The 288358-nt window shown below is 39.4% G+C and overlaps 2 protein-coding genes across 11 annotated transcripts; one reads left to right on the top strand and one right to left on the bottom strand.

Annotated features, from left to right (window-relative positions):
- The first annotated feature begins 18404 nt into the window (after positions 1-18404).
- Positions 18405-48207, top strand: LOC126457936 (tetratricopeptide repeat protein 7B-like). 10 transcript variants are annotated; one of them, XM_050094647.1, is made up of 4 exons: positions 18409-18536; positions 23914-24024; positions 25654-25834; positions 45521-48207. In XM_050094647.1, the coding sequence occupies exon 4, from the start codon at positions 45579-45581 to the stop codon at positions 47583-47585; it is 2007 nt and encodes a 668-aa protein (XP_049950604.1). In that variant the 5' UTR covers positions 18409-18536; positions 23914-24024; positions 25654-25834; positions 45521-45578; the 3' UTR covers positions 47586-48207. The 10 variants fall into 10 exon arrangements, with proteins under 10 accessions (XP_049950612.1, XP_049950604.1, XP_049950606.1 ...); XM_050094646.1 differs by lacking the exon at positions 18409-18536 and adding an exon at positions 18569-18861; XM_050094649.1 differs by lacking the exon at positions 23914-24024.
- Positions 48208-109125: 60918 nt separating this feature from the next.
- Positions 109126-251562, bottom strand: LOC126457935 (lysophospholipid acyltransferase 7). Its single transcript, XM_050094645.1, has 8 exons — positions 251280-251562; positions 217841-217967; positions 201495-201648; positions 176989-177140; positions 150469-150674; positions 132312-132491; positions 127010-127148; positions 109126-115428 (listed from the first exon to the last, which is right to left on the bottom strand). The coding sequence occupies exons 1-8, from the start codon at positions 251489-251491 to the stop codon at positions 115222-115224; spliced, it is 1377 nt and encodes a 458-aa protein (XP_049950602.1). The 5' UTR covers positions 251492-251562; the 3' UTR covers positions 109126-115221.
- Positions 251563-288358: the final 36796 nt, after the last annotated feature.

Genomic DNA, 288358 nt, shown 5'->3' with positions numbered 1-288358 from the left:
AAAACAAACACATGATTGGTCTGAAGATGATAGTGGTAAATATGACTATAAATTACAATGAAATCCAGACCTTTAGTTACTTACAGGCGTTGATAAATATCAGAAGGGTGGTTGAAAATGTGTGTCCTGACTGGGACTCGAGCCCAGGATCTCCTGCTTATGTGGCAGACACTGTAACTGACTCACCCACTGAGGACATAGAAGATAGTGAGACAAGAGGGACTTGTCTCTGGCACACTCCCTCTGAGACCCACACTTTCAACTTACTTTGATGATACTTCATTAGTAGTTACATAGACTTGATGAAATTTTAACTGAGGCACAAAAAAGATAGAGAGAGAATAAACTTACTTATTGCACTAGGTATTTTTTCTGTTGTGAAAAAAATTATTAAATATCTAACAAAAAAGAAAACAGGTTCTTATTAGCTGCATTACTATATCTATCTACTACTGGCTCACATGCTGATGGTTCTGCAGCAATCGCAAACGCAGTGATAAAAGGAATAGCTGGCAAAGAATTAGAAGAAAAAAAAGAAATAATTTAGCAATGGAAAAGAAAGCCAGTGGAGTGAAATAAATGCAAAAAAATAGTCCATATGTATTCTAACCCATTAATTAATTTTGACCTAGGAAAACTTGCTAAATAATTAAAAATTTAACACTACATAGAGCATATATGATTGAAGAATTACCTAAATAACAAAAAATTTTAATCTGTAGTAGTAAATAAAGGTACTTTTAATCATTCTGGTATTCATTGTATTTGTTGTTATAAGAATAGACATATAATAAACTATTTGGGGAAAAATGATCGATGCTACAATATCGAGAGAACACAAAACTTCAGTGAAGTGATATGTGGTCATCTGGGTGTGTTTGTTTTAAAACTGTTATCAGTTAATTATAGATTTAATGATATTTTGAATCTAATAAATGGACTTATTTGGATATAATCTGCATCCTAAAAGTCCACATTAATGATCAAATAAACTGTGAAGATATAAAAAATGAATTAGAAGTAAAATCAATCCAAAAATTGAAAGTATAATTAAAGTTTCTTAAGAAATTAAATAACACTTTTAAAGCAACTAAAGGATATACTGATTTTAAAGCTAGAAGAATAGCAGATATAAATGATCCAGTAAATGGTTATGATGACATTACAAAACTGTACTTATAACATGAATTATACAATCATTTTACAAAACCTGTGTCCGCAGCTCGTGGTCGTGCGGTAGAGTTCTCACTTCCCACACCCGGGTTCCCGGGTTAGTTTCCTGGTAGGGTCAGGGATTTTCTCTGCCTCGTGATGACTGGGTGTTGTGTGATGTCCTTAGGTCAGTTAGGTTTCAGTAGTTCTAAGTTCTAGGGGACTTATGACCATAGATGTTAAGTCCCGTAGTGCTTAGAGCCATTTGAACCATTTTTGAACAAAACTTGTATAGACAAGTATTCTAACACAACTCAGTAATTGATTACTTTTTCAAAGGCAGAATTAACACTGTGCTCAAATAGTAAGTAATCTTCAGAAAAAAATGAGTGACAAACAAGAACTGAAATTTCATTTTGTTAGAGGTGAAGAAATATTGAAATATTCATTTGACTACAAAATTAATAAAAAGAAAACTACTATTTTGGTTGCCAAAATAGATGATCTTTTGGGAACTACTTATTTTAAAATAGAGGTAAAAAAGACATAATTACGATAAATTTTATATCCACTTCAATAATAAATTACCTGAAAGGAAAATGAAATATAAAAAAAATTATAACTCTACATTAATCAGTTGCAACTACCCCTGTTTCTGGAAGATAAAAAATTGAGGTTCTTTGTACAAGATGTAAAACTAAGAAGATTAAATTCGTTAAAAATGTTTGTGTGGAAGGTATAAGTATTTACGAACAAATTATTGATGAAATACGTCAACTGATAAGAAATAATTTTAAAAGGAGAAATGTGATGTCTCTCAGTAATGATGATTTATGGCAAGCTCATATAGTCGAAATCGATTCAGCTAATTTGAAAGCAATTTCAAAAATAAATAAGGGATATAAATATTTATTAACTATTATTTATGTTTTTTAAAAAATTGCTTGGGCTATTCCAGTAAAAGATAACACAGATAACATTGTTCTTGATGGTCATGAAAAAATATTGAGAGATAGAAATCCAGAAAAACTATAAACAGATAATGGTGAAGAATTTTACAATAAAGATCTCAAAGAATTGATAAAATAATTAATATTAATCATTAATTAGATTTTGCAGAATTAAGAGCATCTGTTGGTGAATGATGTGGGAAAAATTTTCTCTTCAGTGAAATTATAAATGGATTGAACACATTTAGAAATTAGTTGATGAATATAATAACACAAAACATTCAGCTACAACAATGAAACCAATAGAAGGTAATGAGAAGAATTATAAACCAACTATTGCTGTATCTCATGGAAAAGCGAGTATAAAAAAAGGAGATAACGTTAGAATCAGTTAACTTAAGAGAATTTTTTAAAAAGGATATTCAGGTAAACGGTGAACAGAAATTTTTGAAACTGTTTCTGTTATTAATTCTATTCCAATGACATATAAATAATGAGATTTAAAACATGAAGAAATAAAAGGAAATTTTTATGAGTGTGAATTACAGAAAACAAAATATCCCGTTGTACACCTTGTTGAAAAAGTTTTGAGAAAGGAAGAGGATAAAATGTATGTTAAACGGTTGGGATTTGATAATTCGCGTAATTGTTGTGCAAATAAAAATAATATAATTTTATAAGAGCTTCGTCTGTGAAGATTTGTTATATCATTAATCAATTATTCTTGTGAATACTCATCCATAATTATAAATAGACAGACAGTCCTCAGCTGAGGGGGCTGCTTTACGTTCACTTATATTGGATCCTTATACTGTTATTTTACCTGCGGACAAGGGTAACGCCACCGTTTTGTTGAACAAGCACGATTACATTCAAAAGATGCAGCATCTACTTTCTGATTCGGGGTATCGCAAAATCGATGCTGACCCTACTAAGAGTGTTGAGAGAAAGACAAATAGCCTCCTGAAGAAAAGTTCTTTATCACAGGAGACTATCAAGAGTCTTAATTCTTACTGATCTGTACCACCTAGATTATATGGCCTCCCTAAGGTCCATAAGGAGGCTGTCCTGTTGAGGCCTATTGTTTCTAATATTGGTGCTCCAGCATATCATATAGCTAAACATCTTGCTAGTTTGTTGAGCCCACTAGTAGGTAGGTGTGAACACCACATTAAGAGCTCTGCAGATTTCTTGCGCTGGTTGCAGGGATTGCGTTTGAATGACTCTGATATTTTAGTCAGTTTTGATGTGGTTTCTCGTTTCACTCGCGTTCCTCTCTCTGATTCGTTGCAGCTAATTGAGGTTAAGTTTGGTGTCAAATTAACAAATTTATTTCGACATGTGCTGACTTCCACTTACTTTTTATTCAATGGTCAGTACTACGTACAGACTGATGGAGTTGCAATGGGAAGCCCGTTGTCACCTATTGTGGCCAATTTGTTTATGGATGACTTTGAGGAACGTGCATTGGAGTCAGCGACCTTGAAACCTGCGTGTTTTTTCAGATATGCAGATGATACTTTTGTTGTGTGGCCTCATGGTAGTGAGAATTTAAATCAGTTTTTGGAACATCTGAATTCAATCCACCCGAATATTCAGTTCACTATGGAGGTGGAAAAGAATGGTTGCCTTCCCTTCCTTGACGTGTTGGTCAAAAGGAAGACTGATGGTACGTTGGGACATTCTGTTTATAGGAAGCCCACCCACAGCTGGTCTGATATTCCGTAGGCTCTTACTTTCCAGAATGAGATTTTCACTCTGCAGCAGAGTGTGCGCTGATATGAAACTTCCTGGCAGATTAAAACTGTGTGCCCGACTGAGACTCGAACTCGGTACCTTTGCCTTTCGCGGGCAAGTGCTCTACCATCTGAGCTACCGAAGCACGACTCACGCCCGGTACTCACAGCTTTACTTCTGCCAGTATCTCGTCTCCTACCTTCCAAACTTTACAGAAGCGAGCTGATAGTTGTCACCATGCAGCTCAGCGTGAAGGAGTGCTTCGCACCTTGGTTCACAGGGCCCACGTTATCTCAGACCCTGAAAGTTTGGCAGCTGAACTAGCACATCTCGAAGTCACCTTTCGTCAGAATGGTTATAGTGAGAGGCAGATCAAACGTGCGTTGCGCCATCAGCCTTCTGTGCAACGGGTGAGTGACGATAGCAACGAAGTGGCACCTAAGTCTACGGCCTTTTTGCTTACGCAGGAAGCACTTCCAACAGGATTGGCCGTATTTTACGGAAATATGATGTGAAATGTGTTTTTCGACAACCTTCCAAGATTAAGGCCCTGTTAGCGTCCGTAAAAGACGATCTTGGTTCGCTTAAGGCTGGGCTCTATCGGATTCCTTGCAGTTGTGGCGTGTCATATATTGGTCAGACAATCAGGACTGTGGAAGACCGGTGTATTGAACATAAGCGTCACACATGCTTACAACAGCTGAGCAAATCCGCTATTGCAGAACATTGCCTTGACACCGGTCATCCTATGGAATACAACAACGCGGAGATTCTGGCTTGCACATCAAACTATTGGGATAGTGTTACTAAGGAAGCTGTTGAAATCAGGCTATCAAACAACCTTATTAACAGAGATGGTGGATTTTGTTTAAATGCTGCTTGGAATCCGACTCTGTCTCTCCACAAAAAACAGAGGGACAAAATTATTGCTACCTCACCTGTTGATTAATAGTAAAGATCGATATTTCTGATGTTGGTTATCTTTGGTTGTGTTGTCACTTGTTCTGTGTGTGGTATCTTCCTTGTTTCTGCTCTATGAACCAAGGTATTAAATTTGCTTGCACAATTTTTCTTCCCTGCATTTGTGCCTTGAAAATGGCAGGGTATGCTCCTGTCGAAATATCGGCGGTGTCCGACGACGTCATCCAGCAGCAAACCCGTAAGTTATTTGAACATTCGATTCGCCGGGAAAAGTTAAGGCCTCACAGTCCTCAAATTGCATTCCATTTTTTTGCTATAAATTTATTGAGTTAGGATTGTACACAAGTCCTAACAAATATTGACAGTTGGTTGCCTCCCTACAACTCTATATAACTGTCTTTGTAAATTTCTTCTCTGTATTATAATGACATAATAATTGTAGCCACTATCAGCATATAATAATTTTAGAAGAACGAACATATGTGTTTTTAATTTTTCTCCTTAATTTGTTATTGTAATTGTTGATTTTGACGTTCAAATTCAATGGATAATTGTTTAGCTTGAATAGTGTAAAATTCTTTTGTGTAACACAAATAATCATAAAATGAGGGTTTCCCATAAAGTAATGCACCATTTTTTCCCTCAACATTTCTTTATTGAACATAATGAGCATTACACACATGAAAGAATGGTGTTTTATCTACACCCTTTATGTTTCCACATAATCTGCATCCCATTCTATCACCTTCTTCCAGCACAAAACATGGGCATGTATACCCTGTCAGTAGCAATCCTTCTACTCTGGCAGAGCCAGTGCTTCACTGTGTGAAACCCCTCCTTATTGTACTTAAAATAACTTCCACAATCGACATCCTTTAATGGCACAAACAAGTGGAAGTCCGTGATGGCTTAGTCAGGGCTGTAGGATGGAGGGAGTAACACTGTTCAAGCCTGTTTTGCAATGTTTTTAGCAGTCCTGAGACTTGTATGTGACCGAGCATTATCGTGTTGTAGCAAAACATCTCTTGGGTGGCTGTGGTGCTGATGTTTCTCGAAGAGTATCTTGAGTTTTGTTAATGTGTTGACAATGCTTGTGAAGTAATGGTACCACCTCTTAGCATCACATCAATGAGAATCACATCTTCTCAGTCCCAGAACATGGTGATCATGACCTTACAGGCGGAAGCAGTTGCTTTGAACTTATTCTTCTGTGGGGAGTGGGAATGGCAACATTCCATAGACTGTCGTTTTGTTTCGCTCTCAAAATGTTGAACCAAGATTTCGACATTGGTCACAATCCGGGACAAGAAGACCTCCCCCTCAGCTTCAAAACGTTGCAACATATCAAGCCAACTGTTTCTTCTCTGCCATTTGTGATCCACCATTAGACACTGTGTGACCCATCTTTCACACACTTTTGAATAGCCAAGAGTGTGGATAATTGTATTCACACTTCCTTCGCAGATTGAAAGTTGCACCACCAACAGCCGAGTCATAATGCGTCTGTCCTGGAAAATGACAACATCATCTCGCTGCAACAAGTCAGGTGCTGTGGATGGTTTCCCCAATTGCCACAAATCGTGGACTCCGCTGAACCGCCCTCTAATGACCTCACCCTCTTTGTCCAATACCTAACTGTACTTCTGTCGACAGTAGATGTTCCATACACTTTGCACAAGTGTTTGTGAATATTTCCCACAGATTCTTTCTCTATAGTAAGGAATTCAGTGACGACTCATTGCCTGTAATGTACATCACTTGGTGACGCCATTTTTAAACTGCCCTGCAGCTACGTTATTTGTCAGAAACGTGGCGCTCACTCAGAAGACTTCAAACAACACAAAAGTAACGATTTGCATTCGTAGCATTTTAATTACTTTCGGGGCAACCATCATATATCTTCAAATGTCATATAATAATCTTTAATTTCGTTATCAATTCTAGTTCTTAAACTCATTACGAGTTTCTTAAAGTTTTTAACAGGTACTAAAATGCATGTTTTTTATTTAAAATATTTATTTTTATATGTTTGATTTCATTCTCTTTGTATTTATATGTTAAAGTCAAGGCATCACCATATTTTATTTCTTAATACTCAAGAGTGTATAAGTTTAAAAATCGTATAAAATGAAATATGATTTTTTAATTTTTTAAAAGTCAGTGACTCCCATGTGTGGTACTTAAATATAATTAATATAGCACAAAATTTGAATTTTGATCAACACATTCTTTTTCTCATATAAAGACAAACAAATATCTCTAAACCATGAACCCAAATTCACTTGATAATTTGTTAATTAATATATTCAGATATATTCGGAATAGATGTTTCTGAACTAGCGATACTGCATTAGATGTATCAGATGTACTTGGAAAATGCTCCGTTTACTGTAAAGTAATTTTAATTAGATTTTTATTTATTATATTAAAATAAATACAATCGCAGTTGATAATTTTAGTGAATCGCTTCGGATGCACTGTTCTATGAATAAAAAAACAAAAAATATCATTTTACTTAAGAAATAGCCTCTACCTTTCCTCAAAATTATCCAAATTATTTGCATACTAGAGATCCATACAGAAAAGATAAAATATCATTCGTAATTAATACATTTTTCTCAATGAATAAAGGAAGCCAAATATCTTTAAACCAAGAACCCAATTAATTGATAGCTATGTTTTCAGTAGCCATAATATCTGACTGCTAACTTTCCTATGTAAATAATTTTTAGCCCCTGAACATGTTAGTAAATAAAGTATAAAATTTCGTTTGTTCAAAATTTACAGAGTACCATAGTGAATACAGTTTAAAATTTTCAAGAGATAATTGGATTTCTCTGTAAAAATTATAAAATGTAATTTTATTGTTCAAATTTTTTCAGCTCCTATAGTGACAGACTATGAAATTCATTAATGCTTAAATTTTAAAACGTCCATAGCAATAAAAACAATTTTCTGTAGAAAAGTTTTAAAATGTCGTTTATGTTTATGAAAACCAAAATTTTCATAAGGGACTAAACCTTTGGTTACTTAAAATGTATATTAATCCAGCATATACCCTTGTAAGCCCTGAAACGCTATACTTCACAAAGTATAAAATATCATTAGTAATCAATTTTATATTTTTCATTATTTTAAAACTTTCAGGGAGGAATTTTAAAAACAGTATGTCAAATTTTAAATTTGAGTTATGGCGAGAGATATTTTCATACTTGTAATATCATAAATCTTTATCAATGTAGATGACTAAAAATTTATTTATTTATTTAGAAGTCTTGTAAAATTCATTTGTTAATAAATGGCAAGTCTAATTTGTCTAAAATCAACAACTTAAGAGCTAAAGCAAAACAATTAGGAATTAACCAATTTTCAATATTGAGAAAACAACTTATTGATCTCATTAATAATCATAACGATAGTAAAGAGATGAGTATCAACAGTCAAGCGTAAAATTATACTGTAAAGCAAAGAATTATGAATTAAAGGGTAATCTGAATGGAAGAGGAGAAACTTCTCGCTATTGATTAATGATAATTTTGAAATTCCGTTAAAATATATATATCAGGACATTACAAATTATCTGATAATTTTCTTAGAGAATTTCATGTTAAATTGGATTGTAGAACTATTTTAATACTAGAAAAAAATTGTCTAAAGTTTTTATTAGAGAAATGCATGATATATTAGATTGGAATCTGCTGTTGATATATAAAACATTATCTAAAAGAATTATGTGAAATATACTATCATGTCGTAAGTTAAGACAAATTATTTTCGGGAGCTATAACAGAACATTAACTGAATATAAATTTAAACAGACATTTTAAAGGAAAATTATACCTGTACATTATAGGAAGTAAAGATAACTTACCTGATAAAATATCAAGCTGTCAAAAATTTCCTGAAAAATTTATCAGACAGATTCAAGAGAAATTAAATTGAGGTGATATATCAAAACAAAAAAACACATCTGAATATTTTATAAGAGAACTGAAGAACAAATTAAATTGGTGTGCAGTATCAAGTTAAAAAATCTACCTGAATATTTCATAAGAGAATTTCAAAATAAAAAAGATTTTATATATATATATATATTGTGTGTGTGTCACAACGACTCAAAAACGAATCTGAAGACATGCTGAGAGAATCTCACACCCACTTACATTGGATGTATATACCATTAATGCCAAATTTATGTGAGAATTTTGGGATAAATTAAATTGTGATTATATATCATGCAATCAGAAGTTGTCTGAAAATTTTTTAGAGAATTAAAAGATAAAGTAAATATGCATTATATATCAGGTAAACGAATATTATCTGAAGAATTTATAGTTACATTTCAAGATAAATTAGATTGGTAGTACATTTTTAATTATTGAAAATTTATCTGAATCATTTATACAAAAATTTTCTACATGAGTGAAATAATAAAATAACCTTAAGATAAAGAAAATCTATATGTTTAAATAATGAAAATCATCAATTTCTAAAAACAGACAATAAATATACTTCTGATGATGATTGTATTGGTGAATGGTTAATTTAAAAAGTTGGTGTCCATTTTGTTGAGACGTTACTCAAAAAACAATCTTAATTTTCCACACCTAGATTTATTATATCCCTAATCAATTGTTCTTGTGTGTAATTATTCGAAATATTAAAATAATGGTGTCAACAAATGATTCTTAAAGCTTCTTTCATTCTTTCCTAGAGATTTACTGAAGTAGGATTGTAATTAAGCCTTTACCTTTCTTCACAATTTGAATGTCTGTCTTCGATTCTGTACAATTGGTTTTGAAAATTTTTGGTTGTGTTCTAATTACATAATAAGTATATTCACAATTACTATCAAATAATTTTAAATGAACAAAAGCTGGTCTTATATTTTCATTAACTGTTTGTGGAACAACATGAGGTAGTAATGTATTTTACTTATTAGATTCTCTCATCTAAACTTTTTACAGCTCTACCAACTACTCCATTTAAATTTTGAATGTTGTCCTATCAAATTTTATTTAAATTTTCTAAGTGAGTTGTTAGATCTTTATGTATATGTTTTATTTCCTTTTTATTTATATATTTTCCATGTCCTCTAATTGCTGGTATAACATCTTCATAAACCCAATCTTAAAAATCTACTGCTAATCCCCATTTTTATTTCATGATTAATGAAATCGATCCAGGATCATTAATAAAATTTGTTTCAGGATTCAAGGAAAACAGCCAGTTCCACTTTGAATCTATATAAATATCATGATGCTTTTCTCTAACATGATCTCTAATTGGCTTCCTTGTCTCAGTAAATTATAAAACTTTTTTAGCTTTAAACCACAGATATTTCTTTTCATCAATAATCATAAACACTCGTTTTTTATTACATCTACATTTTGTATTGAATAGATCTATGATATCTGTAATTGATTCAATTTGTGAGAAAATTCTTTTGTTTGTCTTTTTATTTCATTTATTCATCTTCATTCATTTTGAAATATTTTTATGTATTCTACTGATGACATCATAAATATTAAAAATTTTCTCATCAGCATTAAATCTAATAAATTTACTATTCAATTGCTATTACATGATTTTTTTGTCCTGTACTATTTCAATCATTATGGTTATTTTCATCTTATTCAACAGCAATTCTGTATCCTCTAAAATATAAATCAATCCCGTACTTTCCAATAGAAATTTGTGTCTCAGATTTTTCATTGTTTAAACAATTAACGATAATTCCAATAAAAGCTAGTTCCTTTGATCATAATGCAACATTTAATGTTAAATCAACGTCATTGATGAGCTTATCTAGCTCATTTTTTGAAGTAATTTTTTCTAATAATGAAGTTATTCCTTTTTTATTGATGAACACTGTATGAGGTTGTATATATTTACCGATATTTGAGATATTTTTCATTTCATTACAGATTTTCTTATCTTCTTTGACTACATTGTCATAAATTGCTTTTCTAGAATGAGAATAATGAAATGTGTTTCAATCATCTTTAGCTTCAAGCCATGGATTATTCTTTCCATTAATTCATCATACACACTTGCTGATTGTTATATATAAGTTTGTGTTGATTAAGTCTAGTATCAACTCCATTTATTAGAAAACTTTTTATTAAATTTTTTATTTTCCTTATAAAAGTTTTTTCTATATAAATGCAGCAGTTCAACAATAGCCAGAGCAGTGTCACAGTGAAAAGTCATTTGATAATTTCATTTCTACATCTACATCTACATCTACATCTACATCTACATCTACATGACTACTCTGCAATTCACATTTACGTGCTTGGCAGAGGGTTCATCAAACCACAATCGTACTATCTCCCACCATTCCACTCCCGAACAGCGCGTAGGAAAAACGAACACCTAAACCTTTCTGTTCAAGCTCTGATTTCTTATTTTATTTTGATGATCATTCCTACCTATGTAGGTTGGGCTCAACAAAATATTTTCACATTCGGAAGAGAAAGTTGGTGATCGAAATTTCGTAAATAAAACGTCTTTGCTTTAATGACTTCCATCCCAACTCGCATATCATATCTGCCACACTCTCTCCCCTATTACGTAATAATACAAAACGAGCTGCCCTTTTTTGCACCCTTTCGATGTCCTCCATCAATCCCACCAGGTAAGGATCCCACACAGCGCAGCAATATTCTAAGAGAGGACGAAGGAGTGTAGTGTAAGCTGTATTTTTAGTATACTTGTTGCATCTTCTAAGTGTCCTGCGAATGAAACGCTACCTTTGGCTCGCCTTCCCCACAATATTATCTATGTGGTCTTTCCAACTGAAGTTGTTCGTAATTTTAACACCCAGGTGCTTAGTTGAATTGACAGCTTTGAGAATTGTACTATTTATCGAGTAATCGAATTCCAACGGATTTCTTTTGGAACTCATGTGGATCACCTCACACTTTTCGTTATTTAGCGTCAACTGCCACCTGCCACACCATACAGCAATCTTTTCTAAATCGCTTTGCAACTGATATTGGTCTTTGGATGTCCTTACTAGATGGTAAATTACAGCATCATCTGCGAACAACCTAAGAGAACTGCTCAGATTGTCACCCAGGTCATTTATATAGATCAGGAACAGCAGGGGTCCCAGGACGCTTCCCTGGGGAGCACCTGATATCACTTCAGTTTTACTCGATGATTTGCCGTCTATTACTACGAACTGCGACCTTCCTGACAGGAAATCACGAATCGAGTCACACAACTGAGACGATACCCCATAGGCCCGCAGCTTGATTAGAAGTCGCTTGTGAGGAACGGTGTCAAAAGCTTTCCGGAAATCTATAAATACGGAATCAACTTGAGATCCCCTGTCGATAGCGGCTATTACTTCGTGCGAATAAGAACTCTGTTTTCTGAAAACCATGCTGAATATGTATCAATAGATCGTTCCCTTCAAGGTGATTCATAATGTTTGAATACAGTATATGCTCCAGAACTCTACTGCAAACCGATGTCGATGATATAGGACTGTAGTTCGATGGATTACTCCTACTACCCTTTTTAAACACTGGTGCGACCTGCGCAATTTTCCAACCTGTAGGTACAGATCTATTGGTGAGCGAGCGGTTGTATATAATTGCTAAGTATGGATCTATTGTATCAGCATAATCTGAAAGGAACCTAATCGGTATACATTCTGGACCTGAAGACTTGCCCATATCGAGCAATTTGAGTTGCTTCGCAACCCCTAAGGTATCTACTTCTAAGAAACTCATGGTGGCAGCCGTTCGTGTTTCAAATTCTGGAATATTCCATTCGTCTTCCCCGGTGAAGGAATTTTGGAAAACTGCGCTCAATAACTCCGCTTTAGCGGCACAGTCGTCGGTAACAGTACCATCAGCACTGCGCAGCGAAGGTATTGACTGCGTCTTGCCGCTTGTATACTTTACATACGACCAAAATTTCTTCGGATTTTCTACCAAATTTCGAGACAATGTTTCGTTGTGGAACCTATTAAAGGCATCTCGCATTGAAGTCCGTGCCAAATTTCGCGCGTCTGTCAATTTTAGCCAATCTTCGGGATTTCGCGTTCTTCTGAACTTCGCATGCTTCTTCTGTTGCCTCTGCAACAGCGTTCGGACCTGTTTTGTGTACCACGGGGGATCAGTGCCATCTCTTACCAATTTATGAGGTATGAATCTCGCAATTGCTGTTGCTACTATGTCTTTGAATTTAAGCCACATCTCGTCTACATGTGCATAGTCATTTCGGAAGGAATGGAGATTGTCTCTTAGGAAGGCTTCTAGTGACACTTTATCCGCTTTTTTAAATTAAATTATTTTGCGTTTGTTTCTGGTGGATTTGGAAGAAACGGTATTGAGCTTAGCTACAAAGACCTTGTGATCACTAATCCCTGTATCAGTCATGATGCTGTCTATTAGCTCTGGATTGTTTGTGGCTAACAGGTCAAGTGTGTTTTCGCAACCATTTACAATTCGTGTGGGTTCGTGGACTAACTGCTCGAAATAATTTTCAGAGAAAGCATTTAGGACAATATCGGAAGAGGTTTTCTGCCTACCACCGGTTCTCAACAAGTATTTTTGCGAACATATCGAGGGAAGGTTGAAGTCCCCACCAACTATAACCGTATGAGTGGGGTATTTATTTGTTACGAGACTCAAATTTTCTCTGAACTGTTCCGCAACTATATTGTCAGAGTCTGGGGGTCGGTAGAAGGAGCCAATTATTAACTTAGTTCAGCTGTTAAGTATAACCTCCACCCATACCAATTCACACGGAGTATCTACTTCGACTTCACTACAAGATAAAGCACTACTGACAGACACAAACACTCCACCACCAGTTCTCCCTAATCTATCTTTCCTGAACACCTTCTGAGACTTCGTAAAAATTTCTGCAGAACTTATTTTGGGCTTTAGCCAGCTTTCTGTACCTATAACGATTTCAGCTTCTGTGCTTTCTAATAGCGCTTGAAGCTCAGGAATATATGAAAGATGGATATGAATGACGTGTGGACAGTCTGTAAATGAAAGAAATTGCAAAAGTAAATGAATCCCTTGAGTATACAGAAAAAATATTTCTAAATATCATTATATAAATCATTTACAGAGAATTGCGAAAACAATATTATTGATGAATAATGATGAAAAAAAGAAACTGATTCAAGTTCGAAAAAAAGTTGAATTTTGTCAAGAGATTGTTTCTATGTTAATCCATCACATAGGGACAAACGTAATAAAATTGTGTATAGATGTACTTTGGAATATGTGAAAGATAAGAAAAGAGAATTATCTCATACTTAATATTGGAATATCTATTAAATAAGTATGCTGACTAGTTGAAATTTTGAAAGTTTTTTTTTTTAAATCTAATGAATTTTATTTTCTGTACATGGAAAGGAAAAATGAAGAAAGTTACAGTTGTTCAATTTCGTGATTATTGTAAAAGAAATTATTTCTGGGGATATAGTGAATTAAGTAAAGCTGATCTAGTTACGTTTATTAGTAGATATCATGCAATGTGAGGCAGACATGTTTGGAAACAATTACCTTATTATAAATTTGGAGGCATTGATACAAATTTTTCAAAACAATTAAACTAAACCATTGAAAGAACTATTTCCATTTTCTTGTGATGTGTTTAAAAAACAAGAAACTTTCATCAAATTTTGAAAAACTGTCAAATGAAAAGTATTAAAAAGTTTTTCTCCGATGAGTTATTCAGTCTTGTAATCATAAATTGTCTATATAACCATATGATTAAATGGATTCTTAAAAAAAATTAGATGAGACACAATTACCATTAAAGGTAGAATTTTACAGTAAACTAAATGGCTGTAATAAGTGATGAAGATTACAAACATGCAAATTTAGTTTGGGAAACAGTTAATATCAAAAATCTTGGCGAATATCATGATCTGTATCTTAAAACTGATGTCTTACTATTGGATGATGTGTTTGAAAAATTTAGAAAATCTTGTATAAAATTATGTAATCTTGAACCATCTTGGTAGTTTACAGAATGTGGTTTATCTTGGCATTCAATGTTGAAAATGACTAAACAATTCTTTGATTTCTTACATGATTGTGATGTGATTGTAATGGTTGGATGGGAATAGGAGGAGGTAAATCACAGTGTTGTAAAATATACATTAAAGGAACAAATAAATATATGGAAGATTATGATGTTAAAATGGTATGAAATTATTTAGCATATATAGAAGTGAATAATTTGTATGGTTGTCATATATGTCAATAATCACCATATGGTGGATTTGAAAAATGAACCAAGTAATTTTGATTGTACTAATGTAAGTGAGATATCAGATATTGCTGAAATTCTATATATTTTTAAAGTAGGTTAAAAATATCCAAGAGATCTATATGATTTGAATAAAGACCATTACCTCCTAGAAATTACTACCAGAAACTAAAGTAAGGAAGTTCTCGTCTACTCTGAATGACAAAGGTGATAATGTAGTTCAATATAGAAATCTTAAACAGTATCTGTGTCTTGAAATAAAAATAACAAAAATATATAGAATCTCAAAATTAAATCATTCAGATTGATTGAAGAAATGTATAGATTTAAATACAGATGCCAGAACTAAAGCCAAAAATGATTTTGAAAGAGGTTTCTATAAATCAGTGAATAATTCACTGTTGAGAAAAAGGAAGGAAAACATAAGAAACAGAGGGGATGGAGAATTAGTGTCAGATGGTGATAAGTGAGATAAACTTACAGCTAGACCAAACCCTAGTGAGAACTATAGTTAATGAAAATCTTATTGCTATTCAAATGAATAAAACAAAAATTGTATTCAATACACCAATCTAGGTTGGTATGAGTATACTTGATTTATCTAAAGAACTAATGTATGATGGTCACTGTAGAAAAATGATATCGAAATACAGAAAAAATATTGAGTTATGTTATTTAGATACAGGCAGTTACACTTACAATATACAAATTAAATATTTTTGTGAAGACATGAAAACGATGACGCAAGTGATTATCTTAAAAATAATATTTATGGTGTTGCACAAATAAAGAAATTTCTAGGATGAAGAAAGATGAATGGAGTGAAAAATAATGAAAGAATTTTGTGGTTTGAGAGAAAACATGTATGCTTATAAATTTTTCTGATAAAACAGAGTAACTAAATGTATTATTTAGAATAGAAGAAGTTTGGAAGATTATAAAGATGTTTTGTTTGGTAATAGAGAACAGTATAGAAAAATTTATATGTTTCGCAATGAAAAACATGAAGTTTTTACAGTTGAAATAAACAAGAAAGCGTTGAGTCCTCATGATGACAAGAAAATTTGGAAAAGAAAATAGTCACATTATCATTTGGATATTAAAATTTTTTTTAAAAAAACTAAAATACTTTTCTATATGAATGGAGACTCAAATCAAAAAACTCCACAGCGGAAGTGTCTCGAAAGGGACTAAAAAATTAAGTAAGTTAGAGATAAATGTTTTATAAAATATTACTGAATATGAGTATTTATATACTAGATATGGTGAAAAAAATTATATGGAGCTTAATAATGATTTTGAGATAATTTTGCAAGATAGATATTCTAAATTAATTGCTGACTGGGATTTTCAGTTAGTTGAAAGGGAACTGATGAAACTGGAATATAAAAGAATGAAAAACTTAAAAACAGAAATAATGAATTGCATGATCTGGAATTTGTGACGTCCCCTTTTTACTGCTATATCTCGTTTGGTTTAATAGAGACGCGATGCGCAGTGATGGTGGTCCCCATCGGATAACGTGGAACAGCACCTGAAAATCCCTAAAGGAATTTGCTCCTTGCATAATGTATGAAAGTCCAATTGCGCGTCCGCACAGTCTTCTCAGCGATGTAAATTGCTGATTTTAATTGTCTTTTAAGGTTTTATGATGATTTGCTATGCCCAGTTAGTCAGTTATTGCAGTATTGAGTGAATCATTCATCACCGGCATCGTTTCACACCACTGAAGCGAGGAAAAATTCATTTGCGGTTCAGTATCAGTAGTTGTTGTTATGTTACTAGGCATAATTGTTCACTACGGAACGACGGAAATCCTGAGATAATCTATAATGCTGTCTTGCTTTCATATGTCGTAATATTATTTCAGCAAAACACTCCATTCAATGCTCAATGTTCATCAAGTCACTCATTCAATTAAAATGTTCACAGTTAATTAATTTTGATCGTCAACTATCACACAGTTCAGTTAATGATGGAACCAACACGTGAGACTTCCATTACTGACGAACAATTTTTATCGTTCCTTCTTAGCAGTTAGTTTATAATCATCTCACCATACGCACACCGTTGGATCAGATCAATTACGATTCTTTTCAGTTCGGTGATCGTGACAACTACGACAACTTTTACAATCGGCATATTTGTATTATCTTCATGTGGTCGTATTAATGTTTCCACCACAAGCCTAATCAAGCATTGCAGTCTTCGATACTATATCTACATCTACATACATACTCCGAAATCCACCATATGGTGCATGGCGGAGGGTACCTCGTACCACAACTAGCATCTTCTCTCCCTGTTCCACTCCCAAACAGAACGAGGGAAAAATGACTGCCTATACGCCTCTGTACGAGCCCTAATCTTTCTTAGCTTATCTTTGTGGTCTTTCCGCGAAATGTAAGTTAGCGGCAGTAAAATTGTACTGCAGTCAGCCTCAAATGCTCGTTCTCTAAATTTCCTCAGTAGCGATTCACGAAAAGAACGCCTCCTGTCCTCTAGAGACTCCCACCCGAGTTCCTGAAGCATTTCCGTAACACTCGCATGGTGATCAAACCTAACAGTAACAAACCTAGCAGCCCGTCTCTGAATTGCTTCTATGTCCTCCCTCAATCCGACATCCCAAACGCTCGAGCAGTACTCAAGAATAGGTCGTATTAGTGTTTTATAAGCGGTCTCCTTTACAGATGAACCACATCTTCCCAAAATTATACCAATGAACCGAAGACGACTATCCGCCTTCCCCACAACTGCCATTACATGCTTCTCCCACTTCATATCGCTCTGCAATATTACACCCAAATATTTAATCGACGTGACTGTGTCAAGCGCTACACTACTAATGGAGTATTCAGACATTACTGGATTATTTTTCCTATTCATCTGCATTAATTTACATTTACAATGTCCATTATTCGTTGTAACGGTTCACTTTCATGAAGGTTAAGTCCAACAATAATGTCTCCAATAATTAAAGTTCATTAACTCGTCAGAATATCACTTCAGTTCAAGTTCTCAAGTAAGAATAAGTAAGCCAAATTCAGGTCCTGGTATCATATTGTTGAGATGTCTTTAAAACACGAATACAAAGTTTCTCAGTACTTCTGAAGGTGGTCTACCTGTAGCAGCGAAGTAATAACATGCAAAATCGCTAAGCGCAATACGGGCTAAAATGCGCTGTGCCAAAATCACGTGATTCGAGTTGCAACAGACAAAACTCTCGTTCTACGTATCCGATTACTCACTCCATGGATGTTTATGGCGCAACCAAGTGTTTTATTGGCACGAGACACTGCCCTGTTGACAGTTGTTCTGTCAATGGTAATTTTCAGCTACCAGAGAGATACAAAAGCTGTCTATGTTAAATAAATTGAAATATCTGTACTCAGATAATCTTTGAGTAGCGGAAAGTGACAGTTGTATTATGCGTTTTGTTGTGTTTGGATTTGAAGAGTGTTGTTTGCAAATAATTAGTGAAAATGGCGTAGCAAAATATCATGACTGAAAATTATTGGTTTGCAGGTGATTACATTGCTTCATGGGAAACGGAAGTAAACTGTTTGTGAGATTAGCACTTTCCCGCCGGCATCGCCACAGATGTCATCATAATTATTTATAGTTGTTGATTGTAGATGGTGGCTGATTTTGCTCTAGAAATGAACAGCATGTTGTTTGGTTTATGATCTTCAGTTCGTAATTGTTTGAATGTTTTCAAGAATGCTATATTACGAAGAATCTTTTGTTTCGTTGATTAGAATGAGCAGGATGAATGAATATGTTCGGCGAGCATACAGTTTTAAAGTAATGTGATAATAAGCAGTTGTCTAATGAGCAGCGAACAGCGTTAGTAAGTTTTTACATTTATTACATAGTGATAAACCTATGGAAATCGGATACTCTGTTGTCTGACTTTAAAATATATGTCATTTCCCTTTACAGTAGAACAGGAATATATGAGAACGACTTGAAAATGAGCCTCATTAATTATTGTGTAGATGTCATGAAGGTTGGTGCTGTAGTAGGCGCGGCCTCCAACATTCGAAATGACGTAACCAACCAACTGCAAATACTTTTGGCGTAGAGAACCAGCCGGACACATAAGTCATTCTGCTGCCGACTTCTTATTTGAATCACAGACCTTTGAATTTGAATGCTGATACTTACCTATCAAACTACACTCGGCATAGATTAATGAACTCTTGAATATATCGTGACTAATCTAAATTGTGGCACACTTTGATCCGAACCTAGGTTCCCTGCTTTTGTTGCATAGAGGGCGTAGAGTTGACTGGGTTTCGTTGATATTTTTTGGTTGATATAGTGCACACCAGGAGCCAGCGGTGTTATACTTGGTGCTGTATAGATGACGTCTTCGTTTATTTCATTTGCACCTTTGAATTGTAGCTAGCGTTCGTTCATTTAGTTCACAAGAATTCGTTTAGTTTGTATGACTGGTTATTCGATTATGATGTTAACTAGGCCTGTAGAGGGCTAGTGGAGGTGGCAAGTGTACAGAAGATCGTGGTTTGTCATTCACCGTTGATCAATGACATTATCATTCGCACTTTTTTAAAAGTGAAAGTTGTGTTTACATCATAAGCTGTAGCATAACATTTGGTCTAGGGATGTGGAAATGTGATACTTATGATTTGATGAAGCTAACAAATGTGTTGTGACTAAAAACCTACTATTTTAACATATGTAGTGGTGACCGACAGATCTGTAGCCTGTAGATTGTATGGCGCAGTTTGGTTGTAACTTATCAAAGTCAATGAATTTGTTATGGATTTTTTTTTTTTTTTTTTACAAATTTTGCACATTCTGTAGTTAATTTACAACTCTTGCACTCAAATATTCTGTAGCATAACCTGAGATCTGGGTTAGATTATAAGGCAACAGTTTGGTTGTAATCTGTCAAAGTTAATGAATATTTCATGAATATCTTTTTTTTATGCATGTACATTTTTCTCATTTCATACTTACATTTACAACCCTGATGAAGACTGTTACCTACAAAGTGTGGCTTGATATTTTCAAGTTTTTAATTTGTTTGAAGGTCTTAACAACAAGAATCAGTATAAAACTATGAGCTAGAGTCCATGACGATTGGCCACATAGGTAGAGAAAAGGTCAGGTTGAGAAAAGGACTCCCAAAGTCTATGTGAAATTGGTGTCAGTGAGCAGCAAGGATGACAAAACATTTGGAAGTGATTCCAGCTGGGGGTTTTACCTGGAACATGGACACGCAAGCTCTTCAATGTCTTTGATGAATAGCTTACCAATAAGCGAGTGGCGAACCAAGGTGTTTGTCCAAATGAAGTCCTAATGACACATGAAGCAGGGCGAGAACCCTAATGGGGAGTAAGGGTGGGATCAACACTGTGGGTGACTCATTCTCATAAGCAAGTAGGTTTGAAAGAAACGTAGCATCAAATTGTTGGGCCCGATGATGCACGCAAGTTGTCCAGCCAACATGACTTCATCCACTTAAAAGCATGGTGCAACATGAGGTCATTTCACAGTTCTGTCACAGTGGTGGACGCCATGGTTGGAAAATTAATTAGAAGGAAAAGTGCTTATGCATCATTTTGGAAGCACATGATCTCATGTTTGTCAAATTCTGCATCAGGACTAGCCAGGAAAAAGCGTCCACATTCATATGCTGGCTTGTTGATTTGTATGTAATGGAGTATTGATACGCAGGGTTCACTGCTGTATGCATTATACTGTGTTGCCAAGAAACAATGAGCAATGATCAAATAAAGCGAACAAAGTCTTGTTATTAGTCTTTAGCTGGAATTTCATGCCATAGAAGTACATGTGAAATTTGTGCAGTGCATGGATGATTGCAAATGCCTCATTCTTGATCTGGTCGTAGTTTTGTTGAGCCTTATTAAACATTTTGGAACTGAAAGGTATTGGGTGGTCTGATTCTGCTTCCTAGTGTGAAAGGCTGTAGCCAATAACATGCTGGGAACCATCTGTGACAAGAATCAAGTGTTCGTTGGAACAGTTGGGCATCCAACAAGTTGCCTTTTGCAAGGCTTGTTTAAGAGTGTGGACTGGATTGCCACTTGTGGATGACCAAATGGTCCCCTTCTTTTGGAGTGTGTTAAGGTGTTGCGCAATCTGTGAAAGACTGTAGTTCTTTAAAGTTCCAATGTGGGGACTTGATGTCAGTGGCCTATATGTTATGTTTGGTAGCAAGTATCCCATTTTCTTCGTATTGAAACCCAGGTTCTTGCCTGAATATTGGGGAAAAAAATAAATAAATAAAAAGACACTTTTAGGGATAGCAATTCAGGGGCCAGCTTTCTGTAAGGCAGAAAAAGTGAGTGTAGGTTTTTGAGATGCTCATGGTTGCTAAAACCTGTGTTGATTACATTGTAAAGATAGTTACAGCATGACATACAGAATCTCTCAGATCAACTGTTTCAAGTACCTTTGAAATATGGCAGGTGCACTAGAAATGCTGAAAGGGAGCCGCCGCTATTGATAGAGGGGGTTTTGAAAATGATCACTCATTTGGAGCCTGGATTCAAATGTGGTTGCAAGTAAGCCTCTGAAAGATTTATTTACCAAATTTCAGTTTTGAGTAGAGGCCTTGGATGTGTGGAATTAAGCTGTTCACCACAACTTGGGAATTGTCTTAAAGTCTTCACACAGTTAGTGAGCTGTTCAGTTTGTGTACAACTAATGAAGGGAACTCCCATGAACTAGACAAGGTAGCTGTCATCACTTAAGGTTGTTGGAGGCTACTTAATTTGTTTTTAATGTCCTCATACAGAATAAGGGGTAAATGACCTTAAGATTTGCAAACCCAACTTGATTTATTTATTAGAGTCTATAAGCGAAGCTAAAGCCTCTGTACCATCTTGAAATGCTATCAGTTTCTGGAAAATTTTCAGTTCAATTAGCAACTTACTTTTGATGGTTGTCTTGGTTGTCTCGGGTTTTAAAATGGTTCTGATTTTATTTACTGCATCATGCTCCTTGTCACTTGCAGTTATTCTACAGAGGAAAGAAGAATCAAATGCTACTTGTATGGTGTATTTCCAACACTGAAACCACTGTTCATCACACATGGGACATTGGTTTTGAGAGTGGTGTTCATCACACATGGGACATTGATTTTGAGAGTGGTGTTCATCACACATGGGCATTGATAGTGAGGGTGACGCTCAAAAGAATCTGGGTTGAGCAGCAACTACCATTTGCAGTAGGGTAATGTAGGAAGAGAGCTAGAATTAAAAGAGTATGACACTGACTTGGAATCATATCACTGGAACATTGGTTGTGTATGCTGCCATGTGTCTTGTTGGGAACAGTATTATTGACTGGTAACAACACATACTTCTGGCTACACTCTTGTGAGTGAACTGCTTGTTTGTCAGTCTCTGCTGAGTTTAAAGAGGAAACTGCAGAATGTTTTTGCCAAAAATGTTCATTTCTCTGTGTAAATTCAAAAACTTGTAATGCTGAGGACTTCTAAAGAAGGCTCAGAACTTTTTAAAACCTGCATGCTAACCTATATTGAATAATGTTACTCAGTGCTGGATGAGAGTGTCTGTGTAAGATTTTTTTACATGTCTCATGTGTACTGACAAAGTTACACTTCCGACTTGGGCCGTTTAGTTCTGTGATCTATTCCTGGTACAATTTGGAAAGTGATCTCTGACACTGAAAAAATTGAAGCCTAGTAAACCCTGTATGGGCCTTGCAACTATAGTAAGCTGACAAAATCTCGCGCATTCTAGAAAATGACAATCTGTCCCTATTGTCTAATGGATGGAGCTGAAGAGCTAAATACAAAATGTTTTGAGAGGAATTGACCAAAAGAGAGACTTTTGAATTTCTGAATCATTAACTTTAGATGCTGTGAATTAGTGGTGTAGCCTTCAGATGTATACATCCAATTATCCTTACATCTTGGAAAAATGGGAATGAAAACACAGCCAACTCTACTGAGTTCGATGCTAGACATGCTGTTACCTGTTGCTGTATCAAAGCAGTGAGTTGCTGTTGTTGTTATTGTTGTTCTGCCTGCAGTTTCATCTGTTGTTGATCATTTCTCCTGAGGCCGCTGATAACCTCGCTGTAGAGCAGCCATAAGCTCAACCTTCTCCAGAGGTTTCTTGAATGCTAGGAACCCAGGATCCATCATACGACACCCTGTATGTGTAGAACCTTATTGCCACTGTTGGAATGGTGCTTCTTCTGTTCCCTTTATTTGAACACAACCACTAGTTGCAAGTTCTGTACAGGTTGAGGGTTTGGCACACAACAGAAACTTCTGGCTTGCTGTGTTTATGCAAAGAATGATCACAGAAAAACTGCAAGCCTGTGAATAAAGCCAAGGTTCATCAGACTGCTGTGAGAAATCCAGCCGGAGTCAAACATGAATATAGTCCAAGCTGACAGCATAGGTTGTCAACAGCAGGGTAGCCGGCATATATGGTAGAAGCATGTAGACTGAATACAAGTCCATGATGAGGAGGAGGAGGAGGGCATGTCTCAGACTCATCGTGATGTGCTCACTGCTGGCTGTGCATATGTGGCACTGTCAGCTGTGGGAACAAGTCAGTAGTCTAGCTGTGTGAGTTGCTGGCTACAGCAAGTTCCAGAGTTGCATCTTCGGCAAACCTTCCTGAGTTTCAAAAGCACCAGGGATCTCCTTATCACCTTCTGACAACCAGGTGTGCTTGTTATGCCATGCACACAAATTTGTAACTGCCCAATACATCACCAATGCTTCCTCCTTTTTGTTTGCTCTTATTCATATATCTTAATATTGAGTGATATGCATTATGTAATAACCAGATGCTGCCATGAATTATATGTCCACATGATTACTAATTCCATTTTGCACAACAATGTACATCACTTGTTAATCTTTCAGGTAATTCATGATCTGTTGACTTCTAAAGATGATGTCTGGCATATTTGGAGCATATATGGGGAACAAGCATCTGTAAGATTTAAAAAGATTGAATAACATGATAGTTGAGATGTAAGTGATCTAGCTGCTGCTAATATTAGTTACATATGCACAGTTCACAGCCACTTGTGGGAACAGTGACCTTTGGTTATTTAGTCACAACATACACTAATTAAAACAACATAGCAGTTTGGTAAATGGATTACATTACTTTTCTTTTGGTTATGTGTCTGCCTTTGCACTGCTTAACTTATTTTCTGTGCAGTGAATAGCTTCCCAATATCAATGCTTATGTACAGGAAAGTAACAAGTTTATAATTTTACAGTATTCATTTTGTGACATACTGGAAGACACACTTATTTATAATTCAGCAGGGAAGAAAGAAGAGAAGGAACACCGGTCTTAAACTTAGGTTGCGCATACATCACATTTCATGACCTGACTGGCAAATAGTGCACTAACTAACAACAGAGAGAAAATTGTGCAACTTTTCGAAGATGCACAGTTCACAGCCACTTGTGGGAACAGTGACCTTTGGTTATTTAGTCACAACATACACTAATTAAAACAACATAGCAGTTTGGTAAATGGATTACATTACTTTTCTTTTGGTTATGTGTCTGCCTTTGCACTGCTTAACTTATTTTCTGTGCAGTGAATAGCTTCCCAATATCAATGCTTATGTACAGGAAAGTAACAAGTTTATAATTTTACAGTATTCATTTTGTGACATACTGGAAGACACACTTATTTATAATTCAGCAGGGAAGAAAGAAGAGAAGGAACACCGGTCTTAAACTTAGGTTGCGCATACATCACATTTCATGACCTGACTGGCAAATAGTGCACTAACTAACAACAGAGAGAAAATTGTGCAACTTTTCGAAGATTCGTTTAAATGTCTGTCCAATTCAAGAGGCGAATCAGTAACACAGATAAATTAATAATGAAAATAATAACGTTCTGGAAGTAATGTCAGATAAGCTGTAAAAAGCTGTTCAAGGCATGAAGAAAAGGAAGACATCTGGAGAAGATGGTGTTTCAGCAGAAATAATTAAAGCTGAAAGCAAAGTAATTCAATAGTAAAGAACACAGTCATGTTTAGAATAAATATGGAATAATATAAATCCACAAAACTGGAACAGTGCTGTAATTATTCTGCTTCGTAAGAAATGAGGTAACAAACTGAAATGGAAGACATAAATACAACTGTAATGAAAATGATATGAAGGTGGATGGGACAAGAATCCAGGCAGCTGAACTGGACCAAGTTCATTGTTGGATTCCACTAGATAAGCCAAGGCAGATACACAAAAGTAATGGTGCAGTTTGAGGCTGAGGCTTTTACCCAGTGGTGGATGTCAGATGACTGATGATTATGATGAGGACGATGGATATTAGCAACTCTGCTTGTAGTCAATAGTGCCATTTGCACGGTTTAATGTATTGGAAATCTGAACATTACAGAGTTTTCTGTTCAGAAATGCTCTCTTTAAAAACTATTTTGTTGTGGAAGCTAGCTAGGAACAACGATGATGTAGCAACACACAGACATTAACAATTTTTATTATTTTATATGTGCAATATGAATATTATTAGATGATGTAATTTCTGCATTTTAGTGAAGTATACACTGTGATGTTTCAAGTTAATACTGTGTGCTAGAACAGAAATCAAACCTAGATACCCGTGTTTTGCAGATAATGTTCTACCAACTGAGCCACCTAGGCATGCCTCATAGTCTGACTCAGACTCTATTAGTTCTCCATACCTTGCAAACTCTAGAGGCCATCCCACAACGCTGTATGAGGCTAGCACCAGTACCCTCTACAGCAAGGATATAGAGGAGAAGTCAACCACAGCTTCGGGGAATTTACTGAGGTACCATATTTTTGCTCTTACCACATGCTGTGATGGACCATTCTGACAAGTTAAAGATCTGTGCCAGACTAGGATATAACACTGATCCCTGTTGTTTTGAGGTAACACCACATCAGTCCAAAAGTTCAAGACTGGATTAACGTAGTTTTTAAAGCTTCGGGCCTTCTACATAGTATCCCCACCCCCACCCTACTTGAGTATAATGCACAGAACATTCATACAATCATGTGAAACTGTCAGAGAAGACCTTGTCTGGAGCAATGTTCAACTAGTACATCACAAGGCTTTTATATTGGTTATGTCATCAAAGTGTTGTAAATTTCTGCAGTTTGTCATTTTGCAGTAGATTCTTACTGATAACACCAAGTTTTATTACCAGTAATGATTGTTTTTTCCCAGAAAACAATCACCTGTGTTTTTTATTTCAATCAAGTTGCGGCAGGAGTACACACATTGTTGTTGTTCAGGAGTCAAGATGTGCAGGACAAACTTTGCACACGTTTCTCTTCTTTAAAACAATCTGGAGAATGTCTGGATTTAGAAAAGTTGCTCTGTTATGATTTGTGACACATCATTGACATATGATGGCTGCACATCCACTATTAACACTATCTGCTCACAACTGACTGTTCGAATGCACATCTTTTGTTTCTGGTTGGTAGTTAAAGCTGCCACCCTAGTTACTGCATTGGCATTGCTTCTATTCCAGCGAAAAATCAGTGTCAGAACTTTTTGGATGGCCGATGTACACTACCAAGTACTACACATGAGTAGGCATTACAGAATTATAGATTACCTTATGGTGACGTGCATTTCATCATTCATGTATTTACACTATGATCCATGGAGAGCCTGTAATTTCCGAAGACATAATGGACAATGTCCCTCCAGAGCCTTCTGTGTAACTTGTAATTCCCTAGTTATTTCTACAACATACTAGTATCTATCACTAACTAGTCACTTTCTTTTTACTGAGCGAGGTACTGCAGTGGTCAGCACACTGGACTGTCATTCTGGAGGACAACGGTTCTGACCCACGTCTCGCCATCCTGATTTAGGTTTTCTGTGATTTCCCTAAATACCTGTGGCAACGTCAAGACTGAAATTAACTCTACATCCATGGAAAAAAATCGGTCCATTCAATATGACACTTGGTGCAGTTCCATTTGTGCCAAGTTTATTCTCCAGGCTTATTATGTGTTTGTAGACTGGCATGCGATGGTGACGTTGATGATAAACACGTCGACGAGGCACAGTGCTTCAATGCTGTTGCAGATATAGCTCACAGCGGAATGATTCCGCTGGCGTGCGTTGGCCGCTTTTATACTGAGCGCATGGCCTGGATGGTTTGTTTGAAAGGGTACATCCAACTTCCCACCCTTTCCTAATCCGATGAGACTGATGACCTTGCTGTTTGGCCCCCTCCCCCAATTCAACCAACCAACCAATCACCTTTTCTTTACAGGTCGTCTTTGCCTTTGCTCGTCCATTCTTTTCACTGCTTATTTGTTCATGTTTCTGACTTTCATTTGTCATGATGTTTAGAAAGTATTCTGTTTCTTCTGCAGTATGTTGATCTCTGTCTGTGGATTTATTTTGACTAAATCTATTTTAATTGTGTCTCTTTCAGTTCACAAGACTTTGAAACCCATTTGCAAACCAGCATTTAAAAGAATTGTCACAATTTATCACTTAACATAGGCAGTAGCTTAAAACTGCGTGCCAGGCTACGGTAAATGTTCATCTACATTTGTTTTTAAGCCCCCACACGATTCATGATATAGGGTATTTTGTACTAGTAATAGCTATTCTCTGGCCTGTTACATTTGCGTAAGGAGCTGTGGAAAAGTGACTGTCCGTAGCATATTCTCTATTAAAGAGAGGGGAAAAAAAGGTCATGCCATATTTTTCCATTGTCCACATCTCAAATCCAAATATGGTTACTAGTAATATAAGCATCTCTGTATTTACTGAAGTGCGATTTTCAGAATTTTTGATATGTTCCCAATTAACTGTATCACATTTGTATCTCATCCTGCTCATTGTTGTATTTGCACTTTATTACTCATGTTGAATCTGGTATTTGTTGCTGTTGCCAGATGCTCCATATAATGTTACATTATTGCTTTAATTTAAGAGGAGACGACGTATCCACACAGTCTGAACTACATGGATTTTGATTGTGTTTGTGTTGTCTTTCTGAGATGAGCAGGCAGAAGCATATCTGCATTTAGCTAAACAGGGACAAGAAACTCCCTAAAATTATGTAGTTGTGAGACCAGTGATTATTAAATTATCAGTTTCTCCATTTTTGGAGGGTGTTTAGTTCACAACTGTATGTTCAATTAAAGAAAAACCTCTCCAGTTTCTAGTAAGAACTCTATTAAGTCCACAACAAGTTTTGGCCTTTACATCTATCCTTTTCAAGTGGATCTGATACAGCCATTAATAATACATAATATGATGGATATATAAATATTGTACATAATAGGAGGTGAAAAACAAAGCTTAGATAGAAGAAATTAAAGATCTTTTTGATACTTTATTCTTCTTTTTTTTTTTGGAAAACAGTGTAATAATAAGTGAAAAGCACAATTTTCTACAGGATTAATTTATTTAGTTAACCAGTTTTTGGTTTACAAGACCTTCATCAGACTTTAACTCATCTCATCATCAAATAAGTTAAAGTATTTGTAAGTAATATTGGAAAGGATGTTACTCATCTAGACTGAGGCATGAACCCATAGTAAATGTCATTTTTGACAGTAAATGTCATTTTTGACAGTACAGTGATAATGTTATTGAAAAGTTGAACAGCAAATAAATATAAAGTAACCAAAATAGAATAAACATAAACAATTAACTAAAAAACAGCACCAGTATAACAATTTAAATTAAATTAACATTCCAAATAAAATGAAAGTGGTACCTGACAAGTGGTATTACATATGAAAATTGATTCATAAACAGAGTATAAGGTAGAATTGACAATTGTAGCAACTGAATCTGTAGAGTACATAAGCATTCACAATAAAATAAATAAATATGGGAAAATGGAGGAATAGAAAGGAACAGACAATGTGGGAAGCATTTGGAAAACTTTGAGGATTAAGTGAAGTTTAGGAGAGGAAGCGAGCTGTGCTTGGTCTAATATTAAATCTGGAGCATGGGCCAGATGTTTGCTGATTTCGAGGATTCCCAACAGGTTGCATTTTGGCCATTGTTTGCTAAGTGGCATGGGACTGGAGCTGGTAGCTGTGGCCCTCACTCATTACATGCTCAACAAATGTGGAGTCATTATTCTACAACCTCCAGCTGGGTTCATGTTCAGCCAACCTTGTAGCTGTGTGTGTGCCTGATTGACCAACATAAAACTGATCACAATCAGGGGAAGTAATTTTGTATACCTTACTGTTGCCTAGTAATTGGGTCTTATCTTTTCTGTTGAAAAAGTGCTGTGCTGTTATGTTCCTCGTGTAGTATAGTTGCAGGATTTCAGTGTTTTTGCTCTCTCTGTGGTATATGTCCTAGGTATGGTATCGTACATCACTTCCTACAGACAGTAGGAGGAGGAGCAGAGGAAGCATAGAGGATGGGTACAATTTTCAGTTTTTGTTTCCTATGAAAGATGTGGACAATTTTATTTTATTGGAATTGGTAATTTAATTTAATCTGATCTGTTATTTTGGCATTGTCTTTGTGTTTAGTGTTGATGTTTTCACTTGTTTGCTCTCTCTGTATTTATATACTGTTCAACTTTTTACTTCTGTAATTGCGTTACTGCTGTATTATCAAAGATTTGACATTTATGGTGTGTTTGTGCCTCAGTCTAGATGAGTAAAATCTTTTTCAGCTTTGTTTACAAATATTGTAACTTGTTTTATATCAATTATCAGTAAAAGCCTAATGATGGCCTTGTAAGGTAAAAACCAGCTAACTAAATAAATTAATCTTGTAGACCATACACAGTATTGTGCAAGTAAATTTTGTATGTGGCACTGTACAAACTCATAATCCTTCATACAATGAAGAACTGATATTTTATGGGCATACGAAAAAAAAAAAAAAAGAAGAAGAAGGAAGAAAGAAAGAAAGAAAGAAAGAAAGAAAAATTACACCCACCAGAAAAAATCCAAGGAGAAGATGCTCAATGAGCAGTGCACATGAAGCAAAAGCAGCTTTTTTGACATCTGCCACCCTGTTATTGACAACTTCCTGTAAAGCTACTCCATGAATTTGTAGCTGTATCTAGACTTGTAAAAATGCATTTGAGTCATTTCATGTCAAAACTACACAGAAAAGTACAATTTTCAAACTGGCCATCTTCAGTTTTCATCAAATTTGGTGTGTTCATTGCACATGATGAATGAAAAATGCCAATTTACAGAATTGTAACATAGGTACGACAAAAGTAATGGCCACCGGAAGATCTGAAAAGTGCAGAAAATTTGACAAACACTGCACACAAAAATGTCTGTAACTTCTGTTATAATGGTGATAGCACTGTGAAACAGGTAATTTGGAGATCGCTGGGAACGAGCCTTCAAGTTATTGTGCAGTTTGGCCATATTCAAACAAATTACACAATTAAGGTCAGTGATCTTGACCTATGACCTTCTATTTCAAAACGTGTAAACTTCAAAGGTTAAAAATTATATTTGCTTCTTCATTTTACACCAATCAGAATATTAAATTATCAAGTTGAAAATCAAACAATGGAAAATCCAGGTTGGAATGTAACAATATTGTGAAAAGGAAAGTTGCTACTCACCATGTAGTGGAGATGCTGAGTCGTAAAAAGACTCTTACAAGTAAAGCTTTCTGCTGTTAAGGCCTTCACCAACAATGGACACACACACATGACTCTTTCTCTCTCTCTCTCTCTCTCTCTCTCTCTCTCTCTCTCTCTCTGTGTGTGTGTGTGTGTGTGTGTGTGTGTGTGTGTGTGTGTGTGTGTGTGTGTGTGTGTGTGTGTGTTTGAAATGTGAACAAGCAATTTGCAAGCATTTTCATTTTGAACAATCACAGGTAAGTGTGCCAAGTGAACAGGTCAATAACAAGCATCATTATGTACACCAAGAACATGGCAATGGCACACAAATATTATTAAGTTCTGTTATCTGAGAGTAAGTGAGAAAATAGGAGATCATGTGAGTGAAATGTTTGCTTTCATAGCTTGAATGGAAATGTGGATGCCAACTGTACAGAGGAAGCTGTAGCAAAAGTTGTGTGTTGTGACCGGACAAATCCACCGGATGAAGATGGAGTTTGAGAGGATCACATGTTGCTTTAATCCCTTCAGGGTAGATGGACAAAACAGATACAAGAAATGTCTATGTAAAGTGCAAAAGTGGATGGTTGATACGATCAGTGGCATAATGACAGATCACAAAATATGTGATAGATGTAGGAAAAATTAACTACATGTGGCTAATAAATCAACTACATTGAAACAGATGTGAATCACAAAACTTCACAACTCCTCAGATGAGTCATACACATCTGCAACCCCAAATATTACTTTAGTTACATTAAATGACAGTTTGGTATCTCTTGGTGAGACACTGGTGTGAAATTTGCTTGTGGCTAGGGCCTCCTGTTGGGAAGTCTCATCGCCTGGGGCAAGTCTTTTTAGCTGACACTGCTTCAGTGATTTGCATGTCAGTGATGATGAAATGATGATGAAGATAACACAACAGCCAGTCCATGGAATCTGAAATTATAATCCAATTGAAAGAGAAATTCAGTTCTAGCACCACAAGCACTGAGAGGATCCTAGTATTGACATGTCTTCAAAAAGTTGGAGCATTTCAAAGGATTGAAACTGAATTTGAAGGTTAAAACTATTTTGTGAGAAAACCAAAACAGTGCTAAAATGCTAGAAGAAGCTAATTCACAAATTGTTAAAAATGAGCTATTGACATTTTCATATGCTACTAATATATATTCATTATACCATATATATGAATAAACATTACCCACCTTTACTCTTCCACAGTACAAAAGAAATATTTTGGAATCTCTCTGAATTGGTAAGAAACACAAAATATTTGAGTTCCATTTCTGTGTGGGTTAGCTCTGTCTTGCATTCTACTACTCAGTTTCTCAAAGAATGTGTTATCTTAGCAACTCATCACCTGAGACATGTCCTGACTGAGCACGTCGGGAACTGTCATGAGTTCTACAATCAATAAGGTATAAGCTGCTGTTTGCCTGGGAAGAAGGATTTTGTTTCTGTCAAGGAAAATGGTTTCAGAGTTCACAAACAAAAGTGACTGGTGTTAGAAAGTCTGAATGAGCTGTATAAATCATTCAAAGATACTCTTCCAGGACTAAAAATAGGATTATCCAAATTTTGCCAGTTATGACCCAAGAACTGTGTTCTAGCTGGTGCAGCCGATACCCATAGTGTGTGTGTTTGCAGTATCCAACAAAATGTGCAGTACATGTTGAATGGTTCTGGATTGAAAGAGTTGACATGTGATGCTGACTGTCAATGAAAGACCTTGTAATGGTATTGCTGGTACCATCAAGAGACTTGCTGCCTATGCCAGTCTGTAGTGCATCTACATCTCTCAGATAATGTCAAACAGACTGTTGTTTGAATGGTGTTCCAAGAACCTTGCAGTTTGTCACTTTCATTATACAACTAACAGTGAGTATAATGAAGAAGAAGCTCTCACTCAATAGTGGTTTGCACATAGTTACATTGTGTTATATCCATTGGCCATTAGAAAATCCAAGCAATACTTTTCTCCAATTAACCAGACATCAGAAAGAACATCTAACACATACCCAACAAGACTCTTACCTCAGTGATACCACAGGATTTGTTGCAGTTGTACAAAGATCTTTGGTGGCTTGGATGTGTTTTGAATGTTAGTAAAGAGGTTACGATTAACTTCCTACATCCTGTTATTCTTTCACCTTCATTTGCATACTCCTATTTGCATAGTCCAAGAGACTGTACATGTTCATTGTGGACAAGAAAGACATTATTACATAGGTTGATGTGACACCACCAACAAATCAAATGTATACCCTTTCACAAAAAGATGTGCACCTAACCAGACTCTGAGGTTTCCCTTCTCCTATCCTTCCTCCACTTTGGCATTTGTGGTTCCTCTTTTTCTTCTTCCTCCCTTTGTGCTCCTGAAGGCCAACCCTTGTGTCTGATGCCTAACAGGTGACTGGGTAACACATAATTCCCAGCCCTGGGTCGACAGGTGGGGTTAGTGCATACCCCCTAGTATAGGCCAGGCCAGGGAGGGGTGATTGCCTGAGCTGCTACCTTCCCCAATTGCCAATTGTTCCCTCTGTCAGGTGTTTGGGAGGTGTGAACAATCGCCTAAAGCTGGTGCGCCCCCTTGTGAAGGAGGCCCCCAGTTGGATGGAGCGTACCATCAGAGACGGTGGCAATTACGGGGAATTTTCTTGTGATGAGCCAATCATATTCACAATTAACTTCTATGAAACATAAACTGAATGAGGCTAATGATTCAAAGAGCCCTCCAGCTGCACCACTGTCCCTTGTGGTTTCACATATTGAAGATCATCAGTTCTTCACAATGGTAAATCCGTTTTTTATTCAGAAAGGTGTTGATGTAGCTACTGACCCTGTGAAATCCTGCTCTTCTTTATGGAATGGCACTTTGGTTTTGGAGACTACTTCCAAATATCAAGCACAACAATTGCTTGCTGCCTCACTTCTCCACAGCTATCCTGTTCATGTTGAGGCCCAAAGAACTTTGAATTCTTCCTGTGGTGTTATTTACACTAGGCTACTCGATGGTTTGACCGAGGCCGAAATCCAGTCGTACCTCTCTGATAAGGGTGTCATTGGCATCCACCGGGTGATGAAAAAGGCAGATTCCTCCTTAGTGCCCACACACACTCTTCCCCTCACCTTTGATAGAATGGTGCTTCCGTCCAAGATCAAAGGGGGCTATGAAATTATCACAGTCCGATTGTGCATTCCGAACCCGATGCACTGCTACCAATGTATTCGTTTCAACCACACTAGAACCTCTTGTCGACACCTAGCCAAATGTGTAACATGTGGTAGTGATGCGCTCGAGGGCAATTGCCCGCCTCCTTCTGCCCTCTTTATCAACTGCAATGGCGGCCATGCAGCCTCCTCTCAAGATTGTTCCATGTATCTTGATGAGTGGGCTGGCCAAGAGACCTGGGTAAAGGAAAAAGTACCTTACACAGTTGCTTGCAAATTATTGGCTTGTTGCAAACTCTGCGTTCTACTGTCTGGCACCTATAGTTGTGTTCTTGCTACATTTCGCTCCATGAAGGACACGGCCATGCAGACATGCGGCCTTAAATTCAGCTCTGAGGTTGTGACATCATCCATTGTCAAGGTAGCATCACCATCCCCTCGTCCAGCTGTGCAACAAGCCATCAGACTCTTGCTTCAAGGGGAGAAGCCACCAGCTACACAACCAGTGGGCCAGAAAGGACAGAAGGAGTATGCCTGAGAAGTCTTCGAACGTCCCTCCTGCCAACCAACACCTGAGTTCTTCGCCTTTTCCTTCCTCACCTGGTTTTTTTCCCTTTGTGCCATTTATATCCCTCCGTCGTTCAATGTCACCAGGCAGACTTCCTCCAGCTTATCGGGCAGCTGCCTCACCCATTTCTGCCACTCGGTGACTTTAATACGCATCATCCCCTTTGGGGTTCTCCCAGAACCTGTCGGAGAGGTGCCCTCTTGGCTAACCTTCTTGATCAACTTAACCTCTTCTGCCTTAACACTGGAGCACCCACATTCCTTTCAGACTCCTTGCACACCTATTCCCATTTGGACCTGTCCTTCTGCACTGCTCAGGTTGCACATTGTCTCGAGTGGTCCATTCTTTCTGACATCTCGAGCGACCATTTCCAATGTGCCATCCATTTGCTGACTCCTACCCCACTTTCCAGTGCACCCAAATGGCAGCTTACTAAGGCTGAAGCTCTACTCCTCGCTAGCGGCCTATGAAGAACAAGATTTCGCCAGTTGTGATGACCAGATGGAATGTCTTACAAATTTTATCCTTACTGCTGCAGAATGTTCCATTCCTTGCACTTCCTCTTTACCTCGCTATGTCCCAGGCCCTTGCTGAGGCATGCATTCTTTGGGATAGCAAAAAAGTTAGCTGGATTTCATTCACTAGTTCTTTTAACAGTTCCACCTCTTCCTCTGTCATGTGGGCCAACCTCCTATGGCTCTCTGGGACCAAGATTCATTTCCCAATTTCCGGTGTGACAGTAGCAGATGATGTCATCGTGGACCCTATTGCTATCTCCAACACGTTGGGCCACCATTTCACGGATATTTGGAGCTCTTCCCACTATCACCCTACCTTACTTGATCGGAAACGAGTGGAGGAGTCTCAGGCGATACCCTTCTCTTCCTAGAATTGTGAGTGCTACAGTGCCGCCTTTACTATGAGGAAGCTAGATCACGCTCTCAGTTCATCCCGATCCTCCGCACCAGGGCCAGATCCTGTCCACATTCAGATGTTGCAGCACCTTCTCTTGCGGGCAAGCACTTTCTTCTTAATACGTACAACCACATCTGGGCAGAGGTCACGTTTCCCGGACGCTGGCGTGAATGTCCATCATACCCAGACCTAAGCCCAGTAAGGACAAACACTTTGCTTCTAGGTACCGCCCCATCTCTCTCACCAGCTATGTTTGCAATGTGATGGAACGTATGATTCATGCTTGGTTGCTATAGTGGCTTGAGTCTCCCAATTTACTAACCACTGCACAGCTTGGATTTCGAGCATGCCATTCTGAAGTTGACCATCATCTCATCATTTTGTCCACCCATTTTAAGAATGGTTTTCTGCAGAAAAAGCTGACTGTGACCATGCTTTTCGATTTGGAGAAGATCTATGACACCTGCTGGAGAACTGGTATCCTCTGTACTCTTTACATGTGGGGCTTTTGTGGCCGCCTTCTCCATTTCCTTGAGGAATTTTTAAAAGACCGAGTTTTCAAGGTGCATATGGGCTCTGCATTGTCAGATACCTTTATCCAGGAAAAAAGTGTGCCTCAGGGTTCTGTCCTCAGTGTCATCCTCTTTGCTATTGCCATTAATCTTATAATGGCCTGTCTTCCACCGGGCATCTCCAGCTCCCTTTTCGTTGACAATTTTGCCATGTATTGCAGTTCTCCATGGGCCTGTCTCATTGAGCGGATTCTTCAGCGATGTCGCGATCATCTTCACTCATGGAGCGTTGAAAATGACTTTTGTATTTCCACTGACAAAACCGTTTGAACGAATTTCTGACGGCACAAATGGTCTCTCTCACCATCTTTACATTTTTGTCCTGTTACTCTTCCGTTCGTTGAAACTTCAAAATTCCTGGGGCTCGTGCTCGATAGGCAACTCTCTTGGTCCTCCCACGTGTCTTACCTGGCAGCCCGCTGTACATGGTCCCTCAATATCCTACGTGTCCTCAACAGTACTTTCTGGGATGCAAACTGAACCACCCTCCTCCGTTTGTACTGATCCCTTGTCAGTTCGAAAGTAGACTATGGGGGCTTTGTTTATGCATCTGCATGTCTGTACCTTCTACACCGTCTCTACACTATCCACCATCGTGGCATTCGTTTGGTCACTGGCGCCTTTTACACTAGCCCGGTTGAGAGCCTATATGTCGAAGCTGCTGAACTACCACTGTCCTACAGATGTGTTATTCTCTTCAGCAGGTATGCACGCCATTCACCTGCCATGCATGGCCACCGATGAAGTGGCCCATGTTAACCTTGGCCTACATTTGCTTCCTAAGGACACTACTCCAGCCTCGATATATCGCCTTCAGTTTCACGACCTGCACATGGAACTTCGTGATAGTACCTTTGCGTACGCTGATGGCTCCTGAACTGACCATGGAGTCGAGTGTGCCTTTGTCATTGGCACCCATGTCTTTCGATATTGGCTTACAGCACACTGCACAGTATTTACAGCCAACCTGTTCGCCCTGTATCAGGCCACGGAACACATCTAGCGACACCGACTTTTCAATTGTGTCCTCTGCTCAGGCTCACTCAGCGCCCTTCAAAGTCTGTGCACTGTACATCTCTCATCCCTTAGTGCAACGGGTCCAGGAAAACTGTCACTTGCTCACTCTTGATGGAACCACTGTGGTGTTTATGTGGGTTCCTGGTCATGTTGGTCTGCCAGGAAACAAGGCTGCTGTCACTGCTGCTAATGCTGCAGTCCTTGTACCTTGGCCCACTAGCATATTCCCTCTGACGATCTCTGTGTTGCTATCTGTCGGGGATGGTGTCACTTTGACATCGCCATTGGTCCTCCCTTCATGGGAATAAGTTCCAGATTATTAAGCCTCTCCTGGTGGCTTGGACGACGACCTCTCGGCCCTCCCACTGGGAGGAGGTCATTTTAACTAAGTTGCGTATTGGGCACTGCCCTTTTAGCCATTGCCTTTTGCTAAGTGGTGCTCCCCCAACACTTTGTGTAGTTTGCACCCAAGTTTTAACTGTCCGCCATTTCCTGATGGAATGCCCATTTTTTAACCATTTACGTTCACACTTGGGTTTACCATCTGAGTTATCAGCCATTTTAGCAAACGACAAGCGGGTTGCTGACTGCGGTTTTACTTTTTATCCATTGTAGCAATATGCTGAAGGCCATTTAATTGTTAGTTCTGGACCTCCATTTCTCTATGGTGTATTTTATAGCCCTTTCTCCAGGTCTCGTTTATAACTGTCTTCTGTTATGTTGATTGGGATTGATGTGTAGTTGTTTTTTTTAAACTCCTCTCTCTCTTCATGTTCTATAGTTTTGACTTGGGCACGTATGACCCCAGTTGTATTTGCGGCTTGAAACAAAACAAAACAAACTAATTGAAATGAAATGATGTCAAAACTTGAATTTTAACTATGATCTGTAGTGTAACACAAACAAGCAAATACATTTTTTCAATAATTTTTAAGATGTCATGTTTTAAGATATTTGAGGTCAAAGTCTTTGCCTTTAATTGTGTACACTGTTTTAATATAGCCATGTTGGATATCATTTGAAAGCTTGTGCCCAGCCCTTTCCAAAATTACCTGTTTCACAGTTCTATCTGTTATAATAGAAGTCACAGCCATTTTTGTGTGCAGTGTTTGTCAATTTTTCTACACATTTTCAGACCTTCAGGCAGTCATTACTTGGATTGTACTTGTGCTACAATTCTCAAATTTGGAATTTTGTCATTTTCTCAACATTTGCAATGAGCACACCAATTTTTATAAAGATCAGAGATGGTCAGGTTGAAAATTATGCTTTTCTGTGTTGATTTGACATGATGTAACTTTCTTGTAAGCAGTCCACGATGCATCCAAGCTATGCTAGAATCCTTTACTGTTACTTGTTTTTTAACTCCTGCACACTAGTAGACATAATTATACATTCAAATTAGATGCAGCTACATTAACGGAAAAAATTGCAAAACCAAGCAATAATTAATGTAGAGTAATGAAATTTAGGGGATACGTTTGTCTAGGTAATATATTTAAGTGAGTAACATTGTAAGATCACAGATAAATGTAATCATGAGATAAGCCATTGGAAATGTGAAATGCTGGTACATTAATAAAGGGTGGAACCACCAGAATGTTGAATGCAAGGATGCAAGTGTGCATGCATTATGTTGTACAGGTGTTGGATGTCAGTTTGTGGGCTGGAGTTCCACGCCTGGTGCACTTGGTCAGTCAATACAGGAGCAGTTAATGTTGGAGATGCCGTTTGATGATGTCCCATATGTGCTCAATTGTAGACAGATCTGGTGATTTAGTAGGTCAAGGCAACTTGTCGACACTCTGTAGAGCATGTTGGTTTATAACAGCAGTATGTGGGCGAGTGTTATCGTGTTGGGAAACACCCTCTGAAATGCTGTACATGAAAGGCAGCACGGCAGGTTGAATTACCAGATTGACATACAGATCCACAATCAGGGCGCTTGGAGAACCATAAGAGTGCTTCTGTTGACATACAAAATCGAACTCCAGGCCTCAGCTCCAGGTTTAGGTCCATTGTGTCTAGCTATAAATTCAGAGGGGTCCAAAAAAATGTATCCACTGTTTAAAAGTCCATAACTTGCAAACTAATTGACAGGCTTGTCTCATTTTTGATGAAAGTGTAGCTTAAAGTCCAACTTAAAGATATCACTGTAGGTGTTCGAAATGGTCACCATTAACATGCACACACAAATGATGTCGCCGAACTGCAGCGTGAACTACTGACTGCAACGTGTTCAGTTGAATATTTGTACATAAATGTATGATGGGTTCTTGGAAGTTCATCTGATGTGCATGGCTTTTGTCGATAAACGACTTCCTTTAGTGTTCCCCACAGGTAAAAGTCCAGAGGAGTTACGTCTGGGGAACATGGTGGATACTCCACAGCACTTCTGCAGCCTATCCATCTTCCTGGTAGATTTTCGTTGAGATACGCCCTAACACGATTTTGGTAGTGGGCTGGGGCACCATCTTGTTGAAAGTAAACTCTTCCGTCTCCATACAAGTCTCGGATGGCAGATAAAATGGATGTCTGAAGCTTCTGAAGGTACACCTCACCAGTAACTGTGCCGTCAAAGAAGAATGGCCCGATCAAGCCCTGGTAAGGCAACCCACACCTCACATTTACTCCTGACAAATTCACGGCTTTGGCTACATGGACATTCAGATTTTTGGCAGCCCAGTAGATGCAATTGTGGCGATTTACTGTACCACTGAGTTTGAACTGTGCCTCATCAGACCACACAATCATCTCTGTAAACTCTTCATTGTTGCACACTGTGTTAGTAAACCACTTGCAGTACTCCAGTCTACGAATAGGGCGTCCTCATTCATTGCGTGTAGCAATCGTGGGATGTAGCACTTCCACTTTGCTGTCTTCAAAATTCGCCAAACACATGAGCAGCTCACTCCAGTTTCATGGGCACACTGTCTCACAGACTTCTGTGGTGAGCGAGGGAATTCTTGTAACACTCGACAGGAATTAGCTGGACTTGTTACTGTTATAGGTCATCCAGATCGTTTGTGTACATCTTTAACACAGCCTTCGGCTTCAAATTTGTCTCGAATGCGACGAATCATTAAACATGTCGGTGGCTCTGTTTGATACTCATTTCGCCATTGCCATTGAACCTCATTAATGTTTTCGTACTTAAAATACCACTTCAAAACTGACTTCCTTTCATCGAATGTAAGCCTTGCGCCAGCCATGTTTACTTGAGTAACTAGGTGCAACTAAGAACAAAACACCGACTATCTGTACTATCTGACAAAACAAAACAACGCAATACAATGCTTGTGTGGCAATTGCCGGAACTACGAACTATTACACTACCAAAGATGAGACAACTCCGTCAGTTACTTTGCCAGTTATGGACTTTCAAATGGTGGATACGTTTTTTTGGATCCCTCTGTATATAGTCATAAGAGTGGAACTATCAAATTACTGTCACATTGTAATTAACATTTCATTTACAACATATTGACATCATTGACCGTCTTGATAAAACAGTGACAGTTATGAAACAGTCCACTAATGATGTAATCTAGATGTACTTGCAAATGTGTGATAAAGCCAAAACTGTCTGTTGTGAACAAAGATTACTTATTATAAACAGCTGTTTGGTGCATTTACTCTGATATCATATTGTTATCAAATATATATTATGCTCTGGGCTGTAAAGAATAAAAATTGTTACAACGTTTATTTAAAGTAAACCGAATTTGCACCCTCATAGTGGCACTACTAGTGCCACTCGTATGTGACTGGTGCGAAATTTGAATAGACATCATCTTTAATATGTAGAAACACACCTAACAACTTTCGTTTACGACATACAACTCCTTCTTGGTGTTGCGATTTTTTTTTTTCTGTCTATGTATTTTAAACTTTTATTAAATCTGAAGTTTATTGGTAAGGCATGCAGTTTGATATTTCGAATACATCAGGATATAATTCTTCTTAAAACTAGAGTATGACAATACCTTTAGTGTATCAAATTTATAGTTTTTGTAATCTTGACATGCACACTGTTCTCAGGACATCATTGGGCAGTTAACTTTTTAAATCCACCTGACTTTACCTTTTTAATATCAATTGATGTTGCTTCTGTACAGGACATTGTAAGTTATATATTCTTTCTGTGCTTATATTGTACATATTTAAGCTTTGTTTTTCTCTCTTTTTATGCAAAAGATTTATATATGTGCATCATATTATTTATTATTAATGGTCCTATCAGATACATTTGAAAATGGTCTGATGTAAAGGCTGAAATGGGTCACTAACTTAATGAAGTTCTTACTAGCAAATGGAGCAGCTTTTCTTTAATTGTCACTTGAGGCTTCATTTCCTAAATGCTTCCCTATACTTGCAAATGAAAAGTCAAACTTTGCTAACATGTAGGAGAATAATTTCAGAATCACAAAAAGACATATTCTTTGCAGTAGCCAGGAAAACAGACTCATTGCCATGGTGTTGCACAGAAGCAGTTTGGAAAAGGATATATCAAGAGCTTTAATTAGCCATATAAGATCAAGGATACTTGGTATAAGCAACAGACCTGTTGTGTTTTGATGGTAAAAAAGTAATATTTTTACTTGCCTGAAGGGCTCATTAAGTGAATAGGCAGACATAACCTATGGATGATTACTAATTAAGACAAGATATGAGTGTGACATGGAGTGCAAGTGCAGAGAAATAATAGAAGGGACAGGAGTTCAGTAAGGGACTGTAGTATGTCATCCATATCCAGTAAAATGCAGGGTACTGTAACTTCTCATCATGAGCAACCTGTACAAAAATCAGAGCTTCTCTCCCTTCAAAGAACTTCAGATTACTAGCAAAGCAGGGAGAGCCTACTTGTTTTCAGGATAAAATGTGACAGGGTCAATGTGGGATGAGCAGATCAACCCAAAGCTGTTCGATGTGATTCTCAAGAATTCTCGAGAAATCGACTTTGAAGTGTTCCCTGCAAGTGTAATTCAATAAAGCTAGAACAGTTTATCAATGGGCAGCTTGATTGCCGTCAGGATGGCCTGGATTCAATTCCCAGCCAATGCAAATTTTTAAATAAAGATGCATGTTATACATAGAGATGCCAAAAAGAAATGGGTAGTGCTCAAGACTGGTAATTTTTGCATTGCTGGTTCGATTCTAGTGTTGGTCATCCCATATACACTGATGTCCAAAATTAAAGCAACAAATGGAAATTTTGCAAGGTTGCATTTATTTTGCCACAGAAGAGTGTAAATGGGTTATAGTAAAGTAGAAACAATTTAAAGAATACAGAACATAATCAACTGCAACACGAACAATGCTAAAGCAAAATGTTCTTCATTTTTTCCAGTGTGATGGATTTGCACACACATTCTGACAACTGGTTAAAGTGTTCATTGGGGGGGGGGGGGGGGGGGTGACCACCTCTGGCATCAATAGAGGCCCGACAATGATGGGACGTGCTGTGGGTGATATCATCACTCTCATGTTGAGGCAGTAACGCCCATTATTCCTAGAGGGCTGCTCGCAAGTTTTGGAGAGTGGTTGGTGGATGCTGACATGATGCAACCCGTCTTCCTAATGCACCCAGACCTGTTCCATGGGATTCAAATTTAGGGGGCAAACAGGCCACATGTTTTGTTGGTGCTTCCATTTGACTAGTAGCTCTTTATCTGTGGCATGGACATTCTGTTTGCCCCACACTTTTCGTCCCAACAGCCTGACATCTAGCACAGCTTGTATTTAATTGGTTGAAATCTACATGTACATCCATACTCAGTAAACCACTATGAAGTGTATGGCTGAATGTAAGTTGTAATGCACCACTTATGAGGTCTTCTTGTTCCATTCGTGAATAGGAAGAGTGATTGTTTAAACACTTCTGTTAGTTTAATTTTTCAAGAGTTTGCCAGTTTAGGTTTTTCGAAATCTCTGTGATGCTTTCCCATGAGCAAGCAACAAGCACACTAGTCACCGTTCATACTGCCTTTCTTTGTGTGTGTTCAGTATCCCCTGTTCATCAAATTCAGTATGGGCTCAGCAAACTTAACCCATTGCACAAGTGTTTTATAAGAAATCTCTTTTGTAGACTGGTTGCATTTCCCCAGTTCCCTGTCAGTGAGCTGAAGTGTACCACCTGTTTTGCCTAGGACTGAGCCTAAGCAACATTCAGTTTCACTTCCCTAAAGATTTTCACACCCAGGTTTTTGAAGAGTTGAATCTTTCCATTTGTGGCTATTGATGTAATCATAGAGAGAGAATAGTCCCATACTCAGGGAATGAGTGTAGGGGGAACAGATGCAGGGATCCTGCACCGTCACTCACGGCAAGGTCCTAGTGGAGTTAGTTTGCCGTAGCCTTCCGCCAACCTGTTATGAAGGGTCAAATGTGTATCTGTGTTGCTTGGAGGACTGTGATGAGTGTTTGTATAATGCATTTTTTGTTTTTTGTTGTTGTGGATCAAGGAAAGAGAGAGGGTGAAACCCAGTTCTAGCTCATAGCCTACTCCTCTCGAAAAGCACCAACGGGACTGCTGAACTTAATGACGTCACCTGACGAATGGATCACCATCAACAGTGTCACATGCCTTCGCTTCATGAGACGATGGGGATAGGTTTGGAACTTAATCCAGGATATTGGCTCAGAGAATGGCCATCAGAAACTTCTTGCCACTATCTCTCCTCTTCTGCCCAGCCCAGTACTAACAGTGAAAATTTCATCTGCCACAAGAATGCAAATCGCCTTACCTCAAAGTTGATCACTACCACATAGGCATGTGTTAGCGACCTCAGCTATGGAGGTGGGTGTAATGATCACTACCAGTTAAAATTGCTCAGCAGAGGAAAGAACTGGGCATTATGAGGTAGGTTATGGGAAAGAATTTGCTCCCATTTTAACAAAAATTTGTTGGTGATTGTAAGCAATTGCAAAAACGTGCAGGTCATTCCCATTTCCAAGAAAGGTAATTGGGCATACACACATAACTAAAGTCCTAAATTACTGATGCTAGAAGCTATACTGTTATGGAAACAATTTTAATCTTGTGTATTATGATCTTTTTTGTGTATTATGATATTTTTTGGAGACAAAAAACCTTCTCTGTAGGAGCCAGTATGAGATTCTACAGACAACAAAATGGTGAACCTCTGCTTGCTCTTTCTGCCTATTAGGTCCCACAAGTCAGTAGATAACAGTGGCCAAGTTGATACCATGTTGCTTGATTTCAGGAAGGCAATTTATTTAGTTCTGCTCTGTTGCTTAATGAACAAAATAAGAGCTGACAGAATTTTGGAGTAACCTTATGAATGGATTCAGGACTTACTAGCAGATAGTCCTCAACATTTCACTAATAACAGAGTGGAATTGTAGGATGTAAAAGTAATTCCAGACTTACTTCAAGGAAGTGCTATAGGGCAGTTATAGGTAGTTACTGTTCACAGTGTGTGGAAATTATACATTAGATAATGTCAGAAGCTCCATGAGTCTGTTAAAATATATAGAAAAGTCATAATGCCACAAAACTGCAGTGAAATGCATGAAGCCCTGCAGATGATTGGCACTCGATACAGGGACTGGCAGTTGACCCAGCCATACTCAAGGATAACGTGTAGCTCATAAACAGGAGGAAATACTAATTACATTTTGTGAATGGTTTTAATTATTTAAATCACTTGTGACACAGTAGGAGACTTTTGAAAAACATCAATTATGATGAATGAAATTAAATTATTATTTGATTTGACAGCTGTTAGTCAATCATTGTGGATAACAACTACAGTAAAATGTACTGTAGTACATGTTCAGAATGGCGTAAAGTGGAACGGCTACATAAAAGTAGTTATATGAAAAGCAGAAGCAAGAAGTGCAGATGGTTAGGACATACTCTTAGAAGACCAAATGAACATATTGTGAGAGAAACACTTGACTGGATCCCGCGAGGACAACGGAGACGAGGCAGGCCCAAAATGACATGGAGACAGTCAGTTGAAGCAGAAGGCCATCAGCAAGGAATAGGATGGGAAGAGATGAAGATACTAGCAGAAGACAGAACAAGATGGCGATCCTTTGTTGCAGCCCCATGCTCCACATAAGGAGTTAAAGGAATTAATAATAAATAATAAAAGGATATGTAATCTTTATAGAAAAAAGGGGTAGCTTACAAAACTTTCATTCAAGCGATTCTTGATTAAGGTAGGGAAGATGCAAAAAAAAGGGTGGTGCATTTAGTAAGTGTAAGAGCATTATGAAGATGCTTATAAATTTTACTGAGAAACACATTATGAATCACGAGGAGGGGGGAGGTGGGGGGGTTTGAAATTCCAAGAGCACGCATTCCAAGAAGAGTCAACCAATATATTGCTTCATCCCACATACATCCCGTGAAATGACCACATAGGAAAAATCATTGAAGTTTGAGGTAATACTGTGGCTTACTGATAGTTGTTCTTTCCTTGTACCATTCCCAAATGGAACAGGAAAGGCTACCTTCCACGTGCTATAACGTGGTCTGTGAAGTGTAAATGTAGTCTTCATTTTTGTGTGTCTGCTTTGAACACACTGCAATATTAAGGAAAAATCTGAACTTTGTGTTTCATTTTTTTTGTATCATTTTTTGTATCAAGCCTTATTATTTATTACTTAATGTAAGTAGTGTGTTTTATTTTCAGGTTGAACGACCATCGCAGATAACAATTCATTAACAACAATTACAAGTTATAAGCAAGCATGAAGGAAATATTTATAAACAGTGTTTCACTTCCAGCTACCAAGCAAAAATTGTCTGATTGGGATCCTCTACAAACAGTATGTTTAGAACTATCTGACAATGTGGTGGCAGAAAGAAATATGTCAGCTCAGAAAACAGCCCAACTTCTACAGAGTCATCTATCACCAAATAACATAATGAAGACAGCTGATTTGGGCTCTGCCATGCCAGAAACAAGTAGTCTACAGTCTAAGGTTGACAGCTTGCGAACAGCAATATCAAATAGCGAGAATACAGGGGAGTCATCATCTTCACAATCAGGTCGCCATGATCTTACACGTCAGCTGGCAGAAATATTGCTTCGTGGAAGAACGGAAACTAATCATAGATCTGCTTTGAATAATGATAAGAGAAATCTTCCTAAAATAGAATCTCAGGCAAAGCAACAAAATAATTTATTTGTTCCATGCAATGATTATGAGGAAATAATCTTGTTACTTCTCATTAGTGAGGCAACTGCTGTTCACGAAGTGGTTTTAAGCCAATCACCTGAATTCAAGGAGGCAAGAGTCCATGCCTTCAACAGAGTAGTATGTGTTTATGATTTGCTTACTGTTTTACTTGTACGATGGGGGTGTTTTGATATACTACATGAATCATTTGAAAGGGCAATGAAATTTTCATTTGAGGAGCCACATATCTGGATCCAAGAAGCATTATCACTTGCTTGTTTGGGAAAACACACATACTCTCTTAAAGTGCTGAAAGAAGTTTCTCGTTTGATTCCAAATGATCCATTCCACTGCTTGCTGGCTGCACGATGCTGTTATGAACATCTTAACCAGCCGTGTGAAGGAACGGAATGGAGTCACATAGCCCTGTCTCAAGCTTTGCGTTCTTCAGAAAATTTGACTGCACGCTGTCATCTCTTCATTGGTATTGGTTACAGCATGCAGGCTTTAGTTGCAGTAAGTGAACATAATAAATGTGCACTGAAAACTCAGGCACTTCAGGAGTTCCATGAAGCACAAAAGTTAGATCCCAATGACCACTTACCTGAATATTATCTGGGGTTTCAGTATGCTCTGGAATATCAGTTACAATTAGCAGTCACACATGTCAAAAGAGCTCTGAACTTGCAGTCTGAGCATCTCTCATCTTTGCATTTACTAGTTCTTCTTCTTTCTGCACAGAAACAGAGTGAAGATGCTCTGCAGCTAATTACTGCCACCTTAGAGGAGTATCCAGATTGCATAAACCTCTTATATACTAAAGCACAACTGGAACTGCAGAGTGAAGGAAAATCTCAAGCATTATTAACTGCTAGACGTCTTCTTCATCTCTGGAATAATTTGTATAAGGAGCATGTAAGTAAGGAGAATACAGGAAGATCAGAAAAGCACAGTGATAACCAGAGCACTTTTAAGATGCATCAGTCTGTCCTGTCGGATAAAGACTCGACGTCTTTGCAGATGTCAATTGCTCCGTCTCATGTAGAGCAAACATTATCTGATGTTGCAACATCACTGAGTTCCTTTGTGCCCCGTCCAGGTCCACAGAGCTTGTGGCTTCTTCAACTGAAGGTGTGGTTGTTACTAGCAGAAATTTATATTTCCTTGGACAGTATCTCAGATGCTGCAGCATGTCTTCAGGAAGCACAGAATGTTTATCCAATGTCCCACAACGTTATGTATGTACGTGGTTTGTTGCATGAGCACAAGAAAGAGTATTCTGAAGCTGTACATTTTTTCCAGAACGCAGCATCCATAAATCCTAAACATGTTGAAAGTCTTCAGCATCTTGGACTTGTGTACTACTATCTAGGGAGCTATAATTTAGCAGAGAAAACATTAAGAGATGCTTTGAAAATTGATCCCTCTTCCTACAAAACTTGGCATTACATGAGCCTTGTGTTAGAATCATTGGGCGAGTACCAGTCCGCAACTGACTGCATTGCTGCAGCCTTAGAGAGAGAGTCAACTTGTCCTGTACTACCATTTTCTGCCATCCCTTTTGTGTTTGATTAACTATGTTAAATGTAATTGTAAAAGAAAGAAATGTCACCTATGCTCTGTATTAGACCTCTACTTTGACCTACCTGCTGCATTTTAAAAGCAAATCTTAGATCCCTCAGTGAGAAGACAGAGTTTGAGGCATAGTGTGGTGCATGAGGAGCCTATTTGAAAGAAGACTGATTACATGTAAGCTGTTAGTAGTGAAAAGTACATAAACATTTATTTGATTGTGCAGATTTCCCAAAGTTTTGTGTGAAATTTGCTGGTCCATGGGACTGACAAGCTGAAGTTTCTTGTCTAGTCAAATAAGTACAAGAAATATCATTCCTAATTAAAGCTTCTGTACTAATGGTTCTGTCTATATTTTCATAAAAGATATTTATATTTTCTATATACAGGTTGCAGTTTATATGTGCTTGTTTTGTTGTTTGTAAAACTGAACTGTTGTACTATTTTAATATGTTCCATACAGGCTTAATATGAAGTTTAAATATTTTTCTTAATAACAGCACTACCTCAATGAACTAACTGGTACATATCTGCTGCAAGTTAAATGATAAATAAAAAAACAGCTAATTTGTAATATTGATGTATGTTACAGGTACTTACAAAATAAATATATTTACTCTTATTATATTATGGTTAATTTTTTGAGGCCTGGTTCCTGAATAATGCCTTTTGAGTGTTATATTTTAGAATAAAATTTACGTTATTGACTGTAAGAAATTTTTATCCATTTTAAAAGATCTTAATTACTGTTGAGAGTTAAAATGAAAATACTTAAAACTTCCATATCTGATAAAAATGATGTTAATAAGTTATATTTGTCATGTACAGAAATTTATAAATAATCAGTTACTTCCACAAACACTGTCACAGCTTTACAAAATCATGTATATTTCTAATTTTAAATGTGGATCATAGCTCCATGGTACAGTGAGCTCATCAATGTTATGGAATATTTCGAGAGTGTAGTGGCAAATATTTGTTGTGTACCATATTTTAATTATATACTCAACAGCCTTCCGAGAAAATACTACTGTAATAACAAAACAAACTTAATATGTGGAATTTTAAGATGAGGCTGACTATCGTTACTGTTATCATACATTTAAGCCTATATGTACGAGTACAGTAAAAATATATAAAAATGGCACCGTGACTAAATGATGATAACCTTTGCAATAAATTTCAATTAAAACTTGATAATTATGAAATTGCTTGATAACAACTTATTTGGCATATTTACATTCAAAAACTTGTCAGCAGAATATAAAGAGTGTTCCTATAGATGTTTCTTAAGCTTTGAACTCCTGTGAGGGGCAAATTGTTTTTATTTCATAATGGAAGTCGTTCATGTGCTTGGTGTCGTACCTACAAGAATTTTGCATTAGGTTCTTTTATTACAAACAGCATAATGTATACTGAGAAACAGTGGTAAGCAAGTCCCAGAGTGATTCTGGTCATATGTAAAATACACCAGCAGCAAGACGCAATCAATACCTTCACTATGTGATAACAGTTATGATGCCACTAAAGCGGAGTTACTAAACATTGTTTTCCAAAATTCCTTCACTAAAGAAGACAAAAGTAAATATTCCAGAATTCGAATCTGGAACAACTGCCAACATGAGTAACTTAGGAGTAGATATCCTCGGTGTAGTGAAGTAGCTTAAATCACTTAATAAAGCAAGGTCCCTAGTTCAGATTGCATACCAGTCAGGCTGCTTTCAAAGTATGCTGATACAATGGCTCCATACCTAGCAATCATATTCAACTGCTCGCTCGTCGAAATATCCATACCTAAAGACTGGAAAGGTGCACAGATTTCTCCAGTACCCAAGAAACGAAATAAAAGTAATCTGCTGAATTACAGACCCATATCAATAATGTCGATTTGCAGTAGGATTTTGGGACATATACTGTATTACCTCGAAGAAAACAATTTATTGACAGATAATCAACAAGGATTCAGAAAATATTGTTCTTGTGAAACACCGCTACCTCTTTATTCTCACAAATTAATGAATACTGTTGACAGGAGATATCAGATTGATTCCATTTTCTTAAATTTCCGGAAGGCTTTTGACACCATTCCTCACAAGCAACTTTTAATCAAATTGTGTATCTGTGGAATATTACCTCTGTTGTATGACTACATTCATGACTTCCTGTCAGAACGGTCACTGTTTGTAGTAAGTGACAGAAAGTCATCATGTAAAACAGAAGTAATATGTGGCATTCTCCAAGGAAGTTTTATAGGCCATCTGCTGTTCCTGATCTACATAAACTGTTTAGGAGACACTCTGTGCAGCTGTCTTCGACTGTTTGCAGATGATGCTTTCATTTACCATGTTGTAGTAATAAGATGATCAAAACTAACTGAAAAACGATTTAGATAAGATTGTATTTGGTGCAAAAAGTGGCAACTGACTTTAACCCTTTGACAGCTTTGCACAACATTAGCAGTCGCACCTTGTGCTGCATTGTCATGCCGCTCACCGTGTACTGTTTGCTGAATACCTCTGGTGCGCTTTCCACGCGCAATGCTTCCAACACGCTCACTGTTTTTCAACTTTCTATTTTGTTCTGGTCTTTGGACTGGCTTTGGAAGAGTTTGGGGTATTTATTTACAATATTTACACTTCATTTTCATGTGAGGTGCACTCTTATTATAACATATATACTAATAAAGATGTTTACAATAGTGATATACTTCTACATTTTCTCAAAACAAGGTTTAACAGTTTTTTACTGTTGAAATGTTTGTGATAAGTTTTGAGGCATGGATAAGAACAAAGAGTTACATTGCATTCCCTACAGCACAACTTAGTTTGTTTCCTAACACCATTTCAAGCACAGACTATGCATGTCTTGTACTTTTCCCATTCTGCTGTCTTGCGATCGATGTAAAAAATTGCCAAACTTCCTATAATTATATTGAGATGAAACTTTTTGTACTTCATTTTCGTCCCATATTTCCGGCATAAGCAAAAGCCACAATAAATCCCACAAAACATGGAAAAACAATTTTCTGTACCACTGATACGACTTCCATGTACTTTACACTGTTTTCGTTAGCGTGTTGCTTTGGTCGACCAGTCCCATTGATTTATTGTAATCTATTACCACACTTGGTTTCATTTTCAGATCACCACTCTTCTGATCTCTTTTTGAAGTCAGGTGCATTTCAGCTTTGTGATGCAATGATAGCATCCAGACTTCCTTCTTGTACTGCCACTTCCGATCGATTAGCATTCCTGATTCTGAAGATCCAAAAGTTATTTCTCCTTTGTTCAGTTTCTTGTCTGTTACTGGCATTTCCTTCCATGTTTGCCGAACTGTACCACATGTGTTTGCTCTGTCATATAATAAACAAAATAGATCTGGGCTGGCATACCAGGAGTTGTCGACAAACAGCATATGTCCTTTCTCCAAGTAAGGTTGGAGTAATGTAGCTACTGTATTTCCAGACACTCCCATACCATGATTATCAATGTCTGTCTGTGCTCCAACATTAATGATAAAATCCAATACATAATTTGTACAAAAATTTTGACCCAAACCTACTTCTCTTTGCTGGAATATTTACTTTACTTTCAGACAGCCTTTGAACAGCATCAGAGATTTATCTACACAGAGTTTCTCATAAGGATAAAAAGCTTCCTTGAACATTTTCCAAAAATGTTCTACCAATTAGGGGCAAAGTGTTGTCTCTGGAGATTACTTTGGAAAAAATTTGTGTTTCCAGCAAAGGATCTGTCGACCAATTTTCACTCAGTTTTAACTTTTTCACTCTAGCCAGCAGAAAGGAAGACACTATAAAAACATACATTTCTGACATATTTGTGTCACTCCACTTGTTTATTCTAGAATTTGTCTTTGGTTTGCAATTGGCTGATCGATACGTATAATACTTATTTGTTTCCTGGCAAATCATTTCAACAATGCCTGTTTTTACAAAAAGTCTAAAGAAACACAGGCAGCTCTCATTTTCACTTATGTGAGCTTTCATTCTTGATGAGGATTTGTCGAACTGATGCTTCTTTGGATTTATGTTTTCACATCTCCATTTGTTTTCTGACATTCTTGTGGATTGCTGTGGATCTTCATTTGAAGATGATGAGCTTTTAATAGAAGTACCCAGCTGCGGATTTCCTCTCAATGTCGTAGGCTATGCACTATTGATTACAGATGGAAAAGAATGAGAATCAACAACATCTGTAAATTGTTCGTAAGAGAATCTTCTTCATCTGAATTGCTGTCTATTGATGAGCACAGTGATTCTTCAGAGGCACTCTCCATCAACATCTGTATTATCTCTCCGGAGGTGAGGAGCTTTTTACATGTCATTGCAATACGTAAATTCACTATGCAAACACAAGCAAATAATAGGCAACTGATATCTGAACCAAGAAAGGCGCAAAACTACAGTTCGACAGAAATCACGGTAGCGTTATTTGTTGTGTCTGAAGCAAATTACTCGCACAAGTACTGTGAGGGTCTGCCAGAAGTGCCGACATCGGCTCCAAATGTAATCGTGTTCCGCATATTGAAACACCATCTGTTGTGGTTGGCAAGACTCTGCCAGAAGTGGTGCAAACAAACAGATGTATTATTCAAGAGCAGCTTAACAATAGGCGAGCGAATGTCTCAGAACTTCTACGGCAGTCGGCAGCACCTGGGGCAGGGCAGCGCTGAACTTCTGTGGCAGTGAGCCGCACCCAGCACACGGCGTGGTCGGACTGCAGTAGTAGTGAGTCACAATCAAAGGGTTAACAGTGAAAAGAGTGAAGTCATTCACATGATTACTAAAAGAAATCCACTAAATTTTGGTTACACAATAAATCACACAAATCTGGAGGCTATAAATTCAGCTAAATACATAATGATGTAACCAAGGACTGTGATTTATTGGCAGAACACTTAGAAAATGCAACAGGTTTACTGAAGATACTGCTTACACCGCACTTGTCTGCCATCTTGTGGAGTATTGCTGCGCAGTGTGGGACTCGCATCAGATAAGAGTGACTGAGGATATCAAAAATATTCAAGGAAAGGCAACTCGTTTTGCATCATTCTGAAATAGGGGAGAGAGTGACGTGGATATGATTACGCAAATTGGGGTGGTAATAGCCAAATAAAGATGTTTTTCATTGTGGCAGGATCCTCCCATGAAATTTCAAATCACCAACTTTCTCTTCCGATTGCAAAAATATTTTGTTGGTGGCCACCTACTTACATAGAAATGATCATCATAACAAAATAAGACTATTCAGAGATTGCATGCAAAGATTTAAGTGCTTGTTTTTCCTGTGTGCTGTTTGAGAGTGAAATGGTAGAGAAATGTCTTGAAGATGAAGATGGTCCAGTGAACGTTCTGCAGAGTAATTATGTAGACGTAGTTGTATTCTCAGGTGCCTAAAGAAATTGTCAATAAGACTTTTTGAGAAAGAGAAGAGCCTCCAGAGAAAACAACTCTTTAACATACAGCAGCGTGCATGTAAGTAAAATAGGCTTCCATTTTCACCATGTGGTCACCACTATTCAGAGGTGTGTGTGTGTGTGTGTGTGTGTGTGTGTGTGTGTGTGTGTGTGTGTGGGTGCGTGTGTGGGTGCGTGCGTGCGTGCATGCATGCATGCATGCATGCGCGCGTGTGTGTAAAACATTTTATGCTAGTGCAGTATATTTCTCTCCTAATTGAAGTAGTATGTAAAGAAATGACAATGTGATGAGCAGAAGGATACTTCCATTGTTAGATAAAACTGTTATATAGGCTTTTAACACTGTGATATGATATTTGTATGTTTATAAATCTTTGAATTGAACAATACTTGATACAGTCAGTATAAGAAGTTGTGGAGGTTAAACTATAATAAACCTGGTGTTGATAGGAGTAGGTTAATTTCAGTTAAAAAAAAAATCACGTTCAAATGACTTAAGCAGCTTAACAGTCACCTGAAAATATTGCTCTTGTTATAGTATTTCATAAAACTCTTGTGCTTTAGGATTGAACATATAGGCCCTTGAGCTAGGTGTTATACTGTACAAATCTTGTGATTTCTAGGATTGATCTGGGTGTTCTACTGTGAGTCTGTCAGTTCAAGATGGCTGTAATTGAGCACATTAGCAGCTAAAAGTGAGAACTGTTGGACAAATACTTCTAAATCACTCATGATTTGTGTGAAATCTTTGAATCTGTTTGAAAATGATTGTTGCAGTGTTTCAAATACTGAAATGCACCAATTCACAAATGACTACCTCAAGTTCTGGGAAATTGATTATTTCGTTCAATGACTATAAAGTTGATTTTTCAATGTGTTTAATTTGTATTGGAAAGCATACCTTGAAACTTCCTGGCAGATGAAAACAGTGTGCCGGACTAAGACTCAAACCTGGAACATTTGCCACTTGTGGGCAAGTGCTCACTGATTGAGCTACCAAGGTTAACTCAGGACCCATCCTCACAGCCAGTAACTCATCTCCTGCCCTCCAAACTTCACAGAAGTTCTCCTGCAAAACTTGTGGGATGAGCATTCCTGGAAGAAAGGATATTGCAGCCAAGGTTTAGCTCAGCCTTGGAAATACTTCCAGAATGAATTTTTCACTCTGCAGTGGCATGTGTGCTGACATGAAACCTCATGGCAGATTGAAACTGCATGCCACAGGCCTTCACCATTCGTGGGCAAACACCCTACCAATTGAACTACCCAAGCATGATTCACAACCTTTCCTCACAGCTTTACTTCCACCAGGACATCATCTCCTATCTTCCAAACTTCACAGAAGTTCTCCTGCATAACTTGCTGTACTAGCACTCCTGGAAGAACAGATAATGCAGGGACATGGCTTAGCAGAGATCCCAGGTTTGAGTCCTAGACCAGCACCTAGTTTTAATTTGCTAGAAATTTTCATATTGTGCACGCTCTGCTGCAGAATGAAAAATTCGCTTTGGAAACATCCCCCAGGCTGTTGCTAAGTCATTTCTCTGCTATATCCTTTCCTTGAGAAATACTAATCTCAAGTTTTTGGAAGATAAGAGATGAGGTACCAGCAGAAGTAAAGATGTGAAAGCGGATCATGCTTGGGAAGCTCAGTCTGTGGAGCACTAGCCCACAAAAGCCAAAGGTCCCAGCGCAACACATAGTTTTAATCTGCCAGACAGTTCCATACCAGCACACACTCCACTGCAGAGTGGAAAATCCATTCTGGAAACATCCCTCCGCCACACACCGTCAGGTGGCTTGCGGAGTATGGATGTAGATGTAGATGTAGATCCTCCATGCTGTGGCTAAGCCATGACTTCGCATTTTTTCCCCCCTTTTTTCTCCCAGGAGTGCTAGTCTTGCAAGTTTTGCAGGAGAACTTCTGTGGAGCTTTTAATGTAGGAGGTGAGGTACTGGTGAAAGTAAACCTGTGTGGATATGTCATGAGTTGTGCTTCTGTAACTCATTTGGTTGAGCACTTGCCTGCGAAAGGCAAAAGCCTCTAGCTCGAGTTACAGTCCTGCACATAATTTCTGTCAGCTGCCAGAAAGTTTCATATCATTGCACACTACGCTGTAGAGTGAAAAATTCATTCTAGCCTCAGTCTTGTTCACCATATCTGTGTTCAGATTCTCTTTTTGCATCGAGTTGAAACACTTCAAATTACTGGTGATGTCTACTTTGAAAACTAGTGCAGTAGTCCCCTGGGTGTCAAGATGATGCCTGTCTTCATTTCCACTCTTCTCTAGGAATGTTGCAGTCTTAGGCACCATTGTGACTGGTATTGTAATGGCTTTCCAATGAAATTTTTTTCCAGCATGTAATAATGGCCTTCAGCCAATATGAAAAAGTAAAGCAACTCCCACTCCCCACTGAACAAAATTACTTCTTCACTTTGTGGCAGTGCTTAGATGACACAGGATACCTAATGCACAATGTAAACTTTATGTAACTCAGTTTTTGTTGTGAAAAAACTAATGGGGTTGTGACAATGGGGAAGTCTACGTGGAAGACTTACATTAAGTAACTTTCACTTAATGTGTCCCTGCCAAATAATATGGCTTGACGAAGCATGGATGATACGTAGGCAGAACTGCTAACATATAGTACAGAAGGTAAATAAAAGAAATACACAATGAGACAAACAGAAATGACACTTTTATTCAAAGACAATAATTAAACTGAAGTTGCCATAATTTGTGATGGCCCCTGTACATCACAAAAGGCAGGACATTGTTCTTGATAGAGTGGGTGATCACTATAGATGGCAATGTGTGCTCTGCAACATGCTTTCATCATGGTGGCCACAGGGTTGATGAGACATTCTTATAGTTGGGCACAGTCCATTCCTCCACCAGTGCAGTTGACAACCACTGGATCATCATTGATACATATAAACATGCTGCAGTATATCTCCTCAACACGTCCCACAACTACTCAATGGGATTTATGCTGGGAGAATGGGTAGGACTAGTCCATTTGTCAAATGTCCTCTCATTACAAGACCTCCTCCAACCGCGCAGTTTGATGTGATTATGCATTGCCATCCATAAATATGAAGTGTTTGGGAGATCTATTGCAGCATGATGTCCACACGTACCAACAATCACTGGCAGTTGTTAACTACACTGGTGAAGGAATGGAATGTCCTACCACAAGAAATTCTTACCAACCTTGTGATCAGCATGGGAGCATGTTGCATTGAATGCATTGCCATTCGTATTGCTTGCACACCCAATTAAGAGCTATATCCTGCCTTTTGTGATGCCAAGGGTAACATCATAGATTGCAGTCACTTCAGTGTAATTATTGTCTTTGAATAAAAGTGTCATTTCTGTTCATTTCATTGTGTATTTCTTTCAGTTTTCTTATGTGCTGTAATGTAGCAGTTCCTTCTATTTATGGTCCAATTTTTATCGAGCTATGCTGCTAGGCAATGTCACTTCATGTGAAAGTTACTTCTGTCCTTAATTTTTGTAGACCGATGTATTAGTAATGTCTTCAAGGACATTAATATACAATACAAACAGAAAAGGTCCTAACACATTTCGCTGGGGGCCACTGGAAGTTACTTCTACATCTTTCAATGATTCTCTGTCCAACATAATTTGCAGCATTCTCCCTACCTAACCCCCCTCAGTCCAGTCACAAATTTCACTTAATACCCCATATGATTGTACTTTTGATAATGAGTTTATATCATCTATCATTTAGAATCTCTGTGGTATGCTTGTTCCGATTTCTTTTTTATAATTTTTGTGTCGTCTGCAAACACTACAGTTTTTGAACAGTCTTTAAAACTGGAAGGAAGATTTGAGTTTAATGTAACAAGAGATGATGCATAAGTTCAGCTTTGGGAACGAATGTGGCCATATTCTTTTCAAAAAATCCATCTGGCATTTGGTGTAATTGCTTTATTGAAATCACAGAAAACTTAAATCTGGATGCTCAGATGAGGATTTGAGCCACTGTTGGACCAAATGCAAATGTCTTAAGAACTGTGCCTGTCTCTCTCAGTAACAAATCCTTACATACATTAGATGGTTAGTGACAGAATGAAATAAGATAGACTGCTAGTCATCACATAGGGGGATGTTGAATGGCAGAGACATGTTGGAAGAACACTGTTAGATATTATAAGCTATCAAAGTCCTCCTGCAGATCTAGGAATATGTGCGCACGTGGGTACGCGCGCGCGCGCACACACACACACACACACACACACACACACACACACACACACACACACACACACACCTCTGCAATTCACATACACATGGACACTGTCTTCTCCAGGCACTAAGGCCTGATTCCATCCTATCTTCAATTCCAGGTTTCCCATTGTTGGATGGTTAGTAATATAGGGTAGGAGCAGGTCCGATACTGACTCTTCATTTTGAGTTTCCATGTACAAAGTTTAATACTAGTATCTGTTGGTGGTGTAAAGAAAATCAACCAGAATAAGTAATGTATCTATTTTTTATTGGTTATTAGGAGGTGCAATATTTGCTGCTACCATGAGGTGGCGATGTTTGAAATTTGCGGTCACTGATTTCAGTGTCTCAACATTTATGCAAAAGGTCTATGGGAACACAATTTCATTTGCAACACTGTTTTTGTTTGTTTGTTGTCTTATATCACAACATTTTATTTTCTGTGGATGTTGCACATTTTTGGCTTTTTCAGTGTATGGGTAGAGGTTGTTAGAAAACTTAAACTATTGTGTTTGTCTCTTGGTTACAAATTAATTGGATACAGATTTATTTTCTTAGCACTGAATGCATTAAACACACTTTTTATCAATCTCTTGTCTCTGTTTCATTTCATCCAGTATTTGCATGTGGGGAAAATAGAGCTGAAAGTGTTACATGAGTATGTTTAAGAAAAATTTAAATTTTTCACCAAAACCATCGGCTTAGTAAAATTATTGCAAGTGTTATATCTGTATGTTACCTCTAAACGCCATGAAATGGACACGTTGCAGGTTGGGGTATCTACTCTATAAGGCAACTCGTTTTGTGGCAGCAAGGTGCATTTACTAATGAGACCTCCAGTCTACGCTGTAAGCTGTACAGTGAAGTTGGTGCAAGCACTAGGTGAGGTCTGAAATGTGTCCAGAAGTCAGAAGTAGTCAGTTAGTTACTGGTTTTGGTTGCTCCTCCAAGTCTGATGTGTACTGGAAAAAATTCAAGGACCTCTCGTGGCAATTATTCTTGGTGCCTGCTGTAGTGGTGGATTCAGATCAGAATATACAGCACAGAAGAGCATCATTGCAATGATGATGATAGGAGCAGACGTGGTAAGCACGAGCAGGTGCAGCAGTCTGTGGGCTTGGCACCATGTAAGAGTTCTGCCAGACACTTGCCCCTGCAAGATGTATTCCCATAGAAATAGTATTAGAGCTTAAAAGAGTCTGCATTGTAGTTTTAAAGTTGGGGATCATGTGAGGGAAATGTGCCATGAGAAGATAGGCGCTCCTTTATTGTTTGCAAAATGTATGAAGAGTTCGTGAGGTATAAATCATGACCATTACCCATTGCAGTACAGTTGGGAAGGCCTTTGATAGTGAAAACTTTGAAAAGACCCGTGATTATTTTGTCGGAGGATGTAGTAGCCATCTTACATGCATACGGAAAATGAGAATTTAGATCAATAATTATAAGCCACATATGATTAAAGAAGGAGATTGTAAAGTCCACAAGAATTTATTCCCATGTGCAGTAGGCATGGGCCACAAGCAAAAACTTTTGCCACTTGGTTGGAAACACAGGTCATGGTGGAGTGAATCAGATGATTGAGATCTGAGTAACTGGCTTGCCAATAGATCTGGCAATGAGTCAATGTTTTCTTGCAACTAACTCCCCAATACCCATTGTGTAAAACAAAGAAAGGTATGCAGACAGAGCTTAGGGGAGATTATACTGGATGAAAGTTGGATTACGTAGAGAGCAGAATAACTGTTTGAGAGACAGATAATGATGTAGGGAGAAATAACACCTGAATGGTGGGTTTGTCTGAGATTTGATAGTTTCAGAGATGACTACAGATGGAAGTACTACAAAGAAATCAATAGTAGAACAAGTGTCGCTGTTTAAATGAAACAGAATTAGTAGGATCAAGTGAGAGCTTCTGTGTTGGTGTGGTTAGACCAAGTGGATTCATAGCCCCCAGTCACCAGTACTGTACTGGTATCAGTGTAACACAATAGTTGAACAGGAATCAGAATACATCTGATACCAATAACAGTAGTGTAACGTAGTCACCATCAGCGATACTTTGGAAAGAATAGATTGCTACTCGCCACATAGAGGAGGTACTGAGTCACAGACAGGCACAATGAAAAGACTGCTATTCATTTCAGGTTTTGGGCAAAAAAAGTCTCTCTTTGGAAAAAGAAAACATGTGCACACATAACCACAACTCATACACATGGCCACTCTCTCTGGCAGCTGTGGCCCGACTGTTGGGCCAAAACGACTGGAGACAATGTCCGTGTGTGTGTGAGTTGTGGCTGTATGAATGTGTGTCTGTTTTCTTCAAACCACAGTAGCCAGTGTTGATGGGTTGTGCTTGTACGAATGTGTGTCCTTTCTCTATTTCCAAAGAAGGATTTTTTTGTCTGAAGGCTTAAATGTTTAGCAGTCTTTTCATTGTGTCTATTTGCATGCTGCCTCCTCTGTGTGGTGAGTAGGAAATGTATCCTTTTCATAATATTGTTGTTATTCCATCCTGGACTTTCCTAGTCACCAACATGATACATGAACAAGTCCAACCAGAACCATTGTGTGGTTATAGACAGATCCATAGTGATAGCCACAGTAAGAATGGCTTCCTGGTGACATCCAAATAGTAGCTGGCTGTAGTTATCGGTCTTGATCTAAGGCCCGAAGAACACATCTAGGGCAACGTAGTTGAAGTGGTGGTGTTCTTTGACCCCAAGTTTCTAGTTAACAGCAAAGGGCATTGCTGGTGATAACAGTGGCAGCATGACTGCTGAACATATCAGTATCAACACTATCAGAGGAAGTCACTACATTTCTTCTATACAATATTTTTGTTTTAATATCAGAGACAGCAAAGGACTTGGAAGAGCATTTGAACGGAATGGACAGTGTCTTGAAAGGAGGATATAAGATGAACATCAACAAAAGCAAAACAAGGATAATGAAATGTAGTCGAATTAAGTCGGGTGACGCTGAGGGAATTAGATTAGGAAATGAGACACTTAAAGTAGTAAAGGAGTTTTGCTATATGGGGAGCAAAATAACTGATGATGGTCGAAGTAAAGAGGACATAAAATGTAGGCTGGCAATGGCAAGGAAAGTGTTTCTGAAGAAGAGAAATTTGTTAACATCGAGTATAGATTTAAGTGTCAGGAAGTCGTTTATGAAAGTATTTGTATGGAGTGTAGCCATGTATGGAAGTGAAACATGGACGATAAATGGTTTGGACAAGAAGAGAATAGATGCTTTCAAAATGTGGTGCTACAGAAGAATGCTGAACATTAGATGGGTAGATCATGTAACCAATGAGCAGGTATTGAATAGGATTGGGGAGAAGAGGAGTTTGTTGCACAACTTGACTAGAAGAAGGGATTGGTTGGTAGGACATGTTCTGAGGCATCAAGGGATCACCAATTTAGTATTGGAGGGCAGCATGGAGGGTAAAAATCGTAGAGGGAGACCAAGAGATGAATACACCAAGCAGATTCAGAAGGATGTAGGCTGCAGTAGGTACTGGGAGATGATGAAGCTTGCACAGGATAGAGTAACATGGAGAGCTGCATCAAACCAGTCTCAGGACTGAAGACCACAACAACAACATCTGCACTAGAGATGGGTAGTTCGCGAACGAACGGGTGCAATGGAACGGTTCACCAAGATGAACGAAAGGACCGAGGAACGAATTCCAAGGAATGATCGGTTCATAGTTCACTTCAGTCGTGGCAGTCTACTTATAGTTCCCGGGAAAGAGGAACGATCGGTTCATAGTTCACTTCGGTCGCAGCGATTTACTTATAGTTCCCGGGAATGAGGAACGATCGGTTCATAGTTCACTAGTTCACTTCGGTCGCGGCGGTCACTTCGGCAGTTCTCATTCCAGCCTCAGTCGCTTGTTCGTCTCAGTCTCGGTCTCCCTCGGTCCCTCGGCCGCACCCGTCGTTCTTCACATGACCACCTGTCGCAGTTCCACTGCCGACTGCTCCTAGTTAGTTCAATATCCAGTTGTCGTTTTGTTCACTGCGCTCACCCGTTTTACATGTGTTCCAAACTGTTCTTGCACTTGGGTCTGGCTATTCAGTGTCCACAACTGGATATCAAAAAGTATTTTATATTTACATAAATTACATAAAAATTACATTGTATGTAATAGGTACTTCTTTTCAGGTAACAAAAGGGCATATCAGCTCACTTCATTATATCGATGAACAGCAGAAGACATACTTATAACAAGGCAAGTTTTTTTGATATTAATGTATTTTTTGGTTTCTTCGACTTGATTTAGCAACTAGCTTTCAATAATTTGCTTAATTTTTAGTGTAAGAAAATTCATATAAAAAGATTTTCGCGTATCTTTCATATACGAAACATTACATTTAGGAAGGCTCTAATTATTTTTAAGTTTGGTTGTTTCCAATTTGCATTACCTGCTTTGGGGGGGGGGGGGGGGGGGGGTCACTTTGGCTCAGTAAGAAAAGCGGTGCCTCGCCATTTGAAAAGACATAGATTGCCATAAAATCGTATTTACTTATTATCTCAAAAACATTCGTTCAGAAGGAGCTTTCAAACCAAAAACTTTACAGCTGCGAACTTTATTATTATTATTATTGCTGCATTAACTTTAATAATGCAACATAAAAACCTAATTTTTACTAAGCGTGTGACGCAAGTATGATGAGAAAATCACATTTTATTTTATGCTTCCATAAAGTCTACATCACCTACGAACTCAGAGACAACGTGAAGTATATATAGGGTGTAAACGATTATTGTTTACAACGTAGCATAGCTATGTAGTGGAAGTCAAAACGAAGAATTTTATACAAGACACTTGTGGTCTATTAAGTTGAGAAACAGCCACCAACAGGTTTCCAAGACTACATGTGCTACAGCCCATGCGCGTTGCGTGAGATTTTCATGTTCTCTTCTCCATCTCTCTACACATCGTCATCGATTGTTTCGCCATTGTTGCTTCATTAGCTTGTTATTTCTTCACTGCCTAATTATTACATGTTTGTCTGTTTGTTGTATCTGCTCGTAACGGGCAACACATCATCCGTAATTGGCGAGCAGTCTGTACTCCGGGCCGGTTTTCCGTGCGCCACCGTATATTATTTCCCTGAATGCTACAGTTGGCTAAACGAGAGGTTCTGCAGAATCACAGAAATTACTTCTAAAAGTGTGTAAGAATTCTGTAATGAATAAAAACTCTATACTCCAGGGGGGAGGCAAGTGCCCCCTCTTGGTGCCCTCTATCCTTCAGTCACCTACACTACTAGTTTTCAGTTCTTCATAAGAACCATATACCAAGCACAAATGAATGGTGAACGAGTAAAAATGAACGGTTCCCAAAAGAGAACCATCAGCAGTGAACTAGTTCCCAAGGATGAACGAGTTTGCCCATCTCTAATCTGGACTTAACTTCTTATATTTTATTACCAGCTTCTGACTTGGTCAGAGGAACTGCTTACTGTGACTTTCACATCTAAATAACTGAGAGTACTTGGACTGAACAAGTCTTCAGCTGTTGTTATACTCTAACTGTTAATCTTCATTGGGAAAATTAATGTAGAAAATAACCCAACATAGAATGTCAATAATGCTACATGTTCCTTATCAGTACTGTCAGACAGAAATTTAATTTTAAAATTCTTCACAAGTAATATATATCGTCAAGTCTATGAACTTAATAAAACACTCTCTAACTGCTTGATACTTAAAGCTTGTCTTGGAATTGGTCTGTAAACTGTTAATATTACTGGCAGTGTGCTTACAGGTCCTGTGTTGTGCAAAGTATTCAAAGACCCGTGTAAGTCAATATTTACTAACACACAGCATCTAGAATGTAACACTGGTGATTTTGGTCTTCAGTCCAAAGACTGGTTTGATGCAGCTCTCCATGTTACTCTATCCTGTGCAAGCCTCATCATCTGCAAGTAGCTACTACAACCTACATCCTTCTGAATCTGCTTACTGTATTCATCTCTTGGTCTTCCTCTACAACTTTTACACCCCCCCCCCCTCTCCCCCACCTGGCTCATACTTCCCTACAGTACTAAATTGGTGATCCCTTGATGTCTCAGAATGTTTCGTACCAATTGATTCCTTCCTGTAGTCAGGTTTTGCCACAAATTTCTTTTCTCCCCAATTCTGTTCAATACCTCCTCATTTGTTACATGATCTACCCATCTAACCTTCAGCATTCTTCTGTTGCACCACATTTCAAGAGCTTCTATTCGTTTTTGTCTAAATTGTTTATCATCCATGTTTCACTTCCATACATCACTACAATCCATGCAAATACTTTCACAAAAGACTTTCTGACAAGACTTTCTGACACTTAAATCTGTACTCGATGTCAGCAAATTTCTCTTCTACAGAAACACTTTTCTTGCCAGTTCCAGTCTACATTTTATATTCTCTCTACTTTGACCATCATCAGTTACTTTGCTGGTCAAACAGCAAAACTCATCTACTGCATTAAGTGTGTCATTTCACAGCATCACCTAATTTGTCCAACTATCTACCATTGTCCCCTTCTTGCTTTTGTTGATTTTCACCTTATATTTTCCTTTCAAGACACTGTCCACTTCATTCAACTGCTCTTCCAAGTATTTTACCACTCCCACCTTTAGAAACTGAAAGAGAGTATTCCTGTCAACATTGTCAAAAACTTCTCTAAGTTTACAAATGCTATAAATGTAGGTTTGCCTTTCCTTAATCTATCTTCTATGAGAAGTTGTAGGGTCAGTATTGCGTTGTGTGTTCCCACATTTCTCCAGAATCCAAACTAATCTTCCCCGAGGTCAGCTTCTGCCAGTTTTTCCATTCATCTGTATAGAATTCATGTTAGTATTTTGCAACTGTGGCTTATTTAACTGACAGTTCAGTAATTTTCACACCTGTCAGCCTCTGATTTCTTTGAAATGGGAATTATTATATTCTTCTCGAAGTCTGAGGATTTTGCCTGTCTCATACATCTTGCTCACTAGATGGAAGAGTTTTGTTATGGCTGGCTCTCCCGAGGCTATCAGTAGTTGTAAGAGAATGCTGTCTACTACTGGAGCCTTGTTTTGACTTAGGTCTTTCAGTGCACTTCCAGATTCCTCACACAGCATCATATCTCCAATTTCACCTACATCCTCTTCCATTTTCATAACATTGCCCTCAAGTACATCTCCCTTGTATAGTCCCTCTATATACTCCTTCCACCTTTGTGCTTTCCCTTCTTTGCTTAGAACTGGTTTTCCATCTGAGCTCTTGATATTCATGCAGGTGGATCTCCCTTCTCCAAAAGTCTCTTTGATTTTCCTGTTGGCGACATCTGTCTTTCCCCTACTGAGATCTTCTTCTAAATCCTTACATTTGTCCTCTAGCCATTCGTGCTTAGCCATTTTGCACCTCCTGTCAATCTCATCTCTAAGACGTTTGTATTCCCTTTTGCATGCTTCATTTACTGCATTTTTATATTTTCTCCTTTCATCAATTAAATTTGGTATTTTTTGTGTTTCCCAAGAATTTCTACTAATCCTTGTCTTTTTACATACTTGATCCTCTGCTGCCTTCACTGTTTCATCTCTCAAAGCTACTCATTCTTGATTTACTGTATTCCTTTTCTCTCCTCTTGTCAATCAGTCCTTAATGCTTCCTCTGAAACACTCTGCAACCTCTGGTTCTTTAATTTTATCCATGTCTCACCTTCTTAAACTCTCACACTTTTGCAGTTTCTTCAGTTTTAATCTACAGTTCACAACCAATAAATTGTGGTCAGCATCCACATCTGCCCCTCGAAATATCTTTCAATTTAAAATCTGATTCCAAAATCTCTGTCTTAACGATTATGAAATCAACCTGGAATCATCCAGTATCTGCACGTCTTTTCCACGTCATCATCAGTTATCTATATTAGCAGGTCCTTTGCCTCTCCATTTTCTGCGATCCATTGCTTCCTTCTTAAGGCAGCTGTATGTTGTACCGTCCATCATGTCATCCAGTATCTGGAATCTCTTCCTTCCTCGCTTCCTTTTCCCTTCTACATAACCTTCTAAAACTGTTTTTATCAGTCCGTCATTCTTTCTTAATATATGCCCAATCCAATTTCTTTTTCTTCTCTTTATTACGTCTAGTAACTGTCTTTTCTCTCCCACTCTTCTCAGTATCTCTTCATTTTTTACTCTGTCCATCCAACTTATTCTTTCCATCTTCCACCATGTCCAGATCTCAAAAGCCTCCAGCCTTTCTCTGTCTTTTTTCCTCATAGTCCATGTTTCAGCGCCATATAGAAGAACACTCCATACAAGACATTTTATGAGTCTCTTTCTGAGTTCTCTGGCCAGAAGATTATCCTTTTCATATAAAACGCCTCTTTTGCCATTGCTATCCTTGTTTTAATTTCTGTGGTGCACTTCCAGTCGGTGTCTATCCTGCTTCCAAGATACTTAAAATTTTGCACCTGTTCTAGTGTTTCTCGATTCAGCATAATTTTTATTTCCTTATTTCCTCCTAGTGCCAATACTTTTGTTTTATTTGTGTTAATTTTCATTCCATATTTTTTTCCGTTAGTTGCAATGGTGTCCACCAAATCCTGTAATTCTTTTTCCCCTGTGGCTAGAAGGACCATGTCATCAGCAAATCTCAAATACCCTACTCTTCTTCCTCCAATTTCTACTCCTTTGTCACCTAATGAGCATTGGTCAGTCATATTTTCCAAGTAGAGGTTGAAAAGAGTAGGTGATAAACAGCATCCTTGTCTTACTCCTTTTCCTAGTCTGATCCAGTTTGTATTTTCTCCTCTCACTTTAACTGAAACTTTTTGATTAAGATATAATGAGTTTATAAGTCTTCTGGTTTTCCAGTCCACTCTCTTTTCCCTCATTATAGTCGCCAGCTTGTCCCAAACCAAATTGTCAAATGCCTTTTCTAGATCGATGAAGCACATATATAGGTCTCTTCCTTTTTCAATAAACCTTTCTTCCAAGATTCATAGGAGACCTATTGCATCTCTGGTGCCCGTATTCCGTCTAAAGCCAAACTGCTCCTCGCCAAGATTCTCCTCCATTACTTTTTCAAGTCTTTTATTAATTATTCTTAACATCACTTTGGCTGCATGTGAAATGAGGCTGATTGTCCTGTGCTCGCTGCATTTCTTGTTCCTTGTTTTTTCGGTAATGGAATCATTACTGTTGTCAGAAAGTCCTCAGGCCATTCACCATTGTCATATATTTTATTACATAACCTCAATATTTCTCTTATTCCATCGTGGTTCAAGCATTTTAGTATTTCTACTTTTCCACGTATACAACCTCCTTTCATGATTCTTAAACCAGGTGTTAGCTATGTTTAAATTATGCTCTGTGCATAATTCTACCAGGCGGCTTCTCTTTCACTCCTTCCCCAAGTCCATATTCACCTACTATTTTTCCTTGTCTTCCTTTTCCTGCTATCGAATTCCAGTCCCCCATGACTATTCAATTTTCGTCTCCCTTAACTATCTGAATAATTTCCTTTATTTCATCATGCCTTTCTTCAATCTCTTCATCATCTGTGGAGCTAGTTCGGATATAAACGTGTAGTACTGTAGTTGGTGTGGGCTTCTTGTCTATCTTGGTTATACTAACGTGTTGACTACACTGTTGATAGTGGGTTATCCACATTTCTATTTTTTATTCATTATTAAACCTACACTTGTGTTACCTCTGTTTTAATTTTGTATTTAAAACACTGTAGTCACAAGGCCAGAAGTCTGGTTCCTCCTGCCACTTAACTTCACTAACTCCCACTGTATCTAACTTTAACCTATCCATTTTCCTTGTTAAATGTTCTAACATACTGCCCAATCAAGCTCTGATCTGTAGAATTACAGTTATTGTTCCTCCTGATAATGACATCCTCCTGGGTAGTCCCTGCCTGGAGATCCAAGTGAGGGACTATTTTATCTCCAGAATATTTTACCCAAGAGAATGCCATCATGATTTAATCATACAGTAGAACTGCATGCCCTCGGGAAAAATTATGGCTGTAGTTTACCCTTGCTTTCAGCTGTTCACAGTAATCAGCACAGCAAGGTCATTTTGGTTGATGTTAAAAGGCCAGGTCTGTTGTCCTGCATCTACCAAAAAGGCTGCTGCCTCTCTTCAGGAATCACACACTTGTCTGGCCTCTCAAGAGATAAACCTACATTGTGGTTGCACCTAGGGTGCAGCTATCTGCACCACTGAGGCATTCTGCTGAAAGCTTTGTCGTATTCTAAATGTGTGACTGTAGCTCCATGGGATTCCTTTAATGCAATTGACTGTAACTCTGGAATGGCATGTATGCAGCTATTGACCTGCATGAACTAAAGCTGCCCAACTCCAATTTTCTATTGATTAGCCCAGGAAAGTAATAAAATTGACAGAAAATGACAGATTCATAAGATTTGTGAAAGCTGTTGGAATATTATAAGAAAAAAGAAACAGTATATAATAAATATAACATTAATAATGAACGGCTGAATGAAAATTTGCTACTTACTAGAATCTCAATATATGTAGTTGAAGTGAGTAACAATTGTTGTTGTAAATCTATCTGCAAAGCTAGTCAAGCAAAATATCACTCATAAAAATTACTCACATATGAGCTCAAAAATGTAGGAAGAAATTAAGGTACTAAACACTCTGAAGGAGTAGATAATATCTAAGATTTGGTTATAAAAGATGTGTAGACACAATCTCTGAACTATATGTTATAAATCTGTCCTTCTTGACTGACATCTTTCCAGACTGCTTAAAAACTGCAAAAGCAAAACTTCAAAGCAAATGGAAGCCTTTGGGGTCCCAACACTCTTCCCTGGTTCCAAAGTTACTGCAGGTATATGGGAAAGGAATGTGCACACTCACACTGGAGCCGGCCAGTGAGTTCCTCTGCATGGCACGATGACATGAAGGTGTGGAAAGGGAGGGGATAGCAGGACAGAGGAAGAGTAGACTGTTGGGTAGAGAATAGGGATAGGGATACAGTGGGTTAGTGGAGACTGAGGCCAGGAAGGTTATGGGAGTGAAAGATGTGCAGCATGCTGCGAGGATAACAACCATCTGTTTAGTTCAGAGTAGCTGGTGCTGGGGTGAAAGAAACAGGTGGCATGGCTTGTGGAACAGACAATGAACTTGAGCATGTTGTCCTTGGCCATATGTTGTGCCACTGAGTGGTCAACCTTGTTCTTGGCCACAGTTTGGTAGTGATCACATTCTGGTGGACAGCTGATTGGTAGTCATGCAGCAGCTGGCTGGTATATGCTGGTCATGCAGTAGAGCTGGTATATGAAATGGCTGCTTACACAGGATTAGGATTAAACTAGATAAGAATTTAAAATGGAACAAACATGCAATATCTAGTAAGAAAACTATGTAGCTTTGCATTTACAATGCAAATATTGGCAAATGCCATTGACATGGACACAAGGAAAATAACGTATCGTAGCTACTTACAGTCAGTTATAAGGTACTGTGTTGTTTTTTTGGGGGAATTCGAGTAACTTAATGCACATACTGAAATTATAGAAAAGAATTACTAGGAACGTGTGCTACACATCCCAGGAAATCATGTCACCCATTATTTAAAAATCTTAAATTATTAATTGTACCCTCCCTATGTGTCTATGATGATATCATTTCTTACATACCAATTTAGAATTATGCAAGAAGAACTGCTTTGATCACACTTATAATACAAGAAATAAAGAAAGTTTTATGCTCCCTGCTAATTGTTTAAACTTATATGCTCAGATGCTCCGGTATATGGGAATGGAAATTTATAACAAATTAAAAGCCAAGAACATTTTGAGTATGCACATATATTCACTGAAAAGAAAGCTACATGATAATCTGCTTCAGTTCAGTTGAAGATTTCATGAATGATTAACTGAATATTTGAACAGGATGTAGTTAATAAATTGTTCTGTTATATGAACATGTAAAGATACCTTTTTTAAAGAAAAGTTGCATTAAAGTTTAAATACCACTCCTTTTTATTAACTATAATTTTTATTTGAGTGAAACTGTATTAACTATATTTTGACAAGTCTCCTGTATTCTAATCAAATGATTAGCATATGAATGTTATGAGATGAATAAATTCCACTTCACAATTCACAGGCAGCTGTGCCTCTGTCAGGGTAGAATAAGCTTGTGACAGTACTCGAACAGGATGTGCTGGTTGGAGGAATTGGGCAGGTCTTACATCTGGGTCTTCCAGAGGGATATGACCCCTGTGGCAAGGGATGGAAGTGGCACAGGGATATTGGTAGGTTGGAGGGTGATGGAATACTACTCTAGAAGGGATGGAAAGGATCTCAGATAGGATGTCCCTCATTTCTGGGCACGATGATAGATAGTTAAAGCCCTAGTGAAGGACATGGCTCAGTTGCCCTAGTCCAGGATGGTGGTGGTGGTGAGAGAAAGCACAAAGAAAATGACACAGTTAATACTTACAAATCAGATCCATTAGGAGTCAAACACAAATGTGCCCCATGGATTCATGCTAGAAAGATTTTTTTAAGATAACTTAAATGTAAACAACAGTAACATTATAAATACCAATTCACAGAAGACACTAGAATCATAATAACAGGATATATGAAAGAAAACTGTTAAAGCTGTTCAAGAGAATGTAGTAGATTACTTTGATGGAAACAATTATAGAGACCCTCTGAGATAGCTGCACACGTTAGCATGCCAGTTCTGGGATTTGGGGCTGTGTGCCAGCCCAGGACGAAATCGGACAAGTGGATTAATGTCATTTGTCAGCCAGCCTGGATATGGTTTTTTTGGGAGTTTCCAATATCTGACTGTGAATAACAGGCAGCTATCCATGTACTGCCTCAGTTACAAGATTCACAAACATTTAAAAAACATTAACACACTTTCACATGGATAACACTAGATGCAGGGGAAATGGTTGGCTACAGGAAAGGGCATTTGGCCACTCTCTACCAATAATATAGCAAAATTCAATAATTAATATTCTGACCCAGTGAAGATACAGGATAAAGGTGAGGAAAAAGAAAAAGAAGCAGCTTATTTATAAAGTTTAACACAAGAAGATAATTATTACAATTAGAAACTGTGTGCTTGTCTTAAGACAACTGAGATTTTATTCCTCTGGTCTGGTATCTGAGAATGAGAGCACTTAGCGACTTCCAATGAATTTTACACGTAAATTCAAACTCCTGCAAAACCTTTTCCTCACTGCTCACTGACACACCCCCCCCCCCCCTCCCCCTAAAAAAAATGTAAAGGGAAAGGAAGTTAATCACTTTCTAGATTTTTGCTGTTTGTGATGGAAAACTTCACCATCAGACATGATGTTTTAATTTATTAGTTCTTTACTAACAGCTCTATTCACAGTTTGAAGACAGTATCCACATATATCACTGAATGTAGCAGCAAAATTGAGTCATTGTAAGACACAGAGTTCAGTGCATTCATAGACATTTAGAAATTTCAACAACAGGCATGACATTTTAACTGATTACTTCATTAGTACTAATACTATTCACAACACACTTTCCAGTCAGGATTGACATATATCACCAAATGTACTTTATAAACTACAATTCTTTTCTGAACTTCTCTCTGTTACATGCTCAACACTAGATTTGCTAAAGCAGTAAATAAAGAAATTCATATTAGCAGAAAAACATCTACTTTGAAGAAGACCAATGCTCCTCCTATTATACTGCTTAGCCGTTGTTGTAGCTAAAATTTCAAAGAAAGTCACTGCAAGTTCTCTGTATATCATAAAAGTCAAGATCTGTTTAATAGAAACATTTGAGTTATGTTGAATTTACACCTCTGAGTCAAAATATGCTTATAAATTGTTGAATGAGTGCCTAAGGTGGTATTCCTTTAATTTTACTAATATTTTGCATTTTCCTGTCTGATGTCTACCAGAAACCTGTTTCAGACTTCCCCACCAGACTATAAAACTCCACACTGAACCTTAGATTGGAATGCATAGTCAGTATGGAAATTAGTTTCACTTTTATTGTTGTGTTTCTTAATTCCAGCAGCTCATCTGAAATCCACTGTTTTTATTAATGAAAAACACCTTTAGGAGGCATATGTATTGGCATGTAAGTGTAAGAATCCCCAGGTCCATGAAGAGGCTTCTGAAAGATGACTTTCCAAGCTTTATACCAATGAATCTGACAGAACACTTCATCTAAGGCTTTTTGTGTTGCTCAGTCACACAACCTTAGTGTGACAAGTATTCTCAGTTATGTATGCGAAGTATTTCTGCATTGCATAACATGTCAACTATGTTTAGATGATTCCCTTTACCAATATCGTTCCTAAAGAGCCTAAATCACAGGTGGCATCAATAACCCGTACACTGAGCTTAAAAATATTAGTTATCTAGTAATCATCACCTGCTACACCACAGTGACTACTAACTAGGAATGAGACCTTCATGTGTTTTTAATGCTTTCCTTTACAGGCTTTTGTTGCACCTTATGCCCTATACTCTAAGACTGCTTCTGTATGCTATCGTCCACAGCCTCCAAAGCTCTGACACCATTTGAGATGTTTAGACTGATATTGCTTTCTGATTCCTGTTGCCAAGGCAAGTTTTCAGCTGGTTATTAAATGGATCCTGATGCCACAGTGATGGCTCTCTAATAATACTATGTGATCATCAATTAAACGATTTTGTCAGATAATGGATAATATGCACTGGCAAAGAATTCTAAGCCATCCACATATGCGTAGATTGCCTTTAGGTGAATGAATTTATGTGTGAACATATTTAATTGCCCAATGCATTCTCTGAAGTCATGTTAGCCAATAATTGAGTGCAGAGAGGCTCTAAACTGTGTTACTGCATGTAATCACATGGAACTATAACCATCTGAAGTGGAATGTAATTGAATCTTCTGCAGAATGTTTCCAATTTCTTGAAATAAGTTCACAGGGTATCAAATGATGAGCATATAATATTCTGAATGGCAATCATCCATCAAAACAAAAAGATGTTTTGTGAAGATCATAACATCCCTAACAAAATCAAACTCAGTAGAATATGATGAGTTTCCCCCTAAAATAACAAAAAAGTTTTTTTTATAGCATCTTTTGATGAAATCTGTTTTTTGATTCCCTAATATCTCATTCTGATGTCTCATGCTGATATAAAGGTGATTCAGAAAAAGTGTAAACAAGATGATATGGATGTATAGGACCATCTTAACATTACCAGTTTTGTTAAAAATGTTTCAAAGAGCTACATAATTAATTAAACAGTATTATTCTAGATAATCAGTGTGGTTTCAAGAAAGGTTTTATTACAACTAATGCAATATACCAATTGATTACAAAAGTAAGCAACTCCCTCAGTAAAACGATGTGTTTATCTGCTAACTTTTGTAAGCCTTTGATATTGTAAAAAAAAGTCTTTCCTCTGTGTATACTGCTGATCAACAGTCACTAATAAAGAGGTAAGAGATGGATCTTATCATATTTAATGAACAAAAAGCAAAGAGTACTTGTACCTAATAATGGCAAGAAATTCCTCATTAGTTGGAAATACAATCAATCAGTTGTTTCCCATGGTTCAATATTATGGTTAATGTAACACACCAAGATTCACATATTGTAGAATATGATATACAAAACAAATATAGAGACAACAAATTTATATGCTAAATTTTTCTTTGCTTTCTGTCAGTCACTGTATTGACTCATAGTCTTGTGTTGGTACTTTTCAATTATGATCATTTATTTAAAAGTTCTCATTTTATTTATACATATTATTTTATAAATGAAATAGTTTCAAAGTCAATAACTGAGATAAGTAAATCACTCAATTTTAAATGTCACATAATTCATGTAATTTTCACAACAAGTTGTCAGTTCTATAGAGATATATTTACTGTAAAAATGACTGTACTAATTAATATTGTAGTTCCTGAGGCAAAATGTTAAATCACAAAGCAAGAAAAAAATGTTAAATAGAGTGAAAAGTAAATGTGTAAGGTATTGAAATTTTGTAAAAAGAATAAGAAGGGAAAATGTTGACAAAAATGCTCAGTGTAATTATATTAGTTCAAATTGCTAAGTAAATTTTGACATGAATCTTGGACTGCAATTATTTGGTTTGTAAAACTGTAATTATATCGTAAGTTTTACCAAAGATGTAAACACCATTTTCACTGTCAAAAAGTTCTTAAAAGTTATTGTGGCTGCAACAACAAGGGAGTAATTGATGGGCTCACTATTGGTTCAGACTCGATGTAATTCAGTGTGTTACAAAGATTTATTGTGAACAAATGAAGAAAATTAAAATACTTTTGTGTTGAGAAACAATCTGGAATCGGGTGGCAAAGGGGGAGAGTGGAGCACTGTCTGGCAGGCATGCAGGGCTAGAGACTATGAGGCACCATGTCAGGAGATGCGGTGTGCAGGAAAAGATAGGGAGCAGAAAAAGAGAAGGAAAAGAGGGAAGGGAAAGGATGGGTAGCTACATTGCCAAAGGGTGGCACACAAATAGGGTGATGGAATATGGAAAGGGAGGAAGTGATAGGATGTGAGGGTGGAAAGTGTTGTTGGAGGGTGTGGGAACAGTAGGCTACTGTAGGTTGAGGCCAGGATAATTTAGGGAACAGAGAACGTGTTGTAAGGATGACTCCCATCTGCTGATTTTAGAAAAGTTGGTGGTGGAAGGGAGGATGGAGATGGCCCAGATTGTGAAGCAGCAATTGAAATCAAGTATGTTATGCTCAGCTGCATGTTGCACCACAGGATGGTCTACTTTTCTCTTGGCCACACCTTGCAAGTGGCCATTCATCGTGGTGGACTACTGGTTGGTAGGAATACTAATATAAAAATATGTGCAATGATTGCAGCAGGGCTGTAAATGACATGGCTGCTTTCACAGTGGCCTAGCCCCTGATGGGGTAGGATAAATCTGTGACAAGACTGGAATAGGAAGTGCTAGGTGGATGGACTGGGCAGGTCTTGCACCTGGGTCTTCCTCAGGAATATGATCCTTGTGGCAAAGGATTGGGACTGGGAGTGGCATAGGGATGGACTAGGATTTTGTGGAGGTCGGATGGGTGACAAAACACCACTTTAGGAGGGTGTTGGGTAGGATGTTCCTCATCTCAGGACATAATGATAGATAATCAAAGCCCTGGTGAAGGATGTGGTTGAGTTGTTCCAGTCCAGGGTGGCATTGGGTGATGAAGGGGAGCACCCTTTTTTGCTGGTTCTTGTGAGTGATGGGAGGATTGGGATAGTGAGGGGAAATAGCACGGGATATCTGTTTGTGGACTAGGTCTGGAGGATAGTTCCTGTCTGCGAAAGTCTTGATGAGACCTTCAGCATAGGGGGTTCTTGTCACGGCAGACACGCCATCCCTGGGTGGCAAGGCTGTATGGGAGGAATTTTTTGGCGTGGAAGGGAAGGCAGCTGTAAAAATGCAGGTACTGTTGGTGGTTTTATTGTGTACAGAGGTGTGGATGGAGCCATTAGAGGGAAGAGGTTAACGTTTAGCACTGTGACACACAGTATTGAGAAGGACTGGGTGAAGCAAATGTGGGATAAGGTGTTGAGATTGAGAAGGAATGACGATAGTGTCTCCTGGCACTGAGTCCATATCACAGAGATATCATCAATGGCACTGAACCAGACCATGGGTTTGTGGTTTTGAGGGACAACGAAAGTTTCTTCTGGATGGTCCATAAACAGGTTAGCATAGGAGGGTGCCATGTGGGGGTCCATGGCTGTGCTGCAGATTTGTTTATATACCTGCTTCAAAGGAGTAGTAGTTATGTGTAAGAATAATGTTAGTTAGACGAATGAGGAAGTTGGTTTGAATTCTAAAGGATGTAGGGTAATGTAGTGTTCAATTGGAGCAAGACCCTGAGCATGAGAAATGTTGGTGTATAGGGAAGTAATGGCAACAGTGACCCATAGGGTACCTGGGATAAAGGGGTGGGGATGTTGAAAAGTCAATGAAGGAATTGGTTGGTATCTTTGATGTGGAAGGCTAGATTACAGGCAATTGGTTGGAAGTGTTGGTCAATTATGGCTGAAATCCTTTCAATGGGGACACAGTAAGCACTACAGGCACAGTAATGAGTTACAATAGAGTGTCCAGGATTGTTGGATTTGTAAATATTGGAGAATATGTAGAAGGTGGGTGTGCAGGGTGTCATAGGGGTGAGGTGGGAAATGAAGTAAGCGAAGAGGTTCTGGGAAGGGCCTATGGCTTTCAACAGGGTTAGAGGTATGTTGGACTTCTGGGATGGAATCACTCTGGCAGAGTTTATAGGTGGATGAATCAACGAAATTGACAGAAACCCACCACCAGGTATTCACTGTGATTCATAACAACAGTGGCAGATCTAGAATCATTCAAAGAAAGCCTACAGTCAACAGTGCATAAATACTCAGATAATGCAATACTAATTGGAGGTGACTTTAACCTGCCGAGTATAGACTGGGATGTCTATGGATCTATGGATTCATTGAAGGGGCGGGGGGCTACAGACACACAGTCATGCGAAATACTTTTGAACATGTTTTCTGAAAATTGTTTTGAGCAGTTATCTCAGCAGCTGACACACAATGGAAGTATCTCAGATCTTGTAGCTTCAAATAGGCCAGACCTTAAATAGGGATTAGCTATCATGATGTCATTATAGCAACTATGATTATGGAAGTTAATAAATGAGTCAAGAAGACTAGGAGAGTGTTTCTGCTAGACAGTACAGATAAGTAGTACTTAGATATTGAGCTGGCATCAGTACCAGTAAGATGGATGTAGAGAAATTATGGACAAAGTTTAAGCAGGTTGTAAATTGTGGTCTGGAGAGTTACATGCCTAGTAAGTGGATAGAGGATAGCAAAGACCCACCACAGTTTAACAATGAAATTCATAAGATGCTGAGGAAGCAGATGCTGTTCAAGAGGGGATGCACAAATGACAACAAGCGAAGGTTAGTAGAGATTTGTGCATCTGTGAAAAGATCTATGTGCAAAGCATACAACAACTACCACCGTCACACCTTAGCAAAAGATCTGGTAGAGAGCCTGAGAAGATTCTGGTCACATGTAAAGTCACTAAGCGGGTCTAAGGCATCCATTCAGTCCCTTGTTGACCAGTCTGGTGTGGCAGTTGCAAAACGAAAGCCGAAGTTTTAAATTTCACATTCAAGAAATTGTTCATGCAGGAGAACCGTAGAAACATACCCGACAGTTATAAACATACCTGGCATAGAGAAGCAACTTTTAAGATTTGAAAACACATAAATCACCAGGTCTGGATGGAATCCCAGTTCGATTTTACAAAGAGTACTCTATGGCATTGGCCCCTTACCTGGCTTGCATTTATCATGAATCTCTCACCAGCACAAAGTCCCAAGCAACTGAAAAAAAAATCCAGTTGACTCCAGTGCATAATAAATGTAAAAGAATAGACCCACAAAATTACAGACAAATATCCGTAACTTCTGTTTGCTTCAGAACCCTTGAACACATTCTCAATTCAAATATAATAAACTTTCTTGAGGCTAAGCAGCTTCTGTCCATGAATCAGCGTGGTTTTAGAAAGCATTGCTCATGTGAAACTCAGCTTGCACTTTTCTCACATGATATACTGAGAGCTATGGATGAAGGGCAACAGGCAGATTCCATATTTCTGGATTTCCAGAAAGCATTTGACACAGTGCTCCATTGCAGGCTGTTAACAAAGGTACAAGCATATGAAATAAGTTCACAGATATGTGAGTGACTTGAAGGCTTCTTAAACAATAGAAACCAGTATGTTGTCCTCAACGGCAAGTGTTCATCAGAGACAAGGGTATCATCAGGAGTGCTCCAGGGAAGTGTGGTAGGACCGCTGTTATTCTCTATATACATAAATGATTTGACGGAGAGGGTTGGCAGCAGTCTGCGGTTGTTTGCTGATAAGCAGTGGTGTACAGTAAGGTGTCGAAGTTGATTGACCATAGGAAGATACAAGTTGACTTAGACAAAATTTCCAGTTGGTGTAATGAATGACAGCTAACTCTGAATGTGGAAAAATGTAAGTTAATGCGGATGATTAGGAAGGACAAACCTGTAATGTTCAGATACAATATTACTAGTGTCCAGCCTGACATAGTCAAGTCGTTTAAATATCTGAGCGTAATGTTGCAAAGTAATATGAAGTGGAACAAGCATGTGAAAACTGTGGTAGGGAAGGCAAATGGTCAACTCTGGTTTATTGGGAGAATTTTAAGAAAGAGTGGCTTACTTGTAAAGGATTCCACATATAGGACACTGGTGTGACCTATTTTTGAGTACTGCTTGAGTGTTTGGGATCTGTAGCAGGTAAAATTGAAGGAACACATCGAAGCAATTCAGAGCAGAGCTGCTAGATTTGTTACTGGTAGGTTCGAACAAAACTAAGTGTAACGAAGATGCTTCAGGAACTAAAATGGGAATCCCTGGAGGAAAGGCAGCATTCTTTTCAGGAAAGTCTATTAAGAAAATTTTGAGAACCGGCATATGAAGCTGACTGCCGAATGATTGTGCTCCTGCCAACATAAATCGCACATAAGGATCACGAAGATAAGACACTAGAAATTAGGGCCCATACAGAGGCATACAGACAGTTGTTTCTCCCTCGCTCTATTTGCGAGTGGTACAGGAGGGGGAATGACAAGTGGTAGTACAGGGTACCACCTACCACATACCTTATGATGGCTTGCGGAGTAGCTATGTAGATGTAGAACAATGATGGAACCTTTGTCTCCAGGTAGAATGGTAGTCTGAATTAGTTTCGAGGTTGAGTATGGCTATTCTTTCTTCTGCTGAAAGGTTGGTGTCCTGAGGAGGGTACCTGGTACATGGGGAAGGATGGTAAACCTAAGTTGGAGCTAAGGGTTCCAGAAGGTGACCAGGGGGTGGTTAGGTTAGGGGTGGAAGAGGATCACGGTTCAGTGATGGCAAGAACTGGGAGAGGCAAGGTTCAATGTTGGAATTAGGTTGGCTTTGGCTAGAGAGAATGGTGACAAAGAAATGTTTCCATTGGAGAGATCTGGGGGGAAGGAGAGTAGGTCTTTGACAAGTCCTGCAGGATTAACATTTGGTGTAGAGCTAAATGTGAGGCCTTTGGATAGGACTGAAACTTCTCTGTGGCTGAGGATTTTGCTGGAAAGGTTAACCACAGTGTTCTGGGATTGTTTATGGTCTGGTTTTGGAGTGTTGGTAGGGAGTTTTGGTGTATGTGGCAAAAAGAAGGTCTGATAGATATGGTCTTGGCGCTATGAGGAACACTGTGGGTAGGGTAAGAGTTGGATAGTTATGCCCCAAGGCAGCTATAAGATGTCGTGCTGCGTGTAATAGGTATTGCACAGCAGCAGTAACTTGTGGAGGTAGCTGAGGCGATTCTGGGATGTGTGTGTCATGGAAATGTGGTTTTGTGGTACCAGGTTTGTGAGTAACATGGACTGGCAGAATCTGAAAAGGTGAATTTCACTGTGAAAGGAGAGATGGCGCGCAGAGAAAGGAATTTTTGTGGTTAGGCCATTGGGGGGTTACATGGTTTAGGCAGCATTTCAGGACCAGGATGTGGCAGTGGATTTTAGACATGGAAAGGAATATTTTTCCGAATTGATGGAGGAAGATGGAACGGGGTCCATTGTGGTAGGGATGACACTGGGAAAATGGGAAATGACATAGGAAATGGGCAAATGAAGGTGTTCATTGGTTATGAGGGGAGCTGAATAACAAAAATTGACCTGAAATAATATGTACAGGCACTCAGAAACTTGCAAAGACACATGAAAATAAGTAAAACTACACACAAAACCATGGAAAAGAAGGAATGGATGATGTATGGGTGTTAATATGGCACAAGTAAGCATGGAAAATAAAATGCCAAAATACACGGGGATGAGAGAGGAAGTATGCTCTATAGGAATAATTATAATTATCAACAGGAAAAATTTCAGGCACCAACAGTTCATGCAGTCATGTAGCCATGTGTTGTGCCTGAACAAGATCATTGATACACTGGAGCTAAGAAGTCAGACCGTGTGCATATTTGTGCATGCCTACAGGTATTTTTAAATGTCTTTTCCTGGTATCCAGATCCCCTCACAACCACTCAATGCACTCATTTACCCATTTCCTATGTCATTTCCTGTTTCACCAATGCTATCCCTGCCACAGCGGTCCCCTGTCCCATTTTTCTGCATTAGTTCAGAAAAGTATCCCTTTCCCTGTCTAAAACCCAGTCCCACATCCTGTTTGTTAAATGGTGCCTAAACCATGGATCCCCCCCCCCCACACACAATGCCAAACCATAAACGTTCCTTTCTCTGGATCCTACATGACCTTTCACAATGACCTTCACCTATTCAGACTGCGCCAGTCCCTGTCCCTCACAAATCTGTCACTGCAGAAACACATTTCCATGGCAAAGGCATCCCCCTCTGCTCCCTCCTCCACAAAATGCTGCTACTGTGCAGTCCCTATTACATACATCACATCTATTAAATTTAATCCCTTGCTCTCCAGCACTTGGAAGAGCATTCAAGACACCACCTCCATACATTATCCAACCTGCTTACATCCTACTGCCAGCATGGGACACCACTATCCAACCCCCATCATACATACAGTGTTCCTGCCCAGCAGACCTTTCCAACTTTCCACACCCCCCAAAACTCCCTACCAGCACTCCGAATCCAAAGCTTAAACAATCCCAGAACACTGTTGGTAATCTTTTCACCAAAATCATCAGCCCCACAGAAGACTCAGTCCTATCCTCACCTATAACCCTACAACCAAATTTAACCATGCTAGACTTGTCAAATACGTACTCTCCTTCTCCTCATCCATACAGTGGAAACACTTCTTTGCCACCAACCTTCCAACCAAAGCCACCCTAACTGCAACACTGAATGCTGCCTCTCCCAGTTCATACCACCGTAACCATAATCCTGCCCCCTTCCATCAAACCACCCACTGGTCACCTTCCAGGAATTCCTTACCTCCAAACTGGGCTCACCATCCTTCCCCAAGCCACTTCCAAAGAACACCATCCTTTCAGCAGAGGAGAGGACAGCCATACACAGTCTCAAAGCATATCCTGACTTACTCATCCTCCCTGCAGACAAAGGTTCCACCATTGTCATGATGAGTCTTAGTGGCTACCTTGCAGCAGGCCCCTGTCAATTGTCAGACTCATCCAACTTAAAACTCTGCCAGAATGATCCCGTCCCAGAAGTCCAAAATGCTTCCAATCCTGCTGAAAGCTGTAGACCCTTCCCAGAACCTCTTCGCTTACTTCATTTTCCTCCTCACCCCTATAACACCCTGCACACCCACCTTCTACATACTCCCCAAAATTTACAAATCCAACAATCCTGTACGCCCTATTGTAGCTGGTTACTGTGCCTGTAGCACTTATTGCGTCCCCATTGAAAGGATTTCAGCCATCATTGACCAACACTTCCAGCCAATTGCCTGTAATCTAGCCTACCACATCAAAGATACCCACCCCTTTATGCCCTGCTACCCTATGGGTCACTGTTGCCACCACATCCCTATACACCAACATTTCTCGTGATCAGGGTCTTGCTGCAATTGTAAACTACATTGCCCTATGTCCTTCAGATTCCAAACCATCTCCCTCATTCCTCATTCCCTCTATGTGACACAAAATTATCAAACTTTCTTAACTGCAATCAACATAATTGTTGTTGTTGTAGTCTTCAGTCCTAAGACTGGTTTGATGCAGTTCTCCATGCTACTCTATCCTGTGCAAGCTTCTTCATCTCCCAGTACATACTGCAGCCTACATCCTTCTGAATCTGCTTAGTGCATTTATCTCTTGGTCTCCCTCTATGATCTTTACCCTCCACGTTGCCCTCCAATACTAAATTGGTGATCCCTTGATGCCTCAGAACATGTCCTACCAACCGATCCCTTCTTCTAGTCAAGTTGTGCCACAAACTCCTCTTCTCCCCAATCTTATTCAGTACCCCCTCATTAGTTATGTGATCTACCCATCTAATCTTCAGCATTCTTCTGCAGCACCACATTTCGAAAGCTTCTATTCTCTTCTTGTCTAAACTATTTATCATCCATGTTTCACTTCCATACATGGCTACACTGCACACAAATACTTTCAGAAACGACATCCTGACACTTAAATCTATACTCAATGTTAACAAATTTCTCTTCTTCAGAAATGCTTTCCTTGCCATTGCCAGTCTACATTTTATATCCTCTCTACTTCGACTATCATCAGTTATTTTGCTCCCAAAATAGCAAAACTCCTTTACTACTTTAAGTGTTTCATTTCCTAATCTAATTCCCTCAGCATCACCCGACTTAATTCGACAACATTCCATTATCCTTGTTTTGCTTTTGTTGATGTTCATCTTATATCCTCCTTTCAAGACACTGTCCATTCCGTTCCACTGCTCTTCCAAGTCCTTTGCTGTCTCTGACAGAATTACAATATCATTGGCGAACCTTAAAGTTTTTATTTCTTCTCCCTGGATTTTAATACCTACTCCGAATTTTTCGTTTGTTTCCTTTACTGCTTGCTCAATATACAGATTGAACAACATTGGGTAGAGGCTACAACCCTGTCTCACTCGCTTCCCAACCACTGCTTCCCTTTCATGCCCCTCGACTCTTATAACTGCCATCTGGTTTCTGTACAAATTGTGAATAGCCTTTCACTCCCTGTATTTTACCCCTGCCATCTTCAGAATTTGAAAGAGACTATTCCATTCAACATTGTCAACTGCTTTCTCTAATGTCAACTGCTTTCTCTAAGTCTATAAATGCTAGAAACGTGGTTTGCCTTTTCTTAATCTAGCTTCTAAAATAAGTCGTAGGGTCAGTATTGCCTCACATGTTCCCATATTTCTATGCAATCCAAACTGATCTTCCCTGAGGTCAGCTTCTACTAATTCTTCCGTTCGTCTGTAAAGAATTCACGTTAGTATTTTGCAGCCGTGACTTATTAAACTGATAGTTCGGTAATTTTCACATCTGTCAACACTTGCTTTCTTTGGGGTTGGAATTATTATATTCTTCTTGAAGTCTGAGGGAATTTCACCTGTCTCATACATCTTGCTCACCAGATGGTAGAGTTTTGTCAGGACTGGCTCTCCCAAGGCTGTCAGTAGTTCGAATGGAATGTTGTCTACTCCGGGGGCCTTGTTTCGACTCAGGTCTTCCAGTGCTCTGTCAAACTCTTCACGCAGTATCATATCTCCCATTTCATCTTCATCTACCGCCTGTTCCATTTCCATAATATTGTTCACAAGAACATCGCCCCTGTATAGACCCTCTATATACTACTTCCACCTTTCTGCTTTCCCTTCTTTGCTTAGAACTGGGTTTCCATCTGAGCCTTGATATTCATGCAAGTTGTTCTCTTTTCTCCAAAGGTCTCTTTAATTTTCCTGTAGGCAGCATCTATCTTACCCCTCATGAGATAAGTGTCTACATCATTACATTTGTCCTCTAGCCATCCCTGCTCAGCTATTTTGCACTTCCTGTCGATCTCATTTTTGAGACGTTTGTATTCCTTTTTGCCTGCTTCATTTACTGCATTTCTATATTTTCTCCTTTCGTCTATTAAATTCAATATTTCTTCTGTCACCCAAGGATTTCTACTAGCCCTCGTCTTTTTACCTACTTGATCCTCTGCTGCCTTCACTACTTCATCCCTCAAAGTTACCCATTCTTCTTCTACTGTATTTCTTTTCCCCATGCTTGTCAATTGTTCCCTTACGCTCTCCCTGAAACTCTGTACCATCTCTGGTTCTTTCAGTTTATCCAGGTCCCATCTCCTTAAATTCCCACCTTTTTGCAATTTCTTCAGTTTTAATCTACAGTTCATAACCAATAGATTGTGGTCAGAGTCCACATCTGCCCCTGGATATGTATTACAATTTAAAACCTGGTTCATAATCTCTGTCTTACCATTATATAATCTCTCTGATACCTGGCAGTATCTCCAGGCTTCTTCCATGTATACAACCTTCTTTTATGATTCTTGAACCAAGTGTTAGCTATGATTAAGTTGTGCTCCGTGCAAAATTCCACCAGGCGGCTTCCTCTTTCATTCTTACCCCAAATCCATATTCACCCACTACGTTTGCTTCTCTTCCTTTTCCTACTATCGAATTCCAGTCACCCATGACTATTAAATTTTCATCTCCCTTCACATCTGAATAATTTCTTTTATCTCGTCATACTTTTCTTCAATTTCTTCGTCATCTGCAGAGCTAGTTGTCATATAGGCTGTCATAGGCGTGGGCTTCATATCTATCTTGGCCACAACAATGCGTTCACTGTGCTGTTTGTAGTAGCTTACCCGCATTCATATTGTTTTATTCATTATTAAACCTACTCCTGCATTACCCCTATTGGATTTTGTATTTATAACCCTGTATTCACCTGACCAAAAGTCTTGTTCCTCCTTCCACCGAACTTCACTAATTCCCACTATATCCAACTTTAACCTATCCATTTTCCTTATTAAATTTTGTAACCTACCTGCCCGATTAAGGGATTTGACATTCCACACTCTGATCCTTAGAATGCCAGTTTTCTTTCTCCTGATAACGATGTCCTCCTTTATAAACAACTTTATGCAGACTTGATTTCTACAGATTTCAGAAAACCTCAGCTTTTACAGTTTTTCATGTGAAGTATTTTTATACTCTCCCACTAATCCTACTTTTAAATTTTATGACCCGTATGTATTATCTTTTCTGTTCTTACAAAATTGTTAAGGCTTTTGTGGCTACTTGTTGACAAACTGCCTGTTGGCTTCTGTCTCGGTTTCTAGTGTCGATGTTCATCTGATGATTTTTTTTGACATTTCACCAGCACGAGTAGCTGGTATTATCAAAGTTTCACCCTCCATTTCTGGTGCTGGATTGGAACTGAGCTCATGGCCACAGACTATATGTACCTGGCATGCAAATTTCCAAGGGCTTCTCCGCAGTAATTTATGGTGCAGTTCTCTTCTTGCTACCTGTAATGGTCATTCGCTGCAGCACGGGAAGCCAGGATCCATTTATGTTGAAGCCTTCTTCTTTCTTGTTGAAGCTATTCTCATGTTTGTGTATTTCCATAGTTTCTCTTAACAAGTGGGTGTGATAGCTCTTCTCTACAGCCAGATCTTACATGTTGGTGAATTTTACTGCATGGTCAGTCTCACACAGCGTGTGCTCTGCCACAGCCGATTTCTCCCCCTGCCCCAATCTGCAATGTTGCTTATGTTCTGTGATCCTGGTGTTGATTGATCATCCAGTCATTCCAACATAAACTTTTCCGTGTGTGCATGGTATGTGGTATATTCCCAACATTCCAAGTGGATCCCTTTTATCCTTTGTCAATCTGAGACACTCTTTGATCTCCTTTGTCAGTTTGTAAATAGTCATTACGTTGTGTTTGTGCAATATATGGCTGATTCTGTCCATCACTCTGGGAATGTATGGCAGAAAGGCCATACCCGACATTTTTTTTTTTTTTCTGACTTGTCACTTCGCTGAGTGTTTGACTCTGTTTTATACTTCTAATATAACTTGTTGACTACCCATTGCTCCTCAAAACACTTTCCATATTCATCTTGCTTTGCATATTCATCTTGGTCATCTTATGAGCATATTAATCATGCCTCTTTACTGGCTCGGGTGGTGATTTAATACTTTGTGCAGGTATTGATTCATGTGCATCAGTTTTCGATACATGCTGTGTCCCAGGTTTTCATCATCCCTTGTGACTGCCACATATAGAAATGGTAGTTTTTTGTCCTTCTCTACTTCCATGGTAAATTTTATGTTGGCATGAGGGCTGTTCAAGTGTCTTAGGTAGTCACCAAGCTGTTTCCCACCCTGGCTCCACACGACGAAGGTATTATTGACATATTTGTACCACACCTTGGGTTTACAAGGTGCCAGGTTTAGTGCCTGTACTTCAAAGTGTTCCATGAATAAGTTACTCACCACTGGACTAAGAGGACTGCCCATAGCGACACCTTCCAGCTGTTCATATAAGTTGCCGTTCCATGTGGTATAGCTCATGGTGAGACATGCATGAAAGAGTTTTGTGATGTCTTGTGGGAAAATAGAATGGATGTGCTCCAGAGAGTCACTGTGTGGCACATTCTTTGACATGTTTCAGTTTTTGACTGAAAGTTATAGAATTTCAATGAAAATTTTAAATTCACTAATGCAAACTCTCCTCTCGTTGTTGCTATGTAACAAATCAGGTGCATCACAATGGGTGATTAATTCTTATATTAGTAAGTCCTTACATAGTAACAGCTTAGCTATATACGTTGTAGTGGCACCTCCATTTAAGATGGCAAAAGGTTAGCTTCGGTGCAATATTTCTGACTGCACAAGTTACAGCCAGGTGCGGGCCTGTTGACAGTAAGTTACACTACCAGCAATTGCGAAGTAGCATGGAGGCCACAGGGCCGTAGACCTGCTGAAAAGAGTAACCGCAGCAGTATGCATGATGCAAGTTACAGGCAGAAGGGTCCCACTGGTCCAACCCAGGTGTTATGAGTACATGACTCAGAGTGGTGCGTTAGTGAAACAGAGGCGCACAGCCATGTGTAAATAGACGCTGGTTCACTAACAAGGCATTCAAGTATGACAGCTCTCCTGGATGGCAGGGTGCATCACACCACCGGCTACACGCAGCAGCAGATGGGGCACCAGCATTCCAGTCCACGGCAGGTCACCGGTTCGACCCTCTGAGGCCAATGCGGGGTCTGCAGCCTACCAGCAGTGGGTCACGCCATGGCTCACTACTGTGGGCAGTCTTGTTGGCTCCCAACACATGCTGGAGGCATCCCGAGGCAAGGGCTGCAGATTTGGATGCTGGATTGCGGGCACTTGTTGTCACCGTGATCTTAACCACGTCAGCGAGGAAGCACGCTGTGGGCCACCTTGCAGCTCCCAGCGGGCTGCACTGAGGTGGCAGGGACAGAGACCGCTGAGTCAACTGCTGGTGCATCCTGATGTCATCACAACTCTGCGGCCGTACGAGGCTGACACACAGCAGGGCTCTGCACGGGTTGCTGAGACAGCCATTCCACACCAAGCCATTTCGCAGACAGTGAAGTGGTGTCCTCAGCATTGCGGGACCTGGTGACACAGACCAAGAGGAATGGGGGCGCTGTAGCCAGCAGTCCTGTCAGTGTCAAGTCTGTTGGGACAACCTCATTCCTGTGGTCACCTTCATGTCACCAGACCTGTCATGGCTGGCCCTCAGTCATTGCCAGGTCTGTATACAATGACACCTGTCCTGTTGTCAGTCCACATGTTGCTGGCCCTATCAATGCTGGAACTCCAGTCATTGTCAAGTCTGTAAGTCCTTTAGTCAGTCTCCATGTCACAGACCCACTCCCAGCTGGACATCCAGTCATGGCTAAGTCTATCTGTGATATTGGTCCATTTGTCAGTCTTTGCACCTGCTGTCACCAGCCCTCTCAATGTTGACACCAGCTGTCTTGTCAGTGTGCTCATTGTCAGCCCCACCACAGCCTCTCCTCTCACCACTGCCGTTCTCACAGTCGGCCAGCCATCCTCTCTGGTGTGACCATGATTGCCCACACAGCCATTACTGCTGTTGCTGCTGTCCCTGCTGCCAGTCTCAACATCCCAGCTGACACCAGTGATCTCTTTGCATTTTCTTCCATGCCCTGGGTTGTGCCTTCTTGGAAGTTTCACCAAATGCCCAGCCAACAAATGGCATTCCCTGTCACTGTCCTACAAGGACACAGCATGCTTGTTCTGTTGGTATCATTTTGTTTTGTTATTAGTGTTCAATTTTGTACTTTCATGCAAATGGCACTGAGTTTTTTGAAGTTGTTTTGCAATGTTTATGTACTTTTTCTATTCTTTTATATCAGATGCTGCCCTGTTAAAACCAATGAACACACAAGTACAAATTTACTTGCCTGAAAACCTCTCAGCCAGTAAAAAAGTGGTGGAACACTCCAGCAAACAAACTAACATATAGCAAGAACCATAAACCACATGTGAGAACATTCTCCTTGGCAATGTCCTCTATGATGGATGATAGAAGAGTACCAAAAAACCACATTAATAACTTGAACATGAAGACCTTTTTCTTGTCACCATTTTACTAAACAATGAACAAGGAGAGAGAAAATAGCTGCAAGAACGAGCAAATGAGAGAAATACACTTGTCACCACTTCAGTGTCCTACACTTTACAGGTTGTTTCTTGCTGTGTTAAAAGACAATTCTTAAGCTGCAACACAGAACACTCTATTAACTGCACAAGTTCACAATGACATTTGTCCTGAAAACAACAACAAAAAGGTCATCTGTGATCACCTGAGAATAACAAAGTTCACTGGTGTGATGTCAGATTCATGGGAAGCATCATCCTGTATGGCTGTAGGGCTGCTTTTGTGAGGGACCATGCCATGTGGAATAAGTAGCGTAGTGGCGCAACAATAGTGCAAAGCAGGATGGAGCATCCTGGCTTGTCTTGATGAGTTCTGTTTGATGAGCAAAAAGGGTAGCCAACTCCTGGCACAGAACTGCAAGAGTGGCTAAACTGAAATTGCATGCTGGATACTGTGCTTGGCCTTATGTTGTCTGCAGGTGGAAGTACAGTTGTGACCACGTGATGTGCAGACTGTGCTTGTTCTTTGATAGCAGCATATGGAAGCATAGCTGGTGCCCCCTTGTCAAGCCTTAAACAAACAGCATATAAACATACCATTTGTTTACAGCACTGTGTCATGACACTGTACGAATGTACAATCTGCAGAGGAGACATGCTTATGGACGATGGGTAGGCAGCCCTGCAAGGAAGAGACGTTGCACTGGCAATGGAAGTATGCAATCTATGGCTGATATAAAACAATGACACCAGGCGACTCGAGCCACAGTCCCCAGTGCTCCTCCAGGTCAACTACCACCAGACAGCACCAGAACCTACACCCCAGCACTTCCACTGGCAGTGGATGTATGCGGCCTACAGCTGATATACAATAATCGCACTGGACACTCCAGCCACAATCCCAGAGCTCCTTCAGAGTCAGTCACCACCAGACAGCACCACAACCTGCACACCAGCACTTCCTGATGAATGGATATCACAGCAACTCACTCCACTACACCTCCATAATTCCATCCACTTCCTCCTACTTTGCCCAGCCAGTGGCTACTCCATGCACTCACTCTTGGATTCTCTTTACTGTGCCTAATCCATGCATGCTATCTCTGACCCATTTTCTTTTGCTTTATCCATGTACTTGTCCTACAAATGTCTTTTCCAGGCCTAATCCACTCTCACTAGCTCTGAATATTTTTTCTGTGCCTAATAAGCATATGCAATTTCTCCATATCCATTCTGTATTGATTTTTCTGCTACTCCCACAGTTGCCTATGCATCATTGTCCCTCCCATGGTTTCCCGCACCCATCTCTGCCCTCTATACATAAGGATTTCACATTCATGGTACTACCACATCTTCCTCTACCTTCATAGCTCCAGTCTTCTCCATTTTACATGCTTCTGCACTCTTTTCCACCCTTCAGGCCTGAAAAGTCTATTTTTCTTCATGGTGTGGTCTTCCTAGTTCCACTTAAGAAAATGCTAAATGGATACAAACATATTTTACAGCATTGTTTACTGCATACAGGAGAGGAACAGCTCACTGTTTGTATTAGCATGACAGTACACCCTGTCATAACATGTAGCAATGGTTTGTGAACAATAACATCCCCAAAATGGACTGGCTTGCCCACAGTCCTGACCTGAACCCAATGGAATGCCTCTGGGATGAGTTAGAACATTGACTTTGCTCCAGATCTCAGTGTCTAACCTTCTCTGGTTCTGGCTCTTGAGGAAGAATGTGCTGCCATTCCTCCACAGACATTCAGACACATCACTGAAAGAGTACCCAGTGGAGTTCAAGCCATTATAAGGTGAAAGGTGGGTTCACCCCATATTAATGTCATTAATAATAGTTACATGGATACTTTTGATCAGATACTCTATGAATTAAAGCAATAATATATTGTGAGTTTATGTTGGTTGAGGCTGGGAGGGGGGGGGGGGGGGGGTTAAAAAACAGAAATACCACCTATAGCCATCTCCCCAAAATGAAGCCACCCTTTCTGTGAAAGCTATAACCCCTTAAAACAGGAATGCAACTCTTTTTAAAAATGATTATGTTTTTGTAAATGAGTTTTTCATCTTTACTAACTTTTTAGTCACAGCATCAAAAACTAATGGTTCCCAAGTGTGATATGCTTCTTTTCACTTGGAGGTAGAGGATTCTCTTCACTTTCATTTTATCCATTTCCATTTCTTCAGTGAATGCTAACAACTTTGATTCAAGACTGCATGATTGTCAATGCAGTTTATGCAAAACATTGGCGTTGAACTTGGTGTTCCAGGTTCATGTGCTGCCTTGACAACTTCACCTGGCCTATGCAATTTACAGTTGTGTGTCCGTAATGTTGGCAATGGGTCTGACAAACAATTGTCACTTTAAGACAGATTAATCCAGCTTTAATGTATTCTGATAACACTAGGGTATTGAAAATGTACATAAATGCTGCTGCTTCCCTGCGTTTTGTAACGTGCAATAAGCTATCTGGACCATGTATATTCTCAAATTTATGATCTTATCCTTTTTTTGATCTTATTTGTAATATTTTAAACTCCAACTGTATAGTAGTACATGTTGTGAAGTAACCCCTGTGATTTAAAAAATTATTATAAAATTGCTGTACTACAAAAAGATGAATTTTTGTTTATGTGAATAAATGTTATCATAACTGTTCTATTGTACTGCTGAGTGAACTTCATTTTCTGTAAATTATTTTCGATTTAATGTTCTATGTGTCAGTCTTAGTACCACTATATCTTTACTGATGTACTTTGGAATGATGTTAACTGGGTGCCAGTTGGTTGTATGTTGACTGGTGGGATGGAAGGAAGGTGAAATGTAAAGTTTTCTGGAGCTGCGTACAAATAGACTGTATTTCTCTGAGTGAATACTGTAATGGAAGACAGCAAGGCATCTAGGACTAAAAACAAAGATGATGTGACTTACCAAACGAAAGCGCTGGCACTTCGATAGACACACAAACAAACACAAACATACACACAAAATTCAAGCTTTCGCAGCAAACTGTTGCCTCATCAGGAAAGAGGGAAGGAGAGGGAAGGACGAAAGGATGTGGGTTTTAAGAGAGGGGGTAAGGAGTCATTCCAATCCCGGGAGCGGAAAGACTTACCTTAGGGGGAAAAAAGGACGGGTATACACTCGCACACACACACATATCCATCCACACATATACAGACACAAGCAGACATATTTAAAGACAAAAGCTTTTGTCTTATTTAAAGACCATATATATATATATGAATTAATAGAGGGAAACATTCCACATGGGACAAATATACCTAAAAACAAAGATGATGTGACTTACCAAACGAAAGCGCTGGCACGTTGATAGACACACAAACAAACACAAACATACACACAAAATTCAAGCTTTCGCAACAAACTGTTGCCTCATCAGGAAAGAGGGAAGGAGAGGGAAAGACGAAAGGATGTGGGTTTTAAGGGAGAGGGTAAGGAGTCATTCCAATCCCGGGAGCGGAAAGACTTACCTTAGGGGGAAAAAAGGACAGGTATACACTCGCACACACACTCGTATCCATCCGCACATACACAGACACAAGCAGACATTTGTAAAGGCAAAGAGTTTGGGCAGAGATGTCAGTCGAGGTGGAAGTGCAGAGGCAAAGATGTTGTTGAATGACAGGTGAGGTATGAGTGACGGCAACTTGAAATTAGCGGAGATTGAGGCCTGGCGGATAACGGGAAGAGAGGATATATTGAAGAGCAAGTTCCCATCTCTAACACCAACCTATCCGAACTCCGGAAAGTCTGCTTGTGTCTGTATATGTGTGGATGGATATGTGTGTGTGTGCGAGTGTATACCCGTCCTTTTTCCCCCTAAGGTAAGTCTTTCCGCTCCCGGGATTGGAATGACTCCTTACCCTCTCCCTTAAAACCGACATCCTTTCGTCTTTCCCTCTCCTTCCCTCTTTCCTGATGAGGCAACAGTTTGTTGCGAAAGCTTGAATTTTGTGTGTATGTTTGTGTGTGTTTGTGTGTCTGTCGACCTGCGAGCACTTTCATTTGGTAAGTCACATCATCTTTGTTTTTAGATATATTTTTCCTACGTGGAAAGAGAGAGAAGATGAGTATTTTTTTTCTTTAAAACTACCAATAGACCTGGCCAACAATATTTAATTACAATATTTAATTATTACAGTTAATGGTCATCCAATGTGCACAGCAAACGAGGTTGTTAAAGTTGTGCCATTGTGACCCGGATACTTGTACATTTGGATTTTCAACAGGTTTCAGGTGACCAAAAAGCATATAATTGTGTTGCAAAGTGGAATGATTTTAAACCAAATACAGTTTGACATACTACATATGGTGACGTTTTGGAATGACACAACACTATGGACATACATGGTTGTAAAAGAGTGAAGCATTATTACCAAAGTTGACACCACCTACTCAATCCAGGACAATAATAAGCTAAGTATCAACTAAAACATTTATTTTTGTATTTTCTCAGTGCAGTGTTGTGTGGACATTTTGACCGATTTTTTTTTTTTTTTTTTTTTTTTTTCTTGCATTGACAATTGACGAACAAATTTACAAAAAATGGATCATGATCAGAACAATGAAATAAATATGCCATACCTACTAGCTTCAACTAGTGACGTTAAACAGGACATAGCCAATAAAGACATGTTTCAGGATGTATTAGACAATAGTCAGCCAAAACAGTTAAATGAAGTCAGTGCAGGCTCAAGATTTTTAGACAGTAGCGTCTTAGATTCGAGTTCTCCAGTTCTGACCCTGGTAAACAAGTACAGTTGCATGTAAGTGAAAAAACGTTGAGTAAAAAAAAAAAAAAAAAACTTAAATTTACAAGACATGTTTATCGCATTAATGTCATCAATGGAAAAAAAATAGTGAAAAAATTGAAGAAAAAAAACCTAATGTCAATGGAGAAAAAAATTTGGTGAAAAGCTTGAAAAGTCAATAGTCTCAAAATGTAATCTCAGTAGAGCAGCGCTTAATGCACAAATTTCAAATATTCAAAAACACTTTGTTGGTGCGTATTTTCAAGTGAAAGCTATAGGTGAATGTGTGAAAAAGTAGAGGTGAGGGCAGAGGCTTCTGAATCCAAAATACAATAATTAGAGACAAAAACAGGGGAAGTAGACAAGGGTCTCAGATCAGAGATAGGTGCTGTTGAAGTTAGATGTAAAGATGATGTTGGAGACAGTAGTAAACAAACTGTAACCTTTATGAATATGTTAAATGAAAAAAATAGACAGTCTTTGAACTGCTTGTAAACAGTCCAGAAGTCACCATGCAATTTTACATAGATGTCTATGACACAGTATTCTGAAACAAACAAATCCTATATTCACCGAAGTATGTAAAAGGTATCAGGAGAGTTATTGTCTTGTGACAGCCAGAGCGAGAGCACCAGCAGCAGCGAGTACTGTTTGTATAAAGCGTTTATTTTGCATTTTGTTTACGACCTTCCACTAAGGAAGGGATTCTATTTGTGTTTATCTGCTCTGCATAGTAACTAACAGTTCTTGATAAAACTTTACGTAGTTTTCGTGTTAGATTTCTTAGTGTTTTCTTGATCGTTTAGAACAGAAAGCGCCCTAAAACCGTCTTTTGTTTGTTTCGCGGCCGTTAGCCACTAGTCACTTGAATCAGCAGTTGTCTTGTGACAGCCAGAGCGAGAGCACCAGCAGCAGCGAGTACTGTTTGTATAAAGCGTTTATTTTGCATTTTGTTTACGACCTTCCACTAAGGAAGGGATTCTATTTGTGTTTATCTGCTCTGCATAGTAACTAACAGTTCTTGATAAAACTTTACGTAGTTTTCGTGTTAGATTTCTTAGTGTTTTCTTGATCGTTTAGAACAGAAAGCGTCCTAAAACCGTCTTTTGTTTGTTTCGCGGCCGTTAGCCACTAGTCACTTGAATCAGCAGTTGTCTTGTGACAGCCAGAGCGAGAGCACCAGCAGCAGCGAGTACTGTTTGTATAAAGCGTTTTTGTACTTATTTGCTGCGCTTAGCTTTTAAATAGTTTTTCTGGGAAAACCTAGCGTAGTTTTCGCGTCTCGTATTTCAGTGAGTGTTTCTTGATTATCAGAGTAGCTCATCAGAAGATTATCTTGGGAATTTGTCACCGTATAGAGTAGGGTAAACATAGTCATGTGTAGGGACTGTGGTTGTTGTGAGCGGACGCAAGGAGAACTGGCCACTCTTCGGGGGCAGGTGGAGGCTTTGTCTGTTAGGCTCATCGAGCTCGAGGCGCAGGCGTCGGCTCGTAGTGGCGTTGGGGCAACTGTGGTGAGACCTATGCCTACTTCGGTGGCCTTGGAATCACATGGAACCCCTGATGTCGCTGCGTCTTCCGGCAGTGAGCATCTTACCGGTCAGCCATCACTCCAGGGTGAATGGCGGACAGTGGTGGGCTCGCGCGTGCCTGGCCGAAAGGCGAAGGTGGGATCTGGCCGCGTGGCAGCTGCCTTACCCCTTTCCAACAGGTACGGGGTGCTTCCTAGTGGTGATGACATCGTTTCCGAGCCACCACAGGATGCCTCGCCTGTTGGGCCAGTGGCCGATTCTCCGGCAAGGTCCCGACAGTCACAGAGGGCGGGCCTATTAGTTATAGGGAGCTCCAACGTTAGGCGGGTTATGGAGCCCCTCAGGAAAATAGCGGGTAGGTCGGGGAAGAATGCCAGTGTGCACTCGGTGTGCTTGCCGGGGGGTCTCGTCCGTAATGTGGAGGAGGCCCTTCCGGCAGCTATTGAACGCACTGGGTGTGACCGGCTGCAGATAGTAGCACATGTCGGAACGAATGACGCCTGCCGCTTGGGTTCTGAGGCCATCCTTGGTTCCTTCCGGCGGCTGGCTGATTTGGTGAAGACAACCAGCATCGCACGCGGAGTGCAAGCTGAGCTTAATATCTGCAGCATAGTGCCCAGAGTCGATCGCGGTCCTCTGGTTTGGAGCCGTGTGGAGGGTCTAAACCAGAGGCTCAGACGACTCTGCGACTATAATGGTTGCAAATTCATCGACCTCCGTTATTGGGTGGAGAACTGTAGGGCCCCCCTAGACAGGTCAGGCGTGCACTACACACCGGAAGCAGCTACTAGGGTAGCAGAGTACGTGTGGCGTGCACACGGGGGTTTTTTAGGTTAGAGGGACCCCCCCTTGGGCGAAACGATAAAATACCTGACGGCTTACGAGAGAGGACATTATCATCGTTGATAAAGAACGTCCGTCCTCAGAGACCAAAAACAGGAAAAGTTAACGTAATATTGGTAAACTGCAGGAGTATCCAGGGCAAGGTTCCTGAATTAGTATCTCTTATTGAAGGAAATAGTGCGCATATAGTATTAGGAACGGAAAGTTGGTTAAAACCGGAAGTGAACAGTAACGAAATCCTAGACACAGAATGGAATATATACCGCAAGGATAGGATAAACGCCAATGGTGGAGGAGTATTTATAGCAGTAATGAATTCAATAATATCCAGTGAAGTTATTAGCGAATGCGAATGTGAAATAATCTGGGTTAAGTTAAGTATCAAAGGTGGGTCAGATATGATAGTCGGATGCTTCTATAGACCACCTGCATCAGCAACTGTAGTAGTTGAGCGCCTCAGAGAGAACCTGCAGAACGTCGTGAAGAAGTTTCGTGATCATACTATTGTAATAGGGGTAGACTTCAATCTACCAGGTATAGAATGGGATAGTCACACAATCAGAACTGGAGCCAGGGACAGAGACTCTTGTGACATTATCCTGACTGCCTCGTCCGAGAATTACTTCGAGCAGATAGTTAGAGAACCAACTCGTGAAGCTAATGTTTTAGACCTCATAGCAACAAATAGACCGGAACTTTTCGACTCCGTGAATGTAGAAGAGGGTATCAGTGATCATAAGTCAGTGGTTGCATCAATGACTACAAGTGTAATAAGAAATGCCAAGAAAGGAAGGAAAATGTATTTGCTTAACAAGAGTGATAGGGCACAAATCGCAGAATATCTGAGTGACCACCATCAAATGTTCATTTCTGAGGAAGAGGATGTGGAACAAAAATGGAAAAAATTCAGAAACATCGTCCAGTATGCCTTAGATAAGTTCGTACCGACTAAGGTCCAAAGCGAGGGGAAAGATCCACCGTGGTATAACAATCATGTACGAAAGGTACTACGGAAACAAAGAAAGCTTCATCATAGGTTTAAGAGTAGTCGAATCATAGCTGATAAGGAAAAGCTGAACGAAGCGAAAAAGAGCGTAAAGAGACCAATGAGAGAAGCATTCAACGAATTCGAACATAAAACATTGGCAAACAATCTAAACAAGAACCCTAAAAAGTTTTGGTCATATGTAAAATCGGATCTAAATCCCCTATTCAGTCACTCGTTGACCACGATGGCACCGAAACAGAGGACGACCGAAGAAAGGCAGAAATACTGAATTCAGTGTTCCGAAACTGTTTCACTGCGGAAAATCGTAACACGGTCCCTGACTTCAGCCGTCGCACGGACGCCAAAATGGAAAATATTGAAATAAACGATATCGGAATTGAAAAACAACTGCTATCACTTAGTAGCGGAAAAGCATCCGGACCAGACGAGATACCCTTAAGATTCTACAGTGATTATGCTAAAGAACTTGCCCCCTTTCTATCAGCAATTTATCGTAGATCGCTGGAAGAACGTAAAGTACCTAGCGACTGGAAGAAAGCGCAGGTCGTTCCCATTTTCAAGAAGGGTCATAAATCAGATGCGAATAATTATAGGCCTATTTCGCTTATGTCAATCTATTGTAGAATAATGGAACATGTTTTGTGTTCTCGTATTATGACGTTCTTAGATAATACAAATCTCCTTCATCATAACCAACATGGATTCCGCAAACAGAGATCATGTGAAACTCAGCTCGCCCTATTTGCCCAAGAAATTCACAATGCCGTAGACACTGGCGAGCAGATTGATGCCGTATTCCTGGACTTCAGGAAGGCATTTGATACGGTTCCGCACGTACGTTTAGTGAAAAAAATACGAGCTTACGGAATATCGGACCAGGTTTGTGATTGGATTCAGGATTTCCTAGAAGAAAGAACACAACATGTCATTCTTAACGGTTCAAAATCTGCAGATGTAGAGGTAATTTCGGGAGTACCGCAGGGAAGCGTGATAGGACCTTTATTGTTTACAATATACATAAATGACTTAGTTGACAACATCGGTAGCTCCGTGAGGCTATTTGCAGATGACACGGTTGTCTACAAGAAAGTAGCAACATCAGAAGACTCGTACGTACTCCAGGAGGACCTGCAGAGGATTAATGCATGGTGCGACAGCTGGCAGCTTTCCCTAAACGTAGATAAATGTAATATAATGCGCATACATAGGGGCAGAAATCCATTCCAGTACGACTATGCCATAGGTGGTAAATCATTGGAAGCGGTAACGACCGTAAAATACTTAGGAGTTACTATCCGGAGCGATCTGAAGTGGAATGATCACATAAAACAAATAGTGGGAAAAGCAGGCGCCAGGTTGAGATTCATAGGAAGAATTCTAAGAAAATGTGACTCATCGACAAAAGAAGTAGCTTACAAAACGCTTGTTCGTCCGATTCTTGAGTATTGCTCATCAGTATGGGACCCTTACCAGGTTGGATTAATAGAAGAGATAGACATGATCCAGCGAAAAGCAGCGCGATTCGTCATGGGGACATTTAGTCAGCGCGAGAGCGTTACGGAGATGCTGAACAAGCTCCAGTGGCGGACACTTCAAGAAAGGCGTTACGCAATACGGAGAGGTTTATTATCGAAGTTACGAGAGAGCACATTCCGGGAAGAGATGGGCAACATATTACTACCGCCCACATATATCTCACGTAATGATCACAACGAAAAGATCCGAGAAATTAGAGCAAATACGGAGACTTACAAGCAGTCGTTCTTCCCACGCACAATTCGTGAATGGAACAGGGAAGGGGGGATCAGATAGTGGTACAATAAGTACCCTCCGCCACACACCGTAAGGTGGCTCGCGGAGTATAGATGTAGATGTAGATGTATTGAGATCTGTGGGCACTTGCTTCCCAAAATTTGATACATAATATCATCAGTGTACAGTATATAATTTTGTGTATTACCTAAGTGGACATTTTTCAATTCTATCTAGCTTTAAGTGAATTTTCTACTGGAAATGGTATGTAAATTTCAGACAACCCCATGATCTGAGGAGGGCATTTTCTTTTTTGTGCTTTAAGTGTTAGTTACATGCCATGTTCTGTGGACACTCACAGTAGTGCTTATAAATATAAGTTATTTCACTGATGTTGTATAGTATCCTCAGCCATGAGTTGACCAAATTGATAGTGAACTCAGCTGTATGTTTAAACACACTACATGGTATTCCCAATTGAAGTTGTGCCATGTTAGCGCATCAGACTTGTATTTAAACTACTATTCTACAGTTATGAGGAAAGTAACAGAAAAGACTGTTTTCAAAATAGTACTAACTTTTCAAAAATTGAGTAACTTTAGGAAGCCAAGTGTTCAAGAGAACAAATCATTTATCTTATTATTTTCTGCATCCAAGTTAAAATTTACTGATTGTTGAGTGTTAGTTTTAGTCTTGCTACCCCTAATGCATTAATATTTGCTTCACAGTTTTGTCTTAGTGCAAGTGTTTTTTCTTTAATATTGCTGCTTAGTATTTGTATAAAATTCGACAGTGTAATTACATCTGAGAAAATCTAATTTTTTTTGTGAAAAGTAACCTTTCTCAAATTTTTTTAAGATGAGTTAGTATTTGCTTTTGCCTAAGGGTTTGCCGATATTCTTTTCATTTAACTTCAAATCAGTAAAGAAATAATTTTGATGTTTCTCTCTCTCTCTCTCTCTCTCTCTCTTTTTAAATTCAGATTCTGAGAGCCTTGTTTATTTTGCAATTTTCTCATGAAATATTTCATATATGTGATCAGTTTTACATTCAGCACAAAGATGTTTTCCTTGCCAGTGTCTAAAAAGTCAGCATCAACTAATGGAGAAGCGCTATGATCAAACTACTGCCCTTTTGAAATATAATTCCTTGCTCTGGTTTGTGCAATTAGAGAGCCGATTCATCTTAGCACCAGTTATGGCAGACGAAACAAAATATAGTTAACATGGTAGTTGTGTTAGTGGAAGATCTTGCCACAAAAGTTCAAAACATTCTCACTACACCTCTGGAAACAGAACGATATGCTGCATAAAGAATGCATTGATTATGCGACTGTCCCAGTCTGAAGCTAAACATCTGGAAAAGCTTTTACAAACACAGAGATCAGGCGACAGAACCCCATCGCAGCTGCTTCATTACCTGTGTACTCTTGCAAGTAATACTGTCGGTGATGATGTATTATGCAATATATGGTTAGCCCAGCTACAGTCGGATGCACAGAAGATTTTAACGGAATGTCCCGGAGACTCTAATGCATTAGCCAAACAGCTAATCAGATAGTGGAAATGTATGAGACGTCAAGAGTTGTGACGTCGTCACTGCAGTCTCAACTGGCTGAGCTTACAATACAAATGACTGTGCTACGAAAAGCACATAAAAGTCAGTGCACACATTGATGATCAGCAGTCAAAATGGTTTACCAGTGACACACAATATACGTTGGTACCACAGAAAATTTGGTGAAGATGCATTGAAGCGTATACCATCATGTAAAGTGAATTGTGATGCCATTACAGTAGCAGCTACATGTTCACTACAACACACAACGTTTGCTTATTATGGACCACAACACAGAAGTGCAGTACCTGATGGACACTGAAGCAGAAATATCAGTTTATCTTGTGACCAATTTATCACATCACAGTCTGGACAATGCTGCTATGATACAAAGATTATGCCATATGGACACTTCACTTTATTACTATACCTCCTCAACCTCGGGCTGTGTCATACCTTTAAGTGGCTATTATATCACAGCATATGAGAAGCAGACTTACTGACGTTTTACAGTCTGTTACCAGACCTATGTTGGCAGTGATTAAGTGACGCAAAAACAAACATGACTACACAAGGTAAGGTGAACTATACTGCTACTACGACAGTCAGAATGATTACTGGGGACACAAAATATACACGACTACTAAAATATTTCCCCAGATTACGAGGCAGTCATTACTGTTAGCACCTGTCAAGCACTCAAAGGTTCATCATATTCTCACTACCCCAGGGTTACCAATGTATGTATGCCCTCAATGTTTAGCACTGCATAAATTACAAATTATCAAACAAGTGTTTCATAGCATGTCAGCTTCCGGTATTTGTTACTCTTCAAGTAGCAGCTGGGCAGCCCCTCTTCATGTGGTATCCACAGAGAAGACCAGTTAGCGCTCCTGCAGTGTTTACCAGTGATTAGATGCAAGAAGCATTCCAGACAGATATCCCATGCTGCAATAGAAGATTTATCTGCCAGGATGCAAGGAAAAACAATTTTTTCAACGAGGGAGTTGGTCAGAGCATACTACCAGATTCTGGTTGCTCCTGAAGACATTCCCAAGACAGCTGTCCCATGCCGTTTGGTTTATTCGAGTTCACATGAATGCCATTCAGACTCTGTAATGCACCACAGGCTTTTTAGCAATTCATGGATGAGATAATGCATGACCAAAAATTTTGTTATGTAAATGTGGACAAGTTTATGTTGAAGAAAGAAACAAAGCCAAACAGATAATTGCAGCATCCAAGAAGAAATCTTGGGAAGACTTTGGAAACAGGTTGGAGACTATGGGTCAAGCTGCTGGAAAACCATTCTGGAGTGTAATTAGCAGTCTTCGAGATGCCTTGGGCAGATGGAGGGAATATTTTGAAGAGCTGCTCAATGTAGGTGAAAATACAATCAGTAATGTTTCAGATTTCGAGGTAGAATGGGATAGGAATGATGATGGAAATAGGATCACATTTGAGGAAGTGGAGAAAATGGTCAATAGATTGCAGTGCAATAAAGCAGCTGAGGTGGATGAAATTAAGTCGGAACTCATCAAATACAGTGGAATGTCAGGTCTTAAATGGCTACACAGGATAATTGAAATGGCCTGGGAGTCGGAACAGGTTCCATCAGACTGGACAAAAGCAGTAATCACACCAATCTTTAAACATGGAAACAGAAAAGATTGTAACAACTACAGAGGTCTCTCTTTAATCAGCATTTTGGGTAAAATCTTCTCAGGTATTGTTGAAAGGAAAGTGCGAGTATTAGTTGAGGACCAATTGGATGAAAATCAGTGTGGGTTTAGGCCTCTTAGAGGTTGTCAGGACCAGATCTATAGCTTGCGGCAAATAATGGAGAAGTGTTATGAGCGGAACAGGGAATTGTATCTATGCTTTATAGATCTAGAAAAGGCATATGACCGGGCTCCTAGGAGGAAGTTATTGTCTGTTCTACAAGATTATGGAATAGGAGGCAAACTTTTGCAAGCAATTAAAGGTCTTTACATGGATAGCCAGGCAACAGTTAGAGTTGACGGTAAATTGAGTTCATGGTTCAGAGTAGTTTCAGGGGTAAGACAAGGCTGCAACCTGTCTCCACTGTTGTTCATATTACTTATGGATCATATGTTGAAAACAATAGACTGGCTGGGTGAGATTAAGATATGTGAACACAAAATAAGCAGTCTTGCATATGCGGATGACTTAGTTGTGATGGCAGAGTCAATTGAAAGTTTGCAAAGTAATATTTCAGAGCTAGATAAGAAATGTAAGGACTACGGTATGAAGATTAGCATCTCCAAAACGAAAGTAATGTCAGTGGGAAAGAAATATAAACGGATTGAGTGCCAAATAGGAGGAACAAAGTTAGAACAGGTGGACGTTTTCAAGTACTTAGGATGCATATTCTCACAGGATGGCAACATAGAGAAAGAACTGCAAGCGAGGTGTAGCAAAGCTAATGCAGTGAGCGCTCAGTTACGATTTACTCTCTTCTGCAAGAAGGAAGTCAGTATCAAGACTAAGTTATCTGTGCACCGTTCAATCTTTCGACCAACTTTGCTGTATGGGAGCGAAAGCTGGGTGGATTCAGGTTACCTTATCAACAAGGTTGAGGTTATGGATATGAAAGTAGCTAGGATGATTGCAGGTACTAGTAGATGGGAACAATGGCAAGAGGGTGTCCACAATGAGGAAATCAAAGAAAAACTGGGATTCATCTATAGATGTAGCAGTCAGGGCGAACAGGCTTAGATGGTGGGGTCATGTTACACGCATAGGAGAAGCAAGGTTACCCAAGAGACTCATGGGCTCAGCAGTAGAGGGTAGGAGGAGTCAGGGCAGACCAAGGACAAGGTACCTGGATTCGGTTAAGAATGATTTTGAAGTAATAGGTTTAACATCAGAAGAGGCACCAATGTTAGCGCTGAGTAGGGGATCATGGAGGAATGTTATAAGGGGGCTATGCTCCAGACTGAACGCTGAAAGGCATAATCAGTCTTAAATGATGATGATGATGATGAATGTGGACAATGTGCTCATTATAACTGCATCTGAAGAGGAACTTAAACAGCATTTGGCAAAGTTGCTTGAACGTTTCCATGCACAAGGTCCAATAGTGAACCCATCAAAATGTATTTTTGGTATCTAGGAACTAGAGTTTCTTGGCTACACAATGGATGCATGTGGCATCCAACCACTGCTAGGCAAGTTGAAAGCCATATGAGCGTACCCACAGCCAGTTACAATTCGGCAGTTGTGGCGTTATCTTGATGTATAAATTTCTACCAGCAGTTTGTGTCGCATCATGCACCGTTGAATAAACTCTTGAAGGGTGCACAAAGGCCAAATCATAGATTGCAATGGACACATGAGGCAGACTCCACTTTCAATGTTATCAAAACAACAACAATGAATGCAGCTCTATTAGCACACCTGTAGCAAATGCGCCATTAGCTTTAATGGTCATCACTTATGCTAATGTGGTATTAGCAGTGTTGCAGCAGAGGATAAACCAGTGTTGTCAACTGCTTGCATTCTTTAGCTGAAAGCTGCCACCCTCAAAACAGAAGCGGCTGATGTATGATCCCGAGCTGTATGCAGCCTATGCTGCAGTGAAAAAATTCAAGCATTCTTTGAAACACCTGCATTGACAAACGAAATCAGCACTTCAACATCATGCAACATGCAAGTGGACAGAAACTCCACCAATTGTTTTACTAAGACCGTGAACAGCCTTCACGCCTAACCTCCAAGCCACTGGTACAGTGTACAGCCAATCGTTACATCTGCCCGGAGAGTTCATCCATGAGAAAGGAGATGAAACCATAGCAGCATCAGACTTCGCTACCAAGTTGCAATCCCACATATGCCAGTTTCATCCAGTACAGCCTCGGAAACAAACTGCATGCTGCACATTTGTCTTTGTGGATTTAGACATGTGTTCACATGTGCTATTACATAATGGCACAGTATACAGGCCACTGCAATCCCCTTATGAAGATCCATAAACAGTAATTAGTTTAAATGATAACAATTTCAAGATTGACATCGATGACTTATCTACCATGGTGCTCTTGACTGTATCAAATCAGCATCTCAAGATTCACAGCCAACAGAAAAAGAACTGACACTGAGGAAAATGAAAAAGGGGGAGGCAGCAACTAAAGATCCTCCCAACTGGCAAGCTACAGAGGAGCCTCGACAAATATTGGATGCTGTCACACAGGAAACATAAGCAGTTGCTACGAGCCCCCAGCTAAAAGAAAACACTGATCCTAAAGAGAAATCCTCAGGTTTCAAGAAGGACATGATGATGCAATCTGGATGGTGTGTCAGATTTAATAAGTATTGCTGACACTGTAGTGTCGGGTGGGGGTTCAACATGGTAGAGGGGGGCACAGGGTGGGGGAAGAGGGGGGGGGGGATTGTGGAATGACTGCCACTATATAAAATTTATGGTACATTGTTTTAGATTGTACGAGAGTTCCAATGTTATGTACTGCATTATATTAATTCTTTGTTTTTGACTATTTTGTTATTCCTTGTTTTGTCTCATGGACACTAAATGTCACACAAATTGCATACTTCTGTGCAATTAATTTATATGTGAAAATAAATCTTTCCATGAGTTAACCATAAATTTATTCCCCATAGGTACACAGAGATCTTATAAATCAGTTGCAAAACTTCTGTCCATCTGCTTGGACTCGATTTAAATGGCAGTCTGGCCTTTTTCCTTTGCAAACACACTTCACATTGCACCTTATTCTTTCCATAATTTTCCACCCCAGTTGTCATATTCTTCAACAAGGGCACACTTTTTCTATTCAAATACCCAAGTCTCCTATGGCATAAGAGAACTTTTGAAGCACAAACAGGGTGATTTCCAGTTTCAGCAATATCTTGTACATACCTCTACATTAGAAGCAGTCACTACAATATCACCAAAAGAGTAAATTACTTTGGCTCCCTCTATATCAAAGATAACCTTGTTACCCTTCCTTATTATTTCACTTGCCGACAGCAAATTAGTTGCAATATTCTTCCAATAATGTACATCATGAGCAGTATCATTTGTTTTTCCCCATTCACTAGCAAATTAAGATCAAATTCTCCTGCAAGTTCACACTTTAACTGTGGAAGTTCCATTGTCAGTCCTTGACTGAACATCATACAAAACTGATGGTGCTTTAATAATGTGCACAGATGCTCCTGAATCTTGAAGCCATCCTGCATGTTCATCACTAGCTTCACTAAAAAAATAAAAATCAGGAAGTGCCTTACTTTTATGGTTAGTTTTCGACATAGGACTACTAGAATAACATGTTCTTTTCTTTAACACTCAACTTTTCATTACACTGTGATAAAAAGTGTCCAGTCTTCTGGCATCTGAAACATTTTACTGGCTTCTTCTTCTTCTTCTTGGATTTACAATATAAACTGATGCTCTTTCTGTTCTTAGAGCATAAGAATCTGGCTCATTTTTCAAGTCCTTTAGAATCTTTACCTTCACACTAACTGCTGTAATGGGTATTCTTGAATTTTTCCAAATCCATAATCATAGGTGAATATTTCTCTGGTAGTCCAACTAACAATATCATGCCAATCCATTCTTCTGCAATTCCAAAACGTATATTCCTCATACAATTTGTGATTAAAATTATTTTATTCACATATTTGTCCATGCTTTTGCCTTTGTTCAGTATCGTAGTTACCAGTTCACAAAGTAAAACTAATTTGCTGACATAGCCTTTCCTATATGAACAAAATGTGTTGAATCAATCAAAAGGATTAGTTTTGATTTCGCCTTCTGATCCTTAGCAGAAAAACTCGATTCTGTAGGTTTCAATGTACCTTTTATGACATTCCACATGTCATCCAAGTGCAAATATGCCTCAATGGCAAATTTCCAAATAGCGTAATTCTCGGAGGCTGTAAGCTGCTCTATTTGCGGTACGTGTTTTGTACTCATGTTAATAGTCACTTTTATTCACTGTATACACCATGCAACTTTATACAAACTTTTGCCCAAAAACACTTCACTATGAAATATATTATTTCACTTTAATTCAGTGTTGGGCCCATCACCTGTTGGATTCTTTAGGTTAGTGCAGCAAAATTACAAGGAAACATTGTTTAGGGATCAAATAAAAGCTTGTATTTTATTAACACATAGATAAAGGCTACATACCACATTCGTTGGCAATCAAAAACCATAGAATACCATTTCATGGAGGACTAATGCACTCGGCACAATGTATCCTTTGCACGGTTATAAACGATGGAAAAATACAGTGTCCACACATTTCCAACACAGAGGTGCATTGTTGATTTGAGATGCAAAAACTTTTGTTGATTTCAGTTGCAAAAACTTGCAGTGACAATGAATTGTGGAATTTTATGACTGACAACAGTGCGTAATGAAAGTTAAAGTGATCATTATGAACAGAATGATTGTATACTTTGAGTATTACTAAGTCAACTGTGACTCAACCAGTACTGGCAATGCTTTAGGCATTATAGCTATTACTACCAACATGTGACTGAAACTTTTTTACATTTAACCACATCGTGCAATCCAAGGCTCCATAAAACTGTATATTTTATTTGTCTTCTAAATGATCAGCTGAGTGTTTGAAGCCATAACTGTTGCTGAGAAAATAATTACAATTGTGCATTGGGTGCAAGAATGGTTTTACTGACTAAATTTGCAATTGTGGTAGTCATATGCAAACACGACAAACAGTTGTATCGTGGACGGAAATTATCACGAACAGTGTATAAGGTACTGAAATGAGAAATAGGTGTGTTTAACAAGCAATAAACGTGTACATGCTAGACCTGTGGCCCGTCGCCAACAGCTGCATTTCTTCAGCCACTAGCCTGTTGAATGCGACTGCAGGTGACTTTGCACCATAACTAGAAGAGACCTGTGGAAATACAACAAATAGAATTACTGTAATAACTTCATCTGCCACATCACAAGCCGCCGATGTCATCTCAAGATGCTGCCACACTTCCTCAACAACAAACAGATAAGCTGCATTGCTGTGCACTCTCCCCAATTGAAGACTAACAGAATTCAGCAGTTCAAATTGTAAATTGTTTGTTTCATTTTTTCCTTTCCCTAACTTTTGCTATGTGAATAAAATTGCTGGAAACAAACTATTAACTTTCGATGTAGCTTTATTGACCCACCATTAGTTGCAAGTATTTTTCTTTTACTTACACTCTCTTTTTATTTTAAATTAATGCTGCTGCAGTTGCATATTTTTTGTGTGCCTTCTGAGGGGATGTGTTATAAATGCATGTGCAGTGTTAATTTCATAGTGAGTTTGCATACTTTTAATGTCTGACGTGGTTATGCATAAAACATGGTGTCCACCATTAGTTTCTGGGTACCAACCAATAGAATTAAAGCTGCTTGTTTGCTATCAGTCTAAGCTTTGTGGCGAGGGCAAACTGAATGTGACAGCTGTTACGTTTACATTGTACTTAGAGTTCATGTTACACACTTTCACAAGCAATCACTTTGTTGTTGATGATTATAGGGTAAATGAACAGTGTTTAGTTTTACATACTTTGTGACTATGCTGAATCATATTCTCCACATCTACACAAGTGGGAAGAAAAACAATTTCTTCATGGGTGGGGGGGGGGGGGGGGGGGAGGGGAATAATCAGTTGTTAACACAGTTAGGTTATTGCAAACAAAATCTCATATAAATACACAGTCTGTAATCTTGTGAAGTACACCACTGTGAACTGTTTACCCCACAAGCTCAGAAATCCTATGACGGCAAACCTATATACTGCTGAAAGTAGTGTTCCCTGAGCTACACACCATTTGACAGGACCAAGAGGCATGTGCCACTTGAGTATGCCACAGATGTGGTGAGCATTATTCCTCATATGTGAAGTGCCACAAGTAAGGGACAGAGAACCAGCACCTGATTTTGATACCCAGCAAGCAAAAGCTAATCATCAATGTGCAGGAATGAGATCATCCTAGATGTGCTCAATGGAATTACGAGGGGGTACCCAAGAAAAAACCCGGAGTAACTTTGCTGTGGGTGGGGCTTGTGTTGTATGCATTTCTGCCACTAGGCATATAGGGCGAAACCATTGCCAGTTCAGTGCTGCCTGTGTTGTCAACCTGGCTTGTTCTGTTCATCTGCAGTGATTGTTTTTGTTAGAGCTGTTTTATTCTTCTTTCATTTTTTATGGTGGCAAGTTTAAGTGAACAAGGTGCAGCTGTGAAATTTCGTTTTCTACTCGGTAAAAATGCTGCTGAAACTGTTTTAATGTTGAAAACAGCTTACCAAGATTGTGTGTTGGGAAAAACTCAAAGTGTATGACTGGTTTGCTTGATTTACGAACAGCGACATGTCAATTGATGACAAACCTCATTCTGGACATCCATAAACTGCCCGAATCGACAAAAACATTGAAAAAATTCGAGTGCTTCTGCTCACAGACCACTGACAGACAACTGATCAACTGTCAGTGATTAGTGGGTTATCTTGGAGCTTGGTGGGAATGAAATGCATTGCTACAAAGTTTGTTCCTCTAGTTATGACTGGCAATCAAAAGGAGCATCAAGTCGAAAAATGTCATGCTTTGAAACAACAGCTTGAAACTGATCTAGATTTCCTGTCACAGGTCATTCATTACTGGTGATGAGTTATGGTGCTATGGTTACAACCCAGAAAACAAAACAACAGCCAAAAGCCAGTGGAAGACATCATCATCACTCTGTCCAACAAAGTTTCAAGTCAAATCAACATCAAAACAATGCTGATTTGCTTTTTTGATGCCAAGGGCTTAGTTCATTCAGAGTTTGGTCCTCTAGGTCAGACTGTTAAAAAAACCTTTTGTTTGGAATCTTTAAGAAGATTGTGCAACAGTGTTTGTCAAAAAGACCCTATTTGTGGCAGACAGGAGACTGGTTCTTCCACTATGACAACACACCTGCACACACAGCCATCTCTGTTGGACAGTTTCTGGCTGAAAATGGATGGTGCCGCTGTCCCACACACCTTACTCGCCTGACCTGGCTTCGTGCGACTTTTTCTTATTTGCTTGCATGAAAAGCAGCTTGAAAGGATATCGATGTGACAACACTGAAGCAATCAAGAAAAAAACGAGAGAGAGCAGCTGTCAACCATTTCTGAAGATGACTATAAAAATGTTTTGAACAGTGGAAGCACTGGTGGGACAAATGTATTAGTTGTAATGGAGAGTATTTTGTAGGGGATAAGGTTGTTTTGTAAACAGTTTGAATATGTACAGCTTTTAAAAAATAACTCTGTTTTTTTGGGTGCCTCCTCCTACATTCTGGCAAGATTAGTGGGCACTCCGTTGTTCAAACATTGTACTTCTTGAAGTAAAGATCATTTGCATATTGTTTGCATGTACAGGCATTATTATATTTGTTCTGTATCTTTCCTCCTTGTTCTTGTGCAAGTTTTATAATATGAATATTCAAAAAAGCATTCTTGTGCCTCTGAGTAGGTGTGGACCCATGTTTGTAGATGAACTTAAAGAGCTTGTTATATATTTTATGTGAGATACTGCCTCAAATTTCTTCTGAACCTCCTCATTGGTCACATGTGTCCAACACCTCAAAAACAGCATGGACTGATACTCACAACTTAGATCACATTGGGACACATTTTTGACAGAGATTGACTGCAGATTCATATGGGTTCACACATTCTGTTTTTCGAGAATCCAGTTCATGTACTACTGATCAACGACATAGTTTACATGGACCAGCTTCCACTTAGTTTTTCACTGCTCTCTTTCCATTTGTTGAATTGCTCATTAGGAGAAGTTATTAGCAAAATGTTTTCTCCTTCCAATTGTTGCTCAAAAATTTGTTATGCAATGACATGGACACAACTGTTCAGTAACTCTGAGTGGAAAATCAGTGATACCTTTATTATTAAGAGTTCAGTAGCACAGGCATAGGAATGCTGTAACATCTGAATTATACTATAGGCCTTTGAACTACAATCATCATCATCATCGCATAATCATTTGCAATCAGGACTCTACAATGACTGCATTTCCACGTTTTTCATCTTTATGCAGCTTTTTCTTTATAACAAACAGAATCCTGAAATGATGAAACAAAGTTTTATGCTTTTTATAATAATGTTTTATTTCTTTAAAACTTTTACAACAAATCATTAAATACACAATTAAAAATATAACAATTTGTACAAATATATTGCTCTTCAGGCATGTTTCTTACAGTAATAATAACAAACTTGAATATAGTGTTCTGTTTAGTTCATTCTTATATTTTGAAATTACATAAATGCTATTACTTGTTTACTTACATGTTTTTTAACAATTACTTCCAGAAGATGTGCTCCTTGATTTTATATGCTCTGCGTATGTTCAAAATTTTGACTGCTAACTCTTTACTCAATGTAGTAGAATATATTATAATGACTCTATTAGTATAGAAATGAGATAGAACTGCATTAAACTTTTTAGTCAAATTTTTGAGTGGAATGAAAACAAAATTCCCTAGAAATTACACATTGGATTTTTTTTTCGAAGTTTCATAGCCCAATGAAGAGTCGGAAATGGACAAATGGGCCAACAACAGCATCTCTTCAAGGCCTAGCTATTTTGCATATAACAAGTTACACTGTGTAGAAACCATGGAATTATTTGTTTCATGTTGAAAAAATACAACAAATATCAAAGTAGAACATAAACTAAACTTATCTGTACACTCTTAATAATAATAGTAATAATAATAATAATAGAAAACCAACAGATTTTTTAAAAATATTATATTCCATGCTTTCAGAACAAAACATGGTAAACAAATTGGAAAAAATATAAATGACCAAATGTTTTGTGAAATGAATGTCTAAAAATAAGAAGTAAAACAGATCAGCAAAATATTTGACATGCCTCATTTGTTGTACTTCATTTGAAGTGTCATTCAAAGGCATGTTACATGTTTCTCTAAACTGTTTTACTTCTTACTTTTAGGCAAATCATTTCACAAATATTTTGACTGCATTAATACTATGAATGAGGTAGGTGTACATTATATGAAGAATTAGGTATACACTCTTGGGATCAAATACAGGCAATCTTGATGTTGCGTTATTCCCGCACAATTTAAAAACAATATTTCATATCCACATCTTGCAGAACTCTGGCAAATGAAGAATTATGAAAGAACCATCAACAAGAAGTGTACAAATATTACAAAACATAAGATTATGATAACGATAAATTGTGAATGTCCAGGTTCCTTTAAAAATATAAAGGAAGGAAAAGCAGAAAAATTTACATGAAATTCTCGGGAACTCTATTCTAAGTGTACATCAGCATAAAATAGGACTGACAGCGAGATCTGAAGAAGTTTAAGAAAAATATGTTCTGATTTTCTATTGATTTGTTTAGTCCATGTAAGACATCCATTATGAATGATCTGTGAAAATGGTAATGACGAGGTATAAAAAATATACGACAGTCTACAAAATTACTTATAAAATCTTCAGATGATATTTTCATTACAGATGTAAAAAAAAAAAGATTATTGTCACCCATATATTTACTTCATGTCTGAAAAAATACAGTGAGAAATATTACAGTACTCGGCAAATAACCAAACAGTTATTTTACCCACTTTCCTCTAAAAAATACAATATCACAGATATATGGTAAACAAGGACAGTGATACTGTCCATTAAATGCTTAGCCTAGGAATGTGAGAGCAAATATTAAAAAAAGAATCATGAATAAACTGTTCCATTCAGCAGTGGGCTGATTATTGAAATCAAATGAACCTGTGAATAAACAAAAAATGTGAACGTAACCAAGATATGAACCAAATGGATCCATGATAATTAAGTTATGCTTACTGAGGGCAGAGACTGGATCTGAAGTTTTATTCAACACATGCAATTGGGCTGTGCTAAGGCTTTGCAGAAATTGAAAGCAAAATGAAATTGATTCACAGAAAATGTATGGGTTAGAAACAACCAGACAAATGTTCAGTTTGCAGTACACCTCATCAAAATAATGTGGCAAGCACACAACATTGTTTTGTGCAATACATTCATTAGACATCTTTCTTCTCTCTCCTTTCTCTTTGAACCTTCAATGTATCAGAACTAGACTCTAACAACTTCGAGACAAAAATATAAATACTTTATCTACTGTCACAACAGACTTTAAATATATCTATTCAACCAACATAACCTTTTTTAAGACAGTCTTTGTCATCAGTGGTCAACATGTTTCCAATGAAATATTTATCGAGTATGTCATTGGCTTTTGATCCTATATAAAAGCTGTGCAACAATACGCTTCATCAGAAAGAAAGTTAAGAACTTGCATAAACCACTGAGAAATGTTTAGTGCTAGACATTAAAAACAGGTTCACAGATTATCAAAACAACACTTATTAGTACCATAAGTCAGAAACATCTACATAATTATTTAAATGAAACTAATCAATTTTTGAAAATAAAATGTAAATGGAGAGTGAAAGAAATCTATTCACCAACTGGCAACAGGAGAAAACAAATATAAAGGTTAAGTAAATGTGCAAACTTTCAGAGCAAGTGGCTACTACTTCTTGCAGAAGGTTGAAGGGGAAGGGAAAGGGATGAAGGGAAAAAACTGTTGAGGTTTAGAAATCAGAGAAACTTCAGAAAAATCATCCCAAACTCCAGGTCAAAGGAGACTTACTGGGCAGGATGAGAAGGAAAGATTGATTACTGAGGACTGCACCAGATGAGATTTGGAAAAGAGAGCCTAAAGCTGAAGATAGGGTTATAAGCAAGACACAGATTACCGGCAAAGAGTTAATAAGAGCAGAATACTAAGTGCTATGTTTGTGGTGGAGGTGGAGGATGGGGAAATACAGTCAGGCCAGAAAATAAAGGATATAGAAAACTAAAAGGGATGAAGAAAGAAATAGTTACGGAGAAGAAATGCTGAGACTGAAGAAATTGACATAAATTAAGGACAGGTAGGTGGCAAGACCCAAGGACACGGTGGAACATCAGTTCCCACCTGTGGAGTTCTGAGGAGCTGGTGACTGGGGGCAAAATCCAGATGGCACATGTGTTGAAACAGGCACCGAGGTCATGACTGTCACGTTCTAGAGCATGCTCTGCAATAGGATATTGCGTGTTGCCAATACACTTTAAGTCCATTCATCGTAACTGAATAACTTGCTGGTAGTTATACCCATGTAAATGGTCAAACAGTGTTTATGTAACAGCTAGTACATGACATGTCTCAGGCTGCTATAGGTGATGGTAGGAGGGTGCATAAGGCAAGTCTTACAGTGGAAACAATCATATGGGTAGGAGCCATAGGGCAGGGAAATGGGTGCAGAAGGAGCATGGGTCTGGCCAAGAAGAATTCTTAACATCCAGCATGTTCCACAATCCTTCCTTGTGCCCCTATAACATGATCCTAACCTGTGCTCTGCAGGATTCCAGGCTCTTTGTTCCCTGGAAACGACAACTCCATCATTATCCTCCCAGTGACTGATGGGAGTATGTAAGCAAGGATGTACATGAGCTGTCTGATACCTCTACATACAGCTTCTGCCATTAAGATTCCACCCCTGTGATACAAACAGACCTACAATCCCTCCTTAAAACCTCATGCCCCACACAAAGACCAGCACCTCAATCCATAGACCTTCTTACCCCACCCAAAGAATCCCCCACCCCCACTTTTTGCCATTCTCTTAAGACCCACAAACCCAATCACCCTGACTATATCACAGTTGCTGGCTTCAAGGCACCCGTCAAATGTATATCTGCCTTCCAGGGTGCCCATATGATAGTTTATGGAAGGGGCCAGACCTGGAGTATTTTTACTATTTTGCAAGACGAATGGCAACCTATAAGTACCCATAAAAGAAGTTCCAGTTCCAAACCTGCTAAAAACTCACACAATATCTACTTTTAAATTATTTTCTTGAAAGGAAAACATCTGACTACACTATGTATTTTCCTTTCTCTGAGAACTAGTGGTGGAGGGGGCAGCAGCCCGCCCCCTTACCTGCCGGGTATGGGTGCCCTTGTCTGTCTTAGTTGAACAACACCTGCAAAGACTTTCCTCCTATATTAAAAACATCAACCATTTCCTAGATCATCTAAAATCTGTCTGTCCCAATCCCATCACACACCTTGCCACCACCACTGATGCCGCCTCACTCTATACCAGCATCCCCCCTATACATGTTCTGTCTACTGCTGAACACTTCCTCAGTCTGTGCCCGACTGATTCCAAACCTATGAAATCCTTCCTGCTCAGCTTAATCAATTTTGTACTTATCAACTACTATTTCATCTTCGAGGGGCAAACATACAAACAGATCAGGGATACAGCCATGGGAACCTGGATGGCTCCTTCCTATGCCAGCTTTTTCATGGGTCAGCTGGTGGGGGCTTTCCTGGGATCCATAATCCTTCATCCCCTGGTTTGGTTTGTATAAACTAAGGACATCTTTGCCATACGGACTCACGATGAGGCTGACCTGTTGAAATTTTTAAATCTCTAAATACATTCTTCCAGTTACATTTCATATGGTCCTATTCCAAATCCTATGCCGTTTGATGTTGACCTTATCCTCACCAAGGGTCAGCTACACACTTCTGCTCGCATGAAAACTACTAACAAACAACAGCACTTGCATTCTGCAATTGCCATCCCCCGCACCAGGATGTAATTGCCCCAACAGGCTAGTTTAAAAGCAGATTTCCCAGGCCATTACGTACAATCATGGTACGCTCATCTCTGCAGAAACAACTCAGGAGTACATCTCTTCTTGTCCCTCAGTATCTCAATCAACTATTCTGAGAATGCTATGCCCTGAAATGAGATCCATTCCATCCAACATTTCGCTCTCAACACCTAGAATAGCTTTTTGGTGTCCCCCCCCCCCCCCTCTTTAAAAAAAAAGTCTATGCAATATCCTTGTCACACCATATGCTCTTTCTGCACCCATTTCCCTATCCTATGGCTCCTATTCCTGAGACCATCCCCACTGTGAGACTTGCCCTATGCTCCCTCCTGCCACCACCAATACCAGTCCTATAGCTGGCAAAATATATACTATCAAAGTAAGAGCCACCTGTGAAGCAACACATTGTGTACCAGCTATTACATAAACACTGTTCAGCATTTTACATTGGTATGACTACAACCAAGTTATCAGTTTGGATGACTGGACATACACAGAGGGTGTATACTGCCAACACACAATATCCTGTTTCAGGGTATGCTCTACAACATGACAGTCATGACCTCAGAGCCTGTTTCACCACATGTGCCAACTCGCTTCTTCCCCCGACATCAATTTCTCAGAACTCCACAGGTGGGAACTCACATTACAACATGTTCTTGGTTCTTGTCACCCACCCAGCCTTAATTTACATTAATTTCTTTGGTCCTCTCAGTAACTATTCCTTTCTTCATCCCTTGTATTTTTTTGCTATTTCTTTTATTTTCTGATCTGTTTATTTTCCCCCATCCTCCACCTCTATCACATACAATGCAGTCGGCTTTTCTTAAATCTTTGGCAATAATCTCTGTCTATCTTCCACCTTTAAGCTTTCAGGTTTTCAAATCTCTTCTGCTGCAGTCGCCAATAATCAATCTTTTCGTCTCATCTGACCTGATAAGTCCCCCTGAATCAGGGTTCAGGGTAACTTCTCAAAACTGTGTCAATTTTCTAAACCGCACCTGTCCTTTCCTTTCATCCCATCTTCTTCCGCTCGACCCTTCTGCCAGAAGGAGCCAGTGGCAAGCAGATTTTTTTATCAGTCCAATTACTTTAAATAAATATTTTAGTATTAGAGGAAAACGTAAGCTCTCATACTGCTGGCACTTTCTCCCAATCAATCACTTAATGATTAACATTTTAACTCTGATTTGTCATACCATTTATCACTATTTTTCTGATTAACATAAATATAATGCTTAGAAATTAAATTTATTTTAGGAAATGTAGTACTTCACCAGTAGCATATTCCTCTTCTTTGCCTTGTTATGCATGATTATACCTCACTCCCTGAGCCTCAAAAGTATATTATCCACTGTCACAACCCTCTTATGATCGTTATAAAATTTAGCTGTTTGCTTCACAGGATTGGGTTGTAACCATAATAGAATTATACACAATACCATTCCCAAAACATCACAAATTGAGACACATTACATATTACTAACAGAGGTCTCTCAAGCTACAAAATATGTATAAGAGAGAAAATAGAGGCATCATGAAAACATGATGTGTAATCAGTGTACTTTCTTTTTCTTATGAACACAGTATTCGATAGATATGCCGACAAGGTACAGCACTGCAGCAATGAGATGCCCAATGAAATATATGGATTTCCAATAGTGTAAGGTCTTGTCCAAACGAAGCAGTAGGAATGCAGTTGTCATGTATCCAAATTCTTGCATCTTGAAGAACCACAGGATAATGTCCCACACTTTTGCCTCCTACATATGAAAAACATAGTATCCATTAAATATGATAACAAGAAAGGCAAGGGGGAGGCAAAGAGAGAGAGAGAGAGAGAGAGAGAGAGAGAGAGAGAGAGAGAAAGAATAGAGAGAAATTAGAACAGAAAGAAGATTTATTAGGTATTGAGCAGCTCACAGTGTAAGTGTGTGTGAAGAAGAACTTTGTTCAAAACCCTAGCCAGTTATAATCTTTTTCTATGTTCCTGCTTGTTGTTTAATATTTTTTGGTGTGCAATGATTTACATACACATTTATAAACATTATAAAGAAAACCCCAAGGTAGCTTTTGTAGTCAACTTATGACTGTGTTGATTCTGTTTTAGCATGTTTTCCATCTGAACACCACCAGCTTTCTTCATACATGGAGATTCAGTTCAAAGTGTGAACACCGATGTGTCAATTACATAAGTTGTTTCACAGTAAGAGTTCCTTGTCTTTAGCAATGTACTGACAAACATAAAGTAAAAAGATAAGAAGTAAGAACTAAAGGGAATAGTTGGACCAATGGTGACTGCTGCTGCTGCTGCATTTGTATTTGCTGAGAGTACATGTTACAAAATCATCATCTTCATTTCCTTTACATAGGAACAGATGATTATAGGACCAAAGGCTAATTTGGGCTGCCCCCCTCCCCTCAATTTTCCACTGGGTCAAGGAAAAATAAATTTTGAGATAGGATGCTGCAGATGATACACACTACAGAACTATCTTTTCTCTGATGCAAAATTTAAAAATTTGTGCATATAAATGACATTAGAAATGAGGGTGAAACAATTATGTTCATCAGAATTATTTTGCTACTGAGGCTTACAAAAGAAATCTACATGCCAGCGACAATTGCAAATATTGTAGGTGGTTAAGGAGAACTTTGGATCACTAATTATCACAAGCAGCCACATCTCATCATAAGGGTACTTGTGTAAAAACAGCCAAACCACTGCACGAAGGGCAGCTTAATGTCATCGTTGAAGAATTGCGTTCCACTAACAGTACATGCAGTGCTAGGGAGGAGGCTATCATCAAACTGTCAAAGGATCTGGCCTAACAATGAACAACATCAGCAAGTGATAGCCATTCTGTACCAATTTTCAGTGCTTTCAAATTTGGAATGAAGAAAAGACAGACCAAGTGGCCCATGGTAAAACACCGTATCAACAGTTGGTATTATCCACCAATTACTCAGTGTTCATATTGAGTGCCAGCTATTGAACGATGGATAACCCAGGTGAAAGTGGAGAAGATGCTGCAAGATGATGTGAATAAACCTTCAGTGAGTCCTTGCTCCTCTCCTGTGGTCCTTGTGAAGGAGGAGGATGGCTCATGCTGTTTCTGTGTCAACTACTGACAAATGAACAAAATCACAAAGAAAGATGTTTATCCAATTCTGCACATTGATGACATCTACATACAGTATCAACATCTGGACTCACTCTTGCATTAGCCCTTGTGCTAGCTTCCTTGAGTTCATGTGTCACTTCAGTTACTGTGTTCCTAGTATATGATGACTGTCTGGACATGGACTGCTCCCAAGATTAATGGAGTGAACTTAAGTGCAGAATGGGCCTATCGTCAGGACTAGCATATTCACACACGTTGTTGCTGTTTTGTCAACAAGTATACTTCTGTAAGAAAATCTATATGTGTACTCACAGTTGGTGTCCTGTCTGAGGGTTCCACTCCCACAGCAGCAGAACCACAGCACACAAAAGAATGTATGTTCGACAACCTGCTTTTAAACCTTAAATGGATAATGTGTCTTTGCTATCTGGGTAACATTGTCATTTTTTGAAGACATCTGAAGAACATATAAGCTAAGTGACAACTTTATGGAAGTGCGTTCAGAGTGTAGACCTCCACCTGAATTTGAATAAGTGCATATTTACAAAAAATATACACAAACACAAGGATGTGGAGTGGCTTTTGAAGACTCTTTTGGCAGAACACAGCAGTTTGGATGAAATCTCAGTCATCACTGCATTAAATGACATTGCTGTGGAATATAAGGAAGATTCAGCACTGCTGAAAACTGCAGAAGCCTGGAAGAAATGAAGAATTCCAGTTAATAAACATAGCATTGTATAAGAGCAAAAATGATCTAGTGAAGTGGAAATGATTGTTTGTCACCCCTTCTTATCTACAACCACGTATCCTGAAATATTTCTACGATATTCCAACATTTTGTCACCTGGGATTTGTGAAGACTCTTGACAGAAACAGATGCAGGTATCATTGGCAGGTCTCCACTGAACTGTTAGACATTATTTGAATCAGTGTAAGGAATGCCAATGACAGAAGCATGTGCCACAACATATCCCACTATCACCTCTGGTGCATCTGGTACCAATCCCACTTGCAGCAGTACCACTCCATCAAACTGGAATTGATCTCTTGGGAGGTTTCCAAAGAATTGATGGATGACAGTCTGCACTGACTGCCTCAACTGCAACACTATCGCCAAAGCTGTGCCGACTGCTGAAGTTCTGGAAATTCCAGAAAAGTTCCTTGTAGAAGACATCTTTCTGGAGCTCAGAGCAACCCATATAATGATCTCTGATTGCGGAAAAGTTTCCAGTTGAGAGTAGTGCCACAGGTAATTTCACACTGTGACATCACCTCAGGATGACAGCCGTCTACCACCTGCACCATTCCATTAAACTGGAACTGACGTCTTGATGGAGTCTGAAAGAATCGATGGATGATAGTATATACTCATTACCTTAACTGCTACATTGTCACCAAAGCTGTGCCAATTGCTGAAGCTACAGAAACTGTGAAATTCCTTGTAGAAGAGGTAATTCTGAAGCACAGAACACCCAGTGTAATGAGTTATGATTGAGGAAAAGTTGTTTCCAGTTGAGAGTAGCATCACAGGTAATATCACATTGCAACATTACCTGCAGCATTTCAACTGTCTACCACTTGCAGATGAATGGCCTCACAGAACACTTTAATAAGATGTTGGCAGATATGCTATTGACGTATGTTGATATCAAACAGAGAGATTGGGATACAATGCTGCTTGTCGTGACATTTGCGTACAATACAGCAAAGCAAGCCACTACACGCTTCACAGCATTCTGTCTCCTACACAGTTGTGAGGCTGAAATGACAATGGACACACTGTTCCTGTTTCACCCAGAAGATGACTACGTGAAACACCTCATCACTAGGACCAAAGAAGCAAGGCAGCTGGCTGTCATTTGGACCCTGGTTACCAACACAAAAGAAAGACTGAGACCACCATAATTTCAAGCACTGGCCTGTGAGATATAGCCTGGAGGACTGGATATGGATTTGTATGCCTGTGTGAAATGTGGGACTATAAAAAGTTACTAAAGAGCTATCTTGGAGTGTGTTGTATCCTTTCTCACTTGTTGGACATTACATTATAAAGTTGAGGAATGTAACACTTCATCAAGTAGACAAAAAGCATGGAGACATCTTCCATGTCCTTTGTACGAAGGACTACTACAGTCCTGAAGTGCAGATTGATGATGGTAGGCTAAAAGAAACTGAAGACACCCTTCAACAACCAAAGCTTAGATGGAAGATGCTATGTCTTATGCTCATTATAATGAGCAGGATGTAACAACATGACCAGAATACGCAAATTCACCAGCACTGCCATGCACAGAATCACTGAAGAGACCTTAATCCAGGGTACTGTAGTTGGCTCCAATGAGGACTTCTAAAACATTGGGTTATTGTTTCTCCAGGGGAAAGAGCAACGCAGCAAGTTAGGCTGCTAGCAGTGTGGCATAGTGGTTAGCATCACAGGCTGGTGTGCTGTGAGTCACCAGTTCAAAACTGACCACCAGCAGTTGTTGTTGTTGTTGTTGTTGTTGTGGTCTTCAGTCCAGAGACTGGTTTGATGCAGTTCTCTATGCTACTCTATCTTGTGCAAGCTTCTTCATCTCCCAGTACCTACTGCAACCTACATCCTTATGAATCTGTTTAGTGTATTCATCTCTTGGTCGCCCTCTGCGATTTTTACCCTCCACGCTGCCCTCCAATACTAAATTGGTGATCCCTTGATGCCTCAGAATATGTCCTACCAACCGATCCCTTCTTCTAGTCAAGTTGGCCACAAATTTCTCTTCTCCCCAGTACTACTCAATACCTCCTCATTAGTTATGTGATCTACCCATCTGATCTTCAGCATTCTTCTGTAGCACCACATTTCGAAAGCTTCTATTCTCTTCTTGTCTAAACTATTTATTGTCCATGTTCCACTTCCATACATGGCTACACTCCATACAAATACTTTCAGAAACGACTTCCTGACACTTAAATCTATATTCGATGTTAACAAATTTCTCTTCTTCAGAAACGCTTTCCTTGCCATTGCCAGTTTACATTTTATATCCTCTCTACTTCGACCATCATCAGTTATTTTGCTCCCCAAATAGCAAAACTCATTTACTACCTTAAGCATCTCATTTCCTGATCTAATTCCCTCAGCATCACCCGACTTAATTTGACTACATTCCATTATCGTCGTTTTGCTTTTGTTGATGTTCATCTTACATCCTCCTTTCAAGACACTGCCCATTTCGTTCAGCTGCTCTTCCAGGTCCTTTGGTGTCTCTGACAGAATCACAATGTCATCGGCAAACCTCAAAGTTTTTATTTCTTCTCCATGGATTTTAATTCCTACTCAGAATTTTTCTTTTGTTTCCTTTACTGCTTGCTCAATATACAGATTGAATAACATCGGGGATAGGCAACAACCGTCTCATTCCCTTCCTAACCACTGCTTCCCTTTTATGCCCCTTGACTCTTATAATTACCGTCTGGTTTCTGTACAAACTTTAAATTATTTGTTATTTAGTATTTATCACTTCTGGAGGGTTCTTGAAATATCTTACATTTGCAATGTTTGTATATTCTGTGATATTCAATGTTTGTATAAAAAAGGAGCATTCTGGAATTTTCAATGCTGTATAAATAGCAGCACTTTCCATCTGGGAATTAAGTTCTGTTCTGGCTGTACATCAGTGTCAGTAACAAACATACTTTCAGTGCCAAGTGTTGTACTTCATATGATTTTGACTTCAGATTTGGACTTGATTGTGGTTGTGACATGACAATATCTTCAAATGAATATTAAATGATTATCAGCAAATTGTAATATGAGGGGTGTTTTTTAAGCAAGTAACATTTTGAATAAAAAATAAAACAAGTAGACTTTTCTTAGCAATTTTATCTATTTTTCTACATAATTCCCATGAGTATTAAGGCACTTATTGTATCACACAACCAGCTATTGAATTCCATCCTCATACAAATCTGCAGCCTGAGCATAACTTTCGATAATTTAAACATTCTGTAACAACTACATAAAGCACACATGTTGACACTAGAGGAAACCCATCACATAACGTTGAAACACCAAAGTGTCTGTTCTCTCTCACTTTTTCACCAACTTTCTGCACCAAAAGTTCTCATCCATTTCTGTACCATCCCATCGCTCATAATGTTTACCCCCTTCACTCCACTGATCTGATGATGAATTTCAGTCACTTTTATGCCTTTAGCACTAATAAAATTAATCACAGCATGTATTTCACAGTTGGCATAAAACTAATTCGTTATTATTACAATAGAGGGAAACATTCCACGTAGGAAAAATATATCTAAAAACAAAGATGATGTGACTTACCAAATGAAAGTGCTGGCAGGTCGACAGAAACACAAACAAACACAAACATACACACAAAATTCAAGCTTTCGTAACAAACTGTTGCCTCATCAGGAAAGAGTGAAGGAGAGGAAAAGACGAAAGGATGTTGGTTTTAAGGGAGAGGGTAAGGAGTCATTCCAATCCCGGGAGCGGAAAGACTTACCTTAGGGGGAAAAAAGGACGGGTATACACTCGCACACACACACATATCCATCCACACATATACAGACACAAGCAGACATATTTAAAGACAAAGAGTTTGGGCAGAGATGTCAGTCAAGGCACTTCTGACATCTCTGCCCAAACTCTTTGTCTTTAAATATGTCTGCTTGTGTCTGTATATGTGTGGATGGATATGTGTGTGTGTGCGAGTGTATACCCGTCCTTTTTTTCCCCTAAGGTAAGTCTTTCCGCTCCCGGGATTGGAATGACTCCTTACCCTCTCCCTTAAAACCCACATCCTTTCGTCTTTCCCTCTCCTTCCCTCTTTCCTGATGAGGCAACAGTTTGTTGAGAAAGCTTGAATTTTGTGTGTATGTTTGTGTTTGTTTGTGTTTCTGTCGACCTGCCAGCACTTTCATTTGGTAAGTCACATCATCTTTGTTTTTAGATATAATTTGTTATTATTTTAGAGATGTATGGAAATATGTGACGTTGTATCTCTGACAATAACAGAATTCTGATTGAGAACAAAAAGACCCCCCCCCCCCATGAACCATGGACCTTGCCGTTGGTTGGGAGGCTTGTGTGCCTCAGCGATACAGATAGCTGTACCGTAGGTGCAACCACAACGGAGGCGTATCTGTTGAGAGGCCAGACAAACGTGTGGTTCCTGAAGAGGGGCAGCAGCCTTTTCAGTAGTTGCAAGGACAACAGTCTGGATGATTGACTGATTTGGCCTTGTAACAATAACCAAACGGCCTTGCTGTGCTGGTACTGCGAACGGCTGAAAGCAAGGGGAAACTACGGCCGTAATTTTTCCCGAGGGCATGCAGCTTTACTTTATGATTAAATGATGATGGCGTCGTCTTGCGTAAAATATTCCGGAGGTAAAATAGTCCCCCATTCGGATCTCTGAGCGGGGACTACTCAAGAGGATGTCGTTATCAGGAGAAAGAAAACTGGCGTTCTACGGATCGGAGCGTGGAATGTCAGATCACTTAATCGGGCAGGTAGGTTAGAAAATTTAAAAAGGGAAATGGATAAGTTAAAGTTAGATATAGTAGGAATTAGTGAAGTTCGGTGGCAGGAGGAACAAGACTTCTGGTCAGGTGCCAACAGGGTTATAAACACAAAATCAAATAGGGGTAATGCAGGAGTAGGTTTAATAATGAATAGGAAAATAGGAATGCGGGTAAGCTACTACAAACAGCATAGTGAACGCATTATTGTGGCCAAGATAGATACGAAGCCCACACCTACTACAGTAGTACAAGTTTATATGCCAACTAGCTCTGCAGATGACGAAGAAATTGAAGAAATGTATGATGAAATAAAAGAAATTATTCAGATAGTGAAGGGTGACGAAAATTTAATAGTCATGGGTGACTGGAATTCGGTAGTAGGAAAAGGGAGAGAAGGAAACGTAGTAGGTGAATATGGATTGGGGCTAAGAAATGAAAGAGGAAGCCGCCTGGTAGAATTTTGCACAGAGCACAACTTAATCATAGCTAACACTTGGTTTAAGAATCATGAAAGAAGGTTGTATACATGGAAGAACCCTGGAGATACTAAAAGGTATCAGATAGATTATATAATGGTAAGACAGAGATTTAGGAACCAGGTTTTAAATTGTAAGACATTTCCAGGGGCAGATGTGGACTCTGACCACAACATATTGGTTATGACCTGTAGATTAAAACTGAAGAAACTGCAAAAAGGTGGGAATTTAAGGAGATGGGACCTGGGTAAACTGAAAGAACCAGAGGTTGTACAGAGTTTCAGGGAGAGCATAAGGGAACAATTGACAGGAATGGGGGAAAGAAATACAGTAAAAGAAGAATGGGTAGCTTTGAGGGATGAAGTAGTGAAGGCAGCAGAGGATCAAATAGGTAAAAAGACGAGGGCTAGAAGAAATCCTTGGGTAACAGAAGAAATATTGAATTTAATTGATGAAAGGAGAAAATATAAAAATGCAGTAAATGAAGCAGGCAAAAAGGAATACAAACGCCTCAAAAATGAGATCGACAGGAAGTGCAAAATGGCTAAGCAGGGATGGCTAGAGGACAAATGTAAGGATGTAGAGGCTTGTCTCACCAGGGCTTAAGATAGATACTGCTTACAGGAAAATTAAAGAGAGCTTTGGAGATAAGAGAACCACTTGTATGAACATCAAGAGCTCAGATGGAAACCCAGTTCTAAGCAAAGAAGGGAAAGCAGAAAGGTGCAAGGAGTATATAGAAGGTCTATACAAGGGCGATGTACTTGAGGACAATATTATGGAAATGGAAGACGATGTAGATGAAGATGAAATGGGAGATACGATACTGTGTGAAGAGTTTGACAGAGCACTGAAAGACCTGAGTCGAAACAAGGCCCCAGGAGTAGACAACATTCCATTGGAACTACTGACGGCCTTGGGAGAGCCAGTCCTGACAAAACTCTACCATCTGGTGAGCAAGATGTATGAAACAGGCGAAATACCCTCAGACTTCAAGAAAAATATAATAATTCCAATCCTAAAGAAAGCAGGTGTTGACAGATGTGAAAATTACCGAACAATCAGTTTAATAAGCCACAGCTGTAAAATACTAACACGAATTCTTTACAGATGAATGGAAAAACTAGTAGAAGCCGACCTCAGGGAAGATCAGTTTGGATTCCGTAGAAATACTGGAACACATGAGGCAATACTGACCTTACGACTTATCTTAGAAGAAAGATTAAGGAAAGGCAAACCTACGTTTGTAGACTTAGAGAAAGCTTTTGACAATGTTGATTGGAATACTCTCTTTCAAACTCTAAAGGTGGCAAGGGTAAAATACAGGGAGCGAAAGGCTATTTATAATTTGTACAGAAACCAGATGGCAGTTATAAGAGTCAAGGGACATGAAAGGGAAGCAGTTGTTGGGAAGGGAGTAAGACAGGGCTGTAGCCTCTCCCTGATGTTATTCAATCTGTATATTGAGTAAGCAGTAAAGGAAACAAAAGAAAAATTCGGAGTAGGTATTAAAATCCATGGAGAAGAAATAAAAACTTTGAGGTTCGCCGATGACATTGTAATTCTGTCAGAGACAGCAAAGGACTTGGAAGAGCAGTTGAATGGAATGGATAGTGTCTTGAAAGGAGGATATAAGATGAACATCAACAAAAGCAAAACAAGGATAATGGAATGTAGTCAAATTAAATCAGGTGATGCTGAGGGAATTAGATTAGGAAATGAGACACTTAAAGTAGTAAAGGAGTTTTGCTATTTGGGGAGCAAAATAACTGATGATGGTCGAAGTAGAGAGGATATAAAATGTAGACTGGCAATGGCAAGGAAAGCGTTTCTGAAGAAGAGAAATTTGTTAACATCTAGTATAGATTTAAGTGTCAGGAAGTCGTTTCTGAAAGTATTTGTATGGAAGTGAAACATGGACAATAAATAGTTCGGACAGGAAGAGAATAAAAGCTTTCGAAATGTGGTGCTACAGAAGAATGCTGAAGATTAGATGGGTAGATCACATAACTAATGAGGAGGTATTGAATAGGATTGGGGAGAAGAGAAGTTTGTGGCACAACTTGACCAGAAGAAGGGATCGGTTGGTAGGACATGTGTTGAGGCATCAAGGGATCACCAATTTAGTATTGGAGGGCAGCGTGGAGGGTAAAAATCGTAGAGGGAGACCAAGAGATGAATACACTAAGCAGATTCAGAAGGATGTAGGTTGCAGTAGGTACTGGGAGATGAAGAAGCTTGCACAGGATAGAGTAGCATGGAGAGCTGAATCAAACCAGTCTCAGGACTGAAGACCACAACAACAACAACAACACAAACAAAAAGAAACAGAAGTTAACAAGTCTTCCTACAAATCACAAAGAAATCAATTCTCAAGTATCTGACTGCAAGTTTTAATGTATTCGCTAATAACTTCTAACAACTGTTCTGCAATGCTCATGTACACAATGGACAACTTACCTTGTCTTGCCACTGCAACTGTGTGATCAGCAACAGGCTAAAAAATATTTCAAAAGCAATACTGTGACCCACGCAGTGTGCTATGCATGGTCATAATGATTGCGACAACTACTGCCATATTTTTTTGTAGAGAAATTGAAAGATCAGGAGGGTTTTGGTCAACTAGCCTTATATGGGATACAAAAAACTGACAGAACCAATAAAGACTTTAATTAACTATACTCTCAAAATAAATTATATAAAGACTGAGTAACCTTACACAGACCTTAATTATTCCACAATGTCTATACTCAATAAATACACCTCTGGCCACAAAAAAAGATACAAATATTACTGTCAATGTATGCATATACAAATCTGACGAAATCCCTGCAGTGTGCAAGCAAGCAACAACTACATGCAACAAAATGGCAAATTAACAAAAACCCTCAATTAATACCAGTCTCCTCCAGCATTACTAGCACAACCACAGCAGGCTGCAACCTTTCCTGTCACATGGCTTCTCTCCACCGCAGGCTGCGGCCGATCACTCCCAACTCCCAACTCCTCTCAGTAACTGTTCGCTTGGTACTGCTCACAATAATAATATCTCAGACTCAGAGTTAGTGTATGCACATTACAGCAGAATCATTGGTCAACTTTGCAAAGTAATAACGTCCAACTTTCAGGTGGGATACTCAATCAGAGGAGGCATTTCAAATACAAACAAACATAAACAAATCAAGTGACTCTGTAAGGGCATCTGTGGCTAGCCAATGAAGTGTGGTACACAGCACACACGTACTAAATGCCAATCATGGCACTTCTGCAGAAGAATTTCGAAACAGTACTTACTTTAAAAACAAATCTCATATTATATTTTTTCTTCCAATCAAGAATATTAAAAATTTGTAAGTAATTGTCCAAATAATAACTAATGCAAATTCATTATCAATGGAAGAGAGAGATATAATCTTTCAATGGATACGATTCCCTTGTTTGTATCTGTGGAAATGAGCCAGATTAACTAGACAAAAATTATGCTTGAATACAGTAATGAAAGTGTCCAACATTGTTATTCTGCGGGAAAAAAAATCAGTTTTAGGAAAAATGTAGCTGTAGAATATCTTATAAATTGCAGGATGGAAATAAGAACTGGAACCATCTGTCCTGTTTCACAACAGAAAAATTATCCTAGAATAGCTAGAGTACAACACAGTGACAACATTATGACAAATTACAGGTCATGACTACTTTGCTGAGCACTCACACAAATTAGATTTAGTTCCCAAAAGAGAAATGTGTAATACTGAAAACATCATTATGAATTGCATAACTTGTTAGTTTGTGAAAAAAACACAACAGTATAAAAAATGAATGTAGCATTGGGACACCCTAAAATGGAATCTCAGCAAGTATTACCATTGATATCCATCACTTAACTGTCCAATAACATGACAAATGATGATGAAAATTATTTTGAAAACAAGCATTGTTTAACACGACTAGTACAGACAATCTGAGACTAATATCTCGTGAAAGATTTTTAATCCACCATGGCTGGAGTATGTCAATTGTGAATAGTAATTATTTACTTTCCTCTGTTTTATTCTCTTTTCTGGTTATGTGAAGTTTGATCTTTACTAGCAGGCTCAGAAGTAAGGATGAAAAGTAGGAGAGACTAGGAGAGGAAATACAGAGAGATACCAATAACATAAAAGTAAGAAATCTAAACATTTATAGAATTCAAACTGGATAAGAATCGTAATACTCACATTTCCTTTAGCATCTTTCCGGAAAAGTCGAACATACAGGTCTTCAACAGGCAAGTAGAATGGAACTGTGCACATGCACAAATAGTAGCCTGCATGGACGCCATGCCAGTAGGCTGACACAGCCATAGTTATCAGAGTCCTGAAAACAGTACCGGATGTACTTAAAACGAAGGCCTGTTCTAGCTTTAGCTTTAGGGTCGCCCTATCCTTCCTTTTTTTGCTATAAGTCCTCTCTATTTCAATATGAGAAATGCCCCCCCCCCTCCCCCCCACACACACACTCCATGACTACAGTGAAACTGTGTTGCTGAGACCATAGAGGTGTGTATATTGTAAAATATATTTCCATCCATGGCTTCAACAAAGACAATGTGTATACTAGTCAAAAAACAATTTTTTTCTCAAATGCAAACACAGAAAGAAGCAGACAATTATGTGGCAGTAAACTGAATCAGAGCTTTTAAATGCTGCTTCATTAAAGGAAAGGGTCATCATGTGTTTATGCAGCTGTTTTGTAACAGATTGCACTGGCTGCATTCTCCATACTTTTTATAATGTGTAGCATGTCTGTTTCACAAAACTAGCTGTGATTAATGTGTTGCAGGATACCTGCTCTATCTTGGTTTACAGAAACCAAATCAGTCAACTGTTCACCACACACTGCATGGTACTCTTCAAACTACTAGTAAGGACGATACTGCAGAATCCAGTTTTTAAGATCTGTTTTCAAATTTTGTTGCAACATGTGAGAAACATTGTACTCAAAAAACTCTTTTATGTATTGCAATATGTAATATTGGACCTGGCTGTTTTCAAGATCTTCATAATTGCTGGAAACGAAATGTCCTAAACAGGATTTTCAGACTGTTGGTAGGAGGATCGCTCTGGGCTATCATAATCTTCAACCATTTCAAAGGCAATATATTCAGGTTTTTTTTCTTAAAGAAATCCTCTGCCTCAGTACTGTGGCAGCCTTTTGCCACACAGTTGTCTTAGCAGTTCTGAAAACTCACAACACATTACAGCCGTCTGCTAAGGCAGAGAGTTTCACCCCTCACGCAGAACTTCTGTTCATGGCTGTCAATCTTGCCATGCGATGGGACACTTCACTGCTACGGTCGCTGGCTACCAGTGCCAAACAATAGTGAGGCTTCTGATGGCCGAGATTCACCAGTCTTTGTCTGTCCCTTGTAGTGTCCATTTTGGTTGCTGCCCTGTGCCCATGTTGTGAGGAACTGGCCATGAGGAGATGCACCTGATAATGGTGTTTTTGTGACACTGCAAGTAACCCACACTGTGCTGTCTTTATGCCTGGCACACAATCACTGAGGACATTGTGTTTTCGTGTCGCACTCCTGTGCAGACTATAAATTTCGCTTCATGTGTCTGTGTGTGGATATCATGCGGCGAACACTGGGATGAGATAACAATTTCTCCAACTCAGCTGTTTCTACCATGCCACACCTTGCTAGTGCATTCGCATCTTGAGTGAGTGACTAATTTACATTTTTGAACCTCTCCGTCCAGCACATCTGCCACGCTTCATCCCTCGGGACCTGCACCTATAGTTTTCTTCAGCAGACGCTATCTCCTCTGACTCAGGCATCACCCAGGATGCCACGGTGATAAGCCAGCTCGAGCCAACGTACAGAATGGAAGTCCATGATGTAACCTCATCACCCCCAGCTACCGACTGCTATGAGACACTCTGTTACCACCCTGTGATGCAACTCACCTCTTCCGAAATGCAACATGCCTGGCTCCTCCTTTCCCTCGATCAGTGTGGGGACTGACAATTCTCTCAATTACTGTGCCATCTTCAAAGTCGGACTGAGCCATACATGGTCTCTGACAGTTTTCTTTATAGCACCAGGCTGGCTCACCTCCCAGCCCCAGTATCGACAGCAGTGGCATAGCATGTTGACCTCTCTCTCACCGATGACACCAGCCTTGCCAACAGGGTTCATGAGACATTGGTCTACCTGCCTACGACTGCCACCACCAAGTGCCAACCTCACCCCTACCTGTCGCAGCCAGCTGGCAATCATTTTGGCAGCTACCCTGCCACATGCTCGCCCTCACCGCTCAACGCACCGCGAATGATGTCACCAGCCACATGCATCCCTGCCTGCCCACAGAACAGTGCTCAGCAGCCAGCAGTTTATGACATGCTCGTCCACATCGGCACAAGCACCGACACGGCAACACTGCAAGCAACCTGGCCCAACTTGTCTCCGACTGCCACAGTCCACACAGCCCTAGCCACTGGCACAAAGACCACACCAACACAGCAGCCCCAGCCACCCTACTGATGCGCCTTGGGCCAGGGCTGGGTTCTGCTGGTATCACGAGCACTTCAGCCTGGATGTCATGAAGTGCAGAAAACTTTGCTCTTAGCACCCAAATGCCAACAATTGTCAGGTTATGTGTGCCCAGCTGGTGCTCGGTCTCCCAGTGCCTGTTCGTCTGTGTGCTCATTCTGCCACACCATTCCTCATAGATACTGGCTACAAGTCATCTATCTTACCATGGCAGCTCATATGGAACAATGGCACCACCTCAGCCATTTTCCTGATGGCAGTGATTAATTCCACCATTGCTACATATGGCATTCATCATCACATCTTCAGTTTTGGATTGCAATGGGACCACCCTGGGCTTTCACCATCGCTGATGTCACTCAGTCAATCATTGAAAAAAAAAAACTGCTGTTTTCTTTGTGTATTAAACAAAAACCATCTATTTGCAACAAAAAGGAAACAGCAGCTTTTTTCAAAGCAGTAGCTTTCCTGATAATTTTACTAGGTTAAAATTATTCTGAGTAAACAAAAGTAGTGTATTGGAGCTAACAACAGTAACTAACTAATGTGATATTTATTTTCAAACAATGGAAACTCCAGGTAGGAATATCAACACTGTAGGAAAAGACAGATTGCTACTTACCATAAAGATAACATGCTAAGTTGCAGACAGGCACAATTAAAAGACACTTACACTAAGCTTTTGGCAACACCCTTTGGCAGAAAAAGAGAAACACATGCCATTCATTCACACAAGCAAGCACACCTCACGCGCACGTGACCGCCAACACTGGCAGCCTGGGCCAAAATGCAACTATCACATGTGGTGCAGGCAGCAATCGGGAGGGGGCGGGGAAGGGGGAAGCGGAGAGAAAGGAGAAGAAATAGCAGTGTATGGATGGGGGAAGTGAGTAGTGCTGTTTGGCAGAGTGTGCAGGGACTAGAATGTCAACAGGTGCAGCGTCAGGAGGTTTTGGGGCAGGGAGGTGGGGTAGAGGAAGCAAAAAACAGAGAGGAGCAGGGAAAGATGGGCCAGTGTGTTGGCAGAGGGTGGCAAAGAAATGGGGCACAGGACGAGAATGGGGAAGAGGTGATAGGACAGAGAGAGTGGAAACTGTTGGGTGGAGGGTGTGGGGACAGTATCTGACCATAAGTTGAGGCAGGGATGATTATGGGAGCGGAGAAGGTGTTGTAAGGATAACTCCCATCAGTGCGGTTCAGAGAAGCTTGTGATGGCAGGGCAGATCCACATACCTCAGGCAGTGAAGCAGTCACTGAAATCAAGATTGTTATGTTCAGCTACATGTTGTGCTACAGGGTGGTCTATTTTGCTCTCCACCACAGTTTAACAGTTTCCATTCATCCTGGTGGACAGCTGGTTGGTAGTCATACTAATATAAAAAGCTGTGCAATGACTGCAGCAGAGCTGGGAAATGACATGGCTGCTACCCCTGATGGGGTAGGATAAAGTTATGACAGGGCTGAAATGGGAAGTGCTGAGTGGATGTATTGGGCAGGTCTTGCATCTGTGTCTTCCACAGGGATATGATCCTTGTGGCAAGGGGTTGGGATTGAGAGCGGCATGGGGATGGAAAAGGGTGTTGTGGAGGTTGGTGGGTGACAAAACACCTCTTTAGGAGATGTGGGAAGGATCTCAGGTAGGATGCCTCTCATTTCGGGGCATGATGATACGTAATCAAAGCCCTGGTGAAGGATGCGTTTCACTTGTTCTAGTCTGGGGTAGCACTGAAGGGAGCACTCTTCTATAGCTGGTTCTTGTGGGTGGTGGGAGGATTGGGGGGGTCTGGGGGTAGTGCCTGTCTGTGAGGACCTTGGCGGGACCCTCAGCATTAGGGGCAAGGGTGTTCTTGTCACTGCAGATATGCCCTCCCCATTTGGTCAGGTTGTATTGGATGGATTTTTTAGTGTGGAATGGATGACAGCTGGGAAAATGCAGGTACTGTCTGTGGTAGGTGGGATTCATGTGGACAGAGGTATGGATGGAGTCATCAGAGAGGAGGAGGTCACTGTCTAGGAAGGTGGCATGTTGAGTTGAGGATATCAGGTGAAGCAGATGGGAGAGAAGGTGTTAAGGTTGTGATGTCCATTGGATCACCATGGCCGGTCCACAACATTGATGCCCATCCACTGGAGCTTCAAGCTGTGTAACCAGAGCTGTCACAGCCTGGATCTGCGAGCAAAGTGTCACCAACTCGGCTCAAATCCGCACACAGTAAACACAGTCCCTATTCATACTAAAGACCATGGAAAACTACACTAGACAGACAAACAACGACAATCAACACGCACTACAGAACTCTGCTGTAGACATGGAGGAAACCACAAGAACTGAATCTAATAAATTAGATTAACATGCAGAAATTCAGAAAATGAGCTACCAAAGCATTGAAGTGAGACTAAATAATTCACTACTGATTAGGAACTTGTAATATGTCACAAAATTGGTTTACTTTCTGACGCAAACAAAAGTGCAAGAACTGTATCTATTAAACATTAAATAAACATGTAGAAACTCGAGAAACTTAACTACCAAAGCACACAGATGGAACAATACAATTTGCTCTTAAGCAGGAGCTTGTAAAATGTCACAAAATCAGTTATTTCCCAGTTGCTGCTTGTGTCCCAGTTGACGGCTGCACCTGAGAACAAATGACAATTCCGCCGATGCACTGCCCTTTTATACCTTGTGTATGCTGCCATCTATATATGTGCATATCACTATCCTGTAACTATTGTGAACTTTTGTCGCCTCTGTGTACATGTGACTTCCTTGATAGCTGTCATAGAATGGATATTTGTCAATAGTGATTTAAATATGCAGCTGCCTGTGTGTGAAGTGAATCTGCAATTCAGTGCTTTATTTTATATATTCTATTTTGTATCAATATTGTTTGGCACTTCTAATGCAATCTGTGGCTAGTTCAGCTTCAACAGTCACATATGATGTTTTATGGTAGATATTAGCCACAAATGAAACTTACCGCAGCTTTTTAAATGGTAGTCTTTTGTAGACATAGACAGCCAACCAATACTGTACACAAGAATTCCAGTGCTTCATTGCAGCACGAGTAGTTGGAACAAAGTCACTTAAGAAAGGATCAACATTATGGATTGTTTCAAAATCATAGGATTCTCTCTTTCCATTTCCAGAGTTAACACACCTGCAAAAGATGAGAGCGTTAATAGATACAATGTGTTCAAAACTACCATACTGAGACATGAATTAAAATCTCCTAAGGACTGTGGCTTTGTAGTCAACAACTTGTCGTCATTCAGTGAGAAAACAGAATAGAAGTTGTTATATTTGTTACTTTTGATATGCACTACATCCTTGAGGATCTCCTCACTATGAATCCTCTGAATCTGTGATTCTCCTTACAACTTTAAAGTAGCAATAATCACTGATGGCATAAAATGTATTAAGCAAAGAGAAGTGTTACTGAAAAGGTTACAGAAATCTCTTAAACAAACAAAAACAGTGACAACTGAATTTGGATTCATTACTGAGTGACAAAAATCAAAATGATGTGTGCATACAGGATGTTTCAGCACAGCAGTTACAAACATTCAGGAGAGATTGTGTACACCCAGATGATGGAAAATCACACAGCAATTCCTTCCTGGCATGGCAGTGATAACACAAAACACAAGAAAGGAAGGACACGAAAATGGTGAGAAAACATGTTTATTATGATTACTGCAGCAGAAACCAAGAAATAAGAACAAAAACCAACAACAACTATCATCAAAGAAGGTATTAAAAATTATGACCCTGGTTCGTCATGCAAGACTCACAGCTCCAGAGCGTTCCCTTTCATATGAAGGTCAGATCATTGGCGAATAAAATGGTGGCAGGGAAATGGATATCTGTTGTGCACATCTGTAAATACTGCCGTGCAAAGGGGCACTTGTAGAGCAAAATCATCTTCGTCCAGCAAGTGGATGTGATACGAGTGCATGGAGTTGTCATGCAGGATCTGCCAGACATGGCTGTGGGAAATCCCAACATGATTGGTGGTAGCCCGTGTACTGGGCCCAGGATTGTTCTACACTGGCCCCGGAAGAGTCTCCTCATTAGCTACTGTTGTTACTGTTCACTCATGTAGTTTTCTCCACTCACTTAAAGATTTCCTTTTGGGCAACATCCTGTGTAACCATGTGAAGAAGATGTGGCAGGGAGTTTTCCTTGTGGGGTAACACTGAGCATAAAGCCACTATGTGCTTTGCCCAGTACAACCAGCATCCCCATATGCCAAACGCCTATCAGTGGAGCTCTTAAATCAGGTAACATGCCATCCTACTTCCAATTTGATGGCAGGCGAAAATAAAGCTCCACAACGAGCATGGCCTCAACAATCGCACACATTCTGCGTCATCTGATGTGGTGTACGTAGTACCTTTTCTCACGTACAAGCTGCCCCAACAGTTTAGTTGTACTAAGCTTAATAAACATGTTTTCTCACTGTGTTTGTATCCTTCCTTTCTTGTGTTTTGTGGTGTCACTACCACACCAGGAAAGAATTTTTGACCATTCATTGCTGTGTGATTTTCCATCATCTAAGTGTACTCTATCTCTCCTGAATGTTTGTAACCACAGTGCTGAAAGGCCCCGTATATTGTAGACAGAGTGTATCATTAGGTTCTATTTTGAATCCACTGTTGTTTCTGATGCATATAAATGATCTTCCATTTGAACTGTGAGAAGGTGAAGATTCTGTCCTTTTTGAATGTGATACAAGTATAAGAATAAAAAGTAGTGCTAGTCCTGGAAAGGCAGCCAATGAAATATCTAGAAATATCAACATGTGGTTCAAATCAAATAGATTACCATTAAATTTTGACAACAAATACAAATGATTTAGTGCTTCCCATAAAAATCTAGAAGCTATTAAAATAATCTACTCAATCAATGAAATACAATAAGAAGTAAGTGTTATGTTTCTGGAACTACAGATAGATTGAATCCATAATTGGAAAAAATGACAGCCTAGAGTTAAAGAAAGCATGTCAGTTCAGTAACATTTGCAAAAAGCATGATCGCTACACATATGATTTTAAAAATAAATAAATAAATAAATCAATGGATCTCCATTCACTGACAAGATATACACTCCTGGAAATTGAAATAAGAACACCGTGAATTCATTGTCCCAGGAAGGGGAAACTTTATTGACACATTCCTGGGGTCAGATACATCACATGATCACACTGACAGAACCACAGGCACATAGACACAGGCAACAGAGCATGCACAATGTCGGCACTAGTACAGTGTATATCCACCTTTCGCAGAAATGCAGGCTGCTATTCTCCCATGGAGACGATCGTAGAGATGCTGGATGTAGTCCTGTGGAACGGCTTGCCATGCCATTTCCACCTGGTGCCTCAGTTGGACCAGCGTTCGTGCTGGACGTGCAGACCGCGTGAGACGACGCTTCATCCAGTCCCAAACATGCTCAATGGGGGACAGATCCGGAGATCTTGCTGGCCAGGGTAGTTGACTTACACCTTCTAGAGCACGTTGGGTGGCACGGGATACATGCGGACGTGCATTGTCCTGTTGGAACAGCAAGTTCCCTTGCCGGTCTAGGAATGGTAGAACGATGGGTTCGATGACGGTTTGGATGTACCGTGCACTATTCAGTGTCCCCTCGACGATCACCAGTGGTGTACGGCCAGTGTAGGAGATCGCTCCCCACACCATGATGCCGGGTGTTGGCCCTGTGTGCCTCGGTCATATGCAGTCCTGATTGTGGCGCTCACCTGCACGGCGCCAAACACGCATACGACCATCATTGGCACCAAGGCAGAAGCGACTCTCATCGCTGAAGACGACACGTCTCCATTCGTCCCTCCATTCACGCCTGTCGCGACACCACTGGAGGCGGGCTGCACGATGTTGGGGCGTGAGCGGAAGACGGCCTAACGGTGTGCGGGACTGTAGCCCAGCTTCATGGAGACGGTTGCGAATGGTCCTCGCCGATACCCCAGGAGCAACAGTGTCCCTAATTTGCTGGGAAGTGGCGGTGTGGTCCCCTACGGCACTGCGTAGGATCCTACGGTCTTGGCGTGCATCCGTGCGTCGCTGCGGTCCGGTCCCAGGTCGACGGGCACGGGCACCTTCCGCCGACCACTGGCGACAACATTGATGTACTGTGGAGACCTCACGCCCCACGTGTTGAGCAATTCGGCAGTACGTCCACCCGGCCTCCCGCATGCCCACTATACGCCCTCGCTCAAAGTCCGTCAACTGCACATACGGTTCACGTCCACGCTGTCGCGGCATGCTACCAGTGTTAAAGACTGCGATGGAGCTCCGTATGCCACGGCAAACTGGCTGACACTGACGGCGGCGGTGCACAAATGCTGCGCAGCTAGCACCATTCGACGGCCAACACCGCGGTTCCTGGTGTGTCCGCTGTGCCGTGCGTGTGATCATTGCTTGTACAGCCCTCTCGCAGTGTCCGGAGCAAGTATGGTGGGTCTGACACACCGGTGTCAATGTGTTCTTTTTTCCATTTCCAGGAGTGTAGAATAAATTTTTGTAGAAACTATATACAGGGATAATATTTTCAGCAAACAGAATTTTGTTGGAAGAATTATAACTGGTGGATTCCTTGAATGTCCTAAAGAGAACCTTTCAGAACTTGGTATTTTGGTAAGTGTAACGTTTTTTGTCTTCACCATATATAGTGTAATCCATGAATATAACACTAAAGACCAAAAATAGCTTCTACGAAGACCTCAAAACGATTAATTTGGAATAGAAAAGAGTAAGATACATGAGTATACATGTATTCAAAACCCTGGCAGCACGTGAGAAATGTCTTGGAGTTCAAGACTGAATTTTCTGTATGACAATTCCTTCTGCTTCAGTGAAGACATCTCTTAAAATTTATGTATTTTATTACAATATAATTAATTTTATCCCTGTAATACAGCAACATTTCATTATGTTAAAATCAGACAAGGGAAACTCCAGGCTGGATGTCAGAGCTGCTGGAGTTGGTAGTCATGCATGCACAAGATAAGCTTGCTTGTGTGAATGAATGGTGTGCTATTTCTCTTTCTTTTTCTGATGAAAGCTGTGGCCAAAAGTTTATATGTAAGTGTCTTTTAATTGTGCCTGTCTGCAACTTAATGTGTCAGTTCTTTGGTAAATAGCAATCTACTTTTTCCTACAATGTTATTTCACTATGTTAAGTTGTTTAATTGTACTGCACTTAAATAAAATTTATGGTATTGGCTTTTCTCCATATCTCAGAGGTCCCTCTTTATAGCTTTCATGAAATAGCTGATGCAATCTGATGTGCCTTTCCACCCTACTATTTTTAGTAAAGTATTTTATTTAATGAAATCTCAAATATTTTCATTTTTTCCCTCCTCTTAATCTTAACAATGATGCTGTGCTCTACTTTTTGTGTGCCTTTATTCTTGATGTACATTCTGAACAACGGTCGAGGTCCTTAATTTGTTTTCATTATATGGGCTGTAGCGAAGCGGGGGTCAAGCTGGGGCCTGGTGCCAAAATCAAGGTGCTTGCCAACACCTGCTGGCTCAGCATTTACACGATGCCAGCAGCTCTACATCTATGGCCCAGACACTGGATCTTGAGTACAATTGGTCTTTTGAGACACTTTGGTGGTGCTGTGCAGGCCACATACATGATCTAATCTGCAACAAGATCTGCTTGTCATGTAAAAAACTGGGCTGTCAGGCCACGCTGGGCGTACTGCAATACCTGGGCTTCGAATTGAGATCTCTTGCATGCTGGTTGCTGCTGCGTAGCTGCCAATATTCTTCCACCATCTTGACAGTACTGCCGGCTGGAAATCCAGCCACAGCCTGAATGGCCAGCAGTTGAGCTAATGCCCTCTCAACTCTGAGTCTCTGGGGTCTAACAGCACCATCAACTGCTCTTCAGACACTGGTCCTGGGTGTGACCCTGGGCCACTGCCAATAACCACTCGTTCCAACCGCAGTTACAAGAGCAGGGTTGTGACCTAGTGACACAGCATCGATGCTGTCTGTTGCACTGCTCCCTACCACATTCAAACTTCTGACCTTCCAGACTCTGACTTGTAGTATGTTAGTCTTTTGTCAGTTATTCAGTCTTTTTCTCATGGTTACCTCCCCATAACTCAACAAGGAATGCCAGACTGCCCCTACGAAGACAAACTGTGCTAGTAAACAGGAATATGGATTTATCGGTGCTTAAATTTGGAACATGAAATGTGCGTAGACTGATGCAAACAGGAGCGATGAATAGTGTTGCAGAAGAGGTGCTAAGGTATGGAATGGGAGTTGTTGCACTACAGGAAATTAGGTGGAAGGGAAGAGTAGAGATTTATAAGCAGAAATTCTCCCTGTACTATTCAGGAAAAGTAAGTGACAAGGGGAGTATGGAGTTGGGTTTATAGTCTCCAAGGACATGTGTAGCATCCCACATAGAATATGTACTCTGCGTATGAAAGGCAAATTTCACAATGTGACCTTTGTGAATGCATATGTACCCATGGAAGAATCACATGAAGATACTGTGGACATCTTCTATGATCAACTACAAGAGGTTTGTGACAGAATACCCAGATATGATTCCAAAATAGTTCTTGGTGACTATAATGCCAAAGTGGGAAACGAAGAGTCTTTCAGAAATGTGTTTGGTAAGAAAAGTCTGCATAATATAACTAATAATAGTAGTGTAAGGGCTGCCCATTTCTCTTCTGCAAACAAGCTGAAGGCAGTAAGTATCTGTTTTCCAAGGAAAAATATCTACAAAGGGACATAGAAAACACCAGGAACAAATGAAGCAAACCAATAGACCATACATTGGTATAAAAGAGGTGGGCATCCGATATGGAAAATGTGTGCACTTTCTGAGGAGCTAATTCTGATTCTGGCCATCACCTAGTAGGAGACAAAATGAGACAGAAACTTGCCATGGCTGCCAAAGGATGTGGTACCAGAATAAAGAAATGGAATATAGAACAACTGAGAGATAGGGCTACTGTTCAGGATTACCAGCACAGATTGAGACAGGAGTTAGACACAAAAGATGATGGAGACGATATAGACAAAGAATGGAACTCTATTAAAGATCCATTAGGACAACAGCACATGAAATACTGGGGGAAACAAGGAGACTTAGGAACGAAGACTGATATGGTGATGAATGTAGACAAGCAGTGAACCAGAAAAAGGATGCAGGATACAGGATCAAATCAGCAATTATATAATGAAAAGAGAATACAGGTAGCAAGCATTGTAGGAGCAAAAAAGGGAAGCCATGAAGAGAAAGAAAGAGGAGATGAAAGAACACTACCAGAAGAATGGAAGCAGAAAATTCTACAAGAAAATTAATGAAGGAACTCAACAATATAGACCAAAAATAATAGCTCCTAAGGACAAAGAGGGAAATTCACTGACAGACAAACCAGATGTTCTGAGTAGATGGAGAGAATATTTCAAGGAGGGCAACCCCATCAGAAATGAGTTGCCACTCTATTATACTGCAGATCCAGAAATAGAGGAACCAAAATTAGAGGAAGTATGGAAGGTAGTGTATTGTCTAAAAAATTACAAAGCACCAGCAACTGATGAAATAACTGCAGAACTTCTAAAAAATGGGGAATCAGAGCTTCATAAGCAGATTCACAAACTTATTAAGTTGATATGGAATCAGGAAAGAATCCCAGAAGAATGGACCTTAGGTGTAAGTCAACCAATACACAAGAAAGGAAACAAGACCTGCCGCTCAAATTACCCCGCCGAATGTAAACTATAAAATCTTCTCTAGTATTATCTACAACAGGTTAGCACCATATGCAGAAGAGATTCTGGTGGAGTATCAGTGTGGATTTCAACGTAATGAGCCAATAGACCATATATTTGTGTTAAGGCAAATACATGAAAAGGCATATGAGTATAACACTGAGCTTCATAACTTCTATGTAAACTTCAAGCAGGTCTTTGAAAGTCTCGATAGAGCACAAATGATAATGATTTGCTGCTCCTTGGTATATCATCGAAGTATGTCTCATTTATTCAAGCAACATTGGCCGTTTCCAAGACTGCAATGTGAGTGGATGGAGAACTGAGCAAGTGGTTTTGTATTAGTAAAGGAGTCAGACAGGAGGGCACACACTCTACAATACTTTTCAACCTGACTCTCAAAGCAGCCATGTGGAAGCTTCAGATACCTGGCTACATAGGCACAATGTCGACTCAGATATGACATATGCTGATGATGTAGCAATTATTAGTACAAGGAGGGTATCAATAGAGAGGACAATATGTGAGCTGAAAGAAGCCACAGAACCTAGAGGCCTTTCTATAAATGAAACAAAGACTAAGTACATGAATGTCACCAGGAAGGAAAATAATAACTTGGATAGGCTTTCAGCAGGTGGTTTCAATTTTGAACATGTGCAGAACTTTGACTATTTGGCCCCTAATATTAACAGAACAAATTCAATGTCAATTGGAATAAAACTGTGCATCCTAAGTGGTAATAAATGCCTCCAAACGTTTAAGAAATTGTTGGCCTCTAGGTTATTAAAGGTCATGACCAGGCCAGTTGTAACCTACAGATGCGAAGCATGGATGCTAATGAGTGTTGATGAGCAGCAGCTCAGTATATTTGAATGTAGAGTGCTGTGCAAGATCTATGTGGCAGTTCAAGATAACAATGGTTTCTGGAGATCTAGAACAAATGCTGAGCTGGACCACCTCATACAAGGTGCTGACATCATAAGAATTATAAAAAGCAGAAGAGTAGCCTGGCTTCGACATGTTCTCAGGAAGGATATTGGAAGAACAACTAATAAGGTTTTTGAATGGAGGCCGACCATAAAAAGACAGAGAGGAAGGCCATGAAAATGGTGGATAGATGATGTGGAATAAGATATAAAATCTCTGAGTCCTCCGAGGATGGTGGAGAACCACGCCAGACAGGGCAGAATGGAGCAAAATTGTTGATGAGGCTAAAACCCACACAGGATTGTCATGCCACAAGAAGAAGAAGGCTGAAGTTTGAGACGCTTCTGGAAGAATCAGTGTGCAAAGAAGTGGTATACTGGAATAATGAGATGTGTTTGAAATTCTCCGAGACTACAGGTACTGCAATAATGAATACCACAGTAAACAGTCCAGCTGAAGAGGAATGGACATCTCTAAAATGGACAATCACAGAAGTTGGACAGACAAACACAGGTACAAGCAAGGTAATTGCGAAGAAACCTTGGGTAACAGGAAAACTTTGACTGATCAGCAAAAGAAGTAAGTACAAAAATGTTCAGAGAAATTCAAGAATACAGAAGTACAAGGCATTTAGGAATGAAATAAATGGCAAGAGCAGGGAAGGCAAGTTGAAATTGCTACAGGAAAAAAAAATGAGGAAATTGAGTAAGAAATCATTGTCAGAAGGAGTGACCCAGTATATAGAAAAATCAAAACAACTTTCAGTGAAATTAAGAGGAAGGGCATCAACGTCAAGAGTGAAACAAGAATTCGAGAGAGAGAGAGAGAGAGAGAGAGAGAGAGAGAGAGTGCAGATAGGTGAAAAGAATACAATGACGGCATCTACGAGGTGCAAGTGCTTGTCTGACGCTGTGATTGAGGAAGAAAGTGGAGTTAATACAGAATACTGGGGATCCAGTATTAGAGTCAAGAGTTTACCAGATTCTGGAAGTCCTTTGATCAAACAAGACAGGAGGAATAGATTGGAATTTGTAAAATCATTGAGGGAAGTGGCAACCAAATGCCTGTTCAAGTATGTGTGTAGACTCTATGAGCCCGGAGAAAGACTACTAGACTGCCAGAAAAATATCTTCCACACAATGCTGAAGATAGCAAAGGCAGATCAGTGAAGGACCTACTAAACAATCAGCTTAACAGCTCATACATCCAAGCTGGTGACAAGAATAATATACAGAGTGATTATAATTAAAGTTAAACTTTCACACCACTGTAGAAATAACACCAGTGGCCAGAATGATGTCAAACTGCAACGGAGTATTAGCAGAGAAGGGAGAAAACATATGGCAGAAGAAAAATAAATACTTACAAAACGCAACAATAGACAGCACTGTAAGCATCATAATTCAATAGTGGTCAACTATAAATGACAAATGAATCATACAAAAACTTCTAAGGTGAAGGTTTGATGTTAAACAAACTGTACTACTCAGTGTGCATGGGCGTACAGGCATGATACTGTTAAGTTACATAAGCCCATCCACCACGGCAAGATCATATCACATCGGACGGGAAAAATTGGTTTTTAATTGTCCTGAGGCCACAAACTGCATAAAAAGCATCAATCACATTGGTTTTTAATTGTCCTGAGGACAAAAACTGCATAAAAAGCATCACTCAAAATCAAACCGGATTATTAATTTTTGTTTGATTGGCACCAAATATGTTCAATGTGCTGTCCAAAACAACAAGTTGAAATCGAGAAACAATATGTTCCACAAATGATCAAAGTGTTTCCGGGGCTACGTTCAGAATGTGTTGTGCAATGCGTGCCTTCAATGGAGCTAAGTTTACAATCAGAACACTGAACACAAAATCTTTCAGATAGCCCCACAGCCAGAAGTAACATGGATTAAGATCAGGTGACCAGGACAGCCAGACGTAGGGAAATGGTGGCTGATAATTCTAGCATATCCCAAATTGCACTTCAGCTGCTGTTTAACTGGATTTGCAAAGTGCAGAGGTATGCCATCTTGAATAAAAATGATCACATCTACACATCCACACTGTTGGAGAGATGGAATAATGAGGTTGCCCAAAAGACACTCATAGCGCTTACCAGTGACAGTACAGGTAACAGAACCGGAAGCACCTGTCTCTTTGAAAAAATATGGCCCTATGATAAGCGATGCCATAAACCCGCAACATATAGTGGCCATTTCAAGATGAAGTTGTATTGGTTGATTGAGTGTGGATTTTACATCGCCCGTTTTCAACAACTCTGTGTATTGAAATATCCTGTCAGATGGAATTGGGCTTCATCTGTCGACAAAATCTTCCACAGCTAATCATCGTCCCCTTCCATGCGAGCAAGAAATTCTAAAGCAAAGTTCTTTCTTGCCTACAGGTCAACAGGAAGCAACTAGTGCACACGGGTAATTTTGAATGGCTAGCAGAGAAGGATGTTTAGTAGGATTTTACGCACCGTGCTCCTGGGTATGTCGAATTTTCGGGCAATTCTCCATGCACTACACGTTTGTACACCAACACTTGTCTCCTCCTGCATTGCCGTGGCCACTGCTTCCTCTGATGTCGAATCAATTCGTTTCCTCCCTTTACCAGGTTGCGCACCAAAAGGACTCGTCTTTTTGAATTTCTGAAACATTTTCTCCATACCCACGAAGTCTGCACAGTCATCATTCTTGCAATACAGCTTTAGAAGCAGAGCGTGAGCCTGCATTGAGACAGTCATGGTGAATGTCACAGATGCGAAAGGAGGAAAACCATGTATCCGGCATGTTTATACCAACTTTAATGGGTCATGCACATGACAGAGGTTTTCATTTACATATTCTGACACATAAAGCACCATGTATTGATCAATTTTCACCCTATTTTTTTTCTTCTGCCATACGTTTTCCCCCTTCTCTGATAATATTCCATTGCAATTTGATGTCATTCTGACCAGTGGTGTTATTTCTACAGTGTTTTGAAAGTTTAATAACTTTAATTATAATCACCCTGTATACATGTGACATACATAATGTTGGAGATATAAGAAGAATATATTGTGTGTGTGTGTGTGTGTGTGTGTGTGTGTGTGTATGTGTGTGTGTGTGTGTGTGTGTAAGGGGGGGGGGGGGGGGGGGTAGCGCATGCATAGCAAAGTGTACTACACAGAGGGTAACAGGTCTCTTTGACAGTGGTCTGCATACTCTGTGCTGTTGTCTTGGCAACATACTCGTATGCGCTAACTCTACATAATAATGAATGTTAAAATAGAACTTGCCTTATTCTTGTAATTCTGTGTTCAGAATTGCTTATTTTGCTGTGCTAGTTCAGACAGTTTATGAGCCCAGTGTAGGCATTTCAAATAAGTGTTCTAATATACAGAAAAAAAGAATCATCAAAATAGTCTTGAACAAAAAGGTGTGTAGTGAAAGTTATCAGGATGAGCAAGCTGCACAGCAATTTGTGTAATTCAGTATTACCCATATTACTAATGAAGGTAACTGTGACAAATGAGGGCAGCATAAATAGCACAAATAGAGTCAGTTGTGGGTCACAAGAACTATGCTATGTGGAAATCTGCTGTGGAAGCAATCTTACTCGGGGCATAATGAATTCTACAGTGAAACCCACTGAGCAAAATTACGCAATTAAGGAACTGAAGACAAGATCAAAGTTGATATTATTGATTGATCCAGAGAACTATATACACACAGAGAAAATAATCTTATGCAAACCATATTCTTTCCAACAGGAGTGCAATGGAACAGTAGAACAACCATAGACATTTTTGTTCATTCCTCATTACTAGAAGGGCATTCTGTTAGCAAAAAGGTGAACGGCCTTTCAGATCATGATGCACAAATTTTAACTCTAAAATATTTTTGTGCTGCAACACGTTATATATAGTTATCAACTGTTTACGAAAGCTGATCCAGTTGCTGTAGAGACCTTTGTAAACCTTATCAAGGAACAAGAGTGGTTCAGGAGCATCAGTGTGTATTCTTAGAGGTGAAACAGCTCTTTATGATGTTAGTAATAAAACACTATTAGCTATTTGTACAGTGGATGGTTGCAAGTTAAAATGTCAACTTGCTGGGAAAGTTGATCTTAACATAATTGTAAACACAGAATCAAAGTGATTATGGCACAAGATGTCTACTATGTAAAAGACATTTAACAATTTGTTATTTTTGAGTGAAATAGTGGAGAAGGGCAACAGAGACATCTTCAACAGAAATGAAGGAAAAATGGTTAACCAATATGGAGAAATTATAGCAACAGTAATTGATAAAACACAGATTAAGATGTAAACCATTTTGTGTACTCTGCAAAGGGTATCTTACGGCATAAAAGATTTGGGCACCTAAACAGAAAGCCCTGGAAGTCTTGAAGATAATACGTATGGATATTCACCAAGTGATAGAGTGGGAGTCTATAGGAGGAAGCCATAAGTTTCTTACCTTTACAGACAAATACTCAAGATATAATCATGTTTATTCTTTAAGTTCTAAAGATCACATGAGTGGTATTTTTGAGAACTTTCACTAATATGATAATGAGATGTGTATGCCAATCAAAAATTCAGTGAACTTGTGAAGGAAGTAGGAATAAGACAGAAACCACCATCAGGTAGAGTCCATCCTATGTGTTTCAGAGAGGGCAAAATGTATTGTTGGTATTGTTGAAAAGGCAAGAAGTATGTTAACTGATTCTGTGTTACCTCACTGCTTTTGGACAAAGGCATTGTCGACAGGTGTGTACTTGATCAATCGATCAGCAGTAAAAAATAGAGCCTTCTAGGAAGTATAGACAGAGAAGAAGGCACATATAAGCACCCTAAAAGTTTTTGGATTTGAGGCTATAGTGTAGATTTTGATGAAGGGAAAATGGGACCCAAACTCTAAGAAACACATTTTTGTACACTACTGTGAAGGTTCAAAGGGTTAACGATTCAATAAATCTTATAAATAAGATAATACCAGTAAAGACATGTATTCCTTGAGAACTACAAAAATGAAATGAAAGAGAATCATTAAGGGCAAACAGTCACTTCATTTATGCCACAGGAAAAGAAACAAAAACTGAAAAAGAGGAGGCAGAAGAATAAGAAGATGGTAAGGAATATAACAGATTTGTCCTATGAAGGTTTAGAATATGAAGAACAGGAAGAAAATATTTTAAGACTTCTTCTCATGGAACTTAAACAAAAAATACCTTTGCTATGAAATGCATGTATTCCAATATGTTAATGGCGAACACACAACAATTGAAGAGGCTATAAGTGGTCTGAATTCTTAACAATGAAGACAAGCTGTGGAAAGAAATTTAGAATCATTTTCTCAAAATGAAACTTTCAAATGGGTTAAAATGCTAGAAAGGAAAAAAGCCATTCAAGTCACGATACATAAAAACATAAAAAAATCCTGAGAGAGCTTCACCAACACGAAAACCAAGACTTGCAGTCAAGGGACATTCACAAAAAGAAGGGGCAGACTACACAGAAATGTTTTTACTAGTGGTAAAATATAAAGATTAGATTAGATTCAGTTTTTGTTCCATAGACCCAAAAAATGAGATGATTCTTGTGGGTTTGGAACACGTCAGAAAGTATAACGTAAAAACAGAAAACTTTTGAATATTATACCTGATCATTTGTCAGGAGACTGTCGAACTGGGTGAATACAATATGGTAAACTGGAACAGCTAATATTTATAGAATTAATGTGCTGTCAGAATTAAATATTGTTATGCACTATTAATAAATTTATCATACACAAAATACCTAATCTTGTCTGTTCTAACCAAGTGCTGTCAAAACTGAAATCTAACAGACATTTTCACTTAAGCTTGCTTAACAGCCTCTATTAAGATACTCATCTATAGGGTAGAAGGAGTTGCCCATCGAAAAGTCTTTCAAACTCTATTTAAACAGTGCTTTATCTGAAGCCAAGTTTTTAATGGTTGGTGGCAATTTATTGACGTCTTTATGTAGATTGTTCTTATTCCTAGTATTGAACTATTGGTTTGAAATACAGATAAATTACTTGCAACAAATTTTATTACGGAATAAATATACTGAGAAGCAGTGGTTAGAATGCGAAGTTCCTTGAACAAGTTTCTACATGATGTTCTTGAATTTACACCACAAATGATTCTTATCACATGCTCACTGCAAATACAGACCTGTTTAGGCACTTAAGCAATTCTGTGGTATGCCATCCCCAACTGAATTTATTGTAATCCAGAAACTTAACACTGTCAACGTCTTCGATCTGCACGTCTTTGTAAGTTATACACATGCTGGAAGGAAATCTCTTACAGGTTCTGAACTGCATATAGTGGGTCTTCTCAAAGTTTAATCACAGTGAATTACCTTTAAACCACTTATTAATGTCAGTTAAAATTTGATTAGTAGCTATTTCTAAATCTGTACTTGACTTGCTACTCATTGCAATGTTTGTGTCATCTACAAACAAAACAAACTTAGCATCTGGCAATGTAACAGATAAGAGGTCATTAATGTACACAAGAAAAAGCAATGGACCCAAGATGGAACCTTGGGGAACACCACATGTAATTAATTCGCAGTCAGATGAAGACTGACTGCTTACTGCATGAGTATTTCACAATGACACCATTTGTTTCCAGTTAGATATATAAGACTCAAACCATTTCACAGCATTGCCGGTGACACCATAATATTCTAATTTACTTAAGAGAATGCCATGGTTCACACAGTCAAAGGCTTTTGACATGTCACAGAAAATGCCAATAGCCTCTAATTTATTATCTAATGAATTGAGTACATTCTCACTGCAAGTGTAAACAGCTTTCTCTATATCAGAACCCTTAAGAAATCCTAACTGTGACTACACTGAACTTAATACACCTCTCTGAAAATGTTCTGCATACTCCATGTTGTTGTCTGGGCAACATACTCTTATGCACTAATTCTACGTAAGTATGAATGTTAAAATACAGCTTGCTTTATTACTGCAACTTTATGTTCAGCACTACTTTATTCACTGTGCTATATCCAAAACAGAAGAATGGGAAAGAAAACTGAGGATCTGTTAGATGACGATCAGTTTGGCTTTTGGGATGGTAAGGGCACCAGAGAGGCAATTCCACTGTTGCGATTAATGATGGAAGCACGACTTACAAAAGATGAAGACATGTTCCTAGAATTTGACAATTCAGAAAAAGCATTTCACAATGTAAAATTATGCAGGTTGTTTAAAAAAATTGGTGTAATAAGCTATAGGGAATGATGAGAAATCTCTGCTACTATATAAAGACAAGTTAGTGTTTAAAGTTGTAATCCAAAATTTCGAAACATTCTTGAGCGATTTAGTTCATATTTCTACACGTTACTCTAATAAAGGCTCAAAGGGACATATATGTTATTTATTTTTATAACATATATGATACGTAACTATACATGTACCATATAAAGCAGAAATGTTGGTAGCAAAAAAATCAAAAAATTCATGACTGATTTACTTCAAACGTTTCCATGATATTGTAATAAATGTTTGGACGGGCATAGGCTATATACTTTTTTAATATTTATGGTAGACAAACATATAAATAAAATCTACATTACTATATAAAGACAAATCATTCTTTAAGGTTGTTACTGAAAATCTTGAAAAGGTCTTGACCAATTTACTTCAAATTTTTACACAAAACTCTAATAAATGTTGGATGGAAATAGGCTACATATTTTTCAATATATTATTCTTTACTATCAAAATACTGCTACGGAATTCGAATTGTCTGAAACTTTGTAATCCTACCAATTTTCAGATTAAAACCAGGCAAAATACAAACAACTATCCTCACAGATCCAGCAACAGGAGATGTCTCTTATACTCTGTATACCAACAATCCCAACTGATTTACCCATTCATTTTAAGCGAATTTCATTCCCATAACTTTAAGTGGATTTCATTCCCATCAAGGATTCACTGACAATAACAATAAAGATGGCTCAAGGTCAGAAAGAAGGGGGCAATAAATGGACAGAGCGAGGGGGAGGAAATGGACATAGAGATGAGGAAGGAGGGAATGGACAGAGAGGGGAGGGTGAGGAGGTGGAGAGGAACAGAGAGGGGAGGCAGGGGGGGGGGAGGAGATTGTCAGAGAGAGAGAGGGATGTGGTGATGGATAGAGAGAGGAGGGCAGGGAGGAGGAGGTGATGGACAGAGAGTGGTGTGGGGGGGGGGGGGGTGGAAGAGGAGGAGGAGGAGACTGACAAAGAGAGTGGGGAGGGGGAAATGGATACAGAGAGAGGGAAAGGAAAGTACAGAGTATATCTAATTCCCTTATGTAAATAGCAACTGCAAAGCATTGCTGGTTTGCTAGTATACGATATGTACAAGTACCAAGAGGAAACACTAAGAATAGTAAAAGAGAGCTGCTTGGACTAAAAAAGATGGGGATTTAGTGTTTCATTTCTATTGTTCAATCTAGGCATTGAGAAAGCAATGATGGAAATAAAAGAAAGGTTCAAGAGTGAGATAAGTTCAGGTTGAAAAGGTGACATTGCTATCCTGTATAAAAGTGGAGACATACAGGATGTGCTGAATGGAATGGACAGTCTAACTGAACAGCTTAGTGAGTACAGCTAATGGATTAAGAGTAAATCAAAGAAAGATAAAAGTATGAGGAGTAGCAGAAATGAAATTAGTGATAAATTATACATCAAAATTGGGGACAAAAAAGTACATGAAGTTAAGGAATTCTGCTACCTTGGAAGCAAAATAAAACATGACAGATGAAGCAAGGAGAACATAATAAGAAAATTACCAAAGGCAAAGAGGGCATTCCTGTTTGTCATTACCAGCATTAAGCTGAGGAGGAAATTTCTGAGAATGATGTTGCAGAGCTCAGCAACGTATGGTGGTGAATCATGGACTAAAGCTAGAAAAGAAGGGAACTAAAGTGCTTGAGATATGGTGCTAGGATGCTGAAAATTATATGGACTGATAAGATACGGAATTCCGGAGGTTCTGCACAGAACTGGCAAAGAAAGGAACATATGGAAGACACTGACAAGAAGAAGGGGTAGGATGGTAAGCCATCACGAAGCAACTTCCACGGCATAACAGGGAGCTGCAGAGGGTAGGGGAAGAGCTGTAGAGGAAGGCAGAGATTGGAATACATCCAACAAATAATTGAGGCTGTAGAGTACAAGTGTTCTTCTAAGATGAAGAGGTTGCCACAAGAGATGAATTTATGGTGAACAGCATCAAACCAGGCACAAGATTGCTGATGTAAAAAATAGTATATGGATGGTCACATTTTCCCGAGTCTGGAAGAACTGCATATCTGAAAAGGGTGGATATAGGGTTGCAGCACATCATCTCTACAGCTCTGTATACTGACAGTATTCCTCCATGCAACATGATGACTCTCCATACCATGGTACCACCACCAAATTGGTCATCTTCCATAATGACGGTTGTATCAACTGCTCCTTTCCTTCTAGATAAATGAGCAACCAGATCGATTCTGAAAACTGCAATCCACCTGTGAAGAGCATGTACCATGATTTATTCATTTTTCACTCTTAATTCTGCTGGTTCCATGTGTGGGTGAGGCATACTCTGACAGATATTTCTCTGGAAGATAGTCTGTACTGAGCCTCTGATACATATTTTTCTTGAAATTGCAGTTCCCAGTGCTACTGTATGCTCTGTATATGACTGTCATACAAACATAAATCAAGTACTGGAAAAGTGTTTTCATCACGGCATGCATTTGTTTTGTCCAGCTTCTGCAAATTTATAAATACTTTGGTGTCCTCTTTATGTGTGCTCTATAATCTTTTTCTAAATTATACAGAAATTTGATTTTTGGTAATATGTACCTTTAACCCTAATTTATTATTCCTTAAGATGGCATGGCTAAGTATCAGACTGGTAGCCAAAGGTTCTGTGCTCAATTCCCAGTTAGTAATGGATTTTTTTTCTGCTACTCACTACACATCTTTGTACAAACAAAACACGCAGAGTTGTCGCATGATTAAAAGTTCATATAAAACTGCAAATTTCCAGTAACTGCCTGTTACTGCACACTACCTTTAAGAAATATGCAACAAACGATTTGGTTTGTGTTAGTTTCATTGTTCACTACGATTTTTAGTTCCAAAATTAATGTGATATCCTTTTCATTATTAACAGTTTTGGGCATAAAAAATCAAACTATATTGCACAATAATACACTACACGACAAATCTGCGTCAAGTGCAACCAGTATAATGCCGTGTCGTATGTTCTCCGCCACTCAATAGCTGCACTATATGATGAGAATGATTGATTATCTTAATATTTACTGGATAGTTAGTTGCCAATAACATCACCTATGTGCAAAGAAGTATAACAAATGTACTCTCAATTAAACATGTGTATATGGTATTTTACTCACACATATGTGTATGTTTTTGTTGGTCCATGACCTCTTCGAGATTCAGCTGAAGCAGGATAGGCCCCAAATCCAGCCATAGTACAGACACATTCAGACAGTACCATGCCAGTGTACAGTCTCATGCGAAATATGAAGAACGTAGGAGTCAGGTACCATATACGGTAGAGAATAGATCTCTCTTTGTAAAATTCTTCTGACTCCATGTACTAAACAACAGAATAAATATGTCCTTTAAATTAAAAATAGTAAAATTAATCCAAAATTGGACTGAAAATAAGCACAGAAAATCGTATTGAACAACACAATGTATAATGTTTATGACAAAGGAAGAATTAAATTTTAAATTTATATTGAATATTGATATGTAAAATTACAATCATATCTAAGTTACAATGACTAACATACATATATCAGGTATGGCAATAGGTCACATAACAATGTAGCTTTGCTCATATGAATATAGTGTAAAATGTATTAATTCCTTTCCACATACTAGGAATAAGAAAATCATGTAAGCATGAATGATTCTGCCATGTCTGATATAATTGAAAGGCATATTAACTACATTCCTGTGGCAAAAAAATTAATGACAAGAACTCTTGAAAGCTCTACATCTGCCATCAGACATGGCAGAATCATGTGAGTAATACCAGTTGAGCATAAAAGTCTACCTGATCAATGTTTATCTTCAATTGCTACGTGACTGGTTTTGAATGTGTAACATTACATTTGAGTCAAAGCATCGGCTCTGTGAGCTTACTTCAATAGTTCATATATTTCTGTAAATGTTTCCCAAATTTTACCTAAATTTGAATAGAATTATGTTGACCATCCATTATCTTCTGAACTAACACATCAAGTTCCATTGTAAATGTTATATTAGAATGCTGTTTGCCTCAACTGATTTCATGAACCAGGGGAAATCAAGATCTGGAAGATCAGGTGGGGATCTGAACCTAACTTGTCTTGAATATGAGAGCCTTAACCACTGTGCCACTTTGCTTCGTCCCAATGAATCCTGTGCTGTAAAAATGAAATTGTTCAGGTTACCTAAAGCAGATATTACAATGCTTAATACTCCTTTAGAGCATAATGTTATCTTTATTTGGCCACCTCTATCCATTTGTCACCTCGCCAAATTTTGCCACTTGGGTACTGGGTTGGCACCTTTGAAATTTTGTATTATTCTCAACTATGGCTTTAGCTGTCCATTTACTGGCAATCATAGAGAGCAGCTTGGAGGGTGTCCTTGAACTCTGTATCAGTATTCAACAGTAGCCCATCCAAACTGTTGGAACTTTTTCAGAGAAGTTAAGATCCATACTGTGTCCCAAAAATAGTTAATAAACAACACAACATGCCCAGGCAGCAATTTGAAGCTAATTATGATGTGGGAATACCTGTTAAGTAAAGACAGCAATACAACACAATATTTTTCTCATTGATTTCTCAGCATGGATAGCACTGTACCTTTGGTTGGGCAGAAAATTTTTTTATTTGGTGACACAAAGGAAGCTTCTGCAACTTAGGGATTATCAACAGTCGAGGTACTTGATGGAACTGGAGAGGCAAGACATTTGCGGCAAAACTAGACTAAAAGGGATTGGTTGACAGAACACATTCTGAGACAACTGCAATTTATTATTGCTCTGCAATTTAGTATTGGAGGTAACTATGGGGCATAAAAGTTGTAGAGGGATACCAAAAGATGAATATAGCAGATTCAGAACAATGTAGACTGCATTAGTAATTCAGAGATGAAGAGGCTTGCACAGGATAGAGAAGCACGCAGAGCTGCTTCAAACCAGTCTTCGAAATAAAGACCACCACAACAACAACTCTTTCATTACATAGTTGCAGTGCAGGTAGACTCGTCAGAAACAAAGCGAAACAAAGTTTCACAACATTTTCTTCCAAAAACATAAAAAACGACTCAGTTTAGTTGATTTTCCCAGAACATGAGAGAGGAGTATCCCACTACTGCAACCATGCGACATCAAAACTATATCTACAGCAGAGCAGTAATTTGACTGGTTAAGTGTACGATTCTTAGCTTTTTCTTTATAAAAGAGAAACAACTGCCGATTCATTAGTACTGGAAGATGATACCTCCTGAAGATACTTTTGCAGAGCAGCACAGTTGACCCTTGGAAATAACACCAACATCATCATGTTAACTACAACAGGTTATTTTTTGATCATTTTCTATTCCATGTATGTGTCTTCCACATCATTCAAGCTAACAATGCCTTTCCTATGCTAATACTACACCAGCACAGTACAGGGACTGCCTGTAGCAGAAGCAACAAGTGTACCATGAATACAATGATACTTTTCCCTTGGAAATCAGTGAAGAGAAGATACCAAATTTGAATCTGAACATATTAATATTTAAAGGGGAAGACTGCAATATGGTGCCCTGGTGACAGAATCTAAAATAGTCTGTGCCGGAATTTGATAAGAGTTAAGAAAGAAGTGTCATATAAAATAAAATATAAGAAGAAATTGATAATTTAATGAAACAATAAAGTAAGCAAAAGATATATTGCTACTTACCATACAGGTGATATGTTAAGTTGCAACCAGACACAACTAAAAGAGGCTCTGGGGTGCTATTGGGTAACACAGGACTGGAACAATTGAACCACATCCTTCACCAGGGCTTTGATTACCTATCATCATCCCCAGAAATGAGGTACATTCTACCCAAGAACATTCCCACCCCTATTAAAATGGCATTCCATCGCCCACCCACTATCCTGGCCTCAACCTACGGAAACACTATTACCTCTTCCCCTTTCTCACCCCCTCCAGATTGCTGTTTCAGTTCTACATGACAGTTGCATTCTGGTCCGAGATGCCAGATATGGTGGTCATGTGAGAATGAGTTGTGCTTGCTTCTATGAATGAATGAATGAATGTGTGTGTGTGTGTGTGTGTGTGTGTGTGTGTGTGTGTGTGTGTGTGTGTTTCCTTTTCTAACAAAGGCTGTGGCTGAAAGCTAATGAGTTGTGCCTGGCTGCAATTTCCTGTGTCATCTTTACAGTAAGCAGCAATCTATCTTTTCCTTACATTGCTGATATTCAAGTTGGAGTCCCCATTTTTTGATATTTTAATGAAATATTTATAGGGGGTTATTGCTTTTGTCATTAGCAACGGCACAAGATTACAACAATCCAGGTAAGTAACTGCATCCAACAGAGGTAAAGTAACTGAAGAAGTAATTTGTTGATGAATAATAACTAAATTAATCACAATAATTATGACTATGAAGGCTGTATGATGTCTACAAGTGAGAAATTCGGCAACTGAGGCTACAGATAGCTATGACTGTTTTTATCAGATATAAAACTATGCAACAGAGAGTAGCGGGATCTGTGGTAGCTGCTCATCACCAAATAGTAGTCCTGGTTCTCAAACTACAGCGATTTGGCTCCTCATCAACATTGTGATGCTATGAGATATGTAAGCAACTCTGATGAGCTTTGTTGAAGCCAAATTAAATTTATTTTTCTTTTTTGGTTGACGTAGGCTAAAGTGTGTTTCTGTTCAAAAGATTTTCTTTTAACAACAGGTTACCTACCAACTGTGACAATGTTAACAGGAGAAGACTAATTTCAAACTGAACATTATCTCAACTGTATACCTATTGTGACTAGGAGAATGAAGCAGCATTTAAAAGAACTGTTTAAAACCTTTATGGAACAGTCAACCTCTAAAGTTGATATTAAATTAGATGCACATACTGGTAAAATAAATATAAAATAGATAGCAACAGTACTAATTTAGTAATGCAATTATAGTCTCAAGGTGATGAGCTGAGTACTAAACTGGACACTAAAAGCTTTACATTCTAAAAGGTTCTTATGGAGACAAAGGAACAAACAATCACTGAACTTCATGAAAAACTAGATATCACTCGTGTTGATTTAATAAAGAGAATAGATAAGTAGCTAGAAAAAAAAGTGTGTATTACAGATTCTCACAAAGAGAAGTTGGAGATAAATATAACTTTCTCAGAATTACAATATATAATCTTAAATCAACAGAGAAGTTACATTCTGACCTATCCAAACAACCTGATTAGTTATAGATTCATCACACACATATTTTGTCGACTTGAATAATGGAGTTAAACAAACTTCAGACATTAACATCACTTTTAATATTTCGAAACACAATATAGGTTTACTTTCCCACTTTTCAACCTTGGAAGAGTGTCTTGATCATTCATTTGAAAAAATAAATAAATAAATTTCAACAAAATAATACCCTATCAGTTGACAGACCTCATTCATCAGCTGATATCTGCAATCAATCTGTTTGGGATAGATTAATTAAGTTAAATACTCACCTTTGGCTGAAGTGTTGGAACACTTAAGTGACAAATTTTTATCAGCAATTTAGAAATAGTTGCTCAGATTTTCATTGTGTAAGATCATGTAATAACCTGGTGTTAACATTCAGTAAAGAGATTACTTATGCCTCACACCCAAATTAACCAAAGTGAGGCATTGGGTAGATAGGGATCTCCAAAAATGCATACTGGAATACTCTTTTTGATGCCACCAGCCTGCAGTAGTTATTATATGTCACGTTTCCTCAGAGATTTTTTTTTATTCTTACTCCAAAGTTGTAAATTGGAGTTTGGTTACTGTGTAAAGTGGAATAATAGAGAAATTCTTAGAAAACAGAGAGAAAGATAATCATGCATGGATTCAAAATAAATTAGAAGACAACCTGAAAATAAAAGAGTACAGAGAAGAGAAGTGAAGCATAATGTTATAAGCAGGATGCTGTACGCCACCTACCTGAATTATAGTGGTCTGACAAGTGGCTTAAAGCGATAAAGTTGTTTTGAAATAGTAAGTTCTTATTTTTAAAGATGAGAAATGGATGGAACCAAGAGTGTTATTGTAATGAACAATATATCAGTGCTATGGATACACCCGATATACAGAACTCCATACAAACAAAAGTAAAGTACAGACTGCAATAACTAATTTAGGCTGGAATATTTCATTTGATGCAATTCTTGTAATACAAAAAAAATAAAACTGCTGTACCGTTAAGAAATGTTCAAAAATAAAATATATATAATAACCAATACCTTTCTATTATTGTTACTGTTGTTAATTCAATAAGGAAAGTTAAAACAATAATAAAAATTATTATTGATATAATATGGCTTAATTTATTACAACTAATATTTATTACATTTGATAGTGCTACAGTTATTATTTTAACCATTTCAAAATATTGGTTCTGTAGACTGAGAGTACGAGTATTTTACTATTTTCTACCCTTAACATTTTAAAAGCAGTAGTTAGTGTTTTATCCAGTTTACAGGATAGGTGTTTCTTTAAATTACTGAACTAAATGTTTATATTTTATTTTTATGGTCTATTTTTCTGGTATTTACATAATTTGTTTAAAACATTTATTAATAGTTTGATTGAGATTAGAATATATATTAATTATCATTTTTCTCACTGAGTTTGATATACCTTTTTTGTGAATGTGCTTTAGATCTTTCTGTTTTGGTTTCTATAATTCATTCTCATGGTAATTGTTTCTTTAATTCTTTTGGTCTGTCTTTATATTTAAGTACTTATTTATAACTATTTTCTTTATCCCCTTGTTTACTGAATAATTATTGGTGATTGATTCATTTTTTAAGGTTTCAGTCTAGTTTTGTTTTTATAATTTGTCCTTATTCTTCCACTGATTTAAATACAGTTCGATATTATTTTGGTGCCGAATTTTTTTTTTTTTTTTTAGTTTAAGCTTATTGAGCTTCTGGATTTGTTCTTTACTGGTTACTGCTAGAGGATTAGTTTATTTGTCTTCTCATCAATCTCATTCCAATTAAATTTGGACCAATAATTATAACACATTGAAACAAACAATATTAAAACTAATAATAATAAAACAGTTTATCTTCTTTTGACCATATATATACTATTATATTATATATTACGTAATATAATTTTTGGTGTCTAGTTATCTGCTCTATGGATGAGGAAGAATACCAAACAGTATGTGCACATTATGTACTAAGAGGTAAAGATAAAAAACTGTTATGGGGAAATGATAAAACTTAATTAAGGCTAGAAACCACTAAGATGCCCCTGTAATTGCATTGTGATAATAAACACTACAAGCTGTGAATACAAGATTTAAAAAAAGATTAAAAGAGTACTGATTTGAAAATCAACAACAACTTGCTGACCTAGTCCATAGAGTTAAGCAGAAATTATATCTGCAATAAATGCCAAAAATGAATCCAAATATATGTATTAATGAATATTATAGAGAGAAACATTCCACGTCGGAAAAATATATCTAAAAACAAATATGATGTAACTTACCAAACGAAAGCGTTGGTATGTTGATAGTGACACAAACAAACACAAACACACACACAAAATTCAAGCTTTCACAACCCACGGTTGCTTCATCAGGAAAGAGGGAAGGAGAGGGAAAGACGAAAGGATGTGGGTTTTAAGGGAAAGGGTAAGGGGTCATTCCAATCCCGGGAGCGGAAAGACTTACGTTAGGGGGAAAAAAAGGACAGGTATACACTCGCGCACACACACACACACACACACACACACACACACACATATCCATCCGCACATATAGACACAAGCAGACATATGTAAAGGCAAAATACAAGGTTTTGCCTTTACACATGTCTGCTTGTGTCTATATGTGCGGATGGATATGTGTGTGTGTGTGTGTGCGCGAGTGTATACCTGTCCTTTTTTTCCCCCTACTGTAAGTCTTTCCGCTCCCGGGATTGGAATGACCCCTTACCCTTTCCCTTAAAACCCACATCCTTTCGTCTTTCCCTCTCCTTCCCTCTTTCCTGATGAAGCAACCGTGGGTTGCGAAAGCTTGAATTTTGTGTGTGTGTTTGTGTTTGTTTGTGTCTCTATCAACATACCAACGCTTTCGTTTGGTAAGTTACATCATCTTCATTTTTATATATAATGAATATTTATTTACTTATGTTTATGTAATTCTTCCAACATCATTCATCTTAGAGAACGAATAAGTGACTTGCATAAATGATTTAGCAGTAAAGAGGACAATTCATCAAATAGTGGAAGTTTTGAGCCACTACAAGCACAAAAAATGGCTGATCTCACAAAGCTGAAATTGTTTTTTCTAACTATGTAAGCACGGTATGTCACATTTGGTGTTGAGGGTTGGCTAACAGTCTTGTATATAGATGTAATCTCCTGTACAAATTTCTTCATTTGCTACAATTTCGTGGTCTTGCAGCTTCCCTACACAGAAGAGCATCATCTAAGAACAAAATCTTATGATCCTATAACAGTCCATCATAGTGCATCCAAAATTACTTTCATATCTGGTGGCTTCTTCCCACTAAGAATATCATGCTGTGTTTTATCTCCTAGAAAGTCTTCAACCAACTCATGAAGCTGGTCTGATATTCCATATGCTTGTATTATGTTCGCTAGGCGACAGTGTGGCGTGTATAAAACCCCTTCTGGAGGTCAAGGAAAACCATGGTGAAAACCTGGGTTCCAATTTCTACTGCCTCCTGGTTCTGATGAATTAACAGCATGGAACTCATTCACAAGATCACTATTTGCTGACTCTACATTGATTCCTACAGAGGAACATAAACATGTGAACATAAAGCATGTTCCATAATACAACAAAATATTGGCATGAGCAATATATCTATAGGAATATTGTTGCATTATCTGTTCAATTGTCCTGTGGAAATGACATGTGTCTCTTTCCAATCACTTGGAACACTTTGTGCTTCAGTGATTCATAAAATACTGCTAAAAATACAGCAACCTCTTTCACTTTAGCTATAAAGAATGTTACTGGTATCCTATCATGTTCAGTTATCTTTATTCCATCATTTTAGCATTAATCTGATAGTTGAAAACTATCCAATCATGTTCAGTTATCTTTGCTCTGTTGTTTTAGCATTAATCTGATAGTTGAAAAGGGAGCCACAGAAAATCTTCCTCAGTGACACAGTTTCAGAAGAAGGAAATCACAATCTGGCCTTCTACTTCAACATCCATATATTGAAAGCCAGAATACATGGTAGAGGGTACTTCCCAATATGCTACATATCAGAGTTTTCTTCTTGTTCCATTTGTGTGTGGAGTGTGGGAAAAATGACTGCTTTCATGTGTCTGTAAACCCTGTAATTAGTCTAATCTTGTCTTCACAGTCCCCATAAGAGTGTTACATAGGAAGATGTAATATATTTCTAGATTCTTCACTTAATATTGGTTCTTGAATCTTTGTAAGCAATCTTCCATGTAATAGGTGGTGTTTATCCTTCTATATTCTGATATCTGTATTGCCCTTCTTCATATATCAAAATCTGCTGTTGATTTTTGAATAGTAACAAAAACCAATATGATTTAGGTGGTGACATGGTAAAGATAGCTACTCAAACTGGTGGCACTAATTTGCATTTCATGCAACTGTTTCAGTGTCATGATTGGCCTCACCTTAATGTGGCTGTTAACATGGGGCTGGAGAGGGCGCTGATGGCAGAGTACATGGATCACATCTCAGTGGTGCCAGCTGGGTCCATCAGTAGATCAGGATTCATTAGGCATGGCATGCACCTCAATAGGTATGGGAAGGGGAGGCTGACAAAGCTTATACGTGAAAGTGTAGTGGGTGGTGGTGGGATCACTCATGGAAAAATTGCTGTAGTAGTTGGTGTTAGAGCTGTGCCTTTTTTTTTTTAGATTGAAGCCAGCTGGTAGGTACACCTGCTTAAAGGAAGTCCCTCTAACTAAGGGTTCACCATCTGAGGATGTAATGTTTCCAAGTAGAGAAGCAATTAGCATATTTCATCAAAATATAAGAAGCATTAGAGATAAATTTAGTGAACTGCTTATAGATGTTGACTCTGAAATTATTGGTATATCAGAGCACCACTTAAATAATTTGACAATTCAGAGGTTTCCTTTACCAGGACACAGATTAGCTGGCTGTTTTTCAAGGAGTTCCTTGTGGAGTGGGGGGGGGGGGGGGGGGGGGCTATATACGTAAAAAACAGTATTCCATTAGAGTCCATAGACGTATCACGGCACTGCACTGAACAGATATTTGAATGTTGCGCACGGGCAGTTGAATTTAGTGAAACTAAACTTCTAATTTTTGTTGTTTATAGGTTCCCTAACTCTGACTTCAGAGCACTTCCGTTCAAGCTAGAGAGAGTTCTTGATTCACTTTATAGCAAGTACCAGAAATTAGTTATATGTGGTGACTTCAATATTAATTTTGTATATGATGGTGCAAGAAAAAGGATTTTGGTAGATCTCATAAATTTCATATGATCTGATGCAGATTATGTCTTTTCTAACTAGCAGCCATAGACAATATTTTTATTCATTCTTCATTACTAGATGGGTATTCTGTTAGTAAAAGGGTGAATGGCCTTTCAGACCATGATGCACGAATTTTAACACTGAAAGACTTTAATACTCAAACAAATGTCATATTTAATTACAAACTATGTAGGAAAGGTAATACAACAGCAATAAAGAATTAAATGTTATTAGGATGGCAATGAGTATGTGGTTTGCAAACAGAATAGCTAATTCACACAATAAAATTAAAACCATATGATCAGTTGTGAAGGAAGTGTTTGGTCAGCAGCAACAAGGTCGGCGTTATAAAGTCAGTTCACAGTAAAGATATTTCTGTTACTGATAAAGCAGATATATGTACAGTATTTAACAATCATTTTCTGAGCATTGCTGGTGAATTAAATAAAAAATTAGTTTCTGCAAGGAATTATATAACTTTCTAGGCAAATGCCTTTCCAAATCTGATGTCTGAAATACCCCTCTGTGATAAAGACAAGAGGGAGATTGAGTCAATAACTAAATCACTGAAGACTAAGGACTCTTGTGGTGGTTATGATGGAGTGTCTAGTAGAATATTAAAGTACTGTGCTGCACATGGTAGCCCTGTATTTACCCACATTTGTAATTTTTCCTTTAGGAATGGTCAGTTTCTTGAGCGATTAAAGTACTCAGTAGTAAAGCCGCTTTATAAAAAGGGAGAAAGGGATAATGTAGCTAATTTTAGACCTATTTCTACGCCATCAGTGTTTGCTAAAGTTATTGAAAAGGCTGTGTAAGTAAGGATAATTGATCATTTTGTATCACACGATTTGCTATCAAATGTACAGTTCGGCTTTAGAAGTCATTTAACAACTGAAAATGCTATATTCTCTTTTCTCTGTGAGGTACTGGATGGGTTAAACAAAAGGTTTCAAATGCTTGGCATATTTTTTGATTTAGCTAAGGCGTTTGATTGTGTTGATGTCCACCCCCGGTAGCTGAGTGGTCAGTGCGACAGAATGTCAATCCTAAGGGCCTGGGCTCGATTCCTGGCTGGGGTGGAGATTTTCTCCACTCAGGTACTGGGTGTTGTGTTGTCCTAGTCATCATCATTTCATCTCCATTGACGCGCAAGTCGCCGAAGTGGTGTCAATTTGAAAGACTTGCGCCCAACAAACGGTCTACCCGATGGGAGGCCCTAGTCACACGAAAAAAAAAGTGTTGATCACGAAATATTGCTCCAGAAGTTGCTCCATTACAGAATAATGGGGAGTAGCTCACAATTGGTTTACCTCTTACTTTAGCAACAGACAGCAAAATTTCATTATTCAGAATGTTGAGAATGGCTGTGATGTGTGGTCTGAGTGGGGTACGGTCAAGTGGGGGATGCCCCAGGAATCAGTGTTGGGGCACTCCTGTTCCTTATTTATATAAATCATATGCCATCTTAGTATTACGGGCAACTCTAAAATATTTCTGTTTGCTGATGACACTAGCTTGGTAGTAAAGGATATTGTATGCAACACTAGCTCAGTTTCAAATAGTGCAATTCATGACGTAAGTTCATGGCTTGTAGAAAATAAACTAACGCTAAATCACAGTAAGACTCAGTTTTTATAGTTTCTAACACACAATTCAACAAAACCTGACATTTTAATTTACAGAATGGGCATATGATTAGTGAAACTGAATAGTTCAAATATCTAGGTGTTCAGACTGATAGTAAGCTGTCATGGAAAGCTCATGTTCAGGATCTTGTTCAAAGTTTTAATACCGCCATTTTTACTATACGAACGGTATCTGAACTGAGTGATCGTTCGACATGAAAATGAGTCAACTTTGCTTATTTTCATTCACTTATGTTGTATGGTATTATATTTTGGGGTAACTCTTCCCATTCTAAAAGGATATATTTGGCTCAGAAATGGGCGGTTTGGGCAGTCTAAAACAAAGATGATGAGACTTACCAAACAAAAGCACTGGCAGGTCGACAGACACACAAACAAACACAAACATACACACAAAATTCAAGCTTTCGCAACAAACTGTTGCCTCATCAGGAAAGAGGGAAGGAGAGGGAAAGACGAAAGGATGTGGGTTTCAAGGGAGTGGGTAAGGAGTCATTCCAATCCCGGGAGCGGAAAGACTTACCTTAGGGGGAAAAAAGGACAGGTATACACTCGCAAACACACACATATCCATCCGCACATACACAGACACAAGCAGACATTTGAAAAGGCAAAGAGTTTGGGCAGAGATGTCAGTCGAGGCGGAAGTAAAGAGGCAGGTTGGTGTTAGTGGGAAGTATCCAGATAACTCGGACGGTGTAACACTGTGCCAAGATGTGTTGGCCGTGCACCAAGGCATGTTTAGCCACAGGGTGATCCTCATTACCAACAAACACTGTCTGCCTGTGTCCACTCATGCGAATGGACAGTTTGTTGCTGGTCATTCCCACATAGAAAGCTTCACAGTGTAGGCAGGTCAGTTGGTAAATCACGTGGGTGCTTTCACACGTGGCTCTGCCTTTGATCGTGTACACCTTCCAGGTTACAGGACTGGAGTTGGTGGTGGTGGGAGGGTGCATGGGACAGGTTTTACACCGGGGGCAGTTACAAGGATAGGAGCCAGAGGGTAGGGAAGGTGGTTTGGGGATTTCATAGGGATCAAATAAGAGGTTACGAAGGTTAGGTGGACGGCGGAAAGACACTCTTAGTGGAGTGGCGAGGATTTCATGAAGGATGGATCTCATTTCAGGGCAGGATTTGAGGAAGTGGGACCCACCTCCTCTTCCTCAAAATCACCCTTTCCAAACCTTCCAGGAATTTCTGACTTCCAGCCTTGCCTCTCAATCCTTCTTAAAAAAACCTTAATCCTACTCCCAACATCACCACTGCTGAAGCCCAAGCTATCTGTGATCTGAAGGCTGACCGTTCCATCGTCATTCTTCCGCGGACAAGGGTTCCACGACAGTGGTACTTGATCGTCGGGAGTATGTGGCTGAGGGACTGCGTCAGCTTTCAGACAACACAACATACAAAGTATGCCAAGGTAATCCCATTCCTGATGTCCAGGCGGAGCTTCAAGAAATCCTCAGAAGTTAGGCCCCCTACAAAACCTTTCACCTGACTCCATCAAACTCCTGACCCCACCGACACCCTGCACCCCTACCTTCTTCCTAAAATTCACAAACCCAATCATCCCGGCCGCCCCATTGTAGCTGGTTACCAAGCCCCCACAGAACGTATCTCTGCCTACGTAGATCAACACCTTCAACCCATTATATGCAGTCTCCCATCCTTCATCAAAGACACCAACCACTTTCTCGAACGCCTGGAATCCTTACCCAGTCTGTTACCCCCGGAAACCATTCTTGTAACCATTGACGCCACTTCCTTATACACAAATATTCCACACATCCAGGGCCTCGCTGCGATGGAGCACATCCTTTCATGCCGGTCACCTGCCACCCTACCTAAAACCTCTTTCCTCATTACCTTAGCCAGCTTCATCCTGACCCACAACTTCTTCACTTTTGAAGGCCAGACATACCAACAATTAAAGGGAACAGCCATGGGTACCAGGATGGCCCCCTCGTATGCCAACCTATTCATGGGTCGCTTAGAGGAAGCCTTCTTGGTTACACAGGCCTGCCAACCCAAAGTTTGGTACAGATTTATTGATGACATCTTCATGATCTGGACTCACAGTGAAGAAGAACTCCAGAATTTCCTCTCCAACCTCAACTCCTTTGGTTCCATCAGATTCACCTGGTCCTACTCCAAATCCCATGCCACTTTCCTTGACGTTGACCTCCACCTGTCCAATGGCCAGCTTCACACGTCCGTCCACATCAAACCCACCAACAAACAACAGTACCTCCATTATGACAGCTGCCACACATTCCACATCAAACGGTCCCTTCCCTACAGTCTAGGTCTTCGTGGCAAACGAATCTGCTCCAGTCCGGAATCCCTGAACCATTACACCAACAACCTGAAAACAGCTTTCGCATCCCGTAACTAAACCCAGAACCTCCCACAGAAGAACCACAAAAGTGCCCCACTTGTGACAGGATACTTTCCAGGACTGGATCAGACTCTGAATGTGGCTCTCCAGCAGGGATATGACTTCCTCAAATCCTGCCCTGAAATGAGATCCATCCTTCATGAAATCCTCCCCACTCCACCAAAAGTGTCTTTCCGCCGTCCACCTAACCTTCGTAACCTCTTAGTTCATCCCTATGAAATCCCTAAACCACCTTCCCTACCCTCTGGCTCCTACCCTTGTAACTGCCCCCAGTGTAAAACCTGTCCCATGCACCCTCCCACCACCACCTACTCCAGTCCTGTAACCCGGAAGGTGTACACGATCAAAGGCAGAGCCACGTGTGAAAGCACCCACATGATTTACCAACGGACCTGCCTACACTGTGAAGCTTTCGATGTGGGAATGACCAGCAGCAAACTGTCCATTTGCATGAATGGACACAGGCAGACAGTGTTTGTTGGTAATGAGGATCACCCTGTGGCTAAACATGCCTTGGTGCACGGCCAGCACATCTTGGCACAGTGTTACACCGTCTGGGTTATCTGGATACTTCCCACTAACACCAACCTGTCAGAACTCCGGAGATGGGAACTTGCCCTTCAGTATATCCTCTCTTCTCGTTATCCGCCAGGCCTCAACTTCCGCTAATTTCAAGTTGCCGCCACTCATACCTCACCTGTCATTCAACAACATCTTTGCCTCTGCACTTCCGCCTTGACTGACATCTCTGCCCAAACTCTTTGCCTTTGAATATGTCTGCTTGTGTCTGTATATGTGTGGATGGATGTGTGTGTGTGTGCGAGTGTATACCCGTCCTTTTTTCCCCCTAAGGTAAGTCTTTCCGCTCCCGGGATTGGAATGACTCCTTACCCTCTCCCTTAAAACCCACATCCTTTCGTCTTTCCCTCTCCTTCCCTCTTGCCTGATGAGGCAACCGTTTGTTGCGAAAGCTTGAATTTTGTGTGTATGTTTGTGTGTCTATCGAGCTGCCAGTGCTTTTGTTTGGTAAGTCTTAGCAGTATTATAGTTTATTTCCTGAGAAACACAATGGTATAGTTAGTTTTAAAGCTGGGTGTGTGTAATTAATCTAAATAACCTTCACTGGCATGATGAGCATCTCGAACAATTACGGTGTACTGCTGCAGTCACAGCCAGTTGTCACAAGTGCTCATGGATCTAGGCGAGTAATTGAAATCCCCATGACTGACTCATCTGAGCCAGTACCATCTGTTCTAGAAAAATTGCAATAATCTGTATACTATGAAAATGAGATTTCACTAGGAAAGCATTTCTGGTACTAATATTACACATTGCTCATGCATATCTTGAGGTAAAATTTGTATTTTCACAAGTACTGTGGAAAATGTAGATCAATTAATGTAAGATTATAATTACTCTGTTAAAGAGGTAATGACACCTATAAGGCATTTTAAAAATGACCAGAACACACACTGTTTTCTCAAACATATTTAAACTTATTAGTAATAGCACAACGGTGTGTATAAAATGTTTAAATGGGGCTGTATTCCAGGGCTCGTACAAGAGACTCTGACTGGCTCTAAGGTGCCAAAAGTCTGTTTCATTGGTACAAGAGGTAAGTCATAAGCTCTTTGTGCATCAAGATGGTCTGATGAATGAGCAACATAAATTTGATCCTTCTGCTACCGAACTAGAAAATACGTGAACATACTGCAACATGATGATCTCATTTTGATTCTTATCAAGACGGCAACTCAACCATCACAAGTAAAAAACTCTTTCTGTGATCATCAGATTAAAAAACGTCCATATGAAATGGACTCAGTCCTTCAAATCAAAATTAACAACTTAAATGCACCTAGCAAGACATTACTGAAGAATTTTCTTCATCTCCAGATAATACTGGATCTCACTTCAGCTGCTGCTGACACATCTCCATCTGGTTTTACACAATAAAATGAAGAAACTGCAGATATGAGATCCTACTGTGATAATTCCCTTTACGAGTGACATATTACTCACAGAACAGTCCTCAAAAGAGAACCTCATGTTTTCAAAAGAATTCAGAGCATTTCTGAAATGCACAAGTAACCAGATAATAATGCTTCCATTATGTTTGTATGCAACAATTAAGTGACAAACTAATCACACAAATCAAAATGACTGATGAGTACCACCACCTACCACGATTGTAATGTGCTACTACAAAAGAAATGGCCACTAGGAGAGATGCACATTCATCATTTCTGCAACAGGACATGAAAACTGCAGTAGTTTTGGCATGTTTGAAACAACTAAAACACAGTATGAATGGAAGATTGATTACTAATGATGACAACACTTTTGATTACTAATGATGACAACACCAAATACAATCCAAACAACTCTTTCACATGTTACTTTGTCTCTTCGAAATAAAAGCAAATGCCAACAAACAAATCTGTAACTCAATGGGAAATATAAAACTGACACTGCTTTCATCCAAGAATCACATTGTTTTAACAAAACATGACTGGAATCACTAGAAGCTGTAAGATGTTTAACACAGGCAGCACGCAGAGAAAGGGTGGCAATATTGATAGTAGATAAAGAAATAGATTCCTTAATAATAAGTCACTTGTCTGATGGAGATTCAGTCTTAACAGTGATGGTAAAAGGCAATCTGCAATTTTTCATTTCTAGGATGCACTTTAGATGACACAAAAGCTATCAGTTAGACACTATGATAGCCTACAATAAAGGATTTGGCTTAGTATTAGGGGTAGTCATAAAATTTTGTTTACCACTTCCAAAAAAATAAAGTTATGTTGAAACCCCATGCCGCAGTACCACAGCAAGCTGCTAGAAGAGCCAAACAATGTGGTGTAGCCCATCTTCACTTTATCAATGTTCTAGGCTATTTTGCTTTTGCTTTGACTCCTCTGGAGGTGTGCTATTGTACTGTGGCACAGGGATTTCTATGTATAGAAACACTGCAGAAATGTATCTGCAACAAAAGAAAAAATATTTGCTTAACTGTATTTTTTTGAGGTGACAGTTAAAACTTTATGACTGCTCCACATAATTGCTATAGATGCAATGCAAGACTGGGTTCACGGCATGACACAGTAACAAACTTCCACTAACCTATACTTCATGAATGTGGAGAATCCAGAACCAACTTCTGAAAATAAATTCCAAAAGTGCAACATCGATTTGACTATGAGCAGCTCCTATCTCTGCTAAGCCAATATAAATCTAATGAAGATGAGAGGTGCCTCGATCACAAGGTTATTACATTCAACATAGGAGGGTGCCACCATCATATGCTGGTAACTTATATGAACCTTAAAAAAAACTCAAAATATACAACACAAGAAAATAATGCAGAACATGGCAGAAAAAGTTTAAATGGAAAGAAATACTGAAACTCATATCACAGAATTCAAAGAAATTTTAGACTTTTCTTGCAATAAAGCATTTAAGGCACAATAATGCCTGAAGTAGATAACTGGGAGAAAATCCGTTCTCTAGTGGATGTCTGAATTCACAGCAAAATTTATCAAAAGACAAAGCACATTGGCCACCTGAGAGAGCTACGAAGAAAACAATGTTGAATGGAGGAGGAGGAATACAGCACAGCTATTTGAAAATCCAAAACACTCTCCTGGAAAACCACACTGCAGTCTGAGTCCAATAAATATGCCTTCGAACACAATACATTGAACTGCATCAGGGAAAACCAGAAATAGAACACTAAGTCAAAGTTGTAACATGATAACAATAGATTTAGCTGAAACTGCCACCCATATATTACAATGCTACTTCAGCAGATGTATAGCATTTACCCAACAGTCTTACAGGTTTATACACCAACTGCTTCAAGAACACTTGCTTCTTGAAATTATATATATAAAAAACAAAGATGATGTGACTTACCAAATGAAAGTGCTGGCAGGTCGACACACACACAACGTGTTTTAGCGGCAACACAACCACCTAACCTTCATGCACATCGCTGTCTACCAACCCAAGTTCACCACAGGATCAACTTAACCAACACTTTTTCGCATTTTTTCATACCAGATCTCCAGTTATTTTCTAGTTCACCCTTATCTCTCCCCATATATTTTTATTTTATCTTTCATTTTCATTTCAACCTGGTCTTTAAATATGTCTGCTTGTGTCTGTATATGTGTGGATGGATATGTGTGTGTGTGTGTGCGAGTGTATACCCGTCCTTTTTTCCCCCTAAGGTAAGTCTTTCCGCTCCCGGGATTGGAATGACTCCTTACCCTCTCCCTTAAAACCCACATCCTTTCGTCTTTCCCTCTCCTTCCCTCTTTCCTGATGAGGCAACAGTTTGTTGCGAAAGCTTGAATTTTGTGTGTATGTTTGTGTTTGTTTGTGTGTCTGTCGACCTGCCAGCACTTTCATTTGGTAAGTCACATCATCTTTGTTTTTAGATATATATTTCCTACGTGGAATGTTTCCCTCTATTATAACTATATATATATATAAGAAAATGGATGGATGTGACTAAATTCTGTCTTATCACCCTATAGTGTACAGAGGGGAAAATATTGTGAAAGCAGTTTATTAACAGAATGACGTATCATGTCTTTCTGAAAAATCTCCTAATCTACTTCACAGAGAGGGAGCATAAATGCAATGTTGACTGTTAAGGACTTCTTACAAGAAAGCAAATTCCAAGGACAGTACAGAACAATGGTGTCTTGATATTCAGAGAGCCTTTGACACAGCTTGATAGTCTACCACCCCAGACACGATACATTAAGTTCAATGGGTTAAGAGCATACATAGCCTAGCTAAAAAAGTATTTCACTAACTGAACAGCAGTGCTGACATTTATCATCATCAAATGAGAACAGAACTTGACAAAAGGGTGCTCAAAAGGATTGTGTTGTGGTACAGTTTTTTGGAATACCCAGTATAATTCTCTGCTGAAACTGAATTAAACAACTGATAAATAAATAAAAAGACAATAACATTTACATAGAACTTAATCATGTTACCAAAGCAAGCACTGATGCTTTTTAAGAAGAATATTCCAACTCACAAATTGAAAAAAAAATCACAATTTGTGAACATCATCAAAATGTTTTATATAATAATAAAAAGATCAAAAGTCATGCTAATAACAAAAAACAGGAGAGTAATAATTAGTATGGTGATAATAATGTTTTGGACCAAACTGCATGAATAAAATACTTGGGTATAATGGCTGACACTAAATTAAGATTTATCGGGCTTACACAGTATGCAACTAAAGAAATGCACAGAGCTGATTCAGTCACTATCTAAAACAGAAAGGCTCAGCTGGGAACTTGGTGAGGTAGCAAAGAAGATTATTGAAAAAGCAGCTATATTACCAATATTGGCATAAACAGCTCCTATTTGGATTGAAGCAATAAGAAGAAAATGTAACTGACAGTTAGAAGAACACAACAATTAATCAGTATTAAGACTGTAAAGGCTAATACAGTAGTGTCTACAGAAGCATTGTGAATTCTAACACACCTTCCACTGGTAATTTTCAGGCTCCGGGAAATAGCTGAAGAATACGAAATAGTAAAAAATTACATACTGTCTATTTCCATAGACCTTCGCATATCCTGTAAACTGAGTTGTTCAGCATCATTTCAACAAAAGTATGATTCAAATGATCTATGAAGCATGTAACTATATACAGACATTCCTTTAGATCAAAAGCAGTGGCTTCATCTGGCAAACACTGTAACTCCACAAGAAAGCCGCAAAGGAGTATCCAACATACATCTACACATACTGGTACATATTGATGGGAGTTATTCTCTGAATAACAGCTTCAATAGCAGCAGTAATCATTAATAGTGTAGTTACAGTATGGTTAAAAAATGAGTGCACCAATAATCAAGCAGAACAGCCAGTCACCTATAGAGAGCTACAGATACTACATCAATTGTGAGAAATAAATGTCCAGAGGGCAGATGTACGTTGTATGGGCAGTCAAATTATACTGGCTTCATTACAAAACTCCAGAAGTCATAAGTAATTGATAGAAGAAATAAAAAAACAACAATAGGAAACTGCAGCCGAGAAAATGGCACCTTAAAATCGAATGGACAAAAGCCTATGCTGTAAACTTCTGTATCTGTGATGAAAAGAATATAAAGATGCACTGAGAAATAAACATAAAGAGAATGGGGCGGCTGGAACTACAAGAGGGTCACCACAAAAGAATTATTTCCAAACAACTTTCTGGGGAGGGCAATTACAATGCAGAAAGAATAACAATAGTAAAGACACTCAACACTCAGTAACCATTCAAATTATCACAAAAAATACAACAGTTAAAGAGCCACAAGTGATGATGTGTTTACAAAAGCCTCATACTGTATGAAGCTTCTTTATTCACAACTACTGGTTACATGTCACTATAATGCATATTTAGGTTTATCTGTCAAAAATACATATCACTGTATGAAATTTTTTAAATGATAGAAATACAGAACCATAGTGTTGACACTCAATACGAAACAATGACAAATACTCACAATGATTTTATTTCCATAATGTAACTGGATAATTACGGAGTCCCAGCATTCAGGAAGTTATCCAACTTTAAAAGTCAAACCAAAATGGTGGATTGTTGTAATAAAATTGAGGACACCCAGAAGATGCTTGTAAAATGTACAAAGCATGACCACTGACTGAGTCAAGCCTAAAAAAAAGTGGGGGCAAAACTAATAATGAATAATTCACATTACAGTAAACATTCATTATTAGTTTTTTCCCTTTTTTTCTTTTCTTTCTTTCTTTTTTTTTTTTAAAAAAAAAGAGGCCTGACCCATTCAGTAGTCATACTTTGTGCATTTTACAAGCATCTTTTGGGTGTACTCAATTTTATTATGACAACCCACCACTGTGATTTGACTTTTAACATGGAAACAAAAGAAAAATTCGGATTAGGAATGAAAGTCTGTGGAGAAGAAATAAAAACGTTGAGGTTCGCCGATGACATTGTAATTCTGTCAGAGACAGCAAATGACTTGGAAGAGCAGTTGAACGGAATGGACAGTGTCTTGAAAGGAGGATATAAGATGAACATCAACAAAAGCAAAACGAGGATAATGGAATGTAGTCGAATTAAGTCGGGTGATGCTGAGGGAATTAGATTAGGAAATGAGACACTTAAAGTAGTAAAGGAGTTTTGCTATTTGGGGAGCAAAATAACTGATGATGGTCGAAGTAGAGAGGATATAAAATGTAGACTGGCAATGGCAAGGAAAGCGTTTCTGAAGAAGAGAAATTTGTTAACATCGAATATAGATTTAAGTGTCAGGAAGTCGTTTCTGAAAGTATTTGTATGGAGTGTAGCCATGTATGGAAGTGAAACATGGGCGATAAATAGTTTGGACAAGAAGAGAATAGAAGCTTTCGAAATGTGGTGCTACAGAAGAATGCTGAAGATTAGATGGGTAGATCACATAACTAATGAGGAGGTATTGAATACAGGGTGTTACAAAAAGGTACACGCAAACTTTCAGGAAACATTCCTCACACACAAAAAAAGAAAAGATGTTATGTGGACATGCGTCCGGAAACGCTTAATTTCCAAGTTAGAGCTCATTTTAGTTTCGTCAGAATGTACTGTACTTCCTCGATTCACTGCCAGTTGGCCCAATTGAAGGAAGGTAATGTTGATTTCGGTGCTTGTGTTGACACGCGAATCATTGCTCTACAGTACTAGCATCAAGCACATCAGTACGTAGCATCAACAGGTTAGTGTTCATCACGAACGTGGTTTTGCAGTCAGTGCAATGTTCACAAATGCGGAGTTGGCATATGCCCATTTGATGTATGGATTAGCACGGGGCAATAGCCGTGGCGCGGTATGTTTGTATCGAGACAGATTTCCAGAATGAGGGGGTCCCGACAGGAAGACATTTGAAGCAATTGATTGGCGTCTTAGGGAGCACGGAACATTCCAGCCTATGACTCGCGACTGGGGAAGACCTAGAACGACGAGGACACCTGCAATGGACGAGGCAATTCTTCGTGCAGTTGACGGTAACCCTAATGTCAGCGTCAGAGAAATTGCTGCTGTACAAGGTAACATTGACCACGTCACTGTATGGAGAGTGCTACGGGAGAACCAGTTGTTTCCGTACCATGTACAACGTGTGCAGGCACTATCAGCAGCTGATTGGCCTCTACGGATGCACTTCTGCGAATGGTTCATCCAACAATGTGTCAATCCTCATTTCAGTGCAAATGTTCTCTTTATGGATGAGGCTTCATTCCAACATGATCAAATTGTAAATTTTCACAATCAACATGTGTGGGCTGACGAGAATCCGCATGCAATTGTGCAATCACGTCATAAACACAGATTTTCTGTGAACGTTTGGGCAGGCATTGTTGGTGATGTCTTGATTGGGCCCCATGTTCTTCCACCTACACTCAATGGAGCACGTTATCATGATTTCATACGGGATACTCTACCTGTGCTGCTAGAACATGTGCCTTTACAAGTACGACACAACATATGGTTCATGCACGATGGAGCTCCTGCACATTTCAGTCGAAGTGTTCGTATGCTTCTCAACAACAGATTCGGTGACCGATGGATTGGTAGAGGAGGACCAATTCCATGGCCTCCATTCTCTCCTGACCTCAACCCTCTTGACTTTCATTTATGGGGGCATTTGAAAGCTCTTGTCTACACAACCCCGGTACCAAATGTACAGACTCTTCGTGCTCGTATTGTGGACGGCTGTGATACAATAGGCCATTCTCCAGGGCTGCATCAGCGCATCAGGGATTCCATGCGACGGAGGGTGGATGCATACAATCCTCGCTAATGGAGGACATTTTGAACATTTCCTGTAACAAAGTGTTTGAAGTCATGCTGATACGATCTGTTGCTGTGTGTTTTCATTCCATGATTAATGTGATTTGAAGAGAAGTAATAAAATGAGCTCTAACATGGAAAGTAAGAGTTTCCAGACACATGTCCACATAACATATTTTTTTTTCTTTGTGTGTGAGGAACGTTCCCTGAAAGTTTGGCTGTACCTTTTTGTAACACCCTGTAGAATTGGGGAGAAGAGGAGTTTGTGGCACAACTTGACAAGAAGAAGGGACCGGTTGGTAGGACATGTTCTGAGGCATCAAGGGATCACAAATTTAGCATTGGAGGGCAGCGTGGAGGGTAAAAATCATAGAGGGAGACCAAGAGATAAATGCACTAAGCAGATTCAGAAGGATGTAGGTTGCAGTAAGTACTGGGAGATGAAGAAGCTTGCACAGGATAGAGTAACATGGAGAGCTGCATCAAACCAGTCTCAGAACTGAAGACAACAACAACAACAACAACAACAACAACAACAACTTCCCGAAAGCTTGGACTCCATAACTGTCCACTAACATTATGGAAATATAATCACTGTGAGTACTCATCATTGTTTCTTGTTGTATGTCAACACTATGCTTCTGTATTTCTACCATCTAAAAAATTTCACAAAGTGACTTGTATTTTTGACAGATAAACCTGAAGACATGTCTACATTGATACAAAACTGGCAGTTGTGAATACAGCACCTTTATACAGCTATGCGGCTTTTGGAGAGGCCTCATTATTCTTGACTTTTTCATTGTTGTAATTTTTATGATACTTTTAATGGTTACTGAATGTTGAGTGTTTTAATTGTTATTCAGAATTATTTTCACCTGTTCAACATCATCTACTCACAAAGATATCACTGTCACCTAATCTTATATTTATGTTAACCAGCCACTTTTCTTACTATCATTAGCTCAGACTATATCAGATCTTTGTCTCCATTCATTCTCACAATAGGTGGGCACCACTATCATGAGGTCTGAGTGACCTGACTTTCCTTTTTAATGTATCGCAACCTACCCCCCCCCCCCCCCCCCCTTCCTCCTTGAGAAAGGAACTAATTGTCACTAAAGCTAGACTAGTTTTTAGTAATTTTATATGTGCCTGTTGGCAGTGCTAATTATTTTATGTCCTGAATGTAAGGACCGACTAAAAATTCTGTCTCAGAATTTTATAGTATTTTCGAGTGAATTTTCCTTTGATTTGATTAATACTCACATTTTTTGTATGAGCTGACTGATTCAAATAGTAACTTACTGATACTGAATTTATTAAATACTGCTCTGCTGCATCATCAAATACACAGTTTTATATTTTGAAACATTTAAAGTTAAGTTGCTAATTTTTTCATCACTATGAAATCTTATAAAAGATCTGACTCGATATTTGTGCAGCTTCCCTCACACAGTACTTCATTATAGATAACTGCATCATCTGCAAAAAGTCTGAGGTTGCTACTAATATTGATTGCAAAGTTAGGATCCAAATACTCTTCCCAAGGGTGAAGTTACTTCTACATCTGTTAATGACTCTCCATCCAAGATAATATGCTGCCCTTCCCAGCAAGAAATCCTTATTCCAGTCACAAATTCTGTTCGTACACAATGTGATTGTACTATAGTTAATAAATGTTAGTATGATACTGAGTCAAACATTTTTTGAAGTCTTCCACCCAATTGCCTTGATGCATGGTTTTCAGGATGTCCAACAAGAAAAGCATGTGTTGGGTTTCACATGTCCAATGTTTTCAGAATCTATGCCGGTCAGCATGGAGGAGGTAATTACATTTAAGTTCAGAAATCGTTTTAAGATTCTGAACAGATGGAAGTCACCATTATTAGACGGAAGTTTATGGATCATTTCTGCTATTCTTTCTGTAGATGCTGTAGCAAAGCAAGCTGGACCCCATCCCCATTTTGTTTTGTTATTTGCTTCCTTAAACGTTTTTTTCTTTTTTTTTGCTTCCTTAATTGTCACTCGTGAGAGATGTGCCACAAGATAAAGCTGTCAATCTATAATTCTGAGTATAAGACCAGACACAACTTTGCTAAATTACGAACAATTTCCAAATTAATTTGAACCATTTCAAGTAGCTATTTTTGCTAAAGCTCATTTCAATTAACTAACAGTAATTATTTCCTATTCCTGTCATACTACTGACATGTAAACAGATGATTACTGATAAAGTTATGAAAATAACCCGTAGAAATCTTTAAAGTATTTATGTAGCTGATTCCCAAAACATGGTATGAACATCAACATTTAATTAGTTTCTGGGTAATTAATACTTTTATGTAGGACATTGTTTATTTAGTCATTTCTGCAGTTTCATCATCAAGAAGGTTTATTTCAGTCAAAACTCTTACTGTAACACAAAGTTCAGATCAAAACCAATTTTTCTGCACTATTCAATTAATTTGAGATGTACAACTCTAGTTGTAAATTATCAAAATTATGTATTTAACACTGTGAAGCTGTCATAGCTATTGGTGCAAAGCAACATAAGCAGTGGGCCTGAAGCCATTTTTAAGTTAGTCAGTTCCAAGATTTCGAGAGTGGAACCTGTTTCAATCAGAACCATAATAATGTAATGGTGCAATAATGTGTTGTTGTAAATAAGAAGGCAGACGGTGATGTAGAACAATTAACAATGATTACTGATTAACTTAAATACAAAGGTGCCACATGTATTGTTCATCTGACTCAGATTGTTTATTGATTGGTTAGGTTACACTGCACAGTGACTATTATCGTATAACTAGAAGGTGCAGTAGGTGCATACCTGATAAATGAGACTTACCTAGTTAGTTAATACACAGACTGGATGAACACGTACTGTTCATCTGAGTCAGATTGTTTGTTGATTGGTTAGGTTACACTGCACAGAGACTATTATCGTATAATTAGAAGGTGCAGTAGGTGCAAAACTGATAAATGAGAATTACCTACTTAATTAATACACAGACTGCCTGTAACTAATTTGGTGAGGGGGGGAGGGGGCGGGTCTGATGTTTATAGAAGTAAAACTTGTGAAACCGAATGTGTGTGTGGATGTAGATAGTTTTGTACCCACCCGCCTTACAGCCAATTTTTCGCCTTGATCATTGCTACAGTTTTACAGATTTAATGCATGTGTTCTAAGAGATGTTCCAGTGATCAAATACAATGAGAGCCAATCAGGTGTGATACTGCTGGTCACTCCTGGAGTTCCTTCTGTCAATAAAAATCACTATTTTTGGATATCAAGTGGGCTTACAGAGTAAGCAAGGCTACAGTGCTGCATCAGAAGAGTAAAGCTTTCTTTTTCTATTTTTTTCATTTGTTGATTGTGTAAGGATGAACAGTTTCTCTTGAACTCCTGTATGGATTCTTAAATTACATGAGTATTTCATCTCCAATGCAAATATAATATGTTTCACACCCCTTCCCACAGTAGCACTGCATAATGGTTACAAAACTTAAGATTTTTACAGAAAATATAAAAATTCTCTGATGGTATTTACTATACAGAAATTATAAAAATTCTCTGATGGTATTTACTACAGATGTTTATAAAAATAAGCAAACATTTTCACAAGTTAATGTAAGTCTTTGCAAGAGTATCATCGGAACCATTACGAAATTTATGAAACAGAAACTGAGCGTTTGCAATAAATAAGCTACTGACATTATCGACATTTCCATATTAAGCACGCATGAGTAAGCAATAAAAATTAGTTTCCAAGTCAGAAAATAAACTTGACATCAATGTTACTCATCACTAGCAGCACTTACAATGAGAACCACAGTGCTGTGCCATGTGCCCCAAAACACAAATAATTTATTTATTTATTTATTTTTGTTATCAAATTTACATTCTGAGTTAAACATACACACTATATAATACCTCCAATAAATTACATGATTGAAAATTCAAGATGAAATTTGATACATATATGAGAATAGATCACCAGAGCCTACACAATTTTTCATGCCTATTTGTTATGCATCTCCTCTATTTGGTGAGTAATGACCTATCCTCATATTCATACTCTAATAAGTTCAGTAATTAAATTGAGACAGACACAGACACAGTCACATCCTGCTAGATACACACAGCATTCTCTAAATCATTTCACAGAGATAAAATAGTTTAAGTGTTCTTTGTTGCACTTACAATCTCAATGACTTCAGAACTTCATCCAGATATACATACGATTTACACAGTAAGATAATCAAAAGTTGTTGTGTTTACTACACCTGAATTGGATACAGGTATGAGGCAAGAAGAAATAAGCCTGCATACAATGGCACATATTTAAGCTTTTGGATTGTTGCCTGAATGCAAGGTGCAAACTCAGCAAAAGGGCACTGTAGCCAGTCCCAATATGTACGATATCTGTAATAAGGACCTGTAATGAGGAAATCTTCTGTATGTAAGCTCATATCAGTGCAATATTAGAGCACAACAAGAAGTGATTAATTAAACAAGCAAACCATTGAACACTACAAAACTACCAGAATGTTATAAACTACAGTTACTTATCACATCACAGTAGTATAGCATGCACCAAAAACTTTGCAGCAGTGCAACTAACTAGCATGCATGAAAAAGCAGTGTTTTGTAAGACTGCCTAAGAATTAAACATATTCCAGGGTTATCAAAAAGTTTCACTGTCCAGGTTTCCTTACAAAAGGTACTCACTTATAAAGGTAGTAAGGAATTGTATGCAATACAGACAATTTTTTTTGTTTTTTGCAGGTTGGAAAAACTACTTCATAATATATCAGTTACTAAATTTTTTTCCCACTTGCATTTTCAACCTGGCTTCCATTCCTAAAAGAAAAAAATAAAACTGCTGCATAAAGATTATTAGTTACTGATCACATCATTAACTGCAGCAAACCATTAAGTTTTTAACTTTGAATCAATATGTCATTACCACTTCTTCACAAAATGACATCATTTACAGGATACTAATTCTGGAGCTATGTGATGTTAACTTTTTGACTACCCTGTACGAACTTGACAGCTGCTTTCTTTTATTGTAACTTATTATGAATGTATAACAAAGTGAAACAAAAAACTTTCAGCATAACAGAACAGGAGACCACTGAGAGCTTATTTCATGACATAGATGGTAACAAAATCCCTACTGAACATCCAGTTTTCAAAAGCAATGATTACAGGCAATAATACAAGAAAAGAGGAATTGTGAGTCACAAGATGTACTCAGTGTAAGAACTAACAAGAGAAGACAGAAAGTAAAAGAGCAATTTAATCAAATGCACAAGCATTATTGCTACCATCTGTTTTATGATGGTTCCAGTAGACTCAGACTAGGTTAAACTATATTTAAATAGTCATACTTACCAAAGTTACATGCAGAAACAGAGTAAAACAGCTTGTAAAATTTCATAAAATCTTTTCTTGTTTACCTCTCATAAGAAAATTTGTTTCTGGAGCTGAGGCGAAGAGTGGAACAAAGGGAAAGGCGAAGAAAGTTGTTAAACGCTCAGTTTGTTTCATATTATATTATTCATGATCACTGATGACGCATTTAGTAAACAAATTTGGGATAAATGCATAGAGCCCACCAAGGATACAACCATTAGATTATAGTTCTTATAATGGTTAAAAAGGTAACAAAATTGGTATATTGCAAAGGCTACAACTGTGATTACCATTTTTGTTTTTTACCCAACTGTAAAGTACAGCAAAAGAAGCAAAGACTCATAAAAACATAAAATTAAATAAGCAAAAGTTATGATGGTTTCTGAAGGACAGAGCACATGAGATCAAGCAACAGTAAGATGCAGAAATGATAGTAGAACTAAAGTTGAGACATGGAGAGGAAGAGAACCAAAGAAGACAGATGGTAAAATGACAACACAGAAATTGCCAGTTTATTTCATCAGATATTAGCAGTCTGTTGAAAGCAGTATAAACAAAGGGTCTGGTCAGCTTTAACAAGTAAAAGGAAATCAAAAGTGACGTTGCAGAAGAAACCACACAATTCCAAGTTAATTAAAAAATTTCTTCTAATTATTTGGGCAATATTTTCCATTGTGTCACTTTGGTTAGAAAATATGAGAGGCATTGATGACAAACAATGAAAAAATTTTGTTTTTGGTGAATTAATACCTTAATTATTTTAGTTACAAATAGTAAAGTAAGAAACTATAAAATTCAGGCTTCGGTCCTGCAAAAAAAAAAAAAACACCACAGCAGATGATAGGGTAGCTATAAGAAATGCAGGTGAGATTGGGAAGTCTAGGAAGAAACAAATCAGGTTGATAAATATGAGTTATGTAAAAAAATAACTGCACAATCAAAAAATTAACTGAAAGTGAGCAATTATTCCATGCATGATTTCTGAATATAGACTGGAATGTGAAATTATCACAGTATCTGAGACATAACATATCTTTAAAAACTGTTAGACAATAAGAAATATTTGGGTACGACAATAATTTTTAAATGAACACACCACCATTTGACTGTAGTGTTGTTTATTTAATTACGACCTAGGTCTCAGCCTTTTATGCCATTGTCAAGTGATTGCTAAAAGCATAAATTGCATACAGTAAGAACACGTAAACTTTCAAAAGATGGAAAAATGTTAAACAATGAATGTAAATTGGTGTATAATTACAAAATATGTACTTACAGTTTATGTCATATATTGCAGGACATCAAGCTCAAAATTGGCAATAAATGAAGAAAAATATTGGCTCCCCACCACAAAATGTCAGATGTAAAATCATCTTGTAGAAAGATCAGTAAATAAAAGTGGGAGCACACCATATTAAGTAAAAACAGATGTACCTGGTATATAAATGATGAACACATGTCCCTGAGTTGTAATGATAGTGAAATCGAAGAGTATGAGTAATAGAACAACTGGAAACTGAAATGACAAAATGTCAAAGATATATGACTATTAATGTTAAATAAATATCTTCAGACTGTATATAATAATCTCCATAGTGGCACTGCATACTATCATCTTTGCAATAAACATGTATACAACAAATCGTCAACAACTGTAAGTGAACCCAAATTTAATTGGATGAGGAATTAAAGTCTAAACCAAATAAAACAAAATAAAATTCAAAGACAATTAATCACAATAAGAATATAGTAAGTGCCAGTGATAACAAAAATACAAAAGTTAATATCAGAAGTTAAAAACATGAGTGGTGGTGGGAGGGTGGGAAGGGGTAAATGGATGCTGGATAGGTGGGTATATGTAGGGGATACGGAGAGGGGGGGGGGGTGTAGATAAAATGACAGTGGAGATATGAGTGTATATTTGATTGAATGTTAATGCAGGAAAAATCAAAATGAGAGTGTAGATGTGGGGTGAATGGTTGAAGGCTCAAAATGGGAGGGGCATAACAATGAACAAAGCATTAAGGAACAAGGAAGGGGGAGGGGCCTGGGTGGGGAAGAATGGTAATCCATTAGGTTGGTATAGTAATTCTGGCAGAGTGGAGAGCTGGGGTTAAGGAAATAGGAGAGATATCAGAAGACACAGAGGGAGGGGGGGGGGGGGGTATTTGGGAGGGAATAGAGGTGTGGGATGGGTAAGGGGGTCCAAGGTGGATAGAAAACATGAGACTTCAGTCACAGTGCACTACTTATGAAATACAGTAAAAGTAAGAAAATATATAATAATTATACTATGCTTATGGAAATGTAAATACTATGCTTATGGAAATTCTATCATCGTACTGTCCTTAGTTAACATCCTTGTAATAAATATGATCTGTATTTATTGTGATTAAGGTCAACTGTACATATACATGAATCTATTTATGGTATGTAACACCAAAGTAGCTTTCATTAGGGTTTTTCTTACTAAGGGGCAACTACTCCACTTTATAAAAGTGTAATGTATTTATACATTTCCAAAAGCATAGTATCATTATTATATATTTTTCTACTCTTACTATATTTCATAAATATTGCATTTTAATTGCAGTCTCATGTTTTCCATCCATCATGACCCCCTGTACCCATCCAACACGACTACCCCCTCCCAAATACGAACCCCCCCCCCCCCCCCCCATGTCTTTTGGTCTCTCTTCCATTCTCTTATCTCCAGCTCTCCGTTCTGCCAGCATCACTATACATACCGACCTAATCTAATGCATTACCATTCTTCCACAACCAGCTACCCCCCCTCCCCAACCCCAGTTCCTCAATGCTTTGTTCATCGGTAAACATTACAGTCTCTTGAAACTTCCTGGCAGATTAAAACTGTGTGCCCGACCGAGACTCGAACTCGAGACCTCGGGTCCCGAGTTCGAGTCTCGGTCGGGCACACAGTTTTAATCTGCCAGGAAGTTTCATATCAGCGCACACTCCGCTGCAGAGTGAAAATCTCATTCTGGATTACAGTCTCTTGTTACTCCCCCCTCATTTTGAGACTTCAACCACTCATCTAATGGTAGGTCCTTTGAAATTTCTTGCCCCCCACCCCATCCACCATCCCAACTTTATCCCACATTTATACTCTCATTTTGATTTTTTCTGCTTTAACATTTAATCAAATATACACACATACCCCTACTGCCATTTTATCCCAGCCCCCGGCCATATCCTCTACACATCCATTTACTCATTCCCCCCCTCCTCCTCCCCCCCCCCCCCCCCCCCCCTCCACCACCCCTCCCGTCACATTTCTAACTCTCACTGCTAACTTTTGTATTTTTATTATCGATTTTTATCGATAGCACTTATTATGTTCTTATTGTGGTTAACTGTATTTGACATTTATTTCATTTCATTTCTTTTAGACTTTAGCTCCTCATCCAACTTAATGTGTGTTCAGTTACAGTTGTTGACTATTTGTTGTATACATGTTTATTGCAAAGATGACGATACATGGTGCCACTAAAAAATTATTATATACAGTCTGAAGATATTTAATATTAATAGTCATATATCTTGGACATTTTGGCATTTCAGTTTTCGGTTGTTGTATTAGCCGTATGCTTTGATTTCACTATCATTACAACTCAAGCACATGTGTTCATGTTTTACATACCAAGTAAACCTGTATTTACTTAATATGGCATGCTCCCACTTTTATTTAATGATCTTTTTTCAAGATGATAATTTTACATCTGGCATTTTGTGGGGAGCCAATATTTTTCTTAATTTATTGCCAATTTTGAGCTTGATGTCCTGCAATATATGTTAATGACATAAACTGTAAGTACATATTTTGTAATTATACACCAATCTACATTCACTTTTTAACACATTTTACATTTTTTGAAAGTTTACGTGGTCTTACTGTGTGCAGTTTTTGCTTTTAGCAACCACCTGAAAATGGCATACAAGGGCGAAACCTAGGTCTTGATTAAATAAACAATAACACAGTCAAATGGCAGGGGTCTAGTGAAGCAGGGGATACAACCTGTCGGCTTTTGACCAGTGACGTCATACATTACCCATAGATAATGATGTCTTCACTTTCAGCCAAAGATAATAAAACAGTTCTGTGTTCCGGATAAGTGCGATCATTGTACATTAAAAGAACTGAATGCAATTTTAAAAGAGATTGCTACATATTGCTCAAAATATTCTTCGTGTGCATTTATTCAAATAATTGAATCAAACAATGGAAAATCCAGGCTGGACTGTAACAATACGAGAGAAGGAAAATTGCTACTCACCATATTGCGGAGGTGTCGAGTCGTGATAGGCACAATAAAAAGATTCACACAATCATAGCTTTCGGCCATTAAGGCCTTTGTCAGCAGTACACACACACACACACACACACACACACACACACACACACACACACACACACACACACACACGCAAGCGCAACTTGCACACACATCTGCAGTCTCAGAGAGCAGTGTAGTTTCAGCTCTCTGAGACTGCAGATGTGTGTGCAACTTGTGCTTGCACGCGCGCGCTTGTGTGTGTGTGTGTGTGTGTGTGTGTGTGTGTGTGTGTGTTTACTGCTGACGAAGGCCTTAATGGCCGAAAGGTATGATTGTGTGAATCTTTTTATTGTGCCTATCGCGACTCAGCACCTCCGCTATATGGTGAGTAGCAACTTTCCTTCTCTCGTATAATTCAAATAATTGGTTGTTTGCAATTCATTCGGTACTTAATTTCATTCTTAGTGATATTGAGGTAATTTGGACTATTAGTTTCTTATTTTAGGACGATTTTTAGTATCTCATTATCGTTTGTATGTATGGATTTATCTGTTCCGATGAAACTGGATGATTTGAAAGAGGCTATGGGGGTAGACATGTTGGCCAGGATTTGTTTTTTACAAATGTGTGGTCTCGTTGCCGAGTATGTTTGATGTCACGAGTGCGGTGAACATATGCGCCTCACAAGTGTATCTCGTTGCTGTACACACAACTTCGTTGTATGGCGCTGCAGCAAAGATCGGTTGTGGCGGTCCATTACATGAGGGACGTGGTTCGAAAAATCAAAGCTCGCCTTGAGAGACACTATAAAAATCATTTACTGCTGGTGTTTGTTGTGTGGCTGTGTGTCCATGAATGTCGTGTCAATAAGCATACAGTTGTGGATTGGTACTCTTTTTGTAGGGAGGTTCGTGGCAAATACATGAAACATAGGGGGCCGTTGGGGACTGGGTGTTATGGTTGAAATTGACGATTTGCATTTTGGCAAAAGGAAGTACAACAGAGGGGGAAACTCCGGTGGGATTATGGGTTAGAGCGGCTGTAGTTTCAGGTCAAGAGTGTGACGATGTAGTGTTTAAAGTAGTATCCAATTGAAGAAAGGAAGTTTTGATCAGCTTAATTGAAGATCATGTTGCGGAGGGTTCCATTGTAATTTCAGATGGTTTTTCTTCATATAGGGATTTAGGGGAAAGGTGTTATCAGCATCTCGTAGTTAATCACAATACTGAGTTCAGATCATTATCCACAGGGGCTTGCACAAATGGCATTGAGGGTTATTGGTCAACTGTGAAATCTCTTGGAGGGAGGGGGAAATGCCGGATTTCCACACTTCAAAGTCATTTAGACAAATATTCATGGAGGCATAGTATTCCCCAAACATATTGCCCGTTTAAATGTTTTGTTATACGTGTTGGGCAAATGTACCGTCTGAAATATGTTAGCTAATTTCACATTAGGACGGGGGATCGGGGGGGGGGGGGGGGGGGGGGGGGGGGGGGGGGGGGGGGAGGGGCGGGGGGGGGGGGTGATATGTGCGTGTGTGTGTGATTTTTGTTGATATCTTTCTAGGCGAGCTTCAGTTCTTTTAAGAAGTACCTGTGTCATAAGTTCAGTTTTCCATTTTTTTCTTTTACTGCATTTGACTATTTTGACGAATTTCATTGTTGTATAACACCATTACATATGTTTTCATGTACTCCAGTATGTAGTAGAAATTTTGCAGCTGTCGTTCTTCTTTCGTTTCCCAGCACTAGCATCAGTACGATTTATTCGAATCTGTACTAGCAATACTATAAGGCGAAACGTCCAACACAACTAAAATTTGTATCCCGCCTTCATTTGATCTTTACACTGACACTCATATTTGAAAAGAACGACATATGTAGCATTGATGAGATTTACCTATATATGTGAAATGGAGAGCAGGATACAAATGTTGTGTATAGCTATATAGCTCAACTAAAGAATGGGATACTATTGTCACTGCTGCGATCATAACTATAACTTTCAGTCGATACTATTAGCATCGAAGGGGAAAAAAAAAAAAACTGTACCCCATAGTGAAGTAAGGGATACAAATTGTATATGTGTCGTCTTATTGCCTCTTTGTGTAGTTCAACTGAGGTACAGGTTGCAAATGTAACGTACATCAATTTCCAAGTTTTCGTTAGCAGTGTACATCTATATAGGTCAACAGAAGTATGGGATACAAATATTATGTATGTAACTCCTTCTGCCATCGGTAGTACTACTATCTACGTAAGAACAGACTATTAGTGGTAGCGGAGGGGAAGAAACAACACATGTAAAATTTGTATCCCGCACTTCCGTTGACCTATATAGTTCAACTGAGCAACAGCATATAAATGCTGACAAAAATGAAGAAATCGACGCACACTAAACTTGTATCCTGTACTGCAGTTAACCAATAGAGTTCGAATGAGGTTCGAGATACAAGCCACATATATGTGACGTGAGGTGTTTTATGCTACCAATATATCCATCCATTTTCCCCCTTCATTTTCCACAGAAATAATATGATACAAATGTGAAGATACTACTTGCCTTGATATATGTCAACTATATTTTTCATCTCTCGTATTTCTTTTTTCTGAACAGCCTTGTCAGCTCTTTCATCTGTGTAATAAATGCTCTCTGGCCAATTCTGACATTACTGGTCAAAGCCGACGGGTTGTATCCCCTGCTTCAGTATACCCAATGGCAGTGTGGTCATTTAAAAATTATTGTATGACTGTTGCTCAGCAACATCAAAAACTGTTTAAAACAAGAATGTTGTAGGCACAAGACAAGAGCATGTGAAGAAACAGGTTATTTTGAAATACTATTCTATTCCCAAAAATAGTAATCATTTTGTAAAAGTTAAGCAATAAATAAGCAAATAAATTTTTTTAATAACAAACATAAATGATCTTGCTTGCTGATGGTGCAAAGAAATAGTCTGCCATGGGGGAAGTATATAATGAAAGTAACAATCATAGAGTATGGGCCAGGAAACTTGGATGCTGAAAACATTCTAAGTAAGAAGGAGAGAGGCAGTAGACTGGAGAAAGAAATGAGAAAAAAATAACAAAAGAAATGTCTGAAGGGCTGAAAAATGAGGCGAAACAAGAGATCAGATTGTATGGAGATACTTGAACATGTAGAAAATGGCCCTTAAACAAGAGATATGGCACTAGTCGCATGCTGGAAGTTTTAGTGTTAGAACATAGCACACAGAACATACAAATATGATGCAAGTATTATGTTTGATAAAAATTAATTGAAAGTGAGCATTTATTAGCAGATGTAGCACAGCAAGGGAGAAGCCAAGAAGACAGCTCAAATCAGAAATTTATAAAAGGTTAATTCAGAAGAAAAATGTAATTGCTTAGAAATGTGAGTCATTAGCCAGGCTAATCAACTGTCAGAATGCACACAGAAAATGTAAATAAAAACACTATCAGACACCTCAGCATTGTATATTCTTAGGCATACTGAAGCATAGGATGTATTTTGCTGAAACAGCAACAATCCCACAGTCATCAGCTGGGAGGAAAAAATCTTTTAATTTATACAATATTCAGAAAAATACAATTATTAACTGTCTTTTACAAGAACTGCATTGAGATGAGACAGAGAGAAATATGTTTCTACAGATTGCACTGGGAGTTTGCCTACTGAGTTAATGTACTGGCCAGCTCTTCTGTATCTCTGTGGATTTAAAAATTTTCTTAATGGAACTGTCCTTTTGTATATAAATATTATTAATAGATCATTTTAGATAGGAATATTCCATATAGATGAAAAACAATCAATAATGAAACTTCTCTTCAAAAAATATGACATTTATTATAACAAAAACATATCAGTCTGATTATTGTCTGGATTATTGAAAAAATTCTGAAATAACATTGAAAAACTATCCAATTTGCTGGGGAATAAAAACACTGAAACTGCAGTATATGATTTTCTTAAGCCTAAAGCTGATTCTTACTGTTCGTTTACTTATAAGACACAGTACTTGTTGTAGGTGATACCAGCATTTGTATTGCAGGACTAAGTGAAACTGATTAAAATGAAAGAAGAAGGAAGATAAAGGTTTACCATTGATGCTGCGGTCATTGGACGTATGTCACTAGTTTTGACTGGGGAATGGTAGGGAGGGAAATCAGCCATACTCTCTAAAAGTAACTACCCTGGCAATCACCTTAAGCAGTTATGAGAAAGTACAGGAAACATACACCTGAGTGCCCAACCAGGGATTTGAATCACTGAGCACTGTGTTACCAATGTGGCCCCTTGCATGGTAACTATACACAAAATAAGGCAATGGATTAGTGAGAACCATATGGTAGTGAACAATACACAGTAGTGTGGACAGGCTTCAATCACACAAAAAGCAGAGAAGTATTCTGACATGGTTGGAGTTTGGGTGCCATACGCTTCAGAAGGTGTCTCATACAAAATACATAGGAGTATGGGTTAACAGCATTTAAGGTAGGAAAACCATCTGTAAATACTACGTAAATGTTGATAAATTTTGAGAATACTGAAAGTATGGCAAGGAAAAAAATATGTATTTATTATTCTTTATAATACGGTTTATTAAAAATGGGGGGGGGGTCTGTTGTGAAATATGTAAATATTGCAATACTACATTACATTAGTCATATTCATGGACCCCACAGACAGTGAGCTCTGGAATATGGAAAAAAGTCAAGGATGTAAATTAAATTAAAGTACAATACAGTGACATGACATTGCATTACATTACATTTTACAGCGCTAATTATAACTGAATCAGTGAGCTGAAAAAGGGGTCATGTCCCACAAAGTACATTTTTCAGGATACACAAAAAACTAGTTTACTACACACCAGGTTTAAGCATGGTGTTGTGATGGAGCATTGTAGCAGTTGACCCCAGGAAGAAAACTATGTATCATTACAATATACCTTAGCCATTAACTGTGATCAGTAACCAAGTTTTAACATAATAGGGATGACTCTTTCCAAACATGATGATGTTGATGAGGCAACTCGCATTCTGTTTGCAGCAGAAGGGTTGTGTTAAGCAAGTTAATATTATTCATATTCATAATAGCAATAAAAAACTGTGTTATGATTATACAGGTTTATTCATAATGTACTCAAAATACAACTATAAGCAAAATACAGCAAAGCAGACAATGAGGGGTATGTTTCATTTTTATCTTGTTCATCCTTTGCTGGTCACTGCCAGATACTGTTATGAAATGGTCTGTGCCTGTCAGGAATGTACTGTAGAATATTCTTTACATCATCTAGTTTCTTCTCTTTATTGGAACAGGTCCATTACAAGCTTGTTTATATGGGCAATGCACCTTCTATGATTAAATACCCTTCTAACAAACACTTCTGTTGATGGGACATGATCCCTTATTACACCAAATGATGCATGCTGATATAAAGATCAGTTATCTCCAGTAAACATAATTTGGAAAAAAGTGACATGACTTCCTTTTTAATTCATTGATTCAATTATACATTAACCTATGGTATTGAAGTTAAGATATTCTGTGAAGATATTCTTCAATGGAGTAGAAGGAGTTATTACTCAACAGGAAGTTCTCTATGTGACTTTGTATGCTTTCCTGGCATAATAAGTCTTGAAAGTCTCCTCACGTATGCTACCAGATCCTAAAATTGACTCGATTCAATATTTCAGTTACCCAACTGTTCACCATCTCTAGGAGAACTCTGCTGCTGCTGAGTCCTGCTGAGAATATCAGTTCTCAGCAGGACTCAGAAGCAGCAGCAGCAGCGTTCTCCTGAAGATGGCGAACAGCTGGATTGCTGAAATATTAAATCGAGTTGGTTTTAGGATCCAATAGCAAACTTGAAGGGACTTTCAAGAAAGTTTTCTAATTCAGTCTTAAAACTTGACTACATTATATAGCTGACATTTAATGTGTTCTGGTGTGTTGCTGAATACAACTGCACTCAACTCGTTTTTGTACTAATGTCAATCCCTTCAGGTTTTTGTAGAAGTTGTTTTTGGTCCTGACATTGTATTCATACTTTTCTCTATTTAGATTGGAAAAGAAATATTGGTAATGATAAAGGACATTAATGAATATATGTATTGTGACATAGTTGTCAAAATACCCAGTTTTTTGAAGAAGTCTTTGCAGGATGTTCTCAAATTAACATAAGATATAATTAATATAAAATGCTAACGTATTTTAAAATTGTTAGCCATGTAATTCAAATTTCCTCAGAAAATGATTCTATTACTCATTAGTGAGTGGAAATATTCAGAATAAACTAGTTTCCTAATTTTTAAATGACCTATAGGAGTAATCATGCATAGTATAAACATAGCTGAACCAAGGTGCTTCATTAATTCTAGGCAGGGGTTTTCCAACAGAGGTTGTGATGTATCTGTAGTCCTCCAAACCTAACACTTTCCACTTCTTTTATTTCATTGGTTGAGAAACTTATTTTATGGCTTGTGGAGTCCTGCAAAGAATACTGAACTCTAAATATTAAGTCTTATAAAATTTAATGATGATCAATTTGCCTTGAGCCATCTGTTGATGTTTTTGAATATATCTTCAGCTGACTTTTTCAATAAGGATAAAGTCAGCATTATTTATTCCTAGACTTGGATCATTTGCAAAAATTGATAATTTGTACATTCTGCATCTATATACCGGGTGATCAAAAAGTCAGTATAAATTTGAAAACTTAATAAATCATAGAATAATGTAGATAGAGAGGTAAAAATTGACACACAGGCTTGGAATGGCATGGGGTTTTACTGGGGGGAAAAAAAAAAATCACAAAATGTCCGACAGATGGCGCTGGAGAGCAACTGCTACCATGATGGGTGAGAGGTACGCCGATATGTTACAAAATCACATCATCCCCAGCCTGGCTGATAAACACCTGCTGGAACGTACAATGTTTATGCGGGATGGCGCTCCACCCCATATTGCTAGACGCGTGAAAGATCTCTTGCACGCGTCGTTTGGTGATGATCGCGTGCTCAGCCGCCACTTTCGTCATGCTTGGCCTCCCAGGTCCCCAGACCTCAGTCTGTGCAATTATTGGCTTTGGGGTTACCTGAAGTCGCAAGTGTATCGTGATCGACCAACATCTCTAGGGATGCTGAAAGACAACATCCGACGCCAATGCCTCACCATAACTCCAGACATGCTTTACAGTGCTGTACACAACATTATTCCTCGACTACAGCTATTGTTGAGGAATGATGGTGGACATATTGAGCATTTCCTGTAAAGAACATCATCTTTGCTTTGTCTTACTTTGTTATGCTAATTATTGCTATTCTGATCAGATGAAGTGCCATCTGTCGGACATTTTTTGAACTTTTGTATTTTTTGGTTCTAATAAAACCCCATGTCATTCCAAGCAAGTGTGTCAATTTTTACCTCTCTATCTACATTATTCCATAATTTATTCAGTTTTCAAATTTATACTGACTTTTTGATCACCCGGTATATCAGCTAAAACAGAGGATACAAAACTCAACTTTGTGGTATACCATGTCTGATTCCTTCAAATTCTGACCGCCTTTTGTATAAAATACTTTACACTCTTGACCTTCTCAGTTATCTACATCTATGAATGCACATTTGTCATGTAGTCTTTTGGGCACTCTTTTTTTTTATTAAAAAGGAAAATCAGTAACAATGAGATAAGAAGCAAGGATGATTATCACAGGCAAATATATATGACATCTCTCTATCATAAAAGTGTGCTCTATTAACCTAAAGCTTAATTCATTGCTTCAGCTCAGTTCACAGATGCAAAGATCCATTGATCCCCTCGACCATAGATACTAGTAGACTGGCCTTGCTGTGCAGAAGCTATAGGGCTGGTGTGGCTCCAGCATAAACCACGTGACTGTTGGCAAAACGTGGCGGGATTTCAAACCAGCGGTCTGCCATCCTATGTTTGTATCGTATTTTACCCACATTTCTCAGTTGACTGCCAAACGCTTCCAACAAAAATTACTTTTTTATTTGCGAAAAATTATGTCAGAACTACATTTGACCTGGATGTGTTCACAGTACCATTTATAAAATCTAACAAATACATCGAATGCCCCTCTGGTGGGCAGTGGGGCGAAATTACTATAAACTATCAATTAAAGTAAAATGTCGTTAAAATTCTTTTAAACAGTAAGAGTGGGCTCGTGTCAAAACTTTAAACATTGGATTCGCTGCGTTTTGAGCTCTAGTCACTTATAAAAGAAAATGGGATATGGGAATTATTTCAACTATAGGTGCCAAAATTAGGAGCAGGTCCATTTTAGAGTATCAATTTTAGGTGCACTTCAAAGGTTCAGTTCCTACTATTTACAAATGTTTAAACTACCAGTTTTAAAAAAATGATATTTTAGATGAAAGATGAGACTTTGAAGTTTCAGAAAATAATTTTGGAGCCTACATTTATTTAATAGTATTAGAAGGTAGAAAAAAATTCTCTTCATGTGTCGACTATAGGTGCTCTTACCTTCTTATAATTTCACTTTGTAACGCCGGAAATGCATATCCTCCTATTTCCATCTATTGTACTATTTTTTTTTCCTTGTTTTGTTACCTCAAGATATGACATTTCTGTCTCTTTATATATTGTAATTGTTTTACTGTTTGTATATATATATTTATGCACTCATGTCGATGTATAATTGGTTTGTTTCGTAAATATCATTTGTATTTTTACGCTGGGTCTTGCCTAGGGAAAACTGCTATCGAACGATTACATCGATGCGTCGTGTGAAGAATCAAAGTGTGTAGGATCTTTGGTAGTGTTAACTCGGCCGCATGGAGCGCGGGCAGAACGGTGAGAGTCTGGCTGGAGTAGCGAGTGGAGCAGGTGTGTTGTGTGACGCTCCCGCGAGTTGCCGCGCTTTCGGGGTTTGGCAGCATGTAATTGCGCTCGACTCGCGATGATAGTTTCTGACATGGTGTCGCGGACGGGAAGCATTAGCTGGCGCACATCAAGAGCCCGTTTCGCCTGGTGACCGTGTCGAGAAGAAGGCGCGCCAACATCCAGCTTCTGCAACAGCGACGGCCGACAATGAGTGACTGTCGCCACCTCCTCGATCGACGGCTTCAAACCTTCAATCAACCAACAAGGAAGACTAAAAGCACGTAAAGTTTCAGAACTGTATGGCAGACCTCAGCTTTTCAAATTGTTCCATTTGCCTCGCAAAATTACAGCAACTTAGCATGAACCTCTGTTGCTCATTGTCCCAATTGCATTGCCAAGCAGGGTCCCTTCCTTTTCCGAAATGAACCCGAGTGTCGTTGAAATTCAAACGCCAGCATAATTCCATTTCACTGCTTCAATTTCAAAGTTCAATTCAAGCATTAGCTGGCTACAATAGTTAGATTACACAAGCACAAATTAAGAGTGCGAGTTTTGTTACCGTATTTTAGCTTACCTGTGACTGCAGCTCAGCTTGGTACGTACTAAATTTTACTATTGTTAATTGTTCAGAATCGTTTAATTCAAGTTCAAAGTTAAATCACTTCTTTCTAAATTGCGTAGATTCAAGTAGCTTTAGAAATGATTGTTGAGGTAGTCCAAGACTAACTGTATTTCGATGTGCTTCAGAAAGAAAGCTCACTATTAACTTCAGTCACTAAATTTACTTTCGATTTTCCGGTTTCATTAATTCTTTTGCTAAATTAAGTGTAGCGAAATTTATTACTTCTGACAAACTTTCAGATTTCACACTACACGTGTCAACCTTCAGTTGCCACGCTTCTAGTGTTAATTATATGTGTAACAACCTTTCATTTTCAGTTACTATAGTAATTGTCCTTAGGACTGGCGACCGTGATTTCCCCCAAATCTCAAATATCTAATTACCGCTAGTTAATTGTTAACGTAACGGCCGCACATTTACTTTCTTTATTAACTTTACCCCTTTTCAAAATTAATTTCCACCAGTTTCATTTGCATTTTTCCTTTCATTTAGATGTAACCCTTTCCTCCCTCTTTACCGACAGGTTAACTTCGGTGACGATTGCTTTTTCAAAATTCCCATTAGGTACACGCGGTTTCTTTTTCCACTGTCATTAAGGTCGATAAGTGAGGGGGGAGGTTACACGTGGCGACCTGGTGACAGGACAATCTTCAAATTTGAGGTTGTTCTGGACACGAATTTTGTATGTTGCAAATCTCGTAACAAAGTACTGGTTACGTACAGGCCGTTACGTCAGCGAGAATAAGTAGTGGGAGTAATCCTAATTATATTTGAGATTTGGCATTTATATTGAAAAATATTAAAATGAGTGAAGGCAACAATTGCCAAAATTTGGTAGACTTGGATACGGAACAATCGGTCGAACAGTGGGAAACGCGCACCACGGTACCCATTGTTCAGGGGCAGGCGGCTAGCATGAAAGACGCGACCGCCGAAACGCAACAAAGAGCAGAAATGGAATTCCAAACTTTAGAAATTGTTTCGGAATCGGAAGTGAAAATCGAATCTGAATCCCTTGATGAAGAATACGGGGGGACAATTAAAGAGGAAGCCGCTGCGGAAGTAAAACCGGTGGTTTCCGGGAATTTAACTGATTTATTGAATGTTTTGATTAACGAAATCAAGAGTCAATCGGCCAAGCAAGAAGATCAGGCTGCCAAACAAGAAGCTCAGGCTGCCAAGCAAGAAGCTCAGTCTAAAAAATTTGAACGGATGCTAGACAATCAGAACAAAGCTATTAACGTTGTTATCAACAATGTTGGAGTTGTTAACACAAAAGTTGATAAAATCAAAGAAGATATTGTTGTTATTAATACCGAAATCGGTAATCTTAAACAGGAAATGATAGGCGTTCAGGCGGAAATTGCGAGCATAAATACTCGTTTTGATTCCGAAATTAGCAGAATCGAGAAAAGTGTAGGAGACGCAGTTGCTCCGATCATCGAGAATAAGGTGACGGAACAAATTCAATTAGTGAGAAAAGAGGATCATCAGAAGGTGGAAACTTTAAAGGCTTTAGTATCCGAAGTAGATACCAAAGTGACGAAGCAGGCTAATACCTGCGAAGAGAGAAAGAGGGAAGTGGAAACGCTTGCGACAACCACTTGCCAAGTGATTACGAGGGTGTCGGAATTAGAAAGGAAACTTGACGAAAAACAGAGCTATGTGCCAATCTGTGCACATAGTTCGGAGTTGTTGACGAAAGAGGAGCGGTTCGACCCCTTGAAAAAAGGCGGTATACACCCGACGGATTTCATTAAAAATTGTGAAAGAGTTTTACCCAGATCATGGACTAATGAGAGAAAAATTAATGCGGTTATTGATGTGTTGGCTGGTGATGCCAAGCGTTGGGGCTTAAACCTCAACATTACGAACATGACTTTTGACGAGTTTAAAAATTTGTTTCTGGCTAAATACTGGTCAGAGCAGAAACAGCAAGGTGTCTGGCGCGAATTTGTCGTATCGAGGCCTTTCGATGCGAATTCGCGCGTTTCGATGAAGGAGTTTTGTGAGGGCTGGATCCGCAAGCTGGAATATTTGCGTGATCGCCGCACGGAATCCGAAGTAGTCTGGGAACTCTACATGAAGCTTCCAGATGATACAAAACGCTACGTAGGAAGCAATTACAGGACAATCAATGATTTCCTGGAAAGAGTGGAGGACGAGGACAATTGGCGCAATAATCGCGACAGTGGTAGAGGCCGTGGTAACAACAATGGGTACCACAACTACGATAACCATGGGAATAATGCATACCGCAACCATGGCAGCAATAACAATAATGGTTCGGACCGTAATAACAATCGGTACAATGCAAATAATAACAGGAATGACGGAAACCAGTATCACACTAACGTGATACGGGCTTCACAGAATAGTAATAACGCCAGAGGGTGTGATCAGCCGCCTCAGCAGCATCCGGGGAGCGTATCTGCTGGGACGAGACAGGGAAACCATTAGCCGCGCCGGTGAGGGGCCGACCGGGCGTGGAGAAATTTTGGCGGCCCAATAACAGGAGAAAACCCAAGTGTCGTCGTTATGAAAATTCCGTATGGAATAATCAACGGCGGGAGAGTGTGCCAGTATTAGGAGAAAGGAGTGCGCCCACAAGTAGTAGATCAGCTGTAGACACGGCAGTAGAAAATACATTCACTGTCAGTGAGAACAATTTAAGTAGTGTTCCGGAAATCGACTATAACGTGGCAGCTGTAATACCCACAGCGGAACTGGAGATTGAGTTTAAGAATGATTCGCAAGTGTTGAAAGAAGATCAGATGTCGGATAAAACGTCCGTCATCGAGCGAGGGGATGCAGAGAGGGATGAGGTCTGGTTAAGGCAGTTCGGTCGCTTATACGACGAACTAAGAGATTATAGGGGCCTGTACGGGAGAAGTGTTTATGGGAAGCGCGGGCAGGATTTGCCGCGTCTCGTCCCGCAGGAAGATAGTGATTGTGAAGTGATAGAAAGTTCTGGCCCTAACCGGCAGACTTTACTAGAAATAGTTGATGTTAATGGGGAGCACGAGCAAGATGCGTCGTGTTTCGTCCCGCAGGAGTTGAATATTGAAGTAGTAACAGAAAGTTCTGGCCCTAACCGGCAGACTTTACCGAAAGTTGTAATGGTAGAAGTAGCCGACCCATCCGACGCGAACATCCAGTTTAAACATTGCGAGAGTATTAAGGAGAAAGATTACGAAAATTTTAGTGATAGCCGAACACGATTGGTAGAAAAGCACGTAGATTACAGCGTGTATGAGGTTAGAGCTGACATTATACGGTCAGAAGATAACAGTGTGGGTTGCGCAGATCTAGAGGAAGTAATTTCAGATGCTACTGGGCACATTCTTCCAGGTAGATTGGCAGATGAGATCAATCTGACCAAAGAGGAATCAACGAAGGTGACAATTAGTGAAGTGATAGCAAAGCAGCACTCACTAGTTGACGAGTTACAGGAAAAGGTTTCGGTATTGGAGGCGAAGCTACAGACTAAGCCTCAGGACAGACGTGTTGAAATTAAAACTGTATGTGAACAGAGGCTGAAAAAGCCGCCAGATAAACCGGATTTAGGATCAAAGCCGGATGGTTTTTTCTGGAATGACCTGGATATAGACGAGGATTTACTGCGGGAAAATAAAGAAACAGTCGAGGACAAGTGTAGACAGATAGTAGTGTCTGTTAATATGCACGACCTACAACTAAACGTGTTGATTGACACCGGTGCAGAATTGAGTGCTGTATCTGGGAAAATATTTGAGTTACTGAAAGACAGACCTGGCATCGTAGTTATGCCAGTAACAGGAGTGAAAATTATCGGTGCTACTGGGAAGGCCAGTAAACCGGTCACGAAACAAATTTTTGTCAACTTCGAGATTTGTGGGGCACGATTTGAACAAGAGTTTGTCGTCGTGCCAGACTTAACTACGGAAGTAATTATCGGGTTAGATTGGCTATTAAAGTACCGTGCAGTGATTAATTGCGAAAGCAAAACTTTGACATGTACGTCACAAGATAAAGCAATAGTAGTTAGTTTTGACGAGGCAGGAGACAGAGTGCATAGGCAATACCAGCCTATACACATTGTTAACTGGCCGGATGACATTGACGTAGGAATGAATTTGAACTGCCGTAACGTGAGGAATCTCGGCATTGACAAAAGTGTAGAAAGTGAATTGGAAGAGATAATCAAATTCCCTCCACGGATTGACATTAGTATTTGTGTGAAAAAAGATCGTTTGCGAGAAGTAATGAAGCTAAAAGCCGATGCTCGCATACGTCGTCATGACGCTAAAGCGCGTTTTGGTAAGTTTGCGATCGGAGACTTAGTACTTGTAAAAGCTAATGAGAAATCGAGCGAGATAGACAATGAAATCTCTAAATTTAAGTTTGTTTATAATGGACCATATAAAGTCATTGGTATACCTCACACAAATGCTTATTGCTTAGAGTATCCAAGCTCTGGAAAGCTATTAGGTATAAGAAACATAGTAGACTTGAAATTGTACCAACCTAGGATCGATTAATACCACACAATGCGTAATTTGTACAATATGTAAATATAGAGTGTAAGATTTAAGGTTTGCTAGATTGCCATGCTTTTGCCTGACCAAGAGGACATTATAGAAGTTGTAATTAATAAGTAATTAATTTTGACTAAATGATTTAAGAGAAAGTGATTATTTATCAATTGAAGAATCCAAGCTGCTAGTTTAAGTTTTCAGCTGAGTCACAGTAGATTAAGCAACGTAAATATGATTTTGTAACTAGCTGTAAGATTTCATGAATATGTGTTTTACTAGTCATTGCCGATGTACTTAGACGCTGTTTTAAGTTTCAGGCTAGTACATGCGTGTGATGGACAGTAATGAGTTATCCACTGTGATAGTGTTTATGGACTCCTTGAGATTACTCGGGAGTGAGTTTTTCCGAAAGAATTCAGTGAAACGGACGTTCTGGAAATGCCGTTACCCAGGCGAGTGAGATCAAGCGTGCCGCACAGGCGGGCGCAACAATACTGGCTGGGCGGAACCGCTGTCGCCTCTTGTGCCGCTGTCGGCATACTTTGTACTTGCGAGTACAGAAGGCGGAGTTGTTTTTCATCCTGGACAGCTGAAAGAATTCTGCTGTTAATATTTATGTTTTTTTCGATCTGATGTGTGTTATTTTCTTGTTTAGCGTTTAATGGACTCCCATGACGAGAATATTAATTATGAAAGGGTTATGTAAAATTGTGTATTCTATGTAATTAATTATTAATTTGCGTATTTTGATCTACCTGTTTTTATGACCATGTACTCTGATTAATTCTGTAAATAGTATTCCATTTCTTGATACTGTTGGGAATTTTGACAATTTTAGAATAGCTAAACCATTTTCTATGTTTTCAATGAATTTTAATATGTTGTCAACCTGTTTTATTTTGTGCAAGATGACAGAGTGGAATAAGATTAGGAGTGACTCCACTCAATTATTATGGTCTAAAAAATTTATTTATGCTTAATTAGACGAATGCTAACTTTTGTTGATGTTTTGAGCATATGCATTTCCGCTGTTTCATTTTGGGACATTTTCTGAGTCTGTTTACGTTACACGAACATCCTCAGACAATGTGGGGCACGTGTAACGCCGGAAATGCATATCCTCCTATTTCCATCTATTGTACTATTTTTTTTTCCTTGTTTTGTTACCTCAAGATATGACATTTCTGTCTCTTTATATATTGTAATTGTTTTACTGTTTGTATATATATATTTATGCACTCATGTCGATGTATAATTGGTTTGTTTCGTAAATATCATTTGTATTTTTACGCTGGGTCTTGCCTAGGGAAAACTGCTATCGAACGATTACATCGATGCGTCGTGTGAAGAATCAAAGTGTGTAGGATCTTTGGTAGTGTTAACTCGGCCGCATGGAGCGCGGGCAGAACGGTGAGAGTCTGGCTGGAGTAGCGAGTGGAGCAGGTGTGTTGTGTGACGCTCCCGCGAGTTGCCGCGCTTTCGGGGTTTGGCAGCATGTAATTGCGCTCGACTCGCGATGATAGTTTCTGACATGGTGTCGCGGACGGGAAGCATTAGCTGGCGCACATCAAGAGCCCGTTTCGCCTGGTGACCGTGTCGAGAAGAAGGCGCGCCAACATCCAGCTTCTGCAACAGCGACGGCCGACAATGAGTGACTGTCGCCACCTCCTCGATCGACGGCTTCAAACCTTCAATCAACCAACAAGGAAGACTAAAAGCACGTAAAGTTTCAGAACTGTATGGCAGACCTCAGCTTTTCAAATTGTTCCATTTGCCTCGCAAAATTACAGCAACTTAGCATGAACCTCTGTTGCTCATTGTCCCAATTGCATTGCCAAGCAGGGTCCCTTCCTTTTCCGAAATGAACCCGAGTGTCGTTGAAATTCAAACGCCAGCATAATTCCATTTCACTGCTTCAATTTCAAAGTTCAATTCAAGCATTAGCTGGCTACAATAGTTAGATTACACAAGCACAAATTAAGAGTGCGAGTTTTGTTACCGTATTTTAGCTTACCTGTGACTGCAGCTCAGCTTGGTACGTACTAAATTTTACTATTGTTAATTGTTCAGAATCGTTTAATTCAAGTTCAAAGTTAAATCACTTCTTTCTAAATTGCGTAGATTCAAGTAGCTTTAGAAATGATTGTTGAGGTAGTCCAAGACTAACTGTATTTCGATGTGCTTCAGAAAGAAAGCTCACTATTAACTTCAGTCACTAAATTTACTTTCGATTTTCCGGTTTCATTAATTCTTTTGCTAAATTAAGTGTAGCGAAATTTATTACTTCTGACAAACTTTCAGATTTCACACTACACGTGTCAACCTTCAGTTGCCACGCTTCTAGTGTTAATTATATGTGTAACAACCTTTCATTTTCAGTTACTATAGTAATTGTCCTTAGGACTGGCGACCGTGATTTCCCCCAAATCTCAAATATCTAATTACCGCTAGTTAATTGTTAACGTAACGGCCGCACATTTACTTTCTTTATTAACTTTACCCCTTTTCAAAATTAATTTCCACCAGTTTCATTTGCATTTTTCCTTTCATTTAGATGTAACCCTTTCCTCCCTCTTTACCGACAGATTAACTTCGGTGACGATTGCTTTTCCCAAATTTCCATTAGGTACACGCGGTTTAATTTTTCACTGTCATTAAGGTCGATAAGTGAGGGGGGAGGTTACAACTTGTATATACAAAAAGACGCGTATGTGCAGATGGCTTAAAGTTTATCCGTTTCAGGGCCTGTATCCACCAAAGCTGCCTTCGGTTTTCATCCTTAGGGAACCTATGAGTAGGAACGAGAAACAGCTATACTTACTTCTGTAACCAAATTATCACAGATACTTTCCAAAATGTAATATGAGTCTGACTTTACAGGCATCACTTTCAACACTTTAATTTACGTGATACTCTATTTCAAGTGTAAAAAACATATAAAAGTCACGTCAGCAGATTTCAATAAACGCATCTGCACTGTCACAGGAACACTTACACGTGAAATGTAATGCCATTTCCCCCGACAAAACGCTGAGTACAGCCATAAGCGCAACACGAAACAACCATGTTCTGCCAACATTCACGTGACTTTAGCCCAAAGATGTTGGAGCCACGAAAATGACGTCAGGGCCAGTCTATTATATTTATGGTCGAAGATTGATCCCCAGTCCATAGAATACGTAAAGACAAAATCAAACAACGGAAAATTCAGAATGGAATAATGACAATATTATGAAAAGGATAGTTGCTACTCACCATATAGCACAGTTGCTGAGTCACATACAGATGCAACAAAAAGACTGTCAAACAAAACTTTCAGCCAAACAGGTCTTCATCAGAATATCAGAACACACACACACACACACACACACACACACACACACACAAGACCACTGTCTCTGGCTACCAAGGCCAGACTCCAAGCAACAGCACATGATGGGAGAAGCAAACTGGGTAGTAAGGGTAAGGAAGATGCTGGGGCAGGATGGCAGGGTAGGGGTGGTGGATGGTAGAGTGCTGCTTGTGGGAGCACATAGGGACGAGGTGGGGAGAGGGTAGGGCAAGTAGGTGCAGTCAGGAAGTTAGATGGAAGATGGGGGCAGGGGGGTGGACGGGGGCAGAAGGAGTGAAGCAAAAAGACTGTGGGTGCATTGGTGGAATAGAGGGCTGTGTAGTGCTGGAATGGGAACAGGGAAACAGATAGCTGGGTAATGGACAATGACTAACAATGATTGAGGCCAGAAGGGTTACGGAATCATAGAATATATTGTAGGGAGAGTTCCCACCTGTGCAATTAAGAAAATCTAGTGTGGGAAGGATCCAGATGGCACAGGCTGTGAAGCAGTCACTGAAATGAAGAATGTCATGTTGGGCAGCATGCTCAGCAACAGGGTGGTCCAGCTGTTTCTTTTCTGCAGTTTGTTGGATGCCATTCATGTGTACAGACAGCTTGTTGGTTGTCAGGCCCACGTAGAATGCAGCACAGTGGTTGCAGCTTAGCTTGTGGATCACATGACTGGTTTCACAGGTAGGCCTGCCTTTGATGGGATAGATGATGGTTGTGACTGGACTGGAGTAGTTAGTGGTGCAGGTATGTATGTTCTGTGAGAAAAGTGTGTGCAACTATCCAATTTTCAGTAAGTTGTACTTTCACAGTTATGAAAAATCTCAGAAAGCCATCTAGGTAGGAGCCATCTAGCACAGATGAACTGTAACCTTTGTGAATCTAAAATACACAAGATTATGAAGGTGTAGTAAAACAATCACACCCAAAAACCTAATTGAGATGCTGAAACGGTTTGCCAAACCAAGATTCACAGTTGAATTTCTAGATTTCATTTTCAGAGCTATATTGTGTCTTGTCCAGGAAGAAGCCTTGGTCTGAAAAAAGATTCAATATGTCACTGTCTTACACCTCCATCAAAAAAATTTACTGTACTGATCTATTACAGAATGAGAATTTTGAATTTTCAGGACCCGCACAGAAACAGGAAACGGAGGAAGGAAGGAGTAGAGGGTGCAGTGTTACAAATGACATAAAGTGACTCACTCATGTAAATGGTACTTTAAGGTGACATAACTGGCAGTGTATTGATATATGGTACCATTAAAAATACTATAACATTTCAATACAATACTGGAAAACAATTTGTTAATTTTTGCATTGGGAAAATCTAGAACCTGATTAAAAATGGATCTGAAGCTTGTCAAGTTACAGGTCATCTAATTTTTACTCCAAAATCTAGAATTGAAGGCTGTCTTTATATAACCTATAACATTCTCATCAGTAAAAGTTTTTCAAGTTTTTAAAACAGGATAGACTCATAATATTATTTTGTGCACCATGAAACAAACTCAGCTGCTTACAAATTAGCATTAAAACATGAGTGTCATTATTAATACAAAGCTTAATGATTGAAGTAGCAAGAAGCATAGAAGCCATATTTTTTTTCAGAACTAAAGTATCACTGAAATGACAGCAAAATTAAAAACAAAGTACTGTTGCTAAAATTGCGACTTGCAGTTATATAAATATTGTGCATGACTTAAAACATACCTGTGAGAACACCAACATAACAAAAAGCATAATGAAATATTTCCAATCCATCATAATTAATTTCTTCTTGCTGTTGGAGTTCTAGCTTATCGCTGGACTTTTCTGACACATTCTTACTTTCGGAATCATTCTTTTCAAAAGCCAAGCCAGAAAGCTGAAATAAATGGTAATATTATTTCCCTTAGAGTTTTGTTGTATCCAGTAATAAATAATCCCAGTATTCGGAACTAAATTGGGGTACAGTCTGGATTTGGAAATGGTTGGATTATCTGGGAAAAAACATATGTTCAACACAAATAAAGTTACTAGATAGGACTACCAGCCACAAACCAACGTAGTGTAGCAATGTGAAAAAGTGGCAATGTAGTGACATGAGGAAGTGGTAATGCTGCGAATACCATGCAAAATCCTCCACAACAGTACAACTACACTTTGTCACCAAAAGTATCCGGACACATGACTGAAAATGACTTAAAAGTTCGTGGTGCCCTCAATCGGTAATGCTGGAATTCAATATGGTGTTGGCCCACCCTTAGCCTTGATGACAGCTTCCATTCTAGCAGGCATACGTTCAGTCAGGTGCTGGAAGATCTCTTGGGGAATGGCAGCCCATTTTTCACAGAGCGCTGCACTGAGGAGAGGTATCGATGTCGGTCGGTGAGGCCTGGCAGGAAATCGGCATTCCAAAACATCGCAAAGGCGTTCTATAGGATTAAGGTCAGGACTCTGTGCATGCCAGTCCATTACAGGGACGTTATTGTCGTGTAACCACTCTAACACAGGCCGTGCATTATGAACAGGAAGATGTAATCACCATCCTCGAATTGCTCTTCAACAATGGGAAGCTAGAAGGTGCTTAAAAATCAATGTAGGCCTCTGCTGAGACAGTGCCACACAAAACAACAAAGGGTGCAAGCCCCTCCATGAAAAACACGACCACACCATAACACCACAGGCTTCGAATTTTACTGTTGTCACTACACACACTTGCAGATGACATTCATCGGGCATTCACCATACCCATACCCTGCCATCGGATCACCACAATGTGTACTATGATCCATCACTCCACACAATGTTTTTCCACTGTTCAATCGTCCAACGTTTACACTCCTTACACCAAGTGAGGCATTGTTTGACATTTACTGGCATGATGTGTGGCTTATGAGCTCACCTCCTGTCTGTCATAGAACTTGCAGTGGATCCTGATGCAGTTTGGAATTCCTGTGTAATGGTCTGGATAGATGTCTGCCTATTACACATTACAACCCTCTTCAACTGTCGGCGGTCTCTGTCAGTCAACAGACGAGGTCGGCCTGTACGCTTTTGTGCTGTACGTGTCTCTTAACGTTCCCATTTCACTATCACATCTGAAATATTGGACCTAGGGATGTTTGTGGAAATCTCATGTACAGACGTATGACACAAGTGACACCCAATCACCTGAACACATCCAAAGCTGCGAGTTACGCGGAGTGCCCCATTCTGCCCTCTCATGACTTCTAACGACTACTGAGGTCACTGATATGGAGTACCTGGCAATAGGTGGTAGCACAATGCACCTAATATGAAAAAGGTATGTTTTTGGGGGTTTCCGGATACTTTTGATCACATAGTGTACATAGCCAATCACATGTGGTAGTGTCATTATCTTGTTCAGAGGAGTTATTAAAGCACAGCTTACTTGGCTGCTGTTAACAGATGTTTTTTTTACAGTATACAGAATAAGCACAGCTTACTTGGCTGCTGTTAACAGATATTTTTCTTACAGTACACAGAATAAATTGGGTTGATTTATACAGCACTGTGTTCACACTTTTTGTTCATAAATAAAGATAATATTGTACGTATAAAACAGGTGTTGTACTGTACAGTACATGTCAAGCAAACAGAAAAATATTTTCCATATTTTAAAAGGAAAACTGGAAGTGCTTTGGTGGCTTGACAATAGGGAAGGTGCTACAAAATTGGTTGTTGAACTTGGTGTCAGTTTGTTTTGTTTTGCTTTAGTGTGCAAAAACAACTACAGTCATACACACCCATGTCAGGACTGTAGAGCAGGAAAACAAAGAGAGAATTTAAAAATGACTACACATCAATTACAATCGATGGAAGAGAAGACAGTTAAAAATAGGAACGTCGAGTAAGGTCTATAAAGTATGCCATACAGAAACAAGTACTGAACTAAAGATTAAATGTCCTTTGCCATCGGAACAGATGACACAATTGAAATGCTTTGTTGCCGGATGTACTGCGTGGCCTAATACAGGGTGAAAAATTCTGCTGTAAATACTGAGCAGTGTTGTGGAAGCTGATACTGGAAAACTTTGGTACCACTGATGAAGGCATACTTGACATCATGCTCAGTCCGAGAGCCATCAGTGTACACAAAGATACTATCACGAAGTTCCATGCGAACGTCATGAAACTGAAGGCAATAGAGCGAGGCAAGAGTAGTTTCCTTAGGTAGCGAATGAAGGTCAAGGTGAACACGGGCTGCTGCATGAAGCCAAGGTGGTGAAGAGTTCACACCCATCAGGAAAGTGGCAGGTAGCATGAAGTTAAGCCGCCAGAGCAAGAGCCAAAAGCAAACTCCAGAAAGTAACAGAGAAGAGAGACGCACCCTCTACTGGCAATCAAAGGAGCCATCGAAGGAGGAGGCACAGAATGGGTGGCCATGCTTGCCAGACAAAAAGCATATCTGCTGCGGAGAAAGTCATGACGGTAGGACAGCAATAGTTCGGCAGCTTCTGCCTACAGACTCTCAAGCGTGCGGGTGTAAAAGGTGCCAGTGGCCAAACAGATGCTACGATGGTGGATAGTATTGAGACAGCGTAAGAGAGACGGAATTGCATATGAGTAAATGAAACACCCATAGTCTAGTTTCAAACGGACAAGGAACCAGTACAAATGGAGGAGGGTGGTTCGACCTGCTCCCCAGAAAGTACCATTTAGGACACACAGGATACTGAGGGACTGCATACAGCGGGCTGCCAGGTAAGACACGTGGGATGACCAAAAAAATTTCCTAACGAGCATAAGCACCAGGAAATTTGTAGTTTCAATGTACGGAAGAGCAACAGACCCAAGATGTACAGACACAGGAAGAAACCAACTGCGCTGCAAGAAATTCATACAAACAGTTTTGTCAGTGGAAAAACAAAAGCCACTGTTGATGCTCCATGAGTAAAGATGATCAAGACATTGCTGAAGACGCCGCTCAATGAGACAAGTCCACAGAGAACTGCAATAGATGGCAAAACCATCAACAAAAAGGGAGCCGGAGATGCTCAGCTGGATACAGGCCATTATAGTGTTAATGGCAATAGCAAAGAGGACGACGCTCTGGGTGGAATTTTGAGGCACAACGTTTTCCTGGATAAAGGCACCTGACAAGGCAGAACCCACATGTATCTCAAAAACTTGGACCTTTAAAAACTCATGAAGGAAATGAGGCATGCGGCCTCGGAAGCCTCACATCTACAGAGTACGGAGGATACCAGTCCTCCAGTAGGTGTCGTAAGCTTTCTCACTCGTGACATGGGTGGACAAAGTGATGAGATGGTCAACTGCAGAATGGTACACTCAAAATCCACACTGTGCAGTGGTTAATAAATTGTGAGATTCGAGCCACCATGTCAGCTGGGCATGGATCATATGTTCCATCACATTGCAAACACAGCTGGTGACAGAATTGGGGTGGTAGCTAGAAGGAAGGTGTTTATCCTAACCGGGGGTTAGGTATAGGTATGACAGTGGCTTCACGCCAGTGTCTGGGAAACATGCCCTCTGCCCAGATGTGGTTGTACGTATGAAGGAGAAAGTCCTCGCCCGCAAGGGAAAGGTGCTCAAACAACTAAATGTAAACATCATCTGGCCCTGGGGCGGAGGATCGGGATCGGGATGATCTAACTCCCTCATAGTAAAGGCAGCACTGTAGCACTCACGTTTCTGAGAAGAGAAGGGCATCACATGAGCCTCCTCCACTCTTTTCTGATGGAGGAAAGCAGGGTGATAGTGGAAGGAGCACGAAATCTCAACAAAATGGCGGCCCAAGGTGTTGAAGATAGCAAAAGGGTCCACTATGACATCGACTGCTACTGTCAGGCCACAAACTGGGGAATGGACCTTGGTCCCAGAGAGCCATCTGAGGTTGACCCACATGACGCAAGAGGGAGTGGAACCGTTATAAGAACTAGTAAATGAATTCCAGCACGTCTCTGCATGCAAACTGTGGTGTGACACGCCTCAGCCCACCAAGGAACCAGGGCATGGTACAATAAAGAGGAAGAGCGAGGAGTGGAACATTCTGCGGTGGTATGGATAACGTTCATAAGATATTCTACCTGGTCATCACAACTGGAGAAATGTTGTTCATCAAAGGTCGCCAGGGAGGAGTAAAGCCTCCAGTTGCCCTTAGAATGCTGCCATTTGGGTGTGCACAGAGGTGGGGTAGGAGTCAGCAAACGGGTTGCACACGAGAAATGGTCACTCTAGTATGTGTCAGAGAGAATGGACCACTCAAGGTGATGGGCAAGCTGGGCAGTGCAGAAGGATAGGTCCAAACTGGAATAGGTGAGTGTGGATTCTGACAGGAATGTGGGTGCCCCTATGTTAAGGCAGATAATAATAAGTTGATTGAGAAGGTCAGCCAAGAGGGCACATTCTGGGAGAACCCCAAAGAGGGTGGCGCGCATTACAGTCACCGAGACACAGAAAGGGATGAGGTAGCTGTCCAATAAGCTGGAGGAAGTCTGCCCTGATACATTGAATGGTGGAGGGATGAAAATGGTAAAAAGGAAAAAAATGTCAAATGAGGAAGAAAAATGCTTGGAGCCAGGTAGTCAGGGAGATGGGTAGACTATGAACATCATCCTGGATGAGTAGCACGACTCCCCCATGAGATGAAATGCCATCCTCAGCGGGAAGGTCAAAGCGGACTGGGTAGAAATGTGAGAGCTAAAAGTGGCCATGAGGATGCAATTTTGTTTCCTGGAGGCAGAGTTCAAGTAAGTCCTCTTTCTCAGATCGAAGGCAGCAACCGTACCACTGAAGGAGAGTCATGACGAGGAAAAAATGAAGGTGTGTCACCTTGGCATCTGCCGAGTGCCAGCCTTCGAAGACTCACTGCTACAGGGCGCAGAGGCTGGAGTTTCCTGCTCCATGAGGTCAGAGGCATCGGCATCGGCATCGGCATTCTCTTTCTATCAATCTGCGGAGTCCAGGACAGAAAAATGGTTGGTAGTGTGCACCAGCGACATGGAGGTCAGCTGGGTGAGGGTATTATGTGGTGACACCGTCAAAGAGGATCTCCAAATCACTGAAGGAGAAAACCATTTCCCTTTGTTGGACTTCCTGGAGCCTTTCTGGTTGGCAGAGGAGGACTCAGATGTTTGTTGGCAGGAGGGATGTAGGAAGTCTTTGAGGGAGCTTTACTGCTGTCCTTTCCGGCCTGCCTGTTGTGTAGCAGGTGACTTCATCTCATGAGGCAGAAGTTCTGTGGCTTGTTGCACAGCTGGAGGAAAAGACGGGGACACTACCATGATGCTGCGCAATTTCACAACCATAGTGCTAAATTTGAGGTTGTATATCTGCATGGCCCTGTCCTTTGTGGAGCAAGATGTAGCAAGAACAGTACTGTAGGTGCCAAATGGTAGAAGGCAGGGTTTCCGACTACTCAACAACGTGCGAGCGACCGGGTAAGGTACTTTCTCCTTCACCCATATTTCCGGGATAGTCTGCTAATCGAGATACACAGGACAATCTTTGGAGGAGGCGGTATGGTTGCCATTGCAGTTAATACTGTGGGGAGGAGATGGGTAATCACCGTCGTGAGCATCCCTACAACAAGTTACACATTTCATAAGAATTCCCAATTGCGAATAATGACTACCATTAGCCATAGAATGTAATGACAACAATGAAAATTTGTGCCAGACTGGGACTCGAACCTAGATTTCCTGCTTATTGCGAGCAGTCCCCTAATCATTTGGCTATCCATGCACAACTCTTGGCCAGACCCAAATGTCCATATGTCGTCAACCGTACATCTATGATCTGTATTTGCACATCCATTATGTGTATTCCCGCACAGATCAGACATTGTGCTTGAAAGTTCCATGCCCCGTATTGGCAGGTAAATATGATAACACAATTGTGAATAATGACAACCATCAACTGTAGAATGGAATGACAACAATGAAAATTTGTGCTAGACCGGGACTCGAACCTGGATTTCCCGCTATCTGTGCACGACTCATGGCCAGACCCAAACACCTATATGTCACCAACTGTACATCTATGATCTGTACTCGCACATCCATGATGTGTATTCACATACAGTTCAGATGCACAGTTGACGACATATGGAAGTTTGGGTCTGGCCGCGAGTTGTGTATGGATAGCCAAATGGTAAGGCGACTGCTCACGATAAGCAGGAAATCCAGGTTCGAGTCTCGGTCCAGCACAAATTTTCGTTATCATCATTCCATTCTACAGCTGATGGTAGTCATTATTCACAATTGCAAATATATATGATGTGGTCACTACAGCGCATCGTCATCAGAACAATACTGGCATTGTATTATTGTGATTACCCATTTGGCCGGGTGTCGACACGACTCTCGAGAGTGGTTGTTACGATGACACTGGTAGCAGTGCATTGAGTTCGGAATGTATGGTCGTACTATGATAACTTCACAGCCTGCTTTGATCTTTGACAGGAGCACTACTCTATCAGAGTTGAGAAAAAGGGCACATGTGGGCAGTAAGGATGTATCTACTCTTCTAATCACCCGATGGACTGCACTGACACCCTGATCGGAAGGTACATTTGGATTTCTGCATCAGTCAGACCATCGAGCAGCCTAGTGTAAGTAACACCACGGGAAGAATTCAGCTTTCAATGGGCCTTGACAAGAACAGGATAGCTGTGGAGGAGAGAAGCTGCAAGCAGTTGTTGTGCTTGAGAATCAGAAGTAGCCTCCAAAAGCAAAGTGCCATTTCATAAACAAGAGCAGGATTTCACAAGGCCAGCAATTGCATCAACACATTTCTGAATAATAAACAGATTTATCACAGTGAAGGACTGACTGTATCAGTACATGAAATCAAGAGGAACCGTGGTGCAGCTGGTAGGGTCTTTGAATCATTAGCCTCATTCTGTTTACATTTGGTAGAGGCTGACAGTGAAAAAGATGATTGGCTCATTGTGAGAAAATCCCCCATGATAGCCAGCATTTCCAATGGCATGCTCCTTCCAATTGGGGGACCCCCCTCAGAAGGCGGCGCACCTGCCTTAGGTGATTTTACACACCTCAGGTCACACCTCCCGAACACCTGACTGAGGGATTAATTGGCAATTTAGGAAGGTAACAGTTCAGGCAATCACCCCTCCCTGGGCCTGGCCCTTATAAGGGGTATGTGAGAACCCTATCTGTCAACCTGGGGCTGGGAATTATACGTTACCCAGTAATCTGTTATGAGTCAGATGCGTGGGCTGGTCTTCAGGAACATATATGGAGGAAGAAGGAAAATAGGAACCTCAAATGCCGAAGCAGAGGAAGGATAGGAGAAGGGGAACGAAAAAAGAAAGAAGGAATGACAGACAGTGGAGAGACTATTCTAATATCAGTGACGGAATATGCAAAACACATTTCCAGCAACATCCCAGATTCCCCAAGGGGGATGAAGAGGAATATCAAGAGGACAGACATGCAGCATGGAAGGGAAAAAAAGCTGCAAAGGCTGGAGCTCTGTCGTCACCAAGCACAGAAGGGAAAAAAAGCTGCAAAGGCTGGAGCTCTGTCGTCACCAAGCACGGAAGGGAAAAAAAGCTGCAAAGGCTGGAGCTCTCTCGTCACAAAGCACGAATCCACCAAAGGGTGGGGAGCCCCCATGGGGTATATTTGGTGCTGGGAAAGCCACCATCAGTGACTGGGGAAGGGTGGGGAATCGGAGGGAAATTGAAAGCTTTTGCAACACAACTCATGAAAAAACTTTGCAACAAGGTCACAACTCCACTGTATCATTGTATGATAAAACTAATGACTGGAATTTCTCTTGGGTTACTCAGAGAACAAAAAGGTGTTCCTATTAGAAGTACCTTGATTCAAGAAAAGAGATTGCAACAGAAGAAACTTATGAATGATGATCCAACAAAACTGCCAGCAATGTCATACGACAATTAAAAATAAGTGGAGAAAAATTATCAGCCACTGTTGCTGCCACAGATGCATTCTTAGATGAGTTTGTAGACTTGATACCATCAGAAAAATCACTTGCTTCAGTACCTAGTTTATAATGCTGACAAAACACCTGAATTTCAAAGCACTCCTTACAAAACATCTCGTTTCAAAAGAAGAGTTGTGTGCATCATGTTTTAAAATGAATAAACAATGCCTTCCTGTTTTAGCCTGTAGCAATGTTGTGGTAACTAACAAATTACCTCTCATGGTAACTGGAAAGCCTGCGAAACCATGAGCCCTCAAAGCCATAATTATCAAAGCTCTTCCTGTTTATTACAAAAAAAAAATCAAAGTAAAGCTTGGATGACTGGTGTTTTGTTTAGTGAATGGTTTTAGATACAATTTGTCCCCTGTGTTAGAAGATTCAATACAGAAAATGGACTGCCATCTCGAGCTCTACTTTTAATTGACGATTACTGACAATGCTCCAGCTCATCCTTCGGAAATGCAGCTACTCAATGAGTATATCAAAGCTCTTTTTATTTTTGCCGACAAATGTAACCTCTATTTTGGAACCAATGGATCAAGGCGTGTTACAAAACCTTTAAGTTCAATAACAATAAAGAAGCTCCTACAGTTTCTAAATGAAGGACGTAACTGTTCCACCTCAGAACATCTATCTACTGGCTAGCTGAGGCTTGTGACAAAATGAACAAACATTTACAACAAACATTGTGGAAGAAATTGTGGCCAAGTCTCATGTTTGAAGAAATCCCATCCATTCCAGGCCCAGACAATAGTAATATCCTTCAACTTGTTCAAGAAATCCCAGTGTTCAAGAACACAGTGGAAAACTGCCTTCAAGAATGAATATGAGTCAATGATAACAATCATCAAGAAATTAGTGATGAAGCCACTGTCTCTGCAGTCCAGAATCTACTGATGATAACTTTGAAGATGAAGACAGTGAAGAAGAAGACACCCCTAAACATATTGTGCAACATTCTGACGCTGCAGATGCTCTTGAATTGACATTACACTAAGTAGAACAGCACATTATTGCCGCACCAACAAATGTGATGTTTATGCGGCACTGGCTCAACATTGCATCATCATGCAGACTCACTTCTTTATGACAAAAGAAGATTACAGATTTTGCAAGTTACTATAAGTGAAAATTACAGTACTACTTCATAAACTTGTGATAAAGTACTATAGTTACCACTGGAATGAACATTTCTTTTCAATAAATTGTGTTTCAATAATTGAGTTGTTCAGTGCTGTATCATAATAAAATCCTTTCCTTACACTAAAAACAAGCTTTTTTTTTTAATTTTTCCTTCTTCTCAGTCTTTTTTCGTATTCTCCAAAATTTCAGATATGCAGGGTTTGGATTATTGGGGCTCTATTGCATTGTAACATACGTCTTAATGAAACAGAGAAAAACAAACAGAGACACTATGAGAATATTACTAACTGTATTACAAATGTATTAAATCACATAACACAAACAGAATTTATATTGTTGATAAATGTGTCAGACAGCTGCATTGTGCAGATAAACTAGTTGAATTTAGTACATTACCCATGGCAAATGCACTTGGGAGTTAAACATACAGCACTAGGCCAATAAAATTTGATAAATGTTGTAAGATTATCAGCAACATTCATGCTGAAGGAGGATACATTGTCCATCACATTAATGTGATCACTTGCCAAAGGCCTGAATAATTACCTTTTGCTGTGCGAACAGCTGTGAGACAAGCAGGAATAAAGGCAGCGAGGTTCTGGAAGGTACTGGCATGGATGTGGAGCTATGCTGACTCCAGTGTTGTGACCAGCTGTGCTAGGTTTATCAGTTGAGGATTAATGGCATGAACTGTCCAACTCAGGTGATCCCACAGATTCTCAATTGGGCTTAAATGTGGGGAGTTCGATGGCCAGGGGAGTATGATAACTCATCTGTACTCTTTGAACCACGCAACATACACTGTGAGCCGTGTGACATGTTGCACTGTTCTACTGATAGGTGCCATCATGCTGAGCAAAAAAGAAACTGTGTGTAGGGGTGAACATGGTCCCCATGGATACAAGTATGCTTGTGTTGATACATCGCACCTTCCAGAATGATGAGATCACCCAGGGATTACCCTGAGGCCTTGACTCTTTGGACTATTCTTGCAGGCGGTTTACTTCCAGATGTTTTATGCCATGTCACCAACAGACATCTGACAAATGGAGAATAAAATGTGATTTATTTAAAAAGGTCATCACCACCACTCAGTTGCAGCATTGGCATGTAAATTCCAGCCTTTGTCGCTGATGAACAACAGTCAGCATGGGTGCACGAACCAGGTGCTTGCTGCAGATGCTCATACATAGCAACAGTCCCTGAACAGTTGTGGAGGAGACACTGTTGGTGGCTCCTTGGTTTGTCTGGGTGGACAGCTGCTCAACAGTCGCATGTCTATCTGCCCATACACATCTCCACAGCTGTTATTCACTCCTGTCATCTAAGGCCCATGGTGCACCATAGTTGCCTCAGTGCCAGTTTGGATAGTGCCATTTTGGCATGCAGTGTATACTTTAATCATGGCAGTTTACAAACTTAGCCATTTTGGAAATTCTTCCATCCAGGACTAAAAGCCAATGGTCATCAGGCAAATCACCCCCTCCCAAATTCATGTCCCTATGTAACCTTCAGCTTGTGCTGCTCACCTTCAGCTTTGACAACCATGTATCACATGCCTAGCCCATGCACTGCCACCCCTCCTTCTCACACCCCCAGCTGCCAAACTGGCTGCCTCCCACCCAGGCACTAGTCACCCAACTCCGACCCCTCTCCCTGCCTGCTGCCTCTCTCACTCTATTATTCAAATCTTCCACAACCTTATCTACCTGCTGAAATGCAGCATTGTGCATCCAGCTGGTGCAATGTAGAGACATAGGTGCAGTCTGTGTGAAAAATCGACACATGGTTGTGTGTGCAGGCTGGAAAGGAGTCACAAGCATAAGGTAAACGCGATGGTCGAACGGCATCGACAAGTGATTACCGCTCGTGCCACGTAAGTCGTATTGGAAGAACAAGGAGTATTTATGTATCTTACAGTGTTTTATATCGTTGATTATTGTAACAAGAAAAAAGAAGAACAGTTGAAAAACTGTTAATTGTAATTCATGTATTGGACTTCAGAGAAGCAGGATATGTGCATAACTGCTGGTGGTTATTAAGCCAACTATATTGTAAATGTTAACATTTATTTATAAGTCATATTATAAAATATGACCTATAAATACAGTAGCAGGCGTCATCTCTATTACTTAAAGATATGGTAACAGCTGTTATTCCATGATTTATTGAAAGAGGGATGTACAGAAACTGAAAATGGAACAGTTTAATCCTTAATGATACAGATGTTTGTGCAATGAAATTCCAAACAAATAAAAACAATGTACAGGTATGAAATTCTGAAGCATCCAGATAGACAATAAAATGAAGAGGCACCATCTAGTAGATTTATCTACCCCCCCCCCCCCCCCCCCACACACACTCCAGCTCTCTCTCTGTTTCTGTGTGAGTCCATATGGCGGCTGTTGTTGAACACTTCTGCATTCAGTAAAAGTCGACAGACTCCCAGCAGATCCTCCTTAGTTACTCATAAGTTAACAACTGTACTAAAGGAGTAATCCAACAACTTGAATATAAATACAGACTTTAATCTTCTCTTATGATATAGTGACTGACTTGTATTGAGTCTAACATACGAGGGCTATCCACAAAGTACATTACGTTTTGGAATTAAAAATAAATAAAGTATTGGAAATTTTTTTATTATATACAGATGAAAGCCACACTTAAATACTACTTTTCTACATAGTTGCCATTTAAATTAAGGCACTTATCGTAGCGATGGACGAGCTTGGAAATTCCTTCATTGTAAAATTCGGCCGCCTGCGCCTTCAACCACGTAATGACTGTCTTTTGGGACAGAAAAGGTGTGATTTTTGTGGATTTCCTGGAAAGAGGCACTACAGTAAACTCTCAAAGGTATTGCCAAACTCTGCACAACCTCAGAAGAGCAATACAAAACAAGCGCAGGGGAAAGTTGGGCTCAAAGATCTTGCTGATTCACGACAACGCCCGGGCCCACACGGCAAATGCCACTCGTGAAGTTCTCGAATCTTTTAAGTGGGAGTTGTTTCCTCATCTGCTGTACAGTCCCGACCTGGCACCGAGCGACTTCCACTTATTTTCAGCAATGAAGTGGTTGGCTATGTAGCGTTTTGATGACGACGCACAGCTTCAAGAAGAGGAAACCACGTGGTTGAAGGCGCAGGCGGCCGAATTTTACGACAAAGGAATTTCTAAGCTCGTCCATCACTATGATAAGTGCCTTAATTTAAATGGCAACTATGTAGAAAAGTAGTATTTAAGTGTGGCTTTCATCTGTATATAATAAAAAAAATTTCCAATACTTTATTTATTTTTAATTCCAAAACGTAATGTACTTTGTGGATAGCCCTCGTATTAGTGACCCAATGAGCATCCTTACTATGTACATCAATGCAGTTGACATTATTGTCCTTCAGATGTTCAGATCGTCAACATTCCTTGGAGCAGCATACGGCACGGAGGTCTCTTTGCTGCACTTGTGATGATGCCAGGTGCAGACTGACTAACCTCAGCACTGCATGAAGCCCAAAAGAAATACCTCAGACAAACACACAGAACAATAACAGAACATAATATAATGAATCAAGGATTGTAAACAGAGATAACTTTAATTCTTGAGATGATGATATCCCATTTCCCACTAACGCAAAATTTGTCACACTTGTTCATTTATTTTCTACTAAAGTACAGAAGTTTATGAGTAGTCCACTAACTTTAATGAGAATCATTACCGATAAAACCATGCAAAATCTCATATCCTCTCAACAAACACACACGTGTACTGTTACACTGTGCCAGCTGAGTAAACAATGCCTGGTCTGCAGCTCTGCAGCCTGACTGGGGTGTAGGGTTTCACTGGGTGGAGTGGGAGAGGGGACAAAGAAGGCAAGGAGTGAGAGGGAGACTTGGGGAAGGGTAGCCAATGATAGATGCTTGGGACAGGAATGTGGGAGGGAGAAGCAGCATGGGAATGGGACAGGAATGTCTCATTTGCACCAGTGAGGTTTTGCAGCAGCACCAGATGATGATGATGTGGAACAGAGGACTGGGGTCGTGTGAAAGAACAAAGGAAGGGAAGATTGCATTGAAGAGGTTATGGGTGCAGGATGAGTGAAGTTGGCAGAGTCAATGTGAGTACTGGGCACGGGGCTACAAGAAATTGTGGCCAGGAGGCTTACGGGGATGAAATGGTATTTATCCCACAGAAGCATGGATGAGAATGTTATGTAAAGAAATCTCTCCTGAGACCTTGGAATTTGCATACTTATGTGTCAATACATTTGCTTCCTAATCATTTTTACAATAAATAATAAGACTGAATTTAGGGTGAATTGTGAATTTCATAATCACAATACTAGAAGTAGACATAACTTCCAAAGATACTATAGATCCCTGCTTAGGGTTCATAATGAAGTTATACATTCTGCAGCAAAAGTCTACAAAAATCGCCAGTAGACATCAGGCAGGAAATTGGAAATCCTCAGTTATTAATTAAACACAGAGTGTATTATTAGTCACCCCCACAATTTATTAGAATATTTGTACTTGAGGATGTAATTTCTGGTTACACTAATATTAATATTGTATGAGTTTCTAACTTTTCCAGAATATAGGCAGCTGATAGTGGTCTCTGAAGTTAATAATGTTACAGAAACATGTTGTGTGAAGTGATAGATAAAAACAGCAGTTGGGTATATAAGAAGAAGAGCAGTGGTTTTCTCTTAAAAGCAATTTCTTTTCTCAGTTTAAGTTATATAGAAATAATTTCCACAATTATGAGCAAGAGTAGATTAGCACTTCGTTATTTTCTGGTAGTTTCCTTAACAGAAGTAGCCCTCAGTGGCTGCTTCTGCTCTGATCCCACTGTGAGACAAGATGATCAGTTCCTTCATGTAAAACATTTGTGAGTGCCTATGGAACCACAGTTGTACCCAGGTGTGCACCTCTTCATCTGAAGCAAATCAATGGCCATTGGCTCCAAAAATAAAGAAATAGCATGAGGAGAGATTGGGATTATATGTAGAATGTGTAAGGGCTCCCCAGCCACACTTCTGCAGTGCATGTGAAACAACCTAGGCAACATGTGGGTGGGTATTATCCTGCCACCAGTCAACATTCCTAAACTTTGGATTTGATGGTGTGCTTCAATGTCTGCAAAGTGTCTGTGTATCAATGTGAATGAAGTGTGATGCCATGTCCCACAAAGTCAATGAACAGTAGGCCCTTACAGTTAAAGAAAAAGGTCATCATGGCTTTCCCAGAGCTGCCTGCTGTTTGAACTATGTTGCAGAAGTTTTGCTGGGAAGGCATTATACATCCTCCATGGTGATGGTGTGCTTCAATGTCTGCAAAGTGTCTGTGTATCAATGTGAATGAAGTGTGATGCCATGTCCCACAAAGTCAATGAACAGTAGGCCCTTACAGTTAAAGAAAAAGGTCATCATGGCTTTCTCAGAGCTGCCTGCTGTTTGAACTATGTTGCAGAAGTTTTGCTGGGAAGGCATTACACATCCTCCATACAGTCTCAATCTCTACTCATGTGATTTCCCTATTTCTGGAGCCCTGAAAAAAAGACATTCATGACCATCGATTTGCTTCAGATGAAGAACTGCATATGTGGATGCAAACACCGATATTTTTCCGTGGAGGCACTGATTGTATTTTCTCAGTGGGATAAATGTATTAACAAATATGGTGATTACTTCTGAAAAATAAATAGTTTATTGCTTTTTTCCATATCTCTTATTTTCATTTGACTAGTAGTCATATAACTTACATCGTTCTGCATTCCTAAGCTTATCCTTCATGACAGGATTTTCAGAACATCATGTGTATATGGACGGATGAATGAATGACAACATTATGAAAAGGATAGATTGCTACTCACCATATAGCAGAAATATTGAGTTGCAGATGGGCACGTCAAAAAGGCTGTCAAACAAGTAAGCTTTTGGTGAAACAGGTATTCATCAGAATTACATGACGTATTTGCCTAATGCCGATGGAGGTCTTTTTGGCCAAAAGCTTACTTGTTTGACAGCCTTTCTGAATTGCCTGCCTGTGACTCAACATCTCTGCTACATGGTAAGTAGTAATCTATCCTTTTCTAATATTGCCTATTCCATCCTGAATTTTTCATTGGATGGATGAATGATTATTTAAAGCAGAAGTTTTGTATTGTGGAAGCATAGGAGACCGAGATGATTTTCTGGCAATATAATAATTTATTGTGTTCACATATGCTGTCCTGCTAATAAAATTGTGTTGAATTTGATCAGAGAGGTAGATTTCTTTATAAGAAAGGATATGACAATCTCTCTCTCTCTCCATTATCTTTTAATACAGGGTGATTCAAAATTTCTATTACATGTTTCTTGGGGTTGTAGAGGGGACTTAGTAAATGAAGTATAGAAGTTATGATATGGAAACCATGTCCACAAATGCACCATTTGGATGTAACGTCTATCTGAGCATTGGACCACTGTGAATCTCCCACTTCACAGTATGCACACAGTGGAGACAATGAGCTTTTACCTGTGTGCCGAAGGAGCACATGGCAAGAGCAGTGCTTCAAGTACTTGCTCTTTGGTTCCCTTCTATGTGACAAAGGACGCCCTCTTCCAAGTTGAGAGCACTGTGCAACTGTATAGCATCACAGCCAACCCTCCTACTTTCAAACATACAAATTTCTTGCAGCTACTGTTGTGCTCAGACGAAGGCTATTATGTGGTGTCATAAATACAACAGGAGCTGAAGACGGCATCCTCTTCTTAGCTTGTTTGTGTACTGTGAAGTGGGAGATTTGAAAGTGATCCAATATGCAAACTTATTTTATATCCAAACAGTACATTTCTGGACATGGGTTCCTTATCAAAACTCCATTTACTAAGCCCTCTGTATTTTTATTTTGATGATTAGTCATAAGAAATTATTAAAAACAATTACTGTTTAAATGTAATTTTGAAACATGTGAAAAGAAATCTTACCTTGAGTGTAAGAATCATCTGTACAAGGTTTGCATGTGGTGGTGGGTATGGTATTCCAAAATAAATGGTATTTCGAAAAAACAACAGGTAGCCAAATAAAAATGCGAGATTGATTAAATGGCTTGATCTGCAACAAAGACAACACAAATTAATCACTAAACATTTAACATTCAAGCACTGATGACACTGTAATAACAGGGATGACAAATATAGAAAAGAAGTTAGTTACCAAACATACGTAATATGGTTAAATAAAACCAATGTAACAAAATATGTAACATTATAACCCATAATAAACTGTTTCTGAACCTGTAGCTATATTCCTAATGCACCTAATATTTGATGTGTGTGTGTGGGGGGGGGGGGGGGGGGGGGGGTGCACTCACACCTGAATGTGCCAAGTATTAGGAGCTACATGAATCACTATAAGGCAAAACAAAAACGGTGAGACAATCAACACTGAATTACTGATTATTATAAACTGCTAAAAAACAATTTTGTACCACCCTCATCACTTTGGTAGTTTGTGTGTTTTCTGGCAGAAACATCTTTTTCAATGTGTTTTTCACCACAGGAGCTTGCTCCACAAATTCATCTGCACATTGGAGGAAAAAGTAAAACTGCATCCTCACCACAGTTCAGCAGAGCATTCAGTATTTCCAGTCACGAAAGGAACAATATAGTGTGTGCACATTGTTCAGTCTGTCAACATCCTTGAAGGTCCATTTTAAGCTTCAACTATGTTCAAATTGTTGCTTTATGACAAGAGCAGTTGTCAATGTGCAAAGTTTTCCACAGAACTGATGTACACCACAGCAAAGTAATTTGAGCACAATAACTGAAAATCTACACTCAACCACATGATGCCCTATTCCTACAAAATTACACTGCATGAGTACCCCTCCAGAAAATCCAGCAAACCCCGTGTGCTGCCTTTTTGGAGCCAAACAGTATGCAACTATTTCCATTAAAAACAACAGTATAGCACCTGCCTTCTCCCCAGGCACTGTACTGTGTAAAGTAGGTGGACTGGAATCTGTAACAATGGTGTCTTAACAGAAAAATGCAGAATCAGCCTGATACCTAACAGAAGTGCATGGAGGTGGCCAGCTACCAATGCATGTTTTATGCACACAGTCCCAAGATCTCAGCAAGGAGGCAGGTTAGTCATATTTGGGCCAGTATCATGGATGGATGTTGGACACCTCTCATTGGTGTCAAGGGTAAATTGAGGCTCTGCTCCACTCACGGGCCTCCAATCTATTGTCCTCCTCTACAGTCAACATTTTAGCAACGAGTTTTGTCTTCCATGATGATAATACGTAAGCACACTGTGCTCACTACATGTAACTTGCTGTGTCAACACAAGAACCTTCCTCAAACACTGGATGCTATCAGCAATATCTCCAGCACATTGAGGACAGTGAGCCAAGGGACATATATATACAAACACACACTCTTGCCAGTAGTGACTGACAGGGGGACAAAAGGTTCAATGCTTTGAGAACCCAACATAATCACCAGGCTATCATTAGTTCAAGCAGTTTGCAGAGCACACTGGTGAGGCAAATAGCCAGTAGCAGTCTGTGTGAGACAACCATATTAACTCATCAATGTGAAGTGAAAACAGCCTCTAGCCACATATCATTGAACAACATGAGTACATGGAGTCCAAGTAACATTCAGACTTTGGATCATCTGATTATTAACTGAATAAGGGCCTGGGACTATACTGTGTGGCAAGTCAAGGGCCCGACAGTTTCCGAACAGTGAAAGGTTCATTATATAATTTGGCATGAAGGGGATAAAGAGTACGGAGATGCCTTGAACTTGTCTTTTATGTATTCAAAAGGTGGCCAGGTAAGAAGATGCTGATGCTGTTGCAAAGTGTGTTGCAAGATGTTCAGCAAGAACTGACACATCGGTAGACGTATCACCATGATGAAAGAGACAAGTTGATATTTGGCAGCCCACAAGAGTACAGAGATCGGCTCATACCTTAGCAAAGCTGCATAAACATGAGGGTGATCTGTAAAGCATGTCACTTCAGACATAGCAGAACCCATCAGTGATCTTGAGTAACTGTTGCAATGTCTGATCCAATATGGCACAGGCCCATGGGGAAAGGGGCCTATAGAAAGGAGAATAACAGCTCCAATGGCATGGGTGACGGCATCGGAGAAATCTCTCACACCTTCATAGCACTCTGACAAAGAGGAGGTGAAGGAAACACCAGAAGTATAGAATTGCCAGTTGGTTCTTTGAAGAGCCCAATGTGGTGACTGGTCTTTTGGGAGGTGACAATAAAGTGACAGGATCACCAGAAAGTGGTCTCTATCACAAAGACTGTCATGTGGCAACCACCGTAGCAAAGCCATATGATTGGAAGGAGAGATCATAAGGTAAATAGCTGAACAGGTGCCATCAGTGGTACTAAAGTAAGTATGAGGAATGTCATTGAGGAGATACACACCAAGATCGAAAAGAAGCTGGTCAATCAGATGGCCCCTACAAGATGATGTGGTACTTCCCCACAGGGGATGGTGTGCTTTGAAATCCCTAAGTAGGAGAAAAGGGGGGGGAGAGTTTGTGGATTAAGGTAGTCATCTTGAGGTATCTTACATGCCCTGCCTTGAGGTAAATAAATATTGCAAATGATTATTGCTGGGGTTATTCATAATTGCACTTCTATTGGTTCCTTTGCGGTATGGAGGGGAACCCACTCACTGACTACATCTGTGCGAACCAATGCACAGACCCCTCCAAATGTTCTCTCAGGGCCAATCTGGGTTTGACACAATGAAATAACAACAGTGGCAGCAGCAGCAGGGGGAGGAGGAGGAGGAGGAGGAGTAGTAGTAGTAGAAGAAGTAGTAGTAGCAATAGCAGTAGCAGGAATAGTAGTAATTTTATTCACCTTTGGATCACTTTTACAAGAATATCGGACATGTCTTGGTATTCCAGTTACGAACAACAAAAATAATGTAATATATATACAATAAGGTTTAGAATGACAAGGGTGGGTCAGACTATTGGCCATGGCCTTATAATAGGAACCATCCTGCCATTTGCCTGAAATAATTTGGGGAGAACATGGAAACCACTCTGTTTAAAACAGTGCTACCTCGTTCAGTTTATCCCTGGTGTACAACAATGTTTTACAAAGAAGTTATTTAATAATGTAAAAGGCTAATGCTACATTGTTCATTCATTTACTATTCATTGCTCACACTTTACACACATTGTTTCATAACACTTCACCCACTATCAACTGATGCCAGGACCATTTTGTGTACTGCAACTTCCCATTTGCTAGCCTGGAAAACTGAGTCTGCATCCCTCTATAATGAGCGAGATCTTGAGCACAGAAAGAGGATAAGATGTCAGTATTATACATTGCATAGCTTTTGGAGTAACTTTTTCCAAAAAAGAAAATAAGAAGGGAAAATATAGTGTGAAGGTGTTAAGTGGAATGATAAATCTCTCATTATCATTATTTGAGTTTTATATTTATTTTTTCTTGGTAAATGTAAATTCAGTTGCATGGTCCTGGACAGAGCTGTTTGTGTAGTAATTATCGATGTTATTTTTAGTGTGCACAAAGGGTAAATGAACTCAAATGGTGTAGTTAAAATCCTCACTGTTTTGAACAGATCTTTACAATGAGGTTGACTACTATTTTGGTTATTATTCTTCTGATGTTTTCATGGAGTTTGAAAACTGTTCAGATTTTGTGCATTTGTTCTCCACAAAAGAATTCCACAGATAAGAATAGTATGTAACTAAAAGACTCTGACTGTTACACACTGGTGACAGAACTCAAAAGGCATAAAATGCTAATGAAATTCTATTTGCAGATATCTTCATGTGTTCACACCACATTACTGCAAATCATTGTTCATTCCTAGCAATTCTGTATTTGTTACACTGTTTATAGAGGTGCATTTACATTTAATTTATCAATGTGATTTTCCTTCTTCAAATTGAAATTCATGGCATTAGCTTTCTTTACACTCTGTATAAATTTATTGCTCATTGACTACTGCCTTGAGTCTTTCATCTGCTTCCTCTGGCAAGGTGTTTTCCTTTTCTGTGACTATAATATTGTTATCATCAGAAAAGAGAAATTTTTGCCCATGGGAAAGTCACTTATGTATATCAGGAAAATTATTGGTCCTAAAGTCCTACATTAATATATTTTGGTTATTAACATTTTACTAAAAGTTTGGACTTATTTGAGGTACTTGTTACCTCTAAGTAATCTGCTAGGTACGTGCAGAACCAGTCATTAGTTACCTCTCTTATTCCTTGTGCTTCTAGCTTGTTGAGTAGAATCTTTTGTTCAACAGTACCTAAAGCCTTAGACAGATCTAAAAACATGCCTATGACACACTCATATTTGTCAAGTACAACTTTTGTGAATTCTGTTACGGCTGATTCTATACGTCTACAACTTTGAAAACCAAACTGTGATTCATTTAAAAGATCATGTTTATTCGAGTAACTCATTAACCTGTCATTCATAATGGATTCTATTATATTTAAGAATGGTGACAGTAGTTGTGGACTGGTAATTTTCTCTGTCTTCTGCATTACCTTTTTATAGTGGAGGTAAAACTCTTGCCTATTTTAAATACTCTGGACATTTCCCTGATGTGTACAATTTATCTAATATGTTTGTAAGGGAACTTGTACACTCTCTATGCACTATTTTAGTTCACACATTGGTACTTCATCTACGTCTACTGACTCCAATTTTTTTTTTTAGATTTTGTACGGTTCTACTGATTTCATTATCTGTGGTTGGTAATAACATCAATGTACTTAATGTACAATTATTTACATATGTTATATTTATTTTTGGGAAATTTTTTTTATAACTTGTCTGCAGTACTTGAAACATGGCCATTCACATTGTTACACGATGTAGAGCATTTATTACTTTATTACCTTCACTTATTAGTGTTTATTGTGCACAGAAACCTTTTGATATTTGGAGAATAGGTAACAGTGAAAAGTGTTTCTTTGACAGTAACATAGATCGCAGAACAGGAGGAAACTATTTGTTGTGGTTATGGCAGGTGACATTAGTATCCATTGCAGATCCATTGAATCGTCATGTTAAGAGTGTCCAGGGTAGATGTGAAGTGGCCAGGATGACAGATCACACCCCAAGATTGTTGTCTGTTACTGGTGGGATTTAAAGAACATCCGTGAACTCTGGTTCAGAGTCTGATGGTGTGGGGGCAACAAGCACCTGGCACCAACAATCCATGGCTCCCTGTCACCACTGCACATCAGATGAGAATGCAGCTTCTCCAGCTGAGTAAACAGAGTTGAGGTTCCTGCAGGAACCATGAGGGGTGAAGACCAATTGGTCCCATGGTCTAAGTCACTTGCATGCCTACCAGAGGTTGACGTCAAAAGAGTAATTATTCCAGGGTACTGCTGACAACCTGGTTACAGTAATACGAAAGATTGATATCACCAAGACAGGATACAAATAATCAGACTTTTTCCATTGGGGAGGATGGCAATTTCTGCTATTGACTCTGGAAGGTGGACATGCACAAGGTGAGTTTTTGTGATGTTGCCGACTACAGTCTCCACAAACTGGGTTGTATGTACACTGGGAAGAAACACACTAGATCCATTGACATTTAAAGCACTGCATCGAGGGTGGGTAAAATATGACTGCACATCACAGCAATAAATCATGATTTTGACTTTCTCTAGAACCAAATTCTACTCAAACGCAAGGATGAATACCCCACTGTCAAACTTGTTCCAGGCAGGCCCTGATGTACACTATATTCAAAATGGATCCCATGCCTCTCCAAGGTTCACATAGTTCTTCATCCAACAGTAGTGTTAAGTCCTGGTGAGATATGATACCATGTACCACTTTTAGACTATTATGGGGTATTACAGAAACAGTTACATCATTGAATTTTTTATAAGACAGTAAAGCCTAGGGCTGGGCAGGATTCACCACTGTAATTGAAATGGAACCACTTTGTTTTTACTAAGGAAAGAAATTTCTCCAAATACAATTTTAGTATTCCCCACAAAGAATATTATTGACTTAGCAGAGAGACGAGGCTTTCTGTCTGTCCAGGTGCAGACCAGGAACTCAGGGGAGGAAGTTTCTGCAAACCACTTCGTTTTGCTTTTCTACCATGGTGTGGCCATGGAGGGAAAGTTGCTAGGGACATAACAATCCATACTGAAGAATTCTGGTCTGTCTGAAGAGACTGCCAGAGCCTCACACATACAGCTATTAGTTTAGGTCCTTTTAGGGTGCCAGATATCTGACTATACTAAATGGGGGCTCTCCCCATGGTTGCCACCCAGCCATCTGGCTTGATGGCCCTGTGCCCCCCCCCCCCCCCCCCCCCAGTGGACAGTGGACTTGATCTGTTGGGGGTGGGAGGAAAACAGCTCAGGTGTAAACAATGCATTCCCTGCTTAGTCAAGGGGTTACAAGCGTATGGGTGCCTGACAACCACACTGGGTACTGGATACCTTTCCCTGCACAATCCACATTTCTGGTTTTTTTTTTTTGATAAGTTGGAGTTCAAATCCAGACGTGGAAACCAAACATAAGTTAACCAAAGTAGGTGGTATAAAATAACAAAACAAAATGGGAAAAGTCATACTTGATGTTATACAAGCAAGCTATGTTGTCAGCATGGAAACTGTCATAGAGACAAAGTCTAAGGAAAGATATAATCAGAAAAGATTGCAGCACAGAAAAGAAGTAGTACTGCAATGGGTTGGAGGCCAATGCTCACCACACGAGTGCACACAATAGATGTGTGAGCCCTGTCAGTTGATAAGGTCCTGATGCACCATCCTGTGAAAACAATGGGTCGTCATTAATGTCTGAGACGAGATTACGCGTCACTATTTCATGTCACTATGCAAATCGATAGAAATACAGACAGCATTGTCTGTAACTTCAGATGGTAAAGAAATGGTTGTTTTCAACAAATTAAACGTAAAATTGATAACTCAACTCTTTTTTATCTTAACACTGAACTATTGTGAATTTCTTAAGTCCAGCCACAGGTTACCATGATCACACCAGTTACCATCACAATCCCAAGACATTGTTGTTGTTTTTGTTGTTGTAGTCTTCAGGCCAGAGACTGGTTTGATGCAGCTCTCCATGCTACTCTATTCTGTGCAAGCTTCTTCATCTCCAAGAACCTACTGCAACCTACATCTTTCTGAGTCTGCTTAGTGTATTCATCTCTTGGTCTCTCTCTATGAATTTTACTCTCCACACTGCCCTCCAATACTAAATTGGTGATCCCTTGATGCCTCAGAACATGTACTACCAACCGATCCCTTCTTCTAGTCAAGTTGTGCCACAAATTTCTCTTCTCCCCAATTCTATTCAGTACCTCCTCATTAATTATGTGATCTACCCATCTTGATCTTCAGCATTCTTCTGTAGCACCACAGTTTGAAAGTTTCTATTCTCTTCCTGTCTAAACTATTAATTGTCCATGTTTCACTTCCATACATGGCTACACTTCACACAAATACTTTCAGAAAAAGACTTCCTGACACTTAAATCTATACTCAATGTTAACAAATTTCTCTTCTTCAGGAACACTTTCCTCGCCATTGTCAGTCTACATTTTATATCCTTTCTACTTCACCATCACCAGTTATTTTGCTCCCCAAATAGCAAAACTGATCTACTACTTTAAGCGTCTCATTTCCTAACCTAATTCCCTCAGCATTACCTGATTTAATCCAACTACATTCCATTATCCTCGTTTTGCTTTTGTTGATGTTCATCTTATTATCTACCTTTTAAGACACTGTCCATTCCATTCAACTGCTCTTTCAGGTCCTTTACTGTCTCTGACAGAATTATAATGTCATCGGCAAACCTCAAAGTTTTTGTTCCTTCTCCAGGGATTTTAATTCCTACTCCAAATTTTTCTTTTGTATCCTTTACTGCTTGCTCAATATATAGATTGAATAACATTGGGGATAGGCTACAAACCTGTCTCACTCCCTTCCCAGCCACTGCTTCCCTTTCATGCCCCTTGACTCTTATAACTGCCATCTGGTTTCTGTACAAATTGTAAATAGCCTTTCGCTCCCTGTTTTTTACCCGTTGCCTTCAGAATTTGAAAGAGAGTATTCCAGTCAACATTGTCCAAAGCTTTCTTTAAGTCTACAAATGCTAGAAACGTAGGTTCGCCTTTCCTTAATCTATCTTCTAAGATAAGTCATTGGGTCAGTATTGCATGTGTTCGAACATTTCTACGGAATCTAAACTGATCTTCCCCGAGGTTGGCTTCTATCAGTTTTTCCATTGGTCTGTAAAGAATTCATGTTAGTATTTTGCACCTGTGACTTGTTAAACTGATAGTTCGGTAATTTTCACACCTGTCAGCACCTGCTTTCTTTGGGACTGGAATTATTATCTTCTTCTTGAAGTTGGAGGGTATTTTGACTGTCTCATACACCTTGCTCACCAGATGGTAGAGTTTTGTCATGGATGGGTGTTCCAAGGCTATTAGTAGTTATAATGAAATGTTGTCTACTCCTGGGGCCTTGTTTCGACTTCGGTCTCTCAGTGCTCTGTCAAACTCCTCGCGCAAAATCATATCTCCCATTTCATCTTCATCTACATCCTCTTCCATCTCCATAATATTGCCCTCAACTACATCGCCCTTGCATAAACCCTCTATATACTCCTTCCCACCTTTCTGCCTTCCCTTCTTTGCTTAGAACTGGTTTTCCACCTGAGATCTTCACACAAGCAGTTGTCTTTTCTCCAAAGGTCTCTTTAATTTTCCTGTAGGCAGTATCTATCTCATCCCTAGTGATATATGCCTCTGCATCCTTACATTTGTCCTCTAGCCATTCCCGCTTAGCCATTTTATCCTTCCTATCAATCTCATTTTTGAGACTTTTGTGTTCCTTTTTGCTGCTTCATTTATTGTATTTTTATTATTCTCCTTTTATCAATAAAATTAAATGTCTCTTCTGTAACCCAAGGATTTCTACTAGCCCTCGTTTTTTTATCTACTTTATCCTCTGCTGCCTTCACTATTTCATCTCTCAAAGCTACCCATTCTTCTTCTACTTATTTCTTTCCCCCGTTCTTGTCAATTGTTCCCTAATGCTCTCTCTGAAACTCTCTACAACCTCTGGTTCTTTCAGTTTATCCAGGTCCCATCTCCTTAAATTCCCACCTTTTTGCATTTTCTTCAGTTTTAGTTTACAGTTCATAACCAATAGATTGTGGTCACAGTCCATATCTGCTCCTGGAAATGTCTTACAATTTAAAACCTGGTTCTCAATCTCTGTCTTACCGTTATATAATCTATCTGAAACCTTCCAGTGTCCCCAGGCCTCTTCCAAGACATAGTAGCCTCACAATCAAACATATGTAGTTGCAGTGTGTCACGTGAATGACAAGACCCCAGTACTTGCGTGGAGTTTCTTAAATAACTAAGTAGTCCAACCACTTAGCAAATTATAAAAATTGTCCATCATTCAAAATTAGCAAACAATTAATAAACATTATATATACCAAAAAATGTGGATTTAATTCCAGTCATTCTTAGACAACACATATGCTTGTTTGCCTCCTGTAGTCCTTGTTAACAATAAAAATCGTGAATGGCATTTACACATGAGATAGTTCACACAAAGAAAACACATACAAACATAAAAATATATTTATATGAGTAACATACAAGTGTTTGCAGTTGCCTTTTACGATGATGATGTTATTAATTACATTACCCACATCAATCCTAAATGGTTATTCACTTATATTATTGCTGTTTTAATTAAACTGAATTTTTCATTAAATATAAGTTAACATCAAGTATTCTACATGCATGGGATACAGAAATATGTGGGTTTGCATTTTCCAGTCATATTAACGTGATCACTTGTCATAAGCTTAAAGAATCACCTTTTACAGAGTGGACACTGCCACACATGCAGGAAGAGTGTTACTCAGATTCTGGAAGGTACTGACAGACATGTGGAGCCATGCCAGCTCCAGCACTGTCGTCAGCTGTGCTAGATTTCTCAGCTGAAGATCCATGGCGCAAATGCCTGAGGTGGTCACACAGATTCTCAATTGGGTTTAAATGTATGGAGTTTGGTGGAAAAAGGAGCACTGTAAACTTATCCTGGCATTCCTCGCACCATGCACCTACACTGTGAATTGAGACACATGTTGCACTGTTCTGTTGGTAGGTAACATCATGACGAGGGAAAAAAAAAAAGCTGCATGTAGGGTTCGACAAGGTCCCTAAACTTGTGTTTATCCATTGTGCCTTCCAGAATGATGAGATCATCCATGGACTGTTATGAAAACATTCTCCAGCCCACAATGCTCCCTCCTCCAGCTTGGATCCTTCTGAAAATTGTTGCAGGACCGTACCACCAACAGCCATCTGTCCAATGGAATATAAGACGTGAGGCACCTGAAAAGGCCACCTGTTGCCAATCAGTGAACATCCAGTTGCAGTACTGGCACGCAAATTTCAGCCTTTGTTGTCGATGAACAGCAGTCAGCATGAGTGTGTGAAACAGGCGCCTACTGCGGAGGCCCATATGCAGCAACATTCGCTGAATGGTTGCTGAGAAGACACTGTTAGTAGGCCTCTTTGTCCAAATACACAGTCAGTTGCTCAAAAGTTGGCCACACAGATCTCTACAATCTTCGTTCATCCATTATCTACTACCTGTGGTCCACCATAGTTGCCTCGGCGCTGGTTTTGGACAGTGTTATTTTGCCATGCATGGTATACCTTAACCACAGCAGCTTGTGAACAGTTTAGCAACTTAAATGTTTCAAAAATGCTTCCACACTTAGCCAGAAAGCCAATTACCATGCCATTTTGGATGTCAGATAAATAGCTCCATTTCTGCATAATGTACTATTTTCAGCATCCCCCCCCCCCCCCCCCCCCCCCGCACCGCTACCCACCTGACATGCTTTGTATACACTCAACTGCTAATGCTGCCACCCGCTGTCTGAGAGTGATCACTTGTCAAAAGCTTAAAGAATCACCTTTTACAGCAGTGGTCACGTTGACGTGAGTGGACCACTTATAATATGTTGTCATTATAATCAGTGTAAATGTAATATAATCATGTGCTCATTTGACATAATTACTGTTGTAGCACTAGAATCAAAAGCTGTATTGACTTGGAATTTTAGCCAATCATAGTTGTAGGCATTGTCTGTTATTTGAGACATTGTATGCCGATCTACCTATTTGTATTTACGAGTAATTATTGTTTTTATAGGCTGTGAAAATAATTTGCACTATATCTCCATTAATAATTGACACACACTGTAAGAGTTGTTAAATTTGTCTCATCAAGATGAAGAAAATGAAGTACCCAGATTTTCTGTAGCTTTAATATATTGCATGGAAATTAACGTTACACTGAATAAAACATATTTTTCTTTAAGCGGTCTCGGTCATCACACTTGGAAGCTTTTCAGACTAATCCATTCATAGTGTTCAGGAGAGCCTTCAGGGATGTGGAACAAGTCAAGGTATACATTAACATGAGACAAGGAAATCATAGAAACTTAATCTGTATACTCTATTAACAGCAAACCATTACTTCACCATTTAGAGCTACTCATGCTTATGACAACTAAATATAATCAAGTAAATTGCAAAGAAAGCTGCTACTTTGAAAAAAAGCTACAGCATCCTCAGTTATTCTTTATGGACACTGTTTACCTATTATTACAGTAGTGATAAAATACACCCAATTACAATGGTATTTTCCAAGAAAATGAGTACTACAAGCAGTATTCAATAAGTAATGCAACGAACTTTTTTCTCAGGCAGTTCCCATTGAAAAAATGTGGAATTTGTTGTGGGACACTGTGGAATATTCCTGCTTCTGCCTCTACATTTTCATGAAGTTATGATGGTTGGCGGCGCTATATGCAGCCTTCAAAATAGCATCTGTAATGGAGGTGCATTTCAAGCAGAGAGCTCAAACCTGTAGTATCTCCTACGTGCTGGTCATTCGCACATAGCTGTGATTCCTACAAAGTTCGAAAATGCAAACACTCTCATTCAAGGCGACTGACACATCACAATCAAACGCCTCACAGCACAACTGCACACTTCTGTTGGTATTGCAGAAAATGTAGTCCACCAGTTGGGGTGCTCAAAGGTTTGTGACTGCTGAGTTCCTTGTTGCCTCACAGATGAAAATGGCAAAACATGGTGTGGCGCCACACTACCTCTCTTCCAAAGAGAAAGTTGAAAGCCTCAACCTCAGCCGGTAAAGTCATCCTGAAGATCTTCTGGGGCTCTGAAGGGGTTACTCTGTTTGAAGCTCCATTTCCTGGATTAACATATACTAAGCATTGTCATTCTGCCTAATCTTAAGCTTTTGTAACATCCAATCCATTTATTATTGAATGAGATTTGCCATTAATATTACAGGACCTGTTTAGAAATGACTAAAATTTATATATTATCATTTACTAACCCTTTTCTAATAGGTAAATAAATCAGTGAAGATTACTCATTTGAATACACAACATAGATTTAACTGGTAAGAGATGTGTACAGCGAGCAGTAGTAGATGGAAGCACAGAAAGATAGGAGAAAGCTAACTTTCAAAACCACAATTTCTTCTTATAAAAGAGAGAAAAAAGTTGGAGGAAAAGACTTAAGAAAATAGGAATAGTATCCCGAATCTGTGTGTTAAGGGAGAATGCATGTAGCATCTCCATCTCCCTAAACTGAAGATCTTGAGTAATTGCCATCAGGATGGGTAACATTGGCCCACATTTTCATGGTCTTTGATACAGTAAGCTGTGACTAGTTGATACAGTGCTGGTAAACTGTTGTGTACTAATTTTTTTAGTATGTATGTGTGACTCCTTAATATTGCTACTTGAGAGGCCCCGTAAAAAATGAGTGATCGTACGACTACAAAGCTCTGTGAAAACATTTGTAAGGACATGCGAAAGAGAAATAATGAATAAACCATTGAAAGAAATGCATTTTAGTGACCACACGAGAGAGTAACATTTGTTAATTGCGTACATGTTTACATTTTAGATTACAAACGTTGCTCCATGTGACATCCATGACAGCCTGGAAACGCACTATAGATATCGTCTCACAACTGTTCGCAGCACTTTTTGAATGGTGGACCAAGGAATATTCATGACAGTTCGTGCACTGCTTGAAGATCGCACACTGCATCCAGCATTCTCACCCATGGCAAGAATAACTTTTCAACAATTTGTAGCACAATTGGCCATCGACCTCCCCAGGAGCAATTCCCAAATCGCCAGTTAATTCAAACTTCTGAATCATGTTTTTCAACACTGGTGCAGAAAGAGGACCTCTCTTGTATTCCTTTAATGCGTCGACACTCACAAACAGTAGCACCACTACCGCTGTTGTTTTGATAAAACAGTTTTATGAGTAAGGCCCTGCTTATCTTGTCCAGACCCATGTTGCAACGTAATGCACACTGATGCTTGTTTTTCAGCCATACCGGTATCAGCGCCTAATGGCAAGTCATGACATTGACACTAATAACAATGCAAATCCTGCAGCGCACAGTCTGAACATCATTCCTATAAGGTAGGGTACCCATATGGTAAATAGTTTTCTGCCCGCACCATCTCAAGTAGTGAAACTTTAATTATACCCAACCTGTATATTACTTGAAGAGCAGAAGGTAATAAAAGCACAATATAAATCCGCAGAAAATGAGAAATTTACATTACATTTTTAAAACTATCAGTAACTCTTGTTTTGTGCTGTGGCAAACAGAGGCACTTAATAAAGGTCCCAGCATTCTGCTATTGCACTTATTCGTTCTTTATATGCCTTAAAGATTCTTCTTTATGGCAGGATCTATGGGAAACAATGCACAAATGTGTGATATTTCACAGATATTGCAATGATGTAGTTACCATCAGGTTTAAAGCAAATAAGTTTAGCTTAGCTTAACATACGTCCCCCCTTTATCTCCCACTAGATCTGAAGTCATTTGCCTCCTGTAACACTACAGTTTTACTGAGAGTAAGATGAAGTAACTAGTGCTTCAAAAATTCGGAAGGAAACGATGACAAGAAGTGACTTGGCATGTTGTTGTAAGTATGTCTACAGAAACATGCAATTAAGCAGGGTACTTGGGTTTGCAGATGTTCCATCCAGGTAAGTGTAAGACCATGTGAGTTGTGTCATAATAGGTAGCTGAGAGAACTCATTTACCACAGAATGTGAATTTTCCTACCAATGCAAAAATTTGTGGGGCAGACTGAAACAAGGAAAAATATTGGGAGAGAAGAGAGGGACTTAGACAGGAGAAGGAAAGTAGAACTGCCTAATGTGTGGTGACAGAAAGCATTGTAGAACCACAAATGAGTGCAGGCTTGGACATACATTATCCATCCTATACACAGAGGTAAAATACTAGACCATTTCATTTGTATCAATCGAGTATGATCAGAAGGAAAATACTGAGGTGACTTTTTTAGATTTCCAGTACTGTATTGGTATCTTATGCATAGTGAAAACTTATTTTCCAAGTGGACACGGAATGTAGTTGCATTGATATTATTTTGTAGGTCTATTTCTATTCATGTATTTCCTCAGAGTAGTTAGTCTACTCTTTACATGTTTCTGTACTCCAACTTGCCCAGTAAATAATATCACAGGATTTCTCCGATATAACGAAGAAGCTGCAGAGCTTTAAGGCTGAAGTAGTCAGAACAGAAAATAATCAAATAGGTCTTAGAGGTAATGTGAAGATAGAGACTCTTAATATAAAATCTATGAGGTTCGGAGAGGCAAAAATCCGTAGCTTGATCTGCTTGTTTACTGAGGCCTATAAACTGTGTCTCAAGGGAATGCAACACTGTTTATAAAGATTACAACCCTGTGGTGCATGATTTTCATTTCAATGCACAGCTTTTAAAGGTAGCTTGTATGGCATCTTCAGTCAAGTCATGCAGCTATAAATGCATGCAGGGCACAACACAATAGGCAATGGCCACTGCAGTGGACGGTGTGCATTTGCAGCCTCAAGACTGAATGGGAATGCCATAAAAGAGTCCATTAATAGCTATCCACTTTAGTGGACGTTATGCACCACATAGTTAATGTGGGGAACAGAAATATTACACTCCAATTACGGATATGGTCTCACTTGACCACAATGTTATTGCATTCGGAAACGAGCGCACTTTAGTCGGCTTATCGTGAGCTTTTATTGTGATATTTTACCAAGACACGCTGAACCACTTGATAGTAAATGCACAGCTGTCTGAAATCATTCACAATGTGATGTGTATTTCTTAGTTACCACTGTAGTTGTTTACTGTAATGTCACAGTGTATCTTCAATAACAGCCACAGCAGGCCAAGTACAACAATATTATGGTACAGTAGTATTTTAGAACTAAAGTTTGGTTTTGTAGGATATATCTGTCACAGTAAACCACTCTGTGACCTTTTTTTTATGATGTCATTTTTTCCTCTTGTCATTTCTACAAGTGAACTATGTCTGCTACACACCTGTTTTGTGTTTTTATGTGTTGATTTGCTTTCTGAATTCATTGTTCAGCTTCGTAAGTTACTTTTACTTTCACTGTTCATACTAAGGTAGTTAATTACTTTCAGTAGCTGCCCATGCTAAATGGCATAGAATTCTGGCTGACTGGCAAGTACATTACAATTATTAAAGGTTGAAACAGCACACAGATGGTACACAATTTAGTAGACATTCAGAGCGAAGTATGCCGCACAAACAGAATGATATAGTAATGCACTTATGTGCCATGTAGACTTCTCAGGGGTATTGTTGCATGTTCACATAAATAGCTGAAGATGACTGATGAGTGTTGCGTATCATTGGCTGTGAGAAATAAATAATACTCGAAAGATCACTATACCTTGTCAACAATGTCATGAAGAGTCTGCTTCCAGTTAAACAGTAAGCCATATCAGTTCCCTTCAATTTTACAAATTGCCTGCCCAGTCTGCACGAGTTCGCAGTCGTGCTGTTTACCCAGGGGGCGTGGTGGTGGTGTCAGCATCAGAGAAGTTGCCATGGGTAGTTCTGAGCTGGGACCAGCGGTGCTTCAGCAGCGACGTCCTCATCTCTCGGTGTCAAGGGTTATATGGCCGAAATTTATGGTGAGTAGTACGTGTATGTACAACAGCTTTCGTAGTCCCGAGTTCTCAAGTTTTCTGGAAATGATTAATTTGCTATGTGGTAATCTAGCTGCACTTGGTATCTCAATCGAGGCTGCAGAATTAAGCCCCCTTGTTGTTTGTTTGCCTAGTGCAAATTTTCACTTTGAGAAACCCACTTCTTCTCTGAAAAGGTAGATCAAACCTTTACAAAATGAGTGTGATTGTTCTGCCCATGTAATCTTCTCACTGCCCTGCCTGTCTCATTCCTGGTTCCTTTGTAAACTGAAGAGGAACCAAGTTGAGTTGCAAATTCCTGGCTGATTAGGTTTCTTAGTCCATGCTCACCATTTATTTTTCTATTCTACCATCTTCTCTGATATCTAAAGTGCTGAGCACTGCAACTGCAGCAGTGTTGAGCGTGTAGTGGTGGCCTGGACTTGGACCCACATTTAGCCTGTTCCAGCTCACAGACAGTGCAGTATGCAGCCTTATGGGACTCTTGGACCGTAGTCTTCACAGTTGTGCTTCTACACGCCGCCACACCGGCCTGCACCAACTTCACCAAGGGGGTTGCCGCTCACCAAGGAATTTAATTTCATGTAACTGTGGTTTTCCTCATTCTAAAGGCCTAAGTGGTCAGCAGAGGTTGCCACTTGCTAACTTTTGTAATTGAAGTCTAGTAGCTCTTTTATGTAACCATTGTTTTTTCTCAATTCTAAGGGCCTAAGTGGCCAGTTATTCATGCAAGTTTGGTACCCATTATCTTGACAGTGTATGTTTTTAAACTTAGTGAAGTTTTTTAAATTACCATGGGAAGCTACTCCTGTTTAAACTGCTCATTCTTTTGGTTTAGTAGTTTATATATATTTAATGTGGCAGCATCCCGCGCCCCTTTCCTTTAAATGTCAGGGATTGCAATGGCACTGGCTTTAGGGATCTCGTGTTGGGTTGGTCACAGTTCACTGTTTTTTGTAGAAGCGTTTTGAGAGACTGTTTTTAATTATTCCTTCTTTTGTCAAGTCCTCGCCCTGTTGGGTTCTATTTATTGTTTGGTGTTACCAGTCAATCTTGTACAAGGAAAAGCATATAATCTGCATCACATGGCTTAAATCTCATGCTTGAGGTACTTATTTCATCCGAAAATTTTGGGCTTGCGTTGTTAACTGTGACCGATCTTGCTCAGAGGTTCCTTGGTACTGAATGTTTTCTTTCATATAAAGAAAATACTAATAATAATGACAGTAATAATAATAATTATTATTATTGCGCCTTAGCTTCATGGTTGTTTAGTGATGAGTCATCCCAGTGGGCCAGTCTGTAACGTTCTTGTCAAAAAGTAATGGATAAATGTATTTAACTCATTTGTGTCTGTTACTGTTTTTCTGAGCTGTGCCCTTTGTTAGAATATATGTATAGTCTGAGGTTCAAATAATCATAATCTTTGGCCATGATCTGGCTTTAAAGATTTCCAGTTTATAAACTTGTCTATAAAAAGTTGTAATTTGATAAAAGAGCCTGTTTCATTTTAAAACTGTTGCTGGTATCCAAACTGTTGTTCCCTTTTTACTTGCTGTTTAAAGTGAATGTTGCCGGTCTAAGATATTGTTTCTGTTAGTACACATATAATGTTCTTTTAATGGTAGTAAAGTTCATCAAATGGTTAATGTTGTGTACTTAAAAACCCTGACTCAGTCCTTTCACAGGTTTGAGTTTGGTTAAGTCCCATTCTGCAAAGTGGTATTTCAAAGGTAGAGAATTTTCCCTACTGCATCATTCACTGTTTCCTGTCTCATCTTTAGTCCTTGCTGTTTGTTTTAGTGTATTTGCTTACTGTAAATCATTGTTGAAGTTAATTCTGTCCTATTTGTAGTAGTACTGCCAAACATGGCATAATGCATTGTTCTATTAATTCCTTTCTTCAGAAAGATAATTTGGCTTATGAGGCTACGAGGCCAGGATACGACACCTCCCTTTTGATCGAAGCGTCATTGAGTTGGTGGATCATTTGTGTACAGCCTTAGACAGCCCGTTGATCATAACTATTCACGCCATAGCCGAGGTAGTTGCTTCAGTACCTCACTGCATCGCTGCTGTATCACCCTTATGCCAAAATGTTGACTTTTCATAAACTAGTCAACCAACCTGCAAAAAAAATTTACTGAATCCAAGTCTAACTAATCATTTGAGCGATGTTCAGCAATTTAAACTTTATTTCAAACAGGGTAAACTCGGTCAAGATTTGCATGCGCAAGTGCGGGATTTACAAGCTGGCGTAAGCCGTTTTGGTTTCGGAAGACTTCGGAATGGTGAGAAGGAAGCAGGAATGCTCAAAAGCAGTGTTCAGGTGGTAGGTGGGGTTGAGCAATCAGCTGGGAGGATCTTGGGCAAATTGCACCACTTTATGGCTCCAAGGTATTAAGCAACCCTCAGTAGAGAATTTGAGTGAGGTAGAATTAATTTTGTTGCTTACTGTTAAGTTTGAATTCCATACTAATGCTTTGGGGATATAACTTGATATTTTACTTCAAGAGAATGGGGGACTGAAGGGTGTACAGAAGGGTATTATTGAGTTTAATCTTTCACCCTATGTTAAAAATTAATTTGAGTGAAAGCACTTTTCGCAGGTTCAGGCCACCAATGAAACTTTGGCAAGGTTTACTGAGCAAATTTGGACCATATTCTCAACCTTGGAGCAGCAGGTCACTGAAACCCAAATACTTTGGAGGGTACAAGGCCAGCTGGCCATTCATGTATTACATTCGATCAAAGATCTTCCACCTTCCTTGAATTGGATGCCTTCGTTTCCGTGGTTGAGATGTTAAGTTTTGAAGACCGACAGCGAGGTGGTATGAAGTGTTACCGTCAGGACGTCCATGTGAATGCTAAACAATACCAAAGTGATTCCTTAAAAAGGGACAGGACTAGGGTACATTTTCAGTGCCATGAAACTGGGCATTTGGTACGTGAATGTTCTGGGAGGTAGGATACCCATGCTCAAAATGCTAAGCCATATTACAACTGTGGTAGGGGAGTTGTTACCTTACATCTGCACTCAGATTAACCAAAAGCCTATTTGCCCACTTATTGATTCTGGCAGCTCAGTTTTCCTTCTTGACTACCAGTGGCATTTTGAATACTGTGCTATCTGTAAGTTACCTTTCTTGCTCCCTTGCTCACGGAGATGTTGGGCTGGTGTTGCCTCTGATTGGGGAATTTTGAGCCAAATTAAGCACTGGTTAACTTTTCATGGCCAATCAATTTGCTGGTGGTCGAGAACTTGTCTGTCAATTTAATTTTGGTCTGTGAGTTTTATCCAGAATACTGGGTAAATATTGGCTTATCAGGAGAGGATTGTTTACTTCAAGTCGTCCTGTTAAGAAGCTTGCCTTATGTTCCTGTCATAGTTCTTTGGAAGTTTGCAAAGTGTTGGCTCCTCTGGAAAATTTGAGGTCAGTCACTTGAGTCTGGATGACGCCAATCAATTGTTGTGGCTTCTCAGTCATTTCTCACAGGCCCTAACTGACAAGCTGGACATAATTAATAAGATTCAGTATAAGACCATCCTTACTGATGTAGGCTATCCCCTCCAAAAATAAGGAACTTACATTCCTTGATTCATGCCATATTACGTGATGGAATAATCAGACCCTCTCATCGCCCAAGGTATCACCCATATATCTAATAATAAAGTCATGAACGGGGAGTTTCTTCCAGTGGTTGATTATAGACTAGTTAACTGAAAGGTTGTTTTGGAATTTGTACCTTTGTCTAATTTACACGGTTGTTTTACGTGGTTTGCCAGAGCCGACTTCTTAACAGTTCTTGATCTTTGTCAGGCATATTATCAGGTACCTATACTACTGCCTTTTGTACAGCCTGGAACTTATACAAGTTCAACAGGATTCCTTTTCTGTAGTCCAGTGGTGTGGCTGTCTTGTCTCATCTTTTAGATTGTCTCTTGGGTGATCTGAAGTTTAAACGTACATATAACTATTTCAACCATGTGGTGGTTATAGCGCCACCTTCAATGAGCATTTGAGTGTCTTAGGGAGGCAGGGTTGACTGTCAAACCATCCACCAAAATTACACCGGCACATTAGCAGGGATCATTTCTGAGGCATTTAGTTTCTGCCAATGGTATTAGGATCAATCAAGATCGCACTAGGGATTTGCACAGATTCCCTGTGCCCAAGAATAAGAAGGCTGTGGCTAGTTTTACTGGCATGGCAATTTTTTTTCTTTTTTTTTTTCAGAAGTTTAATTTTGCTCAGTTAGCTGGGCCACCTGGTTGTTTTCCATTGGGACAAGAGTGAACAGGCATCCTTTGAGGGAATTACGGAGGCCCTTAGTAATGCCCCTGCCTTGGTTATTCCCCATTCCGAGTGTCCATTTGTTGTCCACATAAATGCTTCTACTTGTGGAACAGCAGCCATTCTTCTGCAAGAACAAAACGGGGAACGGTGTGCCATAGCTTAAGCCTCTAGGAAGTTCTTTCCTCCTGAAACTAAATTTTCCATTTATGAATGAGAAGCACTGGCAGTTCTCTTTGCCCTTGAGAAATTTAAGTTTTATCTTGAGCACACAGAGTTTCTTCTAGAAATGGATAACCAGGCCCTGAGTTGGGGCCTGGCATGTCACTGGAATACTGGGCAAATAAAGTGCTGGGCAATTTGGATTTCCACCTTTCCCTTTTAAGGTCAGGAGTATTAGGGGTTCCAACAACCAGGTGGCAGATACCTTACGCTGCATGATCGATGATGAGGTCCAGGATCACCAGCAGCAGGGGTGTGCTTCCAAGGATTGGACAACAGGCACGATGACAGAGGTCCCAGTATTCTTTACTAATTTGATGGGGAAGCAAGATTTTGACCCTAGAATTGCCAGGGGGGAACAAGTCTCTGAGTATAACCTGCACAAAGGCCTACATTGTTATAGTCATCGCGGTGAGCATGAACCTATGATTTGTTTGCCCATGGAGCTTGTCAGTCCCGTAATCCGTTACTTTCACAATACTGTTGTGGATGGCCACTTGGGCACCCATAAAACCACTGCTGTGGTTAAGAAACACGTTACTTGGCCTACACTTTACAGCAACATAAGGATATCATAACATAAGAATATTCGGAGATTGATGGGTGTAGCGTGAAAGCTTGATTACATAGTACCCTCCCTCAAACTTGTGCTGGCAACATGTATGTCCTGGTGGTTGTTGAAGCCTTTCACCATTTCTGCTGGTTGATTCCAACGAGTTGCCATCTTCTAAGTATTTTTTTCCACCTTTGGACTCTTGTGACTGATAACGCACCAGCCTTCACTAATAAAGTGTTCAGAGCATGCTGTTAACTATATCACCGTACCATCCTGTGGAGTGAGTCAATTTTAATTTTTCATGGGAGTTCTCACAGACAGTGGGATCTATTAATAACCTACTTCAATGTAACATGAGTTTCTTAAGGCTCCCTCACATTTGCTTATCAGGTGAATTCCCATTTAGCTAACTTCTTCCACAGCAGGTTAGCAAGATATTATTCAGTGGAATTGGAGGAGGGCAAGACGCAACAACTGGCACTTCCATTAGAAGTTAGCGAGGAGTTACAATCGTGGTCGTAAGGATTTTTCTGGTAGAGTACAGGAACGAGTTTCTGTTGGGACTCCAATGTCGCCTTAAAAGGGAAAGTGGGTTATGCTAGTAAATTAGCTCTGTGGTTCCTCGGAGACTGTGCAGAAATGACGTCTTGTTGATATTCTTTTGCAGAATCTCTGTACAGGCAGATTATTGTGACTCACGTGAGCCAAGTCAAGGAGAATTACTTAATCCTACACAAAAAAGAGGAGCAGCCCCTCTCCCCCTTTTTCTAGTTTCTGTGGGAGAGGTTGAATTGTCTTGGCTCCCTTACCTCTTACAAATCGTCTGCTTGAGTTCACAACCATGCTATAGACAGCGCTATTTATCTAGGGGGCGTGGTGGTGATGTGATTAGTGAAGCAAGGAGATGCCACAGGTAATAGTGAGCTGGAACCGGTGGTGCTTGGGTGTCAATGTCGTCCTCTCTTGGTGTAAGGGGTTGCACAGCTTACATTTGTGGTGAAAACTGCTGACCTCAGGCACTGGGTAGTTTGTGTGGATACAACAGCTTTCCTAGTCTAGAGTTTACTCAAGTCTTCCGGAACTGATTAATTTGACACGTGGTAATAGTTGCACTTGGTAGGTGATTCATGGCCACGGAATTAAGCAACCTTGTTGCTTGTTCACCTAGTGTGAATTTGGCTCTGAGAAACACACTTCTTCTTTGGAAGGATTGATTGAACCTTTACAAGTGAGCGAGACTGTTCCGGAAGTGCGAGAATCTCACTGCTCCACCTGTCTCATTCCCGGTGTCTTTGTAAATCGGAGAGGAATCCAGCTGAGCTGCAAATTTCTGGTTGATTAGATTTCTTAGTTCATGCTCAGCATTTATTTTTCTATTCTACCATTTTCTCTGATACCCAAAGCACTGAGCACTGTAGCTGCAGCAGTGTTGAGTGTGTAGTGGTAGCCTGGACTTAGACATGCCTGTTCCAGCATCACACAGTGTGTGGTATTCTGCCTTATGGGGCTCTCAGACCATAGTGCCTTCGCCATGGCAGCCTGCACCATCTTTGCTGAGGAGAGTCCCACCTGCCAAGTTATGTACTTGCAAACTGTTAACTGTTTTACGTAACTGTGGCTTTCCTTATTCTAAAGACCTAAGTGTTCAGTGGAGGCCGCCACTTGCTAATGTTTGTAATTGTGATCTAGTAGCTCTTTTACCTAACTGCTGTTTTCCTCATTCTAAGGGCCTACGTGGCCAGTTATTCTATGCAACTTTGGTATCCCTTGTTTTAACAGCGTACATGTTTTTAAATTGGTCGAGTTTTTTTAAATTACTATCGGAAGCTAATCCTATTGTAAATGGCTCATTCTTTGATGTAGTAGTTTATTTAATGTGTAACCTCACTCCCCCTTCTCTGTTAATGTATGGGGCTGCAATGGCACTGGCTTTAGGGATCTCTTGTTTGATTTGGCCACAGTTAACTGTATCTCATAGGTGCCATGCATAGATGCAAACAGACTGTATTTTGTCAAGTCCTCGCCCTGTTGGGTTCTATTTATTGTTTAGCGCTACCAGTCAATCCTGTAGGAGAAAAAGTATTTAGTCTGCATCGCGTGGCTTATATCTCATGCTTAAGATGTTTATTCCTGCTGAAAATTTTGGCCATGCATTGTTGACTGTGACCGATTTTAACGGGGTACATTTTCTTGGTCCTGAACATTTTATTTTTAAAAATGATGATGATGATGATAATAATAATAATAACAATAAAACCACAAGAAAAGAAAAGGCCTCAGTGTCAAATATGAAATTTGTTTCTTCACTCATTGAATTCCTCGGCTTCATGGCTGTTTCGATGTTGAGTCTGCCCAGTGGGGCATATTTGTAACGTTCTTGTCAAAAAGTGGTGGAAAATTGTATTTACCTGATTTGTCTGTTACTGTTTTCCCAAGCTGTACCCTTTGTTAGTATATATACAGTTTGTGCTTTAAATGATCATAACATTTGGTCATGACTTGACACTAAAGATTTCCAGTTAATCAACTTGTATGGAAAAAGTTATAATTCGATAAAGGGCCCTGTCTCATTTCAAAACAGTTGTCGGAATCCAAACTGTTGTTCCCATTTTACTTGTTGAAGGAGAGTTAGAATGGCAAATAATTTTTTTTCACATTTTCGGACTTTCATCTCATAAAATTTGCAATTTTGCAAATAAAATGATATATCTATCATTTATAAACTCACATGGGAAGTATTATTATTATTATTATTATTATTATTTTTACGTATAATCTACACTGGTTGAAAATGTTAAAATTTTTATGTGCATTACTTCAAGATCTAATAAAATCTGTAATTTTTTTTATAGAAGGCTGTGGATTGCTGTGTTATAAAGGTTAAATTATGTTTTTGTATTGGTAGCACTGTCAAAAACAGTATTGTATTGTTTCATAGTATAAACACATGTTTTATGTCGAAGTGCTAATGTTTTTCCATGGAAAAGTGACGAATAGATTGGTAAATCTCTCAAAAAGTCAAGTATGACGCCAGACTGAAGTGTTTTTAAGAAAAGTGTGTTTCATGGTAATAGATTTTCGAATAAAGGGAAACAATGTGTTCAAATGATGAAAAGCCAGTACGCACCTTTGCCCTCCTGGACCTGATTCGTGGTGCAATTGCCACAATGCCCAGTACTCAAGCAGTACATACAGCCATAAACATTCCATACCAGCAGCAATCATGGATATCATAAAACCTATTTACAGAGACCTGGCAAATCTTGAATTACTGAAGAAGTGTCTGCATGGTCAGACTCAAAATCTCAATGAGTCGTTCAATAATCTTATATGGACTCGCTTACCAAAAAATGTTTTTACTTGAATGAAGAAACTGAAGTGAGGGGGGGGGGGGTCAGTGATGCTGTTATTGCTTTCAATGATGGCAACATTGGTACGGTGAGAGTGCTACACCATATGGGAATTAATCCTGGAGCAAACTGCATCAGAGAACTTGAACAGATGGACAAGGTTCACATTGATGAAGCAGGGTATGCAGCACAGTTAGCCACTAAGGAGTCCAGAAAAAAGAAAAAATGAGGAAAAAGATCAAGAGGATGATATACAGCATGGTGCAGGGTGCTTCTGAGTAACTAAAAATATAAAATTAAGCATATATTAAGTGAGTTACAGTCTTTTGAAACTTTAGGCACCGTTCCTGAAAATTTACATTTTCCATAAATCTCAGAAACCACTCCGAGTAGAGTATTCAAATCTTCAGGGAGTAATAACATACATATCCTGAGTCTACTGAACTAAAAAAATAACATAATGTTATGTATAATTAAAATTATTTAGGATAACGTATAAAAAAGTACACAGAATTTTAACTGTGTAGTTAAAAAATTGCATTCCTCAAAGCAGTGGCTGAAAATGCAATTACTGTAGTTCAATGGATTCCGAACATACAGTTTAATGTCCTGTAAAAGTTTCATGTCAATGGCTGCAGTGGTTCATGGGGCATTCCAACTCCCCTTAAAGTGAATGTTGCTGATCTCAAAAATTATTTCTTTTAGAGAGTGGTACGAAGTTTTAAAATCCTGGCTCAGTCTTTTCTCAGTTTACTTTGGTTAAGCCTTACACTGCAAGGTGGCATTTCAGTCCTTTCTATGCGACATCTCTTATACTAAATCTGCTACACCTCTTCCTACGATGCCTCATCAATGTGGATAATAGCATACTGGATGTTGACAAATTCTCCTCCTCTATATATCACAATCAATCTGGACTAGAGTGGTAAGCATTCATTTCATACCAAAGAAATGATCCACATCTCCTATATTTTACAGACATAATTATCTGATTTCCCATTTGGTATACACAGGAAACACAGTCGCTCCAAACTGTGATCATTTTCAACAGCTACATAAACAAGACTTTAGAGCTTCAACAGATATCTTTCTTTCAAAGTATTTCATGAGATGTTTTTAAAGAGGATAGTCATTATTACCATATTACAAGAAATGTTTAAAGACTAATTTAATGCCCATTGGATAGCATCATACTGACAAGATTGTCAGAGATATTCCTCAAACTTAGGATGGACAAGAATGTGGAAGGGAAATTTTCTGTGTCCTTTTTTTTAAAAAATATTCATCCTATCATTTACCTTAAGTGATACAGGGAAACTATAGAAAACCTAGATACAGATGATTGGTTGGGGATTTTTACCCTGCCTCCCTGAATGAGAGCCCTTAAATAGTGTGCCACCTCCCTTACAGAAATTCTGTTCAGTTCAAACTGTAGAAAACTGCAGGGTGAGGATTTTTCACCAAGTAATGGTTTTGAACATGTGGTACTGACTTATTACTCTGCACTGCTGTTAACTTTTAATACAGGACACCCCCAAGTATCCACATTATCGTAGATCTGAGACTGAACGGACAACTGAAAAAAACCATGTGTTGTTTTACTGTACAAACTATTTACTACATTTACAAAACTTGCTGCATGTCGCACTTGAAATCCTGCTCCGTTACTTACACATTACATGCCACAATAAATGGAAATGCCGTGTGGCTATGGCTAGGGTGACCAGATGCAATTGTTTAAAAAGGAGGACAAAGGAAGAAAAAATCAGGACACATCAAACGGGTCAACTGCAGATGAGGATACCACCCGTCAGCTTTGGATAAGTCACGTGATTGCCGGGAATTACCAGTAAAACTAGTAGTTAATTGTTACTGGTGGTCAGGTGGTGATTCCCAGAGCAATATTTTTTTTTAAATTTTAAATTAAAAACATTGATTGTGGTGACAGTGTGGCATCAATTGTTTTTATATTTACGTGCAGTTTTAACATTAAACAAGGACGGTTGCCTAAACGCCACTCCTTATTGGCTACTTTCATGTGACTTGTCCAAAGCTGACGGGTGGTATCCTCATCTGGAGTATTCCCCATCAAACATACGTTCAATTTTAATAACCGAGTTTATTATTTATAGACATAACATAAATACATTTCTTAACAATTATTGATACTTTAAGAAAAGAGCAATAGAACGGGACGAATTGTAAATTTAACTGTATTACGCTCAACTTTGTGAAAAAGCCGGACACCGTAAAAATCCACCCGGGCAAAGAGCTAAAAAGGAGGACATGTCCGGATTAATCCGGACATCTGGTCACCCTAGCTATGGCCTCCTGTAGACCGTTCGCCTGGTGCAAGTCTTTCGAGTTGACGCCCCTTCACAACTTGCATGTCGATGGGGATGAAATGATGATGATGATGACAACACAACACCCAGTCCCTGAGCGGAGAAAATCTCCGACCCTGTCGGAAATTGAGCCCGGACTGTTAGGTATGACATTCCGTTGCACTGACCACTCAGCTACCAGGGGCGGACATTACATGCCACAGACAGACAGACAGTCTTACATATGCTTGGAAAACACTGTGTTAAATACCATTTGCTTTTAATTCACTTTTGTGAAATAATTTGTTTCTGTTTTGCACTCACTTCTTTCCTGACAACACAGTCCTCACTTTCTGGAAGGACAAATGAATTTTGTCTTGCATGTCCTGACAACAGATGTAGATGTAGAAGAACAGATCAACAGACTTCAGTATCTTGAAGTACATGATAAAACACAAGTTATATGCCTAATAGTGTATTTTACACAAAATATTCATTTTAATTATAAATTCATCCTTAGTTTTATTTTTTCAAAAATTGCCCAACTATGCATGGATAATTTGGTCTATGCTGTATTAGTGTAGGCAACAATGTTGGCTAAATTTAATTCACTTGAGACAATTACTTCAGTTTCTACAACAATACTGCATCTTCATTACTTGGATGTGGAAGAATCACCAACAAGAGGTTTTGTCTAATTGTCATGCGAAATATGTTGACTTCCGGTAAATATGACATGTTGGTTTGTAAACATTTAATTGATTATCCTAGCCTGTCTCCATTGCGACTTTTACTTTGCAGTGGACAATGGCAAGGAATAGTTAACTCCCTTGTGCATTAGGTAATTGGTATTATCTTAACCAACACACTATATTGTCTTCCTTTACCACTACTTTATTAAATTTGACCTGGGTTTCATTATTCTTAAAAATGATTGCATTTATTAATCCATCTTTTGGTTAACTGAACCTACCACTACCAGTTGTCGGCTCTGGCCCATACCGCAATGAAGATGTCATGTTATATGTGTGTGCAAAGCGAACAGAACCCTGACAATATTTCTTTTGCGTGTATCTTATTTATTTGGGATGTAGGTCATGATGACAGACTAATCTGCAGTGTCGGCCGAAGTCTAGTTCAGGCGGTGAGTTTTGTTGAGAGTTGACGAAGCCAAGGAATGTGCATAAGAAATCTTAGATGTGGTGACATATTAATCTGTAGAGTGAACACTTCAGTTAATACCATCTCTCAAATGAAGGTTACTAAGTTTTGAGTTTTTCCTTCTACAGGCCTAATGCCATCTTGATTAACAGTAAGTACCAGTACATACATCCAGCACAGGCTGAGAGGAGAGCAACAGTTTTATGCCAATCATGTGCTATATTAGCTGTGTATTACAGACACTGGAAGCTGTAGATCTGTGACATTAACTTCAACATCTGTCTCACACTCTTTTAAAGGAGAGGATGAGGGAAGACTGTATTTTGCAACATGTCTGAGTAGACCATTATGTACATCTTAAGTTGCATCAGTGTGGTTTTTTTTTTTTTTTCCCTCGACTGACTGACTCCGATATTAGGTGCATATTCAGCGGTTTTGGATAGTTCCTTACCTTTGTTAGGAATTCTTGTTATTTAAGTTATTCAATGAAATAAACTCTTGCATCTTCTTAACACTTTTTGTGTGTGTGTGTGTGTGTGTGTGTGTGTGTGTGTGTGTATGTATGACAGGTCTATGTAAAGTACTTACAAGTCCTATTACAATATGTTTCTGGAAACTTGTGCTGCTTGTTTTGGTGACTGTGCATTTTGTGTGTCTGAGCATGTTTTAACAGTACCCTCTTAATGTTTGTTATCTTACCTTTAATTTTTTAAAGGAAATTTCCCTTCTGCTCATCATCTTCACTCATTCATTTATTGTGTGGCAGTGGATGTGTGATCCCAAACCATGGAGAAGGAATACCAGTCTGCCTAATATCCGCTAGTTGTATTTGTGTTTCATATCATATCTGTTTCAGATTTGGAGCAAAGTGAAAGAATGAGGATATGATGTAACAGGAAAAGCTTGCCAATATTTTGAGTACACCTGCAGTTCTAAGAAAATGACTGGGATAAGTAACACATAATGCCAGCTGACTACTTACCATAATCAAAAAATAATGGTAGGAAAGCAGAAAACACTTAATGATAATTGTGTACATGTGCACTCATGAAGATAACTACACAAACAATGTAATGCCATTTGATGTTACAACTACTCTTACTGGTATGCAAACAGGATCATCTCAGTCCCATGTGACTGCTTACTGAGAAACAAGAGCTCAAACAGTCATATGCAATTACAAATATTCAACACTATTCCTGAGAAAGCTTTTTGGTAGAGCCAATTCTTCAAACACCCATGGAACATAAAAGAAATGGATATAGTTCAGCTACCTCTAGTGAGGTACAAAGAGTTGCACATATTCAAGACTGCAATTCATATTTTGTATATTGGCTTAGATATCAGTCTCCTATATACCATGATGTCACTGTTGTGTTTCTCTGTAGGGATTTATTTATTTATCTATTTACACATCAAGATTCGTAGGACCAAATTGAGGAGAAAATCTCCGAGGTCATGGAACATGTCATTACATGAAATTACAACATAAAAGTAATAACAGATAAAAATAAATGTTCATGAACCTGAAAAGAGTCAGTCCATAAGTTTAAGTAAACGCTATCAGCAATACAATATGAATCAGCTTAATTTTTCAAGGAACTCCTCGACAGAATAGAAGGAGTGACCCATGAGGAAACTCTTCAGTTTCAATTTTAAAGTGCGTGGATTACTGCTAAGATTTTTGAATTTGAGTGGCAACTTATTGAAAATGGATGCAGCAGTATACTGCACACCTTTTTGCACAAGATTTAAGTAAGTCTGATCCAAATGCAGGTTTGATTTCTGCCGAGTACTAACTGAGTGAAAGCTGCTTATTCTTGGGAATAAGCTAATACTGTTAACAAGAAATGACAGTAAGGTGTATATATGGGGTGTTACAAAAAGGTACGGCCAAACTTCAGGAAACATTCCTCACATACAAATAAAGAAAAGATGTTATGTGGACATGCGTCCGGAAACGCTTAATTTCCATGTTAGAGCTCATTTTAGTTTCGTCAGTATGTACTGTACTTCCTCGATTCACAGCCAGTTGACCCAATTGAAGGAAGGTAATGTTGACTTTGGTGTTTGTGTTGACGCGCGACTCACTGCTCTACAGTACTAGCATCAAGCACATCAGTACGTAGCATCAACAGGTTAGTGTTTCATCAAGAATGTGGTTTTGCAGTCAGTGCAATGTTTACAAATGCGGAGTTGGCATATGCCCATTTGATGTATGGATTAGCACGGGGCAATAGCCGTGGCGCGGTATGTTTGTATCGAGACAGATTTCCAGAACGAAGGTGTCCCGACAGGAACACGTTTGAAGCAATTGATCGGCGTCTTAGGGAGCACGGAACATTCCAGCCTATGACTCGCGACTGGGGAAAACCTAGAACGATAAGGACACCTGCAATGGACGAGGCAATTCTTCGTGCAGTTGTCGATAACCCTAATGTCAGTGTCAGAGAAGTTGCTGCTGTACAAGGTAACGTTGACCACGTCACTGTATAGAGAGTGCTACGGGAGAACCAGTTGTTTCCGAACCATGTACAGCGTGTGCAGGCACTATCAGCAGCTGATTGGCCTCCACAGGTACACTTCTGCGAATGGTTCATCCAACAATGTGTCAATCCTCATTTCAGTGCAAATGCTCTCTTTACAGATGAGGCTTCATTCCAACGTGATCAAATTGTAAATTTTCACAATCAACATGTGTGGGCTGACGAGAATCCGCACGCAATTGCGCAATCACGTCATCTACACAGATTTTCCGTGAACGTTTGGGCAGGCATTGTTGGTGATGTTTTGATTGGGCCCCATGTTCTTCCACCTACACTCAATGAAGCACATTACCATTATTTCATACGGGATACTCTACCCGTGCTGCTAGAACATGTGCCTTTACAAGTACGACACAACATGTGGTTCATGCACGATGGAGCTCCTGCACATTTCAGTCGAAGTGTTCGTACGCTTCTCAACAACAGATTCGGTGTCTCATGGATTGGTAGAGGCGGACCAATTCCATGGCCTCCACACTCTCCTGATGTCAACCCTCTTGACTTTCATTTATGGGGGCATTTGAAAACTCTTGTCTACGCAACCCCGGTACCAAATGTAGAGACTCTTCGTGCTCGTATTGTGGACGGCTGTGATACAATACGCCATTCTCCAGGGCTGCATCAGCGCATCAGGGATTCCATGCGACGGAGGATGGATGCATGTATCCTCGCTAACGGAGGACATTTTGAACATTTCCTGTCATAAAGTGTTTGAAGTCACGCTGGTACGTTATGTTGGTGTGTGTTTCCATTCCATGATTAATGTGATTTGAAGAGAAGTAATAAAATGAGCTCCAACATGGAAAGTAAGCATTTCCGGGCACATGTCCACATAACACATTTTCTTTCTTTGTGTGTGAGGAATGTTTCCTGAAAGTTTGGCCGTACCTTGTTGTAACACCCTGTATATGTGTGTGTATATATTTTCACAGGCGGATGTTAAAATACCCAGACTCGTGAACAGAGGTCGGACAAGAGGTTCATGGACTTACACCACTTATTGGCAGAACCGCCCATTTCTGAGCCAAAAATATCCTTTTAGAATGGGAAGAGTTATCCCAGAATATAATACCATACGACATAAGCGAATAGAAATAAGCAAAGTAGACTAATTTTCGTGTCGAACGATCACTCACTTCAGATATCGTTCGAATAGTAAAAATGGCAGCAATAAGTCTTTGAACAAGATCCTGAATGTGGGCTTTCCACGACAGCTTACTATCTATCTGAACAACTAGAAATTTGAACTGTTCAGTTTCACTAATCATACACCAGTTCTGTGAAATTAAAACATCAGGTTTTCTTGAACTGTGTGTTAGAAAGTGTAAAAACTGAGTCTCACTGGATTTAACATTAGTTTATTTTCTACAAGCCATGAACTGAGGTCATGTACTGCACTATTTGAAACAGAGTCAATGTTGCACACATCCTTTACTGCCAAGCTAATGTCATCAGCAAACAGAAATATTTTAGAGTTACCCGTAATACTAGAGGGCCTATCATTTATATAAATAAGGAACAGGAGCGGCCCCAACACTGATCCCTGGGGCACCCCCCAAATGACAGTACCCCCACTAAGATCCCACATCACAGCCGTTATCAACATTGTGAATAATGACATTTTGCTGCCTGTTGCTACAGTAAGAGGTGAACCAATTGCGAGCTACTCCCCGTATTCTGTAATGGTCTAACTTCTGGAGCAATATTTTGTGATCAACACAATAAAATGTGTTAGTTAAATCAAAAAATATGCCAAACGTTCGAAACTTTTTGTTTAGCCTATCCAGTACCTCACAGAGAAAGGAGAATATAACATTTTCAGTTGTTAAATGACTTCTAAAGCCGAACTGTACATTTGATAGCAAATCGTATGATATGAAATGATCAATTATCCTTACACACACACTCTTTTCAATAACTTTTGCAAACACTGATGGCATAGAAATAGGTCTAAAATTATCTACATTATCCCTTTCTCCCTTTTTATAAAGCGGCTTTACTACTGAGTACTTTAATCGTACAGGAAACTGACCATTCCTAAAGGAAAAATTACAAATATGGCTAAATACAAGTCTAACATGTGCAGCACAGTACTTTAATATTCTGCTTGACACTCCATCATAACCATGAGTTACACACACATTCAGTGATTTAATTATTGACTCAATCTCCCCCTTGTCTGTACCACAGAGGAGTATTTCCGGCATCAATCTCAGAAAGGCATTTGCCAAGAAAGTTATATGATTTCCTGTAGTAACTAAATTTTTATTTAATTCACCAGCAATGCTCAGAAAATGATTGTTCAATACTGCACATATATCTAATTTATCAGTAACAGAAATATATTTACTGTGAACTGACTTTATATTGTCGACCTTGTGCTGCTGACCAGACACTTCCTCCACAACTGACCATACAGTTTTAATTTTATCCTGTGAATTAGCTATTCTATTTGCATACCACATACTCTTTCCTTTCCTAATAACGTGTTTAAATACCTTACAATACTGTTTGTAATGGGCTACTGTAGCTTGATTGTGACTACTTCTAACATGTTGATATAATTTGTTTTGGACCAAGAAAGTAAGTTTCTTGCGGCAGCCGCTACATTCTCTTAAAGCATATTTCCCAACGTGAGATCAAAATCGTACGCCATTAGGAGTATTTAAAAGACATTTCATGAAAGTCTCCCGTGCAGTTTGTAAACTCATGGGGTATTCTAGCACAAATTAACTATTATGACAGTACTCGTTGTCACATGATGTTTAAGGTCATTACCTATTATTTCCACGAGTGATAATCATCGTACTGACCAACGTAGAAAGCAGAGGGTGCAAAATATGTACGCCGGATACGGCGTAAACGACAAGTAGTCCAACAAGTGTGGCGATGTATTTCTTTCTTTCTCTGCTCCTAATAGTCCGAATTACATGACCAAATAAAATACTGAATAAAAGAAACGAAACGTATAAAACATCATCCCATTCCATTGTTGCGTTTCACACAATATCAAAAACACAAAATACCAAACAACGTAAACACTGCACTATCTTCACATGGACACTCAGTCTCATATTTGACGGTTTGACGCCCTAAATCGATCTCTGCATATCACACCTGAGAGAAGTAACGATGTATCGAAACTCTCTGGTACAATGGATAGCTTTAAGAAATTTAAATTTAAACTTTGATTTATTAATCCACTTTCATCTACAGCTGTACAATGTGCAAGAGATATTTGGATTTTTATGTTAATATTAACAGTTTTACGTATAATATACTTCTGTACATAATAATACACACAAATATGTTAATAAATGATGAATACTTAAATAAATGTTGTTACGCTATATAAAGAGGGATAAAATATAAAGAGGGATAAAATATTTTCAAGTATAAATATGCAAGGAAGTGGCAGGATCATCCTTTTTTGATACAATTGTCTACATGATTTGCGATTATCTGCCCCTTCCATTATTCTTATAATTTTTTTATTTTGAATATTTTGATGACATCTTCAGAATTTCCCCAGAACATAATCCTGTACCGGAGGTGAGAGTGTACAACTGCATAATATACACACTGAAGAGTGTTGTAGCTGGTACAGTTTTAATGTGTGTAACACAAAACAAGAAGTACTTAATTTTTTCTTCATTTGCTCAATATGTGCTTTACATTTCAAGTTATCTCGTAGATGAAGCCCAAGAAATTTGGTATAGGCTGTTTTGGCAGTTGTCTGTCCATATAGATCTAGATTGGGTGATATCAGATTTTTTGTTTGTGCTCTGTGTATATCCATAGCTACAGTTTTCCAGTGTTTATTATTAAGTCATTGTCATCAAAGTAACATGTTAGCCTGTCAGTGGCTTCTTTTATGTTTTTTGCAAGAGTTTCTTCAGAGTTTCCTGTAATTAGAACACTTGTATCATCAGCAATTGAAATATTTTACTGCTGTCATTGCTTATGTTTAGGTCATTTACATAGAGTACGAACAGAACAGGACCCATTACTGATCCTTGTGAAACTCCGTATTGAACAGTCAGTAACTTGGAATTATATTTCCTAATGTAATTTTCCCTTCCCTCATCTATTTTCACATATTGTTCCCCGTTCTTAAGATAAGAGCTGAGCCAGTTGTTAGCTGTTCTCCTAATGCCAAGATTTTCTACCTTGTGTAGCAATTTGTCATGATTTATGGTGTCAAATGCCTTTTACAAATCTAAACATATGCCCATGGTAAGTCTTCTGTTGTCGCATGCTATCAGTGCCTCTAACAGAAAGGCGTGAACTGCTCATTCGGTTGAACAGTTTGCTCTAAATCCATGTTGAGGTAATGACAGAATGACATCCTCTAAGAAATCTGTTAGTCTCTTTTTGAAGAGCCTTTCTAATATTTTTGAGAAAACAGACAGAAGTGTCAATGGTCTGCACTTGGAAATATCATCTTTGTTTCATTTCTTGTACAATGGCTTTACTTTTGCTATTTTCAAACATGAAGGAAAAGTTCCTGTAGAAAAACATAGGTTACATAGTTGGGTTAAGGGCTCAGTGATCAAGTCCCCACATTTCTTTATAATGAAATCAGGTATATCATCTACACCTGCAGAGTGTTTCATATTGAGACTTTTTATTGTAACCTGTATTTCTTCTACATTTGTTGGGTACAGAAACATTGATTTGCTTGAGACTTTTTTACCTGTTTCTGTATGCTGTTTTCTATTAGAGGTCTGTTGTAGTAGTTTCTCTGTTACATTTCTAAAATAGTTATTAAACATATTAGCTAGTTTCTGTGGGTTATTAATGTTTTCCAAGCCAGCCTTTAATACTATATTATTAACTCTATTTTTGTAACATTTGGTTTCTTTCTTTACAACTTGCCAGATTGCTTTGGTTCTCTTTGAAGCATCTTCTATGTATTTGTTATTGTCTCGTTTCTTTGCCTCCTTTATTATTTAATTTAAGATTTTTTAAAGTAACTATCCTCCCCCCATGAACCATGGACCTTGCCGTTGGTGGGGAGGCTTGTGTGCCTCAATGATACAGATAGCCGTACCGAAGGTGCAACCATAACGGAGGGGTATCTGTTGAGAGGCCAGTGGTTCCTGAAGAAGGGCAGTAGTTACAGGGGCAACAGTCTCGATGATTGACTGATCTGGCCTTGTAACACTAACCAAAACGACCTCGCTGTTGTGGTACTGCGAATGGCTGAAAGCAAGGGGAAACTACAGCTGTAATTTTTCCCGAGGGTGTGCAGCTTTGTGGCGTCCTCTTGGGTAAAATATTCCAGAGGTAAAATAGTCGCCCATTCGGATCTCCAGGCGGAGACTACTCAAGAGGACATCATTATCAGGAGAAAGAAAACTCGCATTCTACGGATTGAAGTGTGGAATGTCAGATCCCTTAATCGGGCAGGTAGGTTCGAAAATTTAAAAAGGGAAATGGATAGGTTAAAGTTAGATATAGTGGGAATTAGTGAAGTTTGGTGGCAGGAGGAACAAGACTTCTGGTCAGGTGAATACAGGGTTATAAGTACAAAATCAAATAGGGGTAATGCAGGAGTAGGTTTAATAATGAATAAAAAAAATAGGAGTGTGGGTAAGCCAGTACAAATAGCATAGTGAACGTATTATAGTGGCCAAGATAGACATGAAGCCCATGCCTACTACAGTAGTACAAGTTTATATGCCAACTAGCTCTGCAGATGACGAAGAAATTGACGAAATGTATGATGAGATAAAAGAAATTATTCAGGTAGTGGAGGGAGACGAAAATTTAATGGTTATGGGTGACTGGAATTCGACAGTAGGAAAAGGGAGAGAAGGAAACATAGTAGATGAATATGGATTGGGGTTAAGAAATGAAAGAGGAAGCCATCTGTTAGAATTTTTCACAGAGCATAAGTTAATCATAGCTAACACTTGGTTCAAGAATCATAAAAGAAGGTTGTACACATGGAAGAATCCTGGAGACATTAAAAGGTATCAGATAGATTATATAATGGTAAGACAGAGATTTAGGAACCAGGTTTTAAATTGTAGGACATTTCCAGGAGCATATGTGGACTCTGACCACAATCTATTGGTTATGAACTGTAGATTAAAACTGAAGAAATTGCAAAAAGGTGGGAATTTAAGGAGATGGGACCTGGATAAACTGACTAAATGAGAGGTTGTATAGAGTTTCAGGGACAGCATAAGGGAACAATTGACAGGAATGGGAGAAAGAAATACAGTAGAAGAAGAATAGGTAGCTCTGAGGGATGAAGTGGTGAAGGCAGCAGAGGATCAAGTAGGTAAAAAGACGATGGCTAGTAGAAATCCTTGGGTAACAGAAGAAATATTGAATTTAATTGATGAAAGGAGAGAATATAAAAATGAAGTAAATGAAGCAGGCAAAAAGGAATACAAACATCTCAAAAATGAGATCGACAGGAAGTGCAAAATGGCTAAGCAGGCATGGCTAGAGGACAAATGTAAGGATGTAGAGGCTTATCTCACTAGGGGTAAGACAGATACAGCCTACAGGAAAATTAAAGAGACCTTGGGAGAAAAGAGAGCCACTTGTATGAATATCAAGAGCTCAGATGGAAACCCAGTTCTAAGCAAAGAGGGGAAAGCAGAAAGGTGGAAGGAGTATATAGAGGGTCTATACAAGGGCGTTGTACTTGAGGACAATATATTGGAAATGGAAGAGGATGTAGATGAAGATGAAATGGGAGATACGATACTGCGTGAAGAGTTTGATAGAGCACTGAAAGACCTGAGTCGAAACAAGGCCCCAGGAGTAGACAACATTCCATTAGAACTACTGACGGCCTTGGGAGAGCCAGTCCTGACAAAACTCTACCATCTGGTGAGCAAGATGTACGAGACAGGCGAAATACCCTCAGACTTCAAGAAGAATATAATAATTCCAATCCCAAAGAAAGCAGATGTTGACAGATGTGAAAATTACCAAACTATCCGTTTAATAAGTCACAGCTGCAAGATACTAACGCGAATTATTTACAGATGAATGGAAAAACTGGTAGAAGCCGACCTCGGGGAAGATCAGTTTGGATTCCATAGAAATGTTGGAACACGTGAGGCAATACTGACCTTATGACTTATCCTAGAAGAAAGATTAAGGAAAGGTAAACCTACGTTTCTAGCATTTGTAGACTTAGAGAAAGCTTTTGACAATGTTGACTGGAATACTCTCTTTCAAATTCTAAAGGTGGAAGGGGTAAAATACAGGGAGCGAAAGGCTATTTACAGTTTGTAAAGTAACCAGATGGCAGTTATAAGAGTTGAGGGGCATGAAAGGGAAGCAGTAGTTGGGAAGGGAGTGAGACAGGTTTGTAGCCTCTCCCTGATGTTATTCTATCTGTATATTGAGCAAGCAGTAAAGGAAACAAAAGAAAAATTTGGAGTAGGTATTAAAATCCAGGGAAAAGAAATAAAAACTTTGAGGTTCGTCGATGACATTGTAATTCTGTCAGTGACAGCAATGGACTTGGAAGAGCAGTTGAACGGAATGGACAGTGTCTTGAAAGGAGGGTATAAGAAGAAAATCAACAAAAGCAAAACGAGGATAATGGAATGTAGTCGAATTAAGTCGGGTGATGCTGAGGGAATTAGATTAGGAAATGAGACACTTAAAGTAGTAGATGAGTTTTGCTATTTGGGGAGCAAAATAACTGGTGATGGTCAAGTAGAGAGGATATAAAATGTAGACTGGCAATGGCAAGGAAAGCGTTTCTGAAGAAGATAAATTTGTTAACATCGAGTATAGATTTAAATGTCAGGAAGTCGTTCCTGAAAGTATTTGTATGGAGTGTAGCCATGTATGGAAGTGAAACACGGACAATAAATAGTTTGGACAAGAAGAGAATGGAAGCTTTCGAAATGTGGTGGTACAGAAGAATGTTGAAGATTAGGTGGGTAGATCACGTAACTAATGAGGAGGTATTGAATAGGATTGGGGAGAAGAGAAGTTTGTGGCACAACTTGACTAGAAGAAGGGATCGGTTGGTAGGACATGTCCTGAGGCAGCAAGGGATCACGAATTTAGCAATGGAGGGCAGCGTGGAAGGTAAAAATCGTAGAGGGAGACCAAGAGATGAATACACTAAGCAGATTCAGAAGGATGTAGGTTGCAGTAGGTACTGGGAGATGAAGGAGCTTGCACAGGATAGATTAGCATGGAGAGCTGCATCAAACCAGTCTCAGGACTGAAGACCACAACAACAACAACAACAAAGTAACTATCGCACTCCTGAGTTGTGTTGTAGCTTCTTGCAATATTGTGAAGGTACCGTTTTTTAGCACAAGATTTCCTTATACCACTAGTATTCGACTTGTTGCTTTTAGTGACTTGGCTTGTTTTGGCTTTCAATGGAAAAGCAAGTTCAAAATAATATTAAAAAATTCACAAATGTCTGAAACGTATCAGAAATATTTTCTGTATTATACACTAGCTCCCATAATTCTTGTTGGTGATAATTCTGGAAAGTTTGTACTGCAGTATTACTGAAAATTCTGCCCATGTGTGTAGTCTTCCTCATATAATTATAGGATGGATTAGTGTTTACACAAAAGCTTAAAGCCTGTGCATGATGGTCTGCCAGTCCAGCTTTAATTACAACTGATTTATATTTTGTTTTGGAGCTAATTATTATTTGATCTGTAGTAGTATTAGAATGATTCTTTTCATGTGTAGGGGAGTGAATTGTAATCTCCAAATTATTGGCTGTTAATATGCTCATCAGCTTAGATTTTGAATTGATTTGCTTATTAAAGCACAAATTGCATAAAACAATACGATATCTCGTTAGCAACAGAGGTTGCATGCAAAATGATGATAGGATGGACTGCCTCCCATCTCTAATTTAGTTCACATAGCAGTGGCATGGCGCGAACGCCTGGCGGTGGCAAGGTGGTACTTGAACAATGCACACAGAAGTAGCTCTGTCAGACAGACACAGAACCGTCGTTAATCACTTTCAAACCACAAAATTGTTTGTTGCGAGTAGCAACAAGCGGAGCTCAAAAGAGCCTGAATAAAGTAAGCAACCGTCAAGTTAATATTTTTGAGTGGAAGGACAGTAAAAGAAAGGCACTATGGGATAGTGGACGCCATTATCTACATCTATATTCTACAAACGACTGTGTAGTGCTTGGCAGAGAGTACGTCCCATTGTACCAGTCATAAGGATCTTTCCCCTTTCCATTCACGTTTGGAGCACAGGAAAAATGACTGTTTAAATGCCTCTGTGCGTGCTGTAACTAATCTAATCTTGTCCTCGTGTCCCGGGAGCGATAAGTAGGAAAATGTAGTGTATTCCCAGAGTCGTCATTTCAAGCGAATTCTTGAAATTTGTATGTAGGCTTTAGAGGAATAGTTTATGCCTATTACCAAGTGCCTGCCAGTTCAATTCTTTCATCTCTGTGACACTTTCCCTAAGGTCAAACAAACCTGTGGCCATTCGTGCTGCTCTTCTCGGTAGGCGCTCAATATCCCCCGTTAGTCCTATTTGGTAGGGGTCTCACACACTTGATCAGTTTTCTAAGATGGGTCGCACGAGTGATTTGTAAGCAATATCCTTTGTAGACTGATTGCATTTTGCTAGTACTCTACCAACAACCCATTGTCTGTTTCTGCCTTACCCATGACTGAGCCTGTGTAACCGTTCCATTCATGTCCCTACTAAGTGTTATATTCAGTTTACCAATTCCAAATAGATAATTACAAATTTCTGAGCATTTAAAGCAAGTTGCCAATCAGTGCACCATTTTGAAAACTTAGCAAGAACTGACTGAATGTTTGTGCAACTACTTTCACACTGTACTTCATTACAGACAACTGCATCCTCTGCGAAAATACTGAGGTTGCTATCAGTATTGTCTGCAAGTACAATATGAACATCCCTGGGGTATACCGACGTTATGTCTACACCTGTCTATGACTCTCCATCCAAGACAACTTCCTGCGTCATCCTTACCAGAAAATTATCACTTCAATCACAGATTTCTGTTGATACCGCATATGATCGTACTTTTGATGAAATGAAATGAAATGTCGGCGGGCTAGAGCCTCCCGTTGGGTAGACCGGTCGCCTGGTGCAAGTATTTTTAGTTGATGCTACTTCGGCGACTTTCTTGTCTATGGGGATGAGCTGATAGTGATGAGGGCAACACAACATCCAGTCCCTGAGCGGAGAAAATCTCCGACCCAGCTGGGAATCGAATCCCAATCCCTTTGCACGGCATTCTGTCACGCTGATCATTTTTTTCAAATCTCATTTTTGTTCGTTCTGTTTGTTCAGGACGGATGTCCCATGATGCTTGTTCAAGTTCATCATTGATCCATGAACTCAGTTTTTTTTATTATAGAGGGCAGCTAACTCTGCCCGAAAACTCTGAACTACCATTCTGGCTAATAAGTTCTACACATTTCTCAGACATGAACTTGACACTTACGAACACGAATTTAAATCTATAAGAAACTTTCAAGCCCAGTGAATGCTCCACGAACGTTTCCCTGCACGCAGTTGCCTGCATTATCACACATTTACTGCAATCCACACTCGACTGAGAGATACTGGCATATTGATGGGCAAATGTTCAAATGTGTGTGAATTCCTATGGGACCAAACTACCAAAGTCATCATCGGTCCCTAGACTTACAAACTACTTAGACTAGCTTATGCTACGAGCAACAAACACACCCATGCCCGAGGGAGGACTCGAATCTCCAGCAGGAGGGTCTGTGCAATCAGTGACATGGTGCCTCTAACTGCGAGGCCACTCCATGCGGCAACCACTCAGCTATCGGACTGGACACACTTTTGATGGTAAGCATAGATGTGGTACTGAGTCAGATGCTGTTCAGAAATTGATAAATACTGCATGTACTGCCTTGATCCATGCCTTTCAGCATATCATGTGAGCAAAGTGCCAGTTGGGTTTCACATGATCTGTGTTTCGAAATCAGTACTGGAGGAGGCCATTTTCTTTGAAATATCCCATTATATTTGGGTTAAGAACATGTTCTAAGACTCGCTAACAAATGGATGTAAGGGATATTGGACGGTACTTTCATGGACCACTTCCCCTACTCTTGTTGTAGATGGAGGTAACTTGTGCTTTTTTTCAGCTAGTGGAGAAGGTGCTTCGTTTGATGGATCTACGATAAATTATAGTTAACAGAGGGACTAACAGAGGCTGAAATTGGTCATATACAGTCTAGTGGAAAGTCTTCATCATAATTCCCCCTTTTTTTTTAATGTAAGCCCAAATATCGCAGGTTTTGTAAGAGGTGCTCAAAACATGAGGACCCCTAAATTTTTCACTGCTGTAGACCAGAAATTCCTTGTACCATGCGATAGAGATTTTGTCTTAGGACAGAGGAAGAAAAGACCTTTTCAAGTATATCACCCAGATGACTGGATTTTAGTCATTGCTAATTCCAACGACAATGGAGTCTTTGTCTGCAAGATGGAACCAGAGGATTTCAGGGTTCATAGCCTGCTAGACCAAGGGTTGCACAGAGGATCAGACAGAGTAACTGAGAATGGATCGCTACAAATTTCAGCGAACGATTCTACTATACTAACAAGGAGTCTTGTGAGTGCAAGGTCGCAAGTTCAGTCTTCAGTAAGGCTCATTTGAAAGTGTTAGTTAAAAACTATGAGAGGAAAAATATTAGCTCCTAGTGACTCACCACATGCATAAGGATGGCGACAGAAAATGAGTGTCGAGCAGGTGCAGAGATCAACCTCCTATGGGATGTATGTATTACACTCACAGAATGAACATCGTCAGCATTCAATAAATTACAAAACAAGCCAGCAGCTGAACACCACATGAAAAATGGCACAGCACAATGATCACAAAGGTTCCTGACATCAAGGACGAAGGCTAACTACTTAGGAGTTATTAACTGCGTAGGACGATCAGCCAGGTATTTAAAGAATGCATATGGAATGGTATTGGCAAGAAGGGTGAAGAGAACTGGTAGAATGTGATGGCATGTGACCGAATATGGAACAGTTTGACATGGAGCTTATCGTGAAACTGGATATCCTTCAAGCCTTTTGTCCAGATAGTGTGATAATATGTTTTATAGGCATGGAAAAGAAACAAGGATCTAGTGGCTGAATTTGTCCAATGGTTCCAGGTAGTGTGAATTGCAATGTCACACACTTTTCAGGCGATCAGCTTTGATTCCGTAGAAATGTTGGAACATGAGGGGCAATACTGACCCTACGAATTATCTTAGAAGATAGATTAAGAAAAGGCAAACCTACGTTTCTAGCATTTGTAGACTTAGAGAAAGCTTTTGACAATGTTGACTGGAATACTCTCCTTCAAATTCTGAAGGTGACGGGTAAAAAACAGGGAACGAAAGGCTCTTTGCAATTTGTACAGAAACCAGATGGCAATTGTAAGAGTCGAGGGGCACAAAAGGGAAGCAGTGGCTGAGAAGGGAGTGAGATAGGGTTGTAGCCTATCCCCGATGTTATTCAACCTATATATTGAGCAAGCAGTAAAGGAAACAAAAGAAAAATTTGGAGTAGAAATTAAATTCCCTGGAGAAGAAATAAAAACTTTGAGATTTGCCGACGACATTGTAATTCTGTCAGAGACAGAAAAGGATCTGAAAGAGTAGTTGAATAGAATGGACAGTGTCTTAAATGGTAGATAATAAGATGAACATCAACAAAAGGAAAATGAGGATTATGGAATATAGTAGATATATATCAGGTGATGCTGAGGGAATAGGTTAGGAAATGAGACACTTAAAGTAGTAAAGGAGTTTTGCTATGTGGGGTCCAAAATAACTGATGATGGCCGAAGCAGAGAGGATATAAAATGTAGAGTGGCAATGGCAAGGAAAGTGGTTCTGAAGAAGAGAAATTTCTTAACATTGAGTATAGATTTAAGTGTCTGGGAGACTTTTCTAAAAGTATTTGTATGGAGTGTAGCCATGTATGGAAGTGAAACATGGACAATAAATAGTTTAGACAAGAAGAGAATACAAGCTTTCGAAATGTGGTGCTACAGAATATGCTCAAAATTAGATGGGTAGATCATGTAACTAATGAGGAGGTACTGAACAGAACTGAGGAGGAGAGTAATTTGTGGCATTACTTAACTAGAAGAAGGGATCGGTTGGTAGGACGTGTTCTGAGGCATCAAGGGTTCATGTGTTTAGTATTGGAGGGACGTACGGAGTGCAAAAATCGTAGAGGGAGACCAAGGCATGAATACACAAACAGATTCAGAAATATGGGGGTTGGTAGTTACTCAGAGGCTTAAGAAGCTTGCACAGGATAGAGTAGCATGGAGAGCTGCATTAAACCAGTCTCTGGATTGAAGACCACAACAACAACAACGACAACAACAATTTGATTTAAAGGAGTATGAGTTTTATATGAAGACCAGGAATCGAGCAAAAACACGTTATTTTGACCAGCTACTGGCCAAAAGCAGTAGTTGTAGGTCTCTTACACCTATTTCCCACTCTTGCTTGCTGTGAAGTAGATAATCACTACTGCCCTTGCAAGGTCACGCACACGAGAAAGAACCATAGGGAGCAGAGCACATCAAACTTCTCGCAGAACAATAAATAACTTTCCACCGGTTTACTATTCAGGTTAAAGCCATTATAATTGGCTCCTTTCGTATGAGTTTCCCCCTCAAATCCAGATTGGTCCGAGTTGAAAACAAATTCCTTACTGAACGAAAGGATAAGTTTGTTTATCTTAAATACAAATTTTTAGGCCGATTCCGCAATTTGCTGGGCATTGTGAAGTTGACGCTTTGTTGGAAATTTCTTTATATTATGTCTTCCAATTGCGTAGCGCTGTTTGAAGTCATAAACTATCCACTGTTTCCCTTAAAATCACTGTAATCTGTCTCGTGCAATCAGATGTGCATAACGTAGCAGGCCACTACCATGCACATCCTGTAAACTGTATCGAGCATCCTCGAAACGCGCAAACACCAGCTTTTGTAGCAAGTGTGTGTTGTCCTCCCCTGAATATCTGTATTTTTTTTTATACACTGCACAATCATATTGCTGCGGAATTGCTCGAAATTTCTTCATAAGCGTTTTTTCACTATGCTGCGGTTGATCTTGCATGTACATGATTATGTTTAGCACCTACTCCTTGGTCAACGATTGTCCTTTACTACTCTTCACTGGAGACGGATCTGTGGGTCCCTGTCCGACAAGGCTGATGAACTAGAGGGCTCAACATCTGTTTCAGTATCACTTTCACTTGATCTGTCATCTTCATTGTACTCCTCAGTTGAAGTGGTGTGAACACACAAAGGTACTTGCAAACAGAATGTCATCAGCATGTTATGACCTTAGAATCCTATCATCAGTGTGTAACATGCAGTGTCTTTTACTTGCATATTATTCTTATGTACACTCAATTCTTAGCTATGGCATTCTTTTTTGGGGAACAAATGCACAAAATATGAACGCAATTTACGAACTCCAGAAAAGAGCCATAAGAATAATAACCAAAAGTACTAGATGAGCTCATTGTAAAAATCTGTTCAGAACACTGGGGATTTTAACTACTCCATGTGAATACATTTACCAGTCAGTTGTACACATCAAAAATAACATTGGTAATTACTGCACAAACAGCTCTGTCCATGACCATGCAACAAGAGATAGACTCAACTTACATTTGCAAAGAAAAATTAGACATAAAACTCAAAACAGCATTTTCTACCAAGGAAAAAAACTGCACAATAAATTAACAAAAGAGATTACAGAAATTTCAAAAATACACTTATTTAAAAAGGCAGCTAAAACAGAGTAGGGGTTTGATAAAAAATGTTATACAAATAAATAATAATAATAATGATTATAAAATATCCAACATTCCACATAACACCTTCTTTTTATGTTTTTTTCCTTTCTAGAAATACTTACCCCTACACTATGTATAGCACAATATTAACACCTCTTCCCCTTTCTGCACTCAACATCTCACTCATTATGGGGCGATGCTGACCCAGTTTTTGAGCATAGCAAATGGGAATCTGCGGTACAGAAAATGGCCCAGAGATCACCAGTGTGTGTGTGTGTGTGTGTGTGTGTGTGTGTGTGTGTAGTGTTATGAAACAATGTGTGTATAGTGTGTGCAGTGACTGATAGTGAGATATGAGCGAACAATGTGGCATTACATTATTTAATAAGTTATTTGTTAAAAAAAGTACTATATACGAAGAGTAAATCTAATGATTGTCTCTAACTAGAAGTCTGTAAATATATGTGTACAAGAATTAGCTTACTTTAAATTGATCTAAATTTGTAAATACTTTGACATGTCCTATATCCTTGTAAAAAGATATCTACGGATGAATAAAGCTACTACTAATACTACATGTATGAGGGTGATTTGAAAAGTTCTCGGAATTACCACGAGAGGTCAGCGCGAGTGCAACGAGTTGTACACATGATATTCATTGGACTGGTGACTGTAAACACGTGCCACGTCAGTGCTCTTGGAAAGAGCTGTAGCAGAGACGTGGCTGTATTGTTGTTCCCGATTAGTGCTTTGTGAAGGTGGGAAAAAAATCGAGATTCGAGCAGTGCTTAAGTTCTTTGTAAAGAAAACTATGAAAGCAAAGGACATTCATGCCGATCTCCAGAATACACTGAGGAACTCTGCTCCTTCATATCCAACTGTTGCCAAGTGGACAAATGAATTTAAATTTGGTTGGGAGAGCTTAGATGATGATTCGCACAGAGTTTCGGTCAAGATGTGTCACTACTCCAGAAATCATTGCAAAAGTGCACAAATAGGTTGTGGAGGATCCCCGATTAAAAGTGGGTGTAATTGCTCACGCTTGCCAGATGTTATCTGAAAGGATAGATCACATTTTAACTGAAGAATTGGAAATGAATCAATTTTCTGCAAGATGGGTGCCGCAACTCTTGACGCCGGATCAAAAACGCATGGGAATGGACATATTGGATCAATGTTTGGCCTGTTTTAGGAGAAATGAACAAGATTTTTTTGCACCGGTTTGTGACTACAGATAAAACTTACGTGTACTACTATACCCCAGAGACAAAACAACAGTCAAAGCAGTGGAAACATGCTGATTCTCCGCCACCAAAGACAGCGAAGACAATTCCTTTGGCAGGATATTGGATTAGATTAGTACTTGTTCCATAGATCATGAATACAACACTTCGTAATGATGTAGAATGTGTCAGGTTAATAAAAGGTGTCTATACAAGATATTACATTAGACAAAATATTACATGACACTCAATATTTCTAAATTTCTTTATATTTTTAATTTTTTTAAAATTTTTTTGGTGGGGTTGGGAAATTACCCACTTACTGTATCCAAAAATTCATCTAATGAGTAGAAGGAGTTGCCATTAAGAAATTCTTTTAATTTCCTTTTAAATGCTATATGGCTATCTGTCTGACTTTTGATGCTATTAGGTAAGTGACAAAGATCATGGCATCAGTGTTCTGGGATGCGAAGGGGATTCTGGTTGTAGATTATCTCCCCACTGGACAAATAATTTATGCAGAACACTATGCTAGCCTCCTAGACAAATTGCAACAAAAGATACGCGAAAAAAATGCCATGTTTAGCAAGGAAGAAAGTCATCTTCCATCAACACACATGTGCAGTCGCCATGGCAAAATTACACGAACTAATGTATGAACTGTTGCCACACCGGCCTTATTCACCTGATATGACTCCGTGAGACTTCCACCTCTTCCCAAAACTGAAAATTATTCTTGGTGAACGAAGAATCACTTCAAACGAGGAACTGATAGCCAGAGTTGACAACTATTTTGCAGGCCTGGAGGAAACTCATTTTCGAGATGGGATCAAGGCACTGGAACATCGTTGGACCAAGTGCATTAACCTACAAGGAGACCACACTGAAAAATAAAAAAGTTTCAGTGATGTAAGCACTTTTTATCTATTCCATTCGGAGAACTTTTCAAGCCACCCTCGTACATCGTCCACACAGTCGAGTGTATACGACGCCATGCATACCACTGACTCGTCTTATAGAAACGCTAATATTTCATCTGCCACTTCTTTCTCGAGCTGGGAAATGCCTTGGGATCCTTTCTGACGAAATGTCAACTTCGGCAGCTGTTGTGTTAGAAATAATGCAATGTTCGCTTTGTTTTTCGTTGCCATTGCTCTATTTTGTATCAACGCCAGTAGCACTATTGTGAGTTACTCGTCGTCTGAGCAATTCAACTACGCTTCGTAGCCTCATGCTGTGGATACCTCCAGTCCCGCCCCCTGTTGCCATTAGCAGTCAATATAGTTGTTGCTAGGAAGACAATATGTGGAGCGTTGAATGCCGTAAGCATCATTGGCCTTTTTCGAACTCGCAAGCAGGGGATTTCTTGTAACATTGCAATGGAGCCAAAGAGGTACTGGGAAAAGAAATATGCCACCAGATATCATTTCAGTTTTCCCTGTCTTTTATGATAAACCTCTGCCAATAAAATGTACCTAGAAGAAAGCCTTACCTGACATGTGGCGGTATAGCTCAGTAATTTCCTGGCAAAACATATTGAAAATGTAATGCTGATTATACATATTTAGTGTAACCACATCAGGGACAATGTTAAAATTGTTACATATCTTTTGCTACTTGTGCAGATTTGTATTGTAATAATCATTATGTACTTTGACCTGTATTCTTGGACTTTCTCAAAATAGGCCTTCTATTTCTTTAATAAATTAGACAGAAAAACCAATGTGTTCCAGCAGCACAGTGTTGTGACTGCACAGATACAAAGCCATTCTTCCAGAGAAATAAAACAAGTAGTGCTACTTTCTCAAAGACAACACAGGCAATTGTGCAACAACTACACTCCTGGAAATTGAAATAAGAACACCGTGAATTCATTGTCCCAGGAAGGGGAAACTTTATTGACACATTCCTGGGGTCAGATACATCACATGATCACACTGACAGAACCACAGGCACATAGACACAGGCAACAGAGCATGCACAATGTCGGCACTAGTACAGTGTATATCCACCTTTCGCAGCAATGCAGGCTGATATTCTCCCATGGAAACGATCGTAGAGATGCTGGATGTAGTCCTGTGGAACGGCTTGCCATGCCATTTCCACCTAGCTCCTCAGTTGGACCAGCGTTCGTGCTGGACGTGCAGACCGCGTGAGACGACGCTTCATCCAGTCCCAAACATGCTCACTGGGGGACAGATCCGGAGATTTTGCTGGCCAGGGTAGTTGACTTACACCTTCTAGAGCACGTTGGGTGGCACGGGATACATGCGGACGTGCATTGTCCTGTTGGAACAGCAAGTTCCCTTGCCGGTCTAGGAATGGTAGAACGATGGGTTCGATGACGGTTTGGATGTACCGTGCACTATTCAGTGTCCCCTCGACGATCACCAGTGGTGTACGGCCAGTGTAGGAGATCGCTCCCCACACCATGATGCCGGGTGTTGGCCCTGTGTGCCTCGGTCGTATGCAGTCCTGATTGTGGCGCTCACCTGCACGGCGCCAAACACGCATACGACCATCATTGGCACCAAGGCAGAAGCGACTCTCATCGCTGAAGACGACACGTCTCCATTCGTCCCTCCATTCACGCCTGTCGCGACACCACTGGAGGCAGGCTGCACGATGTTGGGGCGTGAGCGGAAGACGGCCTAACGGTGCGCGGGTCCGTAGCCCAGCTTCATGGAGACGGTTGCGAATGGTCCTCGCCGATACCCCAGGAGCAACAGTGTCCCTAATTTGCTGGGAAGTGGCGGTGCGGTCCCCTACGGCACTGCGTAGGATCCTACGGTCTTGGCGTGCATCCGTGCGTCGCTGCGGTCCGGTCCCAGGTCGACGGGCACGTGCACCTTCCGCCGACCACTGGCGACAACATCGATGTACTGTGGAGACCTCACGCCCCACGTGTTGAGCAATTCGGCGGTACGTCCACCCGGCCTCCCGCATGCCCACTATACGCCCTCGCTCAAAGTCCGTCAACTGCACATACGGTTCACGTCCACGCTGTCGCGGCATGCTACCAGTGTTAAAGACTGCGATGGAGCTCCGTATGCCACGGCAAACTGGCTGACACTGACGGCGGCGGTGCACAAATGCTGCGCAGCTAGCGCCATTCGACGGCCAACACCGCGGTTCCTGGTGTGTCCGCTGTGCCGTGCGTGTGATCATTGCTTGTACAGCCCTCTCGCAGTGTCTGGAGCAAGTACGGTGGGTCTGACACACCGGTGTCAATGTGTTCTTTTTTCCATTTCCAGGTGTGTATTACAGAAATATACAGACTGGTCTTTTACCTCATATAGACTGCCTGCAACAAGGAAGACCAAATAGGTAAGCATGACACAGTTTCTTGTTCTCCCAAAAAAATTTGCTTCTTCTTTATTACAACGTTTCTCACGTGAACAATTCAGTTATGCATCGTCATGTACAATATCATTAATAACGAAATTTATCGGTTAATGTGTTTCGTTTAGTTTTCCAGCAATGTTCTGCCATGCTTTGCCATGCATACTGTGATTGCAATAGTCTGTACGGTTATGATTGAGGATACTTTTCTATCATTTCACAAAACTTCATGTTAAACTCTAAATTATCTCTCTTTTGGACACTTCAGATTACTGAAAACCCCAGCGGTCACTTGAACGTCCTTGCCACACGTCGCTTCAGTGCGCGAATTGTGGCTACACTTGGTCGTAGTGCAGACCACGAAGCGCTGCGTCTGTGCCACACCACCTCTGTGTACATCACTTCATTTGTTGCCATGCAGGCGACTTGAAACAGAACTTTTCGGAGAACTTTTCAAGCCACCCTCGTACATCGTCCACACAGTCGAGTGTATACGACGCCATGCATACCACTGACTAGTCTTATAGAAACGCTAATATTTCATCTGCCACTTCTTTCTCGCTCTGGGAAATGCCTTAGGATCCTTTCTGACGAAATGTCAACTTCGACAGCTGTTGTGTTAGATATAATGCAATGTTCGCTTTTTTCCTCCCTGTCAGATGTCCGTGTCACGTCACTAGTGACACCCAAGCGTCTAGCAATGTATATGCAATGCAGAAGATGACATAGGCAGCACCATGATATCATCAGATGATTAGTGAATTTTGTTTTATGAGCATTTGGCTGTGGCCCAAGACATTGGTGTGTGACTAACGTTCCATCCCCTTATACTATCATGGCATCATTGGCTTTAAGGACTCAGATGGCAGTTTTAAACTTAAACTAGCGCAGCAAGCTGAATTATTTATATACATACCTATGCAAGTCAGGTCGTGGCATCATCAGAAAAATGCCTCAAGCGCAGTTTCCACAGGGCGTGATTAGGCACATGTAAGCACCCCCACTACCACTCACGTAAAGCCGAGTTTGCACAGGCATGAATTTCATGCATGATGTCGCTTCCCCCACTATCGCCTGCGAGCTTCAGCAACTGCCGGTATTTGGATCTACTCTCATTCTACTGCGGTTCGATCGACAGTACAAGTTTGGAATCGTTTGTTTACTAGTCCGTGGAAAGTTAGTACCATGCCAAAGTGAAGGGCTTAATCTTCAGTCAAGTAAATAAATAGTTCCTAAAGTGGCAAAATATTATTAAACAGTGCAATAGGAACATCTATCTGGCATTCAGAAATTCTTTAAAATTCTTTATATATTTCTAACAGAATCACCCAACATCGTTTGACGTCATGAGACTAATTAAGAAGTATTGTGGCTGAGAGTGTTAACTTGTTAAGAATCATATTACTAGAGAACAGTCAATACTGTGAAGGTATTTTTTATTTCAGTACAATGAAAATTTTTTGCTTTAGTTATTGAACATAAGTATTACGGTGAAATGGATTTTTTTTGTGACTTTAGAGATCTAAAACTACTCTTGACCTCCTCATTATCATTCTATGCAAATATAACAGTGTTCGTATTGGCGCTATCACTGAGTAATGACTGTTCTGCACAGTAGTACGATGTTTGGATACAAAATTAAGTACCACTGGTAAAACAAACGTATATTTACAGCACCTGCGAGCTATCAGAGCCGTGACTAACAGTCAAAATAAAAACAAAACTGAATTCTTGACCTTACTTTCCGATCTACCTTCAGTGCATTGTAGACAACGCAAAAATTTAGAATAAGTACTCTTCGGAATGAACGATTCCAGTTGCCAGATATTTCAACGCCACTTGTAATTTAATATGAGCTAGCACGGCATCTCACATATGTGTGTTAGACTTTTGTACACAGCCACAAATATGGTTAAAAAATTTCAAAATTGGTTTTACTTATTCGAAAATGAATTTCGAATGAAATGTCGTGCTCCTCAGGTAAATCCATTGCCAGCGTACTGGACGTCTGCACTGTCACGTCAACTTACGAGTAAGTTATAAAAGTTAAATGACGTTTAACTTTCTTGAACAATGTAACTTCCCCAACCATCTTCAGCAACTGCCGCTATGTGGATCTGCTCTCATTGTGCTCTCATTCACTGGACAGCACGTATCTTGGATAGTTTGTTTCTTTGGGCTTCGTCTTCAAAAAATGGTTCAAACGGCTTTGAGCACTATGGGACTTAACATCTATGGTCATCAGTGCCCTAGAACTTAGAACTACTTAAACCTAACTAACCTAAGGACATCACACAACACCCAGTCATCACGAGGCAGAGAAAATCTCTGACCCCGCCGGGAATCGAACCCGGGAACGGGAAGCGAGAACGCTACCGCACGACCACGAGCTGCGGATTTCATCTTCAACAAAATAAGTAAATGCTGTGTAAAGTGACAAAATGTTCTTAAACTGATCAATAGGAATCTTATTCTAGCATTCAGTATTTCTTGTAATCACTTACTTTTCATAAAGTAACACAGCATAGTCTGAAGTGACGAAACTAGTGCTAAAAGTATTGTAACAGAGAGTGAGGGCTTTCTGGGGTTCATATTACTGCAGAACCAATAATATTCAGAAGGTATTTTTTGCTTAAGTGTAATGATAATAATTTTTTGCTCTCCCCGTCATTGTGTATGACTGTAATGGTGGACCAGAAATACAAAATATATTAATGCCTTTAGAGATCTAAAGCTACTACTGACCCTAATTAAAAACCTATGTAAATAAAACAGTTTTTGTGTTGGAACAACCGTCGAGTAATGGCTGTTGTGCAGTGTAGTACAAAGTTTGTTTACAAAATTAAGTACAGTACCAGAGAAAGAAACGCATCTGGGACCTACAGTATCAGAAACTAAAAATAAAAACAAAGCAGAACTGTTGAGACAAAAACCTTATCTTCCAGTGTACCTTCCGTGCATTATGAATAGAATCCAGTTCTCAACATACAAATTTAGAAATAGTTTTCTTCGGAATGTGATACATGTATTGCAGTGATAAAGTGTCTCCAGCAGTCATATATACTAATGTTACTTGCAATTTATTTGAACTGGCATGCCATCAGTCATACTTGAATTAGAGTTTGGTATAGATACAGAAATGTGGCTCAAAGGACAGGAAAAAGGAAAACCTGCTATCAGGATCTGAAGACTGACCACCATGACATTCTCAGTATGGAGGAGCATAGCGCAGTCCCGGCCGTTGTCATTCCGTGGCTCAAAAGTAATGCAAAACTAATTTTACTCATTCGAAAATGATTCTCGAACGAAACTCTCCAGTAGGCACACGTAGATGCAGTTACAAATCTCCCGACAGGGAGCAGGTTAAACAAGGCAGATGCTGCTAGGAGAGGCAAACATAAGTGCAAGAATAAAATACCTAGTTATAGCGGTTGTAAATAGAGCTTCAGAGATGCTGCACTTCGCTTCAACAACCGCAACCTGTGTGCCACAAAGGGCAGAACCTCTGTGTCGTGTGAACCGGACTTCATTCATGGGACTAGGGCAGTCAGGCAGCCAGTTATATATTGACACGCTGTATGTAGTACCCAGTCTTTCATTATACTGCTGTGATTACAACGCCCATGCTCATTATGTAAACTGAAGGTGGAGCGAGGGGGAAGAAAGGAATGGCAAAGGAAGGAACTAATGATATCAACAGCATCAGGACTTGATGAATAATCAGCAGGTACAAGTGAAAATGTATGCCGTGCCGGACTTCGACTCAAAGCCGCCATCTCCTGTTAACTAGGCAGTTGCTTTAACCACTGCGCCACCCAGACACAATGCTTATAGCAAATGTGTGGACTATCTGGGCACGTCCTCTAGCCGACACACATTCCCACTAGTGTCAAGTATCCGCATTCCCCAGCCATTTCCTCTGTGGTCGCTAATTTTAGATTTCCAACTGGAGGTCGAATGTAAATATATATCTCTACTGAAGGTTGTTGAGTCACTGGCAATCGAGGTGAATCCATTATACGAATACGTGGTGACTGTTCCTTCTGACATATCTGAAAGAACAGACACCATACATTCATATAACTGATTCGCCTTGATAGGCAATGAATCTATGAGACTACATTGTGGTTGTAGCTGAGGTGCGCGGACGTCAGAAGTCTGTTGCTGATGGGCACACTCTTGTATATTAAGCTCGTGAGGATAAGTAATTAATTCTATAATAACTGTCAATTAAGTTAATATTACACCCTAAGGAAGTTAGTTAGAGTCTGTTTCATATCATCTATTGGAGGTTTCACTGGTTTCATGGTATTTCTCGTAAAAACCGAAAACATAACCTACAGCCGGTTTTTGCTTACTGTAGACATGCAAATTTAAGACACCTCTTTAACTATTGAGTGAAGAATATAGGTTGTTTTCATTACACATATATTCAGCAGTGCCGTATCCACTCAGGGAATTAAAGGTTGTAAGTTCTATCTTTTATTTCCATTCAAAACGTGTTAAGTACATATCGCACATACACGATCTTTGGCCTAATTTTTCGGGTATACTAGTTTATTTAAAGTTAATTTAAGTGCATTACGTTACTATATCAATAGTATACACGTATGTTAGTGTTCCACATAACTGTAGTGACTTGTGATCTGTAGTTAACAGAATATTAGTGTCACTGACGAGATAAATTATGTAAAAATGTTGTAAACAATCATGAGCGAAAAGTGTTTGAGCTGCCGTTGGAAAGTCAGTTTTGGGGTTCTTTGCAGCTGTTGTGGCAGATGGTTACATTGGGGTGAATGTAATGGCATGGGAATCGGAAAAGCAAATGGGTCTCTTTCATGGTATTGCATAGTATGTTCAAGGAATAGGTAAATAGCGGATCAGGAAAGGAAGATTAGAGCCCTTAAGGCGGAACTGGATTGTGCTAGAGAGGAACTGAGGAGGTTAAGGGGGGAGAAGGGTGAAGACAGGTGGGAAGTGGTAGCAAATAACAGGGGCCACAGAGAAAGAACAGTATCTGACAGTTTCATCATTGACACAAACAATAGATTTGCCTTGCTACCTCAGTCAACAAAGGAAGAGGCTAAAGTAGATGTAAGTGTAGTCAGCACTCAATAGAATTTCATTAGGAAACCAACTGTTTAAAAAAAATAGAAAGTAGGAGGAAAGTTCTGTTGTTGGGTAGTAGCCACGGAAGAGATTTGAGCCAGATCTTGCAGGAAAAATTAGGTGACAGGTACCAGGTCACAAGTATTTTCCAGATAGACTGAAATACGCTTTTGTTAAACCAGGGCATAAAAAAGGGGATAGTTCTGATGCTAACAACTACTGCTCAATCTCACTTCTGACAGCTTTACCCAAAATTGTTGAAAAAGCAATGTATTCAAGAGTGGATTTGTAAAAATGAAGTACTAACAAAATGTCAGTTTGGTTTTTAGAAAGGTTTTTTAACACAAAATGCTATTACGCTTTTACTGATCAAATATTAAATGCATTGAATAACCAAATATTTTGTGATCTCTCAAAGGCTTTTGACTGTGTGAATCATGAAATTCTTTTAGATAAGCTTAAGTATTGTGGTATGGGTAGGACAGTGCACAAAATGTTTAATTCATATTTAACTGGAAGAATGCAGAAGGTTGAAATTAACAGTACAGATAGTCTGCAAAAATCGACAGAGTCCTGTAACTAGGGAGGTATCAAGAATGGTGTCCCACAGGGTACAGCGTTGGGTTCCTTATTGTTCTTAATATATAATCATGGAGAAGCAAAGCTAGTTATTTTTGCTGATGATACAAGTATAGTAATCACATCCAACAAACAAGAATCAGCTTAGGAAATTGTAAATAATATCTTTCAGAAAATTTTTAAGCCATTCTCTGCAAATGGACTCTCACTAAATTTTGAGAAAATACAGTTTATACAATTCTGTACAGTAAATGGCATAACACCATTGATAACTATGGACTATGAACAGAAGTCTGTTGCTAAGGCAGAATATTCAAAATTTCTAGGTGTTTGAATAGATGAGAAGTTGAATTGGAAGAAAAACATGGATGATCTGCTGAAACAGCTAGGGTCAGCTACTTATACTATTAGGGTTATTGCAAATTTGGTGATAAATATATCTGTAAATTAGCCTACTATGCCTGGTTTCATTCACTGCTTTCATACGGTGTCATATTCTGGGGCAATTCGTCTTTGAGAGAGGAAGTATTCATTGCACAGAAGCTAGTAATCAGAATAATAGCTGGAGCCCACCCAAGATCGTCTTGTAGACATTTATTTAAGGAACTTGGGACAGTCACAGTACCTTTGCAATACATATATTCACTTATGAAATTTGTTATTAATAACCCGTTCCAATTCAAGAATAACGGCGAAGTGCATAGCTAGAACACTAGAAGAAACAATGATCTTCACTATTCTGGATTAAATCCGACTTCGGCACAGAAATGGGCGAATTATGCTGCTACAAAAATCTTTTGTCATTTGACAGATAGTATTAAAAGTCTGACAGATAGCCAATCAATATTTAACAGCAATACATGAATTTTTAGATATGGGCAGTAACTGTAAAAAAATATTATTTTGTGTAAAGGAAACTTATCTTAAAGTGACACATTCTATATCATTACGAAGTGCTGTATTCATGATCTGTGTAACAAGTATGTATGTAATGAAGAACTTTCGTCGAAAGAACGGACAACACATTCATATTTGATCCGTGTTGAAGGATAATGAATCCGCAACCTTCAGTGTGGGTGCATATTTACACTTGACCTCCAGTGGGAATCTAAAATTAGTGTGCATGGAGGATATGGATGGGGACTGCAGACAGATGGCATCCAAATGGTATTGGTGTTAATGAAACTGCTTAATAAGCAGGAGACATCAGGTTAGAGTCCCAGTATGGCACACATTTTCACTCCTTGTTGCTGATTCCGCATGAAATTTAGATAGAGCTGATGTCATTAGCACCCTCCCACTCGCTTGCTTTCTCCCCTTCCGCCTTCAGTTTATATAATATGTGCCACTACACATCCAAAATAACAGACACCAAGTATTTGTATAAACCCTACTTAGTTTCTGGACGGACTTGATTTTGCTATAGATATATGTTCAGTTTGCAGCTTATGATGACTATTGCTCTGTCTGCAGCTTGTGCTTTCACACCGGAAATGAACAGAAAAGAGGCGGTGAGGGCTCACACCATCATGCAGCGTGCGAAACATTTACACCAAGTGCTACTACTACGGATCCAAAGTTTCTTGAGTTTCGGCAGCTACAGCTGTCATTACAGCAGCAACAACGGCATCAGGAGCAACAAAAATTACAACAGGAGCAGTATGCTGCTATCCTGCAGCTCTTATATCGACAGCGGGAACAACATCAGCCAGTGATCATGGCTACACACCCACTGCCATTTGTCTGCTTTGATGAGGTTTCAGAAAGCTGGAAAGTATATCTCCGACGCTTAGAACTGCATTATTTTGCTTATAGCATTTTCAGTAAGTCTCAAAGTGTCTTCTAGCAGTCGTTTCTACTAAGTGTGCAGAAGTTACAACCACTCTCGAACCCTAGAGATTTGTAACAGGTGTGTTGTAGTCATTGTTTTGAATTTCAGGTTACTTTTCTAAGGCAATGGCCTTGCCGTACTGGATACACCGGCTCCCGTCAGATCACCGAAGTGGCTGGCACTTGGATGGGAGACCATCCAGGCCGCGATGCGCTATTGCCATTTTTTGGTGTGCACTCAGCCTCGTGATGCCAATTGAGGGGCGGCTGAACAGTAGCGGCTCCGGTCAAAGAAAACCATCATAACGACCAGGAGAGTGATGTTGAAATGGTTCAAATGGCTCTGAGCACTATGGGACTCAACTGCTGAGGTTATTAGTCCCCTAGAGCTTAGAACTAGTTAAACCTAACTAACCTAAGGACATCACAAACATCCATGCCCGAGGCAGGATTCGAACCTGCGACCGTAGCGGTGCGGTTCCAGACTGCAGCGCCTTTAACCGCACGGCCACTTCGGCCGGCGGAGAGTGATGTGCTGACCACATGCCTCTCCTATCTGCATCCTCATCTGAGGATGACAAGGTGGTCAGATGGCCCCGATGGGCCACTTGTGGCCTGAAGACGGAGTGCTTTACTTGTCTAACCATGTATAAAAAAATCCTGCACCTCATGTTGTATACAGGCGGCTAATGTAGGCGTGTTTTACTATATCTATTTTAATCGTGTTTTATAATAAAAAGTTTATTCATTGCGTCGACCCTGGTGCTCACCTCTCCAACAACATGAGATTAGATTTTGTGTGTACTGAAGTTGCCATTTTTTGGTGTTTAGTATGATGTACATTTGTTTTGTAAACATACACGACCCTTAGGTCGTGTCTTCATCTTTTTCATGGGATTATAGTAACTTTATTTAAGTCTTAAAAGTTTATGTTCACCAATACTGCCACCCGGTGGCCCAGTTGTCATCCTGAACGGCGCAACTTCCGTAATGATTCAATTTTGCACTGTCTCATGGATAAGACATACGACACCATATCTATACACGACATGTTCACCCAAACCTTGGTATGTTTTGACATTGCACTTTGATACATTTCCTGTCGTTTTTATGCATTATGTGGTTCTTTACGTATTCTTTTCAGGTTAATCTGATGGTGATATATAAACTGAAATGTCTAATTAAAGAAAGTAGTCACTACACGATTGTGACTTCAATGTACTTCTTATACTGTCCATAACAGTACTCATACAACTTCAAACTAATGATTTGTCTTTCACTGAACTATGTGGTCTGTTAATCGAATACTACAGTCATCAGATGCATCTCACTGCAGCTGTGCTACAATTTCATCAGTGTCATAAACGACATGGACAATCTTACACAACAAGGTCTGTGGACTTGAATGGTCTTGCACGCCAATTTCACTTGTCAGAATTGTAAAGTTACCTATGTGAACTCATTGATTGGTGATGTCGTTGTGCCCTTAGCCCCCAACAAAGAATTCATGACTTAACCCTTTCAGACCCGAAATTTTTCTGGAGGACGAAACATTTTTCTTTATGTAGTAGTGGTGTTAGGTGATTTTTTAATGATTTTAGGAGCAAGATGTATACAAAAATATGTACCCGTTTCCAAAACGTACTTTGTTCACTTGGCTTCACTTTAAGGACTAAAACAACTAATTATGAAATATTCTCTATTGTAATAAATAGTAAAATGATCATTCAATAATTTCCACGTAAAATAACAACAACAACATTCAATTATACACTGGAATATAGCGAACCATGTATTCTGGTGGTCACGAGTTGCTACGCACTGCTACATTGACTTGCTGATATTTTTGTAGTGAGGCCCAACGGGTGGCAGCATTTGCGCGTGATGAAAAGGTTGAACATTTACAAGTGTGTAGCTCAGGTTCGCTTAGGGAAGAAATACTTTTGTTGCAGCTAACAGACTGTAAAAGTTAATGTACACAATTGTAGCCAGAGGGTCTGAAAGGGTTAAGCATTAGCCACGTCCTATCCCAGTCTTAGTGAAGTTCTTAAGATTCTTAAATTTTTTGAGGTTGCTTCCGATCCACAGTAAACTTTCACTAACGAAATTAAAGTATGAAGAGTAGTTAGTCGCCATTGCAAGCGACAGTCAACTGATGATCCTGATTCATCATCTTTTTAAGCCCCTACTTTCATCCTAATTCACAGTCATCTGGATCACTGGGGTCTCTAGAGACGGAAGTAATTCAATATTAATAATCATCCGTCAGCATCGAATAACAGTTTTTTAAAGCATTATATGGGTGGGTCAGAGGTATCGTTCCCTAATCTATGTTTGAAACATTCATTACCGCAAGTCAACGAAGTCATGGCCCACCTGTGGCATACGTCATTCACGAAACTGTTGCCCGCAACTCGCCAGAAACCTGGCTGTTGTGTGTCAACAAGGTGCCTGCCTTTATCCCACACAAACATGACCCGGTGACTGCACATTGCTCCACACACTCATGGCAGCTGAACAGGCAGTTCCACCAGCATTGCAGAAACTTGACACTGGCTTTTACTACTTCCAGCTAGTCAATTGAGTTCCAGCTGGACACTGGAACGGCCACATCATTAAACAATGAGGAACATATCAGCAGCTCAGCTCACCTTTGCCGCGAAAGGACTCAACAACAAGTCGTGTCTTACTGACAAAAGACAGTGAGACCTGGTACCAAGGAAGGCAGGATTGGGTTACGTTTGTGGCCAGAGTTGTAATCAGTTACCGTTGGTTAGTTTATTTTTCAATGACATAAACTTTAGTTGGAAACAACAACAAATAAAAGGTGACAATAAATTAAGAAGTGTTCCACGGCTGAAGGCCTTAATGACAACAAATTCAATCTATTTATTGGCTGAAGGCCCCAATAGTAACAATTTTAAAACTGTTTCACAGCTGAAGCCCTGACTAGCAATCCTTTAAGAACCAGTTAAACATCTTCAAACTTGAAATTACAGTTATTAAAATATTTTTTTAAAAAAAATCATCAAATGTGACCAAACCAAGGGGGAAGGGGGAGAAGCTGCAGACGTTGCTCCAAGGATCGACCTGGGAAAGTCTCTCAAAACTTCACAAGCGATGAAACAGGAAGCCAAGAGTTGTATTCACTTCACGAGATGGTAACTCAGACTAGTAGCAGTTTAAACGCATGACCAATAATCATTTGCCAAATGTATCTACCGTCCGATGGCCAATGCAACGATGGAATAACATACTCAAGCCAGCACTGACTGTCAGCGCTATGTCTTCAGACTCCGGTGTTTAGAGCATCCGGAAGCAGAAAGGAACCACTACTACCAAACTAGGAAAAAAAAAAATAACGCCACCCGGCCCACAAACCAAGGAAGCTGTCGAACTACATGGCTTACTGGACAGCAGCAGCAAGGGGAGGAAAAGTACACTGTCATAATATACACGAAGGTCCAGGGCAGGTAACTGGGGCGTTAGCGGCCACTAGGCATGAAAAATACCATTGATTGAACTTCACCAAAAATAACATATAGAATGCAACAATTAATAGTAAGAAGTGGAGGAAGGCTAATTAGGTTCGCCTTCCCCAAATGCTCCACTCGCTGCTCTTTGTCTCGGCGACACTACGAGCAGCAACCTGCAAGCAAATGGCGAGATCTTGCTATGGTGGAGGTTTCACTATTTGAATTAAGGTTCACTCAACTTAAACTTCCTGGGTCCGGTTGACAACGAGGTTATACCCCTTGCGACTCCAGCCCTTCCATCCAGCAGTGCATGCGTGCCGCCAGTGATCCCAGCGTGTTCGTGCGCTGCGCAGACCTGGCTGCTCGTCCGTCCCCAACCGAACTGCCGACCCTCACGGCATGGAAACACCACAACCTCGCCCCAAAGATAGTACCACCGTTACTAGATATCGATAACCGCCGCTGCTGACACTAGCAGACAGACAACGCTTGCAAACGGAGTGGCGCCAAAGAACACAAGAAGAAGACGACAACCATAACTATAGCAACTAAATGATGCCAACCAAGCAACGGCACCAACGCGAGCTGTAGCACGGCTCAGACAGTTCCTCTCCTTGGAGAATTGTTGCTTACAGCCAAGTACAGAAACATCGAAGGCCTATTAACGTTCTTAGTAGTGAAGTCGTTTAATGCTGCTAAAGTTTTTGGCTGATTGTCTTTACAGCATTTGGTCTCAGAATAATGGACCACATAAATTTAGTGCCTGAAGCAAGACCATTTTTGATCTAGAGTCTCTTTACTGTACCTTCCCAGAGATTTTAGAACTATCGCCAGGTGGTGCAAAAAAATTTGCTCCTATCTCTATGAAACCGTCGGCAGGGCCAAAATTTTTTACACTTTGGGCGCTACTGTCTGCTGTTAGAGATGACGTTCAGGGCGACCTCGTACAGCTTCAGGAACTAGGCATCATTACAACGGTCTCAACAAGTCAATACGCGACGCTATTGGTTGTCATTAAAAAGGGTAACCGGTCTTTGTGCATTTGTGATGATTTCTTGGCAACTATCAACGCTAAGTGCAACAATGATCTCTGTCCTATGTCTCGCCCAGAGGATTTGTTAACGAAACTAGATGGAGGCCAACTGATACAGAAAAGCTCATCTAAAATTTCTGTAAGATGGCCAATCGAAACAATTACTGGTTCTGGGTACACCTTCCTACTTGTACCAGCATAATCGTTTACCGGTTGGGGTTGCTAGCGCCCTGCCATAGTTAGTGCAGTTGATTTAGGGTATTCCACATTTAGACGATATAATCGCGACAAGAGTGACGAATGCAGAATCCACATGAACCTTGGATTCCTGTTCAAGCAACTCTTGGAAAACGGCTTACATAGCCAATTAAACAAATGAAGTTGTTTGGTCTCCTAGGTACATTCCATGACGAAAAACGTACATTTTGCTGATCGTTGAATGGGTTACTTTTGTAATTGATTCAATTAGGTCTGAAGATGGTTCATATTGAACAGAAACAGGTCATTTAAAAAAAAAAAATACTGGCGTCAAGACATAAAATAAAAAAAATCTGTTTTGCAATCAGTGGTTGCTGATTTCTCCAAGAACATTAATTCAGTTTTTGCCATAATGATGGTCTCGAAACAGTGCAATGCTTCATGCTTATACCCTGGGCTTGTGGCGGATGTCCGCAATGGATGCATCCCAGTATGAGATTACGGCAGTTTCGTCCCATAAATTCTCGGATGATTCTGAAAGATCAAGCGCCTTTGCCTCCAAAATATCAATAGCGGTGCAGCTAAAATATTCAGGAGTTGAGGCTTTATCAGTAATTTAAGGCATCAACAAGTTTCATGTGTATTTTTAAGGCAGTAAATTCAGCCTGTTAACTGACCGCTTCCCTTTTATATCGATTTTTGGGCATCAATCTAAGCTGCTGGAAGAGCCAGCACAACTTCTGCAGTGGTGGGAGCTGTTTTCAAGCGGATGTAGCTACGAAATTCAGATTCGCTCCACCGCCCAACATGCCAATGCAGACGCTCTGTCCCGCCTTCCCGTTGGCCTCGAAGCAGAGTTCGATCGCCAGGAAATGCTCTGCTTTGCGTTCAGTCAGCACCTGCAACAAATCCTGGACGAAATCCTGCTGACAGCACACGAGGCGGTATAAGCTTTTAATAAAAAAAATTCTTTATGTGAGAAAACTGAATATGTTGATTTCCAAAAAGTTTCTCCTCATATGACGTGTACTACAAGATATCATATTCAATTGCTGAGCAAAACTGACTGTTGGTTGGGCCTGGGTTGCGCATGTGAACAGTGTTGTGGAATAAAACTCTAAATTTCATGAAATTCAAAATCAGAAATACAGAAAAATGCCAAAAGAAACAAATTGTGTGCTTACTGAAAACTATGTAACTAAAACTCAGTACTGAAGTACATTGTGAACGTTGCGTGATATGAAGTGAAAATATTTGACTTGGAATATCCACAAAAATATATTACTTTTCTACTCGGGAGAAAATAAGTGTTTGAAATTACCAACACTGTTCACTTAAAATTAATCACGACACCTGGCAATCACGACTACACATTGTTTTCTCAAGAATGCGAGGTGAGATCTGCCCCGAAATAAAAATGACTTACCTCTTGCTCAGAATGTTGTTTCTGTGTCTTTGAGTACCGACGTTCTCGAAAGCAAATACAAGTCAGCAGATGCAGCAGCGAAAGGAAAATAAGCTGTCTACTAATTTCTTTAAAGACTGCACAACACAAGAAGGCTCTAACAATTCCAAATTTCTCTTATTACAAAAAAATACCAGTATTTCAACCGAGTCATTTGTGACATAATGAGAAACAAAGAGATAAAATTAACACTAAACATGGAAGTTATTAGTTATCTGGAGGACAAAGATTTCCTTTAATTAATGGTTCTAACAAACAAACATTTTATTCTTGCTTATGCAGTGGTTGCCCTGAAAAATTCCTGTAAAAAGTCTTCTCCATGAAAAGAAACAATCATGTATGTTTACAAACAAGTTTTCATCTCTATAGTAAAGTATTCAGATAATTTCTCATATATCAAATTTAGTACTCTAAAAACTCGACTGCTCGCAACTATGCCTCAAATAAGAAAATCCTGGCGCTGCACAACTGTCTCTCTAGCAAGTCAGCTACGGATGAAACTAAATCCAGAGTCAAGAGTCTTATTGAATACTCACGCAGTCTGCTCATTCATCTTTGTCCAGTACAGTAAAGGTGAATTATTTACAGTAGCAGAAAACTTTTGAGAACTTTACATTATCCCCTACTCAGTAGAAAAAATTTCATATGGATGTCTTAGCTATGGTAAGGGAAGGAGAATGATTTTAAAAAAATACTGAGAAGTGAGTATAGTAAGTTACAATTACAAGTAATATTACAAATGTTAGGATTCAGGTTACAACATGTACAAGAGAATGCTCTGATCTTAGTTTTACATATGAAGATGAAGATTGTCCTTGCGCAGTGAGGTGAGGAACCCCCCCCCCCCCCCCCCTCCTCACACACACACACACACACACAATTTGCCGAGTGCTATAGATTGTAGGGAAACATAACATCTAAGATTTGCTTTAATGCCTCATATCATTGATCTTGAGGCTACTATGTGAATACAAATGAAGGTAAAGTCTTGCATCACTTATCATCAACGAAGACATTGTTAACGTCTATTGTCATTAATTCTGTGACCAGGAAAAGGAATGCAACTAGCACAATATTGACACATTTCTTGAAGCACTGATGAAGTTACTTCAGTGACAGACTCAGTAAGGCAACTGATAGTACATCACCGACATTTCTCTGAAGATTGGTAGTAAATGCAGAATCGAACACGATCAGACTAAGCGAAGTAGTTCTCCACTGACAACTATGTCCAGTTGAAGTCCCGTAGATAACTTTGCAATCAGTACTACAATTTCCTTTTAGTGTGGGCAAAACTTAATTAAATCCCTGGAAACTTCATTGAAGCTGTTATTGTATAACGCATTACAAATACCTGAACCGCACATGCAGGCCGGCCGTGGTAGCCGAGCGGTTCTAGGCGCTTCAGTCCGGAACCGCGCGACTGCTACGGTCGCAGGTTCGAATCCTGCCTCGGGCATGGATGTGTGTGATGTCCTCAGGTTAGGTAGGTTTTAGTAGTTCTAAGTCTAGGGGACTGATGACGTCAGATGTTAAGTCCCATCGTGGTCATAGCCATTTGAAGGCACATGCAGTATTCTCTCTCGAGGAAATGACTTTCTTCCGAGCAAGTATCTGAAACAGTACAAGAGCATTGCTTGAAAATGTAAGACGAAGCCTACTTACAAAACATGAATATTTGTAGATTAAAATAATCATCTACATTTACATCTAAATCTACATCTATACTGTGCAAACCACCGTGAGGCGCACGTCACAGTGTACCAGTTAATAGAATTTCTTCCTGTTCTATTCCCGTCTGGAAGTAGGGAAGAATGATTGAATGCCTGTGTGCGTGCAGTATTTATTCTAATCTTATCCTCACGGTTCATATGTGAGCGATACGTAGGGGGTTCTCGTATATTCCTATATATACCTATTGTGATTATTTACGCCAAATCTTGAAACTTTGTTAGCAGACTTTCTTGGGATAGTTTACGTCTGCCAGTTCAGTTCCTTCAGTATCTCTGTGACACTCTCCTACGGATAAAACAAACATGTGACCACTAGTGCTGCCCTTCTCTGTAACGTTAAATATCTCCTATTCGTCCTATCTTTGGCAAACTGATTACATTTCCCAGTTTTCTACCTGTGGTCTAGGGGAGCCGGCACAGTAGCTCAGCGTGCTCGGTCAGAGGGCTACCTGCACCCTGCAATAAAAAAAACTGAGTCAATGGATCAATGAAAAACTTAAACGGACGTCATAGGACGTCCGCCCCGAACACATAGAACAAACTGCAACGAACAAAATGAGATAAAAAAATAAGAAAGGGCGTAGCGTCTTTGATTAGTAATCAAAGCTTCCTCTGTCCTAGGTTCGAAACCTGCCGCTACTTAAATTTTGATAAATAACCAGCACTGGCGGCCGAAGACTTCTGGCACCCTCATTCTGCCAACGGCCTCGTCAAAGAGGACAGAGGAGTGGACAGAGGTTCAGGGCACTCTCTTCTCCTTGGGGTGGGAAACTACCCCTAAGGGCAGAAGAATCAGCAATGATCATCGGCGCGAGGGTGCAGAAGGCAACAGAATCCATTGTATTAAAAACACATAGCGTGTAACCACCGACATGTGGCCTGTAATTGGAAAAGTGTCATGATGATCTCTCCACTAGCAAAAGATTCTGGAATGAGGGACTGCCAAGCGAGAGCGAGAGGTGACCATGAGAAAAAGATTCAATAACCAATGAAAGGATAACGTTCTACGAGTCAGGATGTGATACGTCAGAATCTTGGGGGCTAGTAGGAAAGCTAGAAAATCTGAAAATACAAAGGCTCACTCTAGATATCGTAGGCGTCAGTGAAGTGAAATGGAAAGAAGACAAGGATTTCTGGTGAGATGAGTATAGGATAATAGCAACTGCAGCAGAAAGTGGTATAATGGGAGTAGGATTCGCGATAAAAAGGAAGGTAAGACAGCTCAGTGATAGGATTGTTCTTATCATAATCGACAGAAAACCAACACCGACAACGGCTGTTTAGGTATACATGGCGACGTCGCAAGCTGAAGATGAGGAGATAGAGGAAGTATATGTGGGTGTTGAAAGAGTAATACAGCAATGGGACTGGAATGCAGTTGTAGGGGAAGGAGTAGAAGAAAAGGTTACAGGAGAATATGGGCTTGGGACAAGGAATGAGAAAGACTAATAGAGTTCTGCAATAAATTTCAGCTAGTAATAGCGAATACTCTGTTCAAGAATCACAAGGGGATGAAGCATACTTGGAAAAGGCCGAGTGATTCGGGAAGATTTCAGTTAAATTACATCATGGTCAGACAGAAATTCCAAAATCTGATACTGGATTGTAAGGCGACTCAGGAGCAGATATAGTATCAGGTCACAATGTAGTAATGATGAAGAGTGGGCTGAAGCTTAAGAGATTAGTTAGGAAGAATCAGTACACAAAGAAGTGGGATACAGAAGTACTAAGGAATGATGAGATGTGCTTGAAGTTTTCTAGGGCTATAGATGCAGCAATAACAGCAATAAGGAATGGTTCAGTAGACAGTACAGTTGAAGAGGAATGGCCATCTCTAAAAAGAGCAGTCACAGAAGTTGGAAGGAAAAACGTACGTGCAAAAAAGGTAACTGCAAAGAAACCATGGGTAACAGACGAAATACTTCAGTTGATCGATGAAAGAAGAAAAATGCTCAGGGAGATTCAGGAATACAGAAACACAAGTCGTTCAACAATGAAATAAACGGGAGGTCGCAGGAAAGCTAAGAAGAAATGGCTGAAGGAAAAATGTGAAGAAACTGAAAAAGAAATGATTCTCGGGAGGATTAACTCAGCATATAGGAAAGTCAAACAACCTTCAGTGAAATTGAAAGCGAGGGTTGTAGTATTAAGAGTGCAACGGGAAATCCACTGTTAAATGCAGAGAGAACGGACAGGTGGAAAGAGTACATATATGAGGCCCCTACGAGAGGGAAGATTTGTCTCATGTGATAAAGAAGAAACAGGATGTGATTTAGAAGAGATAGAGGATCCAGTATTAGAACTAGATTTTAAGAGAGCTTTGGAGGACTTAAGATCAAATACGGCAGAAGGGATGGGTAGCAACCCATCAGTATTTCTAAAAATCATTGGGGTAAGTGGCAGCAAAACGACTGACAACATACCATGTAACTTTTGGAAAAATATCATCCACATAATTCGGAAGACTTCAAGAGCTGACAAGTGCGAGAATTATCATGCAATCAACTTAACAGCTCATGCATCCAAGTTCCTGACAAGAATAACATACAGAAGAATGGAAAAGAAAATTCAGGATGCATTAGACAGCTATCGGTTCGGCTTTAGGAAATGTAAAGGCACCAGAGAGGCAGTTCCCACGTTGCAGTTGATAATGGAAGCAAGACTAAAGAAAAATCAAGACACGTTCATTGGATTTGTCGATCTGGGAAAAGCGTTGGACAATGTAAAAGGGTGTAAGATGTTCTAAATTCTGAGAAAAATAGGGGTAAGCTGTAACGAGAGACGGGTAATATACAATATCTACAAGAGCTAAAAGGGAATAATAAGAGTGGACGACCAAGAACGAAGTGCTTGGATTAAAAAGGGCGTAAGAGAGGGATGTAGTCTTTCGCAGCTACTGTTCAATCTGTACATCCAAGGAGCAATGATGGAAATAAAAGAAAGGTTCAGGGGCGGAATTAAAATTCAAGGTGAAAAGATATCAATGATACGATTCGCTGATGACATTGCTGTCCTGAGTGAAAGTGAAGAAGAATTACATGATCTTCTGAATGGAATTGACCATCTAATGAATACAGAATATGAAGTGAGATTAAATCGGAGTAAGATGAAAGTAATAAGAAGTAACAGAAATAAGAACAGCGAGAAACTTAGTATCAGGATTGATGGACACGAAGCAGATGAAGTTAAGGAATTCTGCTACCTAGGCAGCAAAATAGCCAATGACGGACAGAACAAGGAGGACATCAAAAGCATACTAACACTGGCAAAAAAAGACATTCGTGACCAAGAGAAGTCTACTAGTATCAAACACAGGCGATAATTTGAGGAAGAAATTTCTGAGCATGTACATTTGGAGCACAGCATTGTATGGCAGTGAAATAAGGAATGTCGGAAAACCGGAACAGAGGAGAATCGAAGCATTTGAGATATGGTGCTACAGACGTATGTTGAAAATTAGATAGACTAATACGGTAAGAAATGAGGAGGTTCTGTGCAGAATCGGAGAGGAAATGAATATGTGGAAAACACTGACTAGGAGAAGGGATAGGATGACAGGACATCTGTTAAGACATCAGAGAATAACTTCCACGGTATTATAGGGAGCTATAGAGGGCAAAAACTGTAGAGGAAAACAGAGATTGAAATACATCCAGCAAGTAATTGAGGACGTAGGGTGCAAGTGCTATTCTGAGATGAAGAGTTTGGCACAGGAGGGGAATTCGTAGGCGGCCGCATCAAATCAGTCAGATGATTTACGCCCCCCCCCCCCCCCAAAAAAAAGAGAAAAGAACGAAGTCTGAAACCTGCTTTACCCACGACTAAACCTATGTGATCATTGCATTTCATATCCCAACAAAGTGTTATATCTAGGTATTTGTAAGAGTTGGCTGATTCGAACAGTGACTCAATGATATTATAGTCATAGAATACTATGGTTTTTCGTTTTGTGAAGTGCAATATTTTACATTTCTGATCATTTAGAGCAAGTTGCCAGTATCTGAACTACGTTGAAATCTTATCAAGATCTGACGGAATATTTATGCAACTTCTCTCAGATAGTACTCCATTGTAGATAATTGCTTCATGTGCAAAAGCTTGATTTTATTATCAATATTGTCTGTAGGATCATTAATAAACTACATGACCAGCAAGAGTCCCAACACACTTCCATGGGGCACACCCGAAGTTATTTCTACATCTGACGATGACTCTCCATCCAAGATAACATGTGGTGTTCTCCCTACCAAAAAGTCCTCAGTCCAGTCACTAATTTCGCTTGATACCCCACACGATCGTACTTTTAACAATTGTCATAGGCACGGTACGGAGTCAAATGGTTTACGGAAATGAAGAAATTCTGCATCTATCCGATTGCTTTCAGTATGTCATGTGAGAAAAGTGTGAGTTGGGTTTCACATGATAGATGTTTTCAAAAACCATGCTGGTTGGCTTTGAGGAGGACATTCGTTCAAGATACCTCATCATGTTTGTGCTTAGAATATGTTCTAAGATTCTACAACAAATCGATGACAAGGATGTTGGATGTAGTTTTGTGGAACACTTCCACTACCCTTCTTGCAGATGGGTGTGGCGTGCGATATTTTCGAAGAACTGGGCAGCTTTTTGTTCAAGGTATTTACGATAGATTATACTGAGAGGAGGGGCTAACTCATCCGCGAATTCAGTATAGAATCTGACAGGGATTCCACCAGGGCGTAGAACTTTGTTCAGTTTAAACGATTTCAGCTGTTTCTCAACAACACTGACGCTAATATTAGTTTCATTCATCTTTTCAGTGGTATGAGGATTAAATTGGGACAATTCTCCTGGGTTTTCCTTTGTAAAGGAACATTCGAAAACAGAGTTAAGCATTTCAGCGTTTGCTTTGCTACCCTGAATTTCAGCTCCTGTCTCATTCGCTAGGAACTGGACACTAGTTTTAATGCCACTAACAGCCTTACCATACGACCACAATTTCCTTGGATTTTGTGAAATGTCACTCGACAATGTTCTGCTACGGTAGTTATTGATGGCATCACGCATTGCTCTCT

The sequence above is a fragment of the Schistocerca serialis genome, chromosome 2, assembly GCF_023864345.2.
Source record: "Schistocerca serialis cubense isolate TAMUIC-IGC-003099 chromosome 2, iqSchSeri2.2, whole genome shotgun sequence".
Lineage (NCBI taxonomy): Eukaryota > Metazoa > Arthropoda > Insecta > Orthoptera > Acrididae > Schistocerca > Schistocerca serialis.
This window is presented reverse-complemented; position numbering and strand designations above follow the sequence as displayed.

Coding starts and splice junctions, on each gene's coding strand:
- LOC126457936 (XM_050094655.1), top strand. CDS start 45,579: ATGAAGGAAATATTTATAAACAGTGTTTCACTTCCAGCTACCAAGCAA.
- LOC126457935 (XM_050094645.1), bottom strand. CDS start 251,491: ATGGAATGGGATGATGTTTTATACGTTTCGTTTCTTTTATTCAGTATT. Junction 217,968..251,279: donor ATCACTCGTGGAAATAATAG/GTAATGACCTTA, acceptor TCTTTGTTGCAG/ATCAAGCCATTTAATCAATC. Junction 115,429..127,009: donor GGAAAGATGCTAAAGGAAAT/GTGAGTATTACG, acceptor TTTCATATGTAG/GAGGCAAAAGTGTGGGACAT.